General features: G+C 35.2%; 1 protein-coding gene and 1 pseudogene across 6 annotated transcripts; both read right to left on the reverse strand.

The window, feature by feature from the left end:
• Nucleotides 1-21231: 21231 nt before the first annotated feature.
• On the reverse strand, nt 21232-226383 carry ADGRL2 (adhesion G protein-coupled receptor L2). 6 transcript variants are annotated; one of them, XM_068962363.1, is made up of 24 exons: nt 226293-226383; nt 191482-191654; nt 110098-110311; nt 78569-78678; nt 73482-73496; nt 71783-72583; nt 65125-65418; nt 64487-64590; nt 63468-63653; nt 62612-62650; nt 59569-59752; nt 47025-47150; nt 46547-46761; nt 45305-45478; nt 44173-44382; nt 43089-43309; nt 41710-41776; nt 33693-33784; nt 32538-32564; nt 31712-31880; nt 28995-29123; nt 28352-28448; nt 26542-26670; nt 21232-23218 (listed from the first exon to the last, which is right to left on the reverse strand). In XM_068962363.1, the coding sequence occupies exons 2-24, from the start codon at nt 191552-191554 to the stop codon at nt 22464-22466; spliced, it is 4431 nt and encodes a 1476-aa protein (XP_068818464.1). In that variant the 5' UTR covers nt 191555-191654; nt 226293-226383; the 3' UTR covers nt 21232-22463. The 6 variants fall into 6 exon arrangements, 5 of the variants coding, with proteins under 5 accessions (XP_068818464.1, XP_068818428.1, XP_068818437.1 ...); XM_068962336.1 differs by lacking the exons at nt 26542-26670; nt 32538-32564; nt 62612-62650; nt 73482-73496 and adding an exon at nt 26223-26275 and having other exon boundaries at nt 23086-23218; nt 46556-46761; XM_068962344.1 differs by lacking the exons at nt 26542-26670; nt 32538-32564; nt 62612-62650; nt 73482-73496 and adding an exon at nt 26223-26304 and having other exon boundaries at nt 23196-23218; nt 46556-46761.
• Nucleotides 116939-117248, reverse strand: LOC138074256 (large ribosomal subunit protein eL22 pseudogene; annotated as a pseudogene).
• Nucleotides 226384-288358: the final 61975 nt, after the last annotated feature.

Consider the following 288358-nt stretch of genomic DNA (forward strand, 5'->3'; position numbering starts at 1 on the left):
ACTGACTTACTGTAAGGAGTTTCAAAAAATACACGTGGTTTTCATTTTTTTTTTTTCAATTTTTTCTTGTCCCCCAATCCTTGAATTCAAGAGAATCATTACACTATTGGTCCAAACCGAACACCATGAAACACAAATATACATAGTCAGAACATGGCTGTTCAGCATATAGTCTTCATCTGATTCTTAGTATTAGTGTTACAAATGGTATTCACTGCAGTGCTTAAATATATATAATGTCTGGAGAAGGAAATGGCAACCCACTCCAGTATCCTTGCCTAGAGAATTCCATGGACAGAGGAGCCCAGCAGGCTATCGTCCGTGGGGTTGAAAAGAGTCCTGTATGACTGAGTAACCAGCACACACATATATGTGCAGTAGTTTGCTTCTTTAACTCCTCACTCCTATCTTGCCTCAGCCCCTCTCCCTGCAATGGAAGCCACTAGTTTGTTCTCTATATCTGTGAGTCTGCTTCTCTTTCGTTGCATTCACTGCTTTGGTTCATTTTTCATGTTCCATGGATGAGTGATAGCATGCTGTATTTGCCCTTCTCTGTCTGGCGTTTCACTAAGCACCATAGCCTCCAAGTCCATCCACTGCAGCTTTTATTAATAGTGCATTTAGTCCCATTGGTCTGTGCATATGCTTTTCTAAGCAAATTAAATAGAATCGATTCCTCTTGTCTACATGCCTGCATTTCAGACCACACGACATTAATGTGGTCAAAATAGAATTATCCAACCTGGGCAATATTAGAGCAAAAGCAAACCTATTCTAAATAAGTATTACATTATGTTTTGAGTTCAGCAGTTGTGGTTTTTGTGGACTGAGTGGTGCAGTAGAATAAAAGAGAGATTCGATATCACACACAAGTTAGTTGTGATGGGCTACAAGGACGAAGGAAAATGAAAGAGATCTTTGAAGGCTGTAACGGAAGGTGTTTGGCAGATCAAGCAGGGGAAACACTCTAGACACAGGAGGTAATGGCAAAAAAGGAGTCCAATTAGAAGAAAATTGAGGTGTCTCCAGAATGAAGGAGAGCAGGAACTGAAGGAAGGGTGAAAAACTGAATTGAGTGGTAAGAAGGTTAGTATGGGAGGAGAGAGAAGAACGGATGACAGTGCCAAGAATAACTAGAATGAATGAAAGAAGTTGAGAGTTTTATTGCTTTGCTCACACCACCTATTCGTATGGTGCTGTTTCCTTGAGTGCATACCTGGAAGTACTGATTCTCCAATTTCTTATCTTCTTCAAACTTCTTGACAGTTATGAGCACAGTACACACACTATGACTAGTGTTTTTGTTGTTTGAACTTTTGATTCAGCTCAAAAATTTGCCAAGTCCTCAACTTTAGAGGAATTCACAATAGTCTGGGAAAGACAGCTTACCTGTTTAACCCGTTCACTTGAGGATCATTTATTGAGCTACTGTATTTGATTAACCGCCCGAGTCTATTTGAAACTTTGTCATTTAGTCACAAATTCAAGAGTATGCTTGGCTTTGTTTTTTATGTTTGAAGAGACCTGGGTTTTTGACAAGATCTTAAGATCTGAACAAACATTAAAATTACAAAAGTTAATGATGTGTATAACCAATCCAATTCAGAAATTATGGTCAAGGATGTGTGGATACTAGTCATGAAAATTTCTACTTAAAAAAACATATATATTAATGAAGAGAAACTTAGCCTCAACTTCCCTTTGCTTCTCCAGGACATACAATTGGCGATCCAATCCTGTGAATCTCATTCCCACTCATCTGTCTTCCACCTAATATCTAAACCACTTTAACCTTTCAAGACTGAAGTTCTCTCCTCTGCCACCTTTTACCACTGGACTAAGAACTACACACAAGGCTCTATGAACACCTGTGGTTAGTCATTCCTCACCTCAGAAACATACAAAGTCCTTCCTAAAATAAAATACAAACTTTTCTTACAGTGTCCTAAATCCCCCACAATTTGTCTTCAGAATATTTTCCAACAGCATCATCCCCCTCTTCTATTCACATTCCACATTGCTTATACTCTTCCTGTGCCTTAGTTTCTACATCTTTGTACTGGATAATAATGGTGTCTCCCTTACAGCAATACTGAAGGAGTAAATAAGTGTCCAGCACATAATTAGCCTTATCTGCAATAAAGCTCTAAATATTTTTATTTGTAATACTAATGTGGGGGCTCCCCAGGTGGCACAGTGGTAAAGAATCTGTGTGCCAGTGCAGGAGACACAGGAGATGGGAGTTTGATCCCTGGGCCAGGAAGATCCCTTGGTGGAGGAACTGGCAACCCATTCAGTAGTCTTGCTGGGAAATGCTATGGACAGAGGAGCCTGGAGGATTACAGTCCCTAGTGTCACAAAGAGTGGGACATGACTGAATGACTGAGGATGCACAAACAGTGTGATATAAGCTCAACTGAATATTTGAATGTAAGAGTATATATTTCCCAATTCTCAATTATATGTTCTGCTAATATAATGAGTTTTATTTGCTGAGATGTCCCCCATGATCAGGCCCTGGGTTAGGCACTGTCACATTGTTATTCCATTTAATCTTTGGAAGAAAAGTTATGACCAACCTAGATAGCATATTCAAAAGCAGAGACATTACTTTGCCAACTAAGGTCCATCTAGTCAAGGCTATGGTTTTTCCAGTAGTCATGTATGGATGTGAGTTGGACTGTGAAGAAGGCTGAGTGCCGAAGAATTGATGCTTTTGAACTGTGGTGTTGGAGAAGACTCTTGAGAGTCCCTTGGACTGCAAGGAGATCCAACCAGTCCATTCTGAAGGAGATCAACCCTGGGATTTCTTTGGAAGGAATGATGCTAAAGCTGAAACTCCAGTACTTTGGCCACCTCATGCGAAGAGTTGATTCACTGGAAAAGACTTTGAGGCTGGGAGGGATTGGGGGCAGGAGAAGGGGATGACAGAGAATGAGATGGCTGGATGACATCACTGACTCAATGGACGCGAGTCTGAGTGAATTCCAGGAGTTGGTGATGGACAGGGAGGCCTGGCGTGCTGTGAGTCATGGGGTTGCAAAGAGTCGGACACGACTGAGCGACTGAACTGAACTGAATTTATATGATCATACATAAGAGCCTTGAGAGAAAACTTAATTTTCATACCCCAGAGAGTTCTTTTCATGGAGAGAATAACTTGCTCCATTGCTTGATCTTGTAACAAATCAAGTCCCAGGTGTAAGTGGACTCTGTAACATGACAGGACCATTTCAGCATAGAGCATGAGAGCTGGTTTTATCAAGCTGCCGCTGATGCTGCTAAGCCGCTTCAGTTGTGTTCAACTCTGTGTGACCCCATAGACAGCAGCCCACCAGGCTACCCCATCCCTGGGATTCTCCAGGCAAGAACACTGGAGTGGTTGCCATTTCCTTCTCCAATGCATGAAAGTGAAAAGTAAACGTGAAGTCGCTCAGTCGTGTCTGCATTGATCACTGAGGAAGGCTTTCCTATCTTTCCTTGTTATTCTTTGGACCTCTGAATTCAAATGGGTATATCTTTTCTTTTCTCCTTTGCCTTTTGCATCTCTTCTTTTCTCAGCTATAAGTGATCTCAGCTGCTACATAACCATGCAAAGTCATTGTTAACAGGTTTGAGGTAAGAGGGTGTGAAAACGTGGGGCAGAAAATATTTCCTACAATTTTTTGATTTTTTTTTAACACATTAAAGTACTATATAGACCAAGAGTCTGCTTTAGGAAAAACTCTTTCAATTGGTCTCTGAGTCTATTTTATATCATTTGTAGATAGGTTAGGTAAAAGTTTAATTAAATAATTGATTTTTTATAATAAATGGGGAATTAAACATGGAACAATAGTCCAGATAACTTTTGAAAATTATGGTAAAATAACATGACATATATTTTATCATTTTCACCATTTTGAATTATACAGTTCGGTGGCATTAAGTCGATTCACATTGTTGAACAATCATTACCACCATCCATCTCCAGAACTTTTCTCATCTTCCAAAACTGAAAATAAGGGGCTTCCCTGGTAGCTCAGTGGTAAAGAATCCATCTGTCAATGCACCAGACATGGGTTCTATCCCTGGGTCAAGAAGATCTCACATGAAGTGGAGCAACTAAGTTCATGGGCTATAACTGTTAGCCTGTGCTCTAGAGCCAGGGAGCCACAATTATTGAGCCCATGTGCCACAACTACTTAAGCCTGTGCACCCTAGAGCCCATTCTCTGCAACAAATGTGGGGTATGCAATGAGAAGCCCATGTACCACAACTGGAGAGTAGCCCCCTCTTGCCACAACTAGAGAAAAGCCTGAGCAGCAACAAAGACCCAGCACAGCCAAAATAAAAAAAAATTTTTTTAACCTGAAAATAAGAGATAAGCCTTTTTTTTTTTGCTTGCTTGCTTTTCCTTTAATATTTTATCATAGTGCGACATTATTCTTCTCATATGCTCACTGGCATGTATGACGGCCAACCACTATCATTTGCCTTTCTAGAAGCCATTTCTTGAGCTCCTCAATTGGTGGGCAGGTTGATACAAATAATTCCTAGCCCAGATCCCAATGATTACATGTATTCTTGAGAAACAACTCTGCTGACTGAGGCAAGATTAGGCAATACCAGGACTTTTGTGTTTTCAGCTTGGTGCATGCATGCCTGGTAAGTCACTTCAGTTGTGTTCAACTCTGTGACTCCATGGACTGTAGCCCACCAGGCTTCTCTGTCCATGGGATTCTCCAGGCAAGAATATTGGAGTGGGTTGCCATGCCCTCCTCCAGGAGATCTTCCTGATTTATGGATCGAACCCATGTCTCTTACATCTCCCACCACCTAGGAGGCCAGTGTGATTCATGAAAAATAACTTCTTCCAGGATGTACTGATATGGTTCTTCCTGACTCTGGCTATAAAAAGTGCATGATTTATGTACATATGCATTGTACCTCCCAGAATGCAATGTACTGGTCATTTTAATATTCTCTTTGCTATTTGCTTTCTCTGATGGATTTGGAAAGAGAAACAATTGTGCACTTAGTTCTCAAGCCACATCCAAAAGCAATGCCCAAACAGTATACGATAAGCTGTTCTGAGTGGTTCTGAGTGGTTTCAGTTCAGTTCAGTTCATTCACTCAGTCATGTCCAACTCTTTGCGACCCTAGGAATCGCAGCATGCCAGGCCTTCCTGTCAATCACCAACTCCCGGAGTTCACTCAAACTCACGTCTATCGAGTTGGTGATGCCATCCAGTCATCTCATCCTCTGTCATCCCCTTTTCCTCCTCCCCCCAATCCCTCCCAGTATCAGAGTCTTTTCCAATGAGTCAACTCTTAGCATGAGGTGGCCAAAGTACTGGAGTTTCAGCTTTAGCATCATTCCTTCCAAAGAACACGGATGCATAGTTAAGGAGTATCAACTTTTCATTATTGTTTTATATACTCACGCCCATTCTAAAATAATTTTAGACTTTAGATTTCCCAATAAAAGCTTGAGGTGCAAACCTACATTAAGAGCAAACTTGCAGGCATACATTCTGGCATACATTCTAAGGAGAGGTCCCTGGGCATTGCCTCTGATGCCTGTCCTCAGTGTACCATGACAACTGAATGGCTCAGGTTCAGTACTAGCCCTTGTTTTAAGCATTCAGCTTGGATTAGTTTATCTCTATAGATTCTTTCTCTTAGTTTTTTGCTTTACTTTCTTGCTAGCTCATTCATGTATTTTAAATATTTTGTTTAATGTTTTGAACTATGTTCAGTGAGAGAACCTCTTAGGATATCTAGACCTCCACTGCCAGAAACCAAAGTTTATTAATATATATGTTCCATATATGGGCTTCCTCAATTTCTCAACTGGTATAGAATCTGCCTGCAATTCAGGAGACACAGGAAACACAGTTCAATCCCTGGATTGGGAAGATCCCTTAGAGGAAGAAATGGCAACCCACTCCAGTATTCTTGCCTGAAAAAAAAAAATTCCATGGACAGAGGGTCCTGGGAGGCTACAGTCCAAAGGGTTGCAAAGAGTTGGACATGACTGAGTGAATAAGGACGCATGTTCCTTATATACAAATATTTAATGTGTGTTTGGTTTGCATCAAGAACTCTGCTAGAAACTTGGATACCAGAAAGGAAGGGTAGGCAAGCTACTTGCTCTAATGGAAATTATATTTTATTGGAGTTAAAAATCACAAATAAGAAATACAGATATTAAAGTATTTAATTATCACTTATACTGAAACAAAATCCCTGGCACAGATAATAGTAGGTTGGAGGGTTCATTAAACTGTAGATCATGGTGTCTGGAAGTCAGAGAACCTTCTGAAGTAGGATGGTGGGCAGGATTTAGGGTAGGGAAGCATTCTGGGCTAAGGATGAGACACTGAGTAACTTAATTAGAAACTAGTGGGAGGCAGGCACGGAGCTCACGTCAACAGTTTGTCTGGGGCGAGTGGGGTCAGATCATGAGACCTTTGAATGTTAACCCTCAAATTTTATTTTGCCGTCACTGAGAAGTAAAGGAAGTGGGCTCTGTCCACATCAGCTGAAGGTGCAAACAGAGCAATAAACGGACCTCTCTGGAGCAAGAGGGAATTTTTCAGCCTAATGACCTTCTGACTTAAAGTGCAGCATCAGCTTTCCCCTGGGTCTCCTGGTTGCCTGCCCACCCTGTTGATTTTGGATTTTCCAGCCTCCACAACCACATGAGCTAATCCTTAAAATAAATCTCTTCCTATGTATAGTATATACACATCCTATTGGTTCTATTTCTCTGGAGAGGCTTGCCTAATACAACAAATATCAAAGCATTCATTTTAGTTAGAAAAAAAATCTTTCCTTACCTGGACAGTTTGTTTAGGGAAAAGTATACACTGGTTTTCTGATAATCAAAAGCTCAACTTTATGATAAAACAGTCATCTCTAAGATTTAGTGGGTGTTAAAAATCCTCAAGGATATTCTATGTCATTTCAAACATCTCCTTTCATTTCATGAAAGTCTTCCTTACACAATTCTGTTAAAGCTGGGTCGAGGAACATTTACAGTGCATCAACTTGTTACCGTTAAATATTCATACTTGTACTGCCAAGCAATATTATATTTTAATACCAATTGCATTTTCAGGAAGAAAAGAGCTTGAACTCAATGAAACAGATTGCATTCTTGAAACTTTCAAACTTCCATCAAACTCCTCTCAGCTGTTTTATTTTTCTTCAGCATACATTCTCACTTTTCTGCTCTCATTGGCACCATTTGTATATTAGTCGATGCATGTTGAGGCGATGATAATTAAATTTCACTTGAAGTTAAGAGACGGAGTGATTAAATTTGAACTTAAATCTTTCTGAAATAGGTAGCTCTCTTGTATTTCACAGAGGGAAAATTCTACTTGAATATTGGGAAGAATATAATTATCTTGTTCAAGATACTAGGTCTTTCAAGAAACAATACGGTATTATCTTGGGTAGAAAGAGGATAATCAGAAATTCAAAGGAGGTTTTCTGTAGTTATTTTACATTTTCATGAAGAAATTGTACTTCCCTCTTACCCAGACATTTGCCACAAAAGATAAGAGAAATGCCAAGGAAGGCTCTGCTTGCTTCCCCAAGTGTAAAAGAAAAAAAGGAGAACATGTGATGTCTCTGTGTGGCAGGTGGAAAGATAAGGAAGCAATCTATGCAGCAAAAGCTGCCCTAGTGATGGCCACAATTTACTTTCTTCAGAAGCTGCAAGCAACAGCAAAGGCTGACAGCAGAGTTCCCCAGTGGCATTGGGCCCTCTGGAGCTCTAGTCACATGCAGTTGGGTCAGACTGCAAGGAGAGGAAGATCTACCCAGAATTGGGCCTGGTAGATAAGGATACCTGGATTGTAAAATTCAGCTTTGCCTATCAGAAATCTAGTTCACCTCCTAAATAGAAGGGGTAGTCAGTTTCCTATTGCACTGGGACTTTAATTCAGCAATTTCCCGTATCCTACATCCCACATTGATTAAGGAATCTGAATGCTGAAGTCAAAGCTGCATTACAAGCTCAGGTTGTACTTCAGTACCGGATTGACAATCATCCCTATTCTCGGTGTGAACTGGGAGCAAGCACTAATTAAAATTATAAGCTAGAGAGAACATGCATTGAGAAAAAGAAGCCATCCCTAACCAATAATTCCAGGGATAAATCACACTTGATTTGCAAACTTACAGAAGTGTCCAGGAACTATGATCTACAAATGTCTTGAATATGATTCTAATCAACCTGCCGAACAACAATCAAGGAGGCATATAATTAGAACAGGTTCACCCAACCAACAGCACATAACATTGTCTCACCTTGAAACAGTGCATCCTGTCTCAAAAGTAAGAACTCCCAAACAGAGGCAGTATTCTCCTTTGAAACACACCCAGACAGACTCCTAGCAATTTGGGGCTTCAGCCCTGTCCTGGTAAAGATTCACTGGGCCTCCTGCTCTTTCTGTCCTTCTCTCCTTTCTTTCTGACCCTTGTCACATCTGCTACCTGAACGTGGAAATGATTCTGAACTGAGATGCCCTTTGTGATGATGCAAATCCCAGGTGGTGCTTTGCAATCAGTAATGACAAAGAGCAGGCAGGAAATTCCTAGAAACTATGAGTCAGTCACATTCTTTCACAAGCTATTGACACGTCCAACAGTTCTTGGTTGCACATCACTGTAGGCATAGAAATGGCTGTTCTTGTTGTCCTGGGAGAGCAAGGACAAGAAAAAACAAAGTTTTGAACACTTACTACTTGTCTTGTCAGACTTCTAAGTTTTTATATGACGGTTCAACATTTACCTCATCAAAGATATTTTTTCTTGATAATTCCAGGTAATTCTATAGCAAATAGCAGAGAATCCATGACTATGACTTGTTTTATCAAAGGTTTTAATAATTGATGGGTCATTGGATTGCTTTAGGCAAATGACTGATTGAGATTAAATAAAAGAACTTACCTTTTCTATTTGTGTCTTACTACTGTGTGGCAGAAGCCTGCCAGCTGCAATGGACCACTCAGAAACGTGGCCGAGAGGAGCTACCCCTTGCCCAAGGTGAGGGGCAGCGGCCGAAAGGAGCTACCCCATGACCAAGGTCAGGGGCGGAGGCTGGGAGGAGCGACCCCACGACCGAGGTCAGGGGCGGCAGCTGAGAGGAGCACCCCATGTCCAAGGAGTGGTGGCTGCGTGGGTGCAGCTGGGCCAGAGGAGCTACTCCACATCCAAGGTCAGAAGGGGCAGCCGTAAGGAGATACCCCTTGTCCAACATAAGGAGCAGCGGCTGCGCTTTGCTGGAGCAGCCGTGAACAGATACCAAACGTCCAAGGTAAGAGAAACCCAAATAAGAATGTAGGTGTTTTGAGAGGCAGCAGATGGCAGACACACAAACCATAATTACAGAAAACTAGCCAATCTAATCACACGGACCACAGCCTTGTCTAACTCAATGAAACTAAGCCATACCTTGTGCGGCCACCCAAGATGGGCGGGTCATGGTGGAGAGGTCTGACAGAATGTGGTCCACTTGAGAAGGGAATGGCAAACCACCTCAGTATTCTTACCTTGAGAACCCCAGAACAGTATGAAAAGGCAAAATGATAGGATACTGAAAGAGGAACTCCCCAGGTCGATAGGTGCCCAGTATGCTACTGGAGATCAGTGAAGAAATAACTCCAGAAAGAATGAAGGGATGGAGCCAAAGCAAAAACAATACCCAGCTGTGAATGTGACTGGTGACAGAAGCAAGGTCCAGTGCTGTAAAGAGCAATATTGCATAGGAACCTGGAATGTCAAGTCCATGAATCAAGGCAAATTGGAAGTGGTCAAACAGGAGATGGCAAGAGTGAACATCGACATTCTAGAAATCAGCGAACTAAAATGGATTGGAATGGGTGAATTTAACTCAGATGAACATTATATCTACTACTGTGGGCAGGAATCCCTTAGAAGAAATGGAGTAGCCATCACGGTCAACAAGAGTCTGAAATGCAGTACTTGGATGCAATCTCAAAAACGACAGAATGATCTCTTCATTTCCAAGGGAAAACATTCAATATCACAGTAATCCAAGCCTATGTCACAACCAGTAATGCTGAAGAAGCTGAAGTTGAATGGTTCTATGAAGACCTACAAGACCTTTTAGAACTAACACCCAAAAAAGATGTCTTTTTCATTATAGGGGACTGGAATGCAAAAGTAGGAAGTCAAGAAATACCTGGAGTAACAGGCAAATTTGGCCTTGGAGTACGGAATGAAGCAGGGCAAAGGCTAATAGAGTTTTGCCAAGAGAACACACTGGTCATATCAAACAGCACCTTCCAACAACACAAGAGAAAACTCTACACATGGACATCACCAGATGGTCAACACCAAAATCAGATTGATTATATTCTTTGCAGCCAAAGATGGAGAAGCTCTATACAGTCAGCCAAAACAAGACCAGGAGCTGACTGTGGCTCAGATCATGAGCTCCTTATTGCCAAATTCAGACTGAAATTGAAGAAAATGGGGAAAGCCAACAGACCATCCCGGTATGACCTAAATCAAATCTGTTATGATTATACAGTGGAAATGAGAGGTAGATTTAAGGGACTAGATCTGATAGAGTGCCTGATGAACTATGGATGGAGGTTGGTGACACTGTACAGGAGACAGGGATCAAGACCATCCCCTTGGAAACGAAATGCAAAAAAGCAAAATGGCTGTCTGGGGAGGCCTTACAAATAGCTGTGAAAAGAAGAGAAGCCAAAAGCAAAGAAGAAAAGGAAAGATACAAGTATCCTAGTGCAGAGTTCCAAAGATGAGCAAGGAGAGATAAGAAAGCTTTCCTCAGTGATCAATGCAAAGAAATAGAGGAAAACAACAGAATGGGAAAGACTGGAGATCTCTTCAAGAAAATGAGAGATATCAAGGGAAAATTTCATGCAAATATAGGCTCGATAAAGGACAGTAATAGTATGGACCTAACAGAAGCAGAAGATATTAGAAGATGTGGCAAGAATACACAGAAGAGCCATACAAAAAGGATCTTCACAACCAAGATAATCACGATGGTGTGATCACTCATGTAGAGCCAGACATCCTGGAATGTGAAGTCAAGTGGGCCTTAGAAAGCATCACTACAAACAAAGCTAGTGGAGGTGATGGAATTCCACTTGAGCTATTTCAAATCCTGAAAGATGATGCTGTGAAAGTGCTACACTCAATATGTGAGCAAATTTGGAAAACTCAGCAGTGGCCACAGGACTGGAAAAGGTCAGTTTTCATTCCAATCCCAAAAAGGCAATGCCAAAGAATTCTCAAACTACCACACAATTGCTCTCATCTCACATGCTAGTAAAGCAATGCTCAAAATTCTCCAAGCCAGGCTTCAGCAATACATGAACGGTGAACTTCCAGATGTTCAAGCTGGTTTTAGAAAATGCAGAGGAACCAGAGATCAAATTGCCAACATCCTCTGGATCATGGAAAAAGCAAGAGAGTTCCAGAAAAACATCTATTTGTGCTTTATTGACTATGCCAAAGCCTTTAACTGTGTGGCTCACAATAAACTGTGGAAAATTCTGAAAGAGATGGGAATCCCAGACCACCTGACCTGCCTCTTGAGAAACCTATATGCAGGTCAGGAAGCAACAGTTAGAACTGGACATGTAACAACAGACTGGTTTCAAATAGGAAAGGAGTACGTCAAGGCTATATATTGTCATCTTGCTTATTTAACTTATGTGCAGACTACATCATGAGAAACGCTGGGCTGGGAGAAGCACAAGCTGGAATTAAGATTGCCGGGAGAAATATCAATCACCTCAGATATGCAGATGACACCACCCTTATGGCAGAAAGTGAAGAGGAACTAAAAAGCCTCTTGATGAAAGTGAAAGAGGAGAGTGAAAAAATTGGCTTAAAGCTCAACATTCAGAAAACAAAGATCATGGCATCCGGTCTCATCACTTCATGGGAAATAGATGGGAAAACAGTGGAAACAGTGTCAGACTTTATATTTGGGGGCTCAAAGATCACTGCAGATGGTGACGGCAGCCATGAAATTAAAGGATGCTTCCTCCTTGGAAGAAAAGTTATGACCAACCTAGATAGCATATTAAAAAGCAGAGATTTTTACTTTGCCAACAAAGGTCCATCTAGTCAAGTCTATGGTTTTTCCAGTGGTCATGTATGGATGTAAGAGTTGGATTGTGAAGAAATCTGAGCGCCAAAGAATTGATGCTTTTGAGCTGTGGTGTTGGAGAAGACTCTTGAGAGTCCCTTGGACTGCAAGGAGATCCAGGCAGTCCATTCTAAAGGAGATCAGTCCTGGGTGTTCATTGGAAGGACTGATGCTAAAGCTGAAACTCCAATACTTTGACCACCTCATGTGAAGATTCGACTCATTGGAAAAGACTCTGAGGCTGGGAGGGATTGGAGTTAGGAGGAGAAGCTACGACAGAGGATGAGATGGCTGGACGGCATCACCAACTCGATGGATATGAGTTTGAGTGAACTTCGGTAGTTGATGATGGACAGGGAGGCCGGGGGTGCTGCAATTCTTGGGGTCGCAAAGAGTCGGACACGACTGAGTGACTGAACAGAACTCACTACATTTATTCTTCAAAAGAGACCAGTGCAGTTGATTAGGAAACAGCAACATAGAAAAACACCACCTAGAAAAATGTGAACGTGGTATTTCAACCCACGTCTCTATAGTTCCCAGCTTGGAATCAGCCAGGATCTCAGTTCCCTTCATTTTCCTCCTTTTTGAACTTAAACACTCCAAGCTCATCCCTCATTCAGAACCTTTTGACTTCTGCTCCTTATGTGTGGGATCACCTCTCACACATAACATCAAGATCTTCAACCAAATACCTTCTTCTCACCAGCCAGGTCTTCATATTGGCAGGGCCTTCACAGGCAGGCTTTCCCAGCACCCTCCCTCTCCCCGCCTTCTTGCTGTAGAGTTCTCTGCCATTCACCCTTCAGATCACTGTGTTATGTGCACAAGCCCTGGAGCCAAACTGTCTGGATTTGAACCCTGATTCCTCTGTTTACTAACTTGGGGTACAGACAGGGTACTTGGGCTCTCCATGCTTCAGCATTGTGTTGTTTAGTTGCTAAGTCATTTCTGACCTTTTTGTGACCCCATGGACTATAGCCTACCAGGCTTCTTTGTCCATGGGATTTCCCAGACAAGAATACTGGAATGGGTTGCTATGCCCTTCTGCAGGGTATTTTCCCGAACCAGGGATGGAACTCATGTCTCCTGTGTTGACAGGAGGATTCTTTACTGCAGAGCCACTGGGAAGCCCATGCTTCAGTATCCTCATCTGTAAAATTAGGGTCATGAGAACACCTATGGTACCTATCTCTTGAATGTGTTTTGAAATTGCATGAAGTAATACAGACAAAATGCCTAGAACAGGGACTGCTATACAGACACTCAGCATTCTATATTTGTTTATCTTCTTCATAGTACTTTTTGGTGGCTGATGTTATCTTCTGCTCTAAAAGTTTATTAGGATGGAGTCTGCTCTGTTCCTTACTATGCCCTCAGCAACTAGAAAAGCACCTGAAAATGATAAATTATTGTGTAATGCATTCAATCAATTATTGTCACCTAGAGATTGGATGTTTCAAATTCCATATTTTATTGCCCTTTGGGCTTTAGAATAAGATGATACTGGATCCAGTTCTTAGTTCTGGCTCTCTCTAGCTCTGTGATTTAAAACTCATTACTTAACTTTCCAAGTTTAATCATTTGTGAAAGACAGATAAAAATAACTACTCTTAAGCTGGATGAATAATTTATGATATAGTCATCAAGGGAACATTATGCAGCAATGAAAAGGAATGGACTACAGCTGCATGAATGTACTTCACAAGCATTGTATTGAACAAAGGAAACCACATAAAATATTATATATTGCAATATTACACTTTATAACACTTAAAAACTGTCAAGGTTAATCGATGGTGTGAGAAGTCAGGTAGCATTACTCTTGGGGGTTTAATGCTTGGAAGAGAAAACAAGGCAGCTTCTGCTCTTCCATAGTTTTCTGTTCTGGGTATTAATTACATTGGTGTGCTCATTTTGTCAACATTTGGAAAGAGCTACCATTGTAATTTGTATATTTTAAGTAAAGATGATGATGGTAACAATGGACTACTTCCTTGTATGACTTTGAAAATTAAGTGAAATACTGTATAATAAATAAGGCATTAATAATATAAATAAAGCACATAAGAGAACTAATTCCCTTTCTTTCTTTCAACATGGGCATAAAATAGCAGACATCAGATTCAGCACCCACAGGGTATTCCAGGGCCCTCTCAATCTGGCCTTAATCTATCATCCCAGACTTTTGGTACACAACATTATACTTTTCCAGCCTCACTGAACTTCTCACTCAAATCATCTCCTGCCTTTTCAAATCTGTTTGCCTTTCACACAATTTTCCATCCATCTAGAACACTTTGTACTATGTTCTCTTAGCAAACTCTACTTATCCTTCTAAACACACCTCCAGTACTAGCTCTTCAACAAAGATTTTTTCAAAGTACACAATAGTTATATTTTTATCTTATTGTGTTGTAATTATCCTTTTAAATATCCCTTTAATTTTCAAGCATGTTACTTCATTATACTAAGCCTCACTTTACTCACTTATAAAATGTAGACAATAATAGTTTTTATGCCATGGAATTATTATAAAAATTATAATTAAAATGAAATAATATTCATGAAGGGTTTAAATTCAGAACTTTGCAAACAGTAGGTACAGATCAATATATACTAGTTATCAACATCATTAATTTAAGGGCAGGGACATCCTTCACTTCTGTGTTCTACCACTTTTATGCATGAACATGTGGTAAATACTTAATCAGTATTTATTAAGGAAAAGCAAGAGACTTGTCTATTACTTTGTAAGAAAGAATGACAAGGCAAAAGAGAAAGTGGAAAAGTAGAAAAACCGAATAATAAACTTCTTTGCATAAGATAAATATTTCTTAATTAACTAAAATATAATAATATTCCAAGAGACCCATTTCCTTGGCTCTCATCAACCTGGATCCCTGCAGCCCGAATGCTCCTTACAGCCATTCATCCCCTGGAGCAGGAAGCCTGGTGGCTGTACCTGCATTGTTCATGAAAGTGTTACTGATATAGCCTGTCCACATGGCTTGAGGCAGATAATGACAATCCAGTTGAAGTCCTGATGACTGATTACTTTTACAAAACTCAAAGTCATGAGATGTTTATGCTACTCACAGTATCTTCTGAAAGAAAAAAAAAAAAGCTACTATCTATTGAGTGCCTATCACATGCCAGGAGCTGTGCTAAGGCACTTTACATACATTACTTCTAATCCGCACAGCAACCCTTGGCAAGGTAGGCTGATTCCAATTTTACGGAGGAGGAAACAATTTGAGAGAGGTTAAGTAACTTGCCCAAGAGAGAGCAAAGGCTTAAACCTATGTCTATGTGAATCCAAAGTTTCCATAACTGTTAATACCTCTACTTCATTAAATTATTTATATGAATATCTTACCATATAAAATGAACACTAAAACTGGGATAAATATATAAGAATAACAAGTAAGACTGAAATACTGGAGACTTTTTCAATGCTACTATCTTTGCAGTTATAACTCTTGCTAACTATTAAAAAAGAAAAAAGGAAAGAAAGAAAAATTAAAAAGAAATAGGGATTTTCAACATTTTTAAAGAATGTGAAGTGTAAGAGGAAAACTAGAAGGAAACTCAAAAGTAAAATTGAGGAGAAATTTGAATGTAAACAACCTTATATTCCAATAAAGAGTAATGGTTAAGACTAAAAAATAATATAAAACATATGGGATATTTTTAAAAAGCCAGATTTTTAAAAGAACCAGAAGCCAATGTGATGAAAGAGGAAATCCAGACTAGAATACATTCTAGTAAGAAAAAAGGCTAAAAACAAAAAACTTGAAGAAGAGAGAAGGAAATAAAGGGGAACAGGAAGGAGCCACGGACAGAAGCAAGGCCCAGCCAGGCTGTGCAGACAGACAGTCCTCAGCTGCAGCGGCTAGGGCAAGGGGTAGGAACCCACAGCACAAGGTCTCCTATCCCCCGTGCTGCCTCCCTTATCACCATCCCCCAGAGCCAGCTAGGTAATGAGCAGTTCCTGAGAAAGTGGGAACACACATCTTTGTGTGGAGAGCCCGACTGTTGGAGAGCCCCAGGGAACCTGGGTGGGCCAGGCGCTCCCCACAGGCAGAATCCGGAGGAGCCTGGCTTGGGCACCCAGCGAAGGTCCAGTTCTCACCCACAGCTGTGCAGTCGGTTAAGGTGACGTACGTAGGGGCTCAGCTTCCTCACTTGTAAAAACACTTACCCTCCATAGCTGTGAGAACAAATGCAATAAATCATAAAGCTCAGTATAATGCCTGTCGTTAAAGGGCAGGCAACCTTTTAACTCACAGAGAATCCCTAATCTGCTTGTCCTGAGCTCGACACACTTAATTCCAAGGCTCTGCAGAACACTTTTTTTGGGGAAAAAAAAAAAAAAAAAAAAAATATATATATATATATATATATATATATATATATATATATACATATACACACACCCACTATTTTAGTCCAAACACTTCACTGTTCACAGGAAAGGTCTCTAGCCAAATGTTGAAGACAAAGTTAGACTATGAACTTGAAATGTGCTGTTTGAAATGCACACATACGCACCCTCTCTCTCTCAAACACACACACTATTTAACACAAATATTAATTTTTAAAAGAATTGAAGAGAAATCAAATATTGTGATTTTTCACATGCCTTTTCCATTATAGTTATGGCTCAGTTGTGAAATAAAAAAGCATGTACATGAATAAATTGTTTCTCATTTTTTGTGGTTATTGATCACATTGACTGGGTAAACCAGTGTTATTTTATTGGTCAGGTAAGGATTAAAAATGTAACATCCTGACTCAAAATCTTGTAATTTTTTTTTTCCTACTACAACTGCTTCATGACTGTCTTTTCAGTTAGTTCCACAGGGAGCAAATCAGTAATAAACTACCTCTGACTACCACCCAGCTAACAGCCCCACTTCTAAAATCTGAGGTAAATAATTATCTTTTAGCGGGGGTATCTTCCTCTGAAACTCTTTGACCTATTTAAATTGACTTTTTTTTTTTTTTTACTGCATTTCTTTTCTAACTCTATGGATTCAAAACAAACAAACTTCTCTAACTACCAGCAGAGAAACAGTCCACGAGGAACAAGAAATATGCTTGGGACCCTGAGTGAAACCAGAGGTGGTACATGTTGGTTAGACGCTCAAACTCTGGGGCCAAACAGATGCTTGTGCAGGTCGGCCATCGCCAGCTGAGAGGCCTTGAGCAAATTACTTTTCTTCTTTCGCAAAAGTGGATAATGAGCCCCCTTCTCAGAGGATTGTTAAGAGGATTAAGTGCAAAAAAGTATTTAGTTTTTAAAGTAAGTAGTTCAGAGTATGGCATGTATGAAGCATTTATTAAATGGTAGGTGCCAGTACTTTTAATCTTGTTGCAATATTATGGGAGTATTATGGGAGTATGCAGTATTAAATGGGACAAAATCATTTAGTCTGAGATAGATATCTTTAAAAATTAGGCAGCAATTTTGTTTTGTAGCTTCTTTATTATAGTGTTAAAAGGCTTTACTATGTACTACTGCTATGTTTTGGTTAAAAGCCATCTGTTTATTAAGATTGATATTTCAGGAGAGAAACATAAATGAGTCTTTCATCTAATCAATATCTCTGATACCTATCATTGTTCCTAGGTGTTCTATATAGTAGCTGTCAGTTTTCTAAGAAAAGAACAAAAGATTAGTCATTTTTTGCCTAATACTATCAAACAAAAAAGCCATGTTGCTGTGACTGCCAGAATGCTTTTTAAAAGCTTAGTTCTGACATACAAGTTAAAAATGCTTATGAAAAATATATTCAGTAAACCACTCAAAAATTGATCATTCATCACTAGTCTCTTATTCTCACCCAACATTGGTTTACTTAAGATTAACTATGCTTTTTAAAAATTTCTAAGAGCTTTAATAAACACGTAGTAGCAAAACATGTGAAAGACTCATGGGGCAATATTTTTTTTTCCATAGTAAAGGGTTTGGTTAGCTCTGTTACATTGAGTTTCCTGTTTTGTTGTTTCTTATTTCATAGAGTGATTTATAATGTTAGTACCAGCATACCTAACAGCATTTCACAATGCATGAATTCAGAAAAAAATATACAAGTTAAAACAATAGGCTTTAAAAGTCAAATGACGTCTGCAGGCTTCTTTCTGAGAAACTTCACACTCAGTGAACAGTAACGCCACCAAGAGAGAGATGGAGACTCAAAAAAAAAAGCCTTATTAAGAGATGAGGGGTGGTCTATTGCCAATATTTGAAAAACACAGTATATTTAATTAGTCTAATTACATGGTGCACTTACAGCTTCTTATTAATGCCCTCTGATAGAAATATGTGGTCTTGAAAGCTCAGTGCCCATAGTGCCTTGAAATGAACTTGGATAATGTCCAGGAATTTCCATTAGTCCCCACACATTTTGGAACAAAGTACTAGTAAAGTGCACAAAATACATGGTGGTTAAAAATGTGGTATCTTTAAACATTCAAGTTTTTCTGTTTGGTGCATTTAGCTAACATAATGTGTCGACAATCGTTTGGAGAAAGACTCAGAGTGACATGACAGAAAATTTGCATCTTATACCTTTCAAATGATAATTAGGATTGTCATAAGTTAACCTCCAAACCCACTAGTATTCACTCATCCTTGAGCACTAATGCTCCAGGCTGCCAACACATGCTATTGAAGGACTATTCACAATCAACGTGATACTCACTAGCAGGAAGCATATGATTTTCACCAAAAAGCATACTAATTGTATTACCCAGTGAAGCAATGTTCATCTATATTCAACTTTCCATACTGTTTGAGATTTAACACAACAATTTCATGGAAAGAGAAATATGTGGAACGCAGAACCATGTGAAATCTTGGTACTAAGTTTTATTTTTAAAACACTGCAGGGATTATTGCCTTTAAAGAAAATTTCAGTATCAATAAAATATGAAGAGCTGTTTCATTTCAGAAATTCAACTTGTATGCATTCTTTTAAGTTTTTCTACTTAGAAGGGTATAACTGCAATAAAAATTTTACTAAGTTGAAGTTTTTTACAAAACACTCTATCCCACGAGAACATCTTAAAGGTCAGCCTTAAGTGTGAGGTTCAAAACTGAATTGATGGAAAATTACATTTTCTCATTTATCATTTAAATACATACATAAATCAGGCATCCTGAATACACCCATATAACAAGTGCACACAAATTTTTCTCTTAATATTGGGCAGTGAACTTGTGTCTGATGCTTCTTCCAAGGGGAAAGCATAGTGACAGTGACTTTCTGTCAAATAATTGTTGCTGTTGTTTTCCTGGTTAATATATATAATTATGCTCAAATGAATGTGGATGAGTTGAGCTGCTGACATATTTAACTAATTTATGGACTTTAAGGAATTGTCTTCCACATAAATAATTTTGAAAGCCTACAAGATGAATATATACAGATGTATAAGCAATAATATTTTTCTATTGGTGAAGAGAACAAACACAAGCCTATAGTTTAAAATAAGTGATCAATCTGGACTAACATTTATCAAGCCAAATCTAAAATAAATAAAAACCATTCCTTATTATTAATAGGCCAGTTGAGTAACTGTCCCTGAGTTAAGGTATAATAATGTGACTTTATAAAAATTCACGGTTTTTACTACCACAAAGATTAAGAATGTGTAAATTGTATATCCAGGTGAAGTCTGGACAGACCCAAAGAAACTACTGGGTTGATAATACATCAGTAAACAGATTAATAATTTTAAACCTAAGAAATTAATCTGTACTAGGGGGAATCCTGGATAGAATCTAAGGCAACATTTATATATTTTTAAAAGAAAATTCATTTTTAAAGAGATTCTTTCAGCAGCAAAGATGAATGATAGCTTCCAAATTGTATTCTCTAATATGAAGACTTGTAAATTATGTATGCTGAAGAGAACATTACCATTTAGGTACCAAATACTTCTGCACTAGTTCACTTTATACAAGTTTTAGAACAGCCTCAAGAGAAATACTTTGAATTGAATGATCAGTGCTGCCTTTTTTTGGCAACTCATCACTGAACCAACCTAACCATAGCTGGCCTGTATACCAGGAAGTATAGGTCATATTAACTGTAAAATTTCACGCTTGCACAGGATAATATATAACAAAGCAGAAAATTAAAATGCTTGATTATATAATGTCCTCTTCTAGCAGATAAGGTTTATAAATTCCTGCAGAATTTTACCCAATGAACTATGAATACCCTTCTCAGAGGACTGTTAAATCTGTTTAAATATTAATATAATTTTTATGGTCAATTTCCAACATGTTAGGAATTAACCATATGTGAATACACTGCTCCATTGTGACCCTACTAAATATTGATAATATTTTATTATATAGTATCTACCTTACTACAGTCACATTTAAATAAGTATACTTTCAAATGTTTTTCTTATTACTTTTTTAAAATAGGCATGACTAAGCGTGTCCACATGAAATAAAGTGATTTCTAACTTGGTGGAAGCACTTGAGAGAACTAGAAGAATTTGGTATAAATGCTGATGATGTAGACAGGAAAAATCTATTTGATAAGATTCAATTATATGATTTTTGAACCCTTCCATGATAAAAAACATTATCATCCATAGCTGCCTATAGCAATGCTTATAATCTTCAAACTCTAAAAGTACATTTTAGAATTTTCTTCTCAATACTGCTGAAAAGTTTTTTTTTTTTTTTTTAAATGTGGAGAATTTCCAATGCATCTTTTTTCATTTTTACTTGTTTTGGCTCTGCTGCAATGCAACAAACGTAAGTACTTTCAGTACTTCCCTATTGAAACCTATCTGCCAGATTTTGTGCATTGGTAATTGGCAATTAGAATACAAATATATTCTTTTCAGCATATAGAGCCATCAGGCAGCTGAAGTGTATTCTTTTGCATATTCGTGGGTTATACTGTGAAAGGACCTAGTATACCCAAGGTGAGCTGGGTGGCAAAGTATTCATATATTAAAGCCAATTATATGTCATACATAAAAGGGCACATTAGCTACTTGAAAAAATTCACATTTATTTACTGTCAAACCGTGTTAAACTTTACACTGGATATTAGTGATGGGCTCATTATTAACAGGTTTACACAAAGGGATGAAAAGAAAGGCAGAATTTTGCTGAAACAATTTACATTTCATTAGAACTTTATCATAAAATAAATTAATTACTAAATATAGGCAGAAGGAATATGGAAGAGTAATATTTATGTTTTATTTCATTTTTTAAAAAAGAATAGGCACCTTTTGTTCACTAGAAAGTTTGTGAGAAGTGCCCAGTGCCCTCGCTGACCCCTGTTCAAGAACAAACAGAGGGGTGACACACAACCTTTTCTAGATTTCACCACATTTGTGCAAGGCATGGCATAACTGGCTTCAAAGAGTTTTTCCCCCCATAAAACACGCTCTTTTGGCAATAAGAAATTCAAATGTAAGAATAAGGACTAACATGTCAAAGCAGAACACTGTATACAGTGGAAAATAAGTGAAAATGGGTAGAACTTACCATGACAAAGTGTAAGAAAAAACATTTCATAACATATGTGCAACCAAGAGCTTTTCACAATATTTTCTTCAAACTCTTTAAAATTATTTTTAATGACAATTCTATTTCAGTTGGACACAAATGTATTTATTTTACCCTAGCAATAGAACAAAATATAATTTCTTTAGCCATTTTTGAAGAGTTCATTGTACAGTTGAGGAAACATATGAAATAAGGCCTGTGGCTTGATTGCTAGTGGTTAAACATGTTTTCAATCTTTGCCTTAATGTAAAAGGTTTGCAGTCAACTGCAAACTGCTGCAGAATCTCTCTCCTGCTTTTCCAAGTCTTGTCAGGAACAGTAAGGTACAGTAAATTTGTCCCACAGGATTTTAAAGCCTACGCCTTGTATATAATACAATGCAGGCCTACAAAAATGGTGCAGCCATATTTACAAATTTAGTTCACAAACTGCTGCAGTAAAATGGCTGGAAAGTTCTGTTTTGTGTCACGATTTCTCTAAACAGCAGCAGAATCTTAAAATACCTGGTTGGCATCTCTTTTCTTTGTAACAAATAATTCATTTTAGTATACTCTGTGTATATACAAAGTTTTTTTATGTTTTATAAAAATTCACAGAACTGCAAGGTTCAGTCATCTTTTTTTTTTTTTTTTACACTGGAGAACCACAGGTCAACAGGGCCATCGCTTCAAGCGGAGTTTGAGGGAGCTGCATAGGGCCAGTGGAGTCTGTCTGTATTCACTACTTGCATGTGGCCTCTGGAATTCCTTAGTGGCACTATTAGAGACTTGTCACCAGCTGCATTTGTCCTTCTCTGACGTCTCCTTCTGGAATACACCCTTCTTTGTTAATGGGGATTATATAACCATCGCTATTGCCCCTGCTGATCTGGTAGCACATCTGAAGCTGGTGGCCAGCTCCAAGGTTTGGCATGCTCTTATAGTAGATGTCCTCGTTCTCACTCCTCCGGGATGGAGACAGGTCTTCTTCCATGTCGGGGCTGCTCTCCTGATAGGGAGAGTCCCTAAGGTTGGGCATGCTTGTGTACAGAGAGTCTCTGTTGGGGGACTGGAGATGGTCCTCGGCCTCGGCTGTCAGCTGGGATACGTAACTGTCAGTTCCCTCGGGCTTCACTTTCTTCTGGGGTTGGTACAGAAGGGAGTGAGTCCTCTGAGGGATGAGAGGGGCCTCGAGTTCTTTGTGATGGAGCTCCAGTCCAGGATTGTCACCATGCATTAGAGATGAAGCATCTGCCACAATAGCATCATCTTCGCTGCTGCTCCCTCCAATCACAGGCTTGACTGGTAGTGTGAGCTCGAGGTTGTGAGCCTTGCTGCTGCCCCGTAGGTTGTTGTGCACTAATTCTGAAATGATCATCTTCTCAAAAGCGGTATCATTCAGACTTAGTCCACAGTCCACAACCTGCACGCTGTCATTATAGTCCCCCTTGCGCAGTGAGTAGCTGTTGTTAAAATTACCATTTAGCGGTAGAGTATCCATGGCACTTGTATCCCTGGCATTGTTCAGTGAATGTCCTGAAACAGAAAAGGGAGGGGTCCCATTACTGTCTCTGTTCCTGATGAGAGGATCGTTACTTCTTTAGAACAAAACTTTTTAATGTCGTTCAGGACAAAGTTGTATTCGAAGGCTAACACTTGGAAAGTGTCAGGCTTTCCCGCGTTCCCAACTGTAAACAGTTGCAACCCCTTAGATAACAGAACAAGTGTGAAAAAATAATACTGTTTTCTGGGGAGGGAAGAGGGCATACAGAATGTTGATTTAACAATTTTGAGGAGACAGTATTTATCAGTTGATTTTTGGTCAAATCTCTGACACTCTTACAAAGAAGACTTCACTCCATGCCCTTGCATAGTTAATGCAAAGCAATTCATTAGTGACGTTTACATTTTAAAGTACGAGACTATGGTTTATAAAAATAAAATTAACAGAATTTGTCCTAAACAACACTAAATTAAAAGGGAATAAGTCACATACAAAAACTGAAGGCAAATGTACAACATAAACCCACAAAACTGGCAAGCAACTCTTTAAATAACATTCTAACATTTCCTTTTTCTGGAGATGAAGTAAAAAAAAAAAAATAATGAAAAAATGGACAGACACAAAGATTTCATGTTAAACAAAGATAGCCATCTCTCACACTGACTGGACCAGGGGCCCACAAGCACCATCCAACAACACGATAGACAGCAGGTGGAATGACTCACTTTGGACAACTCACATCATGTCTGTCTGCTCAGGCTATCTGGCCTAAGAGTAGCTGATATACAAAAAAAAGTAAAATGATTTATTGTAACATGATGAAGAATTTCTAAGCTTCTCAGCAACTTAGTCAGAGCAAGGGTTCAACAAATTAGATTACCAGCAATAGCAGCCTTTTGCTTTTTCATTGAATATCTCTTATGATTTTGAACTTTTGTTTTGGTACTAATACTCTAATAGCAATGGCCCCAGGCTTCTAATGGTCAAAGTTTGCCTGCAGCCCTGCAGTCTGCATCAGTCACAGTGACAGCTTCTAATGAACCAGCAGAATCTACTATACGAGACTGGCCCACAGACACCATGGGCATGGAGGTTAAACGCAGAAATGTTAGGAGATTTCTTAAATATGGGTCACAGAAATTAAACCAAGAATAAGTATTAACTGTGGAATGGGAAAAGGGTGTCAGCCTTGGCTAATATATTTTTATCTCTAAAGGAATGAAAGATTGGATACATCTGTTGAAGATATGAAAAGAGGTTTAGGAGGAAAAAAAAATATGATAACATGCTCTCTTCGTATTTTTCTAGACACATAAACATGTAAACTAAGACATCACAGTGCTTCTCAGGCAGATGAAAAAAAAAGTTTAAGAGAAAATTAAATGGTCTGTACCATGGAAAGTTAGGTTATTCATTCTCAAAATCCTAGAGAAAAAAATCACTTGTCTACAGATAGGTCTGAAAAAAAAAAGAATGAAATGATGTTATTGAAATGAAACTGACCACTGTGAGGCTGCTGCATTGTATGCAAGGCTTGGAGGAGTTTAGGAAAAAAAAAATAATTCTTGGAAAAAATAGGAAATTTCCCTTTTTAGTGCTCACTCCACTTATAAAGCTGCAGATATCCTAGAAAACTCATTGTCATGACCAATAAATAACTCATAATTACTCAATTATCATTAGCAGAAAATAAGAAAATAGGAGGGATCATATTGTTGACTCATGCTATTTTAAAAATTCTGATCCAACTTCTACATTTGAAAAATTGACAATTTGGTTTGTATTATGCTCTGTGGCACATATAACAAAATGAAGTAATGACAGTTCTTTGCAAGGCTTCCTTCAGCCTGGCTGACATGATTCACTAGCTTTATAAATTCATATATGTGCCACAAATTTTAGAAGATCTATTACTAGGAAACATCTGATGTTTTAAATTATAGTGACACAGGGATTGGTTACTAGCATTTGTTTCCTCCATAGAGGTATGATCTTGTCATTTTTCTTTCTTTGTATTGTTGTTTAATAAATATAAGAATATATACTGGATAATCCAAAAAGTGTTTTCTATGATATACTGCAGATCTAAGCACATCTTTGGCTGGTTTTGAAGAGGCAACTTTTTCTGCCCAAGTTCAGGTAATTCACTGGAAGACTTTCCACAGCCTGTAGCAAGATTACTGTGGGAATGCAGAAATGATAAGTCAATTATTCAGCATTCGGGTTGACAGTACCTCAGGCTTTAAGAAGCAAATTATTTCAGCATTGCATGTACTTAAGTATGAACAGCATTTGCTACAGACCTCTATTACTGACAAAAGGCAGTACATGTAAATGTACTGTTTGAATTTGGAAACATGTGAGTTGCAAATTGTGAACCACTTGCCCGCTGAGTCTACTTCATGACTGCTACTTATGTTTTAATTGTGCCGGTTAAAAATCATGCTGAAAAAATTTACATTTGATAGGCAAAGTTAAGTTTTACTCCCATACTTGTCTCTCTGTAGGTTGCTAGAGGAAAGCATAAGGAAAGTAAGAAAAACAAGAGAATGAAAAGAGAAGCTGCAGTTACGTTAAAAAAGAATTTCAAGAAAAAAATGGAAACGAAGTTCTGTGTTTAATTTAGTGACAAATATCAATTACAAATAAATATTTTATGCTAATAGTAATTATGTAATAACTTTCACCAAAATCTTGCAAATTCTGTTAATATTAAATATATTTTTTAAATTAATAAGCTATTAGAAAACATAATAAAATACAGGATGGGTTAGTGACAATCTCTCCTCCTCCCCCCAAAATAACTACAGATAGAAACTAACTAATATTAACTTTATTCTCAAAGTTTTTTAAGAAAAAAAGAAAAACTACCATAAAGCTGCACTATACTATAGTTTGGTTAGATTGATAATGCTGGATGCAGTTTTCTATACCTAGGCATCCAAATTATCTTTATTAACTAAGTCATGCCAGAAACAAACTCTCTCAGCAAGCTTTAGAGTCAACTGAATAGTATATATTACATAGATAGGATACCTCTAAATGATATAAATCTTGAAGATGGGCTCTCGGACCATGTGATGTCAGTCCTGTAATAATATATTAAGATTTATGCCACCTGTGTCAAAAACATGGATAATTATTTGTAAATACTATCACGACTGAATTTTTACTATACTATAATATAGTGCAGTTTTAGAAGCCTGGCATGGGCAATACCATAATTCTTTATAACTGAGAAATTAAGGATATAATAATAAATATATGGCAACTTGAGTATTCTAGAAAAAGGGTAAAGATCAGAGCTCTGTTTAGCAGCAAAGAAAGGTAGTTGTATTCGTAAGTATAAGCACACCTGGTGAGTTAAACACAGGAGCTGAAGGGGCATTACATACAACTGTTTCAGCGAGCAATGTGTTATAGGGGTTGTTAGTGCCGTGGGGTCGAAGAAGAGGGTTTGTTAGTAGGTAATTGCCAGTCATTCCTAAAGCAAAGAAACAGAAAAAAATACATCAGTTCTCTTGTTTTAGTGTTACAGTTGCAGTAAAGTACTTTTTGTATTCATCAAGGGTAGTGGATAAGTTGGCAAAGGAAAATCTGCTGAAATTCTCTGACTGTATTTGAACTACTAATTTGAAGGAGAAAGGGGAGAGGAAAGTTAAATTTCAGTAATTCACAGGTGCTTTGTAAGTCCCTCAAGTAAACACCTGCTGAGGATGACATTTACTAATTTATACAAAATCACTGTTAAACAAAAATGGCAATTAAATGCACAGAGATCAACATTATGTTTCGAGATGTTACTGCTTAATATTAAAAACCTAACCACTGAAGCCCAGAAGAGGGAATCTCAGACTTTCAGGATTTACAGGTGTGGGATTATCCCTCATGAAAACATCTGTGTTAATACCAACTTTGACACAAGCAGGAGGAAAAACAACTTTCACAAACACATAAAAAGTATGACGCATTGCACCAAGCTTCTCTTAGTAAAGGCAAGAGCACACATGCTGAGGGGAAAAAAAGAGACTGCGTACAATGAATTATTAGACCATTCACCGATTCTATGTAACAAGACTTTTCCTTCTATGATCTTATTTGCCAGGTTTCAAAAATGAATCATTGAATAATTCATTTCCTTTTTGATAGTCATCTTAACAGAATTAGGTAAAACATCAGAGCAATGGAATAAACACACATTTCACTCATCCTAATTGACAAATTACAAACCGTTCAATACTTATCAAACATATGTTTTGCATAGCTAATGTAATTTAGCTAAAAATATTTTTAAATTCAAGTTGGTTTTGATGCCATACATATGCTTTTTTCATTTTAAAACAATCTCATCAGAACAATGCCAACAATGAAAAACGTCTTTAATATTTCATTGTGAAAAAATATATTACATTATAACAGTACATCAAAACTGAAATTACTTGATAAATTACCTCTCTAAGAAAATATAAAATATGATTTTTTTCATAATATACTGAAATTTACTAAGCTTGTACTCAGGAATATGTGTCTGTAGATGCACTTGTGTCCTTATCTTGCTAAGTTATTTTATTTGCCATATTAATTTAAGTTAGAATTATACTAATTATGTGATAAGCGTATAATTGTAGACACATTAAAAATAACAATTCAAATGTAAAAATTACTTCATAAGTTCTCATGTATTTTAATTATTTATGAAGAGTTACTATGTTTTTAACATTTACTTTTTGAAAGAAACATAAAAACAGAAGAATTTTACAAATAAGATTTTTTACTACAAAACTGGCACTGTTTAATGTGAGCAGTAGTTATTCTAATTATATTTTTTAAGAAGAAAATTTTCATAAATGTACATTTAGAAAGGAATAATTTGTATCCCTAGGAACATATTTTAATCTGTGGCAAAGTATGTTCTCAAAAATTACGTTTTCCAGCCTTACTCTATTAATGTGGAGTTTGAAATTCTACTTTTTGCATTACATTATTGAATAGAAAGAATTTATATGTACTTTAATAAAGGATAACAGATGACTCAACAGGTTTAAGAAAGAGCTTATGATATAAACTCATTTGAGAGAAAAAGTCAGTGTTTCCTCTAGAATTATTGTAAATTGGCAAAAGGCACAAAATTTATATAGTAAACTCAAATTTTCCTAGTAACTGACCTTGATTAAGTGTTGAAGTGCTATTGATGTCACCTGAGATAAAAGAAGATTCAGATTGTTTTCTCACAGTGTCATTCCACATCCTTCTTATACGACTCTATTAACATAAAATAGCAAGACACGTTATGTTAGCTTTCCGAAGCTTACCTTACATTAAAGAAACACAAAGATTTACCTTAAACAATCTGTGCAGGATTATCTTTTGACTTCAAAAAAAATGTGTATTGATTCTGTTCTTAAACTAAGGAAGTCTATACTGCTGTGTTTCTTCTTTATTAAGGAGTATTTAATCTTCTAATTTTTAAGAAATTTTCAATTATCATCTTTGTTTAAAGTGGAGATGATGGTTGACTAACAAATGTTTATTGAATGCTCCCTGAGTCCTGTATTACGTGAGCTTAGGATATCAAACTATTGTGACGTACTTCTTAAAGAAGTATACCTCTCGAAAAAGGATGTTTATACCTAAAGAAACATCTTGCAGAAATACTTAAGAAAATATTAAAACCAAAAAACTAAGAAGGCAAGTATCTGCTACCTAGATATTATACTGAGAAGACAATTAGTGCATCTGAACAGAACATGTCTCAGAAGGCATTCTATAAAGAAGGTTAATTAAAGATGCTGTCAAAGTCTTTGTTACCTGTGTGCCAGAGGAATAGCGAGCACTGGTTCTGGTGGTGGATGCCTTCACTGAGCTGTGGGGACTCTCAGTCGGGAGGCCGCCGCAGCAATATGAATGTCTGAAGCACTTGCCATATTCTTTTCGTACCTGCATGGAATAACCGCGAGACCAAGGGATTAATATAAACATACCTGCTCCTCTTGCTCTCTAATTAAATGAGCAGAGGAGATGAAAAGTTCCACTAACCCTTTTCCGTGGAGATTACAAAATCAAATTCAATTGAATTGGTAATCGGAAAAACACCTCTGTCCACTAGACAGTCCAGTAGGATTTTAAAGTGTGATATAATATGTAGAAATATGCTTTCTACCCTGTTATTATAGTGCAAATGTTATTAATTAATACAATGGTAATATTTTAAAAGCCTTATTCTAGCAATAGCCTTAGTCAACCCAATTTTCTATCTCATGCCAAGAAAATAGGATAAAAATTTAGTATTTTCCTTGCTTAATTACATTTAACCACTTGTAATTAAGTCATTTAAGTTTCATATGCTTTATGTCCTCTTAGGTAGGTCAATACATAAACTTCTTTAACTGGATTGCACAGTGTTGTGGGTAACTTCTTTATAATGAAAGACTACATTGGAACAAGAATAAAGAGGAAATAATGTCCTTTGATACATATGCCATTAATTAGGATGGAATGTTTTCTTCATTTTCTGATGTGTCTAGCTCTAACACTTAGTGTAGAGAGTCTAAGATGCTCATTCACTTCATTAGCACATAAGGGAACTATTTATGCAATTTCCATTCACATTAATGAGTTACCCACGTAATTTCCCTTTCCCCTTGAAGCTTGGATATATGAATAGATAGAAAAGTTCTTAGGCCTAAATGAAAGATTACACTTTAAAAAGTGGAGTCCAAGCAATACTAAATAATAGGGCCCCAATTAGGTCGTCAAGAATTGGGAGGAGTGGGGGATATTTCTGGATTCTATGCAGCTGTATTTTGGTATACAAATATGCTTCATGTAGCTAAGAGCCAGACTTTGAAATTATAAGAAGGAAGGATGAAAGGCTGCACATGAAATTATTTTTTTCTAGTAGGTTTCAAAAAACACTCAAAGCCCCCTGACAACTTTCCACACCCCTTCCCTGCAGATCATAGTTCTATGAGCACTATCACTGCAAAGACGAAAACTCTTGACACTTATTACTTGGGAAATTAGAGAATTAAAGTCACTAATGACCTTTTAAATCTAAGTGCACTTGCATTTTCATTATCTTAGCATTATTTAATTATAGCTATTAGAACAAATAACAATGTGGTTGAACTTTCAAAGTATTTCCTTTGTCTAAATATACACTCAAGCAGTTAGAACCATGATTTTAACTAAATCATCTTATATTATGTTCTAACAACTCATCATGGCAATATCCAATACAATGTATCCAAAACTAAGTAGAACTTGTTCAAATGAAGTGTAACACAATAACTTAAAGAGATAATTGTTAATTAACAAGCACAGCAAAATTTCTCCAAAATTAATACATAAACCATATGAGGAAATAATGACAATATCATTCTTTTTCTAAGTTTACACTTTATCAAAAACATCTGACAGAAGTTATGAATATGTGATCATCTGCATGTATATAACCTGCTCATCTATGTAGACAATATATAAAAGCCGAAGTAATTACAAGGTCATACCTGTATAATGTTTAGCAAGTTAAAGTTCAGTGTTATTAAATAAGACATGATACATCAAAAATTTTTGCACTTTTAATGGCTATTAACTGCTCTGAAATGCTATATAACCAAGACAATGGCAATCACAATGGTATTTTATCCAAATAATACCCTCTGGTGCTGGTTTTGCCTAATGCCTATATTGCTATGAATGCATATTATCTGTCAGTATTGCACATTCCACTGTCATTATCTCAAAATTATAGCTTATTCAGAACTGATGGAAGTAACAACACTATCATCTTGTCAGGACTGAAAACTTAATAGTTTTCACTTTCACAATTCTATTTCTCTGTTCAATTTAGTGACCAACTAATAATAACAGAATAAAAAGACTACATTAGATATGCAGATGGGGAAAGGATGATACCTAGTGAAAGCCATGGAAATTTTAAACTTAAATGGCAGCTAGTTTATTCTATTAGGTTTACATCTTACAATAGATTAAAATTTTTCACCTGCAACTTTAATTTTTGAATCACTTTTGAGGATTCCACTTAAGATTAAATCAGGACAAAATAGATGTGAAATATGAAATTATTGGGTTTTAAATTCTTTTAAAATTACTCAAAAGGCAACATTAATATTCATATTTATATATCTTATGCTTTTAAAATTTACACTATTTAACCTTATACTCAATTTTTATTTTGAACTACTGCATTCCTTATATTGAGAAAGAACAAGATTATTTAAATTTTTCTTTATCTTGTATACCCTCTGCACAAAGCATTTTTGTATACTTCAAAGAAAAACTCTTACTCTTAGTTTATAATATTGCCCAATTGAGATTCAAGAGGACTGGTGTTGACATATTTTATATGTGAAGCCTGAACCTCCTGACTTGCATTACAATTAATTTATGAGTAAAATATAATGCTATTAATAATATGCCAGTGGTAACTTAAAATCTCTATTAAATGTATTATTTTCAAATCAAAGAACAAGTAAGCAGAACCTCCAAGTGTTTTCACTTACTTTCTTTTGGAGAGCACAGTGAAAGATGAAAATGAACACTCCCTGGAAAGCATTAAAGATGGTGAAGAGATATGCCATCACAATAGTCTCCTCATTAATAAAAAGCAACCCAAATGACCAGGTTAGGCCAAGAAGACATAGAAGAGCAAATGCGCCAAGCACCCAAGACCTGAAAAAATAAAGTGAATTTTATTAACATATTCAACGAGTTAACAACACATATCACACTTAAATATTAGCATATCATTAGTAGCAGTTGACTTTCTCTATGTTCATATTCAAATTCAACAGCATTTTGGCTTTAACCTTTCATTGATTAAAGAAAGAACAATAGCATTTAGTACTGCAGTCTCCAGTGAAAACAGCAACAGCAGGTATGACCTTTTCTTATTCAGAATAAGTAAGTATGAAAACTATATTAAAATACAAGGTATAAATTAACCCCCATGACTTTATTGTCTTTTATGTGCATTGTGATAAAAGAAATTAAGGAGTCCTTAATTAGTTTACTCCTATATTTTTATTCCTGTGGTGCACTCATGACACTGAATAATGTGATACACACAGAAAGGTTAAATGGCAGATAATCACTTAACACCTGAACTTCAGATTCTAGGAAACTAATCTTAAGTGAACCTAAGGTTTTAAAACTAATGCATGAAGAAGCCTAGCTGAAATGGGACAAAAACATGAGAACAACTTCAAAATAAAATAATTTTGGAGAGATTTCATCATGAATAGCTTAAGGAGAAAAGAACTGTAGAAAACTAGGACGGAATGAGAGGATTTAAAGTCAGTGCATTCCATGTCTAACTAATGATCTTACTTGATAAATGGCTTATTATCTTCATAGCTAGAAAGCATTATAAGCAGAAAAGAGAAACAAAATTATTAGACAGAATTAAAATAGAAAGTAATAAGAAAGCATTTATATATTTTATAAAATTAGTCAAAATTAAGAAAGTCAAAATGCAGAGGCAAGCAATTAAAAAATAAAGGCATATTATAGTTTAAAATACTCTAGCAAATAAGATATTCCAAAATAATTATAAAAATTAAGGGCAATTCATGATATTGACGGATTTGTAAAAATATAAGTCATGCCATAAATTTGTTAATGTAGGATTCTACCTTACCCAGGTAAGTCCGTATTATAGTAGCCATCACAAACACGGTAATTACTGGTATAGATGAGAAGACAGAAAGAGGAAAAGGAAGAAAAGAGAGAGATGCTAAAGATTAGCTCTCTCTCTGACCATGCAACATGCAATGAAGCTGGCACTAACCTATCTAAAACATCTAATAAAAAAAATTACCTTTACTATAAGATCTGCCATTTTTAACATTTAAAATATTTTCTACACCCCATTGTAACCAACTTGAACACTATTGCCTCAGATTTTTAATTAACTCGTATTTTAAAATAACTGAAACTGCTATCAACTTTTTTCAACAGCTATTGATTTTTTCTCATTAGATAGCACTTTTCCCATTGATATTTCCGTTTTTTCAACCCTGAATTAAAGTAAACATTTATTTAATTATCATGAAAGCAACAGATAATCTCCAAGTTAACAATAGTAATGGAGAAAATTCTCTTAGGAAAACAGGATTAGAAGTAGAAACTGCTCAGAATCCTTAAATCAAAAAGTCATTTAACAAAACAAACTTAATATAATCATATCAGTCATGCAAACAGGAACATCATTTTGAACTGCATTTTAAATTTAAATGGGACTGCTAGTTTATGGAATTTCCATTAAGGTACTAAAACAGTTTTTTTGGCTCTAGATCATGACAGAAATTATTATCTAATTTCTGACCAATGTCTGTGACATGGTAACAGTGAGGTTCAACCTTGATCAGTAAAATTTCATTCTGAATAATTTCTACAGTTGAAAGATGGCATTCATGAATTTGCTGTGGGGAATATCTTTCACTCAGTTTGTCAAGCACTAAAATTAAAATACAAAATACTTACTTAATGTTTTCCAACCTGCTAGAATCTGGTTTTAATGTGTTCGAGTGCTTCACCATTTTGCATAATGTGATCACCAGAAAAATAATATTTAGCTGTTACAACAAGGAAAGAAAGAATTAGATAACTATGAGAAAAAGTTAAATACATCATTACAATATACTTAATGGGTTAATGCAGTTAAATATCAATAACATGAGTACATGGTAGAAACTGACTCAATTTTAGTTTACTTATCATTACTTATGCAATGATCAAGTTGAGTCTACATGAAAAATTTTCTGGCCATGTATGACTGATTTTTTAATAGATCATTTGACATGAAATTGCAACCTCATTAAATAAGTATCATGTGGTGATGAGTAAATAAATTAGAAAGCCTAGTGTCTTGAGCTAGAGGTACACCAGAGCCTACAAACCATCTAATGAAAATATGAAGTGAGTTCTCTAGAAGGCACATTTATATTATGCAGTTTATAATGGAAATATCTCTGAATTTGGGATCCTAAATCTTAGTTGAGAGTCTAGTTCTTGATTTTGATTGATTAAATGAGGAAAATAACATTTGAACAATCCTTTTGTAAGGTAATGGTTAAGGATCAAATGAGATAACATATGGAATATGGTCCCTGGTTATATAAACTAAGATAGACTTTTAAAAAATATAAATGTATTTGCTATTTTAGTGTTAAAGGACATCATTTCTTTTTTCTTGATGTCTCTACACTGAATGGAAGTAGGTAAATTCTAAAGAAAGGCTGTTTCGAGTCCTTCTAAACACTCAGTTCTGCAACAAATACTAACTACGGAAGATGGAACCTGACATGGAAGAACAGTCTGGGGAATCAACTTGAATGAACTTCAGAAGAAAAAGGGGTGTGTTTTGACTAAGAAGAGTTAGGGATGTATAATTTGCATTTGCTTCTATGGAAGCCCGGCAGAATCTACATGGAGTGAAGGCAGTTCCATTTTTATGCTCCAAAAATAAAACTATGCTAAATTGCTATTGGATTTTTTTTGACCTTTTATTTACTTCAGAATACTACTTTAAAAAAGACAAAATGAAGTTATTTTGTGAGCACTGTGACTAAGTGCAAGAACAAATGGTATATTTAGAAATATGTAAAGACAAAAGCAATTCCTTAGTGGTAAATAATCCACATAACTTTGTTACAGTAACAATTTTTACTGAGTCACAAAACCATCTGATAAAATGATAAGACTATTTTACTCATACATTACTACTTCTGATTTTATAATTAGGAAAAATTATGTAAGGCAATAAAGAAAATTTCCAAGTCCTTCCTAATGAATTTAGGAACAGAGCAAAAGCTTTAATCTAAGCTGCATATCAGTCATTTTGTCTACTGTGCCTTGTTATTTCTCTTAGATGCAGAATTTCCTCTTAAGGACTAAAATGAGGTTAATGGGAATAATTTGCAAGTGCTGGCAGATTGCATTCCATTGTTTGATGTTAATTACTTGAGGACAAAAGAAGCTCTTTGCTTAAAAAAGCACTTAAAAATTAATTTCTTAAAATATTGGTCTAGAGAAAAAGTAAATAATTTTGTAAAAAAAAATTTTCCAGCTTTGTATTCTGGAGGTTATAAAGTCCAGTTAGTCATATATAAATAAAAGCTTACATTTTCAGGGATATTACAGTATCATGCATTTCATTCAACTAATATTTATTGACCTTACTGCTCTATACAAGAATGTGCTTATTGTATTGTGGGTGAGACACAATTTTTTGCCTTTGAGAAATTAGGGAGATCATTCTGATCGTACAATAAATATTTAATTTGGTTTTTAAAGAATCATGGTACAGTTTGCCTCTATAATTTTTGTAAAGGCAAAATCAGCAATGTTTTTATTTTTTATTTTATGTAACAGTAAGCCTTAACCAGGACAATTTAGGAATGATTAAAAACAAGTACTCTACATATCCTAAAAACAAACAAACCAAACCCATTTAAGAAACAAACAGATTACAACTCCGAGGTAAGAATGGCTGCCTTAACAGCTTCAAAGTTAAAATCATTTAAACGTTTTGACCCTTCTTTTTGAAGGTCCTGATGAAATCATTTATTTATTACAAACTTCCAGACTCAGGGTTGCCCCTCCACTCTAACACTTTTTCTTAAATAATTTTCCAAAGCACAAAGGGCAACAGTTTGGAGCTAATTATTTTCTAAGCATATTAAATCTCCCCTCAGAAATAAAATAGTAGTACATTTAAGGAAAGAAAAGATATCCAGTGTCATGTCAAAACTACTAATACAAGGAAAGAAAAGAATGTGAATGTGAAAAAATATGGATGTATCAAGTATTATGCCATAAAAAGAAAATGAGTAGAAAATGTGATATTGTGGGGGTGAATCCATCCAAACATATTTTTCAATGAAAAAAAAAAAAACAAGCAAAAAAATCATTTATTTAAGAACTAGCTCATTTACTAATAAAATTGAAATAAAAATGAAGTGTACCTATGTAAAAATAGAGCTTAAGTATAATACAAAGACATTTTTTTCTTGTTAAGATAGAACTAAACAATTTGGAAATGCCACAGAAAACATATTTCATTTAATCCTTAAAAAACATCTCTCCTTCTTTTCCCCTTACCCTGCTGAGGGTTTCTTAATGTATATATGTTCAGTGTTTCTTCCTAGCTGCAAACATGCACAAGACATAAAGTTCAGACAATATAGAAAATTACAGGGAAAAAGAAACAGCACCAAAAACCTATAATCCTATTCCAGAAGTGTGTGCGTGCTAAGTTGTTTCAGTTGTGTCCACCTCTGTGAGACCCTATGGACTGTAGCCCACCAGACTCCTCGGTCTATGGGATTCTCCAAACAAGAATATTGGAGTGGATTGCCATGCCCTCCTCCAGGGGATCTTCCTGACCCAAAGATTGAACCTGCGTCTCTTAGGTCTCCTGCACTGGCAGCTGGGTTCTTTACCACTAGTGCCACCTGGGAGACCCATTGAATTAATTATTTTACAAATTTGTGATGTTGAATATATCACCAAAGACTACTTAGCTGCTATTAATATAGTGCCAATGCTGAGATTCAATATACTATCTTCCAGCTCCATGGCCCAATCTTGTCAATAAAATAAACCAGTTTATTCTGGTTGAGAAAATTAGGAATCTCTAGCAAAACAAAGATAAACTATACAAAGAGTTTTGTAAATTTTTTAAAAAGGTTCCACTTCTCGATAGAGTAATCTAATTTATAAATCAATATGAGATGATAAATGAAGTACATAAAATCCTGTATGAATGACATAAGGTGTGCTCTTCAAATGATTCCCACTTGATGGACTTGCCTTAATAACCAATTCTCCATTCCCTTTGCAAAACACAACAATCCATAATCAGCAAATGGCTAAAATGCCCACACACTATTCCTACTAGTCAAACTGTACATTGAATAGTTAGTTTTGTTTTCTTAAACCTGATTGTGCTAGTTATATGCACACACACATAAATATTACACAAACCAATAAAATCCTAGTGGGGAAAAAAGCTGTTGTTTCTAACTTATTTAAAATTGCTTCCAAAAGGTGTTTTAAAGTGAGGCTATTTAAAAAAGAAAATCTAAAATCCTAGAAAAATAATCATAAAACCACAGTAGAATTCTTGTATCAGATTCTTTCACGAGTGCCTATGAATTCTCCAATTTACAGAAACTGAAAATAAAAATTTAGCCAAGGCACTAGCAGTCAGATTGCTAAGAAATTTAGTTAAATCTGATACTAATTTAGTCTTTGAATTATGATGATACACAATTAATGAGACAATGGTATCTTTAATAGGATATAATCATTATTTTAAGACAAATTATGAAAAAAGACGTGTAAGACTTACTGTAAATCATAAAAGTAAAAATGCTAAGTGTGAAATATTTTTCAACACATTAAAAATCACTAATATACATTATTTCTGAAAAAATATGTCTCCTGTCTAAGAATTGAACATTTTAATACATCACCAAAATACATGATTGAAATATTTTCTGAAATTAAAAAAAATATTTACTGAAGTATAAACAAATTTTTTAAATTTTGGTTTAAAGTTCTCGTATTTTCTCCAGTGTCTAAAACTGCAAATGCTAATTTTTAGTGTCATTGATAAAAATTGTTCCTATGATCTTTCTCAAGAGGCAATGCATTCAAATAAGTCATAATTTTGTATAATAAGACATTCCAATAGATTTTTTTTCTTTTCTACTCTTGTTCTTTTAAAATATAACTACGTGAATCAAAATAAGAAACAGTGGCAAAAAGAAACATCTTTGACAAAATCTATTGTTCAAAATAGTCACTTGAAGACCAATAATCTTAGTTTCAAATGACATACTGAGTGTTTTTGTCTTAGCATTTTCCCTATGACATAAATGCTCTTTCCAGCCATATACCTTTGTGCCTTTTATTTTTCTGTTTAGAGTGAGTGATTTCTTTCTCCTCGCTTTTTTCTTTCTGATTTATTTTCCTGCCTTTCATATGCATTTAACAAATGAAATCACAACCATCAGTGAGGATTTCTCCACTGGAAGGCAGGCAAAAAGGATGAGAAGAATTGTCTTCACCATCCAACCACTATTCTTAACCCTTCAAGTCCAATGAAACCATTTTTTGACCTCATGTTCTTTTCCTTTCCAACATAAATGCTACTAAGTTTAAACATAGTATTTTGGGATAAGTTGAAAGGTGTTACGCATCAGTGAGAAACGAAAAAGATGGAGTTACAGCTATGTACATAAAGATTTGTCTACAGCTGGTATATATGTCGCTAATCATTCATGTAGAAGCCTCTAGTAAGTACAAAGTAAAAGAGTTGTGTTACATGTTTTATGTTAATTCACTAGCTTAAATGTCCATAATGAAGATTAAGTTTGGAGATGAAGCAACTCATCCAGGAATGAATCAGATTTTAATTCTGTTCCCTCTATGTGTGTGTACACAGGTAAATAGATAGGTATCTCTTAATAAAATTCTATGTGAAAGAGTGAAAGCAAATTGAAAAGAATTTCAGCTAAAAAGTGTTAAATCACTAAACAGGGCATTTTCTCTTCTAATAATAAATAATACTCTCCTCCCTATCCCCCCAAAATATTTCATAAATTACTGCTGAAACACTCTGCCAGGGTAATTTGCTGATAAAATGCATCACTACTTGATACAGCCTAGCTAATTCTCACCCACATTGATGATCATGAAAATACAAAGAAGTTTAAAAAAAGAAAAAGGTACCATAGATTACAGAAGTGCACGGTTTGTTTTATAGCCATCCACCTGCTCAACTGAATCATATCCGTCTGAGCTGAGCAGCTTAAAATTCATTCCACAGCTTGCAGTGCTGACATGGATATGATAAGACAGAAGAACAGAAACACCACTCTGAAGTAACCTAACTGAACTGCACATGTTCTGACCCTTTTTGTCCTCCCTAGAGCTTTTGCTACCTAGCAAATGCAACTCTAAAACTGCACTTGTATCTCCAGATCTTTGCTGTTAGCCAAGCAGAAACCTATTTCTCCCTGGGACTAGCAGCCAGAGAGGTGTTCTCAGAGGAAGACTTCTAAATGAGTGTGTGAGCTGAACTCTTACTGAACTGAATTAATTATTAATGATGCAGATGGAGCTGTCCAAATGATAAGAACAGCTCCTGACGTGTCATGATCCAAGCTTTCATTAAACTATTTCAGGCATACTAATGGTTTCCCACTGCTCATTACTTACAAGCACTTTTCTCATAGATATAATAACTCTAGTGCCTGTAGGCAAGACATCCTATAGAAATACAGAAGTAGGGAATTTTATCTCCTATAACATGTTTTTTTTTTCCCTTCATTGTAAATGATTAAAAATGTGCACTTATTTAATACTACTAAAGTTACATGATTTCAATTCAGAAAGCTGGAAATACAAAACTATGCTTTCTAGGAATATCAATAGGTAATTTTTGTTACTCCTTAAAAGGGTAGTATGCAATATAATTTATTTTGTGTAATTTGCTAAACTGTGTCTGAGCTGATTTTCTAATGACCTATATCACCATAAGGATATATATATATATATAAACATTAATACTAAACAAACGTGCTGAAAAATCATATATCTCACTTTAGGTTACATTTGAGATAATGTTTTATACTTCAATACAATTCTTTGTCTTTCTATGTTGGGACGATTAGAGGGCAAAGCAATTGAAGGAGAATTACTCCAAGGATCTGTACTGTGATTGCAACCTGCTGTTTTGTTTTGTTTTTTAAGTTGAGAACACTGTTCCCCAAAGCCCTTCACATCTCAATATAAATGATTTGGTAGAAGATAATAAGGACAAGGCTATAAAATAATAGTAGGCTCTCACTATACATGGGCAACATAATAAAACATCCTTTACTTCTTTTCTTGCTGGAAGCTGAGGACAAATGAACATTAACTCCTTTTGCTAAGTGAAAGGTTTTTTAACATTCTAAAGTCAGTATTTATCTTCTGATATTAAAAAAAAGAAAAAGAAAGAAAAAACTGCAGTAAGACAGACATATAGATCAAATATCCCTATAATGGTCTTTACAATTTTCAAGGTATCAATGCTTGGCCAGTAGTTCAGGGAAAAAAGAAGCTTGTGTCTTTGAGAACCATACCTTTTTAACTCAGCTGTTTGTCATTTAAATCAAGATAGGCTCAAGGCTGTGTTAAGTAAACCAAGAACAAACACTGGGGCAATCATCTCGATTGAATAACTCTGATGAGAAATCAACTTTCCAAGGAACACTTGGGAGTGTTTTACTGGTTGCTTCCTACAGGCATTCATCTCAAATTTTCATTTTACAAGTAACTATATAAAATAATTCATTTTAATGAAAAAAATATATACACTTGAGAGAGTTTTAAGTGTCCTTGAACTACTAAAATTTTTTCTTAATTTTATTAAAATACTAGTAACTACTAATTATAATACTACTAACCATAGGAAATATCTTAATAAGCTTACTGTGTCACTTTTTTTATAGAAAAAACAATCTTAATAGAAATAAAAAGACATAGGTGATATATAAAGTTGATTATGCTTCATTTTCAATCTTACAATAGTCAGAAATCACTATTTGTAACAGCATGATGTTAAAACTGAGTGAACAGCTTTTAAATGCTGAAATCCAAATATTTTAGCTTTTATAAAGATTTAAACTATATTTCAAATATTTGATTAGTGATAATTTAAGTAAAGAAATCTTAATGTCTTTTACTTAAGTTGTATTAAGTTTATTTTAAAACAAAATTTCTTAGAAATCAATATGTGCATTTGGTATTTTAAGTCTCAGAAAAATAATTTTATTTCTAATGAATTTAAAATTTATTTAATATTATTTTATTACCCTAAGCTTAAAAAAAAAAAATGTTTCATCCCTTAAGAATAATCTGGGTGTGGAATTTATTTAAAAGTACTAAATTACTATGTAGAAATTATGATAATAAACATTAACCTAATTTTCTTTTACTTCTATAAAGCACTTATTTAATTCATAAATGCTATACAGGCTTGGTGCAGAGCTAATACTATAGATTCTAAAGACATAACTACCTAAACTAAACCTCTTAGTAAAAACTCCACTAGTCAAAAACAGAATATGTTACTCATATTATCCCTTTCTAATTCTCAAACTACTTTCAAATCGTACAATCTTAACATGGCTTTTATATATACACTTACATATATACATATATTAGATTATGACATCACATTTCTGCAAACTAAATTACAAATGAGGATAAAAGTACTTCTTAAAAGAAAAAGGGTTTTCAGAAATAGTACTAATTAGCACATATATAAACTCTCAATAAATATATCATAGGTAAAACATACTACATTATTTTATTTTGTAAGCTAGACATGTTGATAAAATCTTTGCATGTATAGACAAATAAACAGTAAAACAAATTATCCCTACTTCCATTGTACAGCTAAAAAGGCAAGAATAAAAAGGAAAGCAAAGCAGAGTCTGCTTACCAGAATAATGAAGGTAACAGGTCCAATGAAACTCCATATAAAATAGTTATCAACATGAAGCCAGCAACTATTATGAAAAGAAAAGAACATTAAGTGGATCCTCAAATCACAAGATAGAATTTTAAATATCTAATAAGCAAAACTATCTTTAGAGTTGCCTTTGAAAATTAATTTATCATGGACAAGAACAATTTTAATAATTGAGTTGGCTCTGACTTAAAGAGTAGTAATTATTTACCTCAAACTACTGTTCTTCATTTCAGGTTTTAAATTTGATAAAGACATACATAATTGTGTTGGGAAAACAATAACTCCCACCCCAATCCTGAAATGTTAAAACCTCTAATTTTACTAAGAAAAACTTGGAACTCAGCATTCCAAATTGTCTCATTGTTCTAAAGTTCTTATCTTCAAAATTTGCCTTTCGGATCTACATCTGAGCTAAAATGTTTCACCCTATGGCACACAAAGGATAAAAAAAATAATAATAAGTGTTCAGATGTAATGTGTGTTGTAAAACAGTATATCACAAATATAACACCTCAATTGGGAATGGATGAATACTAGGGGAAAAAAAATCCAAGCACAGTATTCATACATCATTAGAGTAAATGATGCATAAACTTATTAAGACAGATTTTACTTAGTAGTTCATTCTTCATCTAACATTGAATCCCCAACGAATTTCTTTTGTCTTTCATCATCTGTGTAGTCAAAAAGCTTTTTTTAGTCCAAAGAATCTTTATATAACTAATTTTATCAAAGGAAAAAATAAACAGAATTGGAAGGCAAATTCATGCCTCTAGCAAACAAAATCCTTAGAAACATGGCTATGTCTACCTTCTGTCACTTTCCATAAATATCTATATTTTTTTTATAAATGAATGACAGTCACTTATTTTAATTCTTTCAAACTGCCTGATAAAATATTATCAAAGTAAAACATATGGGATGGAATGTGGTACTGTCACAATTCAAAACAAGAGTTAGCTAGAGGGTCGGCTGCACAAAGAGAGCTAATGAAGCATTAGCTTAAAAACTGAGTAGTTAAACCTGTCAGATGCTTTAAGTTCACAAGAATTTTTTGCTTAATATCTTTCTAAGGCTAAAAAGTTATTTACTTTTTCAATTTGTTTCAGGTCAATCTTTTGTGTTAAAAAGAAAGTCCATAATTTAGAATCTGCCTCACCAGAGTACAAATCCTCTGAACCTAGAAAATTACAAAAGACTTGATTGTAATTTGTGCACGGCATGCCCATTCTCTTACCAATAAAGCTTTCAGATGCTATTTTAGTCTGTCAGGGACCCTCACTGACAGCTAACAGGCTTTAAAAAAATTATTCACTTGAAAAACACTCAGGTCACTTGCAATTACTTACGCTTTTTCTGTTCCATAGCTCTTATAGTCAATAGCAGCTGAAACTCCAACCACTGTGGCAGGAAACAAGTAACCAGCAACATAGTAGTATTTCTTTCTTGAATATTCACTTTCAAAGACTTCAACTAACATTAGATAGAGCTGTACACCTTCTAGACACATCCAAGCAAAAGCAGCCAAAAAGAAAAAGTGTAATAGTCCTGCAAATATTGGGCATGCAATCTGTAAAGGAAAGAAGCAAAAAGCCAAAAGGGAACCTGTGAATATAAATAGCCCACTCCAAAACTATACAGTTTTCACTGATAGTGTCTTTAAGATACATTATAAATGACTGCTTTTTAAAGAACTTTTAATAAGTGAAAACACTGCTAAATATGACTCAATGCTTATGAAGTGTAATGCTAGGTGTGCTAAAAATATCATCACTATAAGACATTTATATTTTTAGTAAAACTAAATGCAAATAAGAAAACATTAATTTCTCTTCTAGAATTACATATTTTAAAATCTGATATTCTATTTGTAGATAATATGTTTTAAAAATCTTTAGAAAAATTGTTTCCAAAAACATGTTCTATTTTTTTCTATTACAGAATTTTAAAAATTTTGCTTTAATGGTAAATATGCTAGCTCTAATTAGTTAACATCATTTTCCTGTCATATGTGGAGCATTCTCAAATTCATTCTATAGTGTAAAGCATTAACTAAGTTATCTTTCTTACACTGAGACCTCATGATAAAGAATAAATTGCTCAGATTATGAGGAAATAATCACTGGTCAGAATGACTAAACAAAATGAAAATTTAATATTATCTTTTCATTTTAGTGTTCCCAGCATTCTTCTACTCAAATTACATGTTTTATTAGAACCCAGAAAAATGCAACTGTACCTTAATATAAGAAATGAATTAACCCACAATATTTCTTAATGATTGGGTTGTCTTTTATTACAAATTATCCTTTAGTATTACCATGTCAACTATATTAAGTTATAAGGTCAAATATTAATAGCAGCATATGTGGATAACTTGTTATAATAATAATTTTCAGAGATCCAAGGTCAACAAATGGAAGGGGTACTTACCATGTATTTTGTCTTATCAATGCCTATTAGGAAAATAAATTCAGCAATAAAAAGGTTGATACAAAGGTTCTTGTGAATAGTATTACGGTCACTCTGTAGACCACGGAAAAAGCAGAAAGTGAAGATGCAGATAGCCAGACAAACAAGGGAAATGACAATTCCCACCCAGGTGATGACTGTAAGGAGTAATTCGTGAACTCCATCTTTGTACTGAAAATAAAAAAAATAAATATGAGGGACTTTAGTATTCCTATGTTACATTAAATAAATATAAAAGTTGCACATGTGAGAGTTCATCTTTTAAATCTAAACTCTGAATATTCATATGTGTTCAAATGGGGCTCAATACTAAAACAAATTTTTTTCTATCATGTAATAGTTCAATATTATCTTATTGATTTTTATATTCAAAGAATGATCTATGAAAGTAGAAGATTCTACTTAGAAAATGACTGAAATTATTACTTACATAAACACAGAAAACATTTTATAATAAAGACTACTTTTTTTAAAAATAATTGGCATTTTACTCAATTTCCAGACTAACAACTCAAATTCTAAATTTTAATTTTCTCCTTGATATTTTATATACCAAGAATTAAGCACATAGTAGATCTGAGAGTTTTCATGCTGTAGTTCTTAAAATATTTTTATCTTCTGGCTATTGATCTCTTAATCAGAAGAAGAAATGAATTCTAAAATATCCCAGAAATCTTTCTGATCTTTTGAAATCTGCAGTCTTACAGAGTGTGCAAAGTGCTTGGCAACTTATAGAAAAGTTTTGAAATGAGATTCAAACATTTAAGATGGGGAGAGCATGTTACTATTTAGAACCCTCTGTCTCTTTTATATAATCTATTGTTGCTGTTAGCTTTTTAAATCCCTGATGCCTCTGCTTAACACCTGACCACAGGAGAAAAACTTAGAACAAGTCTATTCAGTACATGATTTTGAGAAGTAACAATAAGTCAAAACTGCCTAAAATATATGGACGGTGTAGAAACAATTAGAAATCCACATTACTTTGTTTGCTTTTTAGTTACGATAAGCACCCAAAGAAGGGACAATTACACAAGCTGTTTTGAATCTCTGAGGTTTTCCTCTGCTACTAATTAGAAGTGCAAATACTTACTGCAATTTCCCTGTGAGCCATGAGAATTGCAAAATTGGTTAGGTGGCTGCATGCACACGTTGTACGAGTTTTATTAGTGTCAACCAGCTTGCAGCCCTGGGTAGACCAATATCCCATCATAGTTCTCTCTGAGTAGTTCCAGAAGGAGCAGTTTGCATTGAAATAATTGTCAGGCTGGGAAATAAAATGACAAGATAAAATTAGGATTTTATACTCTAAGATGGCAATAGCAATTGTTTAATATGTGTAAAAGGTAATTTAGATTAAACTTTGCATGTTTCGGACTATAAAGTTTTTCATCAGCAAAATTGTAGACTATGTTATACAAGGCAGATACCTAACCTAAAAGGGGCTTTATAGTCCGAAACACTCTAAAGTATACTCTAAATTACCAAAGACCCATTTTACACAATCACAATTTCCATCTTCTGATTTTATATACTGATGGTAATCAGAATCATTTTTTCTTTTCTGACAAAAATTGCTCTGATAAATTCTATAAGGGCCAAGTGTTAAAAAATCCATCCTGTTTTCGGCCCCTTTTTGTTCTAAGGGACACAATAGAGATGACTCAAATCCTATAGTTACTATGTCAAGGCACTAAAGAGAGTTAAGCAAACTACAGAAAATATGAGAAGAAAATAGCCACACAAATGTATTGTTCTTTGACAATTCTGGAGATTTACATGGCTATCTATGCCCACTTATTCACTCTACTATAACTACAGCCAAATTCTGCAGACAATCTTCCAACACAGTGCAATTATTTAACTACTAACTTGCATTCTAAGGGATAGCAGAGGAATCACATCTCTTCAATTCTATATTGTTAAAAACACAATGCTTGATAATGATTCTGTTAATATGATCAGTAAAACAAACCAAAAAGATCTGCCACATGAAAAAGGCAGAGTCCTAGAACTCTGTTATCATGCTGGTAAGGTAAGAGTTAATTTTCATTCTAAAACAAATTACAGGCATTTACATTTTCCTGTTTATTACTGAATTAGCTTTCATTAAGAATACACTTAAATTCTAATAATCACTGAACCAGGCTCATTTAATTTTATGTTCGCAGACTTAAATAAACTTGTGTCTCTGACCTGTCCAACATTTGAAATTCAAATAGTCTTTTCTTTCCTCTCTGCCACTTCTCCATTCCCCTTGTTTCAATCCACAGCATGTCAGTTTTGCTTTCCTTCCTCACTGGTTTTATAACCTTCCACTACTTCATTAGCATACATAACTTACATCAATGTGTGGTAGGGTAAAAAGCACAGGATCTGTCAAGTATACTCGGCTGGATTCTTTATTGATTGAAACTGAAATGACGTGAGAATTCACTGCAATGGTGCTATTTCGACCAATAAAGTCAGCACCCAATTTTATGGTTGCGTTTTCGGTACTAAGGAACTGTCCCAGACTCCGGTAAATGATGAACACCAACTTTGCAAGACCTAGGAAGGTAAAAACAGTCATATGTCTTTAAAGAAAATATGCTTACGAATAAGATAAGACACAGTAATAACAAAATGAAATCCTTATGAAATCTTTATTCAGATTAAGTTTACTGGGAAAGAGTAGATGTTATTTTAAATCTGCTTTTAAATGTTAAGCCGTATTTGCTATGTTAAGAGTCAAATACTCAGCACTTTAGAATTAACAGGTTTAACTGAACAAAAAAACCTATCAATTTTTAAAAACCTTTGCTCCATCTTACCATTCCTGCTGTTCTGTTTAACAGTATTTGCAGAGAGTTGGATTGAGCTGCCTGCTCCTTTGATGCCAAGAGGAAATTTAAAGTCTTGGACCTGTCCTTCTGTACTGAGTACTGCAACTTCCAGAACTGGATGAGGTAAAAGATAAAGGAGGAGAACAAAAGGGCATTCTTTATATTCACCGACAAAAAGGCAAAATGCACAGAAACCATTATTCTCCTTGTTTACTATTCTAAAAACTTTAGTGTTCAATTACAACAAAATTATGAACAAATAACTAAATTATTCTAAAAGGTCTTAAACTTTACTACTTTAAAAATTTTGGTGTAATCGTTTTAAAATTTTCATTAGAGTTTTTCGTATCCTTTGTTAACTAATTCTAGTCTTTTGGCCTATGAATATTAAGTGTCTAATTTATAGCACACAACTATCAAAATTTCGATTACAGCAGTGAAATTAAAAGACGCTTACTCCTTGGAAGGAAAGTTAGCTAGACAGCATATTAAAAAGCAGAGACATTACTTTGTCAACAAAGGTCCGTCTAGTCAAGGCTATGGTTTTTCCAGTGGTCATATATGGATTTGAGAGTTGGACTATAAAGAAAGCTGAGCGCCAAAGAATTGATGCTTTTGAACTGTGGTGTTGAGAGTCCCTTCGTTTGCAAGGAGATCCACCCAGTCCATCCTAAAGGAGATCAGTCCTGAGTGTTCACTGGAAGGACTGATGTTGAGGCTGAAACTCCAATACTTTGGGCACCTGATGCGAAGAGCAGACTCATTGGAAAAGACTCTGATGCTGGGAAGGACTGAGGCCAGGAGGAGAAGGGGACGACAAAGGATGAGATGGTTGGATGGCATCATCAACTTGATGGACATGAGTCTGAGTGAACTCTGGGAGGTGGTGATGGACAGGGAGGCCTAGTGTGCTGCAGTTCATGAGGTCTCAAAGAGCCAGACACAACTGTACAACTAAACTGAACTAAACTGAACTGACCAAAGTTTCACTGAAATCATGTTAAACAAAAATATTTCAAAATTATTTTTTGACTCTATGTTAAAGTAATTTTCAATGGCCATTACTTGGTAATGGTGAAACACACTATGAAGTATAAAATTTGAATACTTCTACTGCATGTAAGTATCTATTTCTATGTATTGCTACATAATGTATTTCAATACATAAAGATTACATAGGTCAATTTTGCAGTAATAAGTTTTCGATAATTTCTAAAAGTAGTTGCCTAGCATAGCATTATTTATGAGAAAACGTCTACGTCTGGCATTATGTTCAAACTTCCCATTAATTCTCACTAGTACTGATCAATTTTTACATACTCAAGTTGGGCAATCTGGTCTGCCACTTGTTTGGGTAAAAAATATTTTACTGGGACACAGCCTCGATTATCTATTAACATATTGTCTAAGGCAGTTAAGTATTTGCAGCTTAGGCCACATGGCCTGCAAAGCTTAAAATGTGTACTACTTGGATTTTTATAGAAAATTTTGCAAACCACTGCAGTATAATCCAAAGTTCAAAAATTCTAATGAGGTAGGAACATTAGGAAACAGGAAATGAAGTCAAGACAATAAAAAAACATTAAGAACATTTATATGATCAGCAAGACTCTGTTTAAAAAATACTACTCAATTCTGTTTAAAAAATAATATAGTAATATTCTCAACAAAAATGTCTACTATAATTCCAATAAAGATTATAATACTTTATATCAGCATACATTTATTAAAAAAGAATGAAAAAATAGTTTCTACTAAACTATTTCATATTAATAATTAGAATGTGCCATTTACTGATGAAATGAGAGGAACTGGATGGAAAAATTTTCATTTCAGATATTTGCATTTTTAAAAGTAAGACATAATTCAATAAATACAGTCCACATACTTTTCTCTAAATTTTACCCTCTCTGATGGCATATATCCTTGAATAGCTGCTTCTGTATTTAGATAACACGTATATATATGCTTGTATGTGCATACACATGCACATACACACAGAGTCAATGTGTGTATGAATGTGAGTAATGAATTCACTCTTTGCCTTTTAGGAAAACGAACTCATACCATTATAGAGTAACTCTTGGATGCTATTTTGTTTAATCTTTCTCAACTTTCTTTTGTAAAATACTTACAGATTCAACTATAAATATGAAATCATAACATTACAGAGATTTTTATAAGCTATGAGGCCACATGTCAAGCACCTGAAACATAAGTTTATAATGACAGACCTATAACTCTTAGAATTCTACCTGCTGTAGAAGCTAGTTGAGATACTTTGCTTAGAAAGATTAAGCAGGTGGGTATGTAGGTGATCACTTCCATGTGCGTGGGTAATGATTTGAAGGAGACAAGATGAATGATTAAAAAATACATTGAAAATATACCTCCCTCTTCTTCACACTGAAAGGGGTTCTCAGCTATTAATTATTCTTAAAACAAGACAAGACAGAGTAGAAGGAAATCTTTTAAGCTTTCATGAAGTATCCCAAATATATATGAACAAAGTTAATTTCATTTAACATATAATAATGCTTAAAATAATGTTGATAGTAAAAATAATTTGTTTGAATTTTCAAAAACAGGATCATTACGATAGATCTTAGTAGAGATGAAATAATCAACTTTATACTACAAATAAAGACAGACAAAGGGAAAATTTCCTAGAAACAAAACTGACTAAAACAAAAATTCAACAGTTTATGATCACTTAAGAAAATGAACTCATGGTTAAATATATACAGAATCTTTAATAAATTGATCCAGTAAGTGTTAAAAAAAATGTTTTTCAACTCATTTCATAAGATATATATAATCTTGATGCATAAAACAGTAAAAAATTATAGAATATTCTCACTTATTTAAAGTACGTAAAATATTTAATTATATATACATGTTGTTGCTGCTGCTGCTAAGTCGCTTCAGTCATGTCCAACTCTGTGCGACCCCATAGATGGCAGCCCACCTGGCTCCTCTGTCCCTGGGATTCTTCAGGCAAGAACACTGGAGTGGGTTGCCATTTCCTTCTCCAATGCATGAAAGTGAAAAGTGAAAGTGAAGTCGCTTGGTTGTGCCCAACTCTTAGTGACCCCATGGACTACAGCCTACCAGGCTCCTCCGTCCATGGGATTTTCCTGGCAAGAGTACTGGAGTGGGTTGCCATTGCCTTCTTCGATATATACATGTTAAGTATATCCTAAACAAATTGAGTTTAACTGAAAAAGGCATACATAAATTAATGCATTACTACTAAGTCACTTCAGTCGCATTAGAAAACACATTAATGTCTCTAGCCAAATTAAGAAACAAGAAAAATATTAAGAGAAAGAATTCAACAAATTTCAACATTCATGTAGTATAAAAAATCTTTATAAACAAGAAGGATAAAATAAAAATTCCTTGCCCAGATAAAGGCTTAATTATCAGTTAAGGGTTAGTATCCAAACCTATAGAAAAAAATGATGAAAATGATTAAAAAAATGATAAAAGTCAGGTTGATCCCTATCACTAAGTTTTATTTAACACTGTATAAAAGACCTAGCTAAGACAGTAATTCAAGAATAACAAAAACGTACAAAGACTAGGAGGAAAAAGCAATTTGTTAATCATTTACAGAAAATATAGTCAACTACATAGTAATGTGAGGAAGACTATACTATCAGAAGGAACATAATTTAGCAAGCTGCAATCAGCAAAATCAACTGTATACTAATAAACAATCAGAATATATAACTTTTTAAAATACTATTTACAATAGAAATAGTGTACATTTCCTAGAAATAAGCCTAGATGTCCCAAGACATTTCTGGGAGAAATATATAACTTTCCTAGGAAACCTAGCAACAGATGGGAGAATTCTATCCTTCTCCAATCTGGGAGAACTCAACAGATAAATCTGTGACACTTCTTTCAAAGTCTATCTACAAACTCAGTATGATTCTAATAAAAACTCCAACAAAAATTTTTATAGTATGTGGAACTTGACAGGCTGATTTTAAAATGAACATGCAAGAAACATGCCAAAAAGCAGCTAAGAGGAATTTGATTCCTCAAGGAGCAGGGTTGAAAGAACTCACCAGATATTAATATTACTAAAAAAAAAAAAGCAACAATGTAAAACAGACACTCCATGTACAGAAACTTGATATATGACAGAGATATCTTGACAAACCATTGGGTAAAGGAATGGATTATGTTTTGGAAGTGCTGAAACAACTGATTATCCATATGGAAAAAAACTAAAATTAGTTCCCTCACTAATACCATAAATAAAATAAACCTCAGGTTGGATTAAAAACATAAATGCAAAAAGGCAAAGCTTTTTCATTTCTAAATAAAGTATAAAATCTTTATCACTACAAAGCAGAGAAAAATTTCTTGGTCAAGGGACCAAAAGAAAAAACACACTGTATTTTTAAGTAAGATTTCAAAAGTATCAATCTTAAAAGAAGAGACTCATAATTTGATTTTATTATTCTGTAAAACAAAATATTAATATACAAAGTATAAAGAGAAGACATAGAATAAACATTTGCAAACTATGTAATCTTCAAAGAATTAGTTTCCAGAATGTTCCAGAATGTATTAGCTACAGAGAAAGAGATAAACAGGAAAAAATGTGGATAACATATTCACAAGAGAGAAAATTAAAATACTCAATAAATGCATTAAGTAATCAGGGAACTGCAAATTAAAATATGTGATCAATTCAGGTCTATTAGAATGACAAAATTTATATCAAGAATAGAACTTTGGCAAAGAGAGTGATAGGGAACAGTGGTGATATTACTGGTGAGAGTGTAAAATTGGTAAAGCAGTAGAAAGCAATTTGGCAGTGTTTAGTAAAGTTAAACATGGGCATGATCTATCACTCCAAAACTATTTCCAGGTTTGTGTGTGTGCCTGTGTGTGTGTGTGTGTGTGTGTGCATGCATGTGTGTCTAGAAAGGTATAAAGGATGAGTAAGAGACATAAAAAAACCTTCCCCTCAGTTTTTCTAATATCATCAATAAAGCATAAGCTACTAAAATATCTATCACAGGCATAGTTAAATAGCTGTGCATTCTTAGGACAAATGAATGAACAAGAGATGAACATCAATGGGCATAAATATGAAAAATGTACAGTTATATTTATAGTGTGAAATCATTCATATTAAAACATGAAAGTGAAGTGAAAGTCACTCAGTTGTGTCTGACTCTGCGACCCCTTGGCATTCTCCAGGCCAGAATACTGGAGTGGGTAGCCTTTCCCTTCTCCAGGTGATCTTCCCAACTCAGGAATTAAACCAAGGTCTCCTGCATTACAGGTGGATTCTTTACCAACGGAGCTATCAGGGAAGCCCTAAAATATGAAAGGTAGTTGCTAAACACACATACCTGTAGAGCAAAAGTAAATAAATAAAAACTTACTAATGCTTACAAGTAAAGTACGAATGATGGCTACCCGCTTCTTAATCTGATCCGGAAGGAGGGGCCCAGAGGATTTCTAGATTATATATACCTATTTCTTTCCTCCAAACTTGAAGTAAATATGGTGAAATGCTATGATGTGGCTCAGTGGATGACTGGTACACAGATGTTTATGATTTTCTCTATACTCTTGTATACTTCGAACAATATATGCTTTGTTCAACATATTTCCCAAAAGTGAATATACTTGATCCACAGGAGAACCACCTGGAGCCTCACTCACAGCCAGTGCTGTTGACGGGATTTTAATATAGTTATCTCTCCTTATGTTTGTCAAATTCATTTCTGTGTAGTGGCTGCAGTGAGTGGAAAGGGGAAGAAAAATAAGAGAGTGTATAGGAAAAACTAGGACCTCTGGCAGCCGACCAGCATTGTACCATGTTCCACTAGCTTGAGTCCCAGGGTAAAAACAACCGGAGTAGATGGTACAGAGCAGAGCAAAGTCGAGACTCAGATGACATGGAGTTAAGGAGTCATAAACTTTATTGTTTAGAGCTGCTGTGACTCTGGGGTTTTTGTTACCACAATATAACTAAGCTTAAATTGATATATACAATCAAGTCGGCTGCTAAGCACATTGGGAAAATAAACTATAGGGAATTCTATAATGCTGGAGTAGGCTGATAATAACTAAACCACCTAATCAATCTTAAGATCATAAAGAAAGACACTCAAATATGTGTTTCTTTTCATAAGATGCAAAAGAAAATTATTGGGGGGGGGGGGGGCAGGTAGAGTGGAATTTAAATTGGAGGTTATTAGACGAGCCAAAGAACCTAGAAGGTAGAAGGAAAATTTTTTCTCTCCTGTACGAGCAATGCATCAGTCAGATGTAGATGAATTTGTGTACTGGTTAAACAAACTGCTGCTGCTGCTGCTAAGTCACTTCAGTCATGTCTGATTCTGTGCGCTCCCACAGACGACAGCCCACGAGGCTCCCCTGTCCCTGGGATTCTCCAGGCAAGAACACTGGAGTGGGTGGCCATTTCCTTCTTAAATGCATGAAAGTGAAAAGTGAAAGGGAAGTCACTTAGTCGTTTCTGACTCTTAGCGACCGCATGGACTGCAGCCTACCAGGCTTTGCCGCCCATGGGATTTTCCAGGTGAGAGTACTGGAGTGGGGTGCCATTGCCTTCTCAGTAAACAACCTAGGTACTAACAAATTTCCAAAAATTAAATAATTGATGTCTCCTTTTTATCATGTGAACTGATTTTTTTTTTAATTATTTAAAGTATGGCAATGGCTTGTGTTCTTTTTTCTTAAAGTCTAAGGTGAAGGTGAAGTCGCTCAGTTGTGTCCGACTCTCTGCAACACCGTGGGCTGTAACCTACTAAGCTTCTCCGTCCATGGGATTCTCCAGGCAAGAATACTGGAGTGGATTGCCATTTCCTTCTCCAGGGGATCTTCCCTACCCAAGGATTGAACCCAGGTCTCCCACATTGGAGGCAGACGCTTTAACCTCTGAGCCACCAGGGAAGCCCTTAAAGTCTAAGATACATATTAAATAATTTATGGTAATAAGGTAATGTTAGGGTTTGCTTTAATAATACAGTGATGAGAGGAATAAGTGAAACCAGATTAGCTAGATGTTGTTGAAGCTGGGTAATGAGGACTTTTTATCAAAATTAAAAACTTTTCCTTCGATCAGGATAATAGAACGGAGAGTCACATACTAAGGGAAATCACTCAGAATACACATAGATTTGACAAAAGATTCACATCAGAAATATATAAACAATCCTAACAGTAAAGCATCTGCCTACAATGCTAGAGAACTGGGTTCGAGCCCTGGGTTGGGAAATCCCCTGGGAAAGGAAATGGCAACCCACTCCAGTACTCTTGCCTGGAAAATCTCATGGATGGAGGATCCTGGTAGGCTATATAGTCCATGGGGTCGCAAAGACTCACACATGACTGAGCAACTTCACTTTCTTTCATTTTCATTTTCTATAATCCAATAATAAGACAAATAACTAAAATGGGCAAAATATATAAGCAGATACTTTACAAAAAGATATGTGAATAGCCAAAAAGCACATGAAAAGTTGGAAGTTTTCAGCAAAATATAACTTAGCAACCATACAAATGAAAAGTAAAACTAAAATGAGATTCCATTACAAACCACTAAAATGGCTAAAATGAAAAAGACATTTGAAAACACAATTGTAAATGCTGGTGAGAATGTGAAGCAACTAAAACTCTAATTTTTGTTAGGAATATAAAAGGGTACAACCATTTGGGAAAATAAGAACTTGACTAGTAATAGTCAAAAATTGAGAACAAACTAAATGTATGACCAACCAAGTGAGTAGATACAAAAATATGGTTGTCTCCTTAAAATGGAAATTTCAGCAATAAGAATGATTTAATTACTGATGCTGGCATCAAAACAGATGAATCTCAATAACATTATACTGTATAAAAGAAGCAAGATCAAAAAGAGCATATAGTTTATGATTCCATTAACTGAAGGTCTAGAAAAAGCAAAATTATAGTGACATAAAACAGATCAGTGGTTGCTTGGGGCTGGGAATATGAAAAAAAACTATCAAAGATTATAAAAGACCCTTTTGAGGTAGGGGAAATATTGACCAAGCAGTTGGTTTAACGGGTGTACATTGTCAACACTCATCAAAAAGTACACTTTAAAACAGTTGCTTTTATTGTATATAAAGTATACCTCAAAGCTGATTTTAAAAAGCTATACTCAGATATAATTATAACATAAAACTTTACCATTATATGAGGTCCTGTATAAGGGTAAATCATATAATCAAGTGAAAATAGGGATTCAAGGAGAAACCACTAAGGAGGAAAATCAAATTGTCTTAATAAACAAAGATATTGTAGCCATACTCTAACTTTAGATAAGAACATAGAATGAAGACATAAAAGGATAATGGGATATTTTAGTCCTCATATCTGAAAAGAGAACTCCTCCTAGGAAAAAGTTGAATCTTGAGTGTCATTAAATTATGGATATTTTTCACAAAATTGTGAAATAAAAGATTGGAATATATAAAATGATCTTCATAGCATTAATTCTTGGGTAATCAATACATGAATACATTAAGATCAGGACCTTATTTTTTTGTATTGAGGTATAGCTGATTAACAATGTTGTGATCGTTTTGGGTGAGCAGAGAAGGGACTCAGCCATACACATACATGCATCTATTTCACCTAAATCAAATCCCTTATAACTATACAGCGGAAGTGAGAAATAGATTTAAGGAACTAGATCTGATAGACAGAGTGACTGATGAACTATGGACGGAGGTTCATGACATTGTACAGGAGACAGGGATCAAGACCATCCCCAAGAAAAAGAAATGCAAAAAAAGCAAAATGGCTGTCTGAAGACACCTTACAAATAGCTGTGAAAAGAAGACAAGTAAAAAGCAAAGGAGAAAAGGAAAGATATACCCATTTGAATGGAGAGTTCCAAACAATAGCAAGGAGAAATAAGAAAGCCTTCCTCAGCAATCAATGCAAAGAAATAGAGGAAAACAATAGAATGGGAAGGATTAGAGATCTCGTCAAGAAAATCAGATACCAAGGGAACATTTCATGCAAAGATGGGCTCAATAAAGGACAGAAATGGTAGGGACCTAACAGAAGCAGAAGAGGTGGCAAGAATACAAAGAATAACTGTACAAAAAAGATCTTCACAACCCAAATAATCACAATGGTGTGATCATACACACTCACCTAAAGCCAGACATCATGGAATGTGAAATCAAGTGGGCCTTAGGAAGCATCACTACCAACAAAGCTAGTGGGGGTGATGGAATTCCAGTTGAGCTATTTCAAATCCTAAAAGATGATGAGCTAAAAGTGCTGCACTCAATATGCCAGCAAATTTGGAAAACTCAGTAGTGACCACAGGACTGGAAAAGGTCAGTTTTCCTTCCAATCCCAAAGAGAAGCAATGCCAAAGAATGCTCAAACAACCGCACAATTGCACTCATCTCACACACTAGTAAAGTAATGCTCAAAATTCTGAAAGCCAGGCTTCAGCAATACGTGAACCATGAACTTCCAGATGTTCAAGCTGGTTTTAGAAAAGGCAGAGGAACCAGAGACCAAATTGCCAACATCTGCTGGATCATTGAAAAATCAAGAGAGTTCCAGCAAAACATCTATTTCTGCTTTATTGACTATGCCAAAGCCTTTGACTGTGTGGATCACAATAAACTGTCAAAAATTCTGAAAGAGATGGGAATACCAGACCACCTGACTTGCCTCTTGAGAAACCTGTATGCAGGTCAGGAAGCAACAGTTAGAGCTGGACATGGAACAACAGACTGGTTCCAAATAGGAAAAGGAGTATGTCAAGGCTGCATATTGTCCCCTGCTTATTTAACTTCTATCAGAGTACATCATGAGAAACGCTGGGCTGGAAGAAGCACAAACTGGAATCAAGATTGCCGGGAGAAGTATCAATCACCTCAGATATGCTGATGACACCACCCTTAAGCAAAAAGTGAAGAGGAACTAAAAAGCCTCTTGATGAAAGTGAAAGAGGAGAGTCAAAAAGTTGGCTTAAAGCTCAACATTCAGAAAGTGAAGATCATGGCATCTGGTCCCACCACATCATGGGAAATAGATGAGGAAACAGTGGAAATGGTGTCAGACTTTATTTTGGGGGGCTCCAAAATCACTGCAGATGGTGATTGCAGCCATGAAATTAAAAGACGCTTACTCCTTGGAAGGAAAGTTATGACCAACATAGATAGCATATTAAAAAGCAGAGACATTATTTTGCCGACAAAGTTCCGTCTAGTCAAGGCTATGGTTTTCCCAGTGGTCATGTATGGATGTGAGAGTTGGACTGTGAAGAAAGCTGAGCGCGTAAGAATTGATGCTTTTGAAATGTGGTGTTGGAGAAGGCTCTTGAGAGTCCTTTGGACTGCAGGGAGATCCAATCAGTCCATTCTGAAGGAGATCAACCCTGGGATTTCTTTGGAGGGAATGATGCTGAACCTAAAACTCCAGTACTTTGGCCACCTCATGGGAAGAGTTGACTCACTGGAAAAGACTCTGATGCTGGGAGGGATTGGGGGCAGGAGGAGAAGGGGACGACAGAGGATGAGATGGCTGGATGGCATCACTGATTTGATGGACATGAGTCTGAGTGAACTCCGGGAGTTGGTGATGGACAGGGAAGCCTGGCGTGCTGCAGTTCATGGGGTCACAAAGAGTCAGATACGACTGCAACTGAACTGAATTGATTTTCCCTCCAAATTCCCTCCTGGGGCATTATTTTTCAGAAGTCAGTAAAACATGTACTATATATACTATGAGAAATCTATGCATAATGTTCTTTCTTTAATTAAAAAATAATTAAAAACCAGTGTAAAGGATAATCATGTAGAATTCCAAAAAATACAACTATTAGGAAAAAAAATATTCCTGACCATTCTCAAACTAAGATAAAAATGTCTCCGACATATAACAATATGTATGTTCTACATATGTGAAGCTGATGGGAGCAGACAGACAATGTCAACCTGGCCTATCAAAATTTCTTGCACTCTTGGAAGGAGCTTAAGTGGTAAATTTTAGGTTTTTTTTTTTGGAGTGGGGGCATTGCTTTTAAAATAGTCTTCAAAAGATTTAAAAAACAAATGGAGGTCTCAACACAACACTTTAAATACTTTTTATGATTTATCTTCTGAGATTATCAAGTCTACACTCCTTTAACCTTATAGGCACATCCCTGAAAACATCTGGGAAGAATTATTTACTGTGTATCTTAGGAAATTCATTGGACTACTAAATAAATTAAACTCAAATAACAGCTCTAGACAGAAATGAGAAACTTTATTTTCTATTTCTACTAGCAATGGTAGATTATCACTTTCCTGTGACTGCTCTCCCAAAGCAAGCCATATTATTTTGACCTAAAATGAAGTTATTTATCACTTCAAACCTCAGAAAGTAATAAAAATATGATTTTAATAATACCCTCTTTCTAAAAACTCAGTTATTTAAAATTTTGTATCTAAATCCAAGTATCATAATTAGATTTATCTCTATTTTTCCCATACAATTTGCTTTTCTGCATTTTTAAATATAAAGTCCCACGTTTCAGTAGGCACAATAAGGCAATAAGATAGGGCATCCTAGACAGCAGAACTTCATTCAATATCTGCTGCTCCGATACATTCTTTCAATGACAGAGTAGTCTGTGTTCCCTTTTGGTTTGTTTTCACATTTATGCTTTGGAAATTTCTTTCCTTTACTAAAGGATACTATAAACTTCATCTGAGCCCAACCCCACTGAATAACAATTCTAAATCAGTCAAGCCTATACTGACTGACAAGTCAATTCTATACTGATTATAGTATAATCCTTATATATTTAGTATATATACTTTATAGATTATAGTATAATCAGTATAGAATTATACTAATTCATTAGTATAATTTCACTAAACTTATGGTACTTTTTTCAAATATCATCAAAAGTGAATTCTTGCCTCTCACTTCCAGCATTTAAATTCTCAACGATCCTCCAAAACTATCTGCAGCTATTTTGCAATCTATAAAGCATGAGTATTCTGCTGTATGGGGGATGTATATCACTGACCACATTTTCACCTGAAAGCAGTTGTGTTTAATATCAACATTTGGCTCACATATCTGTGCGCCTAAAATATTTGACTGGGAGAACACATTCCAGAAAGTAATTTAAATTCATTAGGAACATATCATATAAATGGAAAAGCATTTGCCCTAGTTCCATAGCAAGCATTATCACTACTTAAGCAATCCATATTCTGGCATTTAAGTACTCTAAACCCTTCTTTCCTTTAATGATTTTTTAGTTGGGAAAAAGTACATCAAACCAACTTTCATAAGACATAGATTTTGGCTTTTGCATTAATTTTATGAATGTGATCAGTTATATTTCTTATTAAGGGACAAACATAATTCGACAAAAGAAGAGCTTAGCACTTGGAAATAACTCAAAAGATTCACAATGGAATCATAATTCTCTTAAACATCTATCTTCTAAATAAAAATTAAACTTGACAATAGATTCACTCACCAATATTTTCTGTGGGCATTGACACCCTGGTTGGTTCTACAAGATTGTCAGCCAGGACAAACGCTCCTTCTTCCAATGTATCCAGCAACATCGTTGCAGTATGTGCTTGTTCAGAAGAATTCATGTGCTTCCATGATTCCAAAGCTTCAGGTCTCAGAAGATTGTCCACTGTATCAACAATTGCCTGCATCCATTAGAAGACCATCATTAGTACTGACTGCTTCTAGTACAAAGGTGATTTTTAATCACTGACTACTAAAATTGTAATATTTATCGATCTTGCAAAATTTATTATATTACACATACTTTATTATATCAAGATAAAAATATGACGATTTACTCTTATGGAAGAATACCTGGACAACACATTATCTGGCCAACTTGATGTCTGACCCTTTCAAAATAGAACTAACTTAAGATTAGTAGACTACTATTTAATTATAAAGACTAACTATAAAGAAAAAGCTCATTTCTGTTTATCTAATCATATCTCCATCATTGAAAAGAAAGAAAACCAGTGTCAGCTCTTAATCTGAGGTATTACACATAAATGCATGGTCACTCCTACATAAAATCTCAAGACTTAAATGTTCTAAATAGAAAACATTGGTATCTCTAGAGTAGCTTAATATATTTGCTTAAAAATTAAATCATGTTGGTTTTGGGAACCTGAACTAAAATAGTATCCAAAATTGTGCCTTATAACATTGTCTACTATTATCATTGGGAAAAAAACCAAGATGACTTCACAGTTTATAAATTATTTGTGAACATTTCCACTCTTCCAATTCCCTGGCTAGCTAAAAATACTAGAGAGTATACCATCATGTGTAAACAATGATCTGATTTTAAGGGGATCAGGAAAACAGTCAAAATATTTAAAGCCTGACTAATAATTTAATAAAAACAGGAAGGCAAAATAAAGTCCTTATAAATATACATGTTATAAATATTCATATATATAGGTTTAGTGCATTACCATGCAAAAAAATATAAAATAAAAATGTAACCCAGTCAGTTATGCAATTGAAAGTTGGCTTTTGCACTGATACTTACTGTAGTTGTACACTGACTATGGCTTAATAACTGAAATCACTAAGTTTATTTCCTCTTTCTCCCATGTACCTAGTCATAGTGCATCATTAAGCCCAAATATAAATTGCTCTGATCTACTGTCAATCATTGAGAAAAAAGAACACACATTGTACAAACACAACAAAAATGGGCTGTTTGAGGTATTGTATTGAAATGAGCTGATGGAAAAGTTGTTTGAGGCTACTGTCAGAGTGAGATTAATTAGCTTAATCCATCTTAATATCCTTGTTTTGTCTGCCATGTGAGTCACCAAGACCTTCCTGGCAGGTAGAAGATACTTGCGAGTGGAGGCAAAGGCTTTTCTCTCTACTGGGAGATACAATAGTCAAAATGCTCACATTGATATTGCTGCATCCATTAACTGGAGTGGAACAGAAAGTGGTCTGCTGAGGCCAGATTCAACAGTTACCAAGAAATACAGACTGGAGCCTCTAATATAAGCTACAAATGAATCCTTTGTCACAAAGCAGGTATTTGTTTCATTTGCATAGTGTAAGTCAGCTTCTAATTTGTAATTTAAGGTGTTTTCTTAGTCTTATCTGAACAGAGAAGCTCATTTGAGACATACTGAAAACCACACTGATCAGAAATTAAGGTCATGCTGAAATTTACTACCTATACACATAACTCGCTGACGGCATGCTTCATTAATTTGAATCACTCCTTATTTATTATCATTTGTATTTTTCTAGTCGAATCAAAACGATCATTACACTAATCATATTCCTGAAGTAGTCTCCCTGCCAAAGAAAAAAAGCTGTACCACTCCCACTGAGATATACATCCTGGGCAACATACCAATTATTACATTTCACACATTAACTAATACCTTAAAGGTGAGTTGAAAATTTCAGTATGACACATTCTATAAATTTCAGCATATAATTCTTTGACCCCATTAAACAGTCTAATAAGGGACTTTCAAAATATTAATACCTAAAAAAAGACTTTCCCACTGCTTTTTCTTTTAAAATTCTCAGATCCAACAATGTCTATTACTAGCTAGTGAAATGCTATTATTTCTCCAGATCTTGCCAACCAAAATTGGTGAAGTCATAGCTTCTGACTAATCTCTATTTTACAAAATTTACAAAGTTCTTTTGTTTTGTTTTCATACGCATATAAATGACTTCTTCTACGTTTGACTGACTAGGAATATGGTCCCCAGATGAGTAAAGTTAGAAAGTAACTATACCCAGCAAAATGAACTTCTAAACTTCACAGAATAAAACAAAATGTAATGTAGTCTTATTATTTTGATCTATCATACAGTTAGCTTGGCATAATTCTATGGTTAGCCTCACCACATTTCCTATTTTACTTGCGTATACCAGCGAGGGAAATTGGCTTCAGCAGAAAAAGATTCTGAGGCAAACAGTGACTTTCTGTTCCTATTATCCTTCATAAAAACCTATATATCTACAGTACAGTCACATTACTTATATTTCATTCCTAGTAACCCCTCCCAATATCAACCTGATTCTAGTAACGACACCTAAAATTTTCAAAACAAAGCCTATTTTATTTAAGAGTACACCACAGAGATAAGAAAGCAGTGACTTTTTCATGCACATACATTATGACTATACAGTCTTTGATATGATAAACTGCCAAGAATATATCATAGCTGTTTTACTGAAGTTGTTTTTAATCCACAGAGATGACAACAGGGGATAACAAGATTTTATGATTACTTTCCAATTCAGAGGATATTTCATTTAAATTCCTGTATATTTGGATGAATGCAAAAACAGCAAAAAATATAAAAATAAGCTATTTGCTTATTCTGAGAGTAATATACCTGGGAAAAGAAACATTTGTACAGCTGATATGGGGCACATTATATAATTATCAAAGACTGAAACACATTGGTTCATGCAGGAAGATGATAAAGCGTAGCAGGAAGCTGAAGAAGGGAGAAAGCAGGGTGACAGCACAGGAGAGATACCTTAAGGTAAGCCCTGCATGTCTTCTCTCGTTTTTGGAGCTTTTTAGTAAAAGAAAAGAAAATCAGAGGTTAGATTTTTATCTGCTGCATATGGGGAAAGAAGAAGAAATCCTACAAAAATTTAATTGGTGGTCCTGAGCTCAGTGTTTATTATGTACTGTAGTCCTCTGGACTTCTGTGAGTGTATACTGTCTGCGAAGACTGTGTATTCACAGCTTTTAGCTTTATTTTGCTAAATATAATAATGCAAAGTATCTTGATAAAACTAGAGACAAAATATGTGATAAAAAGCAAGAAAAAACCTATAAAGTCATTTTAGCCACAGATTTCAGATTCATATGAATTTCATATAAACACTTTATAGTATGGTTAAAATAACTATCAAATTTTTGTCAAGGTGAGAAAAATTAGTAGAACTAACACACTATACTTCTACCAAAAAAAACTTGTCCTTCTCCCCAAACCTAATATTAAAAACAAATTTTTAGTATCTAACAGTCCTGTAACAATTTTGTTATAATCACATGAGTTGCCTGTATTAGTATATGAGTTGTTTAACACAATCTCTCCAATTGCAGATAATGCCTTCCAAAGTGAGAGTACTGACAACAACCAGGTAGATGAAGTTTACCACCGACTAATTTTCCCTCAGGTAATTAGCATCATCTGGGGGTCAGCGAGGGGAGTGCATGTTGCTCCTTTCACAACTACAATTATTTCTTGAGATATGAACCAAATTAGAAGTTTTGTTTCTATTCGTATGTCATGGGGACCAAAAGTTAGGCAGTCAACTGCTGAAGAATCCAGAGCAGACATACAAAACATCTAACTGAAAATAACAAAAAGTTCTACCTACCTTGTTATAACTCCGTCCAGCTGAATCCTTTTCACTAGGTTTCAGTTCCTGCAGCTGTGCATCAAGAATGTCCACCAACTGCTCCATCAATCTCACTGAAGAACTCACATCACCAGCAAACACTGGCCCTTTGGTATGTTTAGCCAGTTCATTGGCAAGGCTAGCAGCATTTTCTCCGCTTCTAATCTGAAATGAGAGTTTATATTATCTCAGTAAAGATTTCTTGTTGTTTGTGGCTTCTTGTGTTTTCCCCAAGGATCTTTGTTGTGGTGAGAAAAATATACACAAACATGTCAAAATCTGCAACTAACTGAGACCAATAACTTTCTCTTTATTTCAGATGATTAAAGGTTCTTAGATCCTCAAAAAGAAATTCTTAGTCAGGCATTTAAAGGAAACAAAAGAGAAAAAAATTCCTTTAAAATTTTTTTGAGACAACTCTCTCATTTCACTGCAACCATTTTAAACTGCTGCTTAGAAATCTTATTAATTTATTCCAATGATCCAGAAATTTAAGTCAGAATGTAATCAGTATAACACTGAGGGTTATTATTTATTGCTTGCCTTTCAGAAAGGTGGTAAAACTAAAATGTCACTACATTACACTGTATTAAAGTTACTAATGCCTTTAAAGTCATTTTTACTTATTCTGTCATAATCATCTGTGATATGAACATCTGCTTGCATTCTGTGGATTCAGTTGCAAACTTAATGACATTTGATTTATTAGGCCAGTGCACTATTTATCTTAGGAACATCAAAAGAAACAGAACAAACTAAATATGAATGAAATTAAGCAAGTATGTATTCATTAAAAAGCTTCACATAGAAAACAGCATGCCCTGAAACATATGTAACTTTGAATAAATAGTTTACAGACAAAACTATGCATAATTTTTTACTTTCATACTGAACAAAGAACAACGAAGCTGGTCTTAACATACAAAGCTAAATCATTTATGTTAGAAGTTAAAGCCCTTAATCACCAATGTGTATCATATTAAAAGGTTCCAACCAACCTTCTGAGCCAGCTGATTTACCCAGTGTGAGGTACAGTTGCTAAGATCAGGGCCCTTAGGGTTCCATGTTCCAGTGGAAAGCACGCAGAGATACGAGGCAGTTCCTACAACAGATGCAGAAAACAACAGTGAAATTGAAACCATTTTTCCTGCATGCATTCTGGAAATCCACTATGATGATCCTACTCCGTGTGTTAAATTTTGAATAAACGCTAATGGAAGTAGTTGACAATAACTGACAAAAAGCAGAATATAAACAGTAAATATAAAGTCGGCACAGAAATATCAGACATTTACAGCAAACAAACAAAAAGCCCTTTTTCTTGGGACTCATCCAAAATGATACTTTGTAATGAGAAACACAGCTGTTAGGCAGTCTCACTACAGAATCCATGGGCCTAAATCTCAGGCTTGACCTAGGACTTGGAAGAAGGAGTGGGAATTCAAAGCCTGATCTTAAAAGACTTTTACAGTTTCAAAACCTTTGTCTACAGGTGCTATATTACCAAAGTAACAAAATAACAATTAAGTTAGCTATTGTAAGTATCTCTTTCCTCAAATAAAATCACTTCAGTGTAATTCAGAACCTACTTAAAGTGTTAATAGTATATGCAGTATCAATATTTGACAGGAAATACCTCTCGTTCCCTTGGGACACGGTCGTTCAACCATCATTCCCCTTTGTGTCTGAGGCCACCTTATCCCCCTCGCGTCTAATGCTTCACAGAATCTCTCTGGCAGGGGAAAAATATTTGTTACAGGAGGAATTTTGGTTGTAGAAACTGCTGGAGGTGCTTTTGTCCCTTTGCTTCCTTCCTGCGATCCAGCTACAGTTGTGCTCATGGGGCCTTTCTGTGAAGTAGTGCTTGTGGTTGATACTGTGGTTTTGAACATCTCAGCTGAAGAAGTTATTGTCACAGCTGTGGTAGGCACTATGGAAAAGAGATGAGTATGTTAATCTCAAACACACATCACATTCATATGTGAATGTCTGCATAGGCGCGCGCGCGCACACACACACACACACACACACACACACACACACACACACACGTACACACAAAAAAAACACAATCATCCCAAACCAACAAAATGGGGATCACTGAGAATATCCACAGGTTAGGAAGAATGAATCTCTTCATTTATTCCAAATTATTCATATTGTTGGCTAAGTGACTGGCAGTTTGTGTTTTATCCTAGATTTTGCTGTGTTTTAGGCTTACTTCTCAATGAAATCTTTGATAATACAGTTTATGTACAATTTCAATATGTATTATCTAACAAGAAATGAAGGATAGTTTAACATAAAGTTTCAATGTACATATCAAGTATGGTGTCATATCAGATACATAATTTAGAAAAAGCCGTTTCTAAGTTCATACTCTGAAACAATAAAACTCAAAGTATCAACAAAAGTCTGACTATTACATAATAATTAGGACAATATAAAATTTCAAGTCACCCACTCTACATCTTACAGGGAAACAAATACTGTGACATCTTTCCACCCAGCAGCCATTCTTGCTTGAAAGATTTTTGAGCATGGCTGATTAGATCCAAACAGAAGATAAGCTTGGCATGTTTGTTCTGTTTTAGTAAGGAAACATCTGAGGCTTCGACATCTTTCTTTTTGAAAAGATAGGTATGAAAAGAAACTAGTTCTGATCAGAGGTTATATATAATCTCATCAAGATAACAAGTTGGACCAAATTATGCCTAATTCAAAACCAACTCTACATATTAACAGAGATTTTAAAAGGACCTACAGTTAACTCACTTAAAAACAGAAATTTAAAAAGAAAAAAAATTTAGGGTTATTTTGGACTTCCAACATTATTTTTAAACTGTTAATCCATTAGGTTAAAATAATAATGGAGTTTAATGTTTTCATTCATTAATGACCACTTAGTTTAAAAAACAAAAAAATTCTGTCAGTAAAACTTTAATGGCATCATTTAAAATCTATTAGGTGATCACACTATAAAGTTTTATCAACATTTAGATTACTGAATCTTAAGACTTTATAATTTTGAGGATTTAAATTTAAATAAAGCAGAACAAATTAAAAATAACTATTTTTAATGATAATCTTATAAAACATTAAGTTATTTTATGGTTTTGCTACACAAAAGAACCAGAATAGAACATTAAAACTTCTTGGAAAACAAGTTCATATTATCACTGACATAATTAGTATTTTAAGCTCTGGTCCCTAGATAGTTTGCATAATTCTGACTCTATGACAGACTATGCTAAGTTTGTCAGAAAAAGCAGAACTATTTCTAGTTCTTTAGTAGTGACAAACTTCTTGTTACCAGTAAGTGCAAGATACACTTTTGACAGTCTGTTTTCATCCTATCACTAGAGAAACTTCTTAACCAACTGGTTTATTTCCAGGGCATTGGTTACTAATCATGTACACTGAGAGAATCCTGTGTACATCAGTCAAGCATCATGCCTAGCCAGCTGTTGTAGAAACCTATTCAAACCTGTTTACCTTTTTTTTGGTAAAGCACTTGCCTGACATCTTGTTAAACCTCATAATTTTCTCTTGATTACAATGCAGCCAAGCTTTCAGTGCTTTCTCAATTAACATTTGTCAAAAGCATCACAATCTTTTGAAGAAGTGTTAAATGAATGTTGTTGAATCAAATCGTAAAGGGGGTGGGAAATCAGAGCAAAGAGAAAAGGGCAGAGCAGAATGGTTTAATGCTACCCCATCTGATGTATCCCTTGACACTGTACTAATTAGTACATATTTAATGACTGAAATATGTATTAACAATACACAATTAGTGATCTGTTAGCTAAGCGTCAGTAAAGATTCAAATAAATGAGTGAAGGTAGGCAATAAAATGACCTCTATTAAATGCACAAAACTTCCTGAAATATTCTGTAGCCCATTTCCATGTGTTACTGATGATACATTTTCACATATTTTATCTTTTGTTCATTAAAAGAAGTTAAACTTCTTTAAGCAACACATTGTTCACTTGTGAATCAATGAAATATCAGGGTATCATGAAAATAAACATGAACATCAACATTAAGTGGCAAAATTTAACCCTTTAGGAGGACAACTACAAAATTGTGCAAGGACAAGATTTAGGAACTTCAAGAAAAAGCAATTTTCTAATACTGAAGCTAGAGATGAGGATATATTTATAAAAATTAATGTTTCTTTCCTTAGATGAAGACAGGTCACAACAGGGCACCCCATGATGATAAAAGCTTACATTTACTCAGCATTTATGTACCAGATGCTGTGCTAATCATCACTCATGGATCATCAGATGATCTTATTTAATCCTTACCACAACCCCATGAAGTAGGCACTATGATTATCTTTCTTTTACAGAACAGAAAACTAAGCATTGGAGGAGGTTAAGCAGTTTGTTCAAGGTCACTTGTCCATAATGCTCTTAAATGTTATGATCTTACTTTTCTAGACAAAAGATTTTCATAGACTCTGAGAAAGTACGACACCCCACAAGCAATATGTCCTTATTTTGGAGCATTTAACTGACACTGTGCTCTGTGTAAATCTCTAAAAGAAGAAAAAATGTGGGAATATAAGGTACTAAAACAGTAATAATAAAAAGTTTCACAATGAAATGTTTGTGGCAAAAGGCTCAAAACTCAAGAACTTCCTATAAATGGTAATAGGAAACATGACAAGTTACAATAGAATTATATTGTAAATCTAAACCCTACTGTTCACAGCCTTCCCCGTTATCAGATGCCATATCAACACACAGATTAAATGACTTAGCATTCTACCTACCATATATAATTTAAGTACAGAGACCTAGAAACACTGACATTAATGCTAATAAACATATATATTAATAAGTACCCATGAAAACCTCAACAAACACAGTCAAACTGGTTCAATTTACTATGCCAGTATTTATTACAAACTTGCTAATTATTATCAGCTTTTTCCTATGTGAAAACATTTTAAGGATAATATGTATTTATGATAAATGAGAGGGTAGTTATTTCCCTCTTCCAAGTCCCCAAATTCATCCATTATTCACTGAATGAACACAAGCTAGAGTGAGAATATAGTCTAGTAAGGCAAAAACTGCAGCAGATTTATTAAATTTACCCTTGTTCAATATCTAAAAATACCAACCATCTTTTAATTACCATTCATTATCAGCGGGAAGACGTTTTAAGAAATATTCGATATTAAACACTTCTTAAATAATAAATCTAACTGGCTCTCTTAAAAAAATGTCCCTCATGTTGTTTGCCATGCTTCATTATTACTCTAAGTCAGATATTCAGAAACCATCAGAACTCAAGACAATATTTTTCAATAATGTTTGGGATATCAAATCTGCAGACAGATTAAGTAAGTATAAATCAATTCAGATTAAGACACAGAAAAGAGTTAATATATGACCGAAATGGCTATTTTTTTCCCTAAGCCAACATTATAGAGGAAGAAAGCAAAAGAGGAAAAACAGATCTAGTTTAGGATAATGGAGCAAATTAACTAAGCAGAGAACACAGAAAGCTAAAAATTTAAAGAAAATAGGAAGATGTATTTGAAAGCATTATGAAGGCAAAGTAATAACATACTTGTGCTGTTAGGGATGCAAGGCATGAATTTATATAGGGAAAAATACTGTAGCTAATACAGTGTGAAACAGTCCATAATTAAAATTATCCGTTTTACAACACAATATATATCTTGGTTACATACACGATAGCAAAGCCAGTACATAGACTTGCTAGCAGTGCTTACTGGTTTGACCTAAATGTACCGGCCAGAATGGTTCTGCAAGGCCCCAGTTACATGCAGTTAGATATCAGCACACACCTTGGACGAGTGAGGCAGGAGTCTCTCTCAAAGCATTTGAAGATGAGTTATAAAGAGCAAGCAAATAAGAGAATATGCTTCAAATAACAGCAAGAAAAATTTAGGTCAGATAAAGCTTTTTACCACTAAGGGTTTAATAAGAAGTCAGTCCAGACTTTCACCTTCTGAGAATACATGAGAATGGCTATTTTGGATAACATATCACTGCTGTAGGAATAAAGCTACCACATATGGCAAAGTTTCTCATTTCCAAAGCTAGTAACTGCTTTTTCCAAAAAGCACCCAAATTATCAAAGACTCTTTCATCTGAAATGGGTCAAATTATTTACTAGAACATATGCCACATGTAGAAAGTGACATTATTACTCATCTTGTATTCCAAGAATCGCTCTGTGACAGGGAGGTGGGCAATGATTCCTTGCTGAGCTCAATCAACCTGCACTCAGCTTTAGGAGTTATTTAATTATAATCGGCATTGAAAAAAATTTATTTTTACTTTTTTTTCCTAATGGAGGAGAAGAGATTTACTGCTACCCAAGAAACATTTAACAACTGTGAGAGCAATACAGGTGACAAAAAAAGATTAATTCATATTCTCCAGGCAAGAATCCTGGAGTGGGTTGTCATTTCCTTCTCCAGGGGATCTTCCAGACCCAGGGATTGAACCCAGGACTCCTACAATGCTGGGAAACTCTTTACCAACTTGGCCACCAGGGAAGACCCTTTTACAATGTCAAGTCCTGTCAATTACTGAACTTTGCCTTTTACAAAACTATAGGATAAGAGAGAACCATGGTACTAACTTTTAGGAAAACAACTGAGATATAAGAACTATCCCAAATTGCTGGCCTCAAGAGAAAAAGATATGTCTGAATTTAAAAATAAAGAATACTAAGATAATATCAATAAAGATTTTCATGACCTAATGGAAGATTTCATTGTTGAAAGTTTTTCAATGGTATACTACTACAATTTTAAGCCAACAAATTCTAGATATATATGAATTAAAGAAAAAGAGGGCTTGCACCGATGGCTCAGATGATAAAGAATCTGCTTGCCGTGTGGGAGACCTGGGTGTGATCCCTGGGTTGAGAAGATTCCTTGGAAGAGGGCATGTCAACCCACTCCAGTATTCTTGCCTGGAGAGTTGCCATAGACAGAGGAGCCTGGTGGGCTATACAGTCTATGCGGTCACAAAGAGTTGAACATGAGTGAGTGACTAAGCACAGCATAGCACAGCACTAAGGCATGTCATTATTGCCCTTGTGGTATGAAGAAAAATCACACATTTCATATTCTATACCTCAAATTAGAATTCAACTACTAAGGTTCATGCTTTTGCGGTCCTAACCCATGACAATATTTAGGACTTAGTGACTTACTAAGTCACTTACTTATTAACTGACTTAATAAGTTACATTATTCCTTAAAATATGTATATGTAGCTGTGTTTAAGCATGTGGTTGTATACTGCTTTAACAGAGGAAAAAGATATTAATTCCTGTTCCACCTTGTTGAAGGGATTGATTTAGTTATCCAAAGAACATTCTGGCTCCTACAATTCTGAAGTAACTCAATAATGTGAAAATTTCAATTAACTCAGAAAATTGAAAAAATAATTCAGATCTTTTAAACACAAATATTATTTTTCAACTAGAAAAGACTTATAATTAGGCAAACTCCATAATATTAAGAGATCATTCTTTTATCATGAGTATGAGGTAATCTTATTTTAATGAAAATTCAAAACTTAATTTACCCTCAAAAGTTGTTTACTACAGAACTGAAGTAACTTGACAAATATATTTCCAAAGATTTATAAAGTAATGATCCTTTGTAAAGATACTTAAAGAGAACACAAATTTTAAAAATGCTAGCAGAACTGTCTTCATAAAGCAATACTTGGGATCATCTAGTGCTTCGTCCATGTGTAACAGTTAAAGTCCAGAAATGCTGACCTAATACCATCACAAATTTATTGGGAAATAAAAACGTGTAATTTTACATGATGATCTAGAGACAGCAGACACCAAAACTTTAGAACGCTTATGCCTGGCACTGTACATAAAACCTAGCAATTCTCCTGGGGACTTTCTAACACACATTTCCTTTAACCACTGGCGCCAAGAACTTAAGAGGTCTGCACACAGATTATAATCAATTTAGAAGTCAGGTAGGAAAAAACACACAAAGCTAACAGGTTTGTAGTTGGCAATACCTTTTTAGCAATGGAAATCTAAACTGACAAAGGATGCGACAATTTTTTGAAACCAACATTTAAATGAAATTCAGAAAAAGAAAATGGACCAAAATAAGGCTAAAATGTACACACTATATGACAATTTGAAATGCCACAATATTATCACTTGCCCTTTATGAAAAGGGGAAGAAAATAAAGAAGGGTAAATTAAGTCAAAAATAAACTGCTTAAAAAAGATATAAGCATTAGGAAGTAAAATTCTTACCTTGGGCAGGATCAGGTGGACCAAACTCCAGAGAATATCGTAAAATGAAGTTATTGTTCCACACATAGAGTTGGTTATCTCTTGGATTGTAATCCACTGCAGCAATATACTGGTACTGGTTGGGGAAGGGAACATCTACATATTCTCCTCGGTTTAATCGGGTATTGTAAATATAATCAATTGCATTCTTGCCTGTTTCACTCTCATTGTCTTGATAAACTGATCTGACCACATAAAGGACTCCACAGATCATAAAAGCATTTGAGGCAGCTCGTTTGTCATACACAGTCTCCCACGTTGCTTCAAATCGAAGAGTGTATGGATTCAGTTGGCTAATAACTATCATTCCATTGTTCTGCTCAGTGGCATAAATGACCCATAAGCCATTTTCATCAACTGCTAGGTCAATATCAGTTTTTCCTCCCCATCTATATGGTGAAGTATCATGATAGTTAGCATAGTTAATTATGGCCTCTCCACTCTTAATTCTAGTCCTCAAGTCAAATTTCACAATATTCCTTGTTCTTTCTTTGTTAAAGAAGACAGCACCATCATATACCACAAATCCAGTACCATCTACTCGATTTGGAAGTTTATAGGTTGTTGTTTGGCGACTGTTTTGGAAATCTTCTAAAGATGCATATTCTATTAAAGTATCAGTACGATAGGGAGTCCAGGGCATGAAATAAATTTTATCTGCCGCCTGAAGAGGGTCCTTGCACCAAGCACCGGCCTTTTGTTCAGCTTCATATATACATGGTGAGTCCACAATTGCTTTCAAGGTCCCAGGGCACACAAAAACTAACATTCACAGAGAAAAAACAAGAATTAAGCAAAGTTAAAAGATTATACAAGCAAGCATAAATTTCAATGATTATAGATCAAAAAAGAAAAATTCACCTTATTAACATTTAATTTTACCAAAATGTATACTGAAGACAAATACTACCTTTCTTTCCTCAAGTTGCCATAATCAGTGCACAAGTTTATTTTCACAAATACAAACCGAAGTTTAAGATCATTCATAATCGAGCTAACAATTTATGCTTTTGCTATGTGTTTTATCTTACAGTTCTTTTATGCTTTAAAACTTTGTGCTTTGTGCATAAAAGTGAACAAAGTACTTTTAGACCAAACTTTGTACCCTCCCTTCCTTAGCCCACTTATAACCCCCAAAAGCAAAACACCAAAATAAAGCAAATAAAACAAAAACTCCAGTGTGAAGGCTTATTTAGAACTTCTACGGAAGTTAGACTGAAAACAAAAGTACTTCAGTTGAAGGAACATAAATATTCAGAAAATGCAATTAGAAGCAGAGAAAAGTAAATACAAAGAAAGCAGTGATGAAACGACCAGGAGACCCTGTAACCATGGCATGCTATGGAGAGGGTTCTGGAAGCCAGGCAAGATGACACTTTAATAATAAAATATCCAAGGGGGTCAGAAAAAGAGGTAAAGGGTAAAAAGAAACAGAGAAAGGACAGCTCCCCCTCGCCGACTTCAGAAATTTTACCCCATCACCAGATTTAGTAGTCATATAATTTCAATGTAAACAGTCGACTTCTTTATGAGGTGCATTTATGAGATCCTGCTGATTGTATTTTAATGTCAGGAATGTTGTGGGGGAAGGGAAGGGAGGAGGTAACATCCATAAGGCACATAACAAGGAGCTGGGGTTCAAACTGTATACGTTATTTACCTTTTTGCTCCACTTCTATTTTAAGCATCGGAAGAAAAAAAAAGTGCAAGGAAAAAAGAAAAAAGATTAAAATAAGTTGACTATTAGTCTAAGACTGAATTTGTAATAGATGCTAAATATAGGAAGAATAAGAGCTGCACTACTTTGGATAAAGAGAAACACACAACAGGAAAACCTAGCAGGAGAAAGATACTAAAGTTACATAAAAGAACATGGATCAATCATTTTAGTAGCTTAAGGAGGCAATACAAATATGTTGGCATGTTGTTTCACTTAGTGTACCTGAATAAATAATGAAACTCTTCACTAATGTGTGGTATACAGACTCTTGCCTTTCCAAAGTCACTCAGCATTCTTACTAAGTTTTATTTTAAATAGGTATGCTACAGACACAACTGCATGCATAGATGTGTTATTTCCATTTATCTTATCACGTGAACTCATTATTAAGCTGACTAAAATTAGGTAAACATAACAACAAGGATATATGTTTATAAAATGGCAATTCAATTTTGAAGCTCAGGTCAAATGTAATGAATACTGATATTTTTACATTTTTCAAAGTTACATACGTAAGAAGAAATATATAATTATGCAGCTCAGTATGTTTCAATTTTTTTTATTAAATTTTCTGCTTCTAGAAAGAAACCATCTTAACTATAAAAAATTAGCCTCCTTTTCAGGAATATATAAGCCTCCCCCTTTATCCCAATAGTTATATTGAAGGGTGGGGTAAGATAATATACTTTTCCTCCCCACTATAATTAGTAACTTTACTTATTTACACATATATTTACTTTATATTACAAAATTCTCATTAAATTCTCTACATCACATTTCCCAAACTTGTAATACAAAATCTATTTTTAAAAAAAAGTAAGCAAAATACATACAAGGAAAAAGCAAGCACAGTAGGCAAGGAGAAAAAGGAAGAAAGAATTATGGTTAGCTTATTATGACATTGTCTACCATCATCAATTTACACAAAAGCAATCCAGCATGCAACAATCATACTGAGCATTCAAAGCAAATACCTTGATTTCCACAGACCGTATGAAAGGTAAATGCTTTCATAAAACAAACCTGATTAGTAGAGTTACAGGAGAAAAAAAATCCTCCCTTCAAGATATTTAAAGAAATAGATTATGCAGTTAGGAAGTATGCAATAGAATATCCTTGCTGGTAAACAATATTTATATAATTATGAACTATAAAATATTAGTTTAGATTGTATGTAGGCTTTGAAGTATGTTGCCTGAATTTCATAAAGTGATCAGATTAATGTATGTGATTCCCCCCTTCCCTTATTAAAATGCATTAGGGTGTGCCAATACTGTAACTCCAAATGGGTACTCAAAGATACTGTAGTTGCACATTTCATTAAGATGCCTTAGCTTGATTAATTTTTCTTAAATTGCAATAATTCATCAAGATTAAATACTGACCTCCTGAAATACTTAGGGAAAAATGAGTTTTGTCACAGGAAACCTTCCACATGAAGAGATCTTGCCCCAATCCAACTTGGTCTATTTAACCACTTTCAGGAAACATACTTGCTTTATTGATGAGTAAATCTGACTACATCCAGTAAAAATGAAATTCAGTGTTACTGCTGTGGAACAATTCTTTTCTTTACTAACCACTAGTCCTAAAATTACTGCTCAGTGAAGAGCAATATTATACCTGCTTAGAATCAATAATGGAAGGGGTGTGGTGGGAAAATAAGGATAAAAGAAATCATTAGTGGTGAGTCTGCTCAGACTAACTCTATATACAGCTATATTCTTTCCTTTTAGGAAAGGATGATTTTACTCAAATAAATCAATTAAATGCAAAGAATGGAAATAATAAATTTAAAAATACGTTATGCATTTAAAACAGAAATTAAAACAAGTTCAATAAAGGATGTAGAAAGTATATTTTGTTTTCCATTAATTGAAAATGGCTGAGTTAGTTTTATTATTTGATACACTAAATCGACAGTGCAGTTACTATGCAAAATATTAAATAGGTAAGACTTCATTTATGATTTAACTGGTATCATTTATATAAAAAATAAAATGGATATATATTATATATAAAATCTACAATTTTAATGAAAACTGAGAAGTAACATCCAAATGTAAAAGTAAAAATAAGTTAAAACTTTTCATGATTGATAAAGTGCAAAAAATATGGATATTTAAAACAAAAGGCCTCACATTATGATTTTTATAACCTAAAGGATATATAGCTCTGTCAAATTAGTCAAAATTTCATCAACCCATAAAAATACAATAAAATTAATGAAATTAGTATTTTTATCACAAATATATACTGTAACTTGTCTTAAGAGGCTGTAGGAATTAATTCATAACAATACATTTACTATGCTATAGAACAAACATAAACACATGACTCACTAACATCAGTGGAGGACATAGTTTTGAAGACAAGAAGTCGACCCAAACAAAACCTACATACTCTGTATCCGAAGTGACACACTATTTTATTCTGAATAATCTTATATTTATTCATTAATAATGATACATCAATAGTAAAAGGTTTTTTACTCATCAAAGAAAACATAGCTAAATTTGTGGTATAATTTTTAAAACAATGATAATTTGAAATAAGAGGGTTCAAAAATCAAAACCAAATCATGCCTATGGGACATGGAAATTCTGATTTGATTATTCTCCTTTATCCATAGGATCCTTATGACTTGTTTTAAACACATATTCATTCAATTACTAATCAAATAAAATGCATGTGTCTGTCTATATACATACAAAGTAAAACAAACTACAGCATGTATAATGGACTCTGTTGCATAAATTTATTATAAAATTTTCAGAGATCATGGAAATTTTCTGAATTTTTGTTTTTAAACTAAGAGAAAATAGTTTGGGGTGGATATGTTCCTGAGGCATTTGCTCAGGATAGACAGTGGCATAAAGCCAGATGAGAACAGACACATAATAAATGCTATTTGTTGGTGACAGTTTTATCAACTAAGCAAAGGGTAAAAGGAGTATGCAAACATTACAACATACTAAAACACTATGAAAAGAAGGGAAAAGTGAAAGCTAGGAGATTAAAATAAAAGCAAGTATGAGAGATGATTATAACAGACAGAAGCATGAGGAAAAAAAGGAGAGGAAAATGGGGAAAAGAGATTGAGGAGATAACACAGACCCAAAATAAGACCAAAACTATCTAAAAAGATCATTGGCAGTGAAAGTCCTAGAATTTATAGTGTGTCACCACTGTACGGTATATAGGAAGTAGAATTACTTCTATTCTTTAGCAAGGAGTAGTTTCTACAAAGCCATAGACTTATTTCTGCTTCATCCAAATATCTAGAAAGGTAACAGCAAATTGATTACTGTCTTTTTTTTTTTTTAAGGACAAACACTAAAAAGAACAAATACTTCTCTTGAGAATAGCTATTTGCAAGTTTGGTGCACAATGTACAACACTTCTGGAGAACTGAAAAAGTAAAATTTTGGAAGTTAGATGTTCCAGAAGATATCCACACTTTCCTTTCTTAAAAAGCACAGGAAATAACTTAAAAGTCTGAAAATAATATTTTCTTAACACTGTTCTTGATCTATAGACTAGGTTACAGGAACCAGCTCCAGAGAGACAATTCTTGGCAGTTCTGACTGATTCCACTGTGTGGGAATGGATGCTGTATTCCTTTTCTAACTTGAGGACAAAGACCATGCTAAATTCACGCGAAAGTGACTTTATGGAACAAAATTTTGGTTAGCTCCAAAGAATCTAGTGGCACAGGAGAATGATTATGTGAGCCACCAACACTACACACAAGAGAAATGATATAAAGATCAGTGCACTCAGTAGGCTTCCAATCCTACAAATGGTATAGAAAATACTGAAAACATAAAAAGCATCCATTTCATGGTAACACAGGAACACAGAGCAGGAATGAAAAGAAAAGATAATCTGTGTTTGGCCTTTAACTGATTCTCCACACAAAGGCAATTTATCAAAACTGCGGGCAGAGAAGAGAGACAGCGCTTTCACGGGATGTGTAAGAATGTATCACTACCATATTGGACATACTATAGTTATCTAAAATTGGCCCTTTGTTTTCAGACATATTGATAGTTTAAGCATAGAAATCTAGTTTTTAAGGTTCTGGAAAAAGCAATTTAACTATTAGAGTCCATCGTTTTTTTAAGAAGGGAAGTCCTCCTAAAGTAAATCAATCAAATTTCTGCTAAAGAATTCTTAACTCAAATGCCTATGAATTAAGGTGACATGACACATAAATGTATATATTTTAATTTAAAAAGTAAAGGTGATAAGAACGATACCAAACAAAATATATTTAATCTTTTTAATCATCTAAAGTGCTTTTTCCTACTGAAAATGCAGAATACAATTTCTAAGTATGAATTCTGAGGTTAGGAGGAAAACTACACAAAATTACACTATTAGCTGAAGCCTACTTATGAAGTTTCCAATTAAATTTTAAATATCCTGCTAAAGGATATTACTAAAAATGGATGTTGAGAAATTAAAAATATGTGTTACATACTTGTTACATCTATTTCTTTTTTTCTTCTTGGTTAAGATTTTATCACTGAATCTGGTAAAGGACTGCTCCCTTAAGAACAAGGGACAAAAAGGAAAGCACTTGCTTCAGTTAACTGCAGTGGTAGCTTTTACCAGGCATTAAAGTTACCACAACAGCAGGTAGCCATTCAAGTAGCTTACTATTAAAACTGAAGTCAGTTCCTTCTTTAGAAAACTGTGAGCCAAACCAATTTGTCAGCAACTGGTATTGGGCAAAAGTACAGATTTCCATCAGGCCTATTGAATAGCTAATTCAAGTTTGTTTTCTGGAAAAACACTAGCCTTAAAAGCCAAACACTTAAGAACACAGACAGACACTTGGCCAGCTTCACACTATGGCTTCCTTCCACACTTCATGAAGCTAATTGGAGGCCCAAGTCTGTTAGTGCTCTGCATGCATAATAGTTTTGTAGGCCATAAACATATGCTTCTTTCACATGGGTCCTCTTTCAGCATCAATGAGAAATGCTGTAGAAAGTGAAAAATATAAACTTCATACTTACTGTAAGGGACACATTCATATTGGACCTCAAGATATTTGTATGTTCCGGGACATGGATCAGGAAATACATCTGACCCAGTAACTACTATACACTGTGTTCGATTGTTGCACCTGGAAAACAAAACAAATCAAACTTGCGTAACAATAATGTATTTGTTTACTCTTAATAAAAAATATAATAGAGAGCTGATCCATATTGTCTTTAGGCAACTAGTACCATAACTTTTAAAAATTCAACTGATAATGGCTTACTGTAAAGAGTTACAAAAAGTCCTATTTTATTTATGCTGTCATACCTCTGTATCATGGGTCACAATGAATTTTAACTAGAAATAAAAAGAAAATCACTGATAGTTTTCTGTTATTTTAGTATACATTTTAATTGAAGTTTTTGACATGTTCAACATATACTGAAAATAAAACTTACTTGGTTTCCTACTATAAGAATTAAAATTGCACTTAAAAACGATATTGAACTAGAAGAATGGAACTGAACAAAACATGGAGTCATAAATTGAACAATGTGGAAATAAATTTTGAAAACATATTAAAACAAAGGAAGAGCCAGGTTTTTAAGTTTATTCTCTAAATCAGGTTTCTGTGTTGTGTTCTATTACAGATACTAATATACTCTTGAATATCAGATACCAAGCCAATAGATTACACCTTCCATGCTTTTGGCCTACCTATACGATAGAATGCATTGAAAGCATTTAGCATAGTGCCTGGTACATACTGAGTGTCTAAGCATTGCGTTATACTCACTATTTTCACAGATCAGTATACTTATATTTTCAACATATGACTATACAGTCACTCTTTCTATATTAGTACTCACTGAAATACAACATTAAAAAGAATGTCACTAACATGAGGCCTGGAATGCCCTATTTATTCCTATTGGCAGTATTTTCTTATTTTGTGTTGTCGATGATTCATTGTCATTGAGACTATTAGAATTAAGTTAGAATTCTAGGCAAGATGATTATTTATTTAAGTTCTATGAATTTGTCCCAATGATCTTGTTATAAGCTATATAAAGGCAAGAACTATTTCTTTTAAATTTAATTTAAATTTAATTTCTTTTAAATTTGACTTGATTACAACCCAATGAAATGTTTGCAGGGTTCTTACCATATTTTCTGTCAGTATATAAATTAGGAAGACAAAGCAAGCAGAACAATAGCATTTTAACAAAATTTACTTAATAAGTTGAGTGTGAGACATTCCATAGTGCATTACTAGACTATAGAATTGGAAAAGGCAATGGCACCCCACTCCAGTACTCTTGCCTGGAAAATCCCATGGACGGAGGAGCCTGGTGGGCTGCAGTCCATGGGGTCGCTAAGAGTCAGACACGACTGAGCAACTTCACTGTGACTTTTCACTTTCATGCATTGGAGAAGGAAATGGCAACCCAGTCCAGTGTTCTTGCCTGGAGAATCCCAGGGACGGGGGAGCCTGGTGGGCTGCCGTCTACGGGGTCACACAGAGTCAGACACGACTGAAGTGACTCAGCAGTAGCAGACTATAGAATGGCAAATGAAGAATGAAAGTCTGGTTTTTAGCACAACTAATTCAAGTAAGGGGAAGGAGAACTGTGTCAGAGAGGAGTAGGTATCTAAGTCATGAACCTTAGAGCCACTTCAGCTCAAACCAGGTTGATTTTCCCCGCAGAGCAGCAAGACCTGAAAACTTCTATAGGATCAATTATGCAAATTTTATAGGTCAAGGTATAATAAAATGAACTTCAAGTGGATGCTTTAACTATTAAGTAAATTATAACTAAAATCACTTAAACAAATATTAAACTAATGCACAAATCCCTTTATTCAGCACTTCTCTTAAATGGCTCAGTCATTTAAAGAAATTTGCCAGTGCTTCTCCATTTAGTGTAAATGAATTATTTTAACATGACTCATGGAAAATTTTGATATCCTAAAATTTTAAATCACAAATGGATTTAAGATTTCTCAATAGATCAATGTCTATTATTTCAACTGGTTCATTTTCTTCTTAATTTCATAAGCGTTCATCACTTCTTTTAAAGTTTCTTGATCTCAGGAATTCTCAACCACTAACCTAGTCCCCATCAAAAACTAAAATCTTTAATTTCCTTGCTTGTACTTATTCATACCAACAAAGATCCTCCCTTTATCTCACCCTCAAACTTTTCAAAAACAAAGAAATCTAAACTCCTGTGGGTTAGATACCCCTGTTATATACCCCATCTATATACATGTTATAGCCACTCAACAAAGCTCTGCCATGTTTTAATATTTATAAAAATGGTCTTAATATTTATTCAAAATATATTCATGATAGAAATCTGATAAAATAACAATGTCACAATATGTTTGCAGTATATAAGAGATAAGTAGTCTTGCTTCTATTAATTTGTTTAAAAGATGATAAATACCATAAAATGAAAAATAATTGCTCATATTTACTTTTTCTGAATAACACTGCATTAGTCATTTGACCACAATTACAAGTTCAAATTAATGTCACAAGCAATTATAATAATTTATATCAATCACATAATTTTTATTTTGCTTAATAATCACATTGCACAAGAGAGCAAAAAGTACTAAATTTAGGGCTAAGTGTTTAAGTAAAATTGAAAAGGTTAAGAAATTTAGTGGAGTTCCTACAAATACAGTTATATAGATTTCTAGAATTCACAGCCTCCTAAGATGTCAAAAGGTTTGTTTTACATATCAGAAGTGTACGAAAATAATCTTGAGGAAAAAAAAAAAAGGAATATGGGTACTAAAATAGTAAAGGGTCAGCAAGAAGAGGAACTCAAAGGTGCAAGAATATCATATTTGCATATCAGTATCTTGATTGATGAGAAAGAAACCTAAAATCTTAGAGGACCAAATGATGGAAAGAAAAATACAGACTATGTACATTCTTTTATGAACGAAGCAAGTAGTCTTAAGTTTCCAAATACAAAAAGTGTAAGGGAACAAGGGAAAAAGAAATACCCTATGTGAGCTGTTAGCACTAAGAAAAATCCAAAAATTCCTTCACCATTATGCTATTAGTAAGGCTGTAAAACTACAAACTGCTATTATTTAAGAAGACAGGGGAAAAGAAAGCAATTAGTTAGCCACAGAGGCAAAGTAAATTCCCACCAACTGCTCAGCTTCAAGTTTTCATTCAAATGAAAATAAAAAGTCACAACTAAGCCCAGAAAGGAAAGGCATTCAGCTGTTTGCATTCTTAGCCCTAAGAACATTTCCAGGCTCAAGTTTCTCTCTCTTCCTCCAGATAAAAAGATTTATCATAAAGGTATAGCTATATGAACAATGAAAGTATCAGTATATTTAGTAATACCATGGGGACTCATTCTGTTAAAAATTTATACTTTTCTTAAATGTGAAACATAAAAACTCAGTATGAATAAGAACAAGGTAGAAGAAGATAAACTGGGTTTTTTAAATAGGTGGACTTTAATTATGACTTGAAGGAAATGGAAATACTGTTCTCATAAAGAAACATTTCAGCTTATAAATAATCAAACTTATTTTATTAGATGTTTGTAAGGATACACAATGAGTTAGGACAGTTAAAGTACTGGTTCTCAAAATGTGGTTGTTAGACAAGGAGCATCAACTGGGATCTTGTTAGAAATTCATTCTCAGGTCCCACTAAAGACTAACAGGCTCAGAAACTCTGGAGGCTAGTACCCAGCAATCTGCTTTAACTAGCTCCACTGATGATTCTGATTTATGGGGACCACTGGGTTAGAGGCAGGTTTAGGTACCTTAGTAAAGACTAGATTATATATGGGAACACATGCTTTTGCTCTATAAATCTTAATAAAATACAAGTGACACAGAAAAGCCTTTAGTGATGAATATGATTTATGTAGCAAGTACATGGTACAGTTTACAATGTTAACATATCTTCTGTTGCTAATTTCGATCATAAGAATCAAGGATCCCTTGATTCCTAACCTGAGAGGTCTCAGTAAGTAGAAATTCTAAGTACATGTATATATCACATGTTGAGCCCATTTTCAACAACAGAGGGAAAATGTAATCTTTTCCTAGCTAATGACAATATATAACACTAAATACACCTGGAAATAAAAGTTTTGGTAATCTGTAAAAATATGTTGTTTTGTAGACACAAGATGTCATTAAAAGTAACAAATCAAAACCCAATGAAACCACTGCAAATTTTTCTATATTTAACCTCTGACTTATCTATTCAAACACATTTTAATAAAGTAGCTCAACTACAGGAAAACATATTATTTATTGTTTTTAGAAAGAACTCAAGGGACATAAAGGCAGTCCTTACAAAAATTTACCTTTAAGCAATTTCCTGGATATAATTTATGATTTAACATCATCGAATAAGTAAATGTAAAATTACATATATACTCAATCTCAAATTCTAAGCATATAATCATGTTTAATGTTCTAATGGCATTCCAAAAATTTCCCAGAGTTGGCATGTATAGGTAAAAGGCTACACATATCACTGGTTTTAAAGCACCACTAAAAAAATCACCTATGTATTATTTCTATACATTATTTTAGGTTACAACTTTCTATCATATTAAATATTTCTTCCTCTAATTTTCAAACCTAAAATATATAAATAATGTAACACTCATCTTAGAATTCCATATGTAAGTAAAATAAATCTAATAATAAATACTTGGTAATATGATCAAGTTGAAATACCAGAATATAATTATTTCTGATACTAATATTCATAAAATTTACATTTTAATCATAAAACCCACCACACAGAAAATCCAAAATCCTGCTTTAAAGGCCATAGAGCTGCTTTAAATGGAGTAAAAACATCTGAATTTTAAAAATTATTTAGAAAATTATTCCTGTCTTTCTACTCTAGTGGGAAAAATTATATTCAAAAATAAAGCTAAATGTATATCTCAAAAGCTGAAAAAAATAAAACAAAAAGTTTTAGAGCTTAATGGTCTATTAGAATTTACTTTCTATGTACAATGGAGTACCAGTATACCTGCTTATTGGCAAAACTTAAGAGTATGATACTTAAAGTCACTGATACTGTCTAGGTTTGTGCACAGTATGTAAGAGAAAAATACTTTCAGGAATATCTAGAGTATCTTTTAACCATCACAATTAGCAGATGGTAAGAAGTTCAAAGTATTAAAAGTCTATTTTATTTTTTAGAGGTAGTCAATGTTCTTAGGTTTCAAAATTAAATTCTAAGATATCTATAGTATTTTTTGAAATTAAGATAAATGTTGCCAAGAAAAATGTGTAATTGATAAAAATGTCTTTTATAAATATGTATTATCATTAATTTACATACTAGTATATGGAAATTACTTAGAAATTATCAGCACAGATTAACAGTGGTATTTTGAAGAAACATTATCTTTTTATTTTGCGGACAGTAGTGCTTCATCTCTAATGAAACATCAATAATGCAAACAAACTATTAATATGCTGCTTTCCTTAATCTTTTAAAACTGTAAATAAAAGAAGGAACAGTGCACACATTACGTATTATACTCTGAGAATAAAGTATATAAAAATCATCAGCATACCATATCATCTGACTCTCTTCAGAAGCAAAATTATTTGCTAATTGGGGAGATTAGTGCTTAAAAGCAGAAGCTTTAGAATAAAATAGATGTGAGGTTTTAGTTTCAGCCCTGCTGCTTACTTAACCTGAGTCCATAAGCAATGTACTAAACCTTTCAACCTTAGCTTTCTTATCTGTAAACCATAATACCTCCTTTAGAAGTTTGTCATTAAGGTTAAATAGGATAATGTAAGCAAACCCTTTGCAGAATCCCTCAACAAATATGAATTACCAATAACAACAAAAATATCAATAATAAGACTAAGAACTCCTTTATATAAACTGGAATAGATTTGCAAACCTTAAAGGTACAGAACATCTTTTGTTCTTCCAGAGCATTCCCTGTATTTCCCATATGACTTCCTGTGTATGGCTTTAAAAACAGGCTGAAGTAGTCAGCAAATTTGTTTTCTTTCCAACTCTAATTTTGAATTGTACAATGCCCAACAAATTGCTTTTACTCTTCTTTTGATTATCTTCTGATCATTATTATACTTTGCCAAGTGCAAAGTATGGAGATGAGATTCCATGTGTAACCTATTGTGAGAGGTGTTTTAATCAATAGTCTTGTTCTGCTGATTAAGCAGGGGCTTCTGTTTTGGCAAGATAACATTAGTCTCTCCAGTCATGCTCCAAAAACCACTGGGAATCTTCCCCAGATCATTAGATATGCTACAATAAAGCTTTGGTACATTCTCTTTTCTTCCTTAAATTACTTCTTCACTGTTCCATCACTCCCATTTCGATGGCACTGCATTATTACTGCATCTCCCCTGAAACTTGCTCTAGAGCTATGTCTCCAAGCCATACGATGCCATTTTCCATTGAAGCTTCTGCTTGAAAATATAAATTAAGAAAATTTCATTATCTCCTGCCAGGGGCTATTATTCACCACAGTTCTAAGGAAGATTAAAAATGCAAAATCTACCAACTTGAACAAATACTCCAGCATTCAATAGAAAAGCTCAGTGTATCATGACAGAAACTAAAAATTAGTGTTTGCTGAAATTTGGAGTCACCCTCTAGAATTAGACCAATTCTTTATTGAGAATGTATGTGTAGTGTAGATTGCTCCAATAATTTCAGTCTCTTAGTGGTATCTGTTATTTTTTAATTCAATTATAAAATACAAGTAATAACAAGTTTGTTTCTTTCTTGAGATACCTTCTGGGGATGAAATAAATGCTTTCAAGGTACAAGGGTAACATGTGATGATATTTCTTTTCAAAGAGCCAAATGTAAATACCACATTCACAGGGGTACTTTGGAAGAGTTCAAACCACATCCAAATGGGGAATCTGCACTTTTCTAACTAGACAGAATGCCTACAGTTGATACTATAAACCCATTCCCTAATTAACAGACTAAAAATGATATTCATTCTTGAGTCTCAATTACCAAAAAAATTATCATATGTCAATAAGTAAATTTTATTATCTTCAAGCACACAAATTTTTAAAATTTACAAACGTTACTAGAGAGGACAGAAAAGTAAAATGAAAATAAAGAAAAAAGGTCACTGTCAAGCTATACATTTTTACTGGAGGTGATTACATGCCTGGCACATAATAACAATTCAGTAGTTGCTTTTGAATGAATAATGATGAGTGGTTAATCTGATTATTGCTGCTTATAAATAAAGTTATTAGAAAATAAATATCAAACATCTAATTCTGCTTCAATCAGCTGTCCTTGCTTCTCAGAGAATTCTGTCAATTTGGATAGAGTTTTGTATCACAAAAGCCAATAATACAACACTAAGGAGACAGATATAATTTAAAGGGTGGAGGAAAAAGTACCTTTTATCTTCCAAATAACTTTTGCATGCATTAACAATTCCAAATGATCAAGGAATGCAGTACTCTAGGCACTGGGACCCTGTCTTTCTGAGTCCATATTTACAGTATATTTTTTACACACATAGCAGATAACCTTAAAACATGAATAGTTAAGTTCCCAAATAAGTTTTCTCAAACAAAGCAATCAAATAAAGTGAGGGGATAAAAAGGTTATGATCCAAAATATAAGATTACAATGATGCTCACAGATAAAAGAGGGAAACTGAGTTGAATGTTAAATCAAGCCTTTTTTTAAACTGTATAATGAAATGCTCTTTTATCACCTAAACTTCCATTCTGAGCAGCTAAGGAAAGTGGGTCCTGCTTTCTTTAAATATTTATTAATGATGATTTGTGAGCCTAACTAATTGCTATATAAACATAACATTAGGAAGCTAAATGATGTGTAATTAATATGATAAAAAAGAAGTCTTCTAAAGTAATGTTCCCATTTGTCACATAACTATGTTCTCATAATTTATTTAATAATTTGTGTATTGTAGAAGATTTCTATCCATCATATAGTATTTAATTCTTTAGGCATGTTAGGATGCTACACTCAAAGAATTATATATTGTGCTTTCTAAAGTGTTCTAAAATCTTTGAAATGGAACTGAATATTGAAATGAAGTTGCTACCCTAATCTCTATGAAAATATATTTGAATACTGACACCTGCATGGATAAATAATTTGGAAAAATAATATAATTTTATTCTATTCCTTTTCCTATATACTGGTATTTCCAAAAACTTGAAATATAGTCCTAATTTTTTAAAAATTGTGACTATGATTCAATCTTTGTAACTGTATTTGAAAAAAAGTATAGAAAAAGTCAATTTATTATTTAAATAACTATATGCAAAACTACAAATTATTTTTCTGGCCTATCAATTTTAAATATAAACCTATCTGAAAAAGTTTATCATATGTAACAAATAGGTAATAATAGAAAATGAAAACAGTATCAGGTAACCTACAGAAAATCAACAAAAGCTTGACATAAAATCCTGTGTAGAATTATATCCAGAAGGTTGTCATTCTAGTTTTTACTGTGTTGAAAACAGGGATAACATGAAACTGATACCTTCCATAATCATTCTGTATTAGGAATTAAAACCACAAGGTATGCATTCTTTAATATTTATAGTTAAATTTGCATCTCAGAAACTCAAAAACAACCCCTCAAAAATTCCACATTAATTACTAAAATAAGGTTTTTGAAATGGCAATGCTGATTTTCTAAAAACAACTCTCTTATGTTTTAGGAACCTTTGAAATTCCTTCCAGTTTTTACTGGACCTTGGGGTCAGTTTAATGCAAATTAGCTGGACTCAGAGCCTTATTAATCCAGTACAAAATCTCTTGTTTGTAGAAATGCACATTCAACAAAAATGTACTTGCTTTTAATAGCAAAATAAGAAATATTTATTTACAAAGCATGCCACTGAGACTGTTTCATTCACAGGGTCACCAGGTCTAATTATTTAATGAAAAGAACAAGATAATTTAAGTGAGCATAAAAACTATAAATATTTGAAGTACTTTAGACATACTGCTTCTGAGTCCAAATTTTCAAGACCTCTGCTTTTAATAATTTAAAAAATTATTAAAACCTGTATCAATTAAGAGCAATTATTTATAAAAATGTTAACCTTCTATAGTTTGTACTTGCAGAAACTATCACACTTTTTTAACAAGGGAAATAGGAAATCACTATGGGATGACCTAGTTAGATTAAATTAGCAAGAAACTTGTTACCAGACCATAGAAAAGACACAGCATAATAAGACATGACCTTGTAGAGCCTTGGAGCCAATCTATGATGTTTTTCCTTTCTATAACCCTTGCTAATTATCTGCAAAGTTACAGACCCTTTTGTCATGGGTTATTTTTCCTCAAATTGTGAGGGGATTTTTGGTTTCTAAATATTTAATTAGTCTTGTTATGATATGAGAATTGTTGTACATTTCAAGCATTTTGATTTTCATACTCTATTCCTGCTAATTATCCTCAGATTTAGATTGGTCATCCAAAATCTTTGCCTTTTGTAATTATTTACTTCTTAAAGATCATTCCGTGAAGAAATATTTTCACCCTTATGGCTCTTCTTTTCCACAAATGGCTTTTCTGGTCTGTTAATTGCCCACTCAGAGGATTAGAGTTTGAAATAATGCAAAAGAACATGCAACTAAAAGGAGTATTAGAGGGCAAAAATGAGTAAACCAGATTTTTGTTGTTGTTGTTGCTATTTTAAATTCACCTTAAAGATAACAACCTTGGTTTAGATGTGATTTTGACAAACAGGAAAATTATGCCATAAATATTTTTTCTGTCTCCTAAGATGTATCATGAGATGTCATTTATTCAATATTATAACTCTGCATATAAAAGAAATTCATCCCTAGTCTAATTGACAGCTAATAAATTTCTTCTTTTACAGACCTCACTTTTATTACAGCACAGCAGTTAATGTTCACAGAATTCCTATGTAATCAAATGAAAGCACAGAAACAAATTCATTAGACTTTTGGTGGTGTGGCTTTTAAAAATGTACAATCTATGCAAAAGTTAAGTCAAAAAAATACATCTTTTTGTTAAAGTATTTAAAATTGACTCAGGAATTTTTCATTTTTTATTAAAATGACTACATTCTGTATGTTCTCTTTATATATATATATATATCAAGAGGTAAGAAAGCACTGCTGTTCTTTACCCAAAATGAATTCTTTCATTAAGAAATCTTTCACAACTTTTAGTACATTCTTTCCTCATTAAACTGTTTTTCAGTTAAATGCACTTTTTATTACTTTTATTTTACAGTAATTTATTTTCCTCATGTAACTTATAAAGTTTATAAACAAGTATATAGAAATGTTTTGTGTAAAAGGGGGATGAAAAAGCAAAAGTGAGCAGTATCTTAATAATATGAACTGAACTGATACATTAATGCTGGAGGACAAGGAAATACATAGTGTTAATGGTCAACAAAGGGATAATTCTCGGAAAACAAAATGCTATGCGATTATTCTGCAAGTCATGAATCTTTTTTATTAATTATGTGGTCTAACTTCGTGCCTCATAAAAACCATAATCTTGTTATCCTTATGTTATTCTAATTTAAAAAGATGCATCTGAACTGAATTCTCACAGAAAACACTGTCTATACACTTTTTGAGCTATTTTTCCCTTATGGAAGAACCATTTGAAGAATCTTTTCTCTGAGGGTAGAGCATTTTTTGAACTGAGGACACCAGACTAACATTCTGAGCAACTCCTATATTCCAACTCACAGTGATGCCCTTAACGCAAGCCATAGAAGAAACGCCCATTTGCGAGAAGCATCTGCTAAGGAAGAGGAAGAGAATGCTAGCACACAAACTATTCTGGCCAAACAGTATTCAATTCTTCCCCATTTACGCGAACCTGAAGCGATCTTTCTCTCCTTTCCCTATGGCAGTAACTGTCTATATAATTAATTTGGCAATTAATCATATTGTTTTGTGGCTCTATTCTATATTTTGCATAAAATTGTTATTTAACTCACCAGTATTTTCCATGTTTAAAATTAAGCTGTAAACTCCCTATGTTTTTGTTTATATTCTTTTTCAAACACCCCCAAAGAGTGTCAGGCACTTCATTGTATCAGTTCTCATACCATGAATGCCTTCAGCTGTTTCTAAGACCCTAGTCTTATCTCTTCAGTTAGATGTTGTTAGGCTCTTTTAAATTCCTTGGAATGCCTAGTCCTATTTAGGGCAAAAAGTGCTCACTCAATAACTACTTCCTAAATTGGAATTCTCATTCCTCTATGTTTTACTGAGGGTGTTTTAATTGAAGGAACAACTGAAAATCTCCTGTTGGTACATACTAATGTCATTTACCTTAATAAAAACTGCAGAAATTTTGTAGAGATGTTTCCCTAAGTATTCTGTAAGACAAGAGATGAAAAACAATAAAAATAAAAGCCTGGAACCACAGACTCATGGGATACTAAGCAGTAGAGCAGGTGCAGAAGGCCAAAAACAATCCTTAATACCCATAATCTGAATATAAGTAATCAATTCATCAGAGAATTATAAAGAGGTGGATACTCTGTGGTTCATACACTCTCAAAATTAATGGAGTCTCACCTAACCGATAAATATATGGCAAATTTCACTGGCTTACTTCTGATAAATCAGAACTAATCTTTAATCATGACAAAATATTCATAATCTAATCCTTTTATCAAATTGACTATCACTGCAGGAGTCTCCTGTGTTTGCACAATTAAAAACCCCATGTTAGCTGTATATAATAAGGCATTACATTTGATGCAAATCCTTTTCTATTGAAATAAGTGCCAAGCTGACAGCAGGTAGTAGCTGATAAGAAAGCAACAAGGCATTGCTGATGGCATTCTCGATAACTGAACACCTACCCATAAGCATTCAGTCTATAGTGTATTACCAAAAGTGCTCATTTTTTAAAAAAAGCATAGATCAAGGCAAGTGCCCTCTGCTACATCTCAGTCACAAAGGCAAAAAATTATCTAAAATCAGATATATAAATGATAGATACCTAAACTGATAGAAAGGAAGAAAGGATGGAAGGAAGAAAAAGAAATTGTATATCCATTGGTGGTTCCAGTACTAGAAACAGTGATACAAGACATTATCTGCTGCTATACCCTAGTTACAGAATTACCTACAATTTTGAAAGCACAGTTATATTATACCACATCCAAACAATATCTAAGCAGCAGAAAATAAACATATGGATATGAAATTATGTTTTACCATTCTCTGTAAGTGAAACTTCATTGTTCTCAGAGTCAGTATGAAGGGCTTAAAACCCTAGTGCTATTTTCTATATTACAGTTTAAAATTTTAAATACAATATTTTAGGTAACTATTTCTTAATTTTGAGAAATATATAAAGAACCCAATCTTTGAAAAATCCTTTCCTCTGTAGTCTAAGTGCAAGAAGAGAATTCAGAATACCTCAAAGGAAGGAGAACATTAATAAGATGCGGTGTGGTCTAGAAAGTTTAAAAAAGCGAGGACAGAAGTTGTTTAACTCCTTTAATAGACCTACTCAGTCCTCCCTCAACATTTTCCTGCCTCACTACATTGCACGTCACTTTCCTTTCTCTATCAGTTTTTAGAAATCTACCGTGCTATCTGAGAGATCTGGTATCAGAGTTATTTCTGTATATATATCATCTTCTTTACAGATGATAATATCTTGGAAGGGGGAGCATCTGCTTTAAGCATCTTTGAACCACATGGGTAGTACTGTGCTTTATTCTAAAATGTATTGACTTCATAAAGGCCAGTGTGTACACTTAAAAATATATATTCTTACCAATTGTTCCCAAATATCTTAGAGTGTTTGACACATTAGTTTGCCCACCACACAACTCAGTAATTATTTGGAAGCATAAATAAATGAATGAAAGATAATTTTCAAAAGCGAAGCATAGTTTTATAACCATGTAAAACTCTGATTTACGTGGTTTGCGTAAGTTTCTAACAGTTGAAGGCAGAAGGCTTCCATTCCATGTAACATTCCTAGCCTAAATTAGCTTCATATCAGTAACTAAGCTCAGTTCATTGTGAAAGCTCAGTTCATTATGACCTATAAAATGTTAGACTCAAGAGTTTTTAATACCACTAACACCATGTAGAGGCTTTGGGAGTACAGGGCTGTGTGCTGTGAAACAGCAACACTGCTCTTCTGAAAGCTAACATGCCTTCTTAGGCCACAGATATAAATAGGGTAAGCATATTCAATAATGAATGACCAGGAAAACACCTTTATCACTGCAGATTAAAGATATAATGTCTACCTAATTATATTGTACACATTAAAATCTACTGCTATTTTAAGATTTTAATGTCTTACAAAAAATACAGCTAAATACAAGATTATCTGTTAATCTGTATCTGAAGTTGCACATTTTATAGCCAGAGTTTTAGAATTATTTTTATTTACAAAAAGCAGTCTAATACTTAAAATAGTATGCTCTCACATAACATTACATATTTTGTTAGAAATAGTAGTTTATTAAATATACTTTATGTCATTATTATGAAAAAGAAACACTGGAAGATCTTACTACTGCTCTTATCTCTGACCCTTTAGCTCTTCCATTTTAGCACCTTCATTAATGTCAAGATGCCATTAGAATGTCTGCCCACTTTTACATCTCTACATCCTGGACAAGAAAAAAAATCTTCTGGGTTCAATCAGTAATGCTTTCCTTTTGTATTCAACTAGAAGATAGAACAGCATCACACAGGTCAGAATATATTACCTTTGTTAAAGAAAAAGGATAAGATGACAAAAGATAAACTTTAGAATGTAAAATGCCATGTTTTAGATCTGAATTGGGCATTTTTAAAATGTGCTTTAAACTGTTTTAGTTTTTAATTGTCAGACTTCTTTAATATCTGTAACCAGTACCACTGATAGGACTTGTTTTTATAATTAATATTACTACCTTTCTTAGGTTGGGTAACACAGGAAGCAGAATTTGAGCCACAGTCTCTGAGATGCTTATAAGCCTTAAGTGAAGTAGGGTTAGGTAGTCTGAGAAGTATAATTTGGCTGCAAATAAAGGCCTAGCAAATTCCTCGGGGTGGGAGCTCTGAGGTTGGGAGAGCTCTTCAGAAACGTGTTAAAAGGCAGCAAAAATCAGGAGGCCAACCTTTGGCACTCCGGCATTCAGTGGACTTCCTCCAGGGAGAAGGATTTATGATCCTTTTAGGCCACGGCAGTTCCCGGGCAGGGACTCACTTTGAGCCCCTCCACAGGCAACTCCCTTGGCAGCTGAGGGGGAAAATGGCCTGGTCTGAAGCGGGAATCTGGAGGGCATACCATTATATCCACTGTGATCCTATAATTGTAAAGAGTTTAATGAACTGTTTGCAAAACGGTTCTTTTACTACCACTTCTCATTTTCATGGTTTTTATTGTATTTTATCTTCTTGTACACACTGATATGTCAATCCTGTTTACTAAGCGATATTCAATGGGTTTCCTATGGAGCAATGAACCTTAACAGGCAGTTTTTAATTGGCCCACATAGGAAACCACATTACTATTAATTCCACAGCTACAGCATAAAATAAAACCATTGCTTCTCAAAGTCTAGAGCAATTAGACCTCTCGGCTATTTGGCTAACTCTGCTTCATGATACCCAATGCAGTTAATTATATTTTTTGATGTTAATAGTCTCTGTCACTCTCAAGCATAACTTCTCTTTGATGAATATTTAAATTATATTTGAATAAAAATAATCTTGGTTACATTTCATATTCAGTAATCATCACAGCTTAATAAAGGTCTACTTGTCAAGGGTTGAAAGAAACAGAAATGCTCATATAAAGGGTCTAAACCAATGCATTAGATAATATATTTGCAACGACCATAATCTATATCTCGACCCAACATACCTGATTATATACAGTTTTAAAAGGTATAGACTCACCAACACAATAACTTGCAGCTAGACTTTAAAAGTTACTTATAAACAGTCTTTCAGATTATATATACAGAATTCCATTAATTAACAATGATAACATCTTAGGACTGTTTTGTACGATAATTTAATGTGTGGAATAAAATGAGAAAATTTTTAAATGTGACAGAAAATTTAGAATTCATTCTTTTCCATCCTCTCGCTGTATTGTTTTGAAAAATTCTGAGAGTAAAACTAAAAACAAACCTTTGATTTATAAAAAGATTTTTGATGATGTTATAGAAATCCACTAAAACCATTATTAATCACTTAATGATTACTAGGAAATCACGATAATTTAAAAATAATGTTTTCTGTTACATAAAGGTTTTAATAGGAGTCAGAAGTGGAGGTGAAGGAAATTTCCAAACCTGGGAGACTGGGACAGTGGAAAGAAAATATAAAAACAAAGCCCATTAGTATACTTTCTTGAGTACTTGTTTAAACCTCATATAGCTTAAAACTCCCTTAGTTTATATTATAATAGAAATGCTTCAAACCAAGTATTTAACAAAAAATGTAAAAATGTTAATGTTTTCCTATCTCAGCCCTTTTATTGAATGAATAAATATTTTGTTATCTAGTTAATTAAATTAATAAACTGACTTGTTAAAATTTTAACTTTCCAATTTCTTCTTTCAAATCCTAAATCTTTGGAATATAAAGGAGACTGAATAAAATACAATTAAAAAGAAACAAATATCCTGAAATGTACACATTAACTTAAGACTGTAGAGTGGAAAAGTGTGCCAATTTCTAGTAACATATTATAAATAAAATAGTAGGAGTGGATTCTTATTTATATATCAGGTCTACAACTTATAAAATAGGGTTACCACTTTAAGAAAAAAATTACAAATAGAAAATACAGTACCAAAGTGAATAATTATTTAGGAAAAAAAGGGAAAGCACAACAAACATCACTAATTTTAAAACCCTACAAGTATCACAGTAACAAATCACAGAAAACTAAAATAACATTTTAATAATTTAATTGCTTTCCATTCATTTACAATACTTTCCTTAATATTTTTTTCACCAAATATCTCAAGAATGTCTCTTCACAATTTGATAGTATTACTTTCTATAATTTTGCTTTTCCACCTAAACTGCTGATCAAAATTTATTTTTCATTATTAATGGTTTGGATACATTAAATAAACACCTAAATGTGCTCATATTCATTGAAATGCTATAGTCTGTGCTCCACAAACACAGGTATTCTGATAGATTTTGTTTTATATGATACTCATTAAAAAAGGAAAATAGTATGGCCCATTTGTAATTGTACATAGTGCCTTTGATCTGTTCTCTATGTTCTGTATATAATCCACCAAGAATATACAGGAAAGAACCTCAGTTTTGATTAGTTATCAATAAGAACCAAATCTCCTGCTTGCCGTTTTACACATTTAATGACTAAAAGAATTTTACAGTCTAGCTTTTGATTCCATGCATTTTAAACATTATTCCTCTGCTGCTGCTAAGTCGCTTCAGTCGTGTCCGACTCTGTGCGACCCCATAGACGGCAGCCCGCCAGGCTCCCCTGTCCCTGGGATTCTCCAGGCAAAAACACACCTGACATATATTACAGGTCCCATAGGACACATTCAAATTGTAATATGATATCTGACCTTCCACCTTTGGCAAAGAAGAACCAAAGAGCCTCTTGATGAAAGTGAAAGAGGAGAGTGAAAAACTTGACTTAAAACTCAACATTCAGAAAACTAAGATCATGGCATCCGGTTCAATCACTTCATGACAAACAGATGGGCAAACAATGGAAACAGTGACAGACTTTATCTTTTGGGGCTCCAAAATCACTGCAGATGGTGACTGCAGTCATGAAATTAAGATGCTTGCTCCCTGGAAGAAAAGACATTACTTTACCGACAAAAGGTCCATCTAGTCAAAGCGATGGTTTTTTCAGTAGTCATGTATGTATGTGAGAGCTGGACTATACAGACAGATGAGAGCCAAAGAACGTTTGAACTGTGGTGTTGGAGAAGATACTTGAGAGTCCTTTGGACTGCAATGAGATCCAGCCAGTCAATCCTAAAGAAAATCAGTCCTGAATATTCTTTGGAAGGACTGATGATGAAGGTGAAACTTCAATACTTTGGAGACCTGATGCAAAGAACTGACTCACTGGGAAAGACTCTGATGCTGGGAAAGATTGAACGCAGAAGGAGAAGGGGATGACAGAGGATGAGATGGTTGGGTGGCATCACCAACGCGATGGACATGAGTTTGAGTAGGCTCTGGGTGTTGGTGATGGACAGGGAAGCCTGGCGTGCTGCAATCCATGGGGTCACAAAGAGTCAGACATGACTGAGTGACTGAACTGAACTGATCCAACCTTTCACATTTATGTCACAATCAGTGGACAGTATAATGAGTGACAGGAGTATTTGTAGAGGCCAGTTCTTCACCAGAATAGCTAGCAAAAACTAAACTGTACACAAGGGTTGGGAAGATACCTAGAGATGGAAATTGCAACCAACTCCAGTATTCTTGCCTATAAAATCCCATGGACAAAGGAGCCTGACACACTACAGTCCATGGGGTCATAAAGAGTCAGACATGACTGAGCAACTGAGCATGAGCACGAGTGTCCAGAAAACAACATAAAAATAACCCCATTAAACTCAAACTGAATTTATCACCAATGGAACCTACACTTAACAGGATCCCCCTAAGCAACCATAAACGAGAGGAATTACAACAGAGGAGTCAGAGAATGAAATCAAAACCTTAAAAGATTGTGTTTAAATACCATACTTCAGCAAAATTTTCAAAAACGTGACCCTGTGAATATGTTGCTTGGGACTCTGAGAATGTCGTGGAAGAGGCCTGTGAAAGTAAAGCACTCTGACATTTAAGATTCATTAAGAGATTGATGGAAAATCTACCTTTAGAAACAGTACTATTTTCACAAATTACAGGTGACTTCATTAAGAAGTCTGAAAAACAGAAAGGTGTCTTGAAATCGACAACTTATATAGAGGGACTCTCATTTCAGACATTCTCTTCAAGGCCAAGGGGCATTCTGAAACCATGTCTTTATTCGTTGAAGAAAAGCATGTCTTTATTCTGAAAACTATGTCTTTATGCCAAAAAATATTGAGAGAACTACAACACATATTAGCTACACCATACACTTGACTGGTTTAGAGGAAATAAATATTAAGATTACAGAATTGCTCACTTCTTTGTATTTCTTAAAAACTAGATTTTATCTAGAAATATCTGAGAGATAGTAGTTTTCATCTTAATTGTGAAATAACAGCACTAAAAATCCTAACTAAACTGCTAAAAAGATATCTGAAGAAAATAATAAAGATTTAAGACTCTAAAATATGTAAGACATAAATATTAGTAAAATGCTTTTAGAAATCTAATTACCCACAGTAAATTTCCTTAGGAAATATACAAAGTAAATATCCATTCTGATGTTTCCTGTTACTATTAATATAGTATAGGTTGTGCAATCTCATTATATAACATATGGAAAAATTAATGGGGCCATAATAAAGGATAGTTTAGCTGTTTTTAAACAATTGAACAACTTAATGATAATGACTCTCAACGGCTATGTTTTGATGTGGCAAAGTCAAGCAGTTAAACTGCTAGTAAGAAAATAAAACAAGGATTTATAGTAAACAAGCAATTAAAAATATTTCTCTACAAATAACATATAGGCAACTTTTTTAACTTAATTAGAAACTTCAGTAAAATAAAAAGAAATTATAAAAATGGAAAATTCTCAACTTTACTCAAAATTGTTTTCTTACTATGACATAATAAAATGTATAAAATAATAAACAGCATTATTTTTATACAGTGGAACTACTTCAAAGCTTCAATGTATAAATTTATTAATAAGAAAAATATGAACTGTATAAAATAAATAATTCCAAATTCTTAAGTGAACCTGCAATCATAATTTTTCATTTTTTAAACTGGTAGAAAATATGCAATATATCACAGTTCAGTAGCATTTATCTATGAGTTTTTCATAGGACAAGAAATAGAAAAAAAAGCCCATAATTTAAAAAATCAGTGGCTATTTTTTATTTGAAATTTTAAAGTAAAATTTTATTTTCTTTATGCTGCTGCTGCTAAGACGCTTCACTCGTATCCGACTCTGTGCGACCCCATAGATGGAATCCCACCAGGCTCCACTGTCCCTGGGATTCTCCAGACAAGAACACTGGAGTGGGTCGCTATTTCCTTCTCCAATGCATGAAAGTGAAAAGTGAAAGTAAAGTCGCTTAGTCGTGCTTGGCTCGTAGTGACCCCATGGACTGCAGTCCACCAGCCTCCTCCGTCGATGGGATTTTCCAGGGAAGAATACCAGAGTGGTATATTTTTTATAACTGTGATTAAGTATCAATTTTTATTTGCTCAAACGAAACTATTTTTATGTCATACTTTTTTATGGATCAACTCAGCAGTGGCCACAGGACTGGAAAAGGTCAGTTTTCATTCCAATCCCTAAGAAAGCCATTCCCAAGGAATGCTCAAACTACCACACAATTGCACTCATCTCATATGCTAGTAAAGCAATGCTCATAATTCTCCAAGCCAGGCTTCAGCAATACGTGAACTGTGAAGTCCTGATGTTCAAGCTGGTTTTAGAAAAGGCAGAGGAACCAGAGATCCTATTGCCAACATCCTTGGATCATGGAAAAAGCAAGAGTTCCAGAAAAACATCTATTTCTGCTTCATTGACTATGCCAAAGCCTTTGACTGTGTGGATCACAATAAACTGTGGACAATTCTTCAAGAGATGGGAATACCAGACCACCTGACCTGCCTCTTGAGAAACCTGTATGCAGGTCAGGAAGCAATAGTTAGAACTGGACATGGAACAACAGACTGGTTCCAAATAGGAAAAGGAGTACGTCAAGGCTGTGTATTGTCACCCTGCTTATTTAACTTATATGCAGAGTACATCATGAGAAACGCCGGACTGGAAGACACACAAGCTGGAATCAAGATTGCCAGGAGAAATGTCAATAACCTCAGATATGCAGATGACACCACCCTTATGGCAAAAAGTGAAGAGGAACTAAAAAGCCTCTTGATGAAAGTGAAAGAGGAGAGTAAAAAAGTTGGCTTAAAGCTCAACATTCAGAAAACGAAGATCATGGCCTCTGGTCCCATCACTTCATGGGAAATAGATGGGGAAACAGTGGAAACAGTGTCAGACTTTATTTTTGGGAACTCCAAAATCACTGCAGATGGTGACTGCAGCCATGAAATTAAAAGACGCTTACTCCTTGGAAGAAAATTTATGACCAACCTAGACAGCATATTCAAAAGCAGAGACATTACTTTGCGGACTAAGGTCTGTCTAGTCAAGGTTATGGTTTTTCCTGTGGTCATGTATGGATATGAGAGTTGGACTGTGAAGAAGGCTGAGCACTGAAGAATTGATGCTTTTGAACTGTGGTATTGGAGAAGACTCTTGAGAGTCCCTTGGACTGCAAGGAGATCTACCCAGTCCATTCTGAAGGAGACCAGCCCTAGGATTTCTTTGGAGGGAATGATGCTAAAGCTGAAACTCCAGTACTTTGGCCACCTCATGCGAAGAGCTGACTCATTAGAAAAGGCTTTGATGCTGGGAGGGACTGGGGGCAGGAGGAGAAGAGGACGACAGAGGATGAGATGGCTGGATGGTATCACTGACTCGATGGACGTGAGTCTGAGTGAACTCAGGGAGTTGGTGATGGACAGGGAGGCCTGGCTTGCTGCGATTCATGGGATCGCAAAGAGTCGGACACGACTGAGCGACTGAACTGAACTGATAATCCATATTTATACACTGATACTAGAAGTATGACTTCAGAAACTAGGTACACAACAAAAAGAAATCATGCTTTTACAAAACTACTCAAATCGGTATTTGAAAATGAGTCTTATGTAAGCAGATTTAGTATGCATTCATCTAGTTACTTAACATTTCATTGGCCAGAACATTTTAGCAACATAATGCTGAATTACACTTGGTTTTGGTCAATTAATAAATTAGTTTGTTTAAATTTACTTTTTAAATAGAAACCAATGTTTAGTGTATGAGAGAATGCTCTAAAAGAGTAAAAATCTACTAGATATATGACAATACATGTAGTACTGAAATGCCACTATCATTTCATCCATAAACTAATCTTTCAAATGAGAAAGCTAGAATAAATAATAACTAAGATTATGAAAAGATTAATATAAATAGAATCTATATCAAATGGATGTTCACATTTACTTTTATTTATTCACCTCTCCACTTTAGTTTCAAAAATAAAAACGCCAGAGTTTAAATGAGAAATGCCGTTACTTTTTAAAACTATCATCCCTATCTTCCATCTGACTAGTATCTGTCCAAAAATCAAATCAAACTCAAATTCTTATGGTATTATTTAAGGCTCTTAATTTCACTGAATAATCCTTAGGAAATTCTGAAGATCAGTAATGTAGTGTCCGTAGAGAAAATGATTCTGGCTTCTTTGACCAACAATACATAAGGATAAAATCCATATATTACTCGTGTGTGTGTGTGTGTGTGTGTGTGTGCGTGTGCGTGTGCGTTAGTCACTCAGTCGCGTCTGACTCTTTAAGAACCCATGGACTGTAGCCTGCCAGGCTTCTATGTCCATAAGATTCTCCAGACAAGAATACTGCAGTGGATTGCCATTCCCTTCCCCAGAGGAACTTCCCAACCCAGGGATCAAACCCTGGTCTCCTGCATCGCAGGTAAATTCTTTACCATTTGAGCTACAGGGAAGTACTACCAGTAAAACCAGAAGTTCACACTTTTACTCTCAGTCTTCATTATCCAGGAGAAGGAGATGGCACCCCACTCCAGTACTCTTGCCTGGAAAATCCCATGGATGGAGGAGTCTGGTGGGCTGCAGTCCGTAAGAATTATTTTACAATTTTCATCTTAAAAGAAGAAACAGAGGACTCTGTAGGGCAGAACCTTAGATGTGACACTGTTCCTTTCTCCTACATTTTATAAGCAAGGTCATAAGGGATATTTAGATGATTTGTCTTCTAAGCCATTTTATTAGTCTTTTTTGCACACTAAATGTGAACGTTTAATATGGTTCAAGTTTATTATTGCCAAAAGTCTTTCCTTTCTATAATGAGTTCTTTGGTTTAAATGCCCATCAGTATGTGACATGCAAAGTATGTGTCCAATTAGATATATCAGTACAACTTTAATGGTTATTTACTGTATTAAGGTTCAAGAGTTTGTACTGTAACGTCCCAAACCTTGCATAAAGAGAGGTGTTTGTAATTCCAGTTAGTTGTCTAAAAACAAATTAAGCCAAGAGAGAAAGAATTAGCACAAATCCATCACTCAACAGAAAATAACCTAAATAAATCACATAGATGATGAGTTAGTAGTATTTATTTATTTTTCCCCAGATGCATTTTATCTTAATGGACAAATGGTTGATAAACCTGACACCACAGATAGATAAAAACACTTGGGATAAACAGCATAAAGGTAAGACTGCAGTTTCTCAGAAATGCAGGCTTAAACCCTATGAGAATGAATAGGTGCACTGAATAAATATACTAAGCAAGAGAAGGGTACCCTGACTAGCAAGTATGGATAACAATACAAAAATAAAATATGCGAACCCCTAAAATATTATAAAACATCTAATTAGATAAGGCAGATTTAGCTAATTTTCCCCACTAAAAATTAATATGAAAGGGATATAAATATCTTAGATAGGTTTTAAGTTTATTGATACCTATAAAGAGATCAGGGAACAAAGAATTGAATAAAACCTCTTTCATATAGCTCTGCCTTGGACATAAAGTTTCTTTATAAAGACTGAACCATCAGTATAAAATTGGAAAGGGTTTTATGTCAAGGAGAGCATGCCTACACTGAAGTCAGCCAGAGAACACACTTGTAGAATTGCAACTGGAATTTAATGAATTTTCTTGCTTAACTTCTGAGGATCTTCTAACATCCATCAGTTGTCATATGAGGGTTTTGTGTGGATCTGTGCATGCATTTAAGTATCACCTTTCTTTAAGTATTTTATACACACTTAGTATCTGTTATTATACTTGAAAATAATAGAAGTATATATACAAAACCTAGATAATAGAATTATTTTAAAATGATTATTAAATATTATTTAAAATCAATTTTCATACAACTAAGATATTAATGAGGTTCCAAGTATAGATACCTCTAAAATGAATAATTCAACCTTTTTCAAGGTTCACAAAGTAAAAAGAGGGTATCATATTGCCCATTTCTTCCCAAAGATATTTTTAAAATAAGTGAGGAGAATATATGTGCTACAAATGTGAATGAGTGCTTTGACTGCAATGACAGTTGACTTTTCAGTGTGAAATGGGAGAACTACAGTACGATGAGTCCCAAATTTCTCAGCAGTTCCAACAATCTGTTATTCCATAACTCTCTTAAAAAGGAAGCAATGGCCTATGTTTTTTCCTTCATAAAAAGGGTCCCTAGTTGTGTGTCCTGCTTCGTAGCAAGAAGAGAGGTGAAAGAGTCAATGTGTACATCTTTTCAGTCTCATTCTATGACCTACTGTAACAAAGAATCATGGAAAAGAAAACAAAAAAGGAATGCACATATATATAAAATGACACCTTTTATCAAATGCTCAGGCACACAAGAAATCTTTACCACTTGAATTGCTATTGTATTAACAATGTTAAAATGTAATTATCATATTTAAAGATAATAGGTTGGGGCATTGAAAAGTTTAATAGAAGAAAATTCAAGGATACATAAGTTATTGAATGGGGTACAGGATGGGAATACATTAATTTGGTCCCTACTCATCAAGCTTACTTTCATCATCCCAAACTTTTTAGACAAGATCTAGGCTCTGAAATCAGTTTTGTCTCTTACTTAATTTATTAAACTGTTCCCATGTTCAAAAAGCTAGACTTTTTTCCCTTAAGTTAAAAATCTCTGAACTGTACTCCTACTTCATTAATCTAGTGTTTATTCCTTTCTTGGATGTCTGTGACTGTAGAGTAGTACCTAATTCTTCTGGTCTATGCAAGGCTGAATGCTGCTTTGTTGATTTCCATCCTGAAACTCTCCTATCCTGAAAATCCTAATATGTTCTTTTATTTAAACTAAGTAGAATAAAATTCTTCAGCATCAATAAGGGAAAAAATGAATCTCTCTTACACTTTAGTGTAAAAACAAAGAAAAAACTGGCTTCCCTGGTGCCTCAGAGGACAAAGCATCTGCCTGCAATGTAGGAGACTCGGGTTCGATCCCTGGGTTGGGAAGATCCCCTGGAGAAGGAAATGGCAACCCACTCCAGTCTTCTTGTCTGGAGAATCCCATGGACAGAGGAGCCTTGTAGGCTTACAGTCCACGGGGTCGAAAAGAGTCGGACACGACTGAGCGACTTCACTTTCACTTTCACACTTCAGTGCTGCCTTGTGGCTCAGATGGTAAAGAGTCTGCCTGCAATGCAGGAGACCTAGATTCGATCCCTGGGTCAGGGAGATTCCCTAGAGAAGGAAATGGCAACCCACTCCAGTACTCTTGTCTGAAAAACTCCTCAGGCAACAGTCCATGGAGTCACAAAGAGTCGGACACAACTGAGCGACTTCACTTCACTTCACTATGAGACATTACCCTCCTGTTCTCATTCTGGTTTCCTAGATGGTACCTTTACCTTTTCGCCTTAAGTGTAGGAGTTCTCTAGAGCTTTTGCACATACCAACTGCATAACCCCTGTAACGTCATCTATTCGCCTAAAACTACCAACCTTACATTTATGTTTCATCTGTACGTTTTTCTTTCAACACTCTTTTGAGTGCCAGATCTGTATTAACAATGGATCGCTTAACTACTTATTTATATTCCACCAGGTTTCCCAACTTGGAAGAATTTAAATTGGTAGTTTAACCACCAAAAATATAATCAATTTTATTTAATAAGAAACCTACTGTAGTTGTTCTAAGAGGTTCTATCCAGTTGGTATCCATAAGTGGGCTTAAAAAAATTGGCTAAAATCTTAAAAAGAATCAGGCTAGTTCCCTAAGCCTAGGGCACTATTTTATTTTCCTTGGGCAATTTCCACACAATCAAAAGGACTTATCTTGGAATCAGTTACCCAAAATACACCTTTCCCACCATAGGGAAAAACTGAGGAATATTTTTACCATCTTCTTGAGGGCAGTACAGATTACTTTTAGAACTTCTCTGCAATGAGAAAGTTATACTGATGTACATCTAATAGTATGAGTTCAGACTCTGAAAAACTGAACCTACCTTTGCCCATTAACCCAATATTTATTTATTTTTTTTAATGCAGTAAACATTTACATGCTTTCTCACTTTTAGATCTCTTGACCAGAGTGCTATAACAAATGTTAAGGGCAACTGCAAACCATAATCTAAGGCAACAGACCACCTGGATGAGAACTGGCAAATTCTTAGAGTGAAGAAATGAAGAGACAGTTATAAACAGTAACAGAAGAGTAACTTAGAAACAAATTTAGCACATCACTGTAACTAGATTGTACCCAATGCTACAAACAAACACTATTTTTTAGCAAAATTCTAATTTACTTATTCACCAAATAATTCAGAGTATTTGATGAGTAGTAACAGGGGTTTTTTTTATTTGCCTTAATGAATTCAAAGTGTTGAAACTATTTCATATTTAAGTGAACTCACAATAATTACCTTCAAAGAGTGCTAAAAATTATCTCTAATGATGATTATTTTATAGAGTATTAAAACACTTATCATTTAGGAAAGACTTTTATTTCTTACTTTTCAGGATGAGCTATTCAATATACTTAAACGATAATAGAATCAGTTACTAAAAAAGCCTTGGTTGCATGGTTTTAAATAAGCAGGAAATATAAAATGGATAATAAATAACAATTATTAATACTTTTACCACAAAGAATAACAAGTGTATTCATTTAGTTGACTCTTAACTGGTGAAGTGATGACAGTGAGAAAGGCAGGTAAAAAAGCCTTGAGGTAAAATATAAACATATTTTAATGGCATTGAAATTTCTGTGTTATCTATTCTTATATGCAAAAAGTGGGGAGTTTCAACTATAATAGAAAAAAAAAAAAACTTTCCAAAAAGGAATTTCCTACATTAAAGAAAAAAAGTCTGATTTTAAAAATTATTAGCCTATCTTTTGATGATTATAAATGGAAAATTTTTGCCAAATTATTAGGATTTGGTGAAAAAGCTCTTACTTTATTTGTAAATACTGAAAGAATATCTTTAAAAAGGGACAAGTATTCTACATAGTCAATAATTATTCTGTAATATTTCAGTGGCAAAAATATTGTCTACCTATTTTTCTTAGAGTTATTTGAAACTATGTAACAGTCAGATATGGTAGACTTCCTCTAGGGTTTTTAATCTAACATGCGCAGAATGGAGTACTGATAAATTACTACTGTGAAACTCATTATTTAAGTCATCTTAACACTGTATTCCTTGTCAATAAAATGTTAACATTTTAATCGTCACTGTGTTGATTACATAATTATAAAGCCACTAATATAATAAAACAATTTAAAAATAGAGTTTGAATAGGCAGTGTTAGAACTCTTTATTTTCACTAACACACCATAAATTGATTAGAAATTTTCATAACAAGGAAACAGCAGTTTGCTTTTACAGGATTTAAATATGCACACATTTTAGTTTCTTTAAAATGTGTCATCAAGGGTTTCCCTGGTGGCTTAGTGGTAAACAATTTGCCTGCGAATGCAGGAGACATGGGTTCCGATCTCCGTTCCAGGGAGGTTCCACAGGCCACGGGGCAACTAAATCCATGTGCCACAACTACTGAGCCCATGCTCTAGAGCCTGTTCTCTGCAACAAGAGAAGCCACTGAAATGAGAGGCCCATGCACTGCAACTAAAGAGTAGCTCCTGCTTGCCACAACCAGAGAAAAAAGCTCAACCAGCAACGAAGACCCAGCCCAGTGAAAATTAAAAACAAAAAATGTACTGTAAAAATGTAGCCCTACTTTCATAATATAATAAAACAATGAAAATTACTTGCTATCTTATTTTGTACATTTACTATAACATGTCATTATATTTATATTTAGAAGTAGGATAAGGCTTATGTGTTGTGCTAGATACCCAACCACATATTTAAATGTATAAATTCATGAACAAAAGTTACCTACAATGTACAATTCCTCAGAGCCAGGTCTTTCAGATTCTCTTTATACTAACTCCCACTGCTTTTTGCCTGTCAGTCTAATAAAAACAGGTAATTATACACAATCATTTTTTATTTCCTATTTCTTTCTGACATAATTTTAGATATTCATCTCATATCACTACCACTGAACAGTAGGATCAACATATAAATGTCCACCTAATATAGGCAGTTCCCAATTTTGAAATACTATGTGCAAATTGTTCTATTACTGTCTTATTGGAGCACAGAATTCATTCCTCCAAAGAAGGTAAATTATGTTTTGCAGTTTGTTTCACAAGCTAGATTTCAAATCTAACAGTCTATAAAGGACTTTTGTACAAAAAAAAAAAGAAGCAACATTTATCCAGTGCCATTTGTGGAAATAAGATTTTACCTTTTTTTAATAACTACCCTTTTCAAACTAAAAATAAAAACATTTTGATGGAAATCTTTTTAAAGTATTACATATTCTCTTATTTATTAAAAATATCTTGATCAGTATCAACATTAACAAAAAAACCTACTTAACTATAATGTGCTATCAATAAAAATGTTAATATATATTCTGTATGAAATTAGAGATTTTACAGCAATTTGTACCCATATTCTTAGGGACTGGATTTTTCTCAAAATAGTTTTTCCATTATTTCCTTCATTGCTCTTATCACATTTGGATGTTTTCATTGTGCCTACACTGATCAGATCCCAAAGATGTACTGTTCTACAACAACCTACTCCAGTACTCTTGCCTGGAAAATCCCATGAGCGAAGGAGCCTGGTAGGCTGCAGTCCATAAGGTCGTGAAGAGTCGGACACAACTGAGCGACTTAGCAGCAACAGCATATAAGCTACAAAACTGGACAAAAGATTGTTTTCGGCGGAGGAAAAGAATCAGGAGGAGAGAGTGAAGGCTTTGAACAGAAAGATAAAGCGTCTTCCTAGTATTTTTTCTTAAAAAATCCAAAATCAATAATGTATAACACACTCTGCCAAACTTGTTTTCCATCAGAGTTTTTATGTTCTGCTGCTGCTGCTAAGTCGCTTTAGTCGTGTCCAACTGTGTGCAACCCCATAGAGGGCAGCCCACCAGGCTCCCCCGTCCCTGGGATCCTCCAGGCAAGAATACTGGAGTGGGTCGCCATTTCCTTCTCCAATGCATGAAAGGGAAAAGTGAAAGTAAAGTCGCTCAGTCGTGTCCGACTCCTAGTGACCCCATGTACTGCAGCCCATCAGGCTCCTCTGTACATGGAATTCACCAGGGAAAGGCACTGGAGTGGGTGGCCATTGCCTTCTCCTTTTATGTTCTAAATAACAGGAAATGCTGGATATTACTGTCTTAGTTGGAGAAGGCAGTGGCACCCCACTCCAGTACTCTTGCCTGAAAAATCCCATGGACAGAGTAGCCTGGTGGGCTACAGTCCATAGGATCACTAAGAGTCGGACACGACTGAGCGACTTCACTTTCACTTTTCACTTTCATGCGTTGGAGAAGGAAATGGCAACCCACTCCAGTGTTCTTGCCTGGAGAATCCCAGGGATGGTGGGAGCCTGGTGGGCTGCTGTCTATGGGGTTGCCCAGAGTCGGACACGACTGAAGCGACTTAGCAGCAGCAGCAACTGTCTTAGTTCAATCATAACTAAATCTTCTTTTAATATCTTACATATAAGAAAACTCTAATTAAGATGCCACGAGTACTAAACTTAACAAAAAAAAAAAAAAAAAGATGCCAAGAATTAGGTAATCTTTGTTATGGCAGAGAAAGTCCATAAACATTGGCAGCAGTTTTTCATATTCTATTTACTTGTAGGAAGGCCAACTCTCCAGTTAAAAGATACCATTCAAGTTTTATAGTTTATAATACTTTCTAGTACATCAATCTTAAAATACAAAATTAACCAATTGTATATTACCCAAATATCTTTCTGTCTTCTTTCCTTCTTTCTTTCCATCTATCTTCCTTCCTTCCCTCTTTCCATTCTCTCTCTCTATCTATCTATCTATTTTCTCTCTTGGCTTTCCTGGTGGCCCAGTCAGTACAGAATTCAGCTGCAACATTCAAGACCCAGGATCAATCCATGGGTCAGGAAGATCCCCTGGACAAGGAAATGGCTACTCACTCCCGTATTCTTGCCTGGGACAGAGGGGCTTAGCAGGCACAAAGAGCCAGATAAGACTTGACGACTAAACTATCACCATTTTCTATCTATCTATCTATCCATCCATCCATCAAGAAAGAGAGACAATGAGCACTTCTGAGTTTTCTTAGGTTTTATAATGTGTTGTTTTTATCTTGTTTGCTCTTTTTAAAACTGAGCACTAATACAAGTCATCGACTGAGAGGAAATATTTTCAAAAGACATATGTAATAAAAGATTCTTATCCAAAATATACTTATAAAAAAAAAAAACTCTTAAAGGGAATTCTCTGCTGGTCCAGGGTTTGGCACTCCATGCTTCCATAGCAGAATGCATGGATTCGATTCCTGATTGGGGAACTGTGGTCCTGCAGGCCTTGCAGCACAGCCAAAAAAATTAAAAGTAAAATAAAAAATCTCTTAAAGCTAAACAGTAAGAAAACAATCCAATTAAAAAAGGGGAAAGGACCAGAACAGACACTTCACTAATAAGCATAAATAAATGGCAAGTAAGTATATTCAGGGATGTTCAACATGGTATGTCATTGCATGCATGTGTGCTAAGTGGCTTCAGTTATGTCTGACTCTGTGACCCCATGGGCTACAGCCTGCTAGGCTCATCTGTCCATGGAATATCAAGCAAGAATACTAAGAGTGACTTGCTATTTCTTCTCCAGATTATCTTCCTGTCCAGGCATAGAACCTATGTCTCCTGTGTCTCCTATATTGGCAGGTGTATTCTTTACTGCTGACCCACCTGGGAAGCACTCACTGCATGTAAAACATTAACAACAGTAAGTGTTGGTGAAGGTATGGTGCACCCTTCATTCATTGTCAATGGGAATGAAAAATGGTACAGTGACTTTGAAAGACATTTTGGCAGTTTCTTACAAAACTAAATACACTCCTACCATAAGATCCAACAAATGATGCTTCTTCGTACTTGCCCAAATGAACTGAAACTTATGTCCACACAAAAACCTAAACAGATGTTCACAGAAGCTTTATTTATAATTGCCAAAACTTGGAAGCAATCAACAAGTCCTTCAGTTGGTGAATGGATAAACTGCAGTACATCCAGACTATGGAATATTATTTAACACTTTAAAAAAATGAGTTTTTAAGCCATAAAAAGATATGGAGGAAACTTAAGTGCATATTACTATGTGAAATAAACCAATCTGAAAAGGTTACATACTGCATGATTCCAACTATATGACATCCTGCTGCTGCTGCTGCTGCTGCTAAGTCGCTTCAGTCGTGTCCAACTCTGTGCGACCCCATAGACGGCAGCCCATCAGCTCCCCCGTCCCTGGGATTCTCCAGGCAAGAACACTGGAGTGGGTTGCCATTTCCTTCTCCAATGCATGAAAGTGAAAAGTGAAAGTGAAGTTACTCAGTCGTGTCCAACTCTTAGCAACCCCATGGACTGTAGCCTACCAGGCTCCTCTGTCCATGGTTATTTTCCAGGCAAGAGTACTGGAGTGGGGTGTCACTGCCTTCTCCAATATGACATTCTAGAAGAGGCAAAACTGTAAGAAAGTAGTAAGATCAGTGGTTACTAGTGGTCTGATGGAGGGAGGAATGAGTAGGTGGGACACAGGATTTTTAGATCAAAACGTTCTGTATGATATTGTAGTGGTAGATAAGGGTCATTATAAATTTTTCAAAACCGACAGAATGTACAACAGCAAGAGTGAACCTAATGCAAAGGGAGGATCTGGGGTGATAATGATGTGTCAATGTGAGCTCATATATTATAACAAATGTAACACTGTGGTAAGGGATGTCGGGATGTCAATGGTTAAGGAAGTTGAAAGTGTGCAAATGGAATGTGATAATTCTGTGTACATTCTGCTGATTTTTGCTGAAAAATGAAGTTTACTCATTAAAAAAATTAAGAAGCAATTACTGCCAAAGACCGAGACACTGAAACATTCTTGATATTATAAAATATTTCAAAATTTTGAAGTCTTAAAAAACAAGACTATATATTGATTACTCTTTATTGTATGATATATAAAAAATGTATAATAATTCAGTCCATGTCATTATCTATGTCAATGTATAAATATGTCAATCTATATAAAATGGAAATCAACATTAGTAAGGAAACCCTAACTCAATTTAATGAATAGGCTGAGATACAGACAGTATCCATCCAGTATGGAATTATGATAACACTTTCACTAATTTGGATGTTGTAGCTAAAATTGGATATTAACACATGATGTTTACCTTTGAGTCATAATTTTGAAGGCATCTGGGAGGTAGCAGTCTGTATTCTCCATCTGAAATGGGTCAGCATCACAAATCTTGTCATCTGTCCGACCATAATTAGCGCTCTCAATCATAATAACATCACTGCCCGGACATCGCAGATCTATAGAATAACCTTCACAGGATAATTCTCGACGAACTAACCCAAATGGTAAAGCTGCTCTGCTGAAACCTTAAAAAAGAAAAAAAAGATAAAATGAACTAATGTATGAAGTATATTATTTTAATAAATTATTTTCCAGAAATATTAATCACATCTATATCTGAGAGGTATAAAACAAAGTATGTTTTTCAAACTATCCATTCATACATTTATTAATTAATTGCCAGGATCTTGACTATGAATTAGCAATTTATTACTAGATTTTTAAAATATATGTTTACCTGGAGTATTCATCTTTAAAAGAATTTTAAATTACTTTAATAAAGTATTTTCTGTGTAGAATAGTCACATTTGAAAACTAAGTGGCTCTTTTTGAGGAAATCTGAAGAGAAGCAACATATTTGATCAATCAATTTAAAAACAATGACAAGATTAACAAATACAGAATGCAACCTTTAATAAGGGAATACTTAGATTTATAAATGAAATCAAAGCTGTGTTACACAGGACAATGGTGTATATTATGTTACTTAATGTAGACATATTAATTGCTGTTATATTGATTATTAAAATACATTTGTCTTCAGTTCAGTTCAGTCGCTGAGTCATGTCCAACTCTTTGCGACCCCATGAACTGCAGCACACCAGGCCTCCCTGTCCATCACCAACTCCTGGAGTTAACCCAAATTCATGTCCATTGAGTCGGTGATGCCATCTAACCATCTCATTCTCTGTTGTTCCCTTCTCCTCCTGCCTTCAATCTTTCCCAACATCAGGGTCTTTTCAAATGAGTCAGCTCTTTGCATCAGGTGGCCAAAATATTGGAGTTTCAGCTTCAACATCAGTCCTTCCAATGAACACCAAGGACTGGTATCCTTTAGGATAGACTAGTTGGATCTCCTTGCAGTCCACGGGACTCTCAAGAGTCTTCTCCAACACCACAGTTCAAAAGTATCAATTCTTCGGCGCTCAGCTTTCTTTTTAGTCCAACTCTCACATCCGTACATGACTACTGGAAAAACCATTGCCTTGACTAAACAGACCTTTGTTGACAAAGTAATGTCTCTGCTTTTTAATATGCTGTCTAGGATGGTCATAACTTTCCTTCCAAGGAGTAAGCATCTTTTAATTTCATGGCTGCAATCACCATCTGCAGTGATTTTGGAGCCCAGAAAAATAAAGTCTGACACTGTTTCCCCATGTATTTGCCATGAAATGATGGGACTGGATGCCATGATCTTCGTTTTCTGAATGTTGAGCTTTAAGCCAACTTTTTCACTCTCCTCTTTCACTTTCAAGAGGCTGTTTAGTTCTTCACTTTCTGCCATAAGGGTGGTGTCATCTGCATATCTGAGGTGATTGATATTTCTCCCTGCAATCTTGATTCCAGCTTGTGCTTCTACCAGTCCAGCATTTCTCATGATGTATTCCACATATAAGTTAAATAAGCAGGGTGACAGTATACAGCCTTGACATACTCCTTTTCCTATTTGGAACCAGTCTGTTGTTCCATGTCCAGTTGTGTTGCTTCCTGACCTGCATATAGGTTGTTCAAGAGGCAGGTCAGGTGGTCTGGTATGCCCATCTCTTTCAGAATTTTCCACAGTTTATTGTGATCCACACAAAGGCTTTAGCATAGTCAACGAAGCAGAAGTAGCTGTTTTGCTGGAACTCTCTTGCTTTTTTGATGATCCAGCAGATGTTGCCAATTTGATCTCTGGTTCCTCTGCCTTTTCTAAAACCAGCTTGAACATCTGGAAGTTCATGGTTCACATATTGCTGAAGCCTGGCTTGGAGAATTTTGAGCATTACTTTACTAGCATGTGAGATGAGTGCAACTGTGTGGTAGTTTCAGCAACTTTGGCATTGCCTTTCTTTGGGATTGGAATGAAAACTGACCTTTTCCAGTCCTGTGGCCACTGCTGAGTTTTCCAAATTTGCTCACATATTGAGTGTAGCACTTTCACAGCATCATCTTTCAGGATTTGAAATAGCTCAAGTGGAATTCCATCACCTCCACTAGCTTTGTTCATAGTGATGCTTCCTAAGGCCCACTTGATTTCACATTCCAGGATGCCTGGCTCTAGGTGAGTGATCACACCATTGTACCTTTGTCTTATTATCTCCTAAAATAACTAAGACACTGTGATAGTATCACCCTTATGGTACAATGTGTGTGTGCTGTGCTCAGTTGCTCAGTCATGTCTGACTCTTTGCAACACCACGGACTGTAGCCTGCCAGGCTCCTCAGGTCATGGAACTTTTCAGGCAAGAATACCGAAGTGGGTTGCCATTTCCTACTCCAGAGTATCTTCCTGACTCAGGGATCGAACCTGCATCTCTTGTGACTCTGGCATTAACAGGCAGAATTTTTATCATTAGCACCATCTGGGAAGCCCCTTATGGCATACTAACGTGTTTCAATTTGTAGAGCCTTTAGTGAAAACTGACATAAGTGAAGGGATTGAGACAAGTAAAAGGATTGAGCAGATGGGTATTCATAGGACCTAGCACTGCTCCAATATAGTCCAAAAAGTTGAAAATTCCCAAATGGGCAAAACTTCTGAGATTGTTTTGTCATTTAAAAAATGGAGGTGAAACATCTATGTAACACCTATGATGTTACTTTCCCTACCTGTGTGACTCAAAAATGAGGTATGTGCAGAAAAGCACTTAATTGAAAGTGCTACATGAACTTATGTATGGTGTATCAGGCTGAATGCAGGTAATCACTGTTTATGAATCTGTTAAAAAACAATTTAGAATAGAATAAAAAATTAGAATTTTAGGTTTTAAAATTTTCAACCAGGGGTCCTCTAAAGTAATAATAGAACAGAAAACAAAGGTAAAAGCCGAGAAAGCCAAGAACAGCCAAGAAGCGCTATGTGTAGACACAGCACGTCTTCGTGTGCTGGTTGCTACCTATGGGATACCGACCACATCAAAAACTTCTACATTGACCCAATTTCTTATTTCAGTTCTCTGACTTGTTGCCATCTATAGCATTCCTGTTATAAAAGATAAGCATTAATTTTAGTATTTTTTATTATCTCTATAAATTATTTTACATCACATAAGCCTTCCCTCACATCCCTTTTTATTGGAAAAAAAATTTTTAATGATATTAAGAAGTAAACTGTTCCAAGACATAAACTTCCAAGTTGAAAAACTAGGTTCTGCCCAGGTCAATCCAATGCAAAAATATGTTCACTTTAACTACTGTACAATGCCTCTCACTAAATGAACAAAACTAAAAGTGTCCTGGATAAACATGCATCTTCTTTGTAAAATGCGAATAATCCTGCAAAAGGATTATTGGGTCACACATTGGTATCATTTAGGAAATGAGCAATTCTGAAACATGGCTGAGTTCTCAGTTCTAATAAGAAAACAAAATGTAATTGAAATGGAGAGACATGAAAAGGACACAGTTTAGAGCACAAAAGTCTTCAGAGGATTGATGCAAACACCAACCTTGGTAGGTTTTTACTAAGAATATTTATGGTCTTATGAGATTTCTAAAAGAGAAGTACACTATCAGTGAACAAGGAATACAGAAAGGAAGAAGGGCAATATCAAAACAAACAGTAAAGCGGCCAACCTTTCCACCTTTTCCTAAGTTCATAAACAAATGTTTACATATGTTATTACTTTCTTTCATTTGCTGATACTGTAGTGCTTATATAAACAATGCCACCTTAAGCTATTATATTTGTTTTAATTGATTTATTTAATATTATAATGTTCGTCGCCTTAAATTGTAAGTGTTCTCTTTCCTAAAGTCTTGCTCAAAATCAGGTGGGAGATCAAGAATTTAGGAAAGCAAACACTTACGATTTAAGACAATGAACATAATAGTATTAAACACTATGAAGAAGCTGACAGAAGCTGACACTTATTTGTGTGACGAAAAATGCTGTGTGAAAATTCAAACAAGTACCATCATACAAAATTTGGGAGAAGAGCATATTTTAAAAGCAGAGATGATTTGCAATTGTAATTCCTTGTAGGTCATATTATTAGAGAATATTACAAATGAGAACATGTTATTGTAAGACCATGTTATTCTGGCTTGGAGTCAAAATTTATAAGTTGTAGTATTTGTCAAAAATATAGAACTCGCTCTGAAGCACTGGAGTTCAGCTTTAATTTTTGTTGATGATAGTTTGCAGGATTATAGTCATGATTCTAAGTGAATTTTCTTCTGCTTTTGAAAGATATTTGAAAAATGGCAGAAGTCTGGCTGTTAGTTCAGATAAAAGATTTTTAAGCCTTAATATTAGTCATCCAAAAAGGTAAAGTATGAAAAAGAAAAGGAAAAAAATAGAAAGGTGTAAACAATTTATTAATGTAGATTTCCAATACAGAGTCTTTTGAAAAAAAAGATAACGGTACTTATACTTTCACTGCATAGAACGGAATAAATTCTTCATGGTGAATGTTGATTTATTTAATACTACAATGTTCATTGTCTTAAATCGTTAAGTGTTCTCTTTCCTAAAATCTTGCTCAAAAACAGGTGAACAATGATTTAAGACATCATAATATTAAATACTTGTTATTTAGTTACTTGTTATTAAAATAGTATTAACATAACATGTTATTAACATTATAGTATTAAACACTTTTTACATGGTGCTGTTATTACGTTCATTTTTAATGTATGTCTTCCTTGCTAGACTATGATGATAGTTATAATTCCAGTGCCTAGATTGGTACATGATACATAATTCCAATAAATTCTGTCAAAACAAATTGCTAAACTTAACAACTAGTATTTGTCTAAAACAATATAAATTACAATGCGCTTTCCATTTTTTAAATTACACTGTGTAATCTATTTTCTATGGGAGTGAAAAAAGAATGTGCATTGAGAAAAGATAAACTATAATCAAAAAAATTATGTGTATCCTCAAAACAAGAAAAATATTTAAATTCTGTCAATTTATTATTTTCTAGGTACTACTGGGGTTCATTAGTATTTCTGAAAAGAGAGGTGTCTATGAACATTATCTTATTTAACTTGATTTAAATCCTATGGATAAACATTTATATTCATAAAGAACAAATCTGAAGAAATATATTTAATGGCTAACATTTATATAGCAATTACAATTTTTAGATACCGCCCTAAATGCTTTTTATGGGTCACCCTTTTTTATGCTCACCAACATCATCAACAATTACAACAATAAAAGAAATGGAGTAGTTACTGTAATAATACCAATTTACAGAGTATGAAACTAAGGCATCAAATAGGAGGTCATTCAAGGTTTCAAGGATTTACTGTGAGTTAGATTTTAACATAGGTGAGGTTCTCAGATTCCAGAGCCCATGCTCTTAGTAACAGCCATGAACAGAAAGGAATTCTGTGACTTTTCAAGCCTCCATGTCGATAATATAAACAAGATTTATTTTTTAATTTTTGGTACCATCTGAAATTCATCAAAAATGTTAGTGAACTGACAGGAAACAATTATTTTAAAGGTTCACACAACATATAGATAATGATGAAAACTATATTTATGGAAATGCAGTGATGTGTGCCATAAACTTATCAAGAGAGCAAAACCTACATTGCTCACGTATAGACATATATAGAGTTCAGTTCAGTTCAGTCATTCAGGTGCATCTGATTCGGCAACATCATTGACTGCAGCACGCCAGGCTTCCCTGTCCATCACCAGCACCCAAGGCCTGTTCAAACTCATGTCCATTGAGTCGGTGATGGCGTCAAACCTTCTCATCTTCCATCGTCCCTTCTCCTCCACCTTCAATCTTTCCCAGCATCAGAGTTTTCAAATGAGTCAGTTCTTCACATCCAGTGGCCAAAGTATTAAAGTTTCAGCTTTAACATCAGTCCTTCCAATGAATATTCAGGACTGATTTCCTTTAGGATGGACTGGTTCAATCTCTTTGCAGTCCAAGGGACTGTCAAGAGTCTTCTCCAATATTACAGTTCAAAAGCATCAATTCTTTGGCACTCAGCTTTCTTTATAGTCCAACCGTCATATTCATACATGACTACTGGAACCGGTGTCTGGGTCAGCCTTGTGAACCTGGCTGAGTCATTTTATTTTTCTGGGTTTTAATTTCTTTTTCTGAAGAATGAAAGTCATTTCAAAGTCCTATCAAATTTAACCAATCTATGATTCAAAACAAGCAAACACCTTTTAATCACATATACATGCTAATGAATAAATTTGTTGCTCATAAACATATATGAGAGTGTTAGCAAGGATGGACAATGGCAAATAATGTAGATTGTATGTACTGCCATGAAAATTCTCAAAAGCTCCTAAGATGAATTAGCCAAGGTAGCTTAAATGCTACAGAATCTGCCTGCAATGTGGGAAGACACAGATTCAATTCCTGGGTTGGGAAGATCCCCTGGAGAAGGAAATGGCAACCCACTTCAGTATTCTTGCCTGGAGAACTCCTTGGAGATAGGAGCCTGGCTGGCCCCAGTCCATGGAGTCACAAAGAGTCAGACACGAATGTGCAACTAACACATACACACACACACACAAACCACAAGCAGAGATCTTTCTGGATAAACTATTTTAATCAAAAATTTATTGGAAGACAGAAAATAAACATGGCCAATTATGAAATCAAAAGAAAAACATACACAAATTTTTGGAGGGGGTCCTAAATTTTATTCAGGAACTCATAAAAATATTCCAGATAACAGTTTTAATTCTCATCTTCCTCCTCTTCTTCATCGTAATTAATCTAAAAGTAATGCAATTCATAACTTTGTTATTAACAACTATGCAGAACCAAAAGGCACCTTGGAAGTTACAGTGAACTTGCTTTCCTTTTTTCTATTGTTATAATACCTCCACCAAGATTCCCAGCTTTTCCATTCACTTTGATTCTCTCCTGAAGAAATTGCTCAAAATTGGCAGCATCCATGCTTCCATCTTCTATAAGATGGGTACAGTCAAGAATAAACTTCAAGACCTGCTTCCTGCTTCACCACATGCTTTTTCACAGGCACCATGGTGGCAGAGGATGGCAGAAAGCACATATTTTTTAAGAAAAATGTAAATTGTTACTCTTTCTTTAGCCTTTTCTCCCTATTTCCCATACACTTCAAGAAGTATGGCTTAAAACTTAAAACTCTTTCAACCAGCAAAGAACTTCAAAGCAGTTTGGAAAGTCTTAAATAAAACTACTGCAATTAACATTAATTTTTAAAATTCAGTATTTTCACTAAGTAAAGCTTGTGAAAAGGCAGAACAAAACTTACAACTAAAAACATGTATCTATATTGCTATTTATAATCACATTAATGACTTAGTGGGGCACTTCCCTTATAGCTTAGTTGGTAAAGAATCTGCCTGCAATGCAGGAGACCTGGTTCGATTCCTAGGCCAGGAAGATCTCCTGGTGAAGGAATAGGCTACCCACTCCAGCATTCTTGGGCTTCCCTTGTGGCTCAGCCGGTAAAGAATCTGCGTGCAATGTGGGAGACCTGGGTTTAATCCCTGAGTTGGGAAAATCCCCTGGAGAAGGGAAAGGCTACCCACTCCAGTATTCTGGCTTGGAGAATTCCATGGACTCCATGGGGTTGCAAAGAATCACACATGACTGAGTGACTTTCACTCTCTAAAGACTTAGTGAGTTAAAAGAAGAAATCACCGGAGTTGTAACCACCTTATCTTAATTGCACCTTCTTCCTTCTGAGTTCAGAGTTGTTTTGGAGCCTCCTTGGTGCCTCAGATGGTAAAGAATCTATCTGCTTGCAATGCAGAAGACCTGGGTTTGATCCCCAAGTTGGTAAGGTCCCCTTGGAGATGGGAATGGCTACCTACTCCAGTATTCTTGCAGAATTCCATAGACAGAGGAGCCTGGCAGGTTACAGTACATGGGGTTGCAAAGAGCTGGACATGACTGAGCCACTAATACTTTCTTTTACTTTTTTATATTGAGCATTTTTCAGAACAATTTTTAAAGTAACTGGCTAGGAGTATATGACTGACTCCCAAATATGAATTTGCATCAGAGTCATCTGGAAAGTATTTTTTTTTTTAAAGACAGATCTTCAAGGCCTAATCCATTCCTACTGAATCAGAATCTTTAGGTTCAGATGAAGATAGGATATCTGTATTTGGTGAAAACGTATTTATTTGCAACACACTGATATAATAACTAAGATGTGGTAAAAATTTCTCCAAGGCTCTTTAAAACTAGGTTTTCCTTATTACATATTTGTTAGGTCATCATCATATTTCCTCTTAATTCCCTAATATAGTTTTCCTTTAATTTGTGAAAATATTCATAATAGCCACTATGAAATGTTTATCTTCTAAATCTAACGTATGGGGCCACATCAGAGGTAGCAGTTTCTATTGAATGTTTTTTCTCCACAGTATGGGTCAACTTCCCTGTTCCTCCTGTCTTGTAAATTTTGTTGGGTTTTTTGAAAACTAAACATTTTAAATAATATACTGTTCATTTCAGTTCAATTCTGTCACTCAGTCGTGTCCAACTCTTTGTGACCCCATGAATCGCAGCACGCCAGGCCTCCCTGTCCATCACCATCTCCCAGAGTTCACTCAGACTCACGTCCATCGAGTCAGTGATGCCATCCAGCCATCTCATCCTCTGTCGTCCTCTTCTCCTCCTGCCCCCAGTCCCTCCCAGCATCAAAGCCTTTTCTAATGAGTCAGCTCTTCGCATGAGGTGGCCAAAGTACTGGAGTTTCAGCTTTAGCATCATTCCTTCCAAAGAAATCCCAGGGCTGATCTCCTTCAGAATGGACTGGGTAGATCTCCTTACAGTCCCAGGGACTCTCAAGAGTCTTCTCCAACACCACAGTTCAAAAGCATTGATTCTTCGGCTCTCAGCCTTCTTCACAGTCCAACTCTCACATCCATAAATGACTACTGGAAAAACCATAGCCTTGACTAGATGGAACTTAGTCGGCAAAGTAATGTCTCTACTTTTGAATATGCTATCTAGGTTGATCATAACTTTTCTTCCAAGGAGTAAGAGTCTTTTAATTTCATGGCTGCAGTCACCATCTGCAGTGATTTTGGAGTTTCCAAAAATAAAGTCTGACACTGTTTCCATTGTTTCCCCATCTATTTCCTATGAAGTGATGGGACCAGAGGCCATGATCTTTGTTTTCTGAATGTTGAGCTTTAAGCCAACTTTTTCACTCTCCTCTTTCACTTTCATCAAGAGGCTTTTTAGCTCCTCTTCACTTTTTGCCATAAGGGTGGAGTCATCGGCATTATCTGAGGTTATTGATATTTCTCCCGGCAATCTTGATTCCAGCTTGTGCTTCTTCCAGTCCAGCATTTCTCATGATGTACTCTGCATATAAGTTAAATAAGCAGGGTGACAATATACAGCCTTGATGTACTCCTTTTCCTATTTGGAACCAGTCTGTTGTTCCATGTCCAGTTCTATCTGTTGCTTCCTGACCTGCATACAGATTTCTCAAGAGGCAGGTTAGGTGGTCTGGTATTCCCAACTCTCTCAGAATTTTCCACAGATTATTGTGATCCACATAGTCAAAGGCTTTGGCATAGTCAATGAAGCAGAAATAGATGTTTTTCTGGAACTCTCTTGCTTTTTCCATGATTCAGCAGATGCTGGCAATTTGATCTCAGGTTCCTCTGCCTTTTCTAAACCAGCTTGAACATGAGGGAGTTCACGGTTCACATACTGCTGAAGCCTGGCTTGGAGAATTTTGAGCATTACTTTACTAGCATGTGAGATGAGTGCAACTGTGTGGTAGTTTGAGCATTCTTTTGCATTGCCTTTCTTAGGGATTGGAATGAAAACTGACCTTTTCCAGTCCTGTGGCCACTGCTGAGTTTTCTGAATTTGCTGGCATAATGAATGCAGCACTTTCACACCATCCTCTTTCAGGATTTGAAATAGCTCAAGTGGAATTCCATCACCTCCACTAGCTTTGTTCGTAGTGATGCTTTCTAAGGCCCACTTGACTTCACATTCCAGGATGTCTGGCTCTAGATGAGTGATCATACCATTGTGATTATCTAGGTCGTGAAGATCTTTTTTGTACAGTTCTTCTGTGTATTCTTGCACCTTTTCTTAATATCTTCTGCTTCTGTTAGCAACTCTAAATTTCTTTCCCCTGAGAACTGATGTTGTTAATGCTATTTTCTTTTTAGCATTCTGATTGAATTTAATCTGCTGTCTTCCCAGTGACTCAGCAGTAAAGACCCACCTGCCAATGCAGGAAACAGGGATTTGATTCCCTTCAATCTCCAAGTTGGAAGATATTCTGGAGGAGGGCATGGCAACCCACTACAGTTTTCTTGCCTGGAGAATCCCATGGTGGGCTATAGTCCATAAAGTAGCAAAGAGTTGGACATGACTGAAGTGACTGAGCACAGACGCGTACACACTTCTCCTGTAGCTAGAAGGTGCTATGTCTGTGTTCATTGTTGTTATTGTTATCATTGTTATTTTAACTTATTCTTATTTTCTAGCCTGAGTTCCTATGGATTACACCTATTCCTGCATAGCTTAGTGATCGGACAATGATTGAGCAGACTTCCGCACATAATCGATGAACCCATAATAAGGTCGCCACCCTCTGATGATTGTTCTGTGTGTTAGGGAGAGTGTTCAAAGTTCAAGCGGTTTTCAAGTCAGCCTTGATTCTTTCCTTTCTGCAACATCCCCTCACATCTCCTCTGCTATGCGTATAGCTTTCCAGTCAGTCAAGAATGCATAGAAAATGTTTGGCTCTTTCATTTCCATGGTTTCCTGGTTATGCTTCAGACTGACCCTCAGTTTCCCCAACGGGGACCCCAACCTCAGGTTAGCAGAGCTAGGGGGTTTCCCTGTTTTCCACAGTGTTTACTACTTTTACTCCTAGGCATGGGTTTCCACCCTCTACTCTAATCTAGCCAACTCTTCCAGGCAGTTCAGTCATAGATTTTCAAGACCCACCTTGCTCCGATGAAACTAATCACAATGAGGTAGCCAAAGAACGTGGCAGGGGGTGGGAGGGGGAAGGGGTGTAAGGACAGCCCAAGGCTAGAAGGCTTTAAACTTCAACTGTGGGTACTGCAAGTTCCATCAGCTTTTCATAAAAAAATCCTTCCTGATTTCTTATTTGTCTCTGGTTAATTTCTAAAGCCCTAAAATGCGGTTGTTGACAATTTTGTTCAGTTTTATACTTGTCTGCAGGAAGAGGAACTGCTACTCTCTTCATCCCATCATCACTAGAAGTCCCTTTAAGGACTTTACAAATATTTACTGACTACAAATCCTCAAAACAACCAAACGAGATAGGTATTATTATTACTATTTTACAAAGAAGCAAATTGTGGCACCGAAAAATCATGTTTTCCAAAATCATACATCAGTAAGAATGAAATCAAGGTTTGAAACCCCAGTACTTCAGCTCCCAAATTCATGTTCTTCAATGTAATTTTAATGAGCGTCCAAATGATAATGGCAATCAGCAGCAAGCCTGGGGCCCACCATTGGAAAGAACATAGTTAGGATGTGCTGGGTGCCTCTAGCCCTAGTGCAAGAAGGGCAACAAAGGAAACAGTTCTCTGATGGTCAAGTAGTCAGCAAATTTGCTTAATCAACATCAACAGCATAACGAAACGTCCAAATTAAAGCTCTTTAATCACACTATGACATTTATTCTAAGCTGTATCTCAATCTATTTCTATTTCAACCAAGAAGAAAGTAAGCATCCCAGCAAACAAAATACAATCCAATCCATCTTACAATTCTGACAATTGAAGAAAAAACTTATGGGAGGCCCTGTGAACAAAAAATCAATATTGCTGCTCTGTGCTGTGCAAATGTGAACAATGGCAAGTAGTGGTACTTGGAGTAAAATAAACTGTTTTGCTCTATTTTCTCTACTATAAACAAATGATTTTGAAAAGACAGTTTCCCCTCCCCCAAGCTATAAAATGTCAAGCAATAACTCTCTGTGCTTTAGGCCAGTGATCGGAATAAATACCTCCTAGCAACAGGTGCAGTGACTTAGGAGTTAATTTCGGGGTAACTTCTAATAAACAGATGTACTGCTATGAGATGGGAATTTGTAAGACCAGAATTGGAATTCTAACACTGGATTTCACATCATTTATGAGCATTTTTACATGAAAAATATGTTACTCTGGCAATAAATAGTATGTTGTGATAAGCTTGGACTTCAAGCTCTTGATTAGGAACATTTTGCTTTTCTAACATTGTCTCCATCAGTCTGGTCTTTGGACATTTCTGTAAAATCATACATTTCTTCAAAAGATTTCTTATTAAGCTATAAAACCGAAACTTCAACTTTGCTGGTTTTACTTTGAACTAAACCCTGTCATGGATGCTCCTTCTCATGGCAGCTAGGGTCCCCCGTTCAGTTCTGACTTTGTGATCCCATGGACTGTAGCACGCCAGGACTCCCTGTCCATCACCAACTCCCAGAGTTTACCCAAACTCATGTCCATTGAGTAGGTGATGCCATCCAACTATCTTATCCTCTGTTGTCCCCTTCTCCGCCCACCTTCAATCATTCCCTGTAAGCACCACTTATTTGATTATCAGGGTCCTCTATGGGACCGAGGCTGTGACTTCAAGCCCTACAGAAATTAACGCAGACAAGTCTATTACCAGTATTGCCATATGAAATCCTTGATTATTCTGTTTATATATGTTAATGAGTTTCATTCCTAAAATGGAAATAAAAATACTTGATGAAGAGGGTGTATGATCTCTACCAGGCCAAACTCTAGTTTAGAAGCTTCCAGAAAACTTATTTCCATTTCATTTTAATTTGGTGAAAAGAGAATGTTGAACGTAAACCTACAAGGTAAATTATTTCACTTTGCTCAACTTTTTTGTTTATCACTGCATATTAATGAGATTATTATAAGTAAATTTTAAAAATAAAGGATTTGTAATAAAACCTGCCTTTGTATGAAAGTCTTTCAAATTGCCAACATCCGCTGGATCGTCGAGAAAGCAAGATAGTTCTGGAAAAAAAATCTACTTCTGCTTTATTGACTATGCCAGAGCCTTTGTGTGGATCACAAAAAACTGCAGAAAATTCTTAAAGATATGGGAATACCAGAACACCTGACCTGCTTCTTGAGAAATCTGTGTGCAGGTCAGAAGCAACAGTTAGAACTGGACATGTAACAACAGACTGGTTCCCAATCGGGAAAGGAGTATGTCAAGGCGGTATATTGTCACCCTGTGTATTTACTTATATGCAGAGTACATCATGCCAAATGCCAGGCTGGATGAAGCACAAACTGGAATCAAGATTGCCGACTTAAAATATCAATAACCTCAGATATACAGGTGAAACCACACTTATGGCAGGAATCAAAGAAGAACTAAAGAGCCTTTTGATGGAAGTGAAAGAGGAGACTGAAAAAGTTGGCTTAAAGCTCTACATTCAGAAAACTAAGATCATGGCATCCGGTCCCATCACTTCATGGCAAATAGATGGGCAAACAGTGGAAAGAGTGACAGACTTTATCTTTTTGGGCTCCAAAATCACTGCAGAGGGTGACAGCAGCCATGAAATTAAAAGACACTTGCTCTTGGGAAGAAAAGCTTTGACCAACCTAGACAGCTTATTAAAAAGCAGAGACATTCCTTTACCGACAAAGGTCAGTCTAGTCAAAGCTATGGTTTTTTCCAGTAGTCATGTATGCATCTGAGATCTGGACTATAAAGAAAGCTGAGCACCGAAGAATTGATGCTTTTGAACTGTGGTGCTGGAGAAGACTCTCGAGATTCCCTTGGATAGCAAGGAGATCCAATCAATCAATCCTAAAGGAATCAGTCCTGGATATTCACTGGAAGGACTGATGCTGAAGCTGAAGCTCCAATAATTGGGCCCCCTGATTCGGAGTACTGACTCACTAGAAAAGACCCTGATGCTGGGAAAGTTGAAGGCAGGACAGTGGAATGACAGAGAATGAGAAGGTTGGATGGCATCACCGACTCAATGGCCATGAGTTTGAGCAGGCTTCGGGAGTTGGTGATGGACAGGGAAGTCTGGCATGCTGCAGTCCTAGGGGTCACAAAGAGTCGGACACGACTAAGTGACTAAACTGAACTGAACTGAATCTTTGTATACTAAAGGCAGTATGTTAAAAACTCATTCCATGTAAGTTTGCCTAATGTCACTCTACGGTTTACTCTGTTAGTTCAATTTAACAAATAACTTCTATCAATCAAACCCTAAAATAACTGATGCTATGAAAGTGCTGCAGTCAATATGCCAGCAAATTTGGAAAACTCAGCAGTGGCCACAGGACTGGAAAAGGTCAGTTTTCATTCCAATCCCTAAGAAAGGCAATGCAAAAGAATGCTCTAACTACCACACAATTGCACTCATCTCACATGCTAGTAAAGTAATGCTCAAAATTCTCCAAGCCAGGCTTCAGCAGTACGTGAACCGTGAGCTCCCTGATGTTCAAGCTGGTTTTAGAAAAGGCAGAGGAACCAGAGATCAAATTGCCAGCATCTGCTGGATCATGGAAAAAGCAAGAGATTTCCAGAAAAACATCTATTTCTGCTTTATTGACTATGTCAAAGCCTTTGACTGTGTGGATCACAATAAACTGTGGAAAATTCTGAAAGAGATGGGAATACCAGACCACCTAAACTGCCTCTTGAGAAATCTGTATGCAGGTCAGGAAGCAACAGTTAGAACTGGACATGGAACAACAGACTGGTTCCAAATAGGAAAAGGAGTACATCAAGGCTGTATATTGTCACCCTGCTTATTTAACTTATATGCAGAGTACATCATGAGAAATGCTGGACTGGAAGAAGCACAAGCTGGAATCAAGATTGCCAGGAGAAATATCAATAACCTCAGATATGCAGATGATACCACCCTTATGGCAGAAAGTGAAGAGGAGCTAAAAAGCCTCTTGATGAAAGTGAAAGAGGAGAGTGAAAAAGTTGGCTTAAAGCTCAACATTCAGAAAATGAAGATCATGGCATCCGGTCTCATCACTTCATAGGAAACAGATGGGGAAACAGTGGAAACAGTTTCAGACTTTATTTTTCGGGGCTCCTATCGTTTTTCCCGTGGTCATGTATGGATGTGAGAGTTGGACTGTGAAGAAGGCCGAGTGCTGAAGAATTGATGCTTTTTAACTGTGGTGTTGGAGAAGACTCTTGAGAGTCCCTTGGACTGCAAGGAGATCCAACCAGTCCATTCTGAAGGAGATCAACCCTGGGATTTCTTTGGAAGGAATGATGCTAAAGCTGAAACTCCAGTACTTTGGCCACCTCATGTGAAGAGTTGACTCATTGGAAAAGACTCTGATGCTGGGAGGGATTGGGGACAGGAGGAGAAGGGGACGACCAAGGATGAGATGGCTGGATGGCATCACTGACTCGATGGACGTGAGTCTGAGTGAACTCCGGGAGATGGTGATGGACAGGGAGGCCTGGCGTGCTGCAATTCATGGGGTTGCAAAGAGTCGGACACGACTGGGCGACTGAACTGAACTGAACTATATCTGTTAAGATATAGTTCTTTAGCCTGTTACTATTATGTGAAGAGTCTAAACCATAATTTTTGTAGAATTTAAAACAATATCAAGAACTACTTTCATCTCTGAACTTGTCTTCATGCCAAGAATAGAGAAGATAAAGTAATGCAATGTCTTTTTCGGCATCCTGGCCTTGTAAATGTTGCAATTTGTGTGTTAATAAACTTAGCATGAAACACTAATCCTTATAAATATTTAAATTTCTTATAAAACAAAGTGTTCATAATATTTAAGATCATGAAACCACAAAACTGGGCTTCCCGGGTGGCTGAGACAGTAAAAAATCTCCCTGCAATTCAGGAGACCTGGGTTCAATTCCTGGGTGGGGAAGATTCCCTCCACTCCAGTATTCTTTGATGGGAAATCCCATGGATAGATGAGCCTGGTGAGCTACAGTTCAACGGGTCGCAGAGTCAGACATGACTGAGCAACTTTCACTCACTCAATCACAAAATAGTCAACTCACTATATATAAGCGATATGACTTCTTGTGTTGTTCTGGCTTCCAATTGTTTTGGATATATTTTAAATTATGAGATACTTTGAACAAGGATTTTTTAAGATGAATGTTTACAGTTTCAAGTAAGACCAATTCATACACAAAATAGTAAGATTTACATAGGAATACACAAACATTCCTAATAAATATATGATAAAAAGTAACGTACAATTAACTCCAATTACATAAATAGCAAGAAAAAAACTTTGTGTGATTTGCTAAAATAACAATATTCTGGACACTGTGGTTACTCAAAAGGTAAAAATATACTGTCAGATGCTATCATTTTCTAGGTTCAAATATGACTACTCCAGAAAAGGCTTCCAATATTTTAAGGAGAAAGTATGCATCATAAGTCTTTCAAAACATTTGAACATTAAATTCCTTATTAGAAAGAAATCGATCTCTCCCACTTAAAAACTTGTAAATTATCCAGCACTGATTAATAATTCACAAGTGCTATTAATACATAGCAATTTAAAAGTTATAAAATACTATCAGTTTAATACTGAACTTTAAAAGAAAAATCCCTTATAAGTAGGTCTAATAAGAATAATATATGCTATAGATAGATGCTTTTAATAGTCTCAGCATACATTGATAGCTACAACTTCTGGAAAGTTCATAAACATACAATACTTTCATTCTGATCTACTTTGAAATACTAGTAAATATGTATTAAGCCTCAATATTATCTTTACCACCTAGGGCCTAAGCCCTCTGCACAGGATGTTCTAGTCATTTTTCTCTTAGGAAACAATTATTCTCCAAAATCCAGTTCAAGGACTCCTAAACAATAGGGAAAGAAGAACCTGAGGTCAGGTTTAGGTCATCTGTTTTCTTTCTTCCAATAAATATTTATGAACACCTAGTCTGTGCCTAAGCACTCTTACAAACACTTGGGATACAAAAGTGAAGAAAATGACAATGATCCCTGTGTCTGGGCAGCTTCCATACAGAGTGAGTTCTCCTTTAGGAGTTATATATTTGGTTCGCCATTACAATGCCAAGCCTAAAAGAGTCAGCTTACAGTGGTCTCTTTATAGTGGATATAAAATAAAGACATGTTAAACAATTAAATAGGTGTAGGAATGAAATGAGGGAATGAAAAATTATGAGCTCCGCTGTCAGAGCAGTCAACATGTTCTTTACTTTTATTCCTCTCCTACTAAACTCTGAGCTGATGAATAGAAAAAAGTGAAGCCTATTTATTTTTGTATCCTTAGTTTCCAACACAGTGCATGGCACATAATACTCAACTTTTGCTTAATTTTATTTTATGCATTATTTTATTCATAATTTTAAAAAATTAAACATACTTTAATTTCTTGTACAGTTTAATATGTCAAATGTACCAAAGAATATAAAATGAAGATGTTTTTACAGAGGGGGAGAAAACACAAAAACCACAATTGTGTCTTTTTATATATGTTTAAGTTCCTAGTTTGGAAGTTTAAGCTAAGTACATTATCAGAAAATGTTTTATTTAAAAATCCAGATGTCAAGAAATAAATATATATATATATAAATGTAACTAAGATGACATCCTCACCAGAGTCTCCAAATTATTGGACTCAACTATGAAATGCACTCTCCCTTACATGACTGACCACCTGCTAGAGTTCAAAATCACCCAAGAGTTGTGGTCACTAGTCATGTAAAATCATCAAAGAAACCAGAAGAACAACTTTACTACTCCCCCTTTTCTTCCCTTAGTAAACAATGTTCACATTTATTATCTTTATAACTACTAGTTAAAATCAGTTTAACATTAAAAAGTTACTATAAGAAATGCAATTTCTCAAGTAGAATGACTAGAACTATCAAATCAAAATTTGTAAGTAATTCTGTATAAATTATTCACTGACAACAACAGCAAAAAAACTAGGGAATAACCATAGAAAGTAAGAAAATAACAATTTTTATCATCTCTTTTGATCTAACTTATTTCTACTTTACATTGATTATTTACTAAAAGTTTTCTAACAGTTCTATTATTTTTTGTTACCCTTCCTATTATCAGAAATTCCTTTAGCTTGCCTCACCCCAGCCAATTTCAGAATATACATTCTTAAAAGTACTTAAACAAAGCAAAAATATGAGTTTTGTTCCTTCATCCAGTGACTCACCCCAAGCCAACCAGCTAAAGGACTCTATTCCTTTCCTGTCACTGTATTAGTCTGAAGAATATAACTACCAAGGGGTGAAGACCTTATTTAAAGTATTCCCCAGGAAGTTCTCCCATATCAGAGAATCAAAAATCAGATTTTAAATCATTTTGTTAATATCTTCTATTTAAACATAAACAATACTTAAAAGCCCCCCCCAACAAAAAATTAACCGTAATTTCATTTTTGAAAAGGTACACTTTAGTTGAATCACAAGAAGGACAACAATGTGTATAAAGACTTTCATGTCAACTAACTTTTATTTGGTAACAATAAACTCCAAAGCTATGAAGAAGTTACCAGCGTTACAACTGGCTTCCTCACTAAAGGCATCTATAACGGGGGCAATTAATACCAATTCTGAGTTAACTACATTGAAACTGTACTGAAACCACCCACTCATCTCTCTCTCTCTCAGGGATTCAAAGGTAATCACATTCACTACTGCTGACTCAAACGTATCCTAGAAGGGAAAAGCATTGTATCTCTACAAACATTCCTATGAGGTATTTATTTCTCACTTCATGTAGGAAAGATAACACAGCCTGAAACTAGTCTGAACTCTTATCTTGACTTTTTCACAAATTGTTAACCACACTAACACTTTGATCACTACAAAAAAAAAAAAAAGTGTCAAGCATTCAACCTTTTCCTCACTGAAGAAGGGAGAAATTTTGTGTCTTTCTTCCAACATGCCATAAAAGACTTTTTCCCAAAAACCTATTTAATAAAAAGAAACCTCATGAGATCAAAGTTGACTTATTTAATTTCCTCCCCTTTCCCCAAAACAATGCTTAAAATTTTGTTATGAATTATATTGCAGGGCTTCCTTGGTTGGTACAGTGGTTAGAATCCACCTGCCAACGCAGGGGACCCAAGTTGCATCTCAGGTCTGCCTGAGATGTGTGCTCAGTCACTTCCATTCAGTTCAGTCCAGTCCTCAGTCATGTCCAACTCTTTGCGACCCCATGAATCACAGCACGACAGGCCTCCCTGTCCATCACCAACTCCCGGAGTTCACTCAGACTCACGTCCATCGAGTCAGTGATGCCATCCAGCCATCTCATCCTCGGTCGTCCCCTTCCCCTCCTGCCCCCAATCCCTCCCAGCATCAGAGTCTTTTCCAATGAGTTAACTCTTCCCATGCAGTGGCCAAAGTACTGGAGCTTCAGCTTTAGCATCATTCCTTCCAAAGAAATCCAGGGTTGATCTCCTTCAGAATGGACTGGTTGGATCTCCTTGCAGTCCAAGGGACTCTCAAGAGTCTTCTCCAACACCACAGTTCAAAAACATCAATTCTTCGGCGTTCAGCTTTCTTCACAGTCCAACTCTCACATCCATACATGACCACAGGAAAAACCATAGCCTTGACTAGACGGATCTTTGTTGGCAAAGTAATGTCTCTGCTCTTGAATATGCTATCTAGGTTGGTCATAACTTTTCTTCCAAGGAGTAAGCGCCTTTTAATTTCATGGCTGCAGTCACCATCTGCAGTGATTTTAGAGCCCAAAAAAATAAAGTCACTTCAGCCATGTCCAACTCACTTTATGACTCTATGGACTGTAGCCTGCCAGGCTTCTCTGTCCATGGAATTCTCCAAACAAGAATATTGGAGTGGGTTGCCATGTCCTCCTGCAGGGGATCTTCTTGACCCAGGGATTGAACTCATGTTGCCTTCATCTCCTGCACTGCAGGTAGTCTCTACTGCTGAGTGGGCCTGAAAATATCTCAAATGTCAAAATGCCAAGAGGCAATGAAGCCCATGCTCCAGGGAAGCAACCACAATGAGCAGCCCTTGGAACACAATGAAGAGTAGCCCTTGCTCGCTGCAATTAGAGAAAGCCTGCACACAGCAATGAAGAGCCAGGGCAGACAAAAAAAAAAAAAAAATCTTCCATGTCTTTAAAAATAAATACATAAATAGGTTACAGTACATATATGGAACTTCTTAAACCCCAAACTAGACAGTTACTACTAACAGTTATAAACAAAAGCTATATTTTATCTCATGAACAAGTCATAAAGTTAAATTTATAAAAGATATACAGAGCAACTGGAATAACTAACCAAGTTTATAGAAGATATATAGAACAAAAATTTTTTAAAAAGTTAATCCAGTGAACATTGTAGTAGTGTGCCATTATATTTTTCAGTACTCCTGGACCAGTTAAAAGCTGAAACCAAATCTAGTCCTCAGCCCATTTTGTGAACTTCATCTAAAAATTCAAACTCAAATAATCAAAACCACCTCCAAATGGGAATCAGCATTTCTGAAGTTATCTTTTACTAACATCTTTGGCACCTCCACCTAACACATTTATTGCTCAGTCATTCATTCACGTGTATTTGTGTTGTCAGCATGGTCTAATTTCTCCACCAGACTATTCTTCTGATATGAGCCACAGAAACTAACAATTCTCAAAAGCAAAAAAAAAAAAGGAAAGAAGAAATGAAATTCTCAAGTTGGAGTCAGCTCCACCACTTCCACAAACCACACAAAGCCCACGCAGCGATACAATTTATCTCTGACAAAGAGACAACTTACACAAGTATTCTACTGTGCTACTCTTAGTGAAAACAGAAACCACTTCCCAAAATGAAGGTATGAAGCTTATCATATAATTCCTTAATTGACCCAGGGATCGAACTCATGTTGCCTTTGATCGAACTCATAATGACTTTGATTTCATGGTTGGTTTCAGTGTTACTATTTACACCGTGATGTTAAGGTCTGTTCAATTTTTAACGGAAAGATGAGGTTTTAACGAACACACTCAAACTATTCTCAAATCTGTGTCACCAGAGCAGTTAGGGAGGGAGGAGGGGATGGGAAGAATAAATTTAAACTGACATCGTACAGTGAAAATGCTGCCTTAAAAAACAAATACTACTACTTTTCTGCAGTTAAAATTTTATCTTTTCTTGTATTTAACTGCCAAACTGAACATAAAGAGAACAAGAAAAAGCACGGTAGCAGATCCAACTGTGTATAGACCCTGCCCTTACATACACAGCCTGGTGGAATCTTTCTCACTTGTGACCTATATGAACCAATAGCACAGAGGCAATATAGCAGTTCCAACTTCTGTATTTAGACATTTTAATGAATCAAAAGGAATTGTAGGGGGAAAAGGCTCTTAGGAATCCTGTTTCAGTCCATATTGCTGTGACACAGTATATTATTCTAATGTCCCTTCTCTGGTAGTTTAAATGTTACCTTTAAAACTTCAAATACTTTTAAATTTCACCCTTATGAAGCTGAATATCGCCAGATAAAAAAAGCTCCCATACTGTTAAAAAAAATAAAAAGAAGAAAGGCTTGATAAGTGTCCTAGAAACAAGCACTTCTTACCAGAAAATCAGAGCAAGTTTGGGTGAATCTGATTTATAATGACAATAGGCATGTTTTAGAAAATTACAACTCCCAAGATAAACTGTCTAAACAAATACCACAAGGTTTAAATACTTTATATAAGAAGTGCTTACAAATCATGAGAATCAATTTAAAAGCAGGTGAAAGAAAACAAAGGAAAATGAAATAAACATAAGTAATAAATAAACATATACAATGCTCAGTTTAATTGGTAAGAACAAGGAGGCAAAAAATTAAAATCTGATGAAATCTTCTATCAAATTACCAAAGATCTATTTGTTTGAGTATTGTAAAACACATAGCCTCATGTATTTCTGAGATTACAAACTGATACAATCTTTCTGAAAACAGTCTCATGGAATTTCTTTTGCGAAAAATACGTTCTGAAAAGAAAGCAAAATTTGACACTGATTTGGATAAAAAGATGCTCATAACAATGAAAAGTTAGGCAAACTAAGGAATCAAAATAGTAAAATGGCTCAAAAGTACATTGATAAAGTAGAATGATGCAATCCTAATAAACAATTTTATAATTAACAAGTGATAATAAATACTACAAATAATAATTTAATAAACAATATTTACTGATTTGGGAATGTGTTCTCAGAGAATTATGCAAAATAATATACACATAAATATTTAGGAACAAAAAGAAACCTAGGAAGCAGACATCATTTTTTGGGATAAGAATGACCAACTATTCAAGGCCAACTGGGCTCAGCTGTCAAGGAGGTGATGAAAACTGACCAACAAACCAGAAGTGACAAGAAGCAGAACTTGGGTTAAAGTGAATGGGTGAACAAAATGGCACTGTGCCAAGTAGGATAATGAAAATCCTGGTCCCCTTCTGAAAATATACCATCTCTCACCCTGAGAATTAAAGTGTTTCCAAGACCTTTCTTGTTCTTAGCTACCAGACTTTGTACACCAAATCACTATACAGACAAGGTGGTTTTTTCCAAAGACTGGATATGCCCCTGCTCCTTACATCATAATTCCCTCATTGTGTCAGATATACATTTTTCTTCAGTGGTCTGTGCCCAAACATATTGATTCAATAAGGAAAGAAGTATTTTGCTAAAGAAAGACCTGCCTCCTATAGATTACATGAGTTTTTCCTACTCCCCACCCCTTCCAACTCACAATGAACCTCTTGTTTATTTCAAATTTCCCCAACCCAATCTAGGCTTCTTCCCAGTACATTCCCTGGATGCCACTTTATTATTGTTCATGTTAACCCTTACATGCGGAAAGGTGAGTGAGTGATCTATTTTTATGTAATTAACTATTTATATAAAAGAAAGAATAAAGTGATACCCATGGCACCAAGGTGTTACATAAGAAAGCCCAGTAATTTATTTTTTCATACAATTTATTAAAATGTACAGTTAACCTACTTGCATATGGAACTGACTCAATAATTTATTCATAATCTAAAAACATAGTTTGCGTATGACTGCTTTTGTAAGTTTCTGCATTTTCTACTGCATGTATGTTAATTTTCCAGGCTTCTCTCTTATTTAAGGGCTCAAAATCTCCCTTCTCTTAAAGCTCTCCTTAGAAGAAGACACAGCATACAATTATCATGAAACTAACAAAAAATCAGGGACAGAATGATAGTTTTGAACTTACAAACATTATGTGCACAAGACTCTCCAAGTCATCTTAACAAATGTTTATAAGTTTTTCAAAGAGAGGTACGGTATTCACAAAGGAAAAGAGCAATAAAGGAAGGTTCCCTGGCTATCGTAGTGCCCTGCATGTACCATTCTTCTACTCTGAGTACTCCTGAAAAGACAAACAGTAAGAGCCAGCACATTCAGATTCCTCAGGATGCTGCAAGAATGCAGAGACAAAGAACCACTCCTGCCCTTTAGTGAGAGGCTCTTTCCATCTCCCTGGTGATGTGGACTTCTGACATCCAGTGTCTCCTCTGCTCTGCAACAGTATTCTATAAGCTTGTCAATCACCATCACTTGTAGAAAAGGATCCACTTATACCGCATAAACTGACTAATTGCTTCCTTCCTGTATGCTTTAAAGCCTAGTTTTTGGCTCCACGTATATCTTAATATTCCAGAAAGAGATTTATTTCTAGGAACTTTTTAACTATATTCGATTATGTGTATGTACACAGTTTAGCACAGAACATCTAGATTTGAACCTAGCTCCTGTTTACTAGATGTGTGATATTGCTCAGAAGTAAAAATCTGTACTTCAGATTTCCTTCTCTATAAAATTGGGATAATAATTCCTAAAGGAAATCAAACTGATTATTCACTGGAAGGACTGATGCTGAAGCTGAAGCTCTAATACTTTGGCCACCTTATGCGAAGAGCCAACTTACTAGAAAAGACCCCGATTCTAGGAAAAACTGAGAAAAGGAGAAGAAGCGGGTGAGAGAGGATGAGATGATTGGATGACATCACTGACTCAATGGACATGAGTTTGAGCAAATTCCAGGAGACAGTGAAGTACAGGGAAGCCTGGCATGCTGCAGTCCATGGGGGGTCGCCAAGAGCCGGACATGACTGAGTGACTGAATAACAAGAAACAGTTCTACATCTCATAGGGTTTTGTGAGGATTAAATAAATAACTATATGTAAAGTATTCAAAAGAGTGTTTGACAAATATAAAGTATTCAATTCAGTCAACATACTTTCCTTAAAAAGTAGTGCACTTGATACCTGGTATAAGCTCTCAGTTTCATCTCCAGTAAACTAAGGAAACAGCCTAATTGGTTAAATTATAAACCAGATAAAACTGAATAACTCATTATATGTAGATAATTTGCAGATTATGAAATCATAATTACAGGTAATGAGAAATAAGGTAGTCCCTGTTGTTTCCATCTGTCTCTCATATACTTTCTTTAACGGCAGAAAGTTCATTTGCCAACTGTGTGTGTGTGTGTGTGTGTGTGTGTGTATACACGTGCATATGCAAGCATAGTACATTAGCAGATACGTAAGGAAAAGGGGTTATGAGACACAAAGATTTACAATATTCTAGACAATGCACATTATCTCACCAAATTATCAGTATGACTTGGCTGAATCCACAGAATTCTGGCTTTTAGCAAATTCTTACTCATCCTTTTTTAAGATTAGAAACAGGATGAGTTTTCTCTGACCATACACCTAAGCTATCCCACCTCACTCCCTAAACTATGTCATAATGTTGACAATACATCAATGGACACTCTCTGCACTATCACAAGACTTCACACTTTTCTATTTATGCCTCTCCTTTTAAAACTAAAAATTCCTTGAAGACAGAAATGTATACTTATTCCTGTTTTTATCCCAAGCATCTATCGGAGTGTCTGGTTATATTATTAATAATAGTAAGCACTTAGTACACATGTGACCTTCCCTGGTGGCTCAGAGGTTAAAGCGTCTGCCTCCAATGCGGGAGACCCGGGTTCGATCCCTGGGTCGGGAAGATCCCCTGGAGAAGGAAATGGCAACCCACTCCAGTATTCTTGCCTGGAGAATCCCATGGACTGAGGAGCCTGGTGGGCTGCAGTCCACGGGGTTACAAAGAGTCAGACACGACTGAGCGACTTTATTTACTTACTTACACATGTCACATTAATTTAATACAGCTCAGAAAATGGAGGTATTGGGTTATTCATTCAAAGTCAATTTACTACAGAAGGAATGTGAAGACTGGCTGTATTGCTCCTCTAATTAGACCATGGTACATTGTAAAGTAGCGGTTATTTTTGAGCTTTGAGGCCACTTCACATCAGCACCTGGACAGCCAATTTTACCATGGACATCACTGCAATTCTAAGAAGTCCCTCAAAACTTTGCCTAGGCATTTAAAATACACCCATCAGATGCACATTAAAATGAAACATAATAAATTTTTCATAGACTTTCCACAGGTTACATTAAGCTTGTTTTGTAAACTATATGTTTGAGTATATAATTTTCTTACCTAGTAACATTTTTGTGTGATAACACAAGCCAAAATTTTATTTGGAAATCTGATAAGCAAAATTTCAAAGTCATTCAAAGGTTAGCAACAAAGATTTTAATGATGAAAACTTCATTACATGTAACATTATTATCATTTTTTTCTGAGCATTCAGAAGCCAACATCTTTTATTATCCAAACTAAATGATCAAACACTATCAAAAAAAAAAACCAAAAAACAAAAAACCTCTGCAGGATTCAAAAGAAATAGACTAAAAAGGTTCTATATTCTGCTCTATTGCCTTGTTCACGTTTGTTTTCCGTGTCCAGTGCAAAGTCAGCTTGTTGAATAAATTAACCTCTTAATAAAATTTAATTTCATTATGTCTGAGAAACACGCTGGCCCACACATCCTTTTGTTAAGCATCTACTGGAAATTTGTATGGGTATGCCCTCAGGAAACTGTAAAGAAAGAGATCATTCTACATGAGGAACTAAAGATTGTTTCCCTAAGCGATACAGCTCACACAGACTGTGATTCCTGGAGCTGGAAAACTATTGCTTATATTTTTAGGTAGGGTTGTCATCTTTCCTAGACCCCTATATCTTAAACTCCTATATTTCACTAACAATTTCATCAAAACCAAAATAATCACATATTACCCACTGTGGCCAAATATTCTTATCATTCACTTTTTCTCATTTGATATGTGTTAAACGTTATATGATCTGCAAGAATGAGAGATACCATGATGTCAAAAATCTAATGCTAGTAACTTCAGTAACAGAAATTGCATAACTAACAGCAACTCCACTACCTTTTTACCTAGAGCCAGACATCCTGGAGTGTGAAGTTAAGTGGGCCTTAGGAAGCATCGCTAGTGGAGGTGATGGAACTCCAGCTGAGCTATTTTAAATCCTAAAAGATGATGCTGTGAAAGTGCTACACTCAATATGCCAGCAAATCTGGAAAACTCAGCAGTGGCCACAGACCTGGAAAAGGTCAGTTTTCATTCCAACCCGCCAAAGAAGGGAAATGCCAAAGAATGTTCAAACTACCACACAATTGTACTTATTTTCATATGCTAGCAAAGTAATGCTAAAAATCCTTCAACACAGGCTTCACCAGTATGCGAACCAAGAACCAATATTGAAGCTGGATTAAGAAAAGGCAGAAGAACAAGAGATCAAACTGCCAACATCTGCTGGATCATACAAAAAGCAAGAGAACTCCAGAAAAACATCCACTTTAGCTTCATTAACTATGCTAAAGCCTTTGACTGTATAGATCACAACAAACTGTGGAAATTTCTTAAAGAGATGGGAATACCAGACCAACTTACCAGCCTACTGTGAAACCTGTATGCGGATCAACAAGCAACAGTTAGAACCAGACACAAAACAGACTGGTTCACAATTGGGAAAGGAGTACATCAAGGCTTTATATTGTCACCCTGTTTATTTAACTTATATGCAAAGTACATCATGCAAAATGCCAGGTTGGATGAATCAAAAGCTAGAATCAAGATTGCAGGGAGAAACATCAATAACCCCAGATATGCAGATGACACCACCCTTATGGCAGAAAGCAAAGAGGAATTAAAGAGGCTCTTGATGAACGTCAAAGAGGAGAGTGAAAACGTTGGCTTAAAACTCAACGTTCAAAAAACAAAGATCATGGCATCCAGTCCCATCACTACCTGCCAAATAGATGGGGAAACAATAGCAACAGTGACAGATTTTATTTTGTTGGGCTCCAGAATCACTGTGGATGGTGACTGCAACCATGAAATAAAAAGACGCTGGCTCCTTGGAAGAAAAACTATGACAAACCTAGACAGTATATTAAAAAACAGAGACATTACTTTGCCAACAAAGGTCCCTCTAGTCAAAGCTATGGCTTTTCCTGTAGTCGTGTACGGATGTGAGTGCAGGACAATAAAAAGTGCTGAGCACCAAAGAACTGATGGGTTTGAACTGTGTTGCTGGAGAAGGCTCTTGAGAGTCACGTAGACAGCAAGGAGATCAAACCTGTCAATACTAAAGCAAGTCAACACTGAATATTCATTGGAAAGACTGATCCCAAAGCTGCAGCTCCAGTATTTTGGCTACCTGATGCGAAGAGCGGACTCACCAGAAAAGACTCTAATGCTGGGAAAGATTGAAGACAGGAGGAGAAGGGGACAACAGAGGATGAGATGGTTGGATAGCATCACTGACTCAATGGACATGAGTTTGAGCAAATGCCTGGAGATGGTGAAGGACAGAGAAGCCTGGCATGCTGCAGTTCATGGGGGTCACAAAGAGTCAGATAACGACTGAGCGACTGAACAACAATCACTACCTTTTCAGGTATAATTAGGAATTTCTTCATGATATCTTCCCAGCATCCATCATACTATAATTTGAATTCATATACTTTCAAGACTAAAGATGGAAATGATGGTATAGATTCTATTCTGTTCACAACATAATGACAGCAGCCAACAAGGTGAGTACTTAATAAATATATATTAACATGCCAATATAACCTATCATATGTCTAAATGCTATTAGATCAAATTTTAATTTCTTGCGATAATTCCATTTTTAACCTTTTAAATTCCACTTTCTATGAATAGCCCTGTTCTTACTGTATATTTTGGTTTTTTGGTCATTTGGGCATCATTGAAACATTTATGAGTGAACACCATGTGCTAAATAAGCAAGAGGGAATATACTAAAAATAAATTTTTCAGTTTCTACCTTTAAGCAGTTCAATCTTAAAAGTACGACACAGAGCACCTCATACAGTGAGAGAAAGGTGGATGACAAAAAAACTATGTCAACAGGAGAGTGTCCAGGAAGGTTCCTTAGGAAAGATAATGTTTTTAAATTGCCAGTATCAAGAAACAGGTAAGGCTCTGCTCATAAGTGACATGACATAAAGACCACATCAAGGTCACTTATTAACCTGTTACTATTTTTAATTGTAAGAACATTCATTAAAAAAAAAAAAACACTACAATATATGGAATGCATAGTTGAAAGTGTCCCATCAAAACATTTCTTCTCACTATAGATTTTCTTTAATCAAGAAAACTAGCCTCATTTCAGTGATTCAGCATTTCATATATGTTTGCTTGGTTATTTTGAAAAGTTAGCAAATACTTCTTGGTATTTCTAAAATATTAAAATAAAACTCAGTGTACTAAGAAATTCAATGAAATTCAATTAGTGTGTGTGTATAAAGACTGTAAAACTGATTTTTATTTCACTATTTATCAAGAGGTCTTTCTGACTCAATGTTTACAGCCCATGATTTCACGAATGGCTCTTCTGAAATTCTCTCATAACGCATCATCTCTGTGCTTTGAGTCATTCTCTACTTCAGTTCAACAATCACTCCTTTATCCTTCTAAAAGCCAATCTAATTCCAGCAGGTTTAATAGATTTGACACGGCTCCTGGGTCTTCTTGATAAACTCCAAAAACCCAAGTATGGCATGCAAGACCTCTTGACTTTTCTAGTCACATTCAGAGAATCTAGATCCCTTTCAATTCTTTACCCCAAGTACGTAAGATGGCATTCATCTTTCAATGACATACTCTAACATCACAGGGTATTTTCTGAACTTGACTATTTGAAATAATCACTTGCTCTGTATGCTGTCAGAGACTTTAGAAAGACCTAAATTATCACATTTAGTATTTAGGAATAATTTTTTATAGGTACTATCTTAGAATATCAATTGTTGCATCTTACTTATTTGTCTTTTTACTCCTAAAAGTATCTGCAAGTGATAAGTTCCATTTTTAAAAAAATTTCAATCTAAGAAAAATTTAAACATCTAAAATTTCATTTGGGGATGTTGGAACTGGGAGGGACTTTTAGCATTATCCATCCAGTTATTTCTTTACACACACTCACACATAAACTATACCTACAGGTATGATACTATATAACAAAACAGTATTCTTATTGGGTTCACATATAATTAATACAAATTTCAAAAATGGACTCATGATAATGTCGTCCATTTGGTATTTTAAGTGCTGATCATAACCCTCTAAATACTATCTTCACAATTGTTAATGGGTGGCGATGGTATTTTACAATTCAAAAAGCACCAATCTAGTCCAAACCCTTAAATAAAGAAATAAGATCCCAGGATCATTATGTGAATTTATAGAAACTCCTGAACTAATGTTAGACACAATATTCGAAGACACTGGTTACACTGCCTAGGCAACTGTTCTGCACATTTTCAATATGTACTTTGTGTTCTATCAATTGGTTCGGTAAGAAACCTAAAGCTTCCAGTGGACATTCAAAGTTTTATTCTAGATAAAGTAATGATCCTCTCCACATCACATTTACTATCTATTTGAATATACACTTAATAATCCCTATTAAACATACAAAACATATGATCCGAATGTCTATCTTTGGTTAATTACACTAGGGGGCACTTTTCAACATCTCTAGACTTCAGGACTAAGTGCATCTTTCTGAGAAAGTATGTCACATTCCTGGAATTTCAGAGCTATGGTCTTTTAATCCATTACCAGTTTTCTATCAAGGGATTACTGTCTTGTTTTTCTTACATTAATTATATATAGACTCCTCAGGCAGAAATTCTGACAGAAAGAATGTAAACGAGCTAAGCAGATGCCGTTTTAATTAAAAAGAATACATACAAATAATTCATTTTGAATAGGAATTCAATAAAGGTTTAAAACAATCCTTATTTGGCAGGTTTTGTTGTTTAAATAAGAACACATTTAAAAGCTTATCACATTGATTATTAATAATGCAGAATAACTAGTCAACTTAGAGCTTCGTTGGCAAAGGCAGTGAATATCTGAGGAATATATAGGAAGAGAAGACAGAGGAAACACAAAAGCTGACGTTTAACTTGCTCTAAGAATCTGAAATTTCACTTTCTAGCAAAGAATTATCTGATTACTACCAGATTTAAAAGTCTATAGTTTGGGCAATATGAAAGGTATGCAATTATGCAAGTAACTGCAAAGCAATAACATGCATATTTTACATCTTAAAATGATACACGAAATACAAATCATGTACAAACTATTTTAAACTGACTGCTTTCAACAAAAAAAAGGTAAATTTACTTGTTGCAAACATGCTTCTTTGAAGATCCCAGAGGCATTGTTAAATATTAAGTTTTTAATTAGTATTGATTAACAAACATTGCAACATAAGATCCTTTTAGTTTTAGGTAACTGCTATCTAAGTGACCTGCCTAGAAATTCACAAAGTAACAGGGCATGCTTAATTTGTCCCTGTCTTCAAGTAATATCAGTTCCAGACTGTTTCAGTGTACACTTTTATAATAGTAATAGGGTATTCAAATTAGAGGGGCAGGGGGCAGAATTTATAGAAATTCCAATGCTTAACTAAATCACAGAATGAGGTTTTGAAATAGTAAATAATAAATCACAATGAATCCTCAATCTGGTTGTCAAGGAAACTACTTTGCCTTTGCCATAATTGCTGCGATCCCCATCTTGCCCCCTTTGACACCAATCCTTATCATACATTCTGGTCAGAGACTGAGAAAGTAGCTTTTCTATTCCTCTCAGGCAATCATGTAACATGCATTGAGCTTGACTGAACAGGGCCATGCGACCATACAAACGCTGAATTCAAGGCCTTTCCTTTTCTATATAGAGACAGTAATTAACTAGTAAGCAGCAGTATATTTCTATCAAGCTACAGATAACAATAACATGTCTCCATGGCATGTTTTAGTAGCTATGTGTGTAGAAAGTTTGTACTAACTGACTTATTGTCACAAGATCTGTTTGTGAACCAGCAATCATTAATGTCTTAGAGGTAAACATAAATTTTTTAATTCCTTTGAAAATAAAGATCGAATATTACATTTAATAACACAAATATTTACATCTAAACATTAATATTTATAAACCAAATACTATAAATAAAACAGTAAAAGCAGTGCCAAATATGTATTATCAACTATTATAAAATAAAATCCTGAAGTAAATGGGCAGTTTTATGTCTCTAATTCTATATGCTGCTTCTATTGCTTTCTATTAATTATTTTGATTTCCTTAACTGTATTTTATTAAAACCATTCGTTTTCTAATATAATTCTCATGTGTTTTCAAATGTATTTCTTGAATTCAAATTGCTATGTATTCTGGAACGCTCAATTAGATCATTCAATTTTGAAGCTTTCTCTACTCATTTCAACCATTAAATGGTATAAAAGTAAGATTACCTGTGTACTTGTTAATGCTATCAGTCTACACTGAAATGAAAATAATCTTCCTTATCAGCAGGAAAACTTCCAAAATTCAATGTACACATTCATTCTTTTCTCTTTTATTCATTTAAACTCAATTTTGGCTCACACACAAGCCATGTTTCTCTAGAGCTTGGCACACTTGACTAGCAATAAAGATAATAACACTGACTATACAGTATTATATGAAAGAATGCATACATAATGTTTAGCTCTGGTCAATAACTGTTTACTCAGAAAGCATTTAGTTAAATTTTAGCTTTCAACAATATTAACAATTTTTCCATTTTCCATTTAAAATTAAAATACCAGGCAGGTAAATTGTACAATTTGGAAGAACAGGTCAGAATGTTTGCTAAAACATTAAAGAAAATTCTGTAGTAGCCTTTACGAAACTATATTTTCTCAACATATAGTGTCAGAAAGAAAAAGGTGTCAGGATTCTTTAACAAATCATTCACAAATACAGCGTTGCTTAATTCGGATAAGCGATGCAAAAAATAGTTTCATTTGAAACCAGACAAAAAGTGTAACAATCAAAACACTAATGAGTACAAAAAAAAGCAACTAAAGACTTTTTCTTTTAATCTTTGTACTGTGTCACTACTACTGTGGTGATAATTTTTATCTCAAAAATACCATGTACCTAAGTTTTTAAAAAACAAAGAAAACCATCTTGAAAAAGCAGCTAAGCAAAGAAAGTAACTAGTTTAAATTAATGAAAAAAAGTGTAATAATTATGGAAATTCAGGTAGAGTATTAGAAATGGAAAAATAATGAAACTAAACTGTCTGACACCTGGAAAAGAAAGATCTAGGATCAAAGTTTGGTACAAATATCAGTAGAAAACCAGTAAATTGTCAGGACATATTAACCTTATACTAGGAAATTTATTAAAAGTCTTGTACAAATATTAGTAGAAAACCAGTAAGTTGCCAGGACATATTAATCTTATACTATGAAATTTATTAGTTAAATATTTTCTCTCCATTTCTTATCTTGTTTCAATTAAAGGGATTTATTTATTTTCTTTTACAATTAGTTACTACAAACTATCCTTGAAAATAGAGGGAGGGGGGTATTTGTTTCTTTGAAAACTTCCATCAAAGCCATATAGTCAAACCTTAATTATTAACACAAATAGATGTGAAAAGAACATGTCCCCAAATGTTCCTACCGGCTCAACTACAGTTAATCTGATATTTGAATACTGGTATCTGATTTTCTTGATTGAGCTGTTAACTTAAAAACAAAATTAAAGTACTTTTGTAGTATACTTTAGTACTCAGGTTATATTAGAATGTTATACATTTTTAAAAATTCTCTGCTTAAGTTATCTTCTAATAAAATTCATTATGCTGAAAATAAACCTCATAACTTCTCAGACTAAAGCAGCATGCCCCATAAAAGCCTTACTCTCCAATGAAACACACCATACCTTAACTGAGGAAGTTAATTATGTGCTTTGGTTTCACAAACCAACTGCTGTTGCCAGCTGCATTCTAAATAAAAGTAAATAGAGACAGTTTGAGCTGCCAACAAAAGACATAATTAAGTAGAAAAAATGCTGTCAATAAAACATGGCTACAACATTTTAAACTTTGAAAACAACTAGGGCCAACCAGATTTGCACTATATTGCATAGTCAATACATCTTAACCACTAACCATTTGGGTCAAATAATAATGTAGAAGGGGAAAGCTCACAAAAATATATTTGTGGGGAAATAAAGTTTTATATAAATGAAAGTTAAATCAGATGGTTATTTATTTGTTTATTTATTTTAGCTTTTCTCAAGAATTCCACAAAAGAATAAAGCTCATAAAATGATCCAGGGTCTATTTTTCTAACTCTGCTCTTCTAGCTACATTGGAGAGAAACTGATTCATTATGTTCCATGGATATGTAAGGTCTAAATTATCCCTTGGAACCAGCTGAAAGGGGCTAGTAAAGCATCTTATGAGAACTGGCTTCAGTTTAAAAGATGTCATGAACACAAATGGCATTTAATGTCTCCCTCAGGGTTATCTTCTAACCAGAAAGTTAACTTGTATATTTACAATGTTTCTAAGTTTTCAAAGTGCTTTCACATTTGCTATGTCATTATCCACATAAACAGCTCTGGTTGTTTGGACATACTTTGCAGAAAGCATGACTTTTTTTTTTTTAACTGCAAAATAAAAAAGTTTTTTTTTTTTTTTAACTGTAATTTTTGAGATAAAAATGACTTTTACCCTGATGAATACCAAAAGAGCTCAGAATCTATGAGTAATTATGAGCAGTACATTTGGATGATAAAGTCCTTGAATAAGTTTGCTAGAAAGCAGTGTCTCAGTGATAATAGAAATCAGTGCCTCTTAGTGACAACAGAAATCAGTAAACCTTGCAAGCCACAAGAATTATGTGAAAAAACCACCTCTGACTATTGAGCACCAACCTGATGTTTGGATGTTTAACCAACTTTCCCATGTCTACCTCATATGTCTACATCAAATGTCATGAATCATCATTTCTCTTATCTTCCCAATTCTCCCTAGATACCTAAAATCAGAAAATAAATTGTGCAAATTGTATATAAATCTAAAGGTTTCCAAAGTACATCTATGTTGGCATAGCAGAAAATCAGGGAGATCAGATGAAATGGTGGACCCAGCAAAATGGTAGTGTAGATCACCAGGAAATTTTCACCCTCAATGAAAGAAAATGGATACAGAGAAGAAAGAACAAACTGATGAATCAATCAATATTCACCAACCACCACTTGGTGCTTTAGCATAGTCCAATGCAGCTTTGGCTCAGACGGTAAAGCGTCTGTCTACAATGCAGGAGACCTGGGTTCAATACCTGGGTCGGGAAGATCTGCTGGAGAAGGAAATGGCAATCCACTCCAGTACTATTGCCTGGAAAATCCCATGGACAGAAGAGCCTGGTAGGCTACAGTCCATGGCGTCGCAAAGAGTTGGACATGACTGAGCAACTTCACTCACTTCACAAGGCAGCTTTAGGGCAAGATGAAAACAATCTCTTGTGTCTGCATAAACAACTCCATCCAAGGAAATATATATAAGTAAATAATTAGGGGGCACAAACTGTGTGGTGTAAAAACTAGGATAAAGGCAGATTCATAAGAACTGGAACTGGGAAAGATGATGTTACATAGGAGATGTCAGCTTAACCCTGAAGGATGAACAAGATAGATAACAAAGGAAGATGGACAACTAGGAGGAAAAAAAATTGCAAAGATGGCTGGCTCGCTTGCTTATTACTAAGTGCTATTTGTAACACTTCAAAATAACAGAAGTAATTTGAGAAAGAACTATAAACGTTAACATGGGGTTATTATTTCAGCAAAGCACACAGGAATTAAGGCCTTACATCCCCCAGCCAAAGTTGTACCACATCATGTTGTGGCCTGGACCCATTAAGCTCCATAGCATTTCATAATGATATATAGTTTCACAGTAGCATATAAACCTATATATCCATAATATGCAGTTTGAGTATATTTCACACAAATATAGAAAGAAATGAAGTTGGTTCCCAGGGGTAAGTAATGCCACCACAAGGTTAAAGACTGAGAGATGCTCTTGTAATTAAAGGCAGAATTTGAAGAGGCAGGGCTAAGAGATTTTAAACTTTCCAGAGAAACTGCTATTAAGAACTTATGCTAACTTAATCGTGCATCTCTGTAAAAATCAGATTAGGTTGTTTCATCTCTTTTACTTTTCAGGAGACAAAGAACATCCAACTACTTGAGAAATAAATCCTCCTACATTATCTAAGGCTCAAGTAAAATGCTAGAAAGCATTCCAACAAGGGCACTTATAAGGATATACATATAGTCACTTTTGGAAAAGGGCAAAATATCAGGATATCTCTTCAGACACAGTGAAGAACTCAAAGTATTATAATTACCACTGTTCATATGAGAGACCAAATCTAAACATATTTAAAGGACTTGTTTTGATCTGTGTTAGTGATTAGAGCCCCAATCAAATTTATTTGTTCGATGTTTTACTTTCTGTAATAGTTGATGTTCTTTTACTAGAGGTATGAAGAACAGTCATTGTAAGAAATTTACGTTTCATTACAGATATACCTGGCTCACTTGTCAAATGCATTTCAAAAATTTCATTCTTAATTGAGCAATTCATCTCCCATCAATTAGTTACAAAGCTTAAAAAATGGCCTTAAGATTTGTCTAATCCAATTGGCTAATGTTCCAGATGAAGAAATGATAGGCCAGTTCTAAGTCTCTTGCCCTCAGATACACAGTTAGTGGCCATTTAGTGGCAGAGAAAAGTCAAAGCAAAAGATTTACCTGCAACTGTAATGATTCTAGTTGTTCAAACATTTACTCCTAAGTATCCTTAATTCTCCCAAGTTTTTTCAATAATGACTCTGTGTTTTAAGAATAGTTCATTTTCTCCAGGCATTTCCTAATCATACTGACTCCAAATCTATTCATCTATATGTTGAATTTCTAACCCTACAATGCTATCTTCTGTCTGGTACTACACTGGGGATAATTCAAGTCTCAAAGCCAATCAGAGGTATAGATCACATCTTGAGTGGGTTGAGGTGTGTGTAACAGGAAGAGGCAGGTAAGTTATTATATGGGATTTCATTGATTCGATTTAATTAAATGGTTTTAGGGAGAGGTTCCTTCTTTCAGAATGTATTAAGCTTTAAAACTGCAAACTTTTGATATGAACTAATTGTACTAGAATCCAGTAGAACCAAAATACACAGAGTATATGATGTGTATCCTTTTAAGAAAATCATAATTTCTAGTGTGTTCAAGAATAAGACAATAAGACAAGTTGAAAAGAATGACCCTCAATTTAAAAGGGACACATTATAACATTTCTCTCTGGTATGATACTATTTTAATTCCCTTTGTGAAAACATTCAAGTTGGAAAATAACCATCTGTAATGCGGTTGCATTATTTGGACAAAGTAATGAATAAATGTCCTCCTTCACTCCAAGAAGGAGACCATTAAATGACAGAAATTCAGAAAAAGAAAAATGAATCAGATTGATTCAGCGCCATGAAAAAAGCATTCTTCATTTATTATTTACAACTTTCAAACAAAAGAATAATCTTTAAACACATGCTTTTTTAAAAGTATAAATAAATTTTCTAAAATCTAGCTTTTACACTAAGTCAAGAACTATGCTAGCAAACAAAGCAAACAACTAGAATTCAAACTTCCTATCAATTCTTCTCGTGATGTCTTCAAATTTATTCATACATATAGATAGGCTATGTCCCAAACATTAATCTTATAAATGTATAATTTAAAAAACATATACACAGTAACTTAAATTTCATAGATTGTTAAATTTTCATCTATTTTGAAACATTTTCCAAAAATATAAGTTGTCAGTATTCACTGAGTTGGGAAAAGAGATAAATGTTTATTTTTAAAAAATTATTATAAGAATGTCAAATCAAATAATAGATTTCTGAACTATACTATTAGTAATTATTAAAGTAATTTCTATGTATGTGTAATATGGAACCTACAGCAAGTGCTTAAACTGTGTACACCTAGTGAGAAACCATCATCCTAGGTTATGTTACGGAAGAATGCAAAGAAGGCCACTATGATAGTCTTCTAGTCTTCCTGCAAGTAAAGGATGGGCTTTGAACAGACGAGATTTACTCACATGGAAAACTATGGCTTCCCTGAATCCCTTGACGCTTACCAAAGGAGAATAAAACTCCCCTCCAAATTATAGTACAATTTTAGAACCAGGAACTACAAATGCCTATTCATTGAAATTACACAGTATTTTAATACAATAAACAAATGGAAAACTATATTTCTTATAAATATTCCTGCTGTTGCTGCTATTAAGTCACTTCAGTCATGTCTGAGTTGCCATTTCCTTCTCCAATGCATGAAAGTGAAAAGTGAAAGTGAAGTAGCTCAGTCGTGTCTGACTCTAGTCTGTTTTTAAATCTGTAAACATGATTTACAGGATTTTTTTTTTCTTTCAAACACAGTTAAACTACCTTTGTCAAGCCTGACTCATGACCAATACCTGGCAAAAAATTTAAAGAGTTTTGATTAATACTAAGCAGATAAGCCAGCCATGCACAACAACCTTTAAGGGCAAGGTCGCTGGTTTGGGATCCTCCTAGAAATACTATTATATCTTCATTTTAAAGATAAGTAAAACAATGCAAAAGAGGTTAACTGGCCAAAGTCACCAACAGTTGAGCACTCCTATTAAAGGCTGAACAGGTTGAGAATTCATACTCAACCACTCTGGCCCCTATGCTCTCAAGCACTATGGCATGTCATCTTAGTCATGTCAACTGCAGCAAGCCATTTTGATGCAGAGATAAAAGCAAAAAATTTTTAGTTTGTAAGTGAATGCTGAGAACCATCCCATTTTATGTCATCTTAACATGAGAATACCTATCTTAACAAAACATTGTTACTTCACTGGCACTCAAAAAATTATTACAAAGGGTGATGACTAGGGAGACAGAAATAGAAATTAAGACTGAACATTTAGGATGAGGTGTCGAACAGGAGTGGCTAAGATGAGGACCCAGAGAATGCTGTCTCAGGAAAAAAATCAATTCCACTTTTGACTCTGCTACATAAGAGACTGATTATGGTAATACATATCCCACCATAGCTTGGAAACTATAGCTGAGAATTTATCAATCAGTGAAAAGTAGATTAGCTGTATAAACCAAGGGCAGGAAGTAACACTGAAAGTCCAAAATTTTTAACAACTTTTCTCTCAGTTTGACTTATCTTGATTCTGCCACTAACTTACTATGTTAACCTGAATAAACATCAAGTAATGAACCATTCTTCAAATCAAAAATGAAGGGGCTGGATTAAATTATCTCCAAAGTCCCTTTTAAACTTCTATAGACTTTAACTTAGTCACTCAAGGTAAACAAGAATTTATTGACAGTCAAGTAACACTACTTGTTATTATTACATAAAAAGCTCTGTTAAGAATAAATCAGGGATTTCTCTCATGATGTAAAATGGCCTAAGCAATGGAAAAAGTAATTTTATAGCACTTTGAATGAGTGTAAAAGATCACATATTGCCCACTTTAGTATTATTAAGAGCTTTATAAGAAAATAAGTACAGCCTTAAAAATAGGTTGAGATTTTTAAATATTTCACAGTAGACTACATACAATGTTCTGATAGAAGTAAATTGAGATAAGAGATCAATATACAAGTATCTGCATCAAAAAATATTTCAGGAATATATTCAAAGCATATGATAAAATCAACTTGAAGTCCACTTTAAGCAAGCACTAAAACCTTTTCATATTTGTGAATGCAGTTATATAAAGTCACATGTGGAAAGCATTTTGATAGTAAGGCTTTTCTCAATATTCTAAAAATTAGCTCAAATATACTAATTTTTTTAGAAATGTCCATTTTGTGAAGTACCTTAACCATTCCTTGAAGATATAAAAATGTGAAAATTCTCAAGGTCTAGATTCTTACTCAAATGAATAAGGGTCTATTCCACAAGCACTTGATATACAATTTTTTCCTTTATGCACTTTAAAAAGTTGAACTACTACAGCAAATGAATAATTGATTTATGGGGGAAAAAGTTCAAGTGAAGGACATATTATTAACTGTGCAATAAAGAGGCTGGTTGGGAGAAAATGTACCTCTCGAACATTTTAAAAGAAATATTTAAAATATGCAGATGCCAGATAAGGGCAATGTTCTTCATTTCACATCAGCACATAAGTCACATAGTAAACTCTAAGTCCCCCTCCAAAAACAATAACTAAAGGGCAGATTACACATCAAGCTAAAAATAAAATGCAAATCTTTTTCCATGTGAACACGTAAAGAGAGTATTGCACTCAATTACTATTTTAAAGAAGATTTAACTGTTATCCCAAATTTCCCATAGTACATCAATAATCTAATCAAAATGTAGTACAAATACTACCTAAGAGTGAATAGTATAATTAAAAGTCTACAGGAAGTAATGTTATTCACAATGTTTTGGTTACTCAAAAGCTAGAAGCTTTCATTTTACTTGGGCATCCCCTGTGGCTCAGTGGGTAAAGAAACCGCCTACAATAGGGGAAACCTGGGTTCAATCCCTGGGTTGGGAAGATGCCCTGGAGAAGAGATATTCTGGCCTGGGGAATTCCATGGCCTGTATCGTCCATGGGGTCAAAAGTCAGACATGACTGAGTGACTTTCATTTTCACTTAATTTTACTTAATAATTCTGTGATTTTAATGATAAAAATGTATCTTTATTTTTTATACAATTTTGCCCATATCCTGAGAAATACCTACTCTAGTCAGTCCATTTTCAACAGCAGAAGAGAAGTATTATTAAGGGAAGTCGGCTGGCAGCTGGACAGTTGTTCACTCTGCCCACCATATTCCATTAATGAAACTCTGATTTGCTTTTGTTCTGACCATACCAAACAGCTGCTTGTAAATAAGCCACCTTTCCTACGCTGCCTCCGATTAGTTCCTACTTCTTATCTGACAAGGTCATTTGCTGCAGAGATTTGTAGAAGAAAGTGTGTGCAGCCCATAGAATTAAGACTTTAGAACACAGGCAAGCAAGCATTTTTCTTTTGGTAGCTTGAGCAAATCAAGACTGAAAGTTTTCTCTCAGTACTTTAAACATTTTTCCTTTAAAACTAACTGCAAATGACTTTTCCATTGAATCTTCTTTCCTTTACATCTACATGACATAGTATAAAATATAGATTTAGTCACAAAATGGTATTTACAAGCACATATTAACAAATACTAGGGCTTCCCAGGTGGCTCAGATGACAAAGAATCCTCCTGCAATATGGGAGACCTGGGTTCAATCCCTGGGTTGGGGAGATCCCCTGGAGGAGGGCATGGCAACCCACTCCAGTATTCCTGACTGGAGAATCACCATGGACAGAGGAACCTGGAGGGCTACAGTCCATGGAGTCTCAAAGAGTAGAACATGACTGAGCGACTAAGCACATTAATTAATTCTAAGATGTTGCTTCTCTGTTGTTTCACAATGAGAAACTTCAGATCTAATTGACACTGTAAAGCAAGGCGCACCTTTAATTTTCAGCTTGACCTATGATCTTCAGAAGGGCTTAGGCCACATTATGACAATATCATACAATTAAGTTGTTTCCAGAGGCATGCAGAAAGGGTGGAATGGCCAGTTTTCAATGCCACAGATGAAAACAAAGAAGTCATGTTGCAACAGTCCTCATACAAGATGAATCATGACTTTGTGGTTTTGAAAGTTTATGAGTAGGAAAAGATCTAGGAAACTCTTTATACATTCTTAAGACTAAACAACTCAAACATCTAATAACATTACTTTGGAATTAAATAAGTATTCAAATATAATTTTCACTATCCTATCTTTCTAGTCTTATTTAAAATTACAGAGTTTTAATGTTAGTCTTATCTTGACATACAACCATTACAAGGAAGGTGAATCCATAGTAAACTTTATTAAAGGATAACTAAAACAAAACTGAAGTTCTTTTTAGCAACACCAGCACTTTGGATGTGAACACTGTTGAGAATTAGATATTGCCATTTTGAGGGGGGCACTAAGAATCATGTGACAATCTCTAGTTCCCTCATTCTCTACTCAGAGATTACAATACCATCCACAGAATATATAATCCATGTTTTTAAACATTTCCAGCTTCCTGCTATCTAATTACACTTGGCAAGTTTTACCAGTATTAAGTCATGTGGAAGGCATCTGAATTCTAAAAACGCTTTTACTACTTTAACTAAGTTGACTTTCGACTTAGAGGCTACTCCATTTTCTTTCTAATATTTAGTCATAACCTTGATCTATTATTTATAATTTTCAAATAAAATAGGTTTTTCTCCATTTCAATCAGTATGTGTCAAAGCATTTTCACCACTATTAATTATAGAGAAATATTAATGATTATATAAGCATTTATTTTAATGGAATTATATTTAATCATGTAGTATTAAGAAGTATTCACATAATAAATAATTAAAATACACTAATAGTAATCCCTTAAAACAGCCCTTACTTTTTGCACAAAGGATTGAACACTCTAGTAGTTCACTATTAAGAGCACAGGACAGATTTTCAGCTTCATTTATATTCAGAGGCAGGCAAATCACCAAAACTCATTTATATCCCTTCATTTTCCTTAAAGCATGTTAACAGCAGGTGTCTATCCATCCCACCTTTGAAATAGGTAGGTGGCTGAAAATGCCTCTACTTTTCAGTCAAGACCCTGAATTAAAAATAAACTTGAGCTCTAACTTCATCATTTTCTCTACAAGATGCGGTAATACAGAATAAATATAGTACTTAGTTTGTTCTTATTTTAATCCATACTCCACATACTGTTTTAACACCACAAATTTGCTTATTTTAAACCTGCATGTTCTCTGAAAACTTGAGCATTCAAGCTAATAAAGCTGACAAATGATCTAGCAAGAAACTATAATTGTTCCTTATAGTCTTATTTTATTTATTTTTGCACACCATAGACTTGTCAGCATTGCTTTACACTAACGATAAAATATTTTTTAAACCATCACAATGGGAAAGTCATTATTATATTAGCTGTATACTAGCCCTACACTGTACAAAATATATCTATGTAGATATACATATAAAAATATCTTCGCATCTTCTGTTGGCAATTTTCCAGAAATAAAAATACTTAATATTTAATATAATTTCCAGAGACATATACCTCCTTCAACCTAACCTGACATGAGTTTTGCAAGAACCAGACTGAAACACAAAACTCAGTCAGAACGAATACTTAATACAATGTGAATAAATTAAGTTTTTGTGAGAGTCTTTGTCAATAGAAAAGATTACAGAAAATATTCAAATCATCAGCATCACAAGCATTTTCAAAATAAAAATACTAAACACTAAACTAATATGTTTTATAACTTGATAAAAATCTTTTCAGGGAGAGGAGGTGATTCTATCACTTGAAAATTTTCAGACTAAATCAGCCTTTTAATAAACACTGTCTCCATATCCATGAAAACCTAAAATTCAGAAGGGTGTGATCTAATTAAGTTTTTCTTTACCACTGTGGCCACCTGCATTTCCTCTGAAGTTACAAAACAGACAGGAAGGAAACAAACCAATCTACATTCTAGTCTTAAAATTAGATGTTACATATCTAAACAATTCTAACTTCTCTGGGTATCAATGTCCAGGGACAAATAAATATTTAAAGTTAACGGGAAATAAAGTAAGGTCTATTGAAATATAACTTGAAAAGTACGGTTTTATTTATTTTTCAATCTCTATCAACAACATACTCATTTGTTATTTATCATTCATCTGATCAGACAATAAAAATAATGCCTTCTAAAAAGGTTACAAAGATTATAATTTACTAATGCTCTAACTAGTTAAGCAGTTACAAAGGTAACTTGAAAGGTAGTTTTACATAAATGCCAACCAATATAAACATAAAAATTTTCATGAGTAGAAAAAGGAAAAACAACACCCTCCCCCCCAATTTTAAGTATGTTTTTGGTTGTTTTACCTCTGCTAACAAGGAAAAGGCAACCCACTCCAGTATTTTTGCCTGAGAAATTCCATGGACAGAGGAATCTGGTTGGCTACAATCCATGGGGTCTCAAAAGAGTCCAACATGATTTAGCAACTAAACCACCACCACCACAAAAAAACAGCAGTAAAAACCCAAACCTTGATCATTAAATAACATTCTTTGTCTGCATATACAAGCAAAAATGTCTTCATTGGAACTAGTTCTGGCAACTTAAAATGCAGTTTATATTCTTGTATCTTGAAAATAACCTCATAGTCCATAATTTTCAAATATGCTAAAATTAGATTATCATTCTGGTACTTTCTAAAATACAAAACTATTATTTGAAATGACTAAGAAAAACCCATTTGCACCTTTCTATTACTTGAAAACTGATTCTTACAATTAGAAATATTATTTTATAAAGTCATTTGTTCATATATCAAAATGTTTCAAGAAAGGATAAATAGGAGTGTTCAGTTTTTCTCTTAGAACATTTCAAGTACAAATGGAAAAGGAACACTAGTTATTCCTTGTTTTAGGATTAAGTAGGTATGCTAAAAAAGATCTAAGGAATCCAAGTACTCCAAATTTAGATATTTAGGAGTAAATATAAGTTTTTGTACAGCCTTCAGTTTGAACAACTGTTAGGTTACCAAAATGTATTTTAAATAAATTAACCTCATTTTATTCTCCTCTTATAAAAACTCTCATGAATGTGGATAAAAAATTTTATGTGGAGATACACACACCAATATGTATGAAATTAACTCTGAATAATTGTCTGGCACAGCCAAGTCATTAATTTCATACAAATCTCATAATGAACACCACAAATTTTTTTGCTATCATTTCATAAAGAAAAATATACATTTCCTACTTGTCCAGTTTGGACATGGTAGAGTCATTATATATAGATATCTAATATTAATAGTAGGGGTAGCCAACCATAATTGGATTTTGTTAAGAAAGAAATAGCGAGATTAGTCTCCATTTGAAAAAAAAAACTGATCTGTGTATCTTTACATTGTATTTTAAAGTAATGTAACTCAAAGATATCAAGGGTTTTAATTGGACAGGTAATTTCTCTGAAGTAAGAACATTTTAATTTTAAAATAGAAGGAAAGAAAAAAAGGATGTGAGCAAGGAAGAGGCAAATGATTCAGAGTAAATAAACTACAATGTAAAAGTTCTCAGGTGTTCACAGTAACTATATGAAGTCTAGCATGCCTGAAGTCAGGAACCATACTGAATACTGGCTCCATGCCAATTGGAGACAGAATCATAAGTTAGATCCCTGAGCGGTTTATACTAATTGAGGCCACCAAAGCTATCTTAATAGAGAAAGAAAAGGACCCAATTTACTTTTTACTGAGTTCACTTTTGCCAAACTGTGGAGAATAAATGAAGAAAGTGGGGGACAAGGATAAAAGTGCGTGATCACAGCACCAAGAACCATAACTGTAAAACTAACCCCATTTATCATTTTTTTAGTTAATGCAGGTCTCCCCTACATTTTAACTAAGTGCAAATTAAAACTTGTCTGGTTTTTCTTCAACAATATCACCAGTTTAAAATATTTTTTTAAGAATAAGTTCATATTTTGCTTATGGTTTCTAGGGCAATAAAGGGAGCTCACACTAAACAATTTCTTTATGCTAGGGTAGGTGCTTTAAGAATAGCTCATATTTATTTAATGTTTCATTAACCCCCCATGGTAGATATTATTACTCTGATTTTGCAGATGCAGAAATTGAACCTCAGTGAGAGTGACTTGTCCTAGGTTATAAATACTGAGATCAGGGATTTCATTTTAGCATTTTCTGATTTCTGACTCTTTATCAAAAACTTAATTGTGCTATTCTTATTTTTTTATGCAACTGTTGAGAGTGAGTTGCAGACGTGAATAAATAATTTTGCGCATTTTCTAAAAACAAGGATGTTCTCCAGCATAAGAACAGTACAATTCTAAGAGAATGAGAAAAACAAATGTGGTAAAATGTTGACAATTGGGAAGTCTTGGTTAAGGCTATAAGGGAAATATTTGTACTATTCTGCAACTTTTCTGTACACCTGAAATTATTTCCACATAAAAGTTTACTAAAATAAAAAAATTAAATTATGAAAAAGAAAATCACCAGTTTCTCAGATATAGCAGTGGCAGAGATGAATATTACCAAGGAAACCCTGAAACAGTAAAACAAAGAAGTTGGCAATTTTTATAACACACACATACTCACACTCCTATCCAAAGCCGAACTTTATTAAGTAGATTTCACAAGTACACTTTGTGTCTATGTAAACCTTCACATTTATCTGGGACTTGTTGCCCAGCTTTTACCAGGTTCTCTACGAAGTCTCCAAGCTCCAAAATTTTAAGAACCACTAAAGCCTCCATCTCACAATAAATCTAGAAAGTAGGATGTCACAAAATATATAGAGAGAACAATCTAAAATAAACAGTATATGAAATAGAATCTTGGTTCTTTATAGATAATTAATCCCTGACATTCACTCAAATGAAATGCAAATATCATGTGGATTAAAAATTTAAAAAAACATTGCTTATTCTTTACTTTTCAATTAAATATTTGAACTTTATAACTGTATTTCATTTGAATACTTAGTATTCTAGTTCCAGTTTCAGTTCAGTCACTCAGTCGTGTCTGACTCTTTGCAACCCCATGAACTGCAGCACTACAGGCCTCCCTGTCCACCACCAACTCCTGGAGTCCATCCAAACCTATGTCCATTGTGTCTGTGATGCCATCAAGCCATCTCATCCTCTGTCGTCCCCTTCTCCTCCTGCCCTCAATCTTTCCCAGCATCAGGGTCTTTTCAAATGAGTCAGCTCTCCACATCAGGTGGCCAAAGTACTGGAGTTTCAGCTTCAGCATCAGTCCCTCCAATGAACACCCAGGACTGATCTCCTTTAGAATGGACTGGTTGGATCTCCTTGCAGTCCAAGGGACTCTCAAGAGTCTTCTCCAACACCACAGTTCAAAAGCATCAATTCTCTGGTGCTCAGCTTTCTTTATAGTCCAACTCTCACATCCATGCATGACCACTGGAAAAACCATAGCCTTGACTAGATGGACCTTTGTTGGATATTAGCAATTCCAAATAAGGAAAAGCAGAGTACAATCACACCTTTCAAAAAGTGTCTGTGGATAAAAATTTATCTGTCAGAAAGTTTTTACAAACTAGTTACTTTCAAATGTAGATTTTTTTTCTCTCTTATACGTGACTAGAACTGCCTCTGCCTCTGACTTTTCTAATACAGATCTAAAAAGGGATACATGGCACTGGCCCACATGCACAGAGAAAGGGAAGTCAGAACCCCGAGGGAAGAAGTTTGGTTTGTATTTAGAGACACCCAAAACAGAGTTCCCCTCTTCCCAAGGGCTCAGGAACAATGCTACCCTGTCCACTATTAAAACAAAACACTATTACAACCAGGCTATTTTTTGTTATTTTTAGAAAGTAGACATTTTAAAACACTGCTTTTAGTAATCATCAAACACTAATAATAATATTTATTGCCAAAAAGCAGAATCAATTGGCTACTATTAGATCACTAGAAATATTTTACTAGGTTTATTTTATCTCATCTATCCTTTCTAACAATAGATAGAGAGTCTAAAAGGGAGAAGGTTCCCACTTAAACTTACTTAAGAAAAACTACTTAAATTAGTGGAATATTTTCCTGCTTCTCAAAGTTTAAAATGTAATCACTATTTTATATAAAATAGATCTCAAATTCTTCTATCTGGAAGCATAATTCAGTTCTTAAATAACTTTGTATAATTTATTTATAGCCACAGATAGCATTTTGTATTCTAGCAATGAAAGCATTTTGTTGCCACAAACAATTCTGTACTTTAACTTCACCCTTGGTTAATGCTAAGACATGTACTATTCCAATGCATTCTATACACAGTCCTCAGAACATAGTTCATGCAAAAACTAAAATCATATAAATCCTCCAAATTAGTGAGAGATTACCATGTTTTTGCGTAAGGTACAATCTACTTAATAATTCAATCATTAAGATATGCTTGCAAAAGTGGTTCTTGTGTGGGAAATGAACGTAAGAATTACAGAAATGACTAGTATCAGTAAACCAGTTTCAATTAAGAATTCCCAATGATTTTCATGGAAATTTATATATAACATTATTTCTTTAAAATAACTTTTGACTGCCACTGTAACAACTGGAAATTAAAACCTAAGTGCAGTTTTAATTATTTCTTTAAGAAAATTTTTGAGGAAATAGTACTTGTTAAGTTTTATGTCTAGATATTTACAAGGAAGCCAAATACATAAAGAGTTGTATTTATTCACTAAACAAATAGCTATTAATTATGCCAACGTGTGTCCAGTACTAATCTGTAAAACAGAATTTGGGGAAACAAAACACACAAATAAAGTATTTACAGATACTAGAACTATTAAGAAAGAAAATAAATAGGATGATGTAACTTGGAAGTTGCTTCCCATAAAATGACTATGAAAAGCCTTTCCCAGGGTTGACATTAATTAGAGCCAAGGCCTGAAGAATGAGAAAATACTCAATAATGTGACAAGCTGAGGAATGACTTTTAAAAGAGAAAGTTGAGTACGTTCTATGTTCTCTAGAAAGAAGGCAAATACATGCAATGTTAACATTTATTTCCTATTCCTCTAAGATTAGCATGACTTAGTAAGAACATGGACTCTGCAAAAAAATGTTTAGATCTGAATCATGGCTGTACTAATTTAATAACTGTATGCTCTTGGACAGTAAGTTACTGAATCATTTTAATCCCCTTTTCCCTAATCCACATGTTGTAGAAAATAAGATCCATACTTTGACTCTTGACAAAAGTATCTTCAATAAACAAATAACACCCAATAAATTTTCCTTGTTTCTTCCAAAATTGATGTCCCTTTCATCTTTTTTGAACTTTAAATAAATACCATTTTCACATGAAATTCTACAATCTATGTAGAACATTTTAAATAAAATTATTTCAAATGTCCCTTAAAACAAAATTTTCACTGTTCATTAACATAATCAAGATTTCATGGTTAGTGATGATGTAAGCCCTCTCTCCCCCTTCCCTTAGGGTGATGAATTGTCACTCTGGGAATTCTTTTCTCAGTACTGTCTGTGGGGCATATATCAAAGGTTACTTAAATAATACAAAAGCTTCCTCACATTTGTGGGTATCTCGCAGGAGAAATGAATCATTAGCTCAAGATTAGTAGCAAAAACTACTAATCTCACATTTGAAAAAATGTAAGAAATTAGGAAGAATCAGAGATTAATTCCTAGAACAAGTAGCTTCTAAATAATCGTGCTCAGAGGAAAGTGATCTCTTCATATAGGAAGGAAAAGTATGAAGGAAAGACTCTTGTGAGTTCCCTCAACTTCAAGGAGATCAAAACAGTCAATCCTAAAGAAAATCAATTGTGAATATTCATTGGAAGGACTGATGTTGAACCTGAATCTCCAATACTTTATCTGATACAGAGAGCTGATTTATTGGAAAAGACTCTGATGCTGGGAAAGATTGAAGGCACAAGGAGAAGGGGTGGCAGAGGTTGAAATGGTTAGATAGCATCACAGACTCAATGGACATGAATCTGAGCAAACTCTGGGAGATAGTGGAGGACAGAGAAGGCTGGAGAGCTACATTCCATGAGGTCACAAAGAGGTGAACACAACTTAGCCACTATAACAACAATGAATCATACACGACTCTCATCAATTCTCAATATTTCAACATATTTTAGCTAGTAAAGCATCAGAACTGAATGATGGCACGGAAGGAAAAAATTTTGGCAAGTGTCACAACTGTTTTTTTTATTTAAAATTACATTAAATTTTAGAAAACCATTAATTCAAGGTTATAGTTTCAGAAATATAGATAGGAAATTGAAAGAGCACTTTAGTGAATGTAATGTCTCTCATAAATACATTTGTTTAGAATGAATAGTGAACAGAGAAAGGTGGCAGAGATGCTAACATATGGAGAATCAGCCACCTGTAAACAAGAATGTGGGAGCTCTCACATGTTTTAGAAATAAAGTAAAATAGACAATCAAATCCAAGGAGATGCAAAATTCTCATTTTTCTACTTCTCTATACATTTATAGTATTTTAAAATTTCATTTAAACAAAGACGTAAATAAAGCTAAATGTAAAATTAAACAGGAACAGTGTAATAATCATACAACTTTATTTTTTTAAAGTTTACCCTTAATAGAGAAGCTACAGGTCAATTCATTTGTCTATGCATTCTCTGGTGCAATATCCTAAATACGTCAATGACCACTATTTGGAGAAAAAAGAAGAAGAATTATTTTATGCCCTTTATCAGTAAAATAGGAATCATATCCAATTTCCTCTGAATCAGGTCCTCACTAAATACGTACACATTTGCCAAATGATATGCTGCCTTCAAACACATTACTTAGCAATTAATTTTGCATACAACAAAGCCTTCGGGCTTGACAGTTCTTGGGCTCACACCTTGTTGTTAGACGGATATATGAAATTAAACCATGAAATATATTCAATAACTTACTATTTAGGAAGCTTATGATTGTTGTCAAATTACCATTGACACCTATGTATGATAAATAAGCGCATAGTAAAATATAATATTAAAAGATCTGAAATGCTGAAAATGTAACACTGTTTTCATAGTTTTAGTAACATGATACAGAAAAATTGAATTCTAGCATTTTTAGCTCTTCCTCCACAACAGACTGCTACTTCTATCAGAAAATTGTAATTATTTGTAGGTTGTTCTTATAAATACTTAAAATCATTGAAAAACAAAGTACCTGCTGCTATTCAGATAAATTTAATTCCCTGTACTAAGGAACTACAAGAGTCTAGAAGTGATTTAACACTTGTGACATGTAATTCAATAAGTTTGGGTTATATGTATTGACTTCTAATCTTTTCAGACAACTTCATTATTCTTTTTTTTTGCAACTAATGTATATAACTCAACTACCAATCTTTTGGTATGGGAAAACATGCTCCTTTATCCTCTTATAGGCTCTCCACATATGATATCTAGTTTCCTGGGGTTTCCCCCATTAATTAGTCCTAATATAAACAATTAAATCTCACTTTACACTAAATCAAACTTAAATAACAGCAAAGGACTGAGGCATTCCTCCTCATCTTGCCATCTCTTCATCTACTCACTTACAACCCATTCACAGCAGCCTGAAAATCATCACAGGAGAGAGTCACTGGTGTTTACAGCAAAATGTCACATTCCTCACATTGTAGGATTCGGGAAGGGAGGGCACACATACTTTCAGATTCTTTATCCTTATGACTGCAAGCTTAGTTGCACAGGTTATTACAAAATACTAGGTATACTTCTGGGTGCTATACAGTAGGGAGTTGTTGATTATCTATTTTATATGTAGTAGTTGTGTGTATGTTAATCCCAAATTCATATTCTGACAGAGCTAACCCTACCTGTGGATCATAAATAAATCATCTAAATTCACTGCTAGACCCTCCATAAAATGAAGAAAGCCCAGACTCTCTAAAACCTATTCTCTATATGAGAAAGTACATGACATTAAAAATCATATAGCCATCCTCCCAGTGTTTGCCCATTTTACTTTGGGATTTAAGTATTTAGAAACAAGCATGGTTTTTATGCTATTTCGTTTCATGGGAACTTTTGTTTTGTTTTCTAAACAAGGTCTAGTAATTTCTTTACAATAATTATCAATATAAAAAGGATCATTTGTATATTCACTTCTCCAACAAATATCTATTTAGCATTTCCTCTGGCCAACATCCACTGGATCATAGGAAAAGCAAGGGAATTCCAGAAAAATATCTACTTCTGCTTCACTGACTATGCTAAAGCCTTTGACTGTGTGGATCACAACAAACTGTGGAAAGTTCTTAAAGAGATGGGAATAACAACACCTTACCTGCCTCCAGAGAAACCTGTATGCAGATCAACAACAAGTAGAACCAAACATGAAACAACTGATTGGTTCAATATTGGGAAAGGAGTATGTCAAGGCTGTATACTGTTAAGCAGGGTGCTGGGCTGGATGAATCATGTAAAATGCCAGACAGCAAAATCATGCAAAATGCCGGGCTAGATGAATCAGAAACTGGAATCAAGACTGCCCAGGGAAATATCAATAATCTCAGATATGCATATGAGAGCACACTTATGGCAGAAAGTGAAGAGGAACTAAAGAAACCCTTGATGAAGGTGAAAGAGGAGAGTGGAAAAGCTTGCCTAAAACCCAATATTTAGAAAACTAAGATCATGGCATCTGGTCCCAACACTTCATGGCAAATAGATGGGGAAACAATGGAAACAGTGGCAGACTTCATTTTCTTGAGCTCCAAAATCACAGGGACAGTGACTGCAGCCATGAAATTAAAAGACACTTGCTCCTTGGAAACTTCCCTGGTGGCTCAAATGGTAAAGCATCTGCCTGCAATGTGAGAGGCCTGGGTTCAATCTCTGGGTCGGGAAGATTCCCCTGGAGGTGGAAATGGCAACCCCCTCCAGTATTCTTGCATGGAATATCCCCATGGACAGAGGAGCTTGGCTGGGCTACAGTCCATGGTTTGGCAGAGTCAAGACATGACCAAGCAACTTAATTTCTTTCTTTCTTTACTCCTTGGAAGAAAAGCTATGACAAAGCTAAACAGTGTATTAAAAAGCAGAGACATTACTTTGTCTACAAAGGTCCGTCTAGTCAGAGCTTTGGTTTTTCCAGTAGTAATGCATGGATGTGAGAGTTAGACCATAAAGAAAGCTGAGCACCAAAGAACTAATGCTTTTGAACTGCGGTGTTGGAGAAGACTCTTGAGAGTCCCTTGGACTGCAAGGAGATCAAAACAGCTAATCCTAAAGGAAATCAACCCTGAATATTCATTGAAAAGACTCATGCTAAAGCTCCAATACTTGGGCCATCTGATGTAAAGACCTGACTCATTAGAAAAGACCTGATGTTGGGAAAGATTGAAGGCAGGAGGAGAAGGGGACGACAGAGGATGAGATGGTTGGATGGCATCACCGACATGATGGACATGAGTTTGTGTAGGCTCTGGGGGTTGGTGACGGACAGGTAAGCCTGGTGTGCCGCAGTCCATGGGGTTGCAAAGAGTCAGACACAACTGAGCAACTGAACAACAACTATGTATACATAGTTCTGCTTGCATTGGAGACATCAATAGAAGGAAGAAGAAACAGGTGAACCTGGTTGGTCAAAAATAAAAACTGCTATGACAAATTTAATATTTCTCTACTTTCTACAGATTTATAAAAAACAAATCCAGCTTTGCATAAAAGGCTTACTCATGTTCTATTAATATAGAAAATTCATTTATTCATTAATCTATCGATTCATCAAATATTTATTCATTTAAAAATATGTCCTGTGTCTTGCATTTTACTTAATTCTAGGAATACAAACTACCAGAAGGCATGGTCCCTCCCCTTGGGAAGCTACAATAAACACTCAAAAAACTAGCGTTGAATCAAGATCTATTTTGTACATGAAAAGAGTAGTTATCTAGTAACTGTCAGATGAGAACAGTGAAGTCTACAGGAAGACAAAGAGTCTAAAAGATAGCTCAAAACTTAATGACAGCAGACTAAAAAGGAAACAAAAGTTACTAAAAGGAGTATTAATTAGCTCATTATTAGTCAGTTGATTTTTTTTTTGGCAAATTTACCAATAGGGATAATGTGAAAATATCATGACTAATCTATCTCTTTTTTAAATACTTACTTTTCAAACTTTAAAAAGTTTTTTCTCTCATCCATTTCTGTTTCCTTCTTAAATTTAAATTTCTTGGTATTTAAATAATATGATCAATACACATAATTAATTTTCTTTTCTCTTAATGTACAAACTTTGCTAGTTTTTAACTTTAGCATGTGAAATAAAATTCCAGCTTAAAAATAAATTTTTCTATAAATTACTTCCTCCGATACTCTATGACAAAGGTTTTAACTTTAGCCATGTGAAATAAAAGTACAGCTTAAATATAAAATTTCTTCTATAAATTACTTCCTGCTATATTCTATGACATAAGACTGATGTAGGGCAAAAACACTAAGTCCAAATTCTTTTATAACAAAATAACTCATGATAGAAAATCCTTAAGATGTAAACAAAATATTCATTTATTTCATTAAAAAATATAAAATGCTAAAACAGTTTAAAATATTGACAGAATTAATAAAATGCAAATTTTTCTGGGTATAACACTGCACAGCAACACCTTTAGTCAAACGTGGAACGTGTCATGACATTCTGACATCTCTTATCAAGTAGCAGATGAGTTTTTTAACTGATTGAATATTACTAAAAACATTACATTCTATGCAAAACTAGCCACAGTAAAATACTTTGATACTTTATCATCCGATTAAAATGTCAGTGAAATGTGCATATGTTCTAAAATTAATGAAGGCAACTGGAAGTTGCTTTCAACTGGAAAGCAATCATGCATTTAACAATCACATGTTGAAAGCAGGACTGTTAAGACAAAATTTAAAAAAAGAATAAGAAGTACACTAAAGGCAAGCAGACTTTTTAAGTTACAAACATATACTTTGTTCCAAGTAGCACCTTTATTTTATAGTTTAGATTCAACATGGATATTCAGCTCCTTCCATCTAACAATTTCCTAATTTATTAAGATAAGGAAATTGAACCAGGGAAATTAATAGACACTGATTCAAGATCAAAAATCTTGAATTCCTAGAAATCATTGTTGATGATAGACACAAAGTACCTCTTCTGTCATGTTACCATAGAACATTTTTTCATATAAAGATCCTAGTGATTAAAGCCATACAATATATGATTGTAAAACGTGCCAGATATATTGCACATTTAACATTTTATACTTAGAGAAGGAATTCAGAGTAATGGCATATCATTTGCTCTTTAAAATACAGAAAACTAAGTATTTTTTTATTTTATTAAAAAAAGAAAAATAAGTAAGAGATATTCCAAGAAAATGTTAGCTTATGGATGTCAAGATTTCAAATCCTTTTTATTTTTTCTTTATTGTATTTTATGTTTGAATTTCTTAGAATCCAATAAAGCCATTAAACTACTTTTATATTTTTAAAAGCTTCTCACAGTATTACAGACCAAAAATCAACTACCAAAAAAATTAGCATTAATTAAATACTATTAAGTGTTGTTTATGCTATCACTTTTACTAATAAGAGAATTTCTAATCACATAAGAGTAGAAAGATGAAATACTTCAAAAATTCTGTACAACAGAAACAAAAAAAAAATACTGTTCAATGGACACAAATGATTAAAACACAGTATCTTTTCATAAAAATAAAAAAACTGTTATATACAATATTGTCAGAATTGAAGTGGCAAATGTTAATAATTTGATGCTTGAATTATTAAAATATCCTAAAACTAAGTCATTATATTTTACTTTATTTTCTTAAACTGTGTCCATTATTTACAGTTCTATTGGTAACCTCATCTCTGTTCTTACTAAAGACCAAAATGTGAATGTTCAAACATAATTAATAAACCCTAGACAATTAATTTCATAGAGGTGTGTATCAAAACTATATTCCAACATGTAGAAAATAAATAATGGCATGAATATGTGACTATAAACTGCATGTCATATTAAAATAAAAGCTTCATAGCAGACTGAAAATAAGTCATATCCAATTAAAGAGAAAGCACTCTTATTCAGGGAAAAATGTTAAATGTGTCTACAGTTTATTTCTTCTTTTTGTTATTAAGTTTTGTAAATGATTTTTTTTTTCAGATCTTTGTACACTTGCTATCATTTGTAAAGGTACTAAAATCTCACTGGCCCTGATGTAAGTAATCATCCCCAATTCTGACAATTTTCAGAGATAGAACACTAAGTCAAATATTGGCCTTGAATCAATCTATCGAAGCTGAATCTCAAAAGGCATGAGGATGCACCATGCTTTGAAAGGCAGCAAAGATAAGATTAAGGACTATATAGCCTTAAGTCTTATCTCTAAGTATTTTCATAATATATTTGTTCTTGCCCTAAGAGGACATTTATAAAAACAGGAAAAATGATGTTTATTCTTAGCTTCAGTTCCTCACATCAACTACAAAAGTACATTGCACATAGTAAGAACTTAATAAATACAGAATTTGCTGAAATAACAAATGATTTTATGAATAAATCAAGTCAAGGAGTAGTAGTACTATTATTAGCTTAATGGTATTTGTTATATGTTCTAAGAAAGGTCAGTCTAGTCAAAGCTATGGTTTTTCCAGTAGTCACATATGGATGTGAGAGTTGGACTATATGGAAAACAGCGCCGAAGAACTGATACTTCCAAACTGTGGCATTGGAGAAGACTCTTGAGAGTTCCTATAGACTGCAAGGAGATCCAATCAGTCCATCCTAAAGGAAATCAGTCCTGAATATTCATTGGAAGGACTGATGCTGAAGCTGAAACTCCAATACTTTGGCCACCTGATGCAAAGAACTGACTCATTGGAAAAGATCCTGATGCTGAGAAAGATTGAAGGTGGGAAGAGAAGGGGACGACAGAGGATGAGATGGTTGGATGGCATCACCGACTCAATGGCCATGAGTTTGAGGAAACTCCAGGAGCTGGTGATGGACAGGGAGACCTGGCATGCTGTAGTACATGGGGTTGCAAAGAATCAGACACAATTGAGTGAGTGAGCTGAACTGAACTGAAGTATAATCAGGTCTGGTCTTCTCCATTCTGACATGTCATATATAGAATTTAAAAATTCTTATATGCAGCCTCATTTAAACCAACATTGCTATTATCTGAGTAGAATAGTAGTAAGTTTCAGTGGCTAGAATAACTGCTTATACCTCAGAGAGTTAGAGTATTAGAATATTCAACTTCCATCCTTCCTGATTTCCAGTTTCATCTCCTTAAGTCTAAACATAGTCATCTTGATCATCACATTTCCTTATTTCCCTCTTCCAAACTAACCATTAATTTTACCATTCCAATGCATTATCAACGATCAGTCTCAAAATGCCAATGCAACAGTAAAGATTTAGAAAACATCAGTGAGACTGGAAAAGATTGATTGCTGTATAAACATAAGAAAAGTCCTCCTAAGGGGTCCACAGATGGTTATACCAATGGCATATTTGGCCACTGATATTCTCTCTAAATATGTCACAAAATGAGTTTTTCAATTTTTATCTCTTTATTCAATAACTATTTAAATATGCTCATATATCCAGAGGGCAAATATTAAAATTTAAAAATAGCAGTATATTCCACTCAAATATAATCTTTCAGTTTCCATTTATTGATTAGGAACAAAAGCATAGTGCAGAAGCTATCAATGGATAGTGAATTTGAGTTAAGAAAGTTGCCACCAGAAGGAACCATCTGTGGGCTGATAGAGGCTTTTCTATTGACATAATGCCTAAATATGCAGTCAACGCAGTGAAAAAATAGAGCTCAAAATATGTCTGGCACAAGAGACAAAAAGCATATGGTGAATGCCAACATCATCCACATTTTCAATAGACTGTCAGGCATCAAAACACACACAGCCTGAGTGTGAACAGTGTGTGTTCATTTATAAACCTTTTTAAAAGCCATTTCCTTTTTACACATATTGCACTGCTTAAATTATGGATGGCTAAATTGTGGGCACCATGCTACATACATCTAGAAATATTCCAAAACTGTACTTTATCCTCTGGAGAAAATGGCAACCCACTCCAGTATTCTTGCCTGGGAAATTCCATAACTAAAGTCCATGGGGTTGCAAGAGTCAGACATTACACTGCGACTTAACAAGAAGTGAATTTTCATTATTACACAAATTAAAGAGCATCAAGAATGTTCTATCAGTCATTGGGATGAATGAATCTCATCTCTACCTTTATTACTGATTTAATGCTATTGACTTAATACACATAAGTTTCCTCAGGTACAAAATTGAGAAAATAATACTAACTCCACACAGCTGCTGGAAGTATTACCCAGGACAATGATGAGAAAATACCTAGCATAGTCCTTGATATCTAGTTTAGGTCCAACAAAGGGCAGCCATTTCTTTTAGTTTTAAGTTACAAGTTAAGGAGAGAAATTCAATACTATTTGTCTGTGTATATATATAACAATAGCTTTCCAAACTTTATCCATGTCTTCAGTTCAGTTCAGTCACTCAGTCATGTCCAACTCTTTGCGACCCCATGAACTGCAGCACACCATGCCTCCCTATCCATCACCAACTCCCAGAGTCCACCCAAACCCATGTCCATTGTGTTGGTGATGCCATCCAACCATCTCATCCTCTGTCGTCCTCTTCTCCTGCCATCAATCTTTCTCAGCATCAGGGTCTTTTCAAATGAGTCAGCTCTTTGCATCAGGTGGCAAAAGTATTGGAGTTTCAGCTTCAGCATCAGTCCTGCCAATAAACACCCAGGCTTAATCTCCTTTAGGATGGACAGGGTGAATATCCTTGTAGTCCAAGGGACTCTCAACAGTCTTCTCTAACATCACAGTTCAAAAGCATCAATTCTTTGGTGCTCAGCTTTCTTTATAGTTCAACTCTCACATCCATACATGACCACTGGAAAAACCATAGCCTTGACTAGACAGACCTTTGTTGACAAAGTAATGTCTCTGCTTTTGAATATGCTGTCTACGTTGGTCATAACTTTCCTTCCAAGGAATAAGCGTCCTTTAATTTCATGGCTGCAATCACCATCTGCAGTAAATTTTGGAGCCCAAAAAAGTAAAATCACCCACTGTTTCCACTGTTTCCCCATCTATTTGCCATGAAGTGATGGGACCAGATGCCATGATCTTCATTTTCTGAATGTTGAGCTTTAAGCCAACTTTTTCACTCTTCTCTTTCATTTTCATCAAGAGGCTCTCTAGTTCTTCCTCACTTTCTGCCATAAGGGTGGTGTCATCTGCATATCTGAGGTGATCGATATTTCTCCTGGTAATCTTGATTCCAGCTTGTGCTTCCTCCAGCCCAGCGTTTCTCATGATATATTCTCCATATAAGTTAAATAAGCAGGGTGACAATATACATCCTTGACGTACTCCTTTTCCTATTTGGAATCAGTCTGTTGTTCCATGTCCAGTTCTAACTATTGCTTCCTGACCTGCATACAAGCTTCTCAAGAGGCAGGTCAGGTGGTCTGGTATTACCATCTCTTTCAGAATTTGCCACAGTTTATTGTGATCCACAGAGTCAAAGGCTTTGGCACAGTAAATAAAGCAGAAACAGATGTGTTGCTGGAACTCTCTTGCTTTTTTGATGATCCAAGGATGTTGGCAATCTGATGTCTGGTTCCTCTGCCTTTTCTAAAACCAGCTTGAACACCTGCAAGTTCATGGTTTACGTATTGCTGAAGCCTGGCTTGGAGAATTTTGAGCATTACTTTACTAGCATGTGAGATGAGTGCAACTGTGTGGTAGTTTGAGCATTCTTTGGCATTGCCTTTCTTTGGGATTGGAATGAAAACTGACCTTTTCCAATCCTGTGGCCACTGCTGAGTTTTCCAAATGTGCTGGCATATTGAGTGCAGCACTTTCACAGCATCATCTTTCAGGATTTGAAATAGTTCAACTGGAATTCCATCACCTCCACTAGCCTTGTTCGTAGTGATGCTTCCTAGGGCCCACTTGACTTCACATTCCAGGATGTCTGGTTCTAGGTGAGTGATCACACCATCGTGATTATCTGGGTCGTGAAGATCTTTTTTGTATAGTTCTTCTGTGTATTCTTGCCACCTCTTCTTAATACCTTCTGCTTCTGTTAGTTTCATATCATTTCTGTCCTTTATTAAGCTCATCTTTGCATGAAATGTTCCCTTGGTATCTCTAAGTTTCTTGAAGAGATCTCTAGTCATTCCCATTCTTTTGTTTTCCTCTATTTCATTGCACTGATTGCTAAGGAAGGCTTTCTTATCTCTCCTTGCTATTCTTTGTAACTCTGCATTCATATGGGTATATCTTTCCTTTTGTCCTTTGCTTTTCGCTTCTCTTCTTTTCACAGCTATTTAAGGCCTCCTCAGACAGCCATGTTGCTTTTTTGCATTTCTTTTTCTTGGGGACGGTCTTGATTTCTGTCTCCTGTACAGTGTCATGAACCTCTGTCCATAGTTCACCAAGCACTCTGTGTATCAGATCTAGTTCCTTAAATCGATTTCTCACTTCCACTGTATAGTCATAAGGGAGTTGAGTTACGTCATACCTGAATGGTCTAGTGGTTTTCCCTACTTTCTTCAATTTCAGTCTGAATTTGGCAATAAAGAGTTCATGATCTGAGCCACAGTCAGCTCCTGGTCTTGTTTTTGCTGACTGTATAGAGCTTCTCCATCTTTGGCTGCAAAGAATATAATCAATCTGAGTTCAGTGTTGACCATCTGGGGATGTCCATGAGTAGAGTCTTCTCTAGTGTTGTTGGAAGAGGGTGTTTGCTATGACCAGTGTGTTCTCTTGGCAGAACTCTATTAGCCTTTGCCCAAGGCCAAATCTGCCTGTTATCCAGGTGTTTCCTGACTTCCTACTTTTGCATTCCAGTCCCCTATAATGAAGAGGACATCTTATTTGGGTGTTAGTTCTAAAAGGTCTTGTAGGTTTTCACAGAACCATTAACTTCAGCTTCTTCAGCATTACTGGTCAGGGCTTAGATTATCCATGTTTATTATTTTATAATTAAAGCAAGCTTCATATAGTAGGCTTATGGAATATTAAGACCACATGTGTGTTTAGTAGCTAAGCTGTGTCCAATTCTTTGTGATCCCATGGACCTTAGCCCACCAGGACCCTCAGCGCATGAGATTTCCAAGGCAAGAATACTGGAGTGGGCTGCTATTTCCTTCTCCAGGGGATCTTCCCAATCCAGAGACCAAACCTACCTTTCCTGCATTGTAGGTGGATTCTTTACCACTGGGCTACCAGGGAAGCCCATTATCAAGACCACTGTTGATCAGTCGCTCAGTCATGTCCAACTCTTTGTGACCCCATGGACTGTAGCAGGCCAGGCTTCCCTCTCCTTCACCATCCCCCGGAGCTTGCTCAAATTTATGTCCATTGAGTCCATGATGCCATCTAAACATCTCATCCTCTGTCATCCCCTTCTGTTCCTGCCTCCAATCTTTCCCAGCATCAAGTTCTTTTCTAATGAGTCAGCTCTTTGCATCAGGTGGCCAAAATATTGATGTGAAGAGCCGACTCATAAGACCATATGGAAGGTTAATTGTAAATTTCTAATTCTTATATTTTTTAAATTCTGTATTTATGCCCCTGAGCCCACTATTATTGCTTACATTTTTAATGGTGGTAACGTCATTAAACTGACTATACAAATTGTCCATCAAATCTATTTCTCTTTATATATTTCCTACCTTGATGAATTCTGGATGCAACTAGACTCCCCACATTTATCTCTCATCATTACTTAATATAAACAGCTATTTCTATGAGCACTGAGTTTGCTCTAACTGAAAACAGTCTGGTGCATAGGCACTGGTGAGAAGGCAAACCAACCCAACTATGAGATCGTATCAACAACCTGACACAACTGATCAAGATGTGGGTCTTCAATTCAAGGGCAGCCAGACATGATCCCAAGAACAGTGTATGATATGGCTCCATGAATAGATAGGAGTGAGGCCAATGAGTTTCTCTCTTTTTCAAGAATTTCCCAATTTCGAATTGGGAAACAAGAGGCAATTTCAGGATTAATGAAAAAGCTGAAGATGCATGATGGATCAAGGCTGAATGGATTACACAAGATACCATCCTCAGAAAAAATGTGAGGGAACAGAAACTATGTGTAAGGCAAAGAGAAAAAAAGATAAGGAAAAGAAAGAGCAGAGGGAAAGAAATCCTGTGGTAGTTATGAGAGGGGCAGGCAGATACAAAGGAAACCTACTGCAAATGAGCAGAGTCCCACAGACTCCTACTACACCACATCTTGGATCTGTGCTGGATATGATGACCAGTTTTCTTCCATCTTCTAAATCCCACAGGGCAAGCCAACCAGGCGGTCTCCCTGAATTCAGTCCAGTTTATTTTATTCCCACACACCCATTATTGTCCACTCTTTACTACCAGCAAACTTGAAGAGATAACTCTTTTCCTCATCAGTGATTTACCAAATCTCATCAATTCTCCTTCTGAAATCTCATCAATTCATTCCTTTTTATCTAATTTCACTGGAAATTTTGCCACTGTCTCATCCATTCTCACCTAGATCACAGTCATCTAAATGATCATAAGAAAAAGCATACAAGTGGGCAGACCATAGGATGAATCTAGTTCACAGGTACATTTCATTTACCCCCTCAGTGTTTGAATTAACTGTCAACAATTCAAAGTTGTATTGCCAATAATACATCAATACATAGATGTAACATTTAAAACCAACCTGAGTTTTCTTCAGGGAAAAAAAAAGATCAACTGACATATTCACTTTGACAAAATACCAAAAAATAACAAAATTATCACCTGAAGCTGAGTAGCCTCTGTCTACTTTAGACAAATATGCATTTTCCAGTTTTATTTCATTTGTTTATACTCTACCTACTGCACTTTTCAAGTTAATTGCATGACTCTACAGGAACTTACTCAAAGATCCCTCTGCTTTTCAGCAGTCAACCCATTCAACTTAAATACCTCTAAAACAAAAATCTATTACCTTTCAAATTGTCTGTTAGCTATATGACAAAATAACCTTTGAAATTATCTATTACCTATCTGATAAAATCCTAACTTTTTCACATGATCTGACCCATATCCCATATTCTTCATCCAATGCTATCTCCTGTCACCTCTCACCTTGGAAACACATTGAACCACCTGCAATTTACATTTTTCAGTGGCAATGTTTTTACATATGCTAGTCCCTCTCCCAGAATGCTTCATTCTTCAGCAGGTCAGTTCTTCTGTGTTCAAGTGTCTCTGCCAGAAAAGCTTTAGTTCTCTCTCGTTCCCTTGTAGGTATCATAAAGTACCACAGTTTTTTGTAAGGTTTATTAAAGGCAAGAGCCATGCCTCACATAGCACAGTCCTGGCATGTGGCAAGTGTTCAATAGTTACTAATGAATACATGATTTTTAAACATCGCTTTTGTAAGTGTCAACAGTTATAAAAAGCAGGTATTTCTCTAATTTTGTAATTAATGAAAATGTAAACTCAAGTGAAATAATTCACACAAATTCACATAGCTAATAAAAGTCAGAATTTGAACAAATGACCAAAATTTTCTGCCTTTGAATATACACCCTTTTTCACTTCTATGGGAAACTCTGGTATAAATGTAATTTCAGTATGGGATATGTTAGTGAAAGAAAAAACAGAGACCAAATCAATACAAAAGACAATAATATCTAATTCTAAATCAAAGCTGACAGGATAAATCCTGTGAACTGTTCAGCAGTATCACTGAAATGTGACTGGCTGTCAAAAAGCCATGATAACTTTCACAGTTCTAGGCAAACTAGAAGAAATTTCATAAAAATCTTCACATTTTGAGTACTTAGTACTTCATTATCTTACCATAATGGGAAAATAATTAGAAAAAAGAAAATGAAAAAGCAATCTACAATGGAAAATGTATTAAGAAAATTCAATGCCCAAAGGACAGATAGATCATAAACTCTTTTTAGAAAATTATTTATGACAATCAAAAACACAATTAACAGAACTAATTTAAGAATAATTTTGTGATCCGTTATTAAATTTCAAGAAAAGTAACACTATTGTAAATGCTTCAAGCACAAATTAATTTGAGCAGTACTTAGCAATAGCTTGTGATATAAATTTATAAAACATGAAAAATTCTCTATTTTGCTTTCAACATAAGAGTACTATACAAGACTCTTTCTAAATAAATAAAATAAAACAAGTATTATATCATGTAATAGTAAATCTTCCAGTAAGATCAAAGCATCTGAATAAACAAAAATATTTTTAGTATTTCTTTAACACTTGATTTTATTTCATTTTTTTACAATCCTGGAAAACTTCACTGTTTAGTTATTTTCAGAGACTCAAACACAAAGTCTCATTAAATGTTCTAACCTAAAACCACTCCCAGTTTTTTGCCCTCGCCAGTATCTCCGGGCCAACAAAATACTGACAACTATTGTTTTCATTGCTTTAGGGAGTAAAACCCTGGACAGCAATAATCTTCTTCACAGACGTGGATATAGATCTTTTCAGTGTTCTGTAAGGCATCTCCTTGCCACATAAGCACCTGCAGCCTTGCATTGTCCTGCTAGGCATTCCTAAAACACCTGGGCAAGCTGTTTACCAAAAACATGAGACATTGGAAGAGATGAGGTATAATTAGCAAATAAAACTATTCCTGGCACTCCCTCGACATGAGTGTAGAACTGAGCTCCAAGTCGGCACCTGGTGAAGGGAACTGCTATATGTGATAATTCCAATTTACACATTCAGCACAACATTCTGTCTGCCTGTCAGTTTGAAACAGTTTCCTATTCAGTGATAACAGATACCCCAAAAGAATGCAGTGTCGAAATGCTGACATGAATTTTTTATGCACCAACTAGACCCTCTTTCCTCTGGACCAGCTACATCTGATTTCCTCAAATTTGCAATGGACTGACAGTTGGGCACTTTTCTAAACTCCACCAACAGAAAAACTGAAGTAAGTAGTAGATCTTCCTGCAGAACAAACACCAATAAAGTTTTCTTATGTACCACTAAGAAAAGTAATTTAACGAAGTGGTTAAAAGAAACAAAAATACACTGTGTCAGTGTATATTAATGTATATAGTGTGATATTTTTCAGCTGGAAAATCATAAAAGTATACCTTTCTACAATATATAGAATTTACTAACTTTTTCTCTAAATTGACAGACAGAAACCAAAAGACAGGGAGAGAGACACAGAGACAGCAGAGTAAGCCTGCAAATGCTAAATGAAAAAGAAAGAGAAATTTAACTTTAGGCAGCTTTATTTTCCAGATGCTTTCATACGACCATATTTTGACGAACTATTGATAATATACATAGGCAATTAAGTTAAATGTTATATTTTAACTACCTTCATATTTAAATAAGAAATATATGAACTGTGCTTATGAAGTACTATTGTTTCGTGGTGTTTTTTTTTCTCCTAAATATATACTAGGTTATATACATAAGTATCTCTCCTCTTAACAATCTATACCTTTTTCCTTCCAGGTCATCACTAGGATGATTAACCACCTGTCCCAGGAATGAAGCCATGATACAGCTCAACCATTTCTGGAACTCTCCTATTACATCTACCATTGAAACAGCAACAAAATTCTTTTTTTTCTTTTTTTTTTTTTAAATTCTGAACTTACATCTTAAGAATGGAGTGACTTACTAATACAAATATAAATCAATCAGGAATAAAGTTGATAAAATAATGTTTCAATTCAAGAGACATCTTTATCGTTATAAAACAAGAGGTGATAATCAACTACTAGATGTGAGCCTCAGAAACTAACATTTCTGAAACCAGAAATGAATGCTGAAAATATCAATGAAAATTCCTTAATTTTCTGAGCAAATCTTTTAATTACAAAGTATTTACAGCTACACCATTTAGCCTAACTTCAGTGTTTTATAACTCCCAAGTCTAAGCCAAATGGTTTCTTTTCCAAAATTAATGAGTACAGAAAACACTTTCAGTACTCTGTATGTTTACCGCAACTTCTACTAAACAAAGATTTTGTCTTTTATTTTCCCCCTATGTTAGAGACAGACATAAAACAGATATCTATTTGGTTACTAGAAGAAGAAATGCACAAGCCAAACTCACCAGAATGTTCTAAATGATGAGAGATATTCATTACTCATCACTTTTTAACTGATGCCTTCACAGTTGTTGTTGTTGTTGAGCTGCTAAGTCACGCCCAACTCTTTTGTCACCCTATGGACTGCAGTACGCCAAGGATCCTCTGTCCATGGAAGTTCCCAAGCCTTGGGAATTTCCTAAAAGATGATGCAGTGACAAAGTGCTGCACTTAATATGCCAGCAAATTTGGTAAACTCAGCAGTGGCCACAGGACTGGAAAAGGTCAGTTTTCATTCCAATCCCAAAGAAAGGCAATGCCAAAGAATGCTCAAACTACCACACGACTGCACTCATGTCACACACTAGTAACGTAATGCTCAAAATTCTCCAAGCCAGGCTTCAGCAATACATGAACTGTGAACTTCCAGATGTTCAAGCTGGTTTTTAGAAAAGGCAGAGGATCAAATTGCCAACATCCTTGGATCATCGAAAAAGCAAGAGAGTTCCAGAAAGGCATCTACTTCTGCTTTATTAACTATGCCAAAGCCTTTGACTGTGTGGATCACAATAAACTGTGGAAAATTCTTAAGAGATGGGAATACCAAACCACCTGACCTGCCTCTTGAGAAATCTGTATGCAGGTCAGGAAGCAACGGTTAGAACTGGACATGAAAACCGACTGGATCCAAATAGAAAAAGAAGTACGTCAAGGCTCTATATTTTCACCCTGCTTATTTAACTTATATGCAGAGTAGATCATGAGAAATGCTGTGCTGGATGAAACACAAGCTGGAATCAAGATTGCTGGAAGAAATAATAACCTCAGATGTGCAGATGACACCACCCTTATGGCATAAAGCAAAGAAGAACTAAAGAGCCTCTTGATGAGCGTGAACGAGGAGAGTGAAAAGCTGACATCTGGTTCCATCACTTTATGGCAAATAGATAGGGAAACAGTGTCAGACTTTATTTTGGGGGGCTCCAAAAATCACTGCAGATGGTGATTGCAGCAATGAAATTAAAAGACGCTTACTCCTTGGAAGAAAAGTTATGACCAACCTAGACAGCATATTAGCAAGCAGAGACATTATTTCGCCAAGAAAGGTCTGTCTAGTCAAGGCTGTGGTTTTTCCAGTAGTCATGTATGGATGTGAGAGCTGGGACTATAAAGAAAGCTGAGTGCTGAAGAATTGAGGCTTTTGAACTGTGGTATTGGAGAAGACTCTTGACAGTCCCTTGGACTGCAAAGAGATCCAACCAGTCCATACTAAAGGAGATCAGTCCTGGGTGTTCATTGGAAGGACTGATGTTGAAGCTGAAACTCCAATACTTTGGCCACCTGATGCAAAGAACGGACTCACTGCAAAAGACCCTGATTCTGGGAAAGACTGAAGATGGGAAGAGAAGGGGACGACAGAGGATGAGATGGTTGGATGGCATCTCTGACTCAACGGACATGAGTAGAGTAAACTCTGGGAGTTGGTGACGCACACAGAGGCTGGTGTGCTACAGTCCATGGGGTCGCAAAGAGTTGTACATGACTGAGCAACTGAACTGAACTGAAAGCTCTCAAACCATAGAAAGCAAATGGCAATATTAGCTGGGTTCATCACTGGATTTTGAGAAGTGAAAGTGAAAAGTGAAGGTGAAATCGCTCAGTAATGCCCAACTCTGTGACCCCATGGTATGCAGCCTACCAGGCTCTACCATCCACGGGATCTTCTAGGCAAGAATACTGGAGTGGGTTGCCACTTCCTTCTCCAGGGGATCTTCCTGACCCAGGGATCAAACCTGGGTCTCCAATATTGCAGGCAAACTCTTCACCAACTGAGCTATCAAGGAACCCCTGGATTTTGAGAGGGATGCTCCATTTAGAGAAGAGAGGCCACCATGAGCTGACTTAGATTAAAGTTATTACTCTCCAGATAATTTAATAAGTATCAAAATCATCTAAGAACTGAGGGTTCTGTCAGCAACTAGGGTTTATAGTCAGCTGTTAATCCCAAAAACTCCATTCCTACAAGCCACATACTATGGGTACAGCTACATAATCCTTTCCCATATTCACAAACTTACCACATTGGTTTCAATGATAAATAGTAAAACTGCTATACCATGCATGAAGAATGTTTTTTAAATACTGCTTTGGTACTAACATTCCCTGACTACTTCCAAACTAGTTGAAATATTTTTCCACTGTAGAAAATAAATAATATATAGGTAAAACATTGTCCCTAACTTCAAGGAATTCTCCAAAACATAAAAAGATGTAAGAAATAACCCTTCCCCCCACCACAAAAAAACCCCGTATGTGAACAAAGAAAAGAATTATAAACTGTTATGTGCAGTATAGTAGCCACTAGCCACTTGGGTCTATTTTAAATTAACAAACATTTAAATAAAATAAAAATGTATTTTTCCAGACACATTATTCATATTAATCATTCAGGGGCTCAATAACGACTTGTTAACTAGTGACTTAGTCTACTGAACTGTGCTGCTACATAAGTTTAGAGAATTCCTGTTTAAATTAGAAGAAGTCTCCTTTTAAAGGTACTAGCTTCCAAAAGTTCCCTAAAGAACAAATGAAAATGAATAGGCAGGAGGCTGGAGTATCTTGACATTGTTTTTAAGGAATTATTAGTAATATAGATTGGCTGAAGCTACAGGAGGAAAAACTGCACTCTAAAGTCAAAGTCTAAATTATATGCTACACTTTTTAGATCTTAACTCCGTGAAAAACCGGTCATAGAATTGACAACTGAATAATACACATATAGCATGTAAAGACAATGACTAACATATATGTTCAAAAACTGAAAGTGTTACTTGCTCAGTTGTGTCCAAATCTGCAACCCTATGAACTGTAGCAGGCCAGGCTGCTCTGTCCATAGAATTCTTCAGGACAATAGTACTTCATAAGCACAGTTCATAGATTTCTTATGTAAATATGAAGGTAATAAGAATATACCATTTAACTTAACTGCCTTTATACAGTATCAATAGTTCTTAAAAATATGGTCATATAAAAGTATATGGAAAATAAACCTGCCTAGATTCAAGGTAAATTTCTTTCTTTTTTATTTAGCATTTGCCAGTTTACTCTGCTGTCTCTGTGTGTCTCCCTCCCTCTCTTTCCTTTGCTTTCTCTTGTCAATTTAGAAAAACATGTGAGTAAACTCTCTATATAGTAGAAATGTGTGCTTTTACGGTTTTGGCAGCTGAAAAGTATCACACTATATAGATTAAGACACACTGACAATGATTTTTTTTTTTTTTTTTTTTTTTTTTTACGGCAGCGGGTGCCATAAATTGAACGAAAGGGTAAAGAAGTGGAGGAGAGACAGGATAAAGAGCAGTTGAGGGCTTGGAGGATAGATGACATAGAGAAACTGAGAAGATAGAATGAGAACAGAGCTGCTGGTTCTAAACTCTCTTCAGTATGCTGGACTAACATTTAACAGCTGAGACTAATGAAATGTTAATTGTTAAGCTTCAAAATTATCTTATTGATGCCAACAAACACTTTCTTAATACTTTGCTCTATAACACAGATTAGTAAGGATCCAAAGTGGCATCTAGCATTAACAGTCATAAAGTGGTTTCAGTCTGGAAAAAGTGTTCAAAATTACTGTGAGCTCTGCAGTAGGGAATGTATTTAAAAAGAAAAGTTAAATATGGGTTGTATCTGTGACTGCAGCACAATGTCAACTATCCCTGAATCCTTGCACTTCTTGTATATAGCATTTCAAATTTATAAATGAATCTCTGGTCTGAAATGCATCTTGAAATGCATTCCAAGATACAGAAGAGGTACTGGTCATTTAAGTTATTTATTTGTATTTTTCTTCCAGATCTATTTATTTCAAGCTGTCGAACTACATGTCAAGAATTATAAAGCAAATAAACATTACTTAGGAATATTTCCATTGACATATCTGTCCATGTGTTCAATTCTTCACTACTTCATAAAACATGTAATCTTAAGACACATCAGTGTCTATCTATATGTTTTACAATGAAGTCTATCTTCCCAAAAGACCAAAATATTATTTTAAATTAAAATTAGTTATTTTTTTTAAACAAAATTTCTAGAAACATTTGTTTGGACCTTGTCAGAAGGGTTTCACTTTTACATCATTACATTTTAACTTGCCTAATCAGTCGAACAAAAGTACTTTATGTAAAATGATTCTTTTAGTTGCCTTAGCTACAAATCCCTACAGGATATTATAATTGAAATCTACTCACGTGTAAGTTAGGAATAATTATGGCCCCAAATTAAGACAAACACAAAGTTAATTCAAATAGTCAGCTACTGCCATTTAAATGGTTATGGAGTTTTACTATTGCTTAACATTTCTGACTGCTTTTAAATGTACTTTGTTCTTTTAGTCTGTATTTAGTATTTTCGTACAAATAGAAATGGCATCAAGAAGCAAAGATTCACCAGCCTTTAGACTAGAGTCACACCTATATCCAATCTTTTGTCACTAAAGGTTTTCCACTCAATCTTTGCTATCAGTCAATTAACAACACAATTGAAAGAATGATGTGGCAGCTCTCAAAGGTAAGCTTTCTGGTAAATAAAGCAGGATCACAGAATCTACACTGAGTGCCATTATTGCAACAAAAGTAAGAGCTTTTGAAAGCTAACAGGGATAGTCTCTATTTGCCTAAACTCTAAAACAAAGCTAAGGATTAAATGAGCTTCCTGTCCTAAGGAAACAAAAGGGAAAAGATAAGGTCTAAAATCCATACCTGAAGGAGGGGCTGCAAAGGCACGCCTCAGCTTTCCTAATGACTTGCTAATCAGTGTCAAGTGATAAATACAGTGAAAGTTTAAATTATTACCGTGCTTTTTCAGTCTTTCAGAGTTCTGGGTAGTTAATCATTTTCAATAATCGTTTGTACTTTTAAAGAGAAATAATGACATTTTTATAAGAAAGGTATGCCCGTGGCTGTATAACTTCTGAAGATTATTTGAAAGTTGCAGAGAGTTAGCAACATTGGTCCTTCTGTAAGACATTATTTATACTTCAAACTAAAGTCAATCAGTACAGTTTTTAATGTTCAATAGTAGCAATTTGAAGAGCTCTGAAATAAGCGATTTTTTTTATCTTCATCAAGTTAAACAATGTTAGGCAATATACTTTCAAGTATTTCTGAAATATTCTAAATGACAACCTCATGAGTTAAAAACATACACCAATGATCTGAGGCTAAATATTAAGTTCCACAAAAAGAAAAATGGACTGGCAATAACTAGAGTTTGGCAAAAGAATAATCTTGGCAGGACTGTTTCTTCATTAGCAAAATGAAAACTTACTAACTAATCTCCAAGTTGTGATTTTAAGTCTAAAATTCCTCAATTCCACCAAAAATTTTTTGTAAAACTATTTTGATCTCTAAAATCCTATATAGAATTCTCTCTGTTTAAAATTTGCTGTGCACTTACCTTTTAACTGGCTTTAGAAAGCTAATGAACCTAATGAACTTCATGAATAAATAAATGTAATTTGTGATCTGTATTATCATAAAGCCAAAATAAATTAGATGAGTAACTTTATCTCTGACAGGAAAAGAAAAAAATCATTAGATGATCTTAAGTAGAGCTGTTTTTGATAACAGGTTTACATTCAATACTCAATAGGTTTAACATCCTTACTTTTATGATATGTCAAGGTAATACTGAAGTGAAAATGACAATTCTTAGTTTTTGAAACACATTGACTTTGAAAAGTTAGTAAAGTATAAACTTTTCCTAAATGAATTAATAATATACACTTTGTAATACATGACTTTATAATGGTACTTTAAGTAATAACAGTTATAGTAAAATGCTATTTAAATGATGTTTCCAAGTAACAGAATGAAAGTAGGCCAGATCAATGGGGAATAGAGGAACATATGAGGGACAAAGGGTCAAACTGCATTGTTACTCAGGGATTTTTCAATACAAATCATCAGATAAAAGATCAGTAGAAAGCATACAAAATAGGTCTAAAAGTGTAACAAAACGCAGAAAAGTTCAGTAGAAAGTTCCAAGGTAGCTTAGTTCCTTTTTTAAATAAAATGAATTATAAAATTGAAAGTGATAATATTTTTATATTTCAATTGTGCTGTTAAGTAAGGTGTAAGACACAAACTTCAATTTGCAAAAGTAGAAATCACTGTCATGCATAACCTGATTCTCTAGACTAAATATTTTAATACCTAAAACTCCTTGATCCAGATGTCCTCTCACAGATCAGCAGCCTCAGGATCACCTTGGAGGTTATTAGAAATGCAGAGTCTCAAGGACCATTCCAGATTCCAGAATCAAAATCTACATATTAACAGCTTCTCCAAGTAAATTAAGGAATTTCCTGCTGGCTCAATGGTAAAGAATCAGCCTACAATGTGGGAGGACTTGGGTTCAACCCCTGGGTTGGGAAGATCCCCTAGAGGAGGGCATGGCAACCCACTCTATTATTCTTGCCTGGAGAATCCCCAAGGACAGAGGAGCCTAGCAGGCTATGGTTCATGGGGTGGTAAAGAGTTGGACACAACTGAGCAACTAACACATCACACATAAAGAATCAGACACAACTGATCAACTAAACAACAAAGTGAATTTGTATGTAGATTTAAATTTTGAGGAGCACTGGTACAGATAAAGAAGATTAAAAACATCCAGCAAGACCTCCCTGATATTTCTTCTCTTGTACACATCCCTTCCTGAACCTTCCTCTCCCTGTATCAAAATACACATTCTGCTTTCCTAGATGAGTCTTCCTGTCCTAGCACTGGATCCCATTTTCCTTCCTTCTGCTAGGGAGACCTGGGTTCGATCCCTGGGTTGGGAAGATCCCCTTAAGAAGAGAAAGGCTACCCACTCCAGGATTCTAGCCTGGAGAATTCCATGGACTGTATAGTCCTTGGGGTTGCAAAGAGTCAGACACAATTGAGAGAATTTCACTTTCACTACAAAGAATCAAAAAAGAAAACTATAAAAAGTACTTTCTTTAAACAATAGAATGCACTTAACCTATACCACTTCTCTTTCACTTTACTTACAACTTTTGAATCAATCTGCCACCATCAACCACTTCACAGCTAGTACAGCCACTATGGAGAACAGTGTGGAGATTCCTTAAAAAATTGCAAATAGAACTGCCTTATGACCCAGCAATCCCACTGCTGGGCATACACACCGAGGAAACCAGAATTGAAAGAGACACATGTACCCCAATGTTCATCGCAGCACTGTTTATAATAGCCAGGACATGGAAACAACCTAGATGTCCATCAGCAGATGAATGGATAAGAAAGCTTTGGTACATGTACACAATGGAGTATTACTCAGCCGTTAAAAAGAATTCATTTGAATCAGTTCTGATGAGATGGATGAAACTGGAGCTGATTATACAGAGTGAAGTAAGCCAGAAAGAAAAACACCAATACAGTATACTAACACATATATATGGAATTTAGAAAGATAGCAATGACGACTCTGTATGCAAGACAGGAAAAAAGACACAGCTGTGTATAACGGACTTTTGGACTCAGAGGGAGAGGGAGAGGGTGGGATGATTTGGGAGAATGGCATTCTATCATGTATACTATCATGTAAGAATTGAATCGCCAGTCTATGTCTGACGCAGGATACAGCATGCTTGGGGCTGGTTCATGGGGATGACCCACAGAGATGTTATGGGGAGAGAGGTGGGAGGGGGGTTCATGTTTGGGAACACATGTAAGAATTAAAGATTTTAAAATTAAATTAAAAAAAATTAATTAATAATAATAAAAAAAAAGTGGGTCGCTTAAAATCCAACAAAGAGCTCTCTCCCACTACCAACAGCAACGCCCCATCAACGCTTTTTAATGTGTTTGACTAAGTTATTAAGTCCCGGACACTCTTACTAACATATTATATTGATTCTAATCAAAACTTAAATTTAGTATCAGGCATATGTACTGCCTAGTTTAGGTTTTAGTACTACAAAGAAAAAAAGAAAAATCAGTAAGTGGAGAGATAACTAATGATTAATACAAACAGACACACACACACATTAGATAGGTATAAAGCAATATAAGAAATACTCTATAAATAGCCAGCAAAATAAAAGAGAATTTTACTTAATCATTTTTGATTAAATCCTTATATGCAAAACAAAATTCTACTTTATCTGAATCCCTCTATTGTCTCCACAAAATTATTGTGTTTCTTGATATTCTAAAATTCTCAAAATAAAGATTATCACTACAGGATATTTCAAAAAGTATTTTAATCACTAATGTCCTATTTTTTGCTTGCCAGTCTCTCTCTCTCTCTTACACAGCAAAAATTCCTTAAAAACAAACTTTATTAAACAGACTATGCAAAAACAAATCATTTCAGTAGCATTATAATTGGAATCAGAACAGTAACATTTTCATCCATAGTTCAATTTGTGTAAAATAAATTATGTTTTTCCCTCCTTTTTTAAAAAACTATTTTCCATTACCATTTTTTAATTTGGGTATGTCCCAAATTCATCTACTTTCTTAGTTAAAATCTGATTCATTTCAAATGATTTAATATTTGTCTATCCTCTTTAAAATAAACTGAAACCTTAGCTCTCACCTTATAACAAAGTTATTTCCTAATGATTGAAATTTTAAATAAAAGCATTTAAGAAACACAGGGAAATGCAAGTGAATAAACATTTAATCTCAAGATTTTTAAGTGGAAAAATAATGGAAGACTTCAGAGAAGAAAAGAGCAAAATATCAAAAAGTTAGAAAAGGGGAAAAGGGAATAAATAAAGCAAATCAAGTAAAATATTGATAACTGTTACATCTGTGGCTAGTGTTATTTTATAAAATTCTTCTATTTGAAATTTTCTTTTAAAATTAAGCAATATGAATTAAAAGGCAAGTACAATTTTTATAATAAAAATGACAAAATGATATCATCAAAGAATTTTAAAAATAAGAATAGCTATAACAACTTAAACAGAAAAATTGGGAAAGGTAATGAACAAAAAATTCACATCAAAATCACAATCGGTCAATAAGTAAATCCAAATAAAATGGAAAAAAAATGTAAAATGTTTTTGTTCTCACAACTATCTCTCAAATTGCAAATTTAATTTACAATAAGATATTTCTTTTTTTTTACTTGACTATTAATTCTTTTAAAAATGTGAAATCAATGCCAATGAAGCACATAAACTGATATTTCACAGATTAGTAATCAAAGTGAACATGGGTATAACCTTTCCAAAAACTAGTTTGGAATATATACACATGCCTGATATAATAATCAGAGTTCTAGAAATTCACTCCCAGAAAATGAGCAAATATGATGAAAAAATTTATACAGATATTTAATTTACTTAAAAGAAATTTCATTCAAATGGCCAACAGATAGAGAGGGACTATTAAATCAGTTTTGACATACACATGATAAATTACAACACAACTGTTAAAATCTTTTATCTATATATATAATGACAAGGTAATACAAATTATGACAATAAAGTAGAAAATCAGTATATGGAAAGGAAGAACCTCATTTTGTTTTATACATTGTAATTTTGTTTTATCATGTGTTTGGGGGGAAACAAAGGGAACTGTATGGTGGTTAGTTATATTTAGGTCCTAGAATTATGAACAGTTTTAAATCCTTAACTTTCTTATTTTCTATCCTTTCTCAATGAGAATGTATTCAGGTGAAAGGGAAAACTTTTAAGAAAAATAAACCTTCAAAGCAAGAACAATGGTGAACATAAAAGTCAAATTCAGTAGAGTCCCATGCTGCTAAGGAAGGATTGTAAATGTTGTTTTGGTTCCTAAAGAGCTAAAGCTCTAAAGCTCTGATATGGAATTCCCTTCTCAGCCTTACATTTTAGCCAAAAGAGCCCAGGGCCAAGGCTAGGTATTCTCCTGGAATCACTCCTCTCAAGTTGACAAAGGAGTTCAAGAAAAGGGTTGAAAGATGTCATGAGATATTCACTAATCCACATTGATGTCTAATAAACGTAGGCTGCACGGCTGTCATATGTCATTCTCTGTCATTGTAGGAGGGGAAAAGAAAATAAAGAGTATCATAGGGTACCAAGCATATGTTTCAGTAAGACACTCCCTTAGTAACGTGTCAGATAAGTAGTTCTTAGAGAAATAGCGGCTCTACATTAATACTCATATGTGCTCAATTATTTATATTATCTTATTCTCTAATACCACAGTACATAAAAAAGTGAAAAGGCATATTAATTCCAAAAGATTCATCAAAACTGAAATTACTTCAGAGTAATGAACACAATTACCATTCAGCAAAATTAAGGTGCTCTATATGCCTCCTATGCTTTTAATTAAGCCACCTTTAATATACTATTATTTCAAACTATAACAATAACTGTGATAAATGTCTAATGTGAATATAAAATCAATATTTCAAAAATTCACTTTTGTATGGACAAATTTATGACCACTTTACTTTAGCAAATTACTTCATAATACATTTATTAAATAAATAAATTAAAGATTTATTAAATAAATTAAACAAATAAATCTTTTGCAGTCTTTCCAGTCAGAATACAAAAGTTTGCAAATATTAAACAGCCAAGCAATAAAGTGTTATAGAGGTATGTTGCGTGGCTGTTGTGTGTAACACACTGATTTATAACACTTTTCCACCAGCAATAGACTTATTAGTGAATCAACAGAGATCATGGACAAATTAACCTTTTCCAAATACTGGAAAAAGAAGCAAGAGAGGATTAATTTTAGAGTGGAAAAAGAGAAGAAAAAGTAAGAAGAAAAAAATATCAACAACCAAGCACTAGAACTTAATCTCCATGTATATTAAATATGCATATTTGGACACTGAATATTGGTATCTAAAAATCACCAAAGTATATTCCAAAGTAACTTTCTTAAAGATGCTAATGTTTCCAACAAATAGTAATCTTTTTTTTTTTTTAATTTTGAGTCATAATCAGAATCGGTAAAATCCTAGTAGGAGTACTCTGCAGCATTTGGTTTTTAAAAGATCAGAAGCAATTTAATATAATGTGTGAGTGGCATTAATATTTATATTTTTGATACAGAATTATCTCACTACTTATGTAGAAGAAATCTGCTGCAAACAAATTAACCCTGCACACATATAACACAATAAAGAATATTTAAAGTGTCCTAAAGAGTCAGACACGACTGAGTGACTGAACTGAACTGAACTGAAGAGCAATATAGCTAGATACTTTCTTAAGGAATAAAGTCACACTCATCTGCACTAAAAATATAAATCAAATCATTTAAAAAATGCTTTGTGTCAAATCAGTGTTAATTTACATAATTTGCAAATTTTAAAAATAAGATGATATTCGCCATGCAGTGAACATAGATATGCTGTACAATTCCTATTAATTTAATGGGAGTTAGTTTAATAGGAGTGATACAGCCAAATCCCCATGTACCTTTTGAAAATTTATCTCCTAGCTTTAAACTAATCACATATTCTGAAATGAACAAAAGTAGTCAATTTTGCTAAACTGGGAATCTAAAGTCCCTACAGTAAGTCAATTCAGTATTATCATTTCAATAGCTATATAGTGAATCCCAACAACAACAAAAAAGAAAAAAGTTATAACAATGAGAAGAGACAAACTGAAGCAAGGTGTTAGCAGTGTTGAAAATATAACATTCACCCTCAACAGAAAATATGTTCTATTTTTTTCAATCTCAAGTCAATTTTCCACTTGTTTGCTTTCTCAGTACAAAGTTTAAAAAGAGGAAAAAAAAAAGAATCCCCTTTTGAAGCCTAAAATTATGCCCAAGGAGCCTGATCAGAGGGATAAAGAATCATATGAAAATGTATAGATAACTGGTTACCACTTCTGAATCACAGTGAATTAAATCATAACTTTTTCTGAAAAAACCTTTTAAAGTTAGTTTATATCCACACCCATGTTGCCATATACCTTACCTCAACCACCCATACACATATACTATCACCGTGGTTCTTAATTGTGATGCTGAGCTACATCAGCCTCATCCCAGAAATTTGTCAGAAATGCAAATATGTGGGCCCTCCCCCCAAGAACTTCTAGGTGATTCATCTGCTCCTCAAGTTTAAGAACCACTGCAGTACTTTATTCCACATCCATGCTATTTTCTGTGTTGTTTTTTTCTCTACTACCATGCTCATGATTGTCTTTACCAAGCTTGTTCAGCCCATATTGAGGTTCAGTTCAAGAATCAACATCACCTCAGGCTAGAAGCATTTCCAGACACATACATACCCACTCAACTACCCTTTATCCCAATGCTTCTGAAATAGCACCATCATGGCACTTATCACTCTATTATTACAACTGTTTAAAGCTTTCAACTAATGAGACTATGACCCTCTTTAAAGATTTATGCTATTTGTGTGATGGATATAGAGCACTTTCCATAAGTCAGGCATTGTTCTAGTCACTTGCATTTCAATGAATAACAAAAAAGATCCTTGCCCTTGTGAAGGTGACTTTCTGTGTGTGTGTAAATATAAATTCTGAACAGCACATTATATGTATCTACCAATAAAAGAATGAAAGATTAAAAGGAATAAATAAATAGAGGTCTGAAAAAATATTTATGGGCCAAAACAGGTTTTTAAAATTCGTATGTGACCCCTAGATCAACTTTTTTCCTGCCGCCTAACTAGATCCTACAGCCAAACGTTTTTTACTGAGACATCATTAACACAAAAGTCACTGTAAAATGTTATTAGAAAAATTAAAATATAAAAGCTGCTAAGGTACTACTTCTACAGCTATGTTCTTAAATTTTCTTAATGTGTGTGTGTATATATATATATGTATGTATATAAATATTTGAAGCTCTATCTGGCATATCTGGCATAATAGTTTCTTTGAAATAAGGATAAGCAACAATATAATCTGAGTTAATTAACTAAAATTTCAACTAATAAAATCTAATTACATACTCACTGCATAAAGAATTCAACCTGATATCCATATTGCCTCCTTTGCGGAAGAACTGCTATTATTTGTAACTTGTCACTTTGGCAAGCGTTCATATATCTTGACTTATACTTGCTAGGGCTCCATTATATAGCATAATTTAATTCTCCGGGACACAAAAATTCAATTTACTTTCCTACTTTCTGATACATGATTCCACAGTGGGTTACTAGTCTTATAAAAACTGGCAAAAGAACCAAAGCACAACAAAACGTATTTTTGAAAGGTTTGAGGTTAGTTCTCTGGGAGTAAAATAAATTCTTAAAAAAACTTAAGAGTATTTTCTGTTTTTTTATAATCATTTTTCTTGAAAATTTTAAACATAACTTTCAAAAATACACAGGAAAGACTTGCAAGGATAAACAATAAAATATTGTTCCTACTTTGTAAAAATCAGTAAATTTTAATGGATGAAACTTTATTAAACAGTGGCTGATAAAAAAATGGAGACAGCAATATAAGATAAGCTAATTCTAACAATTAAACCTTTATACAATTAGCTTTTACCATGGTAAAACACACAAAAATAAACTTAGTGATTTGCTCTTTAACATGCACACAAAACATGACATAACTATAATATATGCCTGGACTGAGAACAAATATGTAATGCCTCCTTGCATATTTCATATACAGATATTATATGAATTAACCTTTCATATACAGACATGTAAAACAAATCTAAAAGTATGTTAAGTCTTTAAAATCAAATACTAAGGTAAAACACTTCTGTAAACAGAAGAAAAGAAAGCCTTGAAAAGGAAGGCACGGTCCCTGGCTGAACACAATACACAGGCATTTTTGTTTGTTTGTTTTTTTAGTCTAAATTAGTTGCTACTACTTAAAAATCTAATGTCTGGTTTCTATTGAAAAATCCAAAGATTGGCAAAAGCAGGCTAAATACTGGAAAGGCAATCATGGGTCCCCCGGCAAGCACTTTCCTGCCTGTTGTAGACCTCCAGTAGTTATTTCAGGTTTAGACCTCCGCACAAGACCATGAACTCCTCAAGAGAAGGGACCGTGCCTTGCACATGTCTGAACCCTAAACAACTGGCTCAATTTAGTCACACAATGAGGAAAAAGGAAAGAAACCACCTAAAAGCCTTATCTGAGTTTATCAGCAAAGATTCAGGAGCTGACACAAAAAGTGCTCATTTCTGTAAGATCTAAAAAGGTAACAATCACGTAAGGGACCCAAAGAAACTCAATGGCTAAAAGGTTAATTTTATATCTTCTTTCCTGTGCTCTCATACCTAACTTTGATAGGTTTTCTCTATAGGTGTTCATAGAGCATTATCTGCTGGCTGGCAATAAAGGTCTATCATGTCACATAAAACTTTTTCTAAGACAAAACCATGTGACACCTGAACAATGTTGTTAACAGTACGGTGTGCAGTAACTGTGTGTACTCTCACAGCTAGCAGTGGGTTCCTCCCAGGTTCTTTTTACCTGCAGGAGGGAACTGCTTCAAAAGTAACACCCCTTGGCCTCATGTACCAAAAAATGAAATTCTCTTAACAGCAGATATTAATCCTGACCTAATAGGTGACACTAGAAATAAAACCGCAGTATCTCATGAAAAAGTCACTAGTTTGCTAGCCCCCTGCTAAGTTAAGCAACTGTGTCAGTAAAGTGGTCTCTATCTTGATTGGAAATTTTTTTATTATGTGGACTAATGAGCCATTGATCCACACCTAGAATCTTTTTAAATGTATAAAAACATTCAAACATAACAGCACGAATTCAGTTAGTTTCCTCCCCCCCCAAAAAAACAGATGCAAAACTATCCACGAAACACAAGATTTTCATAATTTCAAGCCAGAGATTGATATTATTAACTCAGTTTCTGCTCATTGTTTATCATTACAGTACTATTCATTCAGACACTACATTTTAATGTTAGATTTGATGTATCTTTCAATTCTGATGTAAAGAGCAATATCTTCTGAAAATAAAATACTAACCCATTTGCAACTTTCATGTGTGACATAAACCCAGGAGAGCATTATTTACTTCCTGAACACAAAAGTTCTTATTTCAAAATTTTTCTCAACTTGTTATTTATCTAAATTATATTATTAAGTTATATCAATATACTGAAAGTAGGGGCTAGAACAGAAAAATGGTAACATTTTGAAGCTTATAACAAAGACACTGGAATAATAATCTACTATCTATTAGTTGATAGTATGCCTCTTTTTTCCCCACCTACTATTTTGTTAATAGGTATAAATGGGGTAGGACCATTTAAAAGTACATATAAAGCCAATTTTAAAATTCTAAGACATTTTCTTCAAGAATACTTAATTGTGACAAAAAATCCATTACATTTTACATGCATTTCTCAGAGATTGTACATTTCTTTCACAGATTTTGCATATTGAATACAATGACTATCACTACCAACTAGCCATAAAATTAACATATTTTAGCGCTACATTAACTTCTGACCTACTCTGTAAAAAAGCACCTGAAAGAATGTCATTTTCACATGGAAATAATACGTAAGATTAAAAAAATAATGGATACCAGAAAATCCATATAGTAATTATGGTTTCAATTAGTTCATTAACCCTCTAAGTGTATTCTTTTCTTCAAAAATCAGGTCTGTCTTCAAAAAGATAATATGAGAAAGGAAGCACTAATGAAAAACAACTTTTTCCAGAAAATTAAAAAAAAAATTATTTGTAAGTTTTAGAACAATGACCACACACTTAAGAAGCAGACAAAACTAAAGACAAAATGAAAGAGTTATCATGAAATATTTTCAATTTGACTGGAAAAAATTAGTCAATAAATATAAAATATATACCAAAGCAAAGCTTTTGGTTAGTTCTCTCAGATTATTTATAATGATTATATTTATAAATATATGTAAAATATAAATTTAGACTTCTAGCACTTTCTATAATACACAACTATGTAAAAAAAATAATTCAATCATCAGAAAAAGAATTATGATATTCAGGAAATCTATTTAATGCTTAATTCTAAAATAACAAAAAATATTCATTCTAGTCACTCCTATAATATGTTAAAAAAAGACTGAATATTTTAAGTTCTCCTGAACTTAAAAAGTAAAAATTTAAACTGTATCTTACCTTCTGTATTCGGTAAGAAGCTGATTATAATGATAAACCACAGACTTCGCATTCTGCAACCAGAAGACACCATTATTGATCCCTTTAAATATTTTCTTTGTATTCCTTAATGAATCTAGTTATAAATGCCCAGCTTCATCGAACCCAGCAGTCTGCATCATTGATCCTCATATCTGAAAAACAAACAAATCCATCATTCACTCTATGGTCCTGCAATGTCACAAAAAATGAAAAAACAATAGCAACAACTCCCCTCTTTCCAACCTTTCTTCTCCTCCTTCTCCGAAGCATAAAAAAAGGCATATATTTTGATTCTATATTCAACAGGAAACTGCTCCTATACACTAGATATCTGAGGCTTGCATTCTGAAAACAAAGCCCCCCAAATTAAAGGTAATCAGAACATATGAATGCACATAGTAGTTATATAATTTCCCAAAGATGAACTTTTCTTGTAAAGATTAAAGTTATTCCAGAATAACTGTCTTTCAATGACACATAGTAGTCATTTTACCAGTTTTAATATATTAATACAATACCTACAACAAAATTTCATAAATACATATACCTTGCTTCAAGTGATGGTAACAGTAGTATTATCTACTATTTTACCCTATTATCTAGTAAAGTAGATTACAGATATAATGAGTTTATTTTCCTACTCAAGGGTGTACAATTTTTAATATATGGTTGTAGCTTGCATAATTATGGCATTCCAAACACTACACTGCAAACTGTTATTTATCTGACTGCTAGTTATTCATAGAAATCATTTAATAATGTGATTGTCTCTTAAATATTTAAAGTTTAGATTTTCATATATCAGTTTTTCTTATAGCAAAACTTAGTAAGGTCAAACCCATGTCCTTGAGTAGTTTAACCCATCCACTGGACCCAAATAAAAACCTAGACCATAATGGTTATATATCTCCAAATTTGCATCACCATCACTAAAATGAAGAGCCAAGTCTAATTCTGACTAGCCTTTAAGTGCCCAGTTCTTTAACTGAAGAGGAAAAAAACAACTCAGGTGTGATTTAATCAGCATGTCTACGTTCCCAGGGTCACAGGAAACCAGATTATTTGCTAGGTTCTATTGCAGTGTTTTACTCCTTTCTAGCATAGCATGACGAGTCAGAGTAAATACCATAAATACCAGCCTTACAATATACACACTATGAAGGCAGTTCCCAAACACAGCCAGCCTCCTCATCTAGAGTCTAATTGGAAAGAAATTACAAATTCTTCCTATAAAGTTTTCCCAAGCTCTCCTTAACCTTTTGCAAATAGTTTTCTAAACTGAAGCAGTGATGGGTATACCTACCAACATTATGAGGTTGTGTCCATAACTCAAAATGAACTCTTACATAATTTAGATGCTATCTCTAAAGCATAAAGAAAATTTAAAATATCAAATTTCCCCTAGATAATGTTGAACTTTTTATTTCACAGTAGTTAAGGTATTCTGAATTTGCTACATGCTTAATGCATCATGCTGCTGTGCTTAGTCACTCAGTTGTGTCCAACTCTTTGCAACCCCAAGGACTGCAGTCCTCCAGGCTCCTCTGGCCATAGGGATTCTCCAGGCGAGAATACTCAGTGGGTTGCCATGTCCTCCTCCAGGATATCTTTCCAACCCAGGGATCTAACCCAGTTCTCCCGCATTACAGGTGGATTCTTTACCATCTGAGCCACCAGGGAAGCCCAAGAATACTGAAGTGGATTGCGTATCCCTTCTCCAAAGGAACTTCCCCACAGGAATCAAACCAGCGTCTCCTGAATTGCAGGGAGATTCTTTACCAGCAGAGGTACCTGGGAAACCCTTTAATGCACCATATGTGATTCTATTATAGCAGGTCACTATATTATCAGTTTCCTACAATGTAACTTCAATGGAAAGAGTCAGATTCTAAATGGTTTGGAACACTGATCAAGCTATAAAGTCACTATCTTGCTTTGCCAACAAACATACCAGAAAGAACATAAAAAACTAATCTGAAGCTATTATCTAGTGTTTATATATGAAGATTCACAGACCTACAAAAGGAATTAGCAAGACAGTCTATAATGAGTTTATTTTATCATGCCTATAGTTTGAGATAAAGTTGTTTCCCTATATACACTCCATGATCCATAACCAACCTAGTTTTTTCAGCTCTCTCTAAAACCAGTGAAGACAAAATTAGGCATCATAATAAGAGGAATCAGAACTGGCTTACCTAGTTCTAAGAACACCTCAGATGTTCTTAGAAATAAAACAATAACAAAAGGAAAAGCAAGCTTCCTCCTCAATATGCCAAAAATACACAAAGAAAAAAGATATATCAAAAATTAATCTGATAGAGAACACATGGCATACAACCCTGCAAAACTGGCTGGCTCTCTATTCATTTTTCACCGTGAGCTCCCAAAGAATATTCAAAAGACAAAACCGAAAGTAAATGTTTGTTTCGTTTACAACTGCTGTACAAAGTACCTGCCTTAAAACTGCAAGCTATTTTATATAAAGCACAAACAGAAGTCATTAGATAATTTCATGGCCTGTCACATTTAAAAGGCCATCATAAATAGTTTCTTAAATCCCACAGACTGGTCAATGATTGTATCAAGCAATTAGAATAATTTTAATATGTGGAAGAGGCGCATTAATGTTACTTGCAGTAATTAAGTCAGCCTTTGGAATGCTCCCAGTTCAAGCAAAGAATCCTGACTAACCAGATTTTGGTTATAATAGGTACTTTTATCTCAATGAACTAATGCATATGGGCTGCTTGCCTACATGCACAACTCTTGAACACATTTCCACTTTCTTCAAGCAACTCAAGATCAGTCTGTCTTTGGTCACTGGCTATTTGAAAGAGTCCTTGTTTGTGGGAAGAAATAGAAGGAAGAAATCAGGGACTGATGACTGCCTTGTAGGAAACAGCTGCCAAGATAGGAAAACCTCTGTTAGTTAAGGGAAAAGGAGGAGGAAACCACACAAGCCAGACCTCTTTTGTGGTCTCTGGCCGGGATAGAACATTTTATGAACTGATTTAACTATACTAAAATTTCAGTGTATTCTTGAGGTTTAAATGTGAAACACAATTTTAAAAATACACTCCAGTCAATTATAAGACTTAGTACAAATGACTGTTTCTAACAGAAAGAGATTCCAAAATGTAACAAATTCATGGCTTTTTTTTCTACACAAATAAAGCTTAAGTCCATCCATCTGTCTGTTCAATGAGTAAAATAATATCAAATTGATTATTCTCATTCTATTACGTACAGCCAATCACTTTCACATCACATAAAATTATTTTCAAAAGTTCAAGCTTTAAATGCAATTTTGAAAACAATCAAAAGATTCTACTGCTGTGATTCAGATGAAAAACAACCTTCCATTTTAAAATGTTAATGAAAATTGAAATACTTAACAGACCATAATTGGCTAAGGACAGAATGAATAAATAATCAAACATTAGTCATATAATGTTTGTTTGTCAAATAATCAAACATAGTGAAATTAGTCCCAAGAAAACACTGCTCCTAAATCAAACTGGAGCCACAAGATTCTCACTGGCATAGATGGAGCCAACAGACTTGTCCTTCAAACCCTATAATTACCTGCAAAAGGCAGCTCAGTAAGTGTCTCACAACACAAAACAAAAACAAGGAACAAAACCAGGAAAAGGCTATTACACTTTCTTTGAACAAACAGAAAAGATTAAGGGATTCTTCATATTAAAAAAAAACAACAATTTTTTCTTACCCTTCTCAAGAACTTCAGGGAAAAAATGGGAGTATGAAGGCATAGTGCACAGATGAAACCCCTCATAATGCTAAGCAGCAGTACATTTCTTAATAAAAACTGAAACAGAACATTTCTACTTAAGTTATGAATGACTCTTTTCTTATCCTTATCCTTTCAAATTCAAACAATTTCATCCTAACCCTGTTTCTGTAACTACATGACACTGTCGACCAAACCTCTGTCAAGACTTTTTTTATAAGTAAGTACCCTATTACTCTGTCATGTAAAAAGTCAATTAATACATCATTACTACTAAACCTTCCAAAGCTCAACAACTTCCAGGAGCATGCCTCAGTACTGTTTATATCCCAACAGTCCTCAATGTTTTATACACTACTTACAATGTATAGTTAGCCATAGCCATTCAGACAGTAACCTGCTTATATTTATTAGCTGTATTAAACATCTCATGCCTTAAATTGTCAGCAAATTTAAGAAATACTACTAATCAGTTTTAGTATCTCTGTATTTATGTTACATTACTAAAAAAATCATACTTAATTTTATATATGGTGACATCTATTTAGCAAAAATAGAACAAATAAAACCCATTTGTTGAAAAGCTCAATGACAGAAGCAGGATATAGCACGCTTCAAATCAATGGGAAAAAAAAGATAATTTAAATTTTTCTAAAAATGGTTAACTGAGGTTGATATCCTATTAAGTGCACAGCCACTATAAAGATTCATATTTAAAGCTTTATCTTTGATTTCTTCTCATGGACACTGAACTACTGTGAACACTGGATATTAAGCCCAAACAACCAAAAGCATGATAACAGGAAAAAGAGCCATCTAAGCGGGAGACCTAACAAAGTTACCCATCCTTGATATCATGTACTAATGCTGTGTAAAATGAAACATTAATGCTTTGAGTAAGCATAAAATTCTAAGCACTAAATGTATGTCAACTCTAAATGAGAACTAAAGATTTCTGCACAAAATCAGTCTTTCTGATCTAATTTGTGCTATAAAATTATAATCATTATGGGACAGAATTTACTAGCAAATAAAAGCTGCTCTTCTAAAAACCATAGTTACCAAAACAACAGGATGATACCAACGCCACTCTGCCCCCACTGAAAAGATTTAGAAAATTAAAAATAAATTACAGAAACTCCCCTTCTTTTGAATAAAGGAGAAAACATGGACACCCTTGGGAGCCTTCTTTCGGTAAGCTGTCGAAGTAAACCCCTGTTATCACTAATCAGAAAGCCTTTTTTTAACTCCAGACCTTTGACGTTCTTTTCCATTTGAGTTTATTTTCTTTCCCTTCACAAGGATAGGGCTGGGCTGGAAATGCTAACAGGGATTTTAAAACCATGTGGCCAACCACTAGTTGCCACTATCTTTCTCTGATTCATTTCTGCACATATTAGTATCAAATATACAGTACTTGTGTTAAACTATTTATTTTAAAGTCCCCTTAACATTCATTTCTGGTCTTTATTGAGTCTTCTGCATTGTGAAGACACAGAGTTTCCTATGAGAGGACTCAGAGGAGCAGCAGAAAAGAGTTCAGGCATGCTCCAGTACATTACACCTGTTATCTGCTATAATATCTAGGAGTCATGCTGAGCAGGCAAAAGAGGCTTGTACCTGAGGACACCTGGGAGGCACGGACCAGGGCAGTCTGCCATTCTTATTAAAATGCTTCCAGTTGAAATAATAAAAACAAATGGCTGTCATTTTCAAACCAATGCAGGGGACATTTTATGACTGAACATAAAGTTGCAAATGAAGTTTCAAAAGAAGAGGGAAAAAAATGAAGCTACAAACCCAGTTCAAAATATTACCTTATATAACATGAAAGTTGATGGCTTCCCCCACCAAAGAAAAAAAACATAAATCCATTTGTTTAAAATATTTTGTATTTATTGTTAAATTATAGTATACCTACAATGTAGAATTTAGTGTTTTCCCCAATCTGGGGGAATGGGAAAGCTATTTTTAAACAGCAGTCCTCTCCAAAATTGATATTTTATTTCTTAACTTTCTAATTATCTAGAAATTTCATGCAACTTTTTTGAATTGAATATAAATTACAGGTACTATGGACAGAAATATTCTGTGCGCACCTACTATGCTCATATGCAAAAGAAATACTGTATCAGACACATATCATTAACCCTTATATAAAGGTCAATATTTAAAGGTCAGAGTCAGAAGTCTGAGGCTCAGAAAAGAAACTCCATTACTGCAAGTCACTCAGCTAGCAGGGAGCAGCACCTGAATTTCAATCAAGGCTAATTACAAGGACATTTTTCCTTAGGTGCTAAACTATTCATTCAGCAAATATTAACAGGATATACCACATGATAAGTGCTAAGAAATAAAAGAGACAAAATTCCTAACCCTAAGGGTGATTATATTTTAGCTCAAAAATAACCTTTTCTAAATGAAATGCTACAATTGCCTGGCACATAGCTAGGTTCCTCCAAAATGACAGACTACACAGATAAACTAAATAGTTTACTTATAGTATTTCATGAAATCTTCACAACATCCTGAGGAAATACAAAGCATCATCCCCAATTTCCCTTAAAATGAGAATACTTAACCTGTTCAGGGACAGTAAACAGTAATGGGACCAGGATATAAGACCATGGTCTACAACCACTATTGTCACTAATTAAGCAGTTCAGATAAACCTACTCACTTTGTGCGTTTCATTATCTTTCCCTTTGGAATCAAAAATAGAAACAGAACAAAGTCATTTTGGGAATATGAAAGTGAAGAAATACCAAAAGAATAATGAGTTGATTTTCAGAATGTTTACACAAGTAAAACTAACATCCCTCAGGTAATGATAGCTAAATGTTAATTTTTAGTATTTCCAGTGAGCCATCGTAATTTTATTCATTTTAAGTGCTAATTAAAGTACTCACAATATATGTTATAAACTAACAAATTATTCTGGACAGATGAATCTTATGAACCAAAATACCTGAGAAGTTGGTTACGAGTCAAATTACAAACCTAAGTATTTCATCAAATAGAATTAACAATGAATCATAATAGTCACGGAAAGAACGTTTTAATGTTAACATCTATGATATTATGGTCTCATCACTGCTCATGTAAACAGAAAATAAAAAATTCAATGTTGCTCATGAGATACAATCTTATACTCAGCTAACTACACTGGATCCTTTGTTCATAAATCATTGTTACTAGCCATTCTCTGAATCAATATTCAGATTCCCTCTTGGTCTATATATATAACCACTAAATGAAATAATAATGACCCAGGATCTGCCATATATTAGATCATCAATATCACCATCAGGGGTTTCTTAAATGTAATGAGGTAATCTGAGTAAAGTATGTCAAATGAACTTAAAAATGAAAAATTAACTACAGAGAATACGTGATGAGAAGCTGAAGAAAATTTTGTGAAGTATATAGCACATTGTCTTTTGTAGTCAATAAATGATAAAACTCAGCTGCAAGCTATGTCAGTATATATAGTGTCATCTCAACTTGCAATTCTAAAATAAAATAATGTTAACAATAAAATTGCATGTATGTCAGTTTAAGCCAATGATTATCTAGTGATTACATTCTAGATATTTTTGATACTGAAATGAGTGTTACCTATTCATTATTATATTTATGTATTGGTCCTGTGTTAGGTTCTAAAAGGATTATGAAACAGATGAAGATATGATTGCCACTTTCAAAGAATTAATAGTCTTCTAAGGATAATTAGATACATTAGGAAATGATTAAGACCTCAAATATGCATTAATAACTGCTAAACTCCCCCAAAATTAATGGTAGTAAAGATACTTAATACTAAAATTATGAAAGAGAAGAGAAATAAAATTTATGAACCTGTGTTTCCCTTGAAAACCTTGTGTACTTTGCATATTTGGGTCAACCAATATCATCGCCTTTGTGGGAAAACTACACACGCTCAAACATCAAGATGACATAAGGGACTTCTTCCAAAAGAGGCAAGTTCCTGTGCCTTAACCAAGGTCATTCTTCATGAAACCTTGCATTCCATACTCTATGTTCTGTGTCTACAAGCAAAACTCAAAATAACAATATTGTATTGAGCGGTAGAAAAAAGAATCCATCACTACTTTTGAAAACTAACTTTATTAACAACATTAAAAATAAAGCTGTAGCTTAAGAGAATGAACAGAACAGACTCTTACTTCCAGTGTTAGACTGAGATTCTATGTGATCTACAGGTCTGATTCTCTAAAGACCATTCAAAGACTTGTAGGGGAAGGCAAGAAAAAATATTTATAGACACGATTAAGAAACAGCATGGACTAAATTATTTTGAATGATTGTTAAGTATTTTTAAAAATTAAAACAAAAACTGTAGTTCATTATAAAAATACAACTTTATGTTTCAGTGCTTAATTACTAAACTCATGGAGTGAGGGAGGTATGCGGTTTTTAGAAGAGGCATTTTCAACTTTAAAATATAATTTTATAATCTCTATTATATCTCTAAAATTTCAGGTAACATTAAAGTGGGAATAAAACTGTTTAATAAAAAGAAATATTGCTTATAAAAAGCTGAGAAAAACTGACTAGAAGCTTGAATTACCTGTCAAGACGCTTATCTGGTAAAACATGTATTTCTGCAGCATTTCAGCAATTTTTAAGTAAATCTTCCTAATCAGAATACTGATATTTGTGAAAAATATACCCCCTGTCGCTCCTTCACATAAAAAGCAAAACACTGTGCTTAATAATTACCAAAGATAACCAGTAATTTTTCAAATCTCTTAATCTAAAAATTATCAATAATATCCCATTATGTTTAGAAAGATTAGAAGCAAGAAATTATATAGACTGATATTATAAAGTAGAGATCAGAAAAAGTTTTCCTGTAGAGGAATAGATAAGTAAATATTTTAGGCTTTAAGAACCACAGCATCTCCATCACAACTACACAATTCTGCCTCTATAGCACAAAGCCTGCCATAGACAATGTGTAATGAATGGGCATGGCTGAGTGCCAATAAACTTTACTATAAAAATTGCCAGCCAGTTTACCAACTCTTGCTCCCATACAAGATGGGGATAACTGAATGCAGATCAGTCAAATAATGAACTGTTCAATATCAATGTCTACCAAAATATTCAAACCGATTTCAGTCTATTATTTTAAGAAATATTTAAATGTTAGTGTAAAGATAAATTAACCATGTTGGAACAAGAAAAACAAAATAAAGCAGCATTATACTGACCATAACAAATTAGTGTTTCAGTGTGTGCGTAACAGAGCCAGATGGACAGCATACAGTGATTGGGGAGAAACTCCAGAAAAGAAAATAAAACGCATTACCACAGCAACCTATATCTTACTACTTTGGCAGGGTAGAAGGTAAAACCAATCAAAACAGTAAGTAATGGGAGGCTGAAAAATAATGAGGTTTAGACAAGGACCCTTGAGGTATTCTACCACCAGTATGATGGTTTCAAATAGCTGTCAGTAAAAGTGGCTTCAAACTTGTGAAATTTCTGTCAACACTGTTATTCACTCATATAAAATAATGGATATATCTCAGTCCCCTACTGTATTCAAAAGGAAACTACTAAATTCTAGTTTCTTCAATTTCTGCTATAAAGCTAAAAATTCTACAAAACCAAAATCACCAATCTTACTCCAAAAAATTATGATGTCACAATAAATACATTTCTTTTAGAACAAAAGTATTTTTAGAATTTTCCAATTCTCTATATCTAGTCTCTTCCCAGTCAATATTTGACTGCTACTATTATAGTAAATACTTTTATTTTCTGCAATCTAATATTTCTTGAAATTGAACAGTCACACTGTAACATACCACAAGAATAATATTTCTAAGCTACAATTAATAGGTATCACATTTAAAATACACGAAGGCTAAACTTTTCTATCAATATTATATATAAGACAAAAGAGCAGAGAAGGTTACAAATTTTTAATAAGAGCATTATATTATGGTAGTAATAATCTAGGTGTTTTACTGGAAGCGAAGTGGATTACTGTAAATGAAATTTCAAAATGTCCTTTCAGTTTTACAGATAACACAAAATGACTTTTTTTCATGTCTCTAGCGATAAGGATAAATTTGCCACACATTTAAATGGTGCCTTCACACTTCCCACCCTGACTCATGAATTAATAATTTAGTGACATTAATACAAGAAGATAAATGATAAAAAGGTTAAGGCTCATGGGTCAACTATATATCATACTTCTTTTAGCACAGCTAATACTTCTCTGCCAATTATAGCTAAAACTTTTTAACAGTTTTCAATAGCATTTTTACAATCTAAGTAGCAGCTTATGCACACACAATTTCACACAATTCAAGCTTAATAAATCTCCTGCTGGTACCAAACAATCATTCTAGGGGATTAAAGTGCAACATCTGTTAACATTAATAATGTTTTGTATAGTCACATGTATTAAAGAAGAATCTACACCATTATTAGTCTCCTAAAAATCCTTCTAGACCAATATACTGATTTAGCATGAATTATGCATTTATGCTTCACAGTAACAAAGAAACACATTAATGTGAAATGGTAAAATTAAAAAAAAAAAATCACACCCACTATGGAGTAACAGATTTCCTTTGACCTAAGCTTACTAAGTATACCAGTACATGCACAGATACATACTCACACAAAATTAGCACAGTCTCTAAAAGTTTTTAAAACCAAAAAAATCCTCTGAAGAATTCATTGTAAGTTAGGATAAAATACAGTGCTGTGAAGATGAAAGTTACTTAATTTTCAGGTAGTACTCATTCACTCACAGTTTTATTGATTCTTTCCCTGAGATGTCTTAATCCCCTTTCATTTCTTTTATGACCTCTGCCCTTATTTCTTTCTCAACTTGTATAAAAATTTCTTGGCTAATTTCTGGCCCTCCAACCAACTTGCCTACGTTCATTAGATTAATCTTCCTAATTTCACCCTAAACCATAAAAATGTGTAAAACTGGAACAAATCCTAGAAATCACTTTATATATAAGACAAAAACGCTTGGGGTTGTGACTTAACAATGGCAGATCTCAGAAGTGGTGATTTGCAAATTTTCTCTTAAGTACATATATTATTATCTCCCTGTAATTTAATTATCACAACAAACCTAGTATCTCAGTTTTAACAATAGAGGGACTGGAGGGGCAGTGGTAAAAGGAAAATGTTTTTTTAAAAATTGGCAAAATGTAAAAAAACAGGAATAGAGCCCAAAGTGATCTAACTTCAAAAATAATTCAACCCTCTATTTCTGTCGAACTTACTTGATTTTGAATATGCCCTTTAAATTCAAGATTTATTTTCACCCATATAGAAAACATTCCCCTCCTTTCCACCTAAGGAAATCTTTAAAGACTTCCACCTATGCCATAAAGCCAACAAGATCCCCTCCAACAGAAAAAAAAAAGAAAAACCTCTTTCCTAAAATTCCTTCAATCACTATGTGTACCATTTGTATAATAGTGATTGGGTTGGTTAGCTTATAACTTCTCTTCAATTAAGCTTTTAAACTATCACAAAATCCTCTTTTGTAAACATTTTCAATATTTATTTTTCTTCAATGTAAGTCTCTTCAAACCAAACCCAAAAGAAAGAAAAATGTCCAGGATACATACTCTGTTCAAGGCACTGAATCTGGTTACTGTACAATACAATGATGTGAAAGATTATTATAACTTTTAATGGATGTTAATTACTATAATTTTTAATGGATTCTTTTAGGCTAACAACTAAACCTAAGAACAAACACCCTTTATTTCCTACTCTTCCTCTTTAACAATTAAAGTAATTCAATTTTTGGAGCATCGGAGGCTTATCCTCTCCTCTGCACCTTTCTTAGCTTATTTCTGCTATTCCCTCTGCCTAGAATCCCTTCTGCTAACTGCTCTTCATCTTCCAAGACTCATTTTAGGCCGATCACTTAACTATCTTACTCTGTCCTTTCCTCAGCCTCCATGTCACACACCAGAGGAATATGGCCATTTGTGTACAAAATACAATATGCCTACCACTATCACAAGATTCTGAAGCATTTTCAAAATCGTGCGTTAAATGAAAACAGAACACATGGCTTTCACATCTATAACCTCAGTTCGGGTACCCTTGAGTAACGCCTGGCAAATAGCATATAATAAATGTTTTCAACAAAAAAGAAGGGAAGAAATTAGGTAAATAGAAAGGAGAGAGGAAGGAAGGGGTGAATGAATAAACTGAATGTTCAGGAATCAATTTGAGAAAGATAAAGAAAAGTAAATGAACTCAGAAACTGAAGTATAAAGTTGAAACACAACATTTTTAAATGAGAAACAAATTTAGAGATCTCCTAAAATTGGGAATTTTAAGCATTTTTTGAAATACTTTAATTAAATATTGAAGAACTGCCAATTTAAGACACAAAAAAATAAAAATAGCTTTTTTTCAGAAGTTGAATTTATCACTGTTTGGCATAAAATAAGTTTGTTATCATTTATAGAAATCAAATAAACTCCCTCAAGGAAGTTTTAAAAACCACCAAGCCTCCTCACTGTAAGAGTGATGAAACGAAAAGGTCCACTATTAGTCGGGAAACTAAACTTACAACTTAGGCCCAACCAAACTCAAGTAGAATAATCCCCTGATGAAGTTTTTCTTTAAAACTTCAGATTTGCTTCAACTTATGATGGGGTTAATTAAATCTCTATAAACACATATGAGTTGAAAATATCTAAGTCAAAAATACATTTAATGCATCTAACCTACCAAGCATCATATATTAGCCTAGTCTCGCATGATAAAGAGCTTCCTTGGTAGCTCGCAAGGTCTGCACCACAGAAGACCTGGGGTTCAGTGACTGGATCAGGAAGATCCTCTGGAGAAGGGAATGGCTACCCACTCGAATATTCTTGTTTGAAGAATTCAAACTACTATGGACAGAGTCCAGTAGTCTTGCCTGGGAAATCCCATGGACAGAGGTGCCTGGCAGGCTATACGACTGAGCGACTAACACACAAAAACCTAGCTTTTCTAAAATGTGCTCAGAACACTCACAGTAGCCCACAGTTGGGCAAAATCATGTAACACAAATTCTATTTCATAATAAAATGTCGAAAATCTCATATAATTTATTAAATACTGTACTGAAGGTGAAAAACAGAATGACTGCATAGGAACAGATATTTGTCATCGCTGCCATGGCCCAGCATCAAGAGAATATTGTAGGGAGTATGCTGCTGCTGCTAAGTCGCTTCAGTCGTGTCCGACTCTGTGCGACCCCATAGACAGCAGCCCACCAGGCTCCCCCGTCCCCGGGATTCTCCAGGCAAGAATACCGGAGTGGGGTGCCATTTCCCTCTCCAATGCAGGAAAGCGAAAAGTGGAAGTGAAGTCGCTCAAGTCGTGCCCGACTCGCTAGCCAGAAAAGAGTCACAATTCAAAAATCTGAAGTAGGGCTTCCGGTGAACACATACCACTTTCACACCATGGTAAGTTGAAAAATCTTAAGTCAAACCATCGTAAAGGTAAAGTCAAAAAATCTTAAGTTAAACCACTGTAAATCAAGGACCGTCTGTATTTGAAAATTCAGTAATTAAAATACTGAAAATAACTTAAAACTTTAAAAAGTTCTATAAAATATGCAATTACATAAAACTATATTAAGTATATCTGAAAAATCTGCTTTTAAATAAAACAGTACAGGGTAAATAAACAAATCTGACATTTATTTTCAAAATATGCTGAAAACAGGCAAGATAATTTTCTCTTGCAAAAATTTTTGACAAAATGGGCTTCCACATCTACATATTCTCCCAGCAATGTCTTGAATTTGAGAAAACACCGTTTCCAAAGTGAAATACTCTTACAAGTCCATTTTTTAAAATAAAGATCAATATAAAGGTACAATAATATATTTAATCACCATTCAGAACAAAGAATGAAAAGATTAAAACCCACACCTCTTTTCTGCTCCAAAATTACTGGACTGATATTAGCATTCTAATTTAACACCAATCTTGGGCTTATATCTCACCTCTATATGAAAAAAAAACGTAAATTTCACACTGGGAATTAAACTTCAGCCTTAGTTTGCAATTAAGGTATCTGACATTGCCTATAATGCACACAGGTCGGCACTGCAGATATCTTTCTTTTTAGTATTTTTGATTTACTGCAGCTGTTGAAAAACCATGGCTACTTCTAAATCCTAACTTTCCACCCTTCCTCAGACCAGCATTTGCAATTAAATTGACTAATATACAAGTCAAACAACATTGACAATAAATCTAAGCAGCTTGTTTGCAGAAAGATGTCTGAATGTCAAATATGAAATTTAACAAGTTTTAATAATTAGACTCTGTAAATGGTACAATATATATGTCTGTCCTAATTTGGGAAGATGAGCTTCTCACATAATACTAATCACACTAAATATAAAAACACGTTCTGGCATTTCACTAACTTAAAATCTTGAAACCCTACAGCTACAATTTACAAATTTAATCTTATTAATATTTTTAATCAAACCACAGTTATTATTTAGTTTCATATAATGCAATTTAGAGTAGCTTTCTGCTGTGAATACCAGAACACAATGAGATTTTAATCAGATTTTAGTATTAGTCACTAGGAAACATTTTGAAAAGCAGACAACCACCACCACCCCCTAAAAAACTCCAAATTAAAGGTAAAGATAATCCACCTGATATCTAATTACCCACTGAAGAAAGAAACTGTGGAAGAATGACTCTTTGAATACTACAAAATATCTGATGCCAAAAGTTGGGCCACCTCTGCTAAAAGATTATATAAAATATTAAATGCTATTGTTCACAGGTTGCTAAGTGAGAAGATGGTTACACCATGGATTTGTTAGAATATTTTGTTAAAATTTCTTAGATATCTTATGACCACTAAAAATGTCTTTTAAAAAATTTTTCAAAAGATGTCTTTTTAAACATTTCTATTTTATCTTAAAATTCACAAGACAGTATCAATAACCACATTTAATTAACCTCCCTTTATTTCAGGTTGATTACCTTAATGTGAATCTGTTTGCAGCATAACTGATCCAGCAGTAGAAAAAGGGTGAGAAGCCAGCCTTCATACCAGGATACAATTCTGACAAATACCCTCCACTGACTTCATTTTAAAACTGTGAATACATGGGAGGAACCTAATCTTTAGGATGATTTGGGGGCAGGGATTTTGAAGCTATGATTACAGGTCAGGAAGAACTACCAAAAAAAAACCTTACTTGGGATGGTTTTCATATGGTAACTCAATCAGGCATCTTTACTGTAAGAGTAAAATGAGAAAGACAATTTATATTCACAGGTGGACGGATGGGTATACATCAATACTTCCTGTTTTCAGTATGAGAACATCAATTTTGATAAAAGTCTGGTCAGTTAGTGATATACCAGATTCAGGAAGACAGCAAGAATAATAGAATACCAATCATAAAAAATATTCAAAACCTCTGGGCAGATTTAAGAAAAAGAGTAAGAGAGAACATACCAAAGAAAAGCGAGAGAAAAAATAAAATTTAAAGAATGAAAATAGATGTCAAAAGACCAAGCCTATACTTATTACACTTATTATTATCCTTATAATTCCTATATTTAAAACGAATCAGAAACTGGTTAAGTTCTAGAGCAATTTATTGTGATCTTCATTATCATCCATGATAAATGTTTATTCAAAAATATATTGAAGGCTACTCCAAGTTAATTGCTAATAATTGGGGCTGATAGGTGCTTCTGGTTGTTGTTCAGCCTTGTCACCCATAATTAACAAGATACAAAAGATCAGCTATAAAACCTGAATATTACTGTGGGTCTAAATAACAGAAAAGCTACTGAGGAAATGATTTCATTCTTCTTATAATGAACAAGACGTAGCTGAGAAATTTCCTATGTACCAACAGAATAAATATCTAAGTTCATGATTTCGAAAAAGAGAAAGCTAAAATAAAGATAGATTGCAATGAATTAAAAAGGCGGGGCGGGGGGGCAGGCTGATAGCTACAGAAACTTAAGAGTATCAAATTAGTTGGTTAAGAAGCTACTAAGAATGTTACTAAAATGCAATGAAAGAAGAGTATCTCAACAAGTCTAATCATGACAAAAGAGCTCTTTCACTATTAAATAAAGATTTCTCCCTAACCAAATTATAATTGCTGAAGTTTATAATCTTAACTATCTTGAAGGCACCTCATAAAAACACATTTATACACCTAAACTAATGTGACATTGTTAATCAACTATACTCCAATATAAAACAAAAAATAATTTTTAAAAAATCTGAAGGAAACTACAAAACTAAATAAAACACAAATTAACCAAAAACCTAAACCAACAGTTTCAAATCTACAAGTTCTCACTTTAATCAGCACTTGAAAAAACATGAATATCTCTTAAAGATATGCAGGTATATACTCAATAATATTTTTAGAGACATCTAAAGGAAGCAAAATAATAATATTTCACAAGTCACATTAAAAATATACATATCAACTTGAAGCAATTTTTGCACAGCTGATATTCTTTAGGCATAATACACACACCTCAAAATAGTGTCAGAAAAACAGGTTCGTTCCTCCTCCCTTGCTCTCAATAGGCTAATGGCAGGAATGAGTGACTCATACAGAATCCAGGTTTTGATTCCTAACTCTACCTCTACCCCGAATTCAACCAGTGGCCAAATTCTACCCCATCATTTACAAATCTTTTCCAGTTTGTTTATCGCCATTGCCTCTCATCTGGACTGTCATCTACACCTTCTAACTAGGTTTCTGTTTATTCCAGTATTTCTGTACTCTAGTTCATTAGTACACCACGATGACAGCAATTAAATATAACACTTGCTTAACTGAAAATATTAGCAGCTTTTTATGGTCTTGATGATAATGTCTAACCTTAGCATGTAAGACTCTTTTTAAACATGCCCCTAAGATCCCAGTGTCATCTCCCTCTACTTCCGGGGCAATCCATATCTTCCATATCTCCTCAAGGAACCTTAAAGTACCATCTGTCTTTTCTTCCCCCCTGATCTTTGTCTCTGACTTCTCCTCCTCCTCAAAAAGCCTTCATCTGCTAAAACCCTCCTCTGTCTTCAGATCTGTTTAAATGGATTCTCTTTTTTCTGTGTTTTTCATTTTAAATTCACCCCTGCTACCCTGTATTACCACAGCCCTTCCTCTACACTTCATGTTGGAATATTACAGTATGATTATATTATAATTATTTGTGGAAATATCTGTTTCTCTGATGAGATTTTAAGCACCTAGAGAGCACAGTCCTTATACAGTACATTTCTTCAGGCAGGGCCTCAATAAATGGCTATTGGTTTAATATGAAAAGAATTAAAGCTCTGAAGTTAATGGATAACTAGAAGAAATGTGCTAATAGATAAAACTGCCCTTGTAAATAGTAAAACACAATATTTTAGAACATAGACTTTAAGACCAATGAAAGTAAGTATATACTTTCGGTCTGGAAATTTTGACAAATTCGATATTGTAAGTACAGTCACATTTTTAAAACCACATGTGCTGCCATAATAACCTCTGTGGCAATTGTAGGAAACCAAAAATAACACCCTGAAAGTAAAATCCAACACATTATAAATACTGCGAATTATTAAAATAAATCCAAGTCCTTAACTGTCATTTATACATATACAACATTGCCAGGAAACGTTACTGTGAACTACAGAAGAGTAATTGTACTTTGAGAACATACCTCCATATGAAATATCCTATTTTTCAAAAGACAATTTAGGTATGACTTTTATTTAATTACACTCTCAAAAATTATTTATTACAGTAAAAATTGGCCACTACTGTGTATCGTAATACAATTTAACTTATCAAAATCGGGAGTCAGTTGTAGGATAATGGCCAAAGATGGATCACACTGGATTAGTGACAACTTCTGACTTTGAGAAACCTATAAATTGCACAACACAGAATGGTGACAAGGTTGACCTAAAAATTAAGATTTACTTCTTTCAAATTTACCTTTATGATCTTATTTGTACCCTATAAAAGTCCCTTTACATTGAAAGTTTGTGTAAGGAGTTTTAATTATATTAACAGTCCGGAATATAAGCTAATTCCAAAAATGGAAACATCAGCCTTTCAGCTAAACAACCAAATACACCATTAGGTATTTGTATCATATGGTGAAAGACAAAGATAAGTTTATGATTATTATGTTGCAAACAGGTATACACAATAGAACAATTGTCAATTTTTTTACAATTTCTAATATATTATATACACATTAAACCAAAAGCTCTGCTGGTCTAGATTTATTATTGTTCAGCTTCTTCACCCGTTGTGCTTGCATAGAATCAATAAAACTCAAAGTACATATAAAGGAATTTCATTACTGAAGATAGGGAGCTTCTAGTTTCCACTGAATTGTTTGTAAAAATAATTTTCAATCTATTCATATTCATAATTGTTGCAATAGAGGCAAAAAGTCAACGATTTCTATACCATCATAATAGGTGATTTTAACCTAGATGTCAAACACTTAAATTTCATCAACTTTTTATTGTATGTTAAAATGATGTAAAATATTAAAGCTTTAATAAGAGTTCAGCATTAAAAAGTCAATTTGGTAAGTAAGGAATGAATGTTCAAACAGATAATTGGAGCTTGAAAAATTCTGAATGGTCTAGTTGTGATACTGTCCAAAAGTTAATCTTCATTAGAAGTGTTAATGAAAAATTTAACTACGTAGTTAAAACTACATACTGTTTCCTGGAATTCTAATAGTTTTAGTTTGATTTTTTAATTATTGATCCTGTTATAGCTCCCTATGTAAAAGCCTATCCTTATACAGGGCTGAATAAACTTTCTACTCTTTTTAGATCTCTTTAACCCAATAAATACAAATTAATGTCAACAAGTTAAAACAATAAAAGAGCCACAAAGTTTAGCAAAGTCATAAATTCTAAGAGAAAAGAGAAAATCAGCAGAAACTTGTCTTATGCATAATGCAATAATTTATGTTTATATAATAGAGCCTAATTTTCAGCCAAAAAATAAGATTAAGACAATGTTAAATCCTGGCAAAGATATGATATTATATAATACATACCCTTTCCTTACCATATTTTGGCTGAAACAAATCTAAATAAAGTAGAATGGCAGGCCAATCAAAGGCACCAACTGTGCCATGTAGCTGCCCATATCAATCCTTTTTATACACAAACTACTTTTTTCTTCTTTTAAATACTTTTATTCATAACACAAATTTAATTATAGGATAACAGTACATATGCACTCCTCAAACAGTCATTTACGATGCTTCAATGAAAAACTTATTTTCTATGAGAAAAAAATATATGAAACAGCTTTTATTTTGTAGGTTGAATAAAAGTATGCAAAGTATAAAAAGGTATCTCTTATGTTACAATGAATTGTCAGAACTAACATTAAAAGAATGTTTTACAAGAGTTGAATGACAAGCATGAAAGTATAACAAATTATGGGGACTCAATATATATTAAGTCATATGGAAAAACTTTGAAGGCCACCAACAAATAATGAGATTTCATATGAAATAAAACAAAAACTATTTCACATTAAATAAAACCAAAAACATTGATTACTAATCACTCAATTTTTATCTTAGCTCTCTTTAGGAGGTCAAACTGCAGCTTCCTTGGGAAGTCAAATGAAAAACATGATTTAATTTTTTTAAGGAGAAATAAGGCCCCTCAGCCATAAATTCAGAAATGAATGACTTCAAATTATTTAAAAAATGCCTGAAGAAAACACTCTATCAGAGGGAATGCCAAAAATACAAAAGCAATACACAAAATACCAAAATGACATTCTTAAGGAAAATGCAAGAAATACCTGACATTATCATCAATTTTATAAATATAAATAAGATCTGTGATAACTTACTTTTTAAAAAACAGGGAAAATAGGCTTTAATAAAGTAAGCTAACAAATTAAAACTATATTTTAGCTTATTTCCAATTAAAACTTAACGTCTTGGTGAGCTAACTGCAACCCTCTTGATAGGCTCTTCTTGGTTTTCACAGAATTAACAGGCAATATAGAGAATGAAGCTATTAGTGTATGATTCTCAATATTCTTAAAATACTTAAGCAATAGTTGTAGTATAGCGTTTTCAATTTAGTACTGTTCTATAGAGCTCTAATTCTTATTCTCTAATTTCTTTATAGGATATTTTTACACTATTAAAAAACAATTGTAAATGTTTTTGAAAAATTCAACTCTAGAAAATGTGAATTTGAAGATACTAAAGATTTGTTCTTATGTTTTTTAATCATATATTATTAACTGAATAATAACTGTCTTAAAAGATATCTATTCTAATTTAATGAAATCAATTATAGGTTTCCAGGCTAAAATGTCTAAAGAACTTAAGTACTTAATATATTAGTAACACAACACAAAAAAAAGAAAAACAAAATTGGAGACGCGGCAGAGGGAGAGCAACTACATTATTAAAACAGCCAAGTATAAAGTTATGATTGACCATCAAGTTTATTATAATTCTACATCACCATAATTCTACAAAATATTTTATAAGCACTATTCAACCATAAATTCCTATACAGATTATAAAGATAGAAAAGTGTTTTGAGAACTGTGTTCTTAAATACATTAGTGTGTTGCAGCTGTTAAGCGAATCCCACATAGCAAAGAGTTAAAACAAAGACTTTTTTGAAGTGTAATTTAATTTCAAAGATCCAGTATTTATTTTTATATCTGGTATTGTGGACCTGATTAATTAATTACTCTAAAAGATAACAAAGCATTTGTTATGATGCTCTAACAAATAGTAAAATGCATGGCTAAACCTTTTCCCTTCACCTAAATCAACTTTTTACTTAGGGCCTCTCAAATGAGTAATAATAACTACCTTTCTGCTTTGACTTATATTTGGTCTAAACAAAAATGCCTTTTGAATCCATAAACTGGTTAAAAGAGCATTAAATAAAAAAGTTTTTTTTAACTACACAAAAATTCAATGATTCAATGGGTTTTCTTTTCCTTCTTATAATTTTTTCATTAAATGACAATAGATACCTTTTAAGACAGAAGATATCTTTTTAAAAAAACATATCTATTAAACAGAAATATAAATCTCAAAATATAAATCATTCATGATTAATGATCACATTTACATTGAAATATGAAAACCAAATTTAAGAGACAAATTGTCCCTAAGTAAAAATCATCAGTATTTTTAAATTTCAGGTATTTGCTTAGGTGTTGGATGTTTATATGGTAATAAAATTATGTCTAAATTATTGGTAATCTATAATATCTTCGTTGATAAAAATAGCATACTTTTATTAAAAATACCTAATATCTTATAATTTATTGTTTTTTAAAATGAATAGAAATTTGATATTCTAAGGTCTTAAACATTTAATACAGCTTTGAATTAGCAATATTAGAATGTCACAAAATCATACCATAAAGAGTGTACATAATAAAATGTAATCTTTTTAAACTTCTGTTAGATTTCAATTTGAATGCCTTTGAAACGTGAAGGCAAAAAGACACTGTTCATTTTTACAATTAAAATGAAAGGTATAGTTTTTAAATTCTGGTAATAAGGCAATTTAAAATATACTTTTAAATTATTTTCTGATATAGTTATTAAAACATGCAGTTCACAGTTTTGCATTTCCAGACTCTTCAAATAGGTATATATAAAATTCTGAATAAATATTATTTAGAGTTTACTTTGAGTTTTATTATTTGATATAGCTTTGTTAACATGTTTAAGATGTTAAACGTTAAAATATTTAGCTCTGAGTTCAACAGTAAGAATTTATATTTTTATTATTTCAAATATATATTTGAAACACTATTACCCTTATCTGGAGAATTTTTCTTCATATGTAGTCTCCTCATAATATCTTATTTAAAAAAGCAATCTCCTCATATAGATGCAGAAACAATTAATATATACTCAACATTAATACAAATGACATGATATCTTATCATAATTCATATTCTTTTTTATTGTTCATTCCTGAATGTTTAATAGAAATTTTTTTGGTTATTTACCAAGAATGCCAGGGTTATTTTAAATGGAAAAGCAGATGCCAATTAACTTTCTCATCATAAACATCCTCAATATAATAAAATAACAATAATCTTTCTATAGCAATAATTTAACTTTTCACTAGCACAGTTTCTTCACAATTAATTCAAATTTCATTATTTTAAAAGTGACTCAGTAGTCTACCTTTAGATTAAAGACAAAACAGGTAGAACTTACCCTAGCTGTGCTTTTCAATAACCTCACAGAAGTTATGTACTCTGTGACAGTTACTGTTCCTCACGTAATAATTTTCCTGGAATGAATTCTCTCTAGTAATTCTTAGCTCACTGTGAAGAGAGGTGTGGCATTTAAGGGAAAAGAGTAATGAACTATAATATCAGATTCCATATTCCAATGCCTATCATATTTAGCACCAACTATGACATGGTATGATAAGAAATCTCTTTGCATATTATTTAAGGCAATGAAGCAAAGTTGGCAGTGCAGGATATCTATCCATAATTTTATGGAAAGGAGCATGCGGATATTTTTGTATAACATAGCATGTAATCCTATTGAAACGTAATTGCTGTTGCTAATATTCTTACCCTGATATGAATATGTTCTGCATCAATGTAGCACAGACTTGTTAAGATAAAACATGACCATGCTGAGAAGGTAATACTTATACAAAAGTCCATGCCACTGCCATAAATCTCCTTATTAGGCAACAGTTTTCATACTTAGAGACGCATTCAGTATAATAGTGAATAACTCAACTTTTCCCATTAGCAAATATTAGCTAATAATATAATAAACCCACAACAGTAAATTTCATCAAGAAGCAGTCTTTTAAAATACAAAATAAATACATATTTTTGTCATCTCATCCCTTGGTAACCTAAGGAAAAAATGAAATATTATATCTCTTTTCAAGTATTCTTAAGCAGATAACCTTTCTTCCTCCTAACAAGCAAATTCTTATAATGCTACCATACCAAAATGTAAAGTTAAAATGATTCATTTTTAGTAAAAAAAATTAAATTTCCTGGCACAATTAAATATACGCAGGTAATTTGAAAAATCTGCTTACTAAAAATATGATCCAAATGCTCCTACAGGCTTTACATTTAGATTATCAAAACACCTACTTGCAAAATTCTATTATTTCCGAGTATCTGGTTAATAATTTTTTAGAAATTCAGTTGACTCGGAGTTCACAAACAAAATTCTGTTTCTAATCAAGCAGTCTTTCATATCTGCATTCATTTTTTACCAAACTAGAGAGCAGTTTTCTAACCTACTTAATAAAAGATCCTTATTAGTAGCTTTAAGTGTCACTGCACAAATCAATCCATCTTTACAAGTAAAAATCACTAATCCACATGATCGTTTTTGTTTTTAGAAAAGAACACAGGCAACAAATCTAATCTAATCTACTAATTAAATGTAGAGGAATGCAATTTACTCCTTATCATTAACTGATTGTTTTATATTTTGCATAATCTGGAAAATTATATAAAATTTTTCTCTCTTTTAACAATTAGGTATTAAAGCAGAAGACGTCTGCAGCCATCCTCCCAGAGCTTTGGCCAATCATTTAAAAAAAGCAGAATCTCAAGATGAACCTGATTCACTATCTTCACTGTCTTTCTAGGAAATTTTACTAATTAAGAAAAAGTAAAAAGCATATCTGTAATCTGTAAATACAGAAAATTATAAAAACCTGGCATTTATTACTGTAAATTTCACTAGAATTTGCCTAATCTCAAAATGCTTTATTTTCCTTAGAATAATTTTTCTCAAACAAAAATAATGTTAATATCATTTTCAAAAGGGAAATGATCAATTTATACTGCCTTGATTATTTTATCTCATATGCAAGCTCCCTCTACAGGTAATAACAAAGGTTGGCAAAAATATCTGAAACGTAGGCAATTACGTGGTAAAGATGCAGAACATAATTGTATAAAAATACTATTATTTAGCATTGTTCCTCCTCCTTACCAATTACTTGATAAATAACTGCTCCTGAAAATCTGTGGTTCAGTATGATTACTCTTGCCCATCATCTTGTTTAAGAACACAGCTAGAGCAGTCAGGATACACAAACTTTTCATATTTCACCCAGAGTTACTCTCACAGTATATTTCAAGGAAAAGAAAGCATTACCTTGCTTACACAGCACCAGTGTGAAACTGGCAATTCACCCAAACCAAAGCTGCCCAAGACGTTTACCTGGTGCATCTACTGAACGCAAAGAAAGCAATCAAAAGTGGCTTCTTAGGACTGATTCACAGTCACAGACAAAAAATCATATTTAAACGACTACAGTAACAACCACATTTTCTTTTTACTTAGAATAACTCATAAATTTAACCCAGAGATTATCTTCTTTTGGAAACTAAATGTATTTTCATTAATTCAATACAAATAAAAAGAAATTCAATTGCTTTCCAAAAATGTTTTTATCTCTCCATAATATCTTTTTTAGAATCTGTTTTAGATTTCTGTTTACACATTCTCCTTTTTTGCCATGTTCCTTTGCCCAGGTATACGGAGATAAGATGGATCCTTGTCAATGAAGAAAAAAAAAAAGCCAGGTTAAAATCCATTTCAAATTCATGGGGCAAGGTGTTGCCAAAAAAATGTTTCATTTTGATTCCTCTCTCCTTTAAGATTTTTGGCATATCCCACCTTTATAAGGTATAAGCAGTGATTGTAAATTTGATGCAAATTGTTTGACTTACCTATAAATGAATGGACAAGCTTATCAAAAGTGATTTTTTAAAACTAAGATTATTAAACAAAATATTATGAAAGATATGCTAACTTTCATGCTAAAACATACAGAAATATACAGATATCAATTACATTTCTTTTTTCCAATTAAAAAAGAAAATAAGGATAATAGGAAGAGCAACTTATAATAAGCAGAGTTTTTAGTGAGATTTTTGCTTAACAGAAAGAAATAAAATTTTGTTTCACTTATATTTTTAAATATTCAGACTGCAGACCTAGTTTAAAATCAAAGGCAATATAAAAAGTGGGTTCCAAAGGCTATGGGTGACAAAGCATTTGCAGCAGAAAAAAACAAAAGGAGGGGCCTTCCCCATATTATACCTCATCGAGAGCACTATCAAGAGAAAGCACGTAAATAGTAAAAATCTTTCACACAGCAGGCAGAACTTGGAGAAGGACAACAGAACTGTGTCCTTAGTAAAGGTGAAAATATCAAGGATACTATAATTTTAGTATAATTTTTATTTGCTGATGCATATGAAGCAAAATCAAGTGTTTTAGGATTATGCCCATCTTTTTCAAAATGGAACAACAAGATATGTAAAATGGATCAATTCTTCATTCAATACATTACACCTTTATCAAATTCTATGAAAATATGTGCAATCACTGGGATATAGGTACATAAGCTTACCTCATCAAAATTAATGATTCTCAAGCTGTCTTGAACATTTTAAACCCTATGAAAGTCAAGAATTTTAAGATTTAAAATACACCATAAGCATCCTGAGATTAAAAAAATGAGTGAAGAAAATGCTATATAAAAAAGGCGTTCTGTAAAACCTAATCAATAACAACAATAGTAAACAGTAAAAAATGGTAGGAAGCACAGGAATAAAATTTCTGCAAGGAAGGTACCAGTAGAATAAAAAAATAAAAATTCCAAGAAGAAATCCTTGCTTCTAAGTAAAGACAGGGAAAATAGTTTTCAACATGATTTTTTTAATGTAATAACTTGTAGTTGACAGTTAAGTAAATATAATCTACATAAAACAGAAATAATATATCAACTAAAGACCTTATCGAAAATCTTGTAAACTTACCCATTACGTGAAGAAATGATGTCACAGTATTTAATTTTAAGAATAAATGATTAAAATTAAAGCTCATTTTATAAACAAACCAGAAAGAATTCTCTTTTTCCTCTCTCTACAGATAGACCCTACTTACTATCCTCTACTAGGGAAAGCATGAGTCAAGGTCACGTAGACCGCCCCCAACAGCCAAGAACCATCTTTGACAGTAACTGGGGTTAGATTATTCCCTCACCTAAATTCAGTGCAATAATCTGTTTGGGGTGAGGACTGATGTAAAAACACCTACAAAATGAGGCAAAGTGTGCATAGCACAAGAATTTAATGGTCCAAAGGCAGGAATACCTTTGAGAACAAAACATAGATCAAGTAAGTCATATCATTTTCAAAGTCAGTTTAAAAACAGATATCTCAATCATTTTACATTTTAAACTTGCCTCTGTGCTGATTTTTAGCCAATAACCATCGATTAACACTGATGTATACAAAGAAAGACAACGGAAAATGTATGCTTATGTACCTACATGTTTGTATATATTTGACCAAGAAAGGATTTAGAGTATTATCTAGTAACTGAAAGAACAAAATTAAATCCTTCCTCTTTTATTATATATCTCACAATGCATTCTTCTTTGCTACTACAATGGCTAAAGTTTTTGTTTTTCATCCAGAAAAAGATACAGGGTTGTATCTGGTTTTGTTCTAACAAAGTAATATGTGACCGAGTTGATCTGAGTCTAAAGTTAACCATTTTTTCAACAACTTCTCTCTCTCACATTCAAAACTGTTTTTATCCGTGTTCTTTCCACAGCTACCTGATGAAAAAAATTTCAAAGTTACTTTATGCATCTTAAAACAGAATTAAGATCTGATTATTTCAGGAAGTTAGCTTCTGTTCAACCTGCCTCTTTTTAATCTGGCATTTCTATGTTTATAAAGTACTGAATCTATCCTTTAAAAAGTCTCCCAAAGAATTTTCAGCTTTAAGTAGGCTTCTTTTAAGGAACTCATTTTGAAATATTGAAATTCAAAGATTAAGGTGTAATCCCTGGGTGTGAATTTTAATGTTTATAATGGACTCCTCACAGATTGGAAAAAATCAATGGCAAGACCAACAGGGGCCCGTTTTGCTCAGCATACGTTTTCTTGTCAGGTCGTGATTAATGCTGTGCTCTGTAGAGGGAGACATTACATCCGGGCTGAAACAGTCCTAAATTTTACCCTCAGGCAGAAATCTGATTTAAACATCTCCATTTAAAGTGACATTTGTCCTCCCTTTTCAACTGGTTTCCCCAGAAATTCCAGGAAGTTGACTTCATGACCTAAAAACCACCGGGTGGCTGTGAAGAGCAGTTGTGCCTGTCCTTGCACTTCAATAAATCTGGGCGCCAGAATGAATCCAGGTGGTAATAAAACAGGTGCCCAGCTACTGCTCAGATGAATCCCATGCCACTTTACTGCTACAAGAATTTAAGACTTAGAGTTCAGTGGAATTCTGGAGCCACTAAATATGTTGAATATGTGTCTTTGGCTGATAACAACCTAGCTATTACTACTGATGGACTAGTGTCTTTTGATTCATAAAATTACATCTGATTTTCCACTACAATGATTTGAAATATCAACGGATTACAAATTCTAGAAATCCAGAAAAGCAACAATGTCATGGAATAGCTTCCATTTAAAAAAAAAAAAAAAACGAAAGCAAACAGAAAAAATGTTCCCATAACCAAAGTCCCCAAGTAAACAAGATGTATGTGTATACAAACAGGCGCCAATATTCCTACACTGTGAAACATGGTAACTTTTGATATTATTAAGCAATTTAGACACTGCTAGCAAGTTCCTACTAACCAAGGTAATCTAATTTCTGTTGCTTTTCAAAGTAAATTGATTTTTTTTTTCTTTTAGCCGTCTGGTAATTGAACAAATTTATACAACTGTGATGGGATTTTACTTACCACCACACAATGCATAAAATCCTTTACAAAGACCAACTATATTACTTTATAAAACTGCATTTTTGTTGTAATTAAACAAATTGTATTTAAACTTGCTCTGTGTTTCCAAAGCAAGCAATAGCATTTTGCTAGAAGCTACACTTTACTTGCAGGTGTTAAGAGGTTTCTTCATTTGCTCTACCTTTTTTGAAAGATAATTTTTATTTACAAAACCCAAGAATTTTTCTGGTAAGAATAGCTTTTAAAAAACTGTGGGTAAGAATCTATTGGAAAATATCAATTACTGCCTACATTTAGTACATCAGATAAATGACCTAAAATGTCTTTTTAATAATTTTTATCATTTAGGACTTTTTCTTACATTACACCAGGATCCACTTAAAAAATACCTACTTACACCAAAACAGCATTTAAGGGATTTTCATAATTTATGCGTGCGTGCCTACTCAGTCGCTCTTTTGTGTCTGACCCTGTGACCCCATGGGCGCCCCATCAACTGTAACTCAGCAGGCTTCTCTGTCCGCGGAATTCTCCAGCCAAGAATACTGGAGTGGGTAAACTATGCCCTTCTCCAGGGGATCTTCCCAACCCAGGGATGGAACTCAGGTTTCCTGCACTGCAGGTGGATTCTTTACCATCTGAACCATCAGGGAAGCCCTCAAAATTCATAACATATAATTAGCAAAACCTATATATTAAACTTAATAGACCACATTGAAGTCTTGAATAAAATTTAGGAATCAGATCCTAGTTGTAGTTACTCCTTTAAAAGTTATCACATCAGGTCAAGAAAAATGATGTTATTTTAATATTTAATTCCATAATTCTAATAAGAGTAACTATCTCTAAATTAATAAATGTCCTTATCTTTTTTCTGAAAGCATTAAAAAATAATAATAACCACTACTTTACCCATCTTAGGTAGCAAAAAGATTTTAATAAGTTTCAATCTTTCTGATAACATTAAGTCTAATTATAGTAATCCAGATGATTAAATACTTTTCAACCTTTCAACCTTTCTTGATTCAAATAATTCAATCAATAATTATTTGAAGAGATGAATATTTGGGTGGGCCTATAGACTATTTAGTGTTATATAAGAATTTAATGAAGCTACGATTTTAGTCTATCTTTAAAATAGAAATGCTTTCGTCTTTCTTGTAAACAGTTACAAAATCTGTATCTGTTAAGGTAATGTGAACTAATACTTAAACAAATTATCTTAGTAACTGACATGACCAAAACAGGATTTTAAGTCCTTTCCAGGTCTAGTAGCTAAAGTTATTGTTTTTAAATAGCAATCCTATAGGACACTAAATTCTTCAAATTTCCAAAACTAAATCTATATGCAGTTAATCTGTGCAAGTGGTATGGATTCTATTAACATGAGAACAGATTTCTACCAGGTAGGGTTCGGTTCATTCCTTAAAAAATAGACTGTAAAACTCTCTTCATTTCATACTACACTTGTCAGTAAATTCAGCGTTATTGAGTATTTATTCACTAAAGTTAGGTCAAGTAAATATTTTGATAGAAAATAGAGCAATAACATTTTATCACTATGGTGTGCTTCCAGTGATCTTCTGACCTTTCCAACATTTGTCTTAACTCACATATTCCTATATTACTTAAGACATTAAAATATTATTTTAAAAATTTTAATAAAACACACAAAGCTCAAATAATGATCAAAGTTCTAACCCTAAGTAAACCTGGCTTTTAAAGTGATCCTCTTGCTAATTTTAAGAAAGGAAACGCCCAGAAGCTTGGTGTTAACGTTTCTGCTCATTGTGAAAAGTGTAGCAATAAAAACCCCAACTGTTTTTCTTAAATTAAGACTTAAGAGTACTCCATGTGAGATCTGTATATTTATACTAGTTTTTACAACATCTGTAAGTTTTGTTGTCTGTTTTTGATATTAGTCCACTAATAAAGCATAGAATCAAAAGCCTGGAAAAATTATATTTATTGGAAATCTTCAAGTCCAAACCTCAAGTGATTGGTTTGTTCTACCCCACATGATTCAATATTCTGATTTCCCCAACTATCTGCTCCCAGAGCTATCTGCATTTCTAAATTTGTTTTCTGTTGCCAACACATAGGAACTCAGTGATTGAAAATGGCAGCTGAAGTGCTTCTACAACACATTAATTTTTCTCTAAGTAGTCCAATTTTGTCATCTAAATGTTGAAAACTCTTTTCACTGCATTTTACACCTTTAGAGATTTATTGAATTCAGCTCACCATCATATAAAATGAAGAGCAATGTTTTCAAGACAATTTTTAGATTATCACTAATAGCTTTAAAGGATAATGTGTTTTCTTTATAGCACTCTGCATTCAAAGCAGACTAGTTAACAGCAACTTAAGTGCAATAATAGCAATTACATCAATGTGGGCTTTTTTACCTCAAAAGTACTTCCCAGACAATTGAAGAGATCAGATAAATAAACTATCATAAAATGATTTCAGGTTAATAATATACAATTTGAATGCCACTAAAAAAAATTTCATCGTAATCTGAAAAAAACATCCTATTTCACTGAAGACTTACAATATTATTAGGTGATTAATAGTTATTTTTCTCTCCAAAACTTTTTATTAATTTTCACTTTTGAAAGGAAAATAAGGACTTCTGAATGTGTCCTTTTTTTTTTAAAAAAAAAAAGCCCCGTCTGATGAAGGGGTATCAGTTCATGTTCAAAATCAACCAACCATCAAAGGTAGAACTATAACAGATATGTGCTTACAAATCTCCAAACCATCCCTGAGATTTATTTTCATCCTAAAACTAGGTTTTAGAAAATCTAAAGCTAAATAAATAAAACCAATATTTCCCCAGAAGTTGAAGGTAATAGTTCTCCCTTGGCCCATCTGCTTGCCATAAAATAGCCCAAATGACCTAAGTACCTGTTATTTATTTCTTTATTCATGGATATTGAGTTGTTTAAAAAATTCAGAGAACATATTTCTCTGTAAGTGCAAAAAAAGCCATTAGTATATGCTATATACATATGAAGAAAGATCTCTAAGCTGACTTCCAGAGTTTATTATTCAATAAAATACAAAAATTTGAAACAAATCAATATTTAAGCAATTATCTCCATATACAATTCATGAAAAATCTGAGTATCACTTCAAAATCTTTTTCAAACTTATACTTGGAACAGAAGTTGCACTAGCCAAGTTTATGTTGCTTTTAATACTCAAAACTCTCCACGGAGTTTTTTAACCTATAAATTTAGCAAGTGTATTAAAGTTTCCTGAGTATACAAATGAGTGTCCTTTCATCACAAGGTTCTATTGCTATATACATTAATTAAAAGACTTTCTCAGCCATTTTGCTAATATAAAAAAGTGCAGACCTTAGAAAAGTATTAAGTTAACAGGAAAAGCTTTCTCACTCTTCCACTGAAGGGACCCCAAAAGACAGGCAACAGTGACTCTCATAAAATAAAAGGTCACTCTTTTTCTAGGAACAAACCATTTATCAATAGAAAATAATTGTCTTTCCATTTGCAAGGGCTCCACAGCAACAGACAATGTTTTTAGCTCACATAATTACAAAACAGTAAAAGTTCAGAAACACAGCCTGAATCCACCTCCCTATTTTTACCCTTTACAATTCTCATTGCCCTTTGGGCCTCCACTTGGAAGCAAATGGAAGACAGGCTGAAGTTTTCTCAATTGAGCTGAAGCTAAGAAACCTTTGATATGCTAATAGTCCCCTTCAAACGGTAAGAATTCACACTTGCATTAATTCAAACAATTTGTGCAGAATGATGTGAAATGGCACCTCTTTTAGAAGCAAGCAACAAAAGGAGAGAATCGGAATGTCTGAAGAAACTAAACAACAGAACATTTGTTCTGCAGCATTCTATCATGCATAAACGTGCTGGAGGATGGAGCCGAGGGACCACAAAAAGTTCCACAACACACCTGAACAGAAGTATATTTTCTTATAAAGGGTTTCTCAAGTATTACAAAGATACTAAATTTAAGTTACAAAGTTACCCTTTACCTAGGTCAAGAGTCCCATCACAACTGGGGATGTTGCCAAAGACACCAACACAAACCATTCGATTTTTCTGCTATGGAGGCAGATTGCCTCCTTGGTGCCCATCTTTTAAGGTCTGCCCAAGATCAAACTTGATTTAATAAACGACATCCCAACAGGCAATTATTTACCAAATGGATGTGACTTTTCCTCATTGTGTAACTCTTGAGTTGAGCAAAGACCAAACTCGGTGGGGCCCGTTCCAGACACAAACATTGACAGGAAAATGAATGGACCAACCATGTCCGTTAAATGTACGCCTCTGAAAGAGAGAAGTACACAACGTGTAAAGAATGCAGAAGAAAATTTAAGAATTGGGGGCGGGGCGCGGAGGAGAGTGCCTAAGAACCTGGCCTTTGTAACGGGAACCATATGGTTGGTGGCTGCGGCTCAGACGCTCCCAGGCTGCTCGGAGAAGCTGCTAAGCAGCCTGACACCTTTCAAGAAACAGGAGGAAAACATTTCCTCGGTCTGAATCTGAGACAAAACAGTTTGCATCGGGAAGAACGGAATGAGGGGGCCAGCGAAGGGGGAAAGAATGGGGGAGTGGGGAGGCGGGGCAGGAGTCCATAGAAGGTGGGGAAAGATGGACACCGCAGGACTTGTCCCTCCAACTATGCTTTCAGAGGATAGATTGAGTAGGGGATAAAAAAAATATATTTAGGGATAAAGAAAACCGTGCCTTAGCAGCCGCTCATTGCCGCTTTGGCACAGAATAAAGCTTCCAACGATTTCTCCTAACCCAAGCCCCGTAGTTTGGCGAAAGGAACAAACTTTCTAGATTCCTAGCGAAGGAGTCTTGCAGGAGTGCCTCCCCACTGCTGAGGCGCTTCTGTCGCTCCCCTCTCCCTCGCCTCTCCACAGGAGAGCCGGGTGGCCCCAGCCAAGCAAGGAGCCCACGCTCGTTTAAGGGAGCGGGGAGTGGGGGACGGGGGGGGGGTCTCCCTTGCCTCGCGCCCCTCCCACGCCTTTTCCCCCTCAGCTCCCCACCCGGCACCCTGGTCCCACAAGCCAGGCTTCCAGAAGTTCACAGCCCCAGCGTAAAGCCCAGAAGCCCACACCCCGTAACTTCGCCCTCAGGCCCAGCGCAGCCCACTGCTGCCCTCTCACTGCGGGTGCGGGAGGCACTTGGCCCTCCTGGGGCCCGTTGGGTTCTCGGCCCCGCCGCCCGCCCGGCCCCGCCGCCCTTAATCGTTGCCAGCCCCCGTGCCGGCCTGGCCACATCTGGCTGCGCTTTGCTGTCATCCTCGCCTCTCCACACCACCTAACCACCGACAAAAAGAAACAACCACCCACAACAACTCATCCCATCGGCCCCTCACCCCCCGCCCACTTGCCCCGAACTCGCTCCCAGCGTTCGGCCTCCCGGCTCCACTCACAGCCCCGGACGGATCTGCAAGTAGGAGGGGCGGGGGACACAGGGGCGAGCTCCCCGCCGGGGCCTCCCGGGTCCACTCACAGCCCCGGACGGATCTGCAAGTAGGAGGGGCGGGGGAGGGGGGACAGGGACGAGCTCCCCGCCGGGCCTCCGGCGGGGGCGCGCCCCACTTTCTGCCTCCCCAAACAGGCTGTGAAAGAGCGAACGGCGCCTTCTCACCAAGGCTCTCAGTAAATCAAAAAACACTCCACTATCCCCCCCGAGTCCCCTGCAACTACGCTGTAACCAAGAGGACTTCACGACACTGGCAGGGCGAAGCAGCAGCAGGCTGGACAGGAAGGGGAGTTCTGCGGATCGATTTCCGAGCAGGGGGAGGTGGAGGTGGGGGCGAGTAGCCCGAGCCCGCGCTGTTCTCCCTCTTGACCCCGCCGAACTTTAATAGCGGAGCCCCAACTCACCCTCGACTCCCTACACCTCCAGCATCCACCCCTGTGCGGGAGGCGCAAAGCAAACAGGTCTCCGAAGCACAGAGGCACATTGTTCGCTCCCGCGGCTCTTACCTCGGTCTGCGAGCGCGCCCCGGGGGCGGGCCGTCTGGCGCAGGGGCCGCACGGGGAGAGGCGCAGAGGGCTGCGGCCCCCGGGCCGGCGAGGGCCGAGGCCGGCCGCCGAGTCCGCGCGGGAGGCAGCGCCGCGACTCGCCGGCCGGACACAGCGCCGCGGCTCGGCTCGTCCTCCTGCTTGGCCGCCGCCGCCGCCGCCGCCGCCTCCTCCTCCAGCCAAGCAGCCAGCGCCGGGCGGCTCCTGGGGTTAGGTCAACATTTTCCTGCAGTTTCCCACACACCGCTCCGCGAGAGGGGTCTTTGGCACACGCGCGCGCGCGCCCCCAGACCGCACGCTCCTTCAGAAAGATCAGAAATTCGGGAAGCGGAGCGAAAGGGGTGACGGAGGAAAGAACCCGACTGAGGTGCGCAGACTTGAGTGTCCCCCTCCGAGCGGCAGACGCGGGAGGGGCGAGCAGACGCCGGCGGCGCGAGGCCAACTCAGTTCGTCAGGCGAAACCACTCAGCCCGCCGTCCGCGCCGGCCGGGCCGGCATCCTCGAGCCGACCCTGCGGCCTCGGGAGGGAGACGGCAGCGGCCCCTCCTCACATTTCGGGTCCCTGGGCCGAGGTGGAACGGTGACCGCTGCACCCCCCGCCAAGACTGGCTGAAGGCGAGGACTGGGGCTTGGGGAAGCGGGGAGGTGTAGGGACGAGTCACGCCAGCAACGGAGGGGAGGTTTCCCCCCCGCCTCCCGATTCCGACGATCCAGAGGAATTCTCCGGTAAGCTCCCGATTTCGCTCCGGTACCTCTGCGTGTGTGTGTGAGAGAAGAGAGAGAGGGAGCGAGACGGGGGAGCGCGAAGTCCTGACACAGACTCTCCGCGAGGTCTGAACTGGAGTCACCTCCAGCCTCCTCCTCCTCCTCCTCGGCCTCCTCCTCCTCCACCCCAAATCCCCACCTCCTCAGCCCCGCGAGTTCGGCTAATCATATAAACATATTAGCGTGTACAGCGACAAAGGATAAATCTCTCCCTCCTGATTTTTCAAGCAAAGGGCTCAGGCAAACTCAAAAGATTACAGGCTGCTAAGTACAAAACATGGAGCAGATAATCTATAACTCATTGCCGCCCAATAGCCATTTTCCACTCCATTTGAGCAGCTGCGGCGGTGGTGCACCCGAGCAAGGGGGAGGGGAGCGAAAGGGGACACTTACGGGCTCGAGAGGTTCGGGTGGCGGCGGCGGTGGCCCAGCAGCCGCCCGAGAACTGCCCGGCCCCTGCTCCGCCGGCCCGGCGGCCGCAGGGCTGTCCGGGCGGCGGCGGCGGCGAGGGACGCGCGCGCACGGACGCGGAACGCGCCCCGGAGGCGGCCAGTGTTGGCTAGCGCCCCTCCTTTCCCCTCCCCGTCGACTCGCCCGCCCCTCGGTCCCCGGGCTCCGCATTCAGTCCACCCCCCACCGCCCCTCCGCATCAACACACCCATTCCATGCCGATCCCCCACCTACCCAAACTCCACTCACTGCGCGCTCGATCCTCCGCGCGCTCCTGCAGCGCGCGCTGTCCATCCTGTCTACACACACGCACTTTAAAAACATTTCTTTTATTTCTGGAACGGGGTGAAAGGTATTTGGGAGACCGCGAAACTCCGGCCTCCGAGGCGGGGCGCTGGGGGCTGGCCTGCAGCTCGGGGGGGTCCCCTCCCCTCTTCCCTCCAGGCTCGGGAGCTCTCTCCTTGCCTGCACTTCTGAGAGGCGCCCAGGATGCGTCTTTTACCCACCCCGTCTCCAGGTTTTCTCTTTTCTCCGCGCAGCGAGCCGGAGGCCCCGAAACTTTTAGTTTCCGCGGCCCTCCTTTTGTGTGACTGTTCGGAGGAGAAAGAACGTCTGTTCTCCTCGGCTGCCTCCGTCCGGCTGCGGCGCGCGGGGGACGCTCCAGGGTTAATGCGTCTTTGATACCTGAGATTTCCGGCGAGCTTGTTAATGAAAGTTACATTTTTTTTTAATTGCGATGACTTTTTCTTTGTAGTTACAGAGAGCTAGCCAAACTTTGACTTTATTGACTGTATTTCACAAGAGCGTTTTGTTTGTTTTTGATTAAACCCACCAGGGTAAGCAAAGGAAGGAAAGGAGACTACAAGGCTCTTTTCTCGCAAGTGCATTCATCGCGCTATTTAGGTCTGTTTCCCTCATTTCCTTACATTGAAACTGCGTTTGCTCTTGTCCTCTGACCACACTTCCTTGCACCTCTCTGCTGGTAGTGTCAGCAAACAGCCAGGCAGCGCCTACGATGGACCCAAACTGAAGAGAACAGACCACGACGGAGAAAATCGTGCTTGAAAAATGTTTGAAATCCACTTGTGTCCTTTGCATACGAATAAAAACAAACCTGGATTTTTTTTTTTTAATTACGAAATTTCTGAACTGAAAGTGACTACATTTTCTGATGTATTTCGAAATCACTGTTTATGCTAATGAATGCAGACATCAATTAAAGAAGCATGTTTTCATTGGTTTTCAGGAAAAACTGATATTCCAAGATTTAAAACCTCTAGAAAATAGAATGAAACTTGAGATTCTTTGCTTTCAGAAACAATATATACTGTGTGTTGCTGTGGGTATGCTGCAGTCATACTTCAGAAATCATTTCAAATAACAGTGTTATTAAAATGTCAACAGCAGATTTTTCGAAAGACATGAAGACTCTAAATACCTATATTTTGTCACAAAGCCAGATATTTGTAGTACTAAAGTAAATACAACTATTGGTCAAGTTTTCTCTCAACTTGTAAAAAATCAAGTTAAAAGTACATATGTGTAAATAACTGAAACATGCTCTTTTGGTTGATTCATTTTCATTTTCTCAGATTCAAACAAGAATCCTTGATGATCAATTTTTTTTCTACTCATGTTTTAATATTCTCACCAATATTAAAGATAAGAGGAGCCACTTAGAGCATTGGTGCTTTAAACTACATAAACACTTCTATTTGCGTAACATAATTCAAATATTATTGATGCAGGATATAAACTAAGGCTAGGAACAAAACACAGTTATGCAGAACTAGTGTGAAACCTTATTTCATTTTTACATCTGTCAGAATTTAGTCAAAAAGAAGGTAAAGTTACAGAACTCTCAGACCTCAGAGGTCATTTATATCATGGTCTCCTTTTAAAATTATTTTATTCATGATTATAAACCAAAATATTTTAAACAGATAAAAATTTGCATTTACTGAAAAATTTTAGCCCTTTCTTTTGTTCATCTTTGAAGATTTTTCATTTATCCAGGCATGATTCCCAGTGAATGCATAGATCAGTCTAATCCTATTTTCTTTGGGGAGGCAAAACTTGGGCTGAAGTTTTTATTTAGTAAATTTAGTTAGTAATCAGTAGAAAACGTTGCCTGATTTAAGCTGCCCATACGTTTGCCCATTTACTTATTTATTTAACTCTCTCAGAAAGAATCTCAGGAAGAACTCACTGTCTACATTTCTTAGGTCTGACGTACTTTGATGTTCAGGACGTAAGTGAGTCACTCTCCACTGTGTTCCTGAAAAGACTATAAGAAAAGGAGGATGCATGGGAGGGGGAAGACATTGTCAAGAAGTGGGTTAAAACTATAGGGAGTGGGAAATGCCTCATACAGGTTTTTAATTTTAATGCAATAGGATATGTATTTTATAGAGTTCAAAGGGTTCAGTGCCTTTTTTTCTAAGAATATAATAAGCTTGGTGTTTTAAAAATTATATCTAAATGTATTCATTCTCTAGGAGGTAATGTTTTAAATATTAAGGAATTTTTAATTCTTTCCTTACATTTTACACATGATAATGCTTCATCCTTCTCTGTATTCACAAAGGACTGAAACAGAGCTTTTTAATTGCATTGATATATTCAAGATTAAGCTGTTAGCCACAAACCTGCATTACAAAGGAAAACTTAAATAACACACACACATATACAGACAACATAATTTGCCTGACACTTCATGACAATTCAAAACATAATTTGTAACAATACAGGTGTTATGGTAGGAAGAAAAAATGAAATGAGAAGCCTAATAATGTCTGCAGATGTTAGCAAGCTAAGGAGAGTTGGAGTATGTTATGCATTCTCTGCAATCCAATCAATTTAACTACTCAATCTATATTATTCTTTAAGTAATGGCAAAATCATTGACTTATTCATAATACTTGCTAATTGTTTTTAAAAATAAATCCTACAAAGGACAAAGGAAACACCCATTTCCATTTGTTTTATGTTAAATCAACATCTAACCACTCATGGTGATTTCATTCAAAGAAAACAGAAGGAACTCATTAGTTTATGTGGTTTGAGAGATTGATGGGCTTCAAACATTTTAACCATACATGTTTTTTCCAACTGTAGAAACTCGTGTTTTTAATTTAAACATCTTTAGGAAACTAAAGATTATTTTATTCAATGGGTTCACATATTTCTGATACAGAAATTATGCTAACTTTTAAAGCTATTTACCATCCAGGCATCTTTCTTTAGAGCAAAGTGGTGAGGTACATGTCAAAATACAAGTGTGAATACCAATAGTATAGGTACCAATTTAAAGACTCTGAAAAAGTATGAAAATGGGCAGGGTTGCAAAATATTGTGGTTAGTCTAAGCCAGCAGAACACTGGGAGTAACCTGTTCAATGCCCAACTCCAGCAAAATTGGAAATAGGTAAGCTAATTCTAAAAGGGGACACAGAGGAAGACTAGGGTGGTACAGGGAGAAGATCCAGATCTTGATAGTGGGCCAAAAATTATATGAAGTTTGAGCTACACTCTGTAGAGACCAATGAGACTAGATTGTATTCATTATTTTTGCCTGTGATTAGAGAGCTCTGTGAGAGTTCTAAAATTAAGCAAAAAACAGGTGAAACTGGTCTAGTTTCTAACACAGAAATAGAAATAAAATTAGCTAGATTTCATCCTAAACTCTGTGTTCCCTTTTCTTCATTGTCCCTGCTCAATGATGCTTAGTGCTGAAACTAGTTTTCCCTACTCTAGAAAATAAATCTTTTAAAGCTCTAGAGCAAATCAAAGCAATATATAAATACCCAAACTAAATTAGAGCTGGTTGAAAGTTCCTAGCTTTGTTTTTCATCTTAACTTTGCCATGCATGTAGGCTGAAAAGAAATCAAAACTCATTTTCCATGAAAGCAGAAACATATGAAAGCACTTGCCAAAGCCAATGAGCTTTTAACTCTTCTCCCGGTTCTCTCCAGGCTGAGTGAATCTTGGTCCAAGAAGGACAAACCCTATCTAAAATGTAGAGATGCAATCTCCCAAACTAATGATAGTTTCAACTGTATTATAAATGTGATTCTGGTGTCTGTGTTTAATGATATTATTTAGAAGTATATAATCACATCCATTATTAAATACATATCATTTTGTAGTTGTTGTTGTTGCTTAGTTGCTGAGTGGTGTCTGACTCTGCTACCCCCTGAACTGTAGCCCTCCAAGTTCTGTTCATGAGATTTCCCAGGCAAGAATCCTGGAGTGGGTTACCGTTTCCTTTTCCAGGGGATCTTCCTGACCCAAGTATCGAACCCATGTCTTCTGCATTGGCAGGTAGATTCTTTACCACTGAGCCACCAGGGAAACCCTATCTTTAAATATCTACCAAAATAACTGGTAGCTTGACTCTTTCTGTGTGCCTAAAGTACTTATGTACGTCTAACTGTGTATAAAAGATTATACCTTTTTTTTTACCATTATGATACTCAAAAGTAAGCAAGTTAAAAAAGATACCCCTCATAATCATTGCTCCACGGAGTCTTACAAAACTCAAAGTTAATCTTTCTTTCCATAGATTTATTCTCATAATTATTGGGTAATCTCCACACCTTGAGGATATTTTATAATCGTCCTATAGATCTATAAATGTGTCTATCGAACCAGAAAGTGTAAGTATAAGAACACTCCCTTTATAGAAAGCTTATAATAATTTTTTATAATATTTTTTATCATAAATTCTCATCCCTTTTCTATATATGCAAAGCTCTGTCAACAATACAGATGAAACTTCTTTAAATTTTTTGAAAAAAATTCTAAAACTAAAAGTAACCGAAAATCACAACTCTTTGTTTTAAATATAAAGCCTGTATAAAGTGGGCAGTTCTTCGTAAAGCAGTATGCATCAGATGAGAACAATAGCAAGGCGGTGGTTAATAGTAGAGGCAACTCCACTTTGATTGAATCTAAACCCTCAAAGATAACCAAATAGCAATTCACAGAAGTCTAAATTGAATTTTTAGTGCCTCTGAGAATATGACTTTGATTATTCATGTCATAGTTCATTGTATTGTAGTATGGCAAAACTTGCAAAATGCTTTTAAGAGTCAGGAAACAAACTCACAAATGCCTTCTTTGCATTTCAGAGAGTAAGTCAAAAGTATAATTATATAAAACATAATATTTCATATTAGAACACATTAAAGTTATCTTAATGATACAGCATAAAATAATAATTGAAATATGTCATTTTGGTATTTTTTAAACACAAAATTATTTCGGTTTTGAAAATATGTGATCATCTACAATTACGTAACAGGAAATGTTTGACCTGGACTTTTTGATTTTTCTGATCATATATATTAGCTGTTACTAACATTGTTCATTATTTTGTTCTCTAATTAATGTGGTGGTTATTTTTTTAACTCATCTTTTTTATTTTAAAAAGACCTTTATTTGTTGTATATATTTTAATGAAAATTAGTTTGTTTCAGCATATGAAAACTAGAACAGCAATTTGCAAAGGTTTTTCTTCTCAACCTAGTTCTCATCATAGTTTTTGATAAGATAATACAATGTTGCCATCTCTATTTTCAAGAATAATTTAAATCTTTATAATTAGGTTTTCAACTTATTGTAACTCTTTACAATGCATTCTTAAAGTCACTATGAAATCCATCACTTAGGTCCTAGACCAAACAATGATGTAATAGGCATATGTTTTTGTGATAAGTAAAGTGCATTAGAAAAGAATATTTTTTTAAAATCAGTATCCAAATTTAGAATCACATTAAAATGTAGTCTGCATTTCAAAGAAGGACTGGAATGATTTGGTAATGATAAGGTTTTGTTGCGTGATATTTAATGAAGAAATTTTAGTTTAGGTGAAACAATAAAAACAAATAAATAATCTTTCCAGCTGTTCTACATTAAAAAGTTGTCAAACCATCAGGTGGATAATATATTCTCTGAATGATTTTGATTCAGTGATAGGGATGTGCTGTACTGAACACATCTCTTATCCAAATGTACTAGTTACCAAAAATCACATATCTACAATATAACTTAAGAGGAGTATTATTGCATTAAAAGTGTTCCCCCTCATTATGGGAATGTAATTTATGACACCAATTTAATTAGTACTATGCCTTTACTAGCTGAATTTAATGACCCAAATTCAAACCACATATATTTCTTGTTCAGACAATGTGGAATACACTGCAAGAAAAGTTAATTTCCTGTTTATTATATAATGATAATTGAAATGCAATAATTCATGCAAATATGCTGTTACTGCTATATATGAAGTGGCATATCTCAAGGAAGATGTCATGGAAATAACATGAAAAATATTTACAGTTTGTTAAAATCAGAGAAAATAATCGAATTTGTTAAAATCAGAGAAAAGACTTCCAGGTATAAAATGTAAATATTCCAGAAATCAAAGAATGTAAACTATTTTTAAATAATATGGATCCCCAGAAGACTATCATTTATCATGTTAAAATAAACTTATGGATAATCAAATAAGGAATCTGAAAAATATTTTTTAAAATGAATTTTGACATTTCATATAATTGCTCAATATTTGCTTTCTCTCCGGTGCCCTATTACAAAATGATTTTAAATATGATTTATATAAATCAAAACAATTTATGCAGATGTAGATTTGAGATGATAATGCTGACCAGTTTGTTTATGTTGAATATTTCTATACAGGAGGAAATCATGTGATGTCAAAATAGATACTAAATTCAATCTTTAGAGAACTCTTTAACTATTTAGGTAAATTTATAGTTTATCAAAATTTGGAGGTAACTTGTTACACCTTATCACTGAGGGAAATCTATCTTTGACTCAATTTTCCAGTTAATGAAAGAAGTGTTTAAATACTCTGTAGTTAGATTATTAACTTCTACAAAACTGAAACAGATGTGTGTCTTAGTATGCCATTAAATTTATGATTTACATAGAACCCTTACATAGAGCTGAGCAGAGGCCAGTGATTCTAATTTGCTCTAGATTTACAATAACCTGATCTGGTTTTTGTAAGTACTGAAACACTTTAAACAAAATTAGAAAGCAGTTGTGCTTTGTGTGATTAAAGATGCAATTCCCTTTGGAATAATGAGAAAAGTTAGAACATGTTTCTTTCTTTATGGATGTTTCTATTATAAACACGAGTGCTATACATTATATATTTTTGTTACTATGATTTCCTTGTTTTTAATTATAAAATAAACCAATTGAAGTTCATTGGAGTCTCAATTGAAACTATGCCAAAATTTAGCTGAAGAATGTGTACTGAGATTCATAAAAATCCTTAAAAATTTTCCCAGGGTCTTAAGGTCTTATTATACAAATACTAGTTCACCATAATTTTCTAGAGCAAAATATATTTCTGATTAAGACCCACACAGCAAAATGACTTGAGTGCCAAACACATTTCAAGCCCTAGAAAATGGCATATATAAAATTGCTCAAGACAAATGATTACTGGATTCATTTGGTTACAAATAGAAAGCGGTTTATTTTATCTCATTACACAAATAATAACATGTATAGCACTGTTATTTAAATCTCCTTCTACTTTGTTTTGTGAATTATAATCCAGCAGCTTCTAAAAATCAAATCTATAAAAATACATTATTTTTAACACTGTGGATACTGGTTCCTTAAAAATCAGTCAAAAAGGTTGATATATCATTGCAAGCATTTGTGTGTATATTTATGTTTATAGAAAATAACTACATGCAAGAATATTAATTCATTAAAAGTTTATCTCTCATAAAACCTTTATTAGCCCTCGAAGTCTTTGCCACTTCATATAAAATGATTTATCTTTTGAATAAGAAGGTTCCATTAATCTGTTTGACAAAAGAATTTTTAAATCATTTAAATAATTTATTTGAGTGAATTATTTAAATTCTGTAAAATATATATATATATGAGCGCATATATGTATATATCTGTGTCTATATATTTGTGTTCTGCCACAACATCACAGAAGAAATACAAAATAGAATTCAGAATACATTGTCCTTGACACCACCAGTGTCACTTAGTGTAGCTGCCCATGTGTTCTTTGATCACCCACTATTTGCACAGGACATCCCCCTGCCCCGCCCTTAAAGGCCATTTGGTACAAAAGGGTGATTTACTGTCAGAGAAACATGTATGTTATTTTCTATATTCATTTTCAATTTTGCATTTTTACTGAGATACTAGGCTGACATTTTTCAAACTGTAAGGATAATAAAAGCAATTATTCAACGCTAAGAAAATCTGCTTTCCTCCATTTGGTGCTCTAGGTGCTACTATACTCCCTCCCCAGAGAAATATATCATTTGTGGAAACAAAGGGCAAATACACATGGAAAATAAATAAGAATATACATAAAAATTTATAAGCAAATACACAAAACTAATTAGGACATAAAGATTTAAATGATATGTTTAATATGCATGGCATTCAGGAACTTTAACTATATACTATTTCTTCAGACTGGTACTTCACAACATTTTCTCTCAAATAGATCTTATTATTCTTTTTTCTTCCTTTGAATATGCATTTTTACTTATAAAAAATAATGAAACCATTGGATTTCCCCCCAACTTTAGGTAAGTTATGGAATAAATTTGCCACGTTATCTTCAATTTTATTTTTAAACATGCCAGAAAATAAGTTTCAGTTGCTTATCTCCTGCACACAACAGAACAAGTTTTTATCATATATATATATGTTGTTTTTATCTAAGTCAACTTTTTATTGGAAACTTCATCCAGTTTTTTCTTTGCAGCACTGTTCTCTCTGTTAGGTTTTGGTGGGTTCATTTGGGTTTTATTTTAATTTTGTGACCCATCTTTTCAACAAATTTCTTATAACTTTAATTTACCAGGACGGTACTAACTTTACACAAATGAAAATCTCAATCTGTGCTCGTGACATGTAGTAAAATTTAAAGCCTTGGTCTTCTCTGGATTCTCCCACTTGTCCAACCATCCATATATATCACCATACCATCGTGTACCCATGGAATTCTCTAGGCCAGAATACTGGAGTGCATAGCCTATCGCTTCTCCAGTGGATCTTCCCAACCCAGGAACTGAACCGGTGTCTCCTGCCTTGCAGGTGAATTCTTTACCAACTGAGCAATCAGGGAAACCCATTGTATACCCATTACTCACAATACTCAAACCTTAGTAAGGAGGAAAGAATCCCTCAGCACCCTCATACAACTTTTAAAGTCCCTGATATACCAAAGTAGCACCATGAACTCTGGGGGAGACAGTAGTCTTTTAAATGTTCATTAGATGTGTGAAACTGAACTTCTCTGGAAGCACCTTCCTCCCTACCCATGTTCTTGTATCTAGAAAATGTAAATTTTCCCCCAAATACCTCCAAGTTGTAGGATTCAGTAAGTAATATCACACTGCTTAGAAGTGTATGTACCAATCAAAGCAATTTTTGTGTTTTTTTTTTAAATCATTTCTCCAACTCTTTATTTTTTAAGAATAGTATCTTTTTTACTGTTTAACAAAGAGCCTGAGCTATAATTGGTTGTTGGAAAGCATTTATGGAATAAATGAGTTAGAATCCTATAATCATAAATACTGTTATAATATTTAGTTTAATAAGGCAGCTGCTTGTTGTACAAACATTAAAGCACTGCTTTGCTGATACAGATATTGTAAGTCAAACAACCTAGAAATCTTGTACAAATGTACTTATCACAAGTGTACATATAAACAATATGCACATAAATCTTAACAAATTTGTTTAGCCAATTTATTGAAATATTTTTATAGATCATATGTAAATACTTTAATATCTACGCAAATTAGTGATTAAAATGAAATTTAAATATTTTCCAAAAATTAATTTGATAATAATGTTTGTGTGTATGTGTGCTTTTAAGTAAAGAGAAACACAAATATAGATTAAATGTTCAAGCAATTTCTAGGACTATTAATTATCTTTGTGTGTGTTTGTGTCTATGTATATTGGGGGATAGGAAGTATATCTAGGAAGACAGAAAAATAATTATTGCATTTGAGTTTTTAAATTCAGAGAAGTTGTAAAGTTGATTGTTCCATTTTACCTAGAACGCTGCTTCTCCCTTCAAATGCTTCAGTCTCAACAACTTATATAAGATAAAGATGTTTCTAGGGAACCTCAGAAATTTGAATCAACAGGCTTACGTGGAACTTTTCAAGGGTTATATTTTATACCCTGGCACTTTGGTCTTATTTAAAAGCAAAATCCCTGACATCTTCTACATTATGGTAAAAGGTACCATACTTCTATTTTAGTTCACTTATGATTCACTAAGCAAAGACTGGAACCCTACATTCAAGAGCCAAAAAGAATTTTTATCAATTTTTTCCTTCCAAATCACCAGCAATGTTATATCTTAAAGTATATTAATTAATCAAAATTATCAAAGAAGATGTTCTGACTTCCTGCTGATATTTTAAATATTATTTCTTTTTGTTTACATTCTATTTTCTTTTTTAATCTTTCCAAAATATATTATGATAGTACTTTTTATCTAAGAAAATCATATTATTATTTTATCTTTCTTTGATGACATAGAATTTTTCAATGTTGAAGAACCATCAATTGACCATTGATTATCATAGCACTTATTACACACATCACTGTATTTATTGATTTATTCTTCCCCTACTAAATAGTAAGCTCCTTAAAATCACACTAAAGTTTATATGCCCAGCTCTTAGCACAGCACATAATAGAGGTCATATATTATATAAAATCTTTTAAATAAATCTATTTATATAACAGATTTTATGTAAAATCTAACCACAAAAGTAATTTATTGGCCCCATAGGTGTTGGGCCACACTGTTTTATTTTTAATCTACTTTTTGTCAACTTTTAAAAATTGAAAGGCTTCAGTTAAAGTTGGATTTTCAGCTTGTGTGGGCTGAGGGAGGGTGGTTGGGAAGGGCGTGAGGGGAGCAGGAGTAGGTCCAGCAACTTTTGACATAGAATTGTTGTTCAGTCACTCAGCTGTGTCAACTCTTTGCGACTCCATGGACTGCAGCACATCAGGTTTCCCAGACCTTCACCATCTCCTGGAGTTTGCCCAAGCTCTGGTCCATTGAGTTGGTGATGCCATCCAGCCATCTCCTCCTCTATCATCCCCTTCTCCTCCTGCCTTCAGTCTTTCCCAGTATCAATGTCTTTTCCAATGAGTTGGCTCTTCCCATCAGGTGGCCAAAATATTGGAGTTTCAGCTTCAGCATCAGTCCTTCCAGTGAGTATTCAGGGTTAATTTCCTTTCGGATGGACTGGTTGGATCTCCTTGCAGTCCAAGGGACTCTCAAGAGTCTTCTCCAACACCAGTTTGAAAGCATCAATTCTTTGGTGTTCATCCTTCTTTATAGTCCGACTCTCACATCTGTACATGACTGCTGGAAAAACCAAAGCTTTGACTAGACGGACCTTTGTCAGCAAAGTAATGTCTCTGCTTTTTCATATGCTGTTGAGGTTTGTCATAGCTTTCCTTGCAAGGAGAAAGCGTCTTTTAATTTCATGGCTGCAGTCACCATCCACTGTGATTTTGGAGCCTAAGAAAATAAAGTCTTTCACTGTTTTCATTGTTTTCCCATCTATTTACCATGATGTGATGGGGCCATATGCCATGATCTTAGTTGTTTGAATGTTGAGTTTTAAGCCAGCTTTTTTACTCTCCTCTTGATGTAGAATACCTCATAGCAACCCTCAGCAGGAGAAGCTTTCTCTTTCAAACAAAAGGTTCACTCTTGGACTCACCACACTCTCCACCATTCCTTATTACCTTCTTAGAACCAAGGCAGTATCTTGTGCCATGAGTCAACCAATTTGTGATTTTTTGTTTGTTTGTTTTATGTTCTCCTTTAAGAGTGGCATTCAAAAAAAGTGAAATGTATCTTCACCTATTATCTCTGTAAAGTGGGAAATGGAATGATAGATGAAGAGGACTATATATTTCACCCAACTGCCCTTCACTTGCTAACATTTTTTTTATTGACTCACATTAAATATTTTAATTTTTGAGCTGCAGTGACCAGTAATTTATATGTAAACAAATGTGTGATATGCATATACTGTTAATATACATCTTAAGTTATGAGGAAATGTATTAAATAGTAGTCATAGTCTTTTTTTGTTAGGCTTTGCATGTATACTAACTCATCTGTGCGCTTACTACATAGCTCAATAATAAAGTTATAGTGCCCTCCTTATTCTTACTGATTGGCTTAATCCTCTCTACTTATGTTTACATGTAATAATTTTCTCTTTACTCATCACTTGAAACCACTTTCCACCACTCTTCCACTGATGTTTACTCTTGCATTTTATTTTCTTTCTGAGACCAGTCTAGTTTCCCTACAGGAGACAAAACCTTGGCATTACCAAATGATGGTTTTGATTCTTCTGTATTACCTAATATCCCATAAGTATAGTTCACCAATGGAGAAAAAATGAAAGGAACCAGTCTTTTTCAACCAAAAAAATGAAAATAAATACCCTTTTAAGGACTAATACATATAGTTCAGAAGACTTGCTAGCTAAACAAGTAATTAAGACATGTTCATTTAGCAGAAACCATTAAGTACGAAATGTTTTAAAGCAAACAAGATAAGCTTTTACTAAAAATTATTAAAAGTAATTGATGGTCTCAGATATATTCAAAAATTATTCTTCCTTAAAGTTATACTTTTCAAAGGAGACTGTTTATTTAGAATTGAGTTTATCTATTGAACCTGAGATTGGGATCTCTTTTTTTTTTTTTTCACTATTGCAAATGTGTGTTTCTTATTTTTAGTATATCATTATTCTTATTTTATTTTGTATTTTTATTTATGAATTATGATCATAGGTCAAAACATCTTTCCATGGAATATAACTCTATTTTATATAAGTATGCAAACTAGAAAATGTGATCATAATAAATTATTCCACAAAATGAAAATCACTTTCATTAAACATGCTTATATTTTAAAATTCCTATAAATTATATTATTTGCATAATATCCTTTGTATCAGTTAAAAATCACAAGTAATATATCCACTCTAAAAAGACTTTTGTGCTCATGTCATAACAGCTTTATAAAATTTTTAACTAACTGTTCTTTTCTTAAAGTGCACAAACACCTGCCTAACATTTTATTTTATTAAAGAACTATCTAGGCAGCTTCACCATTAAGACTATTAGAACAGTTAGATCTATCAGTTGTTAGAATAGACACGATTTAAAAGAAAATTATTACAAATCATTTCCTGTACCTAGAAACAGATATTGGCAAATATGATTGAATCTCCTTCATATTAGAAGTGTTCTTTTGTTTTTCACTACACAAGGTGCTTCGAAATGATGAAAAGAAAATTGAGTTTCCATTAATTTCAGCATTTCTTTTTTTAAAAAATTTTATCTTTCCTTCCTTTTCACTTTTCCTGCCAAATTGTAAAATAAAAGATATATTTAACTCATAAAAGTGAATAATTAATGTGGCCAATTAATTCAGTTTGTGTCCATGTTAAAAAGTACAAAATAGTTTTACTGTTATTTTTGACTCTTAATAACATACATACATTAAGAAGTGGGATTTCTTTTCTGAATGCTTAATAAACATCGCCATGAGGCTATTCCTAAGGTGAAATTATTTATATTCACTTCTCACTTAAAATTCTACAGGTTGGTATAGTCAAGTATTTGGTAAATACCATTTTAAATCACTTTGCTTTGCAAAAGTTTTTGAAACGTCGCCACTGAGGTGCTTGACATATCCTTTCAAAAAAAGCCACAGATGTAACTTTTGAAAAATAAGACTATATTGGAGATTAACCTTTTCTTCTCCCTCACCTTGAAAAAGATCAGCTGAAAAAGATCTGAAAATGGCCTCATAAGGTTTAAATTCCATTAACTTTCAGTTCAGTTCAATTCAGTCGCTCAGTCCTGTCTGACTCTTTGTGACCCCATAAACCGCAGCACTCCTGTCCATCACCAACTCCCGGAGTCCACCCAAACTCATGTCCACTCAGTCAGTGATACCATCCAACCATCTCATCCTCTGTCGTCCCCTTCTTCTCCTGCCCACAATCCCTCCTAGCATCAGGGTCTTTTCAAATGAGTCAGCTCTTCACATGAGGTGGCCAAATACTGGAGTTTCAGCTTTAGCATCATTCCTTCCAAAGAAATCCCAGGGCTGATCTCCTTCAGAATGGACTGGTTGGATCTCCTTGCAGTCCAAGGGACTCTCAAGAGTCTTCTCCAACACCACAGTTCAAAAGCATCAATTCTTCGGCGCTCAGCCTTCTTCACAGTCCAACTCTCATATCCATACATGACCACTGGAAAAACCATAGCCTTGACTAGATGGACCTTTGTTGGCAAAGTAATGTCTGTGCTTTTGAATATGCTGTCTAGGTTGGTCATAACTTTTCTTCCAAGGAGTAAGCGTCTTTTAATTTCATGGCTGCAATCACCATCTGCAGTGATTTGGGGGCCTAGAAAAATAAAGTCAGGCACCGTTTCCACTGTTTCCCCATCTATTTGCTATAAAGTGATGGGACCAGATGCCATGATCTTAGTTTTCTGAATGTTGATCTTTAAGCCAACTTTTTCACTCTCCTCTTTCACTTTCATCAAGAGGCTTTTTAGTTCTTCCTCACTTTCTGCCATAAGGGTGGTGTCATCTACATATCTGAGGTTATTGATATTTCTGCTGACAATCTTGATTCCAGCTTGTGCTTCTTCCAGCCCAGCATTTCTCATGATGTACTTTGCATATAAGTTAAATAAGCAGGGTGACGATATACAGCCTTGATGTACTCCTTTTCCTATTTGGAACCAGTCTGTTCCATGTCCAGTTTTAACTGTTAACTTCGGTTAATGCTAATTTTAAGATGGTCTTTAAAAAAAGTTTTTGTTTTTGTTTTAGTTTTTCACAAAAGCAAAGTAACTTAAAAGTTTAGAATTTGGACCAGGCCACCTGGGTTCACATCCTAGCTCTACCACTTTCAAGCTGTGAATCCTTGCATAAGTTATAGAAGCTCATCTTTAACCATTATTTTCTTTTCTTATTTATAAAATGGGAATAATAATTACATGTACTTTGTAGTGTTGTTGTATGTACTTTGTAGTGTATTATATGAATTAATACAGGCAGTACCTGGCACATAGTAAGTCCTTAAATATTTGCTATTATTTTGGTATAATCAATACCATAAGACATTTGACAATTATTCAAAATGCTGCTACATCAATGCCTAAAATTATATGAACTGATGAGGAACAATTTTGAACATTCTTACATCTTTTTCCACTTGGGTTATATTAAAGCAAAGAATTTCAGAAGTATATTTTGAAATATACAGCTTTATATTGACTACATAGAAATTTATTATGATATGTATGTCAGTGTTCTTGTTGATACTTTGGTTTATTTTGTTAGCAATTTGAAGAGTCCACTTGCTCTTTTGTTATGTTCATAGCTTACTATTTTCATTCTTTTTTTTGTTATTAGTATAAATGGTTGTTTTTCCTTAAATCCATAAGAAGATAATCTGGTTAAACTTATACTTTTAAGAGTTAAATACAATTAAAGATAGTTGTCTTATAAACATCCTAATTCATTTTTGTTGACTTATAACCCTTCATAGTCCAAAAATAATTTACAAAGATTTATAGGCAAATAATAACTATAACTAAGGCCATGATATGGAAGCAACCTAAGTGTCCATCAACAGCTGAATTGATGAAGATATGGGACATATATACAATAGAATACTCTTCAGGCATAAAAAAAAGAATAAAATTTTGCCATTTGTAACAGTATGGATGGACTTAGAGTTTATTATGCTAAAGTGAAACCAGTGAGACAAAGACAAATACTGTATGATTCCACATATATGTGGAATCTAAAAAATATAACAAGTTACTTACTTATATTAACTCAATATAACAAAAAAGAAAAAGACTCACACATAAAGAACAAACTAGTAGTTACCAATGAGAAGAGGGAAAAAGGGAGAGACAAGATAGCGGTAAGGGATTAAGAGATACAAACTACTATGTATAAATAAGCCATGAGGATACATTGTACAACACAGAATATAAAAAAAAAATATTTTAGAACTACACATGGAATATAACCTTTGAAAATTGTGAATCAGTATGTTATACACATGAAGCATATATAATATTTACATCAACTATGCCTCCATTAGGGCTTCCCTTGTGGCTCAGCTGGTAAAGAACTACCTGAAATGTGGGAGACCTGGGTCTGATCCCTGTGTTGGGAAGATCCCCTGGAGAAAGGAAAGGCTACTCACTCCAGTATTCTGGCCGGGAGAATTCCATGGACTGTATAGACCATGGGATCTCAAAGAGTCAGACACAACTGAGTTACTTTCACTTTTCACTTTCATACCTCTATTAAAATAAAAAGTAACTAAGAATGGTAAGGCAAAGAGAAAATAAGGATTGGAAAGTAAAAGAGCAGGAAAAGTCAATACAGGAAACATATGCCTTTATGTATGATAATCTTAGATTTGGGCTTCCCAGATGGTGCAGCAGTGAAGAATCCACTTGCCAATGCAAGAGATGCAGAGACATGGGTTCAATCCCTGGGTTGGCAAGATCCCCTTGAGTAGGAAATGGCAACCTACTCCCTGTCTTCTCCACTGTTGAGTTGATACAGTTCATCTGCTCCATAGATGTCTTCTTTCTTTCCTCTTTTGTTCTAACAACAATAAGACATCTCCACCTCCCTACCTCTACCCTGCAAAGGTTAGTTTTACTTTTTCCTGAGCCAAGTTACCTAGTGTATTGTATACACACTTCCAAAGGCTCATTCTGGAAGATTCTGGCAGAAGAAAGGCACCAAAATCTTGGAAGGACTTGAGGGAGTGGAGAAAAAGGTTCAAGTGGCTTTGGGAAGGTGTTTCCCATTTCTACTGCCAACCCTGGGAAACATTGCCTTAAAGCAACTGACAGAATATAACTAAATTAAATGAATTAACTCTTCCTAGCAGGGAAAGTGATAAACTCAGAAGAGCAATAATGGCCCCACTGGGTATAACTAAGATATACTATAGTATTATTTAACATGTGGGTTCTGATTTAGGGAATATTTTGCAATTAATTTTTAAATATGCCTATTTTACTGTAGACCACAGAGCGAATTTCAGTGTTAGAAATTATCCCCTTATTCATATATTGTACTACTAAGACAATAAGCTAGACTTCTTGGGTTATTTAGGGATATGTCTTCTTGGATTTACCGTTTTGTTTAATTTTTACTGGGTTTTGTTCAAGAGAAAAGGGGAGCAGCATAGGAGATGAACATTAATCAAGAACCATCTTTGTGTCAGATATCATGAAGACATTGTAATATTGCTTCATTCTCTCATTCAGCTGGCAAGCCTCGGCAAGGCTTGCTGGTAGTTTATGGCCAGCATCTGTTCTGATCTATAGGTTCCCAAGCCCTGCCATTTACACATTACTAAATATTACAGTTTTACCCCTACTTTATTTAATTTTCCAAGTGAACTTCCAGGGAGATGTGAACACTGAAGCTGGAGGCGGATATACTATTCAAGGACTTTGCCAGTTCCTCCCCATTTTGCCTACAGGAGGTTTTCTTGCTTGTGCTAGTTTGGTTCTAGAACTGGGAGAGCCTGATGTTTAAAAGCATTTTCGCACATAGAAGTACCCAGGCAATAAGTATAAATTCTTCTAGAGTGGCCAGTTTGAGTTTTAGAAAACTGTGGTTTTCAACCTGTCAACAGTGTCCTTGGCAGTGGTGTGGTTCACAGAGAAACCAAAGAAGAGAGAAGCCAAGCCACGGTACGCAGTGCCTGCATGCACCTGCTCCTGATAAAAGCGGCCACCTGGAACCAGGTAGAACCTCTTTTGTTTGTTTTGGTTTTGGCTGCACCGTACGGCTCATGTGATCTTAGTTCTCCCACTAAGGATTGAACCTGGACCCAGGCAGTGAGTGCATGGAATCAGAATCACTGGGAGGCAGGGGAATTCCTTAGTTTGGTATTCTTGGCTGAATACATTGGGAAATAGCTGTTATGCATATGATATCTTCCTGCCCATCTATAACCAGCCTGAAATGCTGTAAGTCCTATGGTAAATGAGGAAATTGTGACGAAGAAAGGTTAACTTGCCTAAGATGTCTAATGGTAAAAAGAAGCATTAGGAGATGTGATTTTTAAGACTCTAAAGCCTTGCTTCAGTTTTCTTTTAGCTGAAAAACCTTTTCCTTGAAAACAATCTTACATCGCAGCCCAATATATTAATAAGAAACAAATATTTCTGTTCTGATTAAAGCAAGATAAAGGCCAACAGTTCACTCTCAGTTATGCCCTCATTACTAATTTTAGCAGCTCCTGAGGTACCTCTACAAAACTCAGTGTTGTGCTGTTTAAAGTTGGAAAAACACTGACTTACAAAATGCTGCTACCCTCAGACCCAGTCTGCGTTGTTCACCTTGGTAAATAATTCATTTAACAAACATACTGTGTAGCTCCTGAGTGCAAAACCGTAGGAATACAAGGATAAATAAATTGTGTGTGCCATCGAGAAGCTCAAAATCTGAGGAATAAGGGGAAAAACCAAACAGAAAAAAAATAAATAAAAATTACCAGTGATATTGAGGCTTTTTGTATCAATTTTCATAACAATAAAAGATAGGAATGTGTAGCCTTTACCAGGTGAGAAAACTCAAAGAAGTTAAAAGGATGCATTGTCATGTATCCCTTGAATAAGGAAATAAAGATAACCATCTTGGTCTCAGGGATGCCAAAACTCAGGCTTTTTCTTCTGTGGGATGCAGCCTACAATTTGGTGTGAATCTTTAACAAAATAAGCACATTTCACCACAGATTTAAATTTAAAAGTACAAATCACTTAAGAAGGGAAAAAAAGCCCCAGAGAAACCTACAGATTAAATCATTAAAATCACTATCATCATAATACCACCTTATACAGCCACTATTATTACACACCTATTTTCTCCTTCCCTTCTCACAACAAGGTGTGAGGTAGAAAGGGTGGCAGATATTATTTGGATTTCACAGAAGGAGAATAAGCCTCTGGGCTATAAATGGAAGCTAACATAGTAAGGGTGAAATTTACTGACTTAAGGAAGAAATCACCTTTTCTCACAGTAACTATCCCTAACAAACTGTGAGACTGTGGAAAAGTCAACTAACATTTTATGCCACAATTGGTTCATCATAAAAGCAGAGGGTCTAGATCTTTCATCTTTAAGTGAACGGCCCTTGATTCTGACATGTGATGACTCTGTTAGGGGAAGCACACTGACTGAAACAATTCATTTCCGAGTGTTAGACAAGAGCCCAGTTACCAGCCCCGGAAGGGGTCTCCCTTCCTGCAACAAATGGCGACTCTGGTGGGACTCTTCTTCGCTGCAACTGACATCCTGACCACTCGGGGTACTCAGTGGAGTACGTGCCAACTGATCAGACCCAGTGGCTGCAACTGGGACCTTTTTGTGCCTGGTCTCTCCTGATGTGGACAACTGGACAGAGTGCCCCGACCGGTAAGAACAAGAGACTTTATTGACTTCTCTCCCCTTCCCTCTCTCTTCCCTCTCCTTAACCATTCCTATCCTTCCCCGTTTTTTCTAGTCCCCCAGTCCTGGATGCAGGAATTTGGTCGAAGGGCCTCAGCCTGAGCTGAGGATTAGAGACTGATCACCTCCTCTTGGCAGAGAACTCAAATTCTGATTCTGTTCTGGTCTGATTTCTGGTAGGGCTGAGTTCCAGTCCTCCCTACTCCGGAGGCCCAGGGTAAAGTCCCATAACACCTGGGTATCTGCAGGTGGCAGGAGACGTCTGTAAGGCCACCCTTTCACCCCCTCTCCCGCCTCCTCCCCCTTCTTTCAACCTGGCTTCCTTCCCTCCCTTTGAAATTTTTTTTTAGACCTGAGATATTTTCATTTACACTGTTAGTACTTGGATCTGAAGTTCTGTGTCTTTATAGGAGGTTTTCTGAGAGACTGTATTCTTGTATTTAAGGGAGTGTCTGATGAGGACTGCCAGGTCTATATGTGTGTTTTAACTCTGTGTTCTGTGTTGTGATTTTTGATGGCCATTTTGTTTTGTCTGGCCACCATTTGGTTTAGACTTGCCGCCATTTTGTTAGAACTTGATTTTCTTTCCCTGTGCCTTGAGACCAGGGCTCTCAGGAACATTTATATAAACCATCTCTAACACCTGAGACTGAGGGAAAATGGGGAAAAGCCTTTAAATTTTTTATTTATTCCAACTGTTTTTTATAAACTAGTAGATTTTATATTGTAATATCTAATTCATGACTAAGCTTAGAAAATGACGCTAGATCTTGCATTGTGTCTGTCTAAATATGTCTTGGTATGCCTTTGTCTCTGGGTAATATTTTTGAGATTAATTTGTAAATGAGCTTTATTTAATTGGCTTAAAAAAAAAGGTAAGTGCTTACAAATCAAATAATTGTAAATTAAACAATGAATTCCAGGTTCATGTGAACTGGTAAATATTCAGTATTAAATACCTGATATTAATGTTTGTTTGTTAGCCTCTCTAATATAGACATGTCTTAGACTAATTAATATTAAATAAAATATTTTCATTGTACCTAGGTTTAATATAAGTCAAATATTATCATATCTGTTACAAGTTTATCAACAAGGAAATTACCTGGAGTGAAGAAACTTCTAAAAAAAAAAGTAAATGAGATATGAGCTTTTAGATAAGCTCTATTACAAATAATTATGCTTTAGAAATATCTGTCTAAAATAGTCTCTCCAGATTGGCATAACTTGAATTTCTAAGAGTTGTGCTAAACTAAATGTTGGAAGTCTATTGAATAATTAGGTCATTTCCAAATAAATAAGATTTTGAAACATTTTCCTTTCACAGAAAAACTAAAGAGATTTGGGACTATAAATGAATAATGTTTGGTGCCATCTTAAAATGTTTTAAGAAAGCAAGGGTTTTAGAAATTATCACTGGTACTCCAGTGCTCACCAATCTATAAAGTGCTAATATAAAAGTTAGCTCTTGGTTGCTAAAGAAAAGCAGGAAGTGTGCTTTCAGTAAAAAAAAAAAAAAAAAAAAAGGTATAAAAAAATACCAAAAAGAGTTATGCATGATCAGGATTTTCTAAAATTGGATTACAATTAGTTAGATAAATGGATTTTGTTAGGAATGACACAGCCATAAGAAAACTGGTTAGAGCCAACTAGGTCCAAGATGGTGGAGCTGACTTTCACTAGACCTTGAGCCTTGGTATTTACACCCATTGTGACACATCAACAAGCTGAATGATACACCCATCAACATTGACTAAATCTGGTCAAATGTTCTAAACGCTTTTAATTGATCTTTTAAATAAAACTTCCTAAATCGAATTCTTTTGAAGTTTTTTTGACCTCTAGCTAACTTTGGGGTGCTTCAGAGGGCCCCTGAAACAACCCAAAGAGAGGTATTAAACTGTGATTATTTGGTTGGTTAAATTACATTAAAAAATTATCATATGAGTAATAAATCTGCTCATTATAATGTATGGTAAAATTACTAATACAGATATCCTATAAATTATATGGAATTCTTAACATTCTGATATGTCCTGGTTCAGTTCAGTTCAGTCGCTCAGTCGTGTCCGACTCTTTGCAACCTCATGAATTGCAGCACGCCAGGCCTCCCTGTTCATATGTCCTGGTATTCTAATGGAAAACCTGATGACTTTGTAAAAGTTAACAGAAGGACTGAATGAACCAGCAAATATGCTTATAACTTTTATGGTTTCTATCTGAAAAATTACAGGTTTGAGTCTTATGTTTTCTGGGAGTAGGGTAAACCTTCCTCTCAAACTAATTATGACAATACAGTGGAAACAGTGTCAGACTTTATTTTGGGGGGCTCCAAAATCACTGCAGATGGTGATTGCAGCCATGAAATTAAAAGACGCTTACCCCTTGGAAGGAAAGTTATGACCAACCTAGATAGCATATTCAAAAGCAGAGACATTACTTTTCCAACAAAGGTCCATCTAGTCAAGGCTATGGTTTTTCCAGTGGTCATGTATGGATGTGAGAGTTGGACTGTGAAGAAAGCTGAGCACCAAAGAATTGATGCTTTTGAACTGTGGTGTTGGAGAAGACTCTTGAGGGTCCCTTGGACTGCAAGGAGATCCAACCAGTCCATTCTAAAGGAGATCAACCCTGGATTTCTTTGGAAGGAATGATGCTAAAGCTGAAACTCCAGTACTTTGGCCACCTCATGCGAAGAGTTGACTCATTGGAAAAGACTCCGATGCTGGGAGGGATTGAGGGCAGGAGGAGAGGGGGATGATAGAGGATGAGATGGCTGAATGGCATCACCGACTCGATGGACATGAGTTTGAGTGAACTCCAGGAGTTGGTGATGGACAGGGAGGCCTGGCGTGCTGCAATTCATGGGTTCACAAAGAGTCAGACACGACTGAGCGACTTAACTGAACTGAACTGAACTTAGTAAAATTATACATTATAAACAAAAAATTATATTTTCTCTCTATCTGACTCCAGAAATTGGAAATTCTTGGGTTTCCAGTAAGTTTATCAAATGAGTTAAGAAAGTTATCTCACTAACAGGTACAAAAATCTCAAGGAATTTTTGAGACCTTAAAAAGGAAAGAATTCACCTAGATTTGTTAGGCAAAATCTGTGATAAGCCTTTGGTATGAGTTTCCCAGCCCTGTTTTTATTTTAAAAGTTCAATCTGAGACTCTATAAATGTTTCAGCAAGATAAAAAGTCTATAATCAATTATGGTTATATAAATCATCAGACCAAAATTAGTGAGAACAGACATATTTTGCAAACAAACTAGCCTTAATTTGGTTATATTTGATAAAAATAAGGGTAACTTTAGGGAGAAAAAGATATTTCAAAAAATGTTAATTCCCAGTTTGTTAATGGAGGTCTGCATCTAGTAAGACTCATTTCTTGGATAGTTCTTTGCTGTTATGCGATATTAATGGAAAATTTAATTGAATTCTTAAAGAACACCCTAAGTTTGTTTCTGAAGCTTATCTCAGTAATCTATCTTTGGATGAGGATCAGATGCCTCACGACTGGAAAAAGACATAATTTAAGGGACTATCTCCAACCTGGATGAAAGGACTTTTTTTTCAGGTACTCTTAACTAGCTCATGCACGAAACTGAAGGGAAATTAACTTTTAGATTAATTCCCACGTCCAAAGGCCCCTATACTGGATTGGTCTATAGAGAAGACAGCTGACCTGTTCTCACCTTAAAATGATGCTCAAACGGAGGAGAAACTACACTACACCAGGATGAGAAGATGACAACATCAGAGGTAGACGGCTTGCCCAAGATGCTGGACCTAATTCATATGATCATTTATAATGTTTTCTTGACTTCTTAGACTTTTGCATATAAATCAAATGCTTTTCTATCATAGGTCTGATCCTATGCTAATTTTAGAAATCAATCCAATTGTTGGGTTTGTGGCCAGTTAGCTGTGTCTAGTTCTGGGTTAGCTTGGTAAATTTCTCTACTACAAGGTTCTAACTGTTTGGCCCTGAGAAAATTTACTTTAAAAAAAATTATAGTCATATTCAGATCACTGTGATATTACTAGATGGGATCCCCTCACCAGGCCAGTTAATAATGCCTGCTCTGACTCTGGCCATAAATTTGAGCTTTCTTCTATTACTCAAGCTCAATCAGAGCAACAAGCAAAGTTTCAACAAAAGAGAAAAAAAATCTCCCACAATTATGAGATGGATTTATACAGATAACACCAGGCTATGGTAATTTAGGTTTGAAGTCTCCTCAATGTTGGAAACAATTAAATCATTAAAATTACTAAGGATAATCAGTCTAGTAACACTAAAAAATTGGGCTATGTGCCTTATAGACAATGCCAATAAATAATTTCCCTGGAAGATAAAGATTTGTACAGAGCAGACTAAGTCAGATGACATGAGATATACCGGGCTACATCTAATGGAAGCTCTTAAGTCTTACTCGTGACTTTACTAATACTGCTGGCTATGTTATTTATATTTCACCTGTTTTACAGAATTGCTGTTTCTTACACTGCCAAATGTGTGACTGAAGCCTCTGATAGGATAATATATAGTTCCATATGAGATCGATGATGGTAACAGTGTAACACTAGATATGGGAAGAAGCAACAAGAGGGAATGTTTTCTTGGACCAAGAGGCCAGTAAGACTGGTGGTCCAGAGAATTTTGGATACTGTTTTATGGCCTAGTCCAGTAACAGCACATTGAGTGGCCTGTGAACAAAATCTTTGCCAAACCTAAGAATGGACATTCTCAGCACCATAGGATAAAATGGTCATGAATTGCCCCCCCTCAGAATCATGGTCAAGTTTATGAGCCAAGAGGGGCTCTGCCAACTGAAGACTGACACTTGCCATCTACATCTACAAAGATTAAATCATGACCACTGCAACTGCTGACCTTCAACTCCCCTGAAAGGAGTTCAGGGCAAAAATCAGGAATAAGGCACTCTGTGCTCTAGAAAAAAAAACTGGCAGAACAGGCCTTCAGATAGTTATATCTTTTCAGGAGAAGATTTTATGAGTCAGAATTCTTGCATCTTCTCATACCTAGAGAAACACTGACGTCATTAACAGTGAAATCTGCTTTGGCTATTAAGGAAAAGTTTACAATTAAAAGTCAAAATATAGTAGCTATGGTTCAAACATCCTGAGAAATAACTAGGTGATGCTATGGGTGTACTTTCAGATTAGACCTTGTATTGCTAAACACTTGAGTTTTCTGAGTCATGTCAGGCTTGGATGCCACCATTCTCAAAACAATGTCTGCTGGAAGCTAGTAACTGCAACCTTACTTTTTATAAAACTAGGCAACTGGGTACCTGGCTACAAGTCTCCCTGAAGTGCCAGGTCCAGACTGGGTTTCAGGCCTATTCTTCTAAAAAGAAATGAGATTTATTTTGTCTACTAAATTCCAGTTATTACTCCTCCAACTACTTTTAACTGGGTCTGTTACATCAAAATGGCAGACCAAGGGATTGAGATTTTAATCATACAAGATTCAGATCTAGAACTTAAAACTCAGGAATACTTCCAGTTCAATGTCTACACTCCAAGCTGAGGCAGTCCTATGCTCCATTTTGACACGAAGTTATCAGTGTCATAGTTGCCTAGTTCCCTAAATTGAAACTGAGTAGAACTCTGTGGGGCTCTGGAATAGAGATCTGTTCTGTGTTCTCCATTTCTCGTCTGTAAGATATAGGCTTCAATCAGCCTCCTTGACCTTCCCTGAGTTCCAAAGGGTGGATTCAAACAATGGCTAATCAGGGAAGAGAGGGGATACAGAAACAAGAGAAACACTCAAACGGTAGTACAACCTCCAGACAGGGTCCTGGTTCCTACTCAAAGAAATATGCATAACAATGTGTTTGAGCCCCCACCCAGGTGGAGAATGGTAACTTCAGACTAAACACAAGATTCCTGGAGCAGAGCTCTGTTGCCTCACCACCAACCAAAAAAAAAAAAAAAAGTCACAGACCCTGCAGCCCTCACCCCAAATGTTGCCTTCTGTTTCTGGGGACCAGTGATGACCATTCTGTTAGGTTTCCTGTTTGGCCCCTGGCTATTTCATCTCTGAGAGGAGCCAACAGTTTCAAACTAAATTGCTGTTATTACAAGGGTGAATGCTGGTTTCAGACAAAAAATACATTGACTTATATCAGGTAGAGAGAGACTTCTGCTCTTCTAGGCAGGCCTGCGCCCACACACAGCAGGAAGAAGTTACAGAAGAAAGAGACCTCCGCCCCAATTCCCAAGAAGTATCTTGAGTATGAAGTCTCTCAGGGGGGAGCTGTTAGGGGAAGCACACTGATTGAAACCTTCCACCCTGGCCAGGCACCATAGTAACTATTTGCATAAGTTGTTTTATGACAGATCATAAGGAACATGAAACTAATAAGCCTCCACCAACTGGAACAGTCCAGGAAAGGTCAAAAGGAGACACCACAGGTCCAACCACCTCCCAGACTCCTCCTCTCTGGCATCCATCTTGGCTGAACAAGGCGTGCACCGCCAGGAAGGACTCTGAGTCAGAATGATTGGCTAAAGACAACCAGGAAACTAATCCCATCACCATAACCCATGTGGCAGAGCAGTTCTCCTGGGTTCCCTTACCCTTCTGCTCTCCACCTGGGTGCCCCTTTCCAATAAAATCTCTTGCTTTGTCAGCACATGTGTCTCCTCAGACAATTCATTTCCAAGTGTTAGACAAGAGCCCGGTTTTGGGCCCTGAAAGGGGTCCCCTTTCCTGCAACAAATCTGCAAGCTAGTGTATGGCTTTATTAGAATAGAATCTACTTTCTATTCCAAAGTTTTCTAGGATTTCACTCTGCTTGTTAATATAACAAAGTATGAAAACTTCCTGGTTTCCTGGGTATAAAGTTTGGTCATATAAACCAGGGATCCCCATGCCTCCGGGCCTCACACTGGCACCTTCCATGAGATCAGTGGCAGCAACAGATTAGAAATAAAGTGTACAATATATGTAATGCTCTTAAATTATCCTCCCCACTCCCAATTCTGGAAAAATTGTTTTCCATGAAATTGGTCCCTGGTACTACAAAGGTTGGGGATATAAACAAGTTAATCTTTAATCCAGTTTATTTTAAATTAGATCATGCTTTTTAAAATGTAGATGAATAATCTGGTGAGAACCAAGGAACCTACATGTAAATTCAAGCGGGTAGAGGAACACTGGAGAAAAATCTAGACGAGCATAAAATGAGGAGACACAGAGAAGAGATAGCATTACATGATTGTGTTACAAACTTCTCAGCCAGAAGGATGCTTTTCTGGTACAGACCAAAAAATTATCAGGGCAGCAACACATCTTGGTGTTAGAGATATTAGTCTCAAAGTACCTACAGAAACCTTCATTCCTCTGAAGGTAAAACACTGACAATTTCTTGACCTGCCTTGCTGATAATTTCATTTCCCAGAAGGCAGAGTAAGTAGTAAGGGGAACTCTACTCTGGACCCAATTCTGACAGAAACTAGTAGGTAAAAATGGAAAAGATTGGGACCTTGGGAAAAAGCAGCCATGCACTCTTGATGTTTGATGTAAGCAGTGTTCTGCATATACAAACACAAATGATTCTAATGAGCAAGAAAATGAGGAGGAAACTAGAGAAACCAGTGTACTGCACAGGGACCTACTGTCAGGCTCTGAATTTCAAACAGCATGTGCAAAAGGTGGTAAAAAGGGACATGAAATCAAGCACAGATATTAGAGAGTAGCATAGACCCATAAAAATAACATCAGCAAGACTAAAGCACAAAATAAGCTGGGGCTTGTGAAAAAGGCTAGAGAGAACCAAAAATGATCTCCTTAGCATGAAATGAGATATAATATTCGTACAGGAGCAGGCCTATTTTCTAAAGTTGAAAAAGTAAAAATCATTCATGAACTAGAGAAAGCAGAATGTCTTTACCCCTTTGTGTTTCTTCCCTGCTGGTTCATTCATATCTCTGCTTGTATGTCACCTCTTCAGAGAGGACCCAGACCACGCTTCCTAAAATAATTCCCTCTAACATTCTCTAACCCTTAAAATTTTCATTCCTCTAATCACTGGCTGCCATTATTTTACATATTTCAGCTACTTCTTTCTCCTGTATTAGGATGTAAGCTCTATGAGTGCAAGGACTTTGATTTGTTCAGTACAGTATATCCAGGCCTTGTATGAACCAAGCCCTATTCAATAAATATTTTTTGAATGAATAAAATCTGACCACTAGACACTGGCTAAAACTGGAAAAACACAATAAGTAAAGGGATTATAACACAGGCAACATTTATTGAGTGCTTAATAGATATCATGCACTCAGTATATACATTCACTCATTTAATCATCATAGCAACTCTATAAAGTATGCATTATATCAGGTTGAATAATCTGATACAACTAGAGAAGTATTGAGCTAGGATTTGAGGCAAAATATCAATAGTTAAGACTATAGTTTACGTACCTCACCTGTATGCTCTACTGGGAGACCCTGACTAGTCTAGCTGATCATATGCCTCTTGGCCTCTATGAATTTCTACCAGAGACTTCTAAATGAGATGGAGTATTTAGTTAATTACCTTTGAGAAAATACAGTAGAGGGGATAAGCAGAATGCTTTATATTCAAAAATGGCAGAGTCTGCCAACTTCAGATCCATGCAACTGATGTTGCATGGGGGAGAATTACTTAGATCATACTTAGACGATTTTGTGAGCATTTTTAAAAAGTGGTTATTAGGGAAAAGTGTAAATTCAGCAAGAATAAGCTATTCAGCCCAATTTTATATGTTCTGTTCTATAAAGTTAATAGACTAGCATATCAATGTACTAGATATCTGGTAATATTATATGTTTTCATATCTGGCTGAATGATTGGACCCAATGCAGTTTTAATTAATCTATGTCACTCTGGAGGAGGGTTTATCCAGAGATAAACCACTGGCCTCTGTCTCTGGCCTTGTCTGATGAGAACATATTTATCAATGACTGAGATAAAACTCTAAGACATTTCTATCAAAAATCAGTTTCATGAGATAAGGAAGGTGATTAAATACACTGGATTAGAAGATTAAGGAAGTTCTTAACAACTAGAAGATGAACAAAATCTAACAATGTGCAACTTGGTCGGAATAATTGTGAAGATCTGTCTTGGGACCAAAACACCAACTGCCTAAATTTGATCTGAGGGATATGTGACTTAAGTGAAGTGCAGTGAAGTCGCTCAGTCGTGTCCAACTCTTTGCAACCCCATGGACTGTAGCACACTAGGCTCCTTGGTCCATGGGATTTTCCAGGCATGAATACTGGAGTGGGTTGCTATTTCCTTCTTCAGGGGATCTTCCCAACCCAGGGATCGAACCCAGGTCTCCCACATTGTAGGCAGATGCTTTACCATCTGAGCTACCAGGAAAGCCCATGTGACTTAGTACTCAGGGGAAAACAGAGGAACTTTTTCAGCAGTGGATCAATGGTATAATATGATTACAAGAAGGATGAGGAGGAGGGAGAGGAAAAGGAGGAAAGGAAGAAGAATAAAGAGAGAAGAAAAAGATGAAAAAGAACAAATTTGGCCACATTAATTTGTGATCTGCATAGTATAATGGAGGACATAATCTGACTAATTTCAAGCTGTTCAGATTATCATGCTCAATTCTGAGAGCAAGATTTTCAGGAAGATATGAATGAAAAGATGAGACAACTTCTAGCAGTCTGTGTGGCAAAGGGACTTCCCTGATAGCTCAGTTGGTAAAGAATCTGCCTGCAATTCAGGAGACCCTGGTTCAATTCCTGGGTCAGGAAGACCCCCTGTAGAAGGAGTAAGCTACCCACTCCAGTATTCTAGCCTGAAGAATTCCAAGGACTGCATAGTCCATGGGGTCACCAAGAGTCCAACACAACTGAGCAACTTTCACTTTCATAGGAAAAAGGTTAGAAGAACTGAGGAACTTTAATATTGAAAGTTGTTACACTATAAAGAAAATAATAATAATTTGAATCATTCATCATTTTTTATTCACTAGGCATGGAGCTAATCATTTTATATTAATTAATGCTACCTACAACCCAAATAATGGGTTCTGTTTATAGAATAGAAAACAGAAACTGAGAGAGATTGAGTAACATATCCAAGGCCATAAATGCTAGTGAATGATAATGCTTCAATTTGCACCCGTCTATCTCCAGTATTGCCCACTTATCCTCTATAACAGACTCCTTCCAATAGATGGAAACTAAAATAAATTATGTATGTGTGTATATGTTCACATATGATAAAATTATGTGAAATAAGTGAAATAACAGAGAATCAAAACTATTTACAGTATAGAAAAACCAGAAATAGATATATCAAAAATTTTAATATGATTGTTTTCAGTACTGGCAAAATAGCTAATTCTGCCTTTCAATTTTCCATATCTTCCTTACTAAACCTATCCTAATTTTATAAAAATATCACCCATGTTTTTTAATTAAAAAAGTATTGAAAGAAGGTTTAGCTTTATTCTGAATGGCCCAAAGAGACAAAATTAAGAAGCTGCAAGATATAATTAGGCCTATTTCAAAATAAAAACAGAACCTCTTTTAGTCAGACTTTTTCAAAGATATAGCTTGATAGAGAAAATACTGATTTTCCTATCTGTGGAGATGCTAACCCAAGTCTGAAAGGACTAAAATGTTATTGTTCTTTGTGGTTAAGATGATAATCTGAAGGATCCATGATGTTAGACACATAGTTCAGTTCAGTTCAGTTGCTCAGTTGTGTCCAACTATTTGCGAGCCCATGGACTGCAGCATGCCAGGCTTTCCTGTCCATCACCAACTCCCAGAGTGTGCTCAACTTCATGTCTATTGCGTCGGTGATGCCATCCAACCATCTCATCCTCTATAGTCCCCTTCTCCTGCCCTCAATCTTTCCCAGCATCAGGGTCTTTTCCAATGAGTCAGTACTTTGCACCAGGTGGCCAAAATATTGGAGTTTCAGCTTCAGCATCATTCCTTCCAGTGAATATTCAGGACTGATTTGCTTTAGGATGAACTGCTTGGATCTCTTTGCAGTCCAAGGGACTCTCAAGAGTCTTCTCCAACACCACAGTTCAAAAGCATCTATTCTTCAGCACTCAGCTTTCTTTATAGTCCAACTCTCACATCCATACATGACTACTGGAAAAACCATAGCTTTGACTAGACAGACCTTTGTTGGTAAAGTAATGTCTCTGCTTTTTAATATGTTGTCTATGTTGGTAATAGCTTTTCTTCCAAGGAGCAAGTGTCTTTTAATTTCATGGCTGCAGTCATCACCATTTGTGGTGATTTTGGAGACCCCCAAAATAAAATCTCTCACTGTTTCCGTTGTTTCCCCATCTATTTGCCATTAAGTGATGGGACCAGATGCCATGGTCTTAGTTTTCTGAATGTTGAGCTTTAAGCCAACTTTTTCACTCTCCTCTTTCACTTTCAACAAGAGGCTCCTTAGTTCTTCTTTGCTTTATGCAATAAGGGTGGTGTCATCTGCATATCTGAGGTTATTGAAATTTCTCCTGGCAATCTTGATTCCAGCTTGTGCTTCAGCCAGCGTGGCATTGCGTATGATGTACTCTGCATAGAAGTTAAATAAGCAGGGTGACAATATACAGCCTTGATGTACTCCTTTTCTGATTTGGAACCAGTCTGTTGTTCCATGTCCAGTTCTAACTGTTGCTTCTTGACCTGCATACAGATTTCTCAGGAGACAAGTCAGGTGGTCTGGTATCTCTTGAAGAATTTTCCAGTTTATTGTGATTCACACAGTGAAAGGCTTTGGTGTAGTCAATAAAGCAGAAGTAGATGTTTTTCTGGAACTCTCTGGCTTTTTTGATGATCCAGCGGATGTTAGCAATTTGATCTCTGGTTCCTCTGCCTTTGCTAAAACCAGCTTGAACATCTGGAAGTTCACGGTTCACGTATTGTTGAAGCCTGGCTTGGAGAATTTTGAGCATTATTTTGCTAGTGTGTAAGGTGAGTGCAAATGTGCAGTAGTTTGAACATTATTTGGCATTGCCTTTCTTAGGGATTGGAATGAAAACTGACCTTTTCCAGTCCAGTGGCCACTGCTGGATTTCCAGATTTGCTGGCTCTTTGAGTACAGTACCTTCACAACATCATCTTTTAGAATTTGAAATTTAAAAAAAAAAGAATTTGAAATAGCTCAACTGGAATTCCATCACCTCCACTAGCTTTGTTCATAGTAATGCTTCCTAAGGCCCACTTGTCTTCTCATTCTAGGATGTCTTGCTCTAGTCCAGCGATCACACCATCATGGGTATCTGGGTCATGAAGATCTTTTTTTGTATAATTCTTCTGTGTATGCTCACCATCTCTTCTTAATATCTTATGCTTCTGTTAGGTCCATACCATTTTTGTCCTTTATTGTGCTCTTCTTTGCATGAAATGTTCCCTTGGTATCTCTAATTTTCTTGAAGAGATCTCTAGTCTTTCCCATTCTATTTTTCCCTCTGTTTCTTTGCACTGATCACTGAGGAAGGCTTTCTTATCTTTCCTTGCTGTTCTTTGGAACTCTGTATTCAAATAGTTATATCTTTCCTTTTCTCCTTTGCCTTTAGCTTCTCTTCTTTTCTCAGCTATTTGTAAGGCCTCCTCAGACAGCCATTTTGCCTTTCTTTTTTGGGGGGATGGTCTTGATCCCTTCCTGCTGTACAGTGTCACGAACCTCCATCCATAGTTTTTCATGCACTCTGTCTATCAGATCTGACCCCTTGAACCTATTTTTCACTTCCACTGTATAATTGTAAGGGATTTGATTTAGGTCATACCTGAATGGTCTAGTGGTTTTCCCTACTTCCTTCAGTTTAAGTCTGAATTTGGCAATAAAGAGTTCATGATCTCAGCCACAGTCAGCTCCCAGTCTTGTTTTTGCTGACGTTATAGAGCTTCTACCTATTTGACTGCAAAGAATATAATCAATCTGATTTCAGTATTGACCATCTGGAGATGTTCATGTGTAGAGTTAGACACATAAACTAGGAAAAAATAAGTCAAGAACTAGGTAGTTGGTTAATATATTACTTCATACTGAGGTCTTTAAGTCTGCTTAAATGGTCTAATTTTATAAATACTTTAAATAAAATATTTGTGTAATGAATACATGAATTATACATTTAGAACAGGAAAAGTAGACCATGGAACATTATATTTTGTACCAAGCTTTTAGAAAAGTATACACAGGTTGCAAAGACTCTACTGGAAAAGGTCATGCTCATTTGTTTGTTCAAGTTCCAAGATACTCCTGGCTGTTGACATCTGAACAGAAAATAAGTGGTCCCTCTAGGAAGTTTGGTTTGGGCGTGATCTCTTCTCATACACTTTACCTCACTGACTCCATTCCAGGCTCCTGTAAGTATCCCTCTTTTTTTTTCTTTTCTTTTAAACCAGTACTTCTGTTAACTGAAAACTTCACAAAGTCAGCAATCATGTCTGTTTTAATCTACTTATATTATGGTTGATATAATAGACACAAAACAAACATCAGCAGAATTAATCAATTTGGCTGATATATTCAGCAAGTTTTTCTTTTGTTGTCTAAGGATGGTTAGAAAGGGTGCCTTTGATTCTAAGTATTGACTAGTAGCAGAGTTTGTCTCTAAGTATTGCCATCATTTGTTATCTTTTTCTAGATTCATGTTTTCTGTCTGTAAGTAGATACAAAGAGCCACTGCGTTAGGTCTTGAAGCTGTTCTTTTTCTTTAAGTAAGAAAAACCAAAAATAAAAGAAAAGAAAAAAAGAAAAACAGTAGGTTTTTCCATTCAGAGTACAAAGTTGTCAAGTTTTTCCATATGATATGTGCTATGAGCTAAATCACTTCAGATTTTGTGTGATCCTACGGACTGTAGCCTGCCAGGCTCCTCTGTCCATGGAATTCTCCAGACAAGAATACTGGAGTAGGTTACCATTTCCTTCTCTAGGGCATCTTTCCCACCCAGGGATCAAACCAGCATCTATTAGGTTTCCTGCATTGGCTAGTTCTTTACCACTAGCACACCACTTGCAGAGCCCTTCTGTATGATAGGTGTATAAATTAAGCTTACAATATGGAGAACTAGGGGCTTCCCAGGTGGCACTAGTGGTAAAGGACAATGCCAATGTAAGACACAGTTTCCATACCTGAGTCAGTAAAATTCCCAGGAGGCAGACAGGGCAACCCACTTCAGTACTGTTGCCTGGAGAATCTCATGGACAGAGAAACCTGGTGGGCTACAGTGCATGGGGTTGCAGAGTCAGACACGACTGAAGCAACTGAGCACGCATGGAGGACTAGAAAAGCATTTGAGACACTTCTTCTTGCTCCTTTCCCAGGGTGAACTCTAAACCCACTTTTCCTCTGTGTTCCTACCACACAATTTGTATTAATATGAACAGAGCCAGGCCACAAAATACAAGAGAAGTCAGTGTTTCTGCCAACTCTTTCATATAGTTGGAGGCAGTATTGAAGGGAACATCCTAGGGTTAAGACCTATTTAAATCAGTTTCACAGTGAACAGATTAGATAAGCTTCATATATTTTTATTGTTATACATATTAAAGTATTTTCCTCACCTTTTTTGTAGCTTCTCAGGATATGGACATAACATATGATAGATATAGGCCTTCAACAAGAAAATCCTTAAAATTCATTGTCAATGTAAAAGAATAACCATTTTACTTTTAAAAAGTATAAGTAGATTTATTATTCAAAACACATCTTGATAATGGAAGGCACAGCGAGAAATATAGGAAAAAGGTCAAGGTAGAAAGTTTTGAGGAAGCTGTTATATGACTGTTAGTAAAAAGGGTGAATAAAAGTAATAATTGCCCATTACTTACATGATCAACTTAGGAACACAAAAAATACCAATTTCTAGCCCACAAGCCTGTAGATTCTGATTCAACAGATATAGTCTGAGACCCCAGACTTAAAAAATGCCACCCAAGTTCTGATGCACAGCCGGGTTTACGAACCTTAAATTATATACAGCAGATAAGAAAAGAGTACAGAGCAGACTTCATTCTCAACAAATCCACAATCTAGTGGCTTTGCTAGCATGACTATGAATGTTTGAATTAGAAGATGAAGATGAGGAACTGATAGTTATTTGAATATTTCAAATAAGAAAAACACAGTCTTAAGGTGGTAATAATGAAAACAAAGAGTAGAGCAGACATTTGAAAGAAATTTTATGGGTAGATTTGAGACAGGGTTATTTCTTCTGAGAGCTCTCCCGGGTTTGTAGATGGCCATCTTCTCTCTGTGTCTTCATGTCATTTTCCTCTGTGTGTCTGGAACTTAATCTCTTCTTAAAAGGAGTGCAGTCTTATTGGTTTAGGGCTCACTCCCAATGATCTCATTTAACCTTAATAACTTATTTAAAGACTATCTGCAAATATATTCATGTTTTGAATTCCAGGGAGTTTGAACTTCAACACATGAATTTTGGGGGGACACCTTGCAGCCCTTAACAACTAAAAATAAAACACACCAGCCAGGTCCTTAACATAGCATAAAATGCTCAGTAATTGTTATACTCATCCCTTAAATTTCAGTCCTTTCCTCTTCCATTCAGGCCATGTAAAATCTCAGGTAGAAAGTAACTGGAAAGTAATATTACAACCAGAAATGACTTCCTGATGGAAGCCCTCTAGATTCCAGAAGTTTGTCTATATAGTAGTGGTCCCTAAACCTTGTCATAAGAAATAATCTTAAAGGAGATCAGTCCTGGGTGTTCATTGGAAGGACTGATGCTAAAGCTGAAACTCTAATACTTTGGCCACCAGAAGTGAAGAGTTGACTCATTGAAAAAGACCCTGATGCTGGGAGGGATTGGAGGCAGGAGGAGAAGGGGACGACAGAGGATGAGATGGCTGGGTGGCATCTCCAACTCTATGGACATGAGTTTGAGTGAACTCCGGGAGCTGGTGATGGACAGGGAGGCCTGGCGTGCTGTGATTCATGGGGTCGCAGAGTCAGACACAGCTGAGTGACTGAACTGAACTGAACTGATCTTTACTTTGACCTGTGTTGGAATAAGTCAGAGGGGAGAGGTATGTTCTGATCCAGGTAGGGCTTCAAAAAAACTCACTCAGGAACTCTTCCCAATTCCCTTCCCTTATGGTGAAAAAGGTGTTAAAAGTATTATTCAGTCATTGCCTTCTATGACTGTCAGCATGCAGGAAAACCATATCAGAATTTAATTCTCTTTATATAAGGATATTAGGACTGTTTTGGTTGCAAGTTACAGAAACAACTCAAGCTTCAGCAAAGGTAATTTACTGGTTCATAAATCCCTAGAAAGTTTAATAACGGAATTAAGGTGCAGAATCAGTCTTCCCTGGGATTCATCAAGTGATATATTCTCTCTTTGCCCAGGAGTCTGTTTTGTGATTCCAGTTCATAAAATTACAAGGACAGACAATGATTGGCTCAGCTTTGGCCAACCGCCCAGCATGAGACCAATCAGTGGTGCAAGGTTAAGTGAGAAAATAAATCCTTTTTTAAAAATTTCAAAACACAAATGTAAAGATATTTGAAGGTTGTTGAAAAAGAAACACTATACTTGGGAATTCTTTGGTGGGCCAGTACTTGGGAATCAGTGTTTTCACTGCGAAAGGCCCAGGTTCAATCCCTCATCAGGGAGCTAGGATTCTACTAGCCTCATGGTGTTGTGGAAATACGCTGCACAAATAAAAGTTTATCTATCAGTTTGAGTATTTAGCTAAAGGAAATCTATTTAGAAAACCAAAGACTGAAAAAATTTCTATATTATAGCTAGCAATATATTATTTTAACTTACTACAGTATTTATAATGATACTTGTTCATTTGACTAAAATATTCTTGTTTCTACTCTTATTTATTGATTTATTCACTACAGTTCTTATAGTTTGAAACATGAATGTTAAGACCAAATTCCATCTCAGAACAACTAGGTTTAGCTTAACAAGTTTAATTTAATGATATTATTAATTTCTAACTTTATAGGAGGGTGTACATGTTATTTTGCAGAAATTAAATTCTAAAAAAATTTAATTTTTGAAGGTAGTTTTATGGGCAACAGGAATGGGAATAAAAGAACAGGACAAGAAAGAATGAAAACGGCAATTTCAATACTTGAAGTCTTTGTGGGTCTGATTCTGCTTTTTATCTTTTTTTTTTTTTTAACCTGATTCCTTTTTGTGTATCTTTCACTTCTTTTGATTTTGGCTTTGATTTTGTTTGTTTTACAGTGTCTTTGTGATTTCTAATTGTGGGTTTGTACTTAAGGAATTTTTTTCTGTAAAAATTCTCAGCAGCATGGAGTAAAGTTAGGCTCTCCAGAGGAGATTTGATTCTGATGGGCACAAAAGGCATAACTAGGGACAAGTTTAAACTTAATTTCTTATCTTTGAGTCTTTAGACAATTGAGATTATAAAATTCTTACTGAAAACACAGTAATGTTGGTTTCTGATTATAAATTTTCAAGGGAGAATTCTTTTGTTTTTTTAATGCATTTAAGACTTGCAGTTTTCCTTGCAGCCTTCCATGGGATGGTTTTATTTGTAGATCAGGTTACTGATGAGGACATATCTATATTGCATTCTAGCACTGAATGCTGGGTTCATCACTTTTCCCTTGTGCCAGAAAGGACATGAAATTCATGTTCACCTCACTCACCAAACAATCTTAGGGTGAGAGATATTTCAGGTCTCAGCAACCATTTGTAATAAAACTCATATTTTCCTCTAAATTAATGTAAGAAATAACACTTGATAAAATTAAACATCTTCAAAGACTTTTTAAAAAGGAAATTAAGAATAAAATTTCTTAACTTGATAGAGGATAACTATAAAAAACCTACAATTTAATGTTGAAATGTTCAAAGTAGTCAAGGAATTGAAAGTGGTAGTGGTGGTTTAGTCACTAAGTCATGTCCAACTCTTGCGACCCCATGGACTGTACCTTGCCAGACTCCTCTGTCCATGGGATTCTCCAGGCAAGAATACTGGAGTGGATTGCCATTTCCTTCTCCAGGAATTGAAAGTATAAGAATTTTTTATCTTTCCTTCACAAAAATCAATAAAATTTTTAAGTATCTGACTATATTAAGTGTTAAAAGGCAGATCTTTTGGAACATTGATCTTTATACTCTTGGTAGGAGTATAAAACTGATACTTTGAACAACCGTTAGCAATTATCTAATAAATATGAAATTTTCCATACTGTATGACTCAGCAATTTCATTTTCAATAATATATTCTAGAGCTAAGTTTCTCAATCTTGTACTACTGGCATTTTAGTTCAGATAATTCTTTGTTGTGGGGGCTGTCTTGTACCTTATAGGATATTTAGAGCATCCTTGGTCTCTACCTACTAAAAAACAGTAGTATACCCCAAGTTCAGTCACTAAGTTGTCTGACTCTTCATGGCCCTGTGGACTGCAGCATGCCTGGCTCCTCTGTCCTCCACTATCTCCCAGAGTTTGCTCAAACATGTATCCCTTGAATCGATGATGCCATCCAACCATCTCATCCTTTGTTTCTCCCTTCTCCTCCTGCCCTCAATCTTTCCCAGTATCAGGGTCTTTTCCAATGAGTTGGCTCTTCTTATCAGGTGGCCAAAGTACAGGAGCTTCAGCTTCAGCATTAGTCCTTTCAATAGGTATTCAGGGTTATTTCCTTTAGGATTGACTGGTTTGATCTCCTTGCTGTCCAAGGGACTCTTAAGAGTTTTCCAGCACCACAGTTCAAAAGCATTAGTTCTTCCATGCTCAGCCTTCTTTATGGTCCAACTCTCACATCCATACATGACTACTGGAAAAACCAACCTTTGACCATATGGACTTGGTCGACAAAGTGCTGTCTCTGCTTTTTAGTGCGCTGTCAAGGTTTGTCACAGTTTTTCTTTCCAGGAGCAAGTGTCTTTTAATTTCATGGCTCCAGTCACTGTTCACAGTAGTTTTGGAGTCCAAGAAAATAAAATCTATCACTACTTCCACTATTTCCCCTTCTAATTGCCATGAAACGGTGGGACCAGATGCCATGATCTTAGTTTGAATGTTGAGTTTCAAGCCAGCTGGTTCATTCTCCTCTTTCACCCTCAACAAGAGGCTCTTTTATTCCTCTTCTTCACTTTCTGCCATTAGAGTGGTATCATCTCCATATCTGAGGTTGTTGATATTTCTCTTAGAAATCTTGATTCCAGCTTATGATTCATCCAGCCCAGCATTTCACATGATGTACTCTGCATATAAGTTCAATAAGCAGGGTGAAAATATACAGCCTTGTCATACTCCTTTCCCAATCTGGAACCAGTCAGTTGTTCCATGTCTAGTTCTAACTGTTGCTTCTTGATCTGCATACAGGTTTCTCAGGAGATAGGTAAGATGATCTGGCACTCCTATCTCATTAAGAATTTCCCACAGTTTTTTATGGTCTATACCGTCAAAGGCTTTCACGTATTCAATGAAGCAGAAGTAGATCCTTTTCTGGAATTCTCTTGCTTCCTTCATGATCCAACAAATGTTGGCAATTAGACCTCTGTTTCCTCTGCTGCTTCAAAACCCAGCTTGTACATCTGGAACTTCTTGGCTCATGTACTGCTGAAAACTAGCTTGAAGATTTTGAGCATAAACTTGCTAGAATGTGAAATGAGCACAATTGTATGATAGTTTGAACATTCTTTGGTATTGTCCTACTTTGGGATTGGGATGAAAATTGACCTTTACTAATCCTGTGGCCACTGCAGGGTTTTCCACATCTCAGGCAGGAATACTGAGGTGGTTTGCCATTTCCTTCTCCAGGGGATCTTCCTGGACCAGGGATTGAACCCATGTCTCCTGCTTTGGCAGGTGGATTCTTTACCACTTAGTCACCTAGGCATCCCATACCTCAAGTTATGATAAGCCAGAATGTTCCCACACGTTGCCAAATATTCCCTTGGGGCAAAACCACTCCAGGTTGAGAACTATTTGACCTAGAGAAATTTTTGTACCTATCCATCTATGCATGCTGAAGAATGTTCATAGTGGCACTATGTATGATAGTAAAAAGCAAAAGCAAAGAACTGAAGCAATCCCACAATTCATCAGCATTAAAAAGGACAAATAAATTATGTCATAGAGTGGATACTATACAACAGTCTAAACTAATAAATTATACTTCTGTGTAATAAATGGCTGAATCTCAAGACTTGCTTTTGAATGGAAAAGTCACTTTCATTTACATATTATTCAGTTCAGTTCAGTCACTCAGCTATGTCCGACTCTTTGCAAACCTATGAATCGCAGCATGCCAGGCCTCCCTGTCCGTCATCAACTCCCGGAGTTCACTAAAACTCATGTCCGTTGAGTCGGTGATGCCATCCAGCCATCTCATCCTCTGTCATCCCCTTCTCCTCCTCTCCCCAATCCCTCCCAGCATCAGAGTCTTTTCCAATGAGTTAACTCTTTGCATGAGGTGGCCAAAGTATTGGAGTTTCAGCTTTAGCATCATTCCTTCCAAAGAACACCCAGGACTGATCTCCTTTAGAATGGACTGGTTGGATCTCCTTGCAGTCCAAAGGACTCTCAAGAGTCTTCTCCAACACCATATTTCAAAAGCATCAATTCTTCAGCGCTCAGCTTTCTTCACATCCATACATGACTACTGGAAAAACCATAGCCTTGACTAGATGGACCTTAGTCAGCAAAGTAATGTCTCTGCTTTTGAATATGCTATCTAGGTTGGTCATAACTTTCCTTCCAAGGAGTAAGTGTCTTTTAATTTCATGGCTGCAATCACCATCTGCAGTGATTTTGGAGCCCAGAAAAATAGAGTCTGACACTGTTTCCACTGTTTCTCCATCTATTTCCCCTGAAGTGATGGGACCAGATGCCATGATCTTAGTTTTCTGAATGTTGAGCTTTAAGCCAACTTTTTCACTCTCCTCTTTCACTTTCAAGAGGCGTTTTAGCTCCTCTTCACTTTCTGCCATAAGGGTGGTATCATCTGCATATCTGAGGTGATCTTCTCCCAGCCATCTTTATTCCAGCTTGTGCTTCTTCCAGCCAAGCGTTTCTCATGATGTACTCTGCATAGAAGTTAAATAAGCAGGGTGACAATATACAGCCTTGACGCACTCCTTTTCCTATTTGGAACCAGTCTGTTGTTCCATGTCCAGTTCTAAGTGTTGCTTCCTGACCTGCATATAGGTTTTTCAAGAGGCAGGTCAGGTGGTCTGTTATTCCAATCTCTTTCAGAATTTTCCACAGTTTATTGTGATCCACACAGTCAAAGGCTTTGGCATAGTCAATAAAGCAGAAATAGATGTTTTTTTCTGGAACTCTCTTGCTTTTTCCATGATCCAGCGGATGTTGGCAATTTGATCTCTGGTTCCTCTGCCTTTTCTAAAACCAGCTTGAATATCTGGAATTTCACAGTTCACATACTGCTGAAGCCTGGCTTGGAGAATTTTGAGCATTACTAGCATGTGAGATGAGTGCAATTGTGCGGTATTTTGAGCATTCTTTGGCATTGCCTTTCTTTGGGACTGGAATGAAAACTGACCTTTTCCAGTCCTGTGGCATGTAAACCAAACAATGGTATGTTTAGGGATGCAAATACATGAGATGAAATCGCAAGGAAAAAACAAGGGACAGAGAAAATTCCGAACAATGTTTAACCTTGAATTGACATTAAGTAATTGTAGAAAAGAAGTCGATAGCTTGAAAGGTCACAGGATACTCAAGTATTTGTGATTACTTCTCAAGTGTTTGTGTTACTTCTCATTATGTATTTGAGATTTTATTTTTTTAGTTACTAAATATTAAAAAATAATTTTTAAGTGAAGCAAGTGTTTTAACCTTATAACCTGTGTAAAACAATTCAGTAATATACCACACATGAGTTTTTGATTTATTAATAATTTTTGTTTATATATTTGATTGGTGTATTTACATATTTGAAAACATTTTAGAAATAAATTTGGAATAGTGGTTAGGAAGATTTGGTGGTTAAAGCAAAATGGATTAACCATTCATCAAGAAAAACATTCTGTCTTCAAAGACAATGGCTACTAATAGATAACATATTCAACTATCTGCTTAAAAGAAGGGCTTTTTTTCTCTTTAAACAGGATAATCTAGTGGTAGTAATCAGTGCACAGAGTGAACTCCCTCTTGTAAAAAGCCCATCAATTGTTTTTCCTAATTAAGATGAATATTATTCCTGTGAAATGAACCAAAAAGTTGTTTGAAACCGGAAATCCCAAAAGAGATCTATAGTCTTCAGGAATAATTGCATGCAATTTTAATTGAAAGAAAAGGAGAGGCCTATTTTCATCTTTCTCCTTTTAAAATGTTAAAAGTAATCAACCTGTTGGTCAATTAACAATGCTTTAATATAACTATCAATCTGACCTAAAAATTGACATGAGATATTTTGGAAACTGTTGTGGAATTAAAAAAAATAAATGGCAAAATGACTACTGGCTATAGTTAAATCCATTATGGAACTTTTATCATTAATGAAATAAAGTTATGAATTTTTACTAATGTCCTTAGAAATATAGTACGTTTTATTGTTAATTGAATATTAGATGCTATGACTATTCACAGAAATATGCACTCAATCTTTGTTCATTGAGAATGAAAGAGATCTATTTTTTTGAAATACAGATTAATTACACTGATAAATTTGCTTTATATAAATAGTTGGCATTTATCTCCAACCTATTAAAAATTTTTAATAACATTAAAGAGTTATTCTGTTTTAAAGTTCAGTTTTAACAGATACATTTCAACAAAATATATGTTTACATTTCAAGTCATTTCATATAGTAATTCAGAACTTTGGCTGTTTAAAGTTGCACACTTAGAAATACTTTGAATAAGCAGATGTATTTATTTAATGGTTTCTCACATTGACTCTACTCGATTATGGGCAAGAGGTTGATTTTGTTTATCATCTTTCTAAAATCTCATGTTAGTTGTGCTAAACATATTATAGAGTGGATTAAAAAGATAACATTATAAATTAAAAATTTTGATTCCCCCAGTATTTCAGGGCTTCCCAGGTGGCGCTAGTGGTAAAGAAGCTGCCTGCGAGTGCAGGAGACATAAGAGACGTGGGTTCTATCCTTGGGTTGAGAAGATTGCTCTGGAGAAGGAAATGCCAACCCACTCCAGTATTCTTGCCTGGAAAATCCCATGGACAGAGGAGCTTAGTGGGCTGTATAGTCCATGGGTTTGCACAGAGTCAAACACAACTGAAGGGACTTAGCACCAGTATTTCAGATTAGCATTCGGGCAGCATAAACCTATAGAAATCTATATTTCCATGTACAAATAGGTATGAATTTGGCCCTCCATTCTTTAGAAGAAGCTGATGTTAGATTTTCTCTCACATACTATAATTCAAAGCAAAATGAGAAAATTCAGGTTAAAATTTTAGATACATCTTAAAAATGGTATTATGGTCAAAATATTTAATCCCTCATTTACAGAATATAATTTAGATCAATGAAGGGGAATTTGGAGATGAATGAAATTTACTCTTTTAATCATTAAAACCTTTTTCTTTGTAACAACTTCAAAGTCTCCCAGTATTATCTCATGTTCTGTGTAGTAAGTTTAAGGATATACTATTTTGTTGCAAAATTCCAGGGCTGGAAAAGAATTTAGATTTTATTAAAAATCTTCCAGTATGACTGTTTTATTTAACAGATCAGGAGTTTTAAACCCAAGTTTATGGTATATCTTACTCAATATCATACAACTAATCTTTGATTCCTCAACTCTTACTGATTGTGAATAGATGTGAAAGTTCTTCTCTGACCCCTCCCAACTTTGATAGTGTGCCTTCCAATTTGTGAGCTAGGCAATTAGAGAACTAGTTCTGTCATAATTTTATGTAAAATGATAGCCAGTAGGATGAACGTGAAGACCTGGGAAGTGTTCATGTGAACTCTGCTAGATCCTTTCTGGAGTACCTCTCCCTCCCTCAGCTGTCTTCTGAAATTATTGGCCTATTTCTAGATAAGTTGTGAGGAATAACGACAATATTTTAATGCTGACTTTACAATGGATAATAAAATACCCTTGAGAAGAAATCTTTAAGCTCAAAAATATTTGATTAGTTGCATTATTTACTATGTTTACTATTAACATATGATTTATTAACATTATTTAAGGTGAAAAGCAACACTTTTTGCTAACATACTTTATTTTGTTTTAATCTTGGACCTTAAAATAACTCTGCACTTACATGTAAAGACAATTGGTTGTAGGTGGGTAAAATAAGTCTGCTGCTGCTAAGTGATTTCAGTCGTGTCCGACTCTGTACAACCCCATAGACAACAGCCCACCAGGCTCCCCTGTCCCTGGGATTCTCCAGGCAAAAATACTGGAGTGCGTTGCCATTTCCTTCTCCAATGCATGAAAGTGAAAAGTGAAAGTGAAGTTGCTCAGTTGTGTCTGACTCTTAGCAACCCCATGGACTGCAGCCTACCAGGCTCCTCTGTCCATGGGATTTTCCAGGCAAGAGTACTAGAGTGGGGTGCCATTGCCTTTTCCCAAATAAGTCTGCACTTATGTGCAAAGACAATTGGTTGTAGGTGGGTAAATCACACTGTAGATTTTATATCAAAGTTTTCTGCTAATATTAACCAGTACGATCTATGGATTTAAAGTATGAGTTTAAAGTTGTACCTTCATGTTTTGGTCTTTTCCTACCTTAATCTTTTCTTCATCTGAAAAAAGTTCATAAAACACCAAATTCTTATATGCTAAAAACTAATGTGAATCTGCAGATCTTTATATTTCAGTTTGAAAATGACTATTTTTTTCATACATACACCTGAATTCTAGGAGTATTTCTGTATTAGAGTAAAATTAATAAATGTAATAGCTTCAACCTTATTTTAAATATTTAATTATTTTATTTTACACTTTTACCCAGTTAATCTTCATTTTATATTTTTACTTCCTTATGGGATTAAATGGAAGGTTTTTGTTTGTTTGTTTTTAATTGTATAAGATCATTTTGGCTATGAAGTTGATGCAGAGATATTTCCTCAACTTTATGTATATACATTTAATTAATAGTATACTATTTTGAACAGTCTGCTATTCAAATAATGCTGTTATTCTGATAAGAATATCTACTTATTATAGGAAACTCAGAAAATAAAGAAGAAATAAAGACTACTAAACTACCCATATTCCCACTGTCTGTGTACCTTTTGTGTCCTTTTTCTAAGCCTATAGTATGATCCCAATTCTCTCTTCCCTCAATACATAAGCACAATATATAACATATTTATAATGTGCTCTGCTTTTTCACTTACCATAGCACTTTTTGATGATTAGTTTATCTCAAGGTATATTTTTCTACAGTGAGAAACTCCTTCTTTTTATAGGTAATATGCAAGAACCACTGGGGGAAGAACTTTATAGGAGACAGAAATAGCTTACTAAGAAATATCATTTTACATTGACCTTTCACTTTTGATCAGATTGGTTTTTATTGTTATCTAAATTATAAAGAGGTTATGATTAAGACTAAAACTAAATATTACCATTTTAAGTCATAAAAAGAGAAAGACAACAAAACTATGTGTTTAAACAAAATCATATAGTAGCTAGCTTGCCTAGGAGAAGTTATGATATATGCTTTTAGAAAACAAACATTTTTAAATTCACAGATGCTGCAAAGCCCTGGTCAAACATAAATTACAATCAGTTTTTATGTAACAGTAAAAATTCCAAAGGACTCTTGCTCACCCACTCTCAATGTGTATCTTTCTTCTCACAGAATGTAAGCCACATTTATTTCTATATCTGTGTATATTTTAAAATAAATTACCCCAGAAAATAAACTATGGAATATACTATGTTCAAATGCAATCCAACAGAGAAAACAAAAACCTTAGATTCCCTCTGAAGAGCCCTGTAGCATATTTTGGTGAGTATTTTGGAATGCTTATAGAATTTGAATGTGGTATCCATTTATTTGAGGAGTATATGCTACCTTATAATTATCAGATAATTCAACACATTTAGCAAATGATACTCCACTTCTATTATAGCAATTCACTTTTTCTTGTTTGTGTTCAGTGCTATCAAATATAGAAAGAGCTCTCTACTTACCATTCTGGGAAAGATGAAATTTATCATTGTGCCATAAATACACTGAAAAGCAAAGAAATATTATTATTTATTATACCTCCATCCACAGGGATCCTAACTGCCAAATGTAATGCATCAGCAGCAAAATAAAATGAAGTAAATCTATTGCAGAAAACACAGTTCAGTGTTCTAAGAATTTTTAAACATGTGTTACATGCCTTTGGACAGAACGGTGTCCTCAGTTGCTCAGTTGTGTCCACCTCTTTGCGACCCCATTGACTATAGCCCACCAGCCTCTTCTGTCCCTGGAATTTCCAAGCAAGAATTCTGGAGCAGGTTGCCATTTCCTACTCCAGGGGATCTTCTTGGCCAAGGGATTGAACCAGCATCTCTTGAGGGATCGAACTTATGATTCTTGTGTCTCCTGCATTGGCAGGTGAATTCCTTACCACTGTGCCACCTGGGAAGCCCCTTTGGATTAAGCAACTATTGTGATAACTACTTTCAAAATCAGGGATAAAACATTTTATTTTTCCCAAACAAATATTCTTGGATTAAGAGAACATTGTCAAGTGTGGTGTTTTGTTGTTGTTGTTGTTGTTCTTTCTCCCCCTTGCTACTGCTAAATCACTTCAGTTGTGTCCAACTCTGTGTGACCCCATAGACAGCAGCCCACCAGGCTCCCCCGTCCCTGGGATTCTCCAGGCAAGAACACTGGAGTGGGTTGCCATTTCCTTCTCCAACGCATGAAAGTGAAAAGTGAAAGTGAAGTCGCTCAGTCGTGTCCGACCCTCAGCGACCCCATGGACTGCAGCCTTCCAGGCTCCTTCATCCATGGGATTTTCCAGGCAGGAGTACTGGAGTGGGGTGCCATTGCCTTCTCCTTCTCCCCTTTAGCTCGACCTAATTTTTCATTGAAACAGATGGGACTTAAAACTCTTTAAGGAAAAACTGAGGAGCATTTTACATTCTTGAAGTCAGCATTAATGACTTAGATCTATTTATATGTAAATACATTTCTTGGTGGAATCTTGAACTGAAAATCTGATACAGAAGCTGAAAAACAAAATTAGGAGTCCATGCTCCTATTTTTACACACTAAATAAGTGATAATAAAGAGATATATATTTTCTTATTGTTTTCTGTTCATTGAAAACAGGTTTTAATTGCATCACTTGGTAAAGAATTACAATAAATTTATATTATGAAAAAGCATATGTGTTCTTGAATTTATTGTGTCCTTTAAAATTTTTAAATTAACAGTGACTTTTACATTTAATAATTAGTACAAAATAATCTTTCTCAATGTCAATAATTCTAAGATCAAGGAACATGTCAGCTGTAAGAAAATATGCTTTTCTCATATTCTGATATATATAGTCATTATATATTTGTCATTTTCTCTTTTATGTATCATAAACTTAATCTAGAGAATAACACACAATTCATCTCCCTCTGCCAAAATGATGATAGCTTAAGAAGTTTTTAGATAACATATGCAGAAAAGGTGTTTATTTGACTATTTGGATAATGACATTTCAGATCCTTCAATGTTATTTTTGAATAAAGTAATCATGAATAAAAATTATAATGTGTTAGTGTAGCTTGAAATCATTATTTCCGAGAAAGATGATGTTTCAGTAAATGAAAACTAGTGAAAATTTCAAATGATAAATATTGACAAAATTAATGACTTTTTGCTGGAGTATAAAATTAAGATTTGAAAGGTATCCTACTTAGTTTTTCACATTTTTTAAAGATATTGTTAATATTAATGAAATATATGGCTTGTAATTATGGATATCTGACATTCTGGAATGATTGAGAAGTTCTTCCATGACCATAGTTTAAGAAAACTGCTTTTCATATTAATCATAAATATCAATATTTTATTTCAATTTTTTGTATTTATTGATTTTAATGAAAGATTTTTATGGAAAATTTTAGACTGAGAAATACTTTATTTTGTGTAGTGCTTATTTCTAAAGAATCATTAATACCATTTTTGATGTTATAGCTTATATTTATAATTACGAAACTACTAAAAGATTCAAAGTATTTTTGAGCATCAATTCCTGAAGAGGGCAGCACGTTCTAGATATTATTGAATTTCAAACTCAAATATGACAGCTTTGGCTTTAGTATACTTTTTTTAGGAACTAGAGGGAAAAAATGGATTTTTTTTTATAGATGTCTGCTCCCATGTTACAATAAACCAGCAGAAATTCTAGGTAACTGCAGACTAAGGTCAAAACTGTATTTGATTATTACAAGGGAACATTCAGATTAGACACCCAAAGCAATGTATTTAGGAAGGGAACAACAAAATACTAGTAAGGAGACTTTCCATGAGGAATGTGTTTTATCTTAATACTGTAGATAACTTTTCCTATTGGCAGTGCATTGACTGTCAAAACTACTAAAGGGGTTAGATTTAATTATCTCACTTCTTGCACATTTCATCTCAATTGCTATGGCAACATTCAGTTGCCTCAGCAGCAATGCACACTGTAATCAGATATTTCCTCCTCATTTCTCTATGAGCCAAAACTGTGTAGTCAAATTTACAACCAAGTCCTGATAAATCTGATAATACTTCCTACAATTTAATGGGCAACTTGCCTCCACCCACACATAAATATTTTCAGAGAGGTTTGTAACTATTGGACAAGTATAACACTTGATAAGAACATACACTTGGACTTTCCTATTTCATTGATTCTTCTTTGCTATTTCTATCACTATTCTTTATTAGAAGTTTTTCACAAATTCAAAACTCACTCCAGCAAGTCACTAACATGGGTCACCTAACCTCACTAGGAGAGCCGATGAGTAAAGGAAACAACCTCCAACATTCAAATGTCAACCCTTCTCAAAAGGCTATTGAATTATTTACCTTTTATCTGAACACACTTTGAATTGGCACATCAAAGAGCCTTTTTCTATTTCTTGAAAGTAGGTTAAAGGAGGAAAGAAAATAATTCAAGACAAAGCAAAATTTGATATTGGAAGAAAACTGTAGGGTATCAGACTCAAATGAAAGGCCAAGCATGAAGAAAATTTGGTTAAGCTTCAGTAATAGAGCAATTCTAATGAGAAGTGAAAGCATGATGCATTGAAGTGCTGTTGTCACCTGGGTGACTATTAACCATCTACATTGTTGGACAAATCACTTTAGCATTTTGCAAAAGACTAGAGAAAATTTTGTGGGGAGATAAGGAACTCAAGCTATCTTCAGGTCAAATTTAGAGTGCTAGCTTATGTTTTTATAAATAACTAAATAAATAATATTTATAAACAAGTGCAACTTTGCAAATAGTAACTTTTAATTTTATAATGTATAATAAAAATTGTTTTAAAACATAATTAAGGAGTAAAGTGATCTGAGGTCTTCCTAACAATTTTAGTGGCTGCTAAAATTTGTATTTAGATAACAAACATTTTATTCTGAAGTTGTGATAGTTCTCTGGTGAGAAATTTTACACCAGTAGCTGACAGTAATATTTCAGCATGATTTTTTCAATCACCATTTAGTAGTGTCTAGTAAAAATTTCATTAATTGAGACAATCAAAAAATATGCTATCAGTACCTGGGTCTACCAGTCTAACATTTCAATAGTAATGGCTAGACTGCACCTTATGTATTACAGCCCACTAAATATGGGGTTCAAACAAACCTTATACATAAAAATATTCTGTAAAATACAAGTCTATATTTTGAACTTTGAGTTGATTATTGGCAGCTTATGTTCAAAATGTAGTTATTGAAAAGCTAATTTCTCATTAATGATGAAGTTTGGAAGCTATAGGTACAGGAATAGGAGATGTTTAATTGAAAAGAGAAATCTAAACAGGAAGGCAAGCATGGAATCTATCCTCAGATATTTGAAAGTTTTATATAAAGGGGACAGTGAGTGTCTGAAAAGACTAATGATACAAGTTCAGAGAAGCAGATTCCAGCTGTTTATAAAGAAAAATGTAAAAACAATTAGAATTACTTAAACAATAACACAAGCTGTGAAGCAGCAAATGCCTTGTTTAAGCATATTTCATGTACTGTTTGCATATGATTTTCTGTTGCTTGAATTCTGGAACAGCATTTAAAAAATGTGGTAGAACCACTCCAGAAATTTAGATCTGGGAGTTCAAATGACTCGCTTCTTAATGAATTTCTCAAGTACCAGTGCTTTATATCCATATGGAAACCTAGCAATGGTCTGCAAAGAGCACATTCAGCAGCAAGTTTGCAACTCTTGCTCTGGAAAAATGATCTAAATGAGATAAACAAACAGTTCTTACTGAAGAGTTATCTAAAATCTACAAGGAGACATATAAATTGGTCCTAATTGGCATTCCTTCAAGAACCTCAGTAGATACCAAACAGTGACTAGAGGTGAAGGATGAGTTCCCTTTTCAGTCTTAACTTGGCTCTTCCACCTGAAGATGGGGTGTTGCCAGACAACGTGTATACCACTGCCTTTGTCAGACTTATTTCCTTGATGAAAGGAAGATTTGGCATTATCCTCAAACTCTATATTCACTAAGAAAATAATAATTGCTCAATTAAGTGTTCACAGCTTTTCTTCCATACCCAGAGAATTTAAAATTTAAAGAGAAAATTGCACACCATGTGAGAATGCTCATCTTTAGTAAAATTGCTGAATAATATAAAGGAAAGATGAAACCAACTTGAAGGTTATAAATATAAGGAAACTGATGTTTCTTGAGTCAAAGTAATGTGAGTAATAGTTTTATTTCTGTGTAATACTAGGTTCTATATAGTTCTGGTTTATGTTAGTTGAAAATAGTCTTTTTACTTAGTTTGGTTTTGAAATTTCCTTGTATGCTCATACTTTTGAATCACATTGAAAAAACCAAGGGTCTCAGAAAGACCTTGCATAGTATTTAAACTTTATGTACTCTAGAGCTATTGTTTGGAGCTTGAGATCTATTGAAGAACGGCTGTCTACCAGAAGCATATGTGTCAACCTAAAGAGCTTATGAGATGTTTTGCAACACCAAGAATGCTAACTTGTATTTTTACTCTCAAAGAATATGGATACTATAAACTTCATCATGTCTTTTATCTCCTCTGCCCCTTTCAGTTCAGTTCAGTCGCTCAGTCGTGTCCGACTCTTTGCAACACCATGAATCGCAGCACTCCAGGCCTCCCTGTCCATAACCAACTCCCGGAGTTCACTCAGACTCACATCCATCAAGTTAGAGATGCCATCCAGCCATCTCATCCTCTGTCCTCCCCTTCTCCTCCTGCCCCCAATCCCTCCCAGCATCAGAGTCTTTTCCAATGAGTCAACTCTTTGCATGAGCTGGCCAAAGTATTGGAGTTTCAGCTTGAGCATCATTCCCTCCAAAGAACACCTAGGACTGATCTCCTTTAGAATGGAGTGGTTGGATCTCCTTGCAGTCCAAGGGACTCTCAAGAGTCTTCTCCAACACCACAGTTCAAAAGCATCAATTCTTTGCTGCTCAGCTTTCTTCACAGTCCAACTCTCACATCCATACGTGACTACTGGAAAAACCATAGCCTTGACTAGATGGACCTTTGTTGGCAAAGTAATGTCTGTGCTTTTGAATATGCTATCTAATTTGGTCATAACTTTTCTTCCAAGGAGTAAGTGTCTCTTAATTTCATGGCTGCAATCACCATCTGCAGTGATTTTAGAGCCCCTAAAAATAAAGTCTGACACTGTTTCCACTGTTTCCCCATCTATTTCCCATGAAATGATGGGACCAGATGCCATGATCTTCGTTTTCTGAATGTTGAGCTTTAAGCCAACTTTTTCACTCTCCTCTTTCACTTTCATCAAGAGGCTTTTTAGTTCCTCTTCACTTTCTGCCATAAGGGTGGTGTCATCTGCCCCTTTAGGCCTCTGTAAATCAAATTTTACGTTATGTTGTTTAAAATTCCACCTGCTGAGACTTTGCTAGCAAATGGTCTTGAAACTTGTTTCTGAAATGCTCACCCGCAAACACTTTTACTAGCCAATCCCATTTGGTTGGCTGTGCTCCAACAAGTCTCTGGTGAACACAAGCATAAGTTACGAAGAAACAGAAATTTCCATGGCACTCTGGAGGAACTTTTTTGATCCTAAAGACACTAGTAATAAACTAAAATGTCATTGCAAATTCATGAGCATTTCCTTATGTCATGAGCAGCAGTAGGAGGAAGGGGCTGCATTTGTGCAATGGTTGTTCCATGTGTGTAAACCTTGTCCCCAACTTAAGATCAAAGACTGTCTTCAATCAACAAGTATTTATTTAGTGATTACCATGCCTGAAACTTAAGGAGCCACAAAAGGACAAATAGGAGCTACTTTTAAATTCTGGGATTTGTTGAATGAATGAAGAAAAACACATGGCTGGCCTAAGAAACCTTATGATAATCTATAGGGCTATGGATTTAACACAAAATAAAGCCCAGTATCTGTTTTGTCTTTGTCAGTTAAGATGTTCACCTATTTCATGACACAAAAGCTTTTAATATATTTCAACATTACTTCCTTCACTTAAGATAATTTAACCAAGAAAAAAAGAACAATCATGTCTGGTCCTGTACCCCTACATCCTCCAGCTGGTACTTCTTGCCTGTGGAATTTAAGGTATTTCTACTGAATCATTATTGTTCTGATTGTGAGCTTAATGAGGGCAGGGAAAGTCTAAATCTTTGCATTCTGGCCAGTGCAAAAGTGCCTGGTAAACAACAATAAACACTCAGAAAATGATTATTCAATGAATATTGTATGAATAGTAAGAGGGAATAAATGGTGTTGACTTAAATGCAAGAAGTATTCAGGAAAGTTAGTGTAGCTTAAAATGGTTTTAGTTTGCCAGAAGATATGAGATTTTTCCACTGGGCCTTCAGGAATGGATGAGATTTAAATAGTAGGTGGGAGGGAAAGAAAGTATTCCTAGTGAAGTTAAGATGGAGAAGGCAATGGCACCCCACTCCAGTACTCTTGCCTGGAAAATCCTATGGACGGAGGAGCCTGGTAGGCTACAGTCCATGGGGTCGCGAAGAGTCAGACATGACTGAGCGACTTCACTTTCACTTTTCACGTTCATGCATTGGAGAAGGAAATGGCAACCCACTCCAGTATTCTTGCCTGGAGAATCCCAGGGACGGCGGAGCCTGGTGGGCTGCCTTCTATGGGATCGCATAGAGTCAGACACAACTGATGCGACTTAGCAGCAGCAGCAGCAGCAGTGCTGTTAAGAACATGAACAAAAAAACTGCTTTGGGGCTTCCCTGCTAGATCAGTGTATAGGAATCCACTTGCCAATGCCGGAGACAGGGGTTCGATCCCTGATCTGGGAATATCCCACATGCTACAGAGCAACTAAGCCCATGCGCCACAACTATTGAGCCTATGCCCTGGAGCCCAGGAGCCAAAATTACTGAATCCTGCATGAGCTAGCATCTGTTCTCCACAAGAAGACAAACCACGGGGATGAGAAGCCTGAGTACCACAAATAGAGAAAAGACCGTACAGAAATCAAGACCCAGCACAGTCAAAATTAATTAATTAATTAATTAATTAATTTACCAAAAATAATTGCATTGAAGGCAGAGATATTACAGAAAGGATTTAATTCTTCTTTATGGGACCATCGGTTATATTATGGGTAAGTGATTTTGTTCGTTTTAGATTAACAGGTATTATAGAGAAGTGCTTCTCAAATTTTAATTTCCATCCCTGGGGATCTTGGTTAAACTGCAGATTTTAATTTGGTAGGTCTAAATTGAGGTATCAGAGTATCTATTTCTAACAAATTCCCAGATGGTATTGGTGCTGGTGCTAGATCCTGAAGTACAAAGCTGTAGAGGATCCTTGAAGCCAGACAGTCATTTGTGCTGCATACAGAAGGTGTTTGAGAATGACTCCATGCTTCCTAGCAGTGATGGCGTGCTGAAAAGTGTATTCAGAAAGATTAGTATGTCAACCTCATGAAAAGTATGCTAACGAAGAGAATGTGGATATAGGAAAACCAGCTGGAAGTCTGTCTTACACTTTATCTGCATATTTCACAGATTTGATGCTCAATTACCTGTTGATTGATTAGTTTCTGTGGACATGGTCAATTCAAAAGCATTTTCTCAGTGGAATAACTGTAGGCCCACTGACATTTTGAAAACAAATCAAATTTAGGTAAAAACACATGAGGAATCCATGAATGTTCTTCCTCTCCTCTCCATCTGGGAAAAAAAAAACTATTTATTCTTCAAAAGACTTGGAATATTAACTCTTCTGTTCCTCTCGTATTCTGCCCTCACATGTATCTCTCAAACTCTGATCTTATTATATCATAATGATAATAATAATTAATAATAGTACCATAACTAATTTTTTTGAGTGCTTATTAATAGTGCCAGGCAACTTGCTAAGTTTTATAATTAAATCTGTGAGGAGTACTGATATTAACATTTATAGTTTTACAAATTGGAAAAAAGTACTTGCATGCCATCATACAATGTCAGGTATGTAACAATAAATATATTTGTTCAGACAGTGATTGATCAAAATGTGTTCTAAGAAATCATTGAGGGATTGATTTTTTTATTTGACTGTTCCAGGTCTTAGTTGCAGCATATGGAATTCAGATCCCTGACCAGGGATTGAATCTGGATCCCCTGCATTAGGAGTACAGAGTTGTAGCCACCAAATCACCAGGGAAGTCCCAAGAGATCACTGATTTTTTTAATGTAGCTTCTGTTTTTACATGTTATCTTTGTCTTTGTTCCCTGATCTCCAATAATTATGATAATGGATAAAATTAGTAAATGTTTCCTATATTCCAGATACTACTTTAAGCAATGAGATAACACGTGATATCTCATTTAATGCTCATAATAATCCTATAACTGTATTCTCATTTTACAATAAAGAAAATGAGGTATAAAGAGTTTAAATAATTTGTCTATGTTTCCATAACTAAAGAGCAGATTCGTGTTTTGAACCCACTATACTATGTTGTTGACTTTAGTCTAACTTGTCCTAGTAACATGGAATTCTGAGTGTTTTCTTAAATGAATACCATAAATTTTTTCAAATCACAATATTTGTGAAAAGTTAATTTTCTCACAAACTAAGAAAGAGTCCATGAAGTCCAAGAAGGCTTGTTATTATTTCTTGGCTTCTGTCAGCATACCACCATGCCTGACAAAAAGTGACTCCCTCAGGCTGGCAGCCTTTTAGACATGGGGCAAAATCTTTTGAACAAAATGGCATCAAGTCTCCTGGGGCCCACATACTTCCTACCTCTCTAGTCATATTTCAACCGCTAACACCACAGAATAAAGAGTAGTCCCCCCAAAAGGAAAAGCTTTCTAAAGGTAGTCTCCATTAGAAATTTTAACATTTGGGGAAAGTTAAACAACTTCTTGCTAGTAATAAGAATAATAATGACAGTCTTCCAGATAGTTTAAGTGTGCCAGATATGGTAAAAATTACTACTTGGTTGATTAAACTAGAGATTAAACACAAGTAAATCATTTCATTTCATTCTATTACATGAGTGGAATATTCTAATCTAAATATTTAATACTGATAAATTTAGGTTTGTCAATATTAATTTGTCAATTGACAAATTTGATATTATAATAGCATAGTTTTTGAAATTTTGCACTTTTATATATTACTTTAAAGAAAAGTAGCCAATATTCCAGTAGTATCCTATCAGTTTGCACAATACTTGTTATATTAATATTGAACCTATGGTTAAGGGGGTCACTGTAAAACTATTCTTTATTCCCTTTTTTAATGATTATATTATTACAGTTGACTTGTGACTGCAGCCATGAAATTAGAAGATGCTTGCCTCTTGGAAGAAAAGCTATGACAAACCTAGACAGTGTATTAAGAAGTAGAGACATCATTTTGCTGACAAAGGTCCATATAGTCCAAAGTATGGTTTTTCCATTAGTCATGTACAGATGTGAGAGTTGGACCATAAAGAAGGCTGAGCCTGGAAGAACTGATGCTTTTTAACTGCGGTGTTGAAGAAGAACTCGAGAGCAAGGAGATCAAACCAATCAATCTTAAAGGAAATCAACCCTCAATACTCATTGGAAGGACTGATGCTGAAGCTGAAGTCCCAATACTTTGGCTACCTGATGCAAGGAGCTGATTCATTGGAAAAGACCCTGATGCTGGAAAAGACTGAAGACAAAAGGAGAAGAGGGCGGCAGAGGATGAGATGGTTGGATAGCATCACCAATTCAATGGACATGAACTTGGGCACACTCCAGGAGATAGTGAGGGATGGGGAAGCCTGGGGTGCTGCAGTCCATGGAGTTACAAAGAGTTGGGTATGACTTAGCAACTAAAGGACAACAAATCCAATATCCCAGTAGTATCCTATCAAGTTGGCAAATTACTTGTTATGTTAATGTTGATCTTATGGTTAAGGGGATCATTGTAAAATTGCTGTTTTATCGTTTTATCCAATTAGATTATCTTTCTCAGGATGAGAAATAAATTATTCTCATATTTGCCTGCTGCTTTTATGTTTGGGCCAAATTAATAGTGAATTCTTCAGTTCAGTTCAGTTCAGTAGAACTGCTCAGTCATGTCCGACTCTTTTCGACCCCATGGACTGCAGCACGCCAGGCTTCCCTGTCCATCACCAACTCCCAGAGCCTACTCAACTCATGTCCATTGATTCGGTGATGCCATCCAATCAATTCATCGTCTGTCATCCTTCTCCCCCTGCCTTCAATCTTCCCCAGCATCAGGGTTTTTTCCAATGAGTCAGTTCTTCGCATCAGGTGGCCAAAGTTTTGGAGTTTCAGCTTCAGCATTAGTCCTTCCAATGAATACTCATGACTGATTTCCTTATGGATGGACTGGTTGGATCTCCTTGCAGTCCAAGAGACTCTCAAGAGCCTTCTCCAACACCACAGTTCAAAAGCATCAATTCTTCGGCGCTCAGCTTTCTTTATAGTTCAACTCTCATATCTGTACATGACTACTGGAAAAACCATAGCTTTGACTAGATGGACCTTTGTTGGTAAAATAATGTCTCTGCTTTTTAATATGCTATCTAGGCTGGTCATAATTTTTCTCCCAAGGAGCAAGCATCTTAATTTCATGGCTGCAGTCACCATCTGCAGTGATTTTGGAACCCCCAAAATAAAGTCTCTCACTGTTTCCATTGTTTCCCCATCTATTTGCCATTAAGTGATGGGACCAGATGCCATGATCTTTGTTTTCTGAATGTTGAGTTTTAAGCCAGCTTTTTCACTCTCCTCTTTCACTTTCATCAAGAGATTCTTTAGTTCTTCTTCGCTTTCTGCCATAAGGGTGGTGTCATCTGCATATCTGAGGTTATTGATGCTTCTCCTGGCAATCTTGATTCCAGCTTGTGCTTCCTCCAGCCCAGCGTTTCTCATGATGTACTCTGTATATAAGTTAAATAAGCAGGGTGACAATATACAGCCTTGATGTACTCCTTTCCCAATTTGGAACCAGTCTGTTATTATTTCATGTCAAGTGCTAACTGTTGCTTCTTGACCTGCATACAGATTTCTCAGGAGACAGGTGGCCTGGTATTCCCATCTCTTGAAGAATTTTCCAGTTTGTGGTGATCCACACAGTCAAAGGTTTTGGCATAGTCAATAAAGCAAAAGTAGATGTTTTTCTGGAACTCTCTTGCTTTTTCTATGATCCAGCAGATGTTGGCAATTTGATCTCTGGTTCCTCTGCCTTTTCTAAATCCAGCTTGAACACCTGTAATTTCATGGTTCACATATTGTTGAAGCTTGGCCTGGAGGATTTTGAGCATTACTTTGCCTGCATGTGAAATGACCGCAATTGTGCAGTTGTTTGTACTAAGTCTAAGGGCAAAGGAGAGGCCCCAGCAAGACAATAGGAGGGGCAAAATCGCATTTAGAATCAAACCCCATATCTGCCCAGAGATGCCCAGAAGACTCAAATATACCTTGTGCACACCAGGACCCAGAGACCCCACAGAGACTGAGACATACCTGTGTTTGGGTAGCTCCTGAGGAGGTATGGGTTAGCAGTGGGCCACTGCAGGGGCAGGGGCTCTGGATACTGTAGAGCTGGGTAGAGCAAAAGCCCTCTTGGATAAGGTCGCCATTAACCCCACCATAGAGACGCCAGAACTTACACAGGACTGCGGAAACAGACTCTTGGAGGGCAAAAACAAACTTGTGCACACAAAGACCCAGGAGAAAGGAGCAGTGACCCCACAAGAGACTGATCCAGACTTGCCCGTGAGTGTCCAGGAGCCTTCCATCGAGGATGCTGCTCCGTCAGTGCTGGCCTGCTGCAGGGTTGGGGGCACTGGGTGTGGCAGTGCGTGCAGTGCAGGGGACCTTTGGACCCAGGTTGTCATTTTCTTTATTACTCCCACCATAGTTTGGCCTCAGGTCAAATAACAGGGAGGGAACACAGTCCCACCATTCAACAGAAAGTTGGATTAAGATTAATAGAGCATGGCCCGGCCCATCAGAACAAGACCCAGTTTCCCCCTCAGTCAGTCTCTCCCATCAGGAAGCTCCCATAAGCCTCTTATCCTTCTCCATCAGAGGGCAGACAGACTGAAAACCACAATTAAAGAAAACGAACCAATCTGATCACATAGATCACAGTTTTGTCTAACTCAATGAAACTACACCCAAACTAGGGTGTAGGGCCACCCAAGATGGACATGTCACGGTGGAGAGTCTGACAAAATGTGGTCCACTGGAGAAGGGAATGGCACACCATTTCAGTATTCTTTCCTTGAGAACCCCATGAACAGTATGAAAAGTGAATTCTTAGTTGCATCTAAATCATTTTGTAAAAACATCAATCAAGATGGCAAATTGGGATAGTAGAAGGAAAAGAAAGGCTTAGTTAGGAAAGCAGTTCATGTGGATTTTTTAATTGAAAAAGAAACTTTCTGGGAATTCCCTGGTGGTCTAGTGGTTAGGATTTGCACTTCACTGTCAAGGGTCAGGGAACTAAGATGCCACAAGCTGCACAGCCAAAAAAAAAAAAAAAAAAAGGTAAAGAAACTTCTTATATTGCTTAGATTTTCTAAATGAGTTACAATATCTTCATAATTCTTAAAAGCTATTCAGTCTGCTTATTTGAGTTCATTGTCCTTGAACAAGAATGATTGGAAATTGAAGCAACAAAGACAGACAAAATCTAAAAATCTTGCTATTGTTCATTAGCCACTTTCCAGATAAATATATTTCACTAATTCTTACCAATAGAGAGCCTATTTTAATCCTTGAGATTGTGGATATGACCCAAAAGTCTTCTATTAGTCACAAGCAAAAATTTGCATTTTATTTCTAAGTTCAATAGGTATATGTCTACTCTAATAATATCATCATAAGTTTAGGAATTTTTATTATCAATTAAGAGAAAAGAAAATAAGACTACGAAATGGTTGAATTCTAAGATAGATTAGTAATCAGAAGTCAGTAGTATCCATATGTAAAGGAAGAGCACTGGACAAGGGAATTTGAGTCCTGGATTAATCTCTTCCTAATTCTTGTGTAACTTTGGGCAAATCAGTCCTACTTTCTTATTCTGTCTTCTTGGTAAAACAAAGATGACGTTAGCTAGTGTCTAAATCACCACTTAGAAATAAGGTCCTAGAATGACACTGATGAACATGTTTGCAGGGCAGGAACAGAGGCACAGACATAGAGAGAGGACTTGTGGACACAGTGGGGGAGGATCAGTTCAGCTCAGCTCAGGCGCTCAGTCCTGTACGGCTCTTTGAGACGCCATGAATCGCAGCACGCCAAGCCTCCCTGTCCATCACCATCTCCCGGAGTTCACTCAGACTCATGTCCATCGAGTCAGTGATGCCATCCAGCCATCTCATCCTCTGTCGTCCCCTTCTCCTCCTGCCCCCAATCCCTCCCAGTATCAGAGTCTTTTCCAATGAGTCAACTCCTCATATGAGGTGGCCAAAGTACTGGAGTTTCAGCTTTAGCATCATTCCTTCCAAAGAAATCCCAGGGTTGATCTCCTTCAGAATGGACTGGTTGGATCTTCTTGCAGTCCAAGGGACCCTCAAGAGTCTTCTCCAACACCACAGTTCAAAAGCATCAATTCTTCGGCGTTCAGCCTTCTTCACAGTCCAACTCTCACATCCATACATGAGCACTGGAAAAACCACAGCCTTGACTTCAGTATTCTTGCGTTCAGAACCACATGAACAGTATGAAAAGGGGGAAGGATCAGTTCAGTTCAGTTCAGTCGCTCAGTCATCTCCGACTCTTTGCGACCCCGTGAATCGCAGCACGCCAGGCCTTCCTGTCCATCACTATCTCCCAGAGTTCACTCAGACTCACATCCATCGAGTCAGTGATGCCATCCAGCCATCTCATCCTCGGTCATCCCCTTCTCCTCCTGCCCCCAATTCCTCCCAGCATGAGTCTTTTCCAATGAGTCAACTCTTCACAAGGGTGGTCAAAGTACTGGAGCTTCAGCTTTAGCATCATTCCTTCCAAAGAAATCCCAGGGTTGATTTCCTTCAGAATGGACTGGTTGAATCTCCTTGCAGTCCAAGGGACCCTCAAGAGTCTTCTCCAACACCACAGTTCAAAAGCATCAATTCTTTGGCGTTCAGCCTTCTTCACAGTCCAACTCTCACATCCATACATGACCACAGGAAAAACCATAGCCTTGACTAGACGGACCTTAGTCGGCAAAGTAATGTCTCTGCTTTTCAATATGCTATCTAGGTTGGTCATAACTTTTCTTCCAAGGAGTAAGCGTCTTTTAATTTCATGGCTGCAATCACCATCTGCAGTGATTTTGGAGCCCAAAAAATAAAGTCTGACACTGTTTCTACTGTTTCTCCATCTATTTCCCATGAAGTGATGGGACCGGATGCCATGATCTTCGTTTTCTGAATGTTGAGCTTTAAGCCAACTTTTCACTCTCCTCTTTCACTTTCATCAAGAGGCTTTTTAGTTCCTCACTTTCTGCCATAAGGGTGGTGTCATCTGCATATCTGAGGTGATTGATATTTCTCCCGGCAATCTTGATTCCAGCTTGTGTTTCTTCCAGTCTAGCATTTCTCATGATGTACTCTGCACATAAGTTAAATAAGCAGGGTGACAATATACAGCCTTGATGTACTCCTTTTCCTATTTGGAACCAGTCTGTTGTTCCATGTCTGGTTCTAACTGTTGCTTCTTGACCTGCATACAGATTTCTCAAGAGGCAGGTTAGGTGGTCTGGTATTCCCATGTCTTTCAGAATTTTCCACGGTTTACTGTGATCCACACAGTCAAAGGCTTTGACATAGTCAATAAAGCAGAAATAGATGTTTTTCTAGAACTCTCTTGCTTAGAGTGGGACAAATTAAGAATAGCGTTGAAACATATATATTATCATGTGTTAAATAGATAGCTAATGGGAAATTGCTGGATAGGACAAGGAGCTCAGCTTTGTGCTCTGTGATGATCTAGAGGGGTGGGATGGTAGGGGTGGGAGGGAGGCTAAAGAGGGAGGGGATATATGTATAGGTATAATTGATTCATGCTGTTGTACAGCAGAAACTAACACAGCACTGTAAAGCAATTATACTCCAATTAAGAAATAAAGTGAAAAAATAATAAGATCCTAGAATTAAAACGCTCAGAAAATCTGTATAAATTTATTCATTCTATGTAATTCTACATACACACTCTTTCACCGCACACACACATGTATATTGCTAAAGGAAAAAATTATATTCAGTCAAATAGGATAATATGTTGTATCCTCAATTATTAAAACTCCTTTTCACTAAGATTACTGCAGTTCCTTTCGATCCTTTCAAAAATTACAGTAATCCTCTCAAATGATTAAATTTGAGAAAAAAGAAAGGGTGGGAGAAAAAGCTACTGCATGTTTTTCTTTTGATCTTTATTTTTTTATTGTGTTCACAAAATATGACTATATCTTAGTGATTTAGATTTCACATATGTCCAAAAATATTTTACAGAAAAAAATTCTTGTACATTTTTTCTTAAGTAAATAATACTCAAAGTATAAGTTAGAATTGGTTTACTTATTCTTGAAGAGTAGCCAAAAATAACCTCTATACTATTTAAATTATTGGTAAGATAATCCAATAATAAGACCTGTTAACTATAATAATATCTTAACTTTTATATAGTACATTTATTCACAGTAGAATATACATTACCATAATATGCATATTATCTGCCTAGTTCATTCTCAAAGGCATTTTATAAAATATAGGTTAAATTGTTTTAAAAATATTTGTTTCTTTTACTGATTTTGCCTTCATAAT

Source organism: Capricornis sumatraensis, chromosome 2, assembly GCF_032405125.1.
Source record: "Capricornis sumatraensis isolate serow.1 chromosome 2, serow.2, whole genome shotgun sequence".
NCBI lineage: Eukaryota > Metazoa > Chordata > Mammalia > Artiodactyla > Bovidae > Capricornis > Capricornis sumatraensis.

Coding starts and splice junctions, on each gene's coding strand:
- ADGRL2 (XM_068962363.1), bottom strand. CDS start 191,554: ATGGTGTCTTCTGGTTGCAGAATGCGAAGTCTGTGGTTTATCATTATA. Junction 62,651..63,467: donor CTGGACGGAGTTATAACAAG/GTAGGTAGAACT, acceptor TTTACTAAAAAG/CTCCAAAAACGAGAGAAGAC. Junction 45,479..46,546: donor CACACATTGATGTAAGTTAT/GTATGCTAATGA, acceptor TTTATTTCCCAG/CCTGACAATTATTTCAATGC.